The 250,090-nt window shown below is 41.6% G+C and overlaps 1 protein-coding gene across 5 annotated transcripts; it reads left to right on the plus strand.

The window, feature by feature from the left end:
• The first annotated feature begins 21,774 nt into the window (after positions 1–21,774).
• On the plus strand, positions 21,775–234,443 carry APBA1 (amyloid beta precursor protein binding family A member 1). Of its 5 annotated transcripts, none has more exons than XM_057498589.1 (14): positions 21,775–21,978; positions 130,933–130,987; positions 166,908–168,160; positions 197,973–198,068; positions 202,264–202,303; positions 205,453–205,598; positions 214,591–214,623; positions 215,623–215,709; positions 216,327–216,512; positions 220,259–220,438; positions 223,085–223,297; positions 227,823–227,942; positions 229,979–230,119; positions 230,859–234,443. In XM_057498589.1, the coding sequence occupies exons 3-14, from the start codon at positions 166,976–166,978 to the stop codon at positions 230,928–230,930; spliced, it is 2,499 nt and encodes an 832-aa protein (XP_057354572.1). In that variant the 5' UTR covers positions 21,775–21,978; positions 130,933–130,987; positions 166,908–166,975; the 3' UTR covers positions 230,931–234,443. The 5 variants fall into 5 exon arrangements, with proteins under 5 accessions (XP_057354572.1, XP_057354573.1, XP_036776095.2 ...); XM_057498590.1 differs by lacking the exon at positions 130,933–130,987 and having other exon boundaries at positions 230,859–230,950; positions 233,530–234,443; XM_036920200.2 differs by lacking the exon at positions 130,933–130,987.
• The last annotated feature ends 15,647 nt before the right edge of the window (positions 234,444–250,090 follow it).

Genomic DNA, 250,090 nt, shown 5'->3' on the forward strand with positions numbered 1-250,090 from the left:
TATTAGCACTAAAAAGAAATGAGCTATCAAGCCATGAAAAGGCATGGAGGAACCTTAAATGTACATTACGAAGTGAAAGAAGCCAGTATGAAGACTATGTACTGTAGTTTTTCAGGAAAAGGCAGAAACCCTGGAAATAGTAAGACCAATGGTTGCCAAGAGTTAGGTAAGAGAAAGGGATGACTAAACAAAGCCCAGAGGATTTTTAGGGTAGTAAAACTATTCTGTAAGATCCTATAGTAGTGGATACATGTCATTATATATATAATTTGTCAAAGTTCAGAATGTACAGCACATAATATAGTGAACCCTAATATAAATCATAGGCTTGGGGTGATAATGATGTATCACTTAGGTCCATCAATTTTAACAAATGTACCATTCTGTTGGGAGATATTGATAATAGGGAAACTATGCAAGTGTGGGGCAGGGAATATGTGGGAACTCTGTGTTACTTTCCACTCGATTTTTATGTGAACCCAAAACTGCTCTAAAAAATAGTCTATTTTTTAAAAAGATATGTCTCATAGTCACAATGTAGTTGTAATATTTAAGTTTTAATTTCTTATTGAAAGCATGAAAATGTGGAAACGACTCTCATGATATTCAACACTTTTCTTAACTTTTAAAGGTGATTTTAAAAACACACATCTGTGTTTCTGGATTATACTTGGACATATAAATATTTATGTAGTCCTGTTTTTGAAAGACTTGGTCCAACTATATGCTGTCCATAAGAGATACACTTATTCAAAGACAGATATAAATAAGTTAAAAGTACTTATATCAGACAAAATATACTTCAAGACAGAATTTGTTACAAGAGACAAAGAAGGACATTTTCTAATAATAAAAGCTTCAATCCATCAAGAAAACACAGCAATTTTAAGTGTGTGTATATGTATACATATACATATACACACACACATCTAACAACCCCGAAATACATTAAGCAAAACTGACAGTGTTGAAGAGAAATACAAAATTTAATAATAATGGAGACCACGATACCCTACTTTCACTAATGAATAGGACAGAATATCAGCAAGGAAATAGAAGTCTTTAGCAACACTCTAAACCAACTAGATCTAATAAACAATATCTAGAGTATTTCACCCAACAACAGCAAAATACACGTTGTTCTTAAAAGTACACATGGAACATTTTCTAGAATAGACTTTGTGATAAGCCATACAACAAATCTCTATAGATTTAAAAAGGTTAAATCATACAAAGTATATTCTCTGACACCATGGAATAATTTAGAAATCAAAAACATGAGGAAATTTGGGGAATTCACAAATATATGGAAGTTGAACAACACATTCATAAATAACCAGTGGTCAGAGACAAAACCACAAAGGAAAATGGGAAATACTTAGAAAAGTACAACATATCAAAACTTATGAGATGCATCAAAAACAGTGTTCAGCGGAAAATTTATAACTATAAATGCTTACATTTAAAAAGAAGGAAGATGTCAAATCAGTATCTTCACCTTCTACCTTACTAAACCAGAAAAAGAAACAAATTAAGCCTAAACCAAGCAGGAGGAAGAAAATAAGAAAATTACAGTGGAAACAGAGAAGAGAAAAATAATAGAGAAAAAATCAGTGAAACCCAAAATTGGTTCTTTGTAGAGATCAACAAAATGTAAAAATTTCTAACTCAACTGACCATGAAAAAAAGGAAGACAAATTACTAATCTCTGGTTTAAAAAAGGGGACATTACTACCAAACTTACAGAAATAAAAAGAATTATAAGAAATCCTATGAACAACAAATTAGATGAGCTAGGTGACATAGACAAATTCTTAAGACACATACAAACTGAAACTGACTGAAGAACAGACAAGAAAATCTAAATAGAACTTATATAAGAGATTGAGTCTGTTACCAGAATTTTTCTCACCAAGGAAGAGCCAAAACACACTGACTTCACTGGCAAATTCTACCAAATGTTTAAGAATGAATTATCCCATCACAAAATATTACCAAAAATAGAAGAGGAGGGAATACTTCCTAACTCATCCTAAAAAGCCAGTATTACCCTGACACCAAAACCAGACACACACATCTCAAGAAAACCAGACTAATATATCCTATCAATAAAGACCAAAAATAAAAGTAAAGACCTCAACAAAATATAAGCAATCCAAATCAAGCAGTGTATTTTTAAAAATTATATACCATGACCAAGTAGGATTTATCCAAAGAGTGAAAGGTCAATGTAATACACAACATGAATATAATGAATGGGAAGAAAAGTACACGATCATCTCAATAGATGCAGAGAAATCATTTGACAAAATCCAAAACCCCTTCTTAATAAAAACAATAAGCAAACTAGGAATAGACGGAATTTCAAAAGCTGATAAAGGGCATCAGTGAAAAATGCACAGCTAACACCATACTTAATAGTGAAAGACTGAAAGCTTTTTCTCTCAGATCAGGACAAGACATGATGTCCCCTATTGCCACTTCTATTCAACACAGTACTAGAGTTTCTACTAAGGGCAATTAGACAAGAAAAAGAAAAAAAAGTCACCCAAATTGGAAAGGAAGAATTAAAACTATCTCTATTCACAAATGACATAATTTTGTGTATAGAAAACCCCTAGGAGCTCACAAAAAATTGTTAGTTCTGAAAATGAGTTCAGCAAGTTTGCAGGATACAAATCCATTTTATCTGTATAGTCTTGTAATGAAAAATACTTAAGTGAAATTAAGGAAACAGTTCCATTCACAACAGCATCAAAGAGAAGAAACTACTTAGAAATGAATTTAACAAAATAAGTACAAAATGTGTACTCTAAAAACTTTAAAACAGAGATGAAATGATGAAAATCCAAATAAATGAAAAACCAGCTTATGTTCATAGATCAGAAGACTTAATGTTATTAAGATGACGATACTCTCCAAATTGTTCTATGGATTCAACACAGTCTCTACCAAAATTCCATTTGACTTCTTTTTAGAAACTGACAAGCTGGTTATAAAAATCTATGTAGAATTGCAAGGGAGCAAGAGTAGCCAATACAATTTTAAAAAGGATCAATGTAGGAGGACTCAGAGTTAGTTACCAATTTCAAATACAACTACAAAGCTATAGTAACCAAGACACTGTTGTACTGACATAAGGTTAGACACATAGATCAATGGAATCAAAGAGAGAATCTGGGACAGCTGAATATCAACATACATTCAAAAGAATTTGGATTCCTACCTCACAGTAGTAACTCAAACAAAGAAGTAACTCAAAAAAGGATTAATTACCTGAATTTAAGAGCTAAAACTATAAAACTCACAGAAGAAAAAATAGCTGTAAAGTTCTGTGGCCTTGTATTAGGCAATGGGTTTTTATTCGTCTGTTTTTGTTTTTAGTTATGACATCAAAAGCACATGTAACAAAAGAAAAAGATAAATTGGACTTCTTCAAAATTAAAAACCCTTACTGCAAAGGGAAGTGTCAAAAGAGTGAAAAGAAGACCCACAGAATAGGAACAAATATTTGTAAGTCATATAATTGACAAGGGATTAGTCTCCAGAGTATGTTAAAAACTGTTAGAAATCAACAATAAAAAGCAAATGACCCATTAAGTAGTGAGCAAAGGTTCTAAACATGTCTCCACAGAAGATATACAAATGTCCAATAAGCACATGAAAAGTGGCTTGATATTATTAGTCATTACAAAATGTAAATCAAAGCCACACTGAGATACTTCACATTTATATGGATTGCTATAATTAAAAAAAAAGCAAGTGTTGGCAAGAAGATGGAATTAAGAGAGTATTTCTCTATTTTATCTTATGATGTTTCTGTTTTTAAAGAATGTGCATTTAAATAATTTTTAAAACATTCCCATTCTTGAGAGTGGATGAGCGGACAGAAACACAGTCAAGCAAAATTTATTACTACTGGCCAATTAAAAGCTGATACAGTATGTCACCTGAAAAAGCACATACAGGGTTATTTCTGCAAATATTCAAATGGCCATCATCTATTCAAATTAGGCATCAAGGATAAAGAAGAGCTTTGTGGCTAGACAGGGGAAACAGATTACAAATTGAAAATATAACTAAATAGGAATAAATATACTTTGGGATTTATTGAGTCCGTACCAAGGTAGGTAAAGGAGTATAATTAAATACATATCAAAACTGAAATAAAGGAGCAGAGTGAAAAAACCTAAATCAAGTTACTGAGACCACTTTTCTGGTTTATATATTGGCCTAACCTTGAGCAATGTCGTAATCTCAAATGACTACAACAGCATGCAGTTACAATAAATGTGTAAAGCTGTAAAACTACATGCAAGCTCCTTGTATTTTTATGTAGTTACATTGTCTTTTAAAACATTGTAGGTAGGTAACAAAACAGCCAACTCTCCCTATCCACCCTGACCCAACACCTGGCCTCATATAGACAGCCTACAGCTGCCACTTTGTAACCCCTGCTCAAGAGGGTGGTAGCTTCACTGGGAAGCAAACCATCCAAACGGTAATAATAGAAGGTAACATACTTTGGCTTATTATTTTAATAAACACTTGACGGACATGGGTAGGTGTGATTATGTAGTAAGCTGAAATTGTTACATCATGTGATATTTAAGAATATGTCATCTTTGCAGAATAGAACAAGTTATAACTGACAACATTAATAAAACCAGAAGTATTGTAATGTGGCTCTTGATCTGCTTATTTCAATCACACTGTCTTCATTTGAACTATGTTGAGCATACAGGTAGAGTGGAAGATTGAGATTATTATTAACCTAGAATGCTAGCTAGTTTTTTAATAAATCAATGGTGAAATATGTAAATGACAAATTGATCTAATTGTAGAAATAACACATTTAAAAGTTTGAAAAACAGAAGAAGTGATTACTTGAGTTGCCACATCCTAACAATTGTTTAATATACATGTTATATATAAAAATAAGAATAAGATGTTGGACCCTGCTTTTTTGTAATTTAACATTACATCACACTAATTTTTCCATGTAATACAATCTACATAAATAGTAGAGAATGTTGGATCTCAAATGTAGGAAGTAGAAAACTTGAAAGCCAGTCAAAGAGAAGTTTAAAAATATTTTTTAAAAACCTTAAAATATTATAAAATCAGTAAAATGAACATTTTATAGGGAAATTTGATTAGAATGTTTCTAACCTTTCTAAAAATTCAAATTGACAATAAATTTGGTAAAGTTATGTATAAAAGGACAGAAGGATCAGAAAGTTCATACATTTCTTTCATTGACTTTGATACTTACATTCTTTTTCCAGTGACTTTACTTCTTAACAGATTTCATTTGCCACAGATTTTAACTTCAGCCAATATTTGAAGTGATCAAACGTTTTATTTTTTATTCCACTGGCCACCCTTTGAAACTATCAATCTGGCTTTCCTGGTTTGGTATGTGATGGTACCCCTAGAACACAGATGGCTTTTAGGGACAGACATACCTCCGAGGTATTGTGGGTTCAGTTCTAGGGTTCTGCAATAAAGTGAGTATCACAGTAAAGAGAGTCAAATGAATTGTTTGGCTTCCCAATGCATATAAAAGTGATATGTATACTACACTGCGGTCTATTAAGTGTGAAATAGGATCGTGTCTTTAAAAAGGTAAATACCTTAATTTAAAAATACCTTATTGCTAACCATGATACCAACCACCATCTGAACTTTCAGTGAGTCATAACCACTGATCACAGATCACCATAACAAATACAATAATAAAGTTTGAAAATACTGTGATAATTACCCAAATGTGACAGAGAGACATACAGTGAGCAAACGCTGTTGGAAAAAGAGTCTTCACCAACAGATTTATTTGACACAACGTTGCCACAAACCTTCAATTTGTAAAAGAAAACACAAATCTGTGAAGTGCAATAAAGCAAACCACAATAAAACAAGGCAGGCCTGTATAACTATTTTACCTCAAATCTTTGTTATACTCTTTTATTACCTTGAGGGGAAATCTGCAGGTTCAATGTTAGACTGTGTTATTTCCATGCCCTGGCTTATGATTCCATAGATGGGAACTGGTTCTAGACTACAGGCACTCACAGCCTAGCCCTATTGAAGAATCTACCCTATGCTGATTACTACAAGAATCACACTCAGAAGAAAGGACCCCTTCACTTACAGCTGTTTCCAAGAGGATAAAACAGGGGTCCTTTTTATCTTGTTTTTAATGAGTCTACCATTTGAGGATGAGCTGAATATAGCAGACAATATAAAAGAAAGACAAGCAGTCTTTTATGTTCAGACACTATGACTATGATCTTATTCCAAACCAAGAGTGACTTTATAGACAACTGACTCTGCTCCCTAATTATCACCACAACAGAATTACTATAGATGAATCACTCTGAAATAAAGTCACAATTACGGAAGTCTTTCTCAATGCACAACAAATTTTAAATTATAATCCCACACAAGTAAATTTATTCAGTTCCCTAGAGGTACACTGTATACATGTTCTACCTTGAATAGTACACCCAAAAGTAACATAGCTTCAAGCTAGGTGTTCTTCCTGTATTTTTTAAAGGATCAATGATTTATGTATGTGTTTGTTTCGTGACTAAAGAAGGTATCTGCTTTTACTGTCTTAAAAATATTCAGACTAAAAAAACTGTAGCCATGATATAAGTAATAAAACCTGGCACCAAAGAAAGCTCCCCTTTATATCTCTGTTAAAGAGGATCCAAAGTTTTTCATAAGGAAAATTTTGACTTTCTCCCTTGCTCATTTCTATCACAGGGGCATTTTGCTTAGGGCATCAGATCTTTTGCAGCTCCTTCTTTTCCATAAGAGAATATAGGTCTGTCCCCAGTTGAACTGTCTGTTAAGGCAGATGTGTTTCTGTTTATCTGGACACATAAATAAACAGAGTCTGGGTATTCATTACAGAATGCAAACTCATGTTGCCCAACTTTAATAAAATCTCTATTGAGAAAAACAGTATTGATGGAGAATTTTAAAAGGATCACAAAGATCCATATATTCTTTCAAATAAAACAATCCCACAATCAAGCTGGAAGAGTACCAGAAACCCAGGTACTCCTAGAACAAGTGTAGTAGTAAAAGGCACATGCTCTGAGTTTGAACTTGGCTTTATTACTCACTAGTTGTGTGAACTTAGGCAAGTTGCTTAACCTCTCTGGACTACCCTATGAATCATTTTCTATTTTTAATTTTTTGCTATCTTGTTATATTTTATACGTAAGTTGCCTTCAATACACTGAGATAAAGTGGGGGAAATTATTTCTAAAGATAAGTGAACAAATAGATAATATAATTGATAACACATCATAATATAGAAAGAGAAGTTAAACATATCTTAGAGGCTTACAGATGATTTAATATTTGTAATTATATTAACACATCACATCAGTAGCCCAGCTAAGAGAGAAAAGAAAGATCCCAGATCATTTCCATTGATGCTGAAAAGCTGTAAAATAAAGTCACGATGATTCACATTTTTAAAAAAAAGCTCTTGATAACCTAGGACTAAAAGGCTATTATCTTCATATAAAAAAAACTATCTGAAACCAATAGTCACATAATTCTTTACAGAAACATATTGATTAAAATTAGAAACAAAATCAGGTATATAACTTTCACCATTACTATTTAACATAGAGTTAGAATTCTGACCAGTGCAAACAATATAGCACAGAAATGGAGATCTAAATTTTGGAAAAGAGGAAATGTAATTGTCATTACTTATAAATGATATTACATACTAAAAAAAAGCCATGATAATAAAATAAAATTTCCAAAATTAATTAAAGCTCATTATGATGCTGGAATAAATATGCAATTGGTTCTCTGGCATTACAAGATAACATTTTTGCTCGTCCTTAATCAAGCAGCAGTTACCAGTTGCAAAACATAATAAAAGACAATGGAACTTTCCTACACCATACACAAAAACAAACTCAAAATGGATCAAAGACCTAAATGTAAAACCTGAAACCATAAAACAATTCAAAGAAAACATAGGCAATAAAGTCTGGGACATCAGCCTGAGCAATTTTCTTCTGAATACATCTGCCCGTGCAAGGAAGACAAAAGCACAAACAAGTGAGACGACATCAAACTAAAAGGCTTCTACACAGTGAAGGAGTTCATGAACAAAACAAAAAGGCAACCTATGGTATGGGAGAAAATACTTGAAAATGATATATCTGATAAGGGATTACTATTCAAAATATACAAAGAACTCGTAAAACTCAACACCAAAAAAAAAAAAGCCAATAAAAAATGGGCAGAGGAACTGAATAGACATTTTTCCAAAGAAGATAATACAGATGGCCAAGAAACATATGAAAATATGCTCAACATCACTAGGCAGAAGGGAAATGCAAACCAAACCCACAATGAGCTATCTCCTCACACCAGACAGAATGGCCACTATCCAAAAGACAAGAAATAACAAATGTTGCCAAGGATGTGGAGAAATGGGGACCCTCAGTTCTTGAGACTGTAAACTGGTGCATCCACAAAGGCAAGTGGAGGTTCCTCAAAAAACTAAAAACAGAAATACCATATGATCCAGTAATACCATGTCTGAATATTTACCCAAAGAAAACAAAAACACTAATTCAAAAGATATATACACCCCTATGTTTATTGTCACATTATTTACAATAGCCAAGATATGGAAGCAACCTAAGTGTCCACTGATAGATGGACGCATAAAGAAGATGTGACACATATATGCCATGGATTACTCAACCATAAAAAAGAATGAAATCTTTCCATTTGTGACAACATGGATAGACCGGGTGGGTATTAAGCTAAGTGAAATAAATTAGAGAAAGACAAATACTGTATGATTTCATTTATATGGAATTTAAAAACAAAACAAAAAAAGAAATACACAAATAATCAACCCAGAAACAGACTCATAATACAAAGAACAAACTGGTGGTTGCCCAGGCAGGTGGGCATGCAGTGTGGAGAGATAGGTGAAATAGGTGAAGGGGAATAAGAGGCATAAGCTTGCAGTTTTAAAATAAGTAAGTCATAGGGATGAAAGGTACAGTACGGAGAATATGGCCAATGATACTGTAATAATTAGGTATAGTGACAAATGTAACTACACTTATAATAGTTAGCATTTTGTAATGTATATAAATGTCAAATCACCACACTGTACATCTGAAACTTTTTAATGTGAACTATACTTCAATTAAAAAATACAATAGAAAAGATTCTAATCACAATATATTCAAATACCCTAGATTTGTAAAGGACCTATATGAAGAAGACAACAAAGCTGCAGAAAGATATAAAAGGAGAAACATTACATTCTTTGATGGAGAGAAAAAAAAATTGTAAATATGTTAGTTTATACTTTATACATATAACTCAATGCCAATTAAAGTCACAATTTTCTTCACAAAATGATTATAAAGTTTGAAAAAATAAGTAAGTGGCTATATCAATGGGGAATAGATTTATCTATAGCTATAATTTAAGACATATAGTACATAGGAATAGGCAGACACGTGTAAAATACATTCTACTGTGTGTAAGAATTTACTATGTAATCAACAGTGCAGTGCAAACCAATAACAAAAGGAAAGATTATTCAATAAATTAAGTGGGAAACACTCATTAAACATTTGAGGAAAAATCAATTCTGACACTCATTTTTGGATGGACTAAAAGGATAAATGTAAAACAAGTAAAAACCATTTAAAAAGGTCTTGACAAAAGGTGAAGTAAATATTGAATTTCCTGAGTGGGGAAAACTATCTGAGAAAGGATCAAATAATTGAGACAAAAATGCCAAGTAAATTCAAATTTTAAGTCTAAAATTAAAACTATATCCTAACAATGAAAAGATAAACTATCAACTGGAGACATTTGCAGGAATGCCACAGATTTTTTAAAAAATGAATGTTGGTGTTCTTTATTTATACTGGACTTACAAATTTTCTAAGATTATTTCAAAAGTTTAAAAAATTAAGAATATCCTTGATATATGAACAATTCTTGCAACTTGATAATAAAAACAGTAAGACCTCAGGAGATGAATAGATAAAGGACATAAGCAGACAGTACACACACCCATATACACAAATAGGCACACTCACAAAAGGACAAAGAGGTCATTAACAGACAGACATGATTAAAAAACATTAATTTCTGGTAGCAAAGAAATGCATGTTAAAATAAGATTTCAATTTATACCTATCAAGTTAGCAAAGGCTTTGGGGTTTGTTTTTAATAATAATATCAAATGTTTGCAAGAGTATAATAAAACAGTCATTTTTTCTCATTACTGGTGGGAGTGTAAATAAGAACAAGCAATTTAGTTGTTTGTATAAAGCATCTTAACATCTTTGAATATAGTAATTCCACTTCTAGGAATCACTATAAAGGGATAATCTTGATAAAATGAAAAGGCATGATGAATAAAGATGTTCAGTGAACATTATTTCTATTAGTGCAAATTTGGAAACAACTTAGTGCCAAGCTACTTAGGGGGTAATTAGGTAAATATAAAATATTAATAGGCATTAAAATGGTGTTTACAAAGAAATTTTTTAATGTGATGAAATGTGCTAAGTGAAGAAAGCAAATTGCAAAATTGTTTATACAATATGATCACATATTTGTCAAAATGAAAATGTAGGGAAAAGTTTTTAAAAATACATTGCTAACAGTAGTTGCTCTGATGGGAGGAGCTTTGGGTTATTTTGGTTTTTTTCAACTCTTTTATATTTATCCAATTTTCTGTAAGGAAAATATATTAGTTTATATATTTATAATATATAATATGACTTACAAACAATTCCTGCTGTGTCTGGAGCAGCAGGGAAATCTCACAGTATATGCTTATCATAGACTCCAGGTTTCTGACTTTAACAAGGAATTCTGTATGAACTTTCGAGCCAATAGGGACAGTTTTCCCAATTCCGTATGGCACTAGCAGCCATACAGAAGTTGGGTATATGGAAAAGAGTTAACAAACCACAAATTCTCCTGGCAGGTCCTTCAGTGCCAACAGATATATTGCAATTAGTTGGGCCGAAGGAGAAAAAAGAATCTGTTAGGGAAAAAATAGAGTTCTGCAAAAATTTCTTAATGGCAATTGTTCTTGCTCTCTTTTAAAACTATTCTTTCTGAGTACAGATAATAAATGCTTGTTCTAAAAAGTTAGTGTCATAGGTATTTATGATGGCGAGAATGACTCTCACCATTCTAATTTGGCATATATTGCTCCAAATTTTTTGGATGAATATTTAACACTTAAAACATAATAATCGGAGCCCAGAAATAAATCCACACATATGTCAGTTAATATATGACAAAGGACACTTGGATATACAATGGGGAAAAGACAGTCTCTTCAATAAATGTTGTTGGGAAAACTGGACAGCTTCATGCAAAAGAATGAAACTGGATTACTGTCTAACAACATACACAAAAGTAAATTCAAAATGGATTAAAGACCTACATATAAGACATTAAACTATAAAACTCTTAGAAGAAAACATAGGTGAAAATCTCTTGAACATAAGCATGAGTAATTTTTTTCTGGAGACATTTCCCCAAGCAAGGGAGACAAAAGCAAAAATTAACAAGTTTGACTACATCAAACTAAAATGCTTCTGAACAGCAAAGGAAACCCTCAACAAAACAAAAAAAGCAATCTACAGTATGGGAGAATATATTTGCAAATGATATATCTGATAAGAGCCAACATCTTAAATATATAAAGAGCTCATACAACTCAACACCAAAAAAAAAATACCCAATTAAAAAATAGGCAGAGGACCTGAATAGACATTTTTCTAAAGAGGACATACAGATGGCCAACAGATATGTGAAAACATGCTCAAAATCACTAAGCATCAGGGAAATGCAAATCAAAACCACAATGAGATACCTCCTCACACCTGTCAGAATGGCCTCTATCCAAAACACATGAAATTACAAGTGTTGATGAGGATGTGGAGAAAAGGAAATCCTCCTACACTGTCGGTGGGAATGTAAATTGATGCAGCCACTATGGAAAGCAGTATGGAGGTTCCTCAAAAACTAAAATAGAAATACCATATAACCTAGTAACTCCACCCAAAGAAAACAAAAGCTGTGATTTGAAAGGGTTTATGAACTCCGATGTTTATTGCTATGTTACTTACCATATTCAAGATATGGAAGTAACCTAAGTGTCCATCAATAGATGAATGGATAAAGAAGAAACGGTACATGTATACAATGGGATATTATTCAGCCATAAAAAAAGAAAGAAATCTTACCATTTGTGACAACATGGATGGACCTAGACGGTATCATACCAAGTGAAATAAGCCAGGCAGAGAAAGACAAATACCATATGATTTCACTTATAAGTGGAATCTAAATTAAAGTAAACAAAACAAATAAACCAACACCAATAGAGTCATAGACACTGAGAAATGACTGGTGGCTACCATGGGGGAGGGGTTAGGGTAGGTGAAATAGGTGAAGGGGATAGAGGGACACAAAATCTCAATCATAATATAAATTAGTCACAGGGATGTTATAGTTAATAGTTATAGTTAGGGAAGCATAGGGAATATAGTTAATAGTTTTATAATATCTTTTTATGTCGACAGTAACTACACTAGTTGGGTGAGCATGTAATAACATAGGTAACTGTCAAATCACTGTGCTGTAGACTTGAAACCAATATAATATTGCATATCAATGATACATCAAGAAAATAATAATGGGATTATTGTAATACTGTTTTATAACTTGAATGTTCAATTAACAGTATATTGTAGACAACTTTTCTTGGAAGAGCATGAGCCCCCTCATTTGTTTTAATGATTTTATTACTTTTTTGGTATACTGTAATTTATTTAACCAATTCCCTATTGATAGCCATTTGGTTATCAACACATTATTATCAATAATGCTATATTAAATATATATATATATATATATATATATATATATATATATATATATATATGTCTTTGTGAACTTGCACAATGCAAAAATGTCCGAAATGTTTTGACAATAAACACCCATCACTCTTGAGTATTTCTGCATGATAAATTCCTACAAATGCAATTTCTGGGTCAAAGCTTATTTCTAAGCAAGCCTTTACAAATGTTGTTTATACTCTCAACAACTGTATAATGAAAATGCCTGTTTCTTTACCTCTTTAACAATGTAGTATATTATCAAGTTTTGTTTTGGCCAATTTAATCTAATGGCCAATCCATTATCATTGTTCTCTTTTGTATTTCTTAATTATTAGAGAGGTTGAACACCTTGCATAGATCTGTTGGTCATTTGTTTTTCTTCTTCTAGAAATTGGCCATTATTGTCTTTTGTCTGTATTTTATATCTTTTCTTATTGATATCAGATGTCAAAGCTCTTTTTATATCAGGGAATATAGCCCTTTATTATGCTATATGCATGATTTTCTAAGGTTTCTCCTCAATTCTTTCAGTTTTTTGGTATAGAAATTCTTTAGGCTTAATGTGGTTATATTTGCCAGAATCTTCTAATTCTGGGTTTATGCCATGCTTGGAAAGGCCTTCTCTGCTCCAAGATTATAAATAATGTTTACTTATGTTTTCTTCAAGTATTTTATGAACTTTTTATTTTACATTTTTTATCTTTGAAGCATCTGGAATTTATTTTGATGTCAGGGCTGAGATGGAGATTCAGTTTATTTTTGTCACAAATGGTGAGTCAGCTGGCTGATACCACTTACTAAATAATCCATCTTTTCCCCAATAATTTGAAATATCACATTTATGATGTACTATATTCTCATATATACCTGGTATATTTCTGGGATCCATTTACCTTTGTTCCTGAGAGAGAAAGTGGCTATTTATTTTTTAGTAAATAGATTGTTAGTAGAAAGACAAACTACTACTGTTCTGGAATTAAACATCCCTGGACATTATGGAAAATTCCTTTTCATTAATTTATCTTTCATGATGAATCATCAGTCTTTGGCGATATGGTTAATGTAGCTAATGAAGTCAAATTTGGTATCATGCCCAAGTCACTGTGAGCTTTACCCACAGTTCCTTACACCTACTTTACTTGTGAAGGAAGGATTAATAATGTTCCTCTCTCAGTGTCTCTGGCTAGTGAGTTCACTGTGACAAAATAATAGAACCACAAATTGAAAGTCTTGTATGTAATAAAGGTTGGTGACATCAATCTAAGCTGTGGAGCTTTCTTGTCAAATATGCCCTAAGTATGAATGGAGGTTTAGATTCATACGTAGGAGTAGAGAATCTCTTTTTCCAGCTAGTGTATCTAACCTGCTGCAGATTTAGATTGAACAAATAAAAATAGATACAGTATTTTAGCTTAAGGGAACATTTCAGAATGGGTAGAGTTCACAGAATTTCATGACACAGAAATCTGCCACAGTCGGGTTTCTTGCCATTGTGTGTGTGTGTGTGTGTGTGTGTGTATGTGTGTGTGTTTATAACTCTCTTTCATTTCTTCAGTTACCGCAGTGTGAAGGAAGGGTATGACTCTGCAACCCAGATCTCAGTGTTCCTGCTGGAATGCCATATTGTGCCCTTGACTCCACCGTATGGGTTTTGGGCATTGACTCACTCCTCCCATGTAACACCTGTCCCCAAGGCTGGCTTACCTATTAGAGTAGGTACACTGAATAGGGTCCACAATACTTCCAGGGGCCTGCAAAAATGTTTTCATTTCTTTTAAAATCAGAGCAAAAATAGAGAACTCTTCATTATAGAATACTAATATATTCATCCTTATAACACAGTTATAAAATATAATCATTAAATATTTGTTTATGAAGGACAGAGCCCATGAAAGTCATAACACAACCTTGCCTGTTGCTCAAGAGATTTATTGTAAAGGAAACATTAAACATTTTAGATCTCCCATCTCTATTCCCCTGAAAATTCACAGTTAAAGGCTCACAGAAACCCTGCAATAAAAAAAGAAAACAAAAACAGACTGTAAAGTTTACTTTACTCCAGGGTTTGCCAGGCTTATTTGATCCTTGATTGTGTTTGTGTCCACATAATAATGCCTGCCTTTCCCCAGAACTAGTGATCATGGATAATCTGGGAAATAATTAACATTCTATTACATTAAAATTCAACATTGGCCAAGAAGGTCTATAGCTGAAATCTCTCAACTATCTTTTCTTTTATTTTTTATTTAAGCAGATTATACAGAAGCCTAAATGATTATTCTTTGTTCTCTGCAAACATAATTAAAATGCATATGTGATGCTCTTGGAGCAGCGTGGTAGCAACACAGTCATACCTCTCCACTTGGCAAGAGAAATTTTATTGTTGCACAAGTGTCAGATTTATGCTACACACAGCTCACTGAGACCCATTTCAATTCAGTTTTCTTGATATATTTGCAGTAGTGTGAGGATGAAAATAATTCCCAAATGGCAAGAAAGGGTGAAAAGCTGTTTTCCTGAATCCCAGAACATGTTATTCCTTAACCTATCAAACCTTATTAAGAGTGACTTAAAGTCTGTCAGCTCTCAAAAGGTTTCTTTAGTAACAGATTTCTTGGTTCCATTTCAGTTCCTACAGTTCCCATAACCACAGCCTATTCAATTTAGCAGTGCTCGGCTGCATGAATGCTGAAATTAAAATGTGCTTTCAAAATTCAATCCATAGCAAAACTGACCTAACGCAGAAGCATTTCCACAGTCAGATTTAATAAAAAGATATGAGTTTGAGGTAAAAGGCAGGAGGATAAATTTCTCTGAGGAATAAAATAAAAGCAGAAAGTGTTATTTTTTAAAGTTAATGCTGAGTAATGTCCCATTTTAAAAGTCAGTTTTGTGTTTGACAGAAAATGTCCAAGACCCTAAGTCCTTTCTTTTCAGCTTTCAGGAGGTTTATCCATTAAGAAGCTGATCTCTATGATTTGTCCTGGATGCATCTATCTGCCCTTAGTGCTTTAAAATACATATATTTCTCATCTGGGAGAAACTTTAAGCTTTTGGTTAAATGGAAGTCATCACATCTGGGTGATCATAGTATTTTTCACCATCAGGAACAAATTTCATATAAGGAAAAAAACCTGCTCTTTTAACTACAGGCCTGATTTCTAGAAGGCAGAGAATGGATTTAATTCCCTGAACCCATAGTATTTAGCAAAACTAATAATGATAACAACAAAAACACCATGTGACCAGGCCATTCTTTGTATATGTATCATAGACAGTGCGCTTTGCTGAAATGCTCTGTTTATAGGTCCGTCTGCCTTTCTTAAAGTATAAAAGACCTCAAGGGTAAAGAGCTTGTGACCTTTGGCTTGGTCTCTCACAGGCCTTCCACAGTGGCTAGCATACATTAGGATCTTAATGCAGCTTGTGGAATAATAATCTAAATTAACTAGTGGCTTTCTGATAGTATAACCTACTGGAAACTGTCAACACGGCCATGACAGTTGGTTACAGGGTTACTGCTCATCTTAAATGCTGATGCTGTGCAAGTATATGGGGACACTCCCAAGAAGCAGCACTTAAACCAAACAGAATTTCACAGGATCTCACTTCTGTGATGTATGTGTATGTGAATGTGTGTGTGTGTGTGTATGTGAATGTGTGTGTGTGTGTGTGTGTGTGTGTGTGAGAGAGAGAGAGAGAGAGAGAGAGAGAGAGAGAGAAAGAGAGAGAGAAAGAGAGAGAGGGAAAGAGAGAGAGATGGGGAAAGGGGTGAGAGTGATAGAAAGGGAGAGAGGAGAGAATACTTCCTGGCTCACAAAAGGGATGAAAGTCTGATAAAACTGCCGACCCTGAATTAAGTTACTATTAACCTTACTTAGTGCCTAATTTTGAGTCAATGGAGGTATCTATAGCTTTTTACAGAGGCTACTGAATGCTAATAAAGATAGTATCAAAGAAAAAAATTAAAGACAAATCACTTAGATAAGATCCTCTTGAACAGCCTAACTCTCATAATTAGAAGGATGTTAGTAAATACATCAATCAGTCAACAGATATTGGATGAGTATTTTCTAGGTGTTTTGATGAGCACTATGTGCTAGATGTTTGGTAGAGGGGACACAAAGGGAATATAATTGATGTTTGGTCACCAATCTTTAATGTTTCATGAACTAGTTGGGAGACGGTACAACCTGAAACAAAACACCTCACAGAAAACAGGAATACAGCAGTGATTTTAAATCATGTTTCCATGTCAGTGCAATTCTAGAAACAGCACTGAGGTGTCTCCTGCTGAAAAATGAATAATGGTAGCCTATTTCTTGGTTTTTGAACTGGTGAAAAGAAAAAAAAATGATTAGAATTTTCTCAATTTTTTATTTTTATCCCACCCATCTTCCTCAAACATTGGTGTTTACTACCACTTATCTATTACCAAGACAGCAAAAAGAAATAAATCTGTAGCAGACACATATTGAGGGAACACATTTCTGAAATTGCTGAAGATTTAAATTCACAGCTTGTTGTTTTAAAGGAAGTATACTCCTGGTTGTAAAGTTATATTTTATATTGAAACAGTCATATTTTCTTCTGGTAAAATTGTTCCTAGTTCTTAGGATGAATTAAATATTAAATATATTGATCAATATTTTATCGTGTTCCTACCAGATGACCATAATATTCAGATATTTTACTACTGAAATAAATTGGGAAACAACCAAGTAAAGGAGCAGATGTTTAACAGAAATGAGCAAACAATTTTATCAATTTTTTTCTATTTATATCTGACATTGCACGGAGGCTGTAAGGCTGCTGATGCTATAAATAAATGCTCAGAAAACAAGGTACACGAGTGAGAGCAACATAGTCTGAAAATGTTTTCTTCAAGTATGTGATACTTGAAAGAAGCCTAGAAGGGTATATCAAATCTGGAAAAAAATGCTTTAGAAATGCAGAGTGACCCAATACTTATTTTTATGGCATCTGGTGGTAATTTGTTAATTTTACCAGACACATTTAATAATAATCATAACAGTAACAACAGCCACATCTTATTTTTTCAAACTGTTTAGGTTATAGGTACATTATAAAAAAATTTTTTTAATTACCAAAACAGAGAAAGAGGAAAACAACCCTACTTGAGTGGCTACTAGTAACATTTTTACGTACATACTTTTTTCTGTGCATCTTTAAACAGTTGTGATCAACTGCCTACATAATTTTGTACCCAAATTTTATCCAGTTAAAATGAGAAAGAGCTTTTTCATTTTATTAATGAAATAATATGTGGATAATGTAATGGTTCTGGATCTTTAATACATGTATAACATACCGCTGTAAAGATATAGCAATTTATATATCAGTTCCTTTTTTACTGTACATTTAGGTTAGCGTCTCATTTTTCACTATGCTAAGCTTGAGAGGAACGGGGCAGTTCTGTCCATTTCCTGCTGTTTGTGGTACCTAGGTCTTGCCCCATCCGCAGTCAGCCGTGCGGTTTGGGGAGAACTGACCCAGCTCCAGGAGTGGAAGCCATGCTGCTGTTTCCACGACACTCTTCATTCAGAAACCGCATTCTCAAAGGTAGGATTACCCTATGTGGCACCAGAGTGTCTTCCAATGTATCAGATAAACATAGACATAGCATGGAATTCTGGTTGGAACCACTAAAGGGCACAGTTAATGTGATTCAAGAAAAAGAAAGGAAGCCTGATCTGCTTGCTCAGGAAAGGAAAAGAAGGGGTCCTATAGGAAGCTGGGACAGAATTTATGTCCAGAGAAAAGCTGGTGAAATAAGAATCAGCATATATAAGTAAATGTATTGAAATTTAGTATACATACATCTCATAATTGTTTATCTTGTACATATATTTAAAACCCTGCAACAAAAATGACTACACTGTAGGTTAGAAAAGTTGTTGGATTACCAAACATTAGAAGGACTGAAATCCTCAAGAAAATTCTCCTTACCTGAGGTTGTTGAGTGTTCTACATACAACATCAGCTCAAGACCCAAACTCAAGGACTGTGAGACACGACACAGAAGGTAATCATTAAGGAATTTGACTTCCAGTATCTACTGCTACCAGAAGAGATATGTCCAGTTTGGGCTGTCCAGAATCATCTCAAAGGCAGAAATGGTCACACTCTTATGAAGTTTGAATGAATTTAGTGAATCCTGTAATCCTTAGATCTTTGCTGACAAAAAAAAACCCAAAAAAACCTAAGTGAATAAAAATTCATGAATCCCTGACATCTCACCAAGTGACAAACAGTGCTTGTACCAGTAAGACATCCATGTAGGTACAGGGCAGGCTGATGGAGTTCAGAAACTCAGAGATCACACTAAAAGAAATGATCTATTAGCCAGTGGGAGGCAAACTTGAGTTTGCCTGTAATATGAGTCTGTGAACTGGCATGCACAGACTTCTGATCCACGTGCAAAGCTGGACAAGGCTTGAATTAAAACCCAAGTCACTTGGCACATTGTCTGTAGTATTGTGAAAGGCTACAATGTCTGGCAAGTTGCCAGGATTTTATATATTGCTTCTGAAAACATTCAATAGCAGTTTTTCCCTTTGTTAAAAGTAGGTGGATATACAAATATGAAGTGGCTTATAAGAATACCTTCACTAATGTAGAAAAATGCCAGTAAATCAGGCACAGGAAAACTACAGATAGAACAGAAGAACAAGAGCAAAGGAAGAGCTAAGATATAGATGTGAACACCATCCATACCCACCCATTTCCTATAATGACCTGAAAATTTGGCTTTGAGTTTCCTGCCAGCCAGAACACAAAAATTAACATGAGCACTAAAGTCAATGATTCACACTGTCCATAAGAAATACACATGTCTGTGTTTTTTTTTGTGAGATGATGGAGGGCAAGGAAGGAGGGAGTTTTCCAGATATGAGTATTAGTTTTAGAGGTCTCTAAGCTGCCATTATAACAATTATTATTTTCCTTCATATGGTATGTAATGCTTTGCAAAGTAATTTTCCACACTTTCTTTAATCCTGATATGCAAGATTGGAGGTCAAGGTATTATTAAAGCACCATGTATCTCTCATTCATGTATAAAGAAACTGCCTCAGTGGAAACACAACACAAAAGTACAGAATAAGCAGAAAGATCTCTGAGATAACAAACCAAATGGCCCCAAGTATAGGCACAGAAAAGAGCCTTTATCTCAGAACCTATATCCCCTCATTTAATCTGAAATTAACCTTTAGAAAGGTTAATTTCCTTTCTAAAACTATAGCAGATTGATGATCAGGACTATTACAGAGAGGCACTCCGAAAATCCCAAAACTGGTCTACATGAAAGCAGAGGCAAGACATAAAAGCAAAGGAACAGTTAGTATAGAAACTGGAAACCCTAAACACTCAAGTAGCACAGGCAGAGATGTGTCCTGGGCTCAGAGTCTCTCTGGCCGAAACCCTGCCCTTCCATGAACCAGTTCTTCACATAGCCACCTCACCAATCTTTCAGGAACATAAGTGTGATTATGATCACATGCTCCCAACTCCTAACAACCTTTGAGTGACCTTCCAAGGCTCATAAGATAAAACCTTTATTTCAAATGACCCATAAAGTCTTGCAGGTTCTGGCTGCTGCTGCCTGCCCCTCCAGACATCTCATATTCCCCCTCACTTCATCCCCACCTTACTGAGCTTCTGCACATTTCCCTCTCTCTACTAGATGAAAACGTGTGTGAAGAAGGCTTTGCAAACTATAAGGCTTTGTGCAAATATAACATTATTATTACTGAGAAATCTGTGTCCCGAGGAGGGGGAATGACTTGGCTCATATTACGCTGCCAATTACAGGGGAGGCTGGCGCCATAACCCAGGTCTCCTGAGGCCTGTCCATTAACGTATAGCACCTGCCACCTGGTCCCTGCGGCAAAGGTTCCCAGCCACTTCCCTCCCAGTCATATCTAGAGCTGATGCCCTAAGCCAGGCTCAAATACACTTTAAGTTCTGATCAACCAAACTGAGAAGGGGGTAGAAAAACCAGTCCGAGATTTTCCTGGCATCATAATCCAGAGGATTTCTGCTGTGCCCGCAGGACTGGGCAGTTCCCCTCAAGGGCTGCAAACACCTCCAGCTTCGTTCCGGCCCAAACCTTAAAGGCTCTCCCTCTAGCGGCGAAAATTAAGAACTGCAGCGCGTTCCAGAGAACCTGAAATGTTCTTTTCCGAAGGTATGAGTGCGGCCGCCGCGCCGAGAATGCAGGCAGTACTTAAGGGGCCTGGAAGCGGGAAAGCTCGGTAGTAAATACGGAAAAAGAACACACCACGGCAGCCGACGCGGCTGACCGGCTTCGTGGTCCTGCAGCGTAGCCCGTTCCTGCAAGCAGAAGTTGGCCACAGCCGCTGCATAGGAGAGCGGGGGACCCCTTGGGTTTCCGCCGAGGAGAGTGGAAATCCCCGTCAGTCCCCTCTGGGGGGCAGCTGCTTTTCCCGCTTCGTGCGCCCTGCCCGAAGTCGAAGAAAGGGCCGAGGGCTCACGAGGGGCGCGAGCGCGTCCGGACGCTCCTGCCTGAGCCGGGGCGCGAGGGGCGGCGAGAGGCACGAGCGTTCCGCACGTCCACCCACGTCGGAGCCGGGGCGCCGCACGGGCCGCGAGTGCAGGACACCGCCCCGCCGCCTCGGGCTCGCGCGCCGTGCGCGCGCGCGGGTGGGCGTGGGAGGCAGGGGCGCCCCCAGCTCCCGGCGCGCGCGCGCTACCTCCGGCACCTCCCCGGCAGGCAGGCCAGCCCGGCTCGGCCCCGGCGCGCGTCACGAGGGGCGGGCGGCGGGAGGGTGGGGAGAAGGGGGTGGGGCCGCGGACCGGAGGGGCCCGAGCGGCGGCCGAGCCCGAGCCAGAGCCGGCAAGGGCGGCTACGGTCCCGGCGGCGGCGGGAGAAGATGGTGGCGCTGGAGGTAGGAGCGGCCCGAGCGGAGCTTGATTCCCAGGCTCGGCACCAACGCTGTCGTTAGAGCCGCCTGCTCCCGCGGGCCCGCGGACCCAGCTGTCAGGCAAGGTACCACTGCCAGGGACGGGTGGGTGGATGGGGGTGGGGTTGCCGGGCGCTGATGCTGCCCCCGACGGAGCCCCGGTCCTCGCCAAAAGGCGCCCCGGGAGCGAGAGGGGCTGCGTGGAACAATAGTGTGGAGGAGCGGGGGGCAGCCGGCGACATGCAGGGGGCAATGCCTTTAGCCATTGAGCAACGGGGCAGTGGAAGTGGGCGATGAGGGTAGGGACTCCTGGTGTCCGGTGCGGGCTGAGCTGTGGGGCTCTGGGGACAGAGGGCGGCCTGATGACAGTTATGGCAGGAGTGTGTGTGTGTGTGTGTGTGTGTGTGTGTGTGTGTGTGTGTGTGTGTGTGTGTGTGTAAAAGGTACAGCCAAGGGGCTGGCGGTGGCGGACCGAAGGTGTTGGGGAATGACATTTCCAGGAATGCCCGGTAGGATCCCTCATCTCTTGGCTGACTCTCCGGGAGGAAGAGTGTGGTGATGGCAAGGATGACATGGGCAGGATGCACTCGGTGTGTGCGTGTGGTGGGAGGCAATGGGGTAGGTGCGGATTTGTAAAATCCCGTGTGTGAGAGTGTGTATGTGTGTGTACTCGTGTGATTGCATCCATACTCCCCAAACTGGGCTCTGGAGATTGCTTATGCCCTGACTTACTGTCATCGGCTGACAGTGGGACGGTGTTTGTTATTTTGACCCTGCAGCTCTGAGTACAGTCTCATTCTGCTCCTGCGTGTGGATGACTGGTGTAGGGATTCTCACTTCCCCTTTCTCTGGCCTCTTGATATGGGGAAGTGGAAGTGTGCATGTGGTTTTGGGCACATGGCGGGGAAATAGGATAATGGTTATTCCATTGGGGCTTGCTGGAGTCCTTGGTTTTGAAGGGAGCTTCCATTCTGACACTTCTTTCCTCAGCTTCTGTTCTGTCAGGGTCTTGGACGCCCTGACTCTGCAGTTTCTATTGTTTATCTCTTGTCTGACCTGAAGGAGAAGGGTCTCTAGTGGACACATTCCTCTCTCTGTCCCCATAACTTTAAATGTCAACTAGACCTTCTCTTTCCACATTTAAACACTGGAAGCCTTATACCTGAAGAATGAGTGATCTTTATGTTGGTTCCTGTAAACTGAACTCTGGAGGTGTGTTTAAAGCGATGCAGTAGGGGTATTTAAAAAGAAGAAAAAAGATCATACTGGGAAATGTTTGGTATCCCCTTGGTCAGTATCACACAGGCTGGGCGTTTTCCTTAGGAAAAAAGGTACTCATTTCTACCGCTGGTGACATCCACTTTCCCAGCTTTCACAATGGTTAGGTGGTGCCACGCATCATCCGGGAACTGAAATTCCCCAAGACCCATGGTGATGGGGTCCCAGGTGGGTGAAGCCTGATTTCCTGGCCAATGTAGCCTACTAGTAGGGAATTTGGAAAATGTCAGGCTGGCAATAAGTTACCCAGAGGGAGCCAGAACACAGAATTGCATCCAGAATCTATAGCTGTTTAATTGTTTCTGCATGATAAAGATAGGCTTGTGTGGGGTTGGGCAGCGAGATACAGGAAGGGACATAGCATATTCATATGAGTGTCCAATGCAGTTTGACTCCCCAGTGCCTGTATTTTCTCTTGCGGTATTTGTAGGAGTGAATGCACCTTTACATTTAATGTTTTGCTACTGCTTTATGAAAATCTTGTGTGACTAGATTAACCTGCTTAGAACATATTTTACTCATAACACCTTAAATTCTGCTGCATTGCTGTCAGAATCCAAACTGGCTGCCCTGGTCCTCTTTGAAAAGCCTATAGCAGTCATGGCTACATGAGTAAATATACAACACGTTGGCATCAGAGGTTTCTTTCTCTTTTTCTTTTTAGAAAATTTTGTTTTGCTTTAGCAAAGGTTGCATGATATCGTTATTACATTGAAAATAAGACTGAGACTGGCCACGTATGTTTTTTTCTTCCCGTTTATCTTCTTTTAATTAATGATGGTGTACAGACCAGGTGCTCTTGAAGCTGTGAACATTAAATTTCCCCATGCCCTTCAAGTTAAGCCTTCTAAAATTTTAATGTAAGGCTGTTGGATCTTATCCAAGATTTAAGGATGGATTATAAAAATGAATTTTGGATCTTAGTTCTTTACTCTCTTATTAGTTCTTTCTGAGAAAAGTGCTTATGGTATTGAAAAGGCATTCTAAGAGATTGTTGTGTTTTTTTTTAAAGCTGTCTATATTTGCAAGCAAAATCCAGAGATGTAAATGTCTTACAATAAAGTTTAAGAATATTGAGAATGTATAAGGTAAATAAACTGTTAGAAAAAGAATTATACAACAACGCAATTGATGATTCAGGAATTAGTGATTTCCTTTCTAATGTAAATGTGATAATTTTTAAAATACAATGGCTGGCTTTTTCTAAGGATTGGACTAGTAAGGTTAATGATAGAGCTTGAATCCTGTAATTCAGTCTGGTAAATAGTTGTACCTTTCACTGTAGCCTGCAGCAAGCCATTTGTTTTGCATGGATGCATTTTCTGCACTTAAAGTAGCATTAATACTTTTTTTTTTCATTATTGGGTCTCTTAAAGAAGTTCATTTTTCAGAAGACTTGGGAGTTAAAAGACATTTGAAAGTTGAGCTGGGGGCCAAAAGGAATAAACTATGGTACTATGGGAAGATGGGACTTACATCCTACAAGGAAAAAAGTAGTTGTTGCTAAAATCGAGAGAGAATTTCAAGCACTAGAATCTGAAGTTAACCCTGGGGGTTACAATCCTTCATTTATAAACGTTTGTTCATTTTGTAAATATAGGCACCTTTGGAGAGAGTTTGGGAAATACTGAGAGGGCTGGAGATTTAAAGAATAAGGAGAGTTAGATCCTGCCTGCAGGAAAGTTCATGGCCTGGAACAAGAGATAAGTTGTGTATGTAACTAAGTGCTGGAAAAGCTGTCATGGGAATTTGCAGAATATAAAAATGACTTCTGATGGAAGAATCAGGGAAGGTTATGTGGAAGAGATAGCATTTGAACTGGGATTTGTACAGGTGGTGTTTGGGCTGGGCAGGGAAGGAAGGGCACCCTTGGGGAAGGAACATGTAGCAAAGGCTTGGTTGTGGGAAGGTGTGTGACTGCACAAGGGACCAAAGAATAGTGTGCCTTGGATGGAGCTCAGGGAATGCCAAGAAGTGTAATGAGAGATAAGAAAGAGAGGTTTGTTTAAGGTTGTTATATGTGGATTTTATTCAGTAAGTTCTGGGAGCCATGGAAGGTGTCTGAAGAGAAGGATAGACCCGGACAGAACTGTGCATTAGGGTGATAATCTTGCAGCATTGTATACCTAATGAAATGAGAAAAGATTGCAATAAGGAGACCAGATAGGCCAAAAGAAGGGACTAGACTACACTGTAGGTCTTTAGAGAGAGGTTAGAGCTACAAAGAGTGATTTGTGAGTTATCTACTTCAGAGGGATTTTGATGCTGCAGAAATGACCCTAAAGAAAATGAAGTGAGAAAAAACAAAGGGTAAGGATAGGATCCTTGGGGGATGTCTATATGTCACAGGGGAAAAGGGAAAAAAAGGATAAGAACAAGGGTTGGTTGGAGAAAAATGGTGGAAGTAGAATGGTGTCCTGGAAGCTGGGGAAGGTGAGGGGAACCACCATCATCTGTAGGTCATTCATATGGCACCCCCGCAGGGGCGAGGCTGCAGCAGAGGAAAAGCCACTGGATTGATTGATTCCTGGCTTTCCTTGATTATCTTTGAGGTAGGTGGAAGTGGCAGCCAGGCTGCTAGAGACTGAAAGGAGAGGGAGAGATAGTGCATATGGATAACAGGGAAGACAACTTCCTTTTTTAATGAGTTGTGTGGTGAAGGAGGAAGGAGAGTCTGATGCATCATAGGTGGCATGGTATAGAGAAAGTAATGTTTTTAGTATAGGAAAACTTGAGGCTACTTTAAGAGCAAAGAACAATCCACTGAAGGGAAGAGAGATCGAAAATGTAAGGGAGAGACCCTAGTGACCGACAGTTCAGTCTTCTAAGTAAAGTCAGAAGATAGGTGGACTGGCTGAGACCATGAGTAGAATAACAAAGACCTGGAATACGTACTGTGGAAATGAGCAGTGAGTCATTCAGGGGTGCATAGAAGATTATCACCCAACTGTAAGCATGAATTTATAGTGAAACCAATTAGCCCTATATAATTAGAGTTTGACAACTACTTATGTAATTTTTATAATATTGAGCATTTAATGTTGTTAAACACAGTGGTTCCTCCTTCCCTTAAACTCAATGAAAAGAGAAAAATGTTTACCTCTAAAATTAGCTGAATAAAAAAACTCCACTTGAAGTACATCCTGTGACAATACTATCTCAGGGGATTGCTGACTTAAATTAATAAGGCTTTTTCTAAAATAATCGGAAAAAATAAGTGTTTTTTTAAAAGATGAGCTTTCCCTATCTATAACAGCAGGATACAGCTTTATAGCAAAGTATAAAGTCAATTTATCAAAAGAAAAATCAAATATAACACCTTACCCAATGCCATATACTCATCATAAACATTCAATAAATATTTCTCACATGATCCCATGAATAAATTAATATTTTTGGTAAGCTAGGTATAGTAGCCAAGTTCAGAAATAGTAGAATTTCTTTCTTATTTGTAATATGGGCATTGAAATGAATTTCATTCCATGGCCTATGCAAATTTATGTTAGAGTTAAAACCATTTTACTTATTCATATGTATGAAGCTTTACCCAAAACATTTTGTTTCCACAAAATAATTGTATACCCTTTAGACCTTGAGTTATGGGACTGTGTCATGATTTCAGGTCCATTTATGGAACTTCTGCTGTGGTGAGTGATGATTTTGAGATTCTAATGATGAAATCATTTATTTTTTCCTTCAACAAATATTCATTGAGTGCTTTCTCAGAGCCAGACACTATTCAAGGTACAAAAGATACAGCAGAGGGGAAAAGCAGACCCTATCACCAGCCTTTTAGTGGGAGGAGATTAAAAATAAATAAGCAAATACTACAGATGACCAATAAGCACATGAAAAGATGCTCCACATCAATTAGAAATGCAAATTAAAACCACAATGAGGTATCACTTCACACCACTTAGAACAGCCACTATCCAAAAGACAAGAAATAACAAATGTAATTGGACATTTGTGACAATGTGGAGAAAAGGGAACCCTCCTACACTTAGTGGGAATGTCAATTGATACAGCCACTGTGGAAAGCAGTTTGGAGGTTGCTCCAAACACTAAAAAGAGAAATACAATACAACCCAGTAACTGCACTTCTAGAAATTTACCCAAAGAAAACAAAATATCTGATTCAAAAAGATACATGCACCCCTATATTTCTTGCCACCTTATTTACAATAGCCCAGATATGGAAGCAACCAAAGTGTCTATGAATGGATGAAGAAGAAGTGGTACACATATACAATGGAATATTATTCAGTCATAAAAAAGAAAGAAATCCTGCCATTTGCAACAATATGGATGGAACTCAAGGGTATTATTGCAAGTGAAATAAGCCAGGCAAAGAAAGACAAATACCATATGATGTCACTTATTTGTGGAATCTAAAACCAAACCAAAACAAAATGAACAAAATAGCAGTAGACTCAGAGACACTGAGACTGGTTGTTACCATGTGGGCGGGGATGGGGTAGGAGGGTGGGGTGGGATAAAGGAGCACAAAAATTCTCAGTCATAATGTAAGTTGGTCATAGTGATGGAAGTGCAGCATGGAGAATATAGCCAGTGATTCTATAACATCTTCCTATGTTGACATAGTAACTGCTATAGTAGGGGTGATGATTTAATAATGTGTGTAACTGTTAAACCACTGTGTTGTATACTTGAAACCTATATAATATTGTGTATCAACTGTACTTCAGTTAAAAAAAAAGCAAATACATAATATGTCATGGGGTGGTAAGTACTATGAACGATAAAGCAGGGAAGACAATAGAGTGTGGCAATGTAAGGGGTGCTGTTATTTTATATAAGGTGTTCAGGAAGGACTTGAGCAGAGAGCTTAAGGAGGTGAAGGAGAGAGCCCTGCAGATATCTGGAGGAAGGGCTTCATAGGCAGAGAGAATATCAGGAGCTAAGGGTGTGATCAAAGAACAGCAGAGAAGGTCTCCTTGCTTCACCTGGCCATATCATATTGCACCTAACTGGTGGAGTCACTGTGGGACACTCCTCCACAGTCTGATGCTTTGTCTTTTGGTTTTGAATCAGTCACCCATAAGGCTGTATTACCTACTATGTACCCTTTTTGGGCTTACAAGTCAGTGCTGAGTTTATAAAAAGATGGATGTCCTCAATTAAACATTTACGTTAGAAAACTTGAAGAGTGGCTCTGTCTATGTAGTGATTGAATCCGAGCCTGCTGGAAGTCACCCCGCTCTTGGAACTGCCACATAACTTCTGCAGTCTAAGTCTTCTTTAGTTATGGGATGTCTTTTCTTCCTCCCTGTTTCATGTCCCATTCTCAAATGTAAGGTGCTTGGTGCTAGAACTATGTTTTGCCATCTGGACAAACCCTGCAACCCACAGAGAAACTCTTTGCATTAGTAGGGGATCGTCAAATACATATTGAAAGAAATGGATGAGACATTTCCAAAGATCTAAGTAATCCAGGTATAAGGAATGAGGGCACAGCTCTTTTGCCTTGACTTCTGCAGATAGCCGTTTTTCAGAGAGGATGCGAATTGCTGCATGACGCTGAAGTAGCTTATGCATGCGGGGCCTGAGCAAGGACATGGGTGCAAGTAGTTTTGGGGGGAGGTAATCCCAAGAAGCGTAAGTAAGAGAGTGGAGAAAATGAGACAGGGAAGAAAACCAAGCCCATATGACGGGGGGCGGCTAATGAGCAAATTACCATTGTGGGCAATGAAGGCTTGGTTCTGTCGGGATCATGTAGGATGCACTTTATGGTTGTCCAAGAAGCAGTGGGGAGACTGGGATGTTTATCCATAATGTAATGCTGGAGGCATTAAATCCCCAGTGCTGCAGGGCTGCCAGTGTTAGCAAACTCCAGAGGCACCAGAGAAAGCCCTTGAGTAGGTAAGGAGAGAGGCAGAGTGGGCTGGAGGTGGGAACTTGTCACTGTGCGTGGGAACAGTCCAGCAGAGCTGTAGGAGAACTCAAAGTGGGCTGAGGGGACATGAGGCAGGGCATCCACACCCTCTGTTCCACATGGCACAGAGAGATCATAAAGAATTTTTTAACAGATAGAAATTGGTTTGATAGAAGGTCTTGGTGTTGGAATGTAGGGATTTTAATGTATTGGAACAGTTTTAATGTATTACCTGCAGTTCAGTTCACTCACAAGCCAACTGTTGATGAACCCCAGTTATCTAGGATGCAGATTACCTAATATGCACATGTAGAAGGCACCTTTGATTATAAGGTGGTCTCCCACTTTCCAATGAGATGGTTTTTAAGAAGGCTTTATATCAACTTGAATATGCACATTTTAGGGATATAGATAAGGGGCAAAATGTCTACTTATATTTAACTTATTAATTTTCTTGCATATATTTCATACCACATTATATAAGATTAGTAATTTAGAAAATATGACTTTCTTTTACTTTCACACTGTATGAAATCATTTACTCAAATGTTCCACATACTTTTTTGACTTCAGTCTTTTTCATCATCAGGCCACTTTTGGCATATTCATTTCCCCCTAACATTTAAAGTTTCTGTATGATGAATTTCCTAAATTTCCGTATAATGCTGCCACTACAAACTTTATTCCAAGCCCTGTGTGCCCATTCACATAACATAAGAACACGTGATTTTCCCCCCTTTCTTCCTATAGGTGTATAGTCATGATCTCCACAACCCAGCATCTCTCAGCAGCTTGAATAAGGACATCCAATACAGGCAGTTGTGAAGGAATATTTACTTAAACTGGTATTACAGCGGCCTCTTTTGTTCATTCATTCCTCTATCCTATTTCAGTCATGTGACTTCCATGAGCACCCCTATCTAGTATTGATTGCAGTGGTTCCAGGCTACCTGCTATGAACAGGTCTCACGTAACCTCTGAAACGTGTATCTCCTTTTCTTGACATCTTTGGTCTTACCAGGTAAAATGTTTTTGACATGGTTTCTCCCTTTAAAATCAATTGCCATCACATCCAGCATTAATGAATTGCTTGATTTCAGTTCCTGTTATCTTGGCAGTAACACACCTTTTCCTTTTTGGCACTCAGAAGAAAGTAGCCAGAGAGTGTTTCATTCATAATATGGGAGACCTTTATATGGAGTCAGACATAAGGTGACTTCCTCTTTTCCAAAATCCAATTTGGAGGGAATAGAAATTATGTCATATTTTTGTATATGCCAAGTGATCATGGAAGGTTGTTGAGGTATGGTGGTGGTAAAGCCATTCCTGTTCACTAAATTCCCTCTCCGGCTCCCTCCTCTTCTGCTTCATGGTGGACTAATTAGTGTGAAAAATACAGGAATTGTTTATTTTGAAAAGGAGTTCATTAGCAATCTTTCTGAACAATGTAATCATTTATGTTTCTGACTTCTGATAAATTTTGTATCTTGGGATCAATTCTGTATTCATTAACAGGTACACCTTATTTTAAAGAAGAGGTATACCATACCTGACAAGGGATGCCTGAGTTCTCTTTTTCTATAGATTTAGCATAGTTTAAATGCAGAGGAAGAGCTTGTCATCTAAAGAAATTCCACTTACAGAATAATTAGTCCTTAATGTGGCTCTTCAGTGAATTAGGGTTTTTATCCTGGACTTTTCCTTAAGTGGATCACACTCTATTTCAGTGGCTTTTAAACTTTTTGACCATGATTGCCAGTGAGAACATAATGTACATCATAGCCTAACAATATCAGGAGTATATATTAACACACATATGTGTGCATGCACACTCACACAAACATATCACTGAAACAAAGTTTCACTCAACAATACTTGTTCTTTATTATATGCAATACACCCTGGTATTTTCTCTTCTGTTCTCTATTTCATATGGTTGGCAATCCAGTAAAATGATTTCAACACTAATAAGTTCTGACACGCAGTTCAAAAAACACTGTTCTATTGTATTACACCCATCAAAAAAGTGCTTATTTTCTTATAGTGTGAAATAATATCATGTCCAAAGTTTTCTTTTTCATTTGGTTCCAATCATTAGCATATTTGGGTATTTGGTGGTGTGAGTGATGTCACAATAACTATAAATAGAAATTTTATTTTTGAGTAAATATTTTATTTCCAAAAGAAGAAACTATTACTGTAGAAAATGGAAGTGCAGTAAGCTAAATGGATTAATTCTTAAATCTAGTGGCTTTCCTGGGCTGTGTAAACCGTGCCCAGACACTGGGCCCTGACCTCATGCCTGGGCTGATTTGATTACTCACTGGCCTGGCTAATCTCTCCTCCCAATTCTTTCCCCTCTCTTTCCCAAGCTGCCACCACCTCCACCCCCACCCCCAGCCCCAGAAGTTTTAGATGTTCAGTTCAATTACTTCTCAACTTCAACCTAATGTATTTCTTCCAAGATATGAAAATAGTTTTGACACCCAGTTCTTTTCCAAATAACTTGAAAGTACAAGAATTTTTTTTTTTTTCCTGTGCTAATACCTAGGGGAATTTTGTCCTAAAGGAGCTAGAGTTTGTTCCACAGATGAAATGTTTCCATAGTGTTAGGTAGTATGAAGGTCCAACCTAATCTTATGTTCAGATATGAGTGTATCCTTTATGGCTCTCTAGTTGTCCAATGTAAGTACATATCAATTCCTATTTTACAAGCTCATTGAATGAAAATACTGGTGAATGAAAACAAGTTAATATCACAACTGCAAGGTGTCAGGCCCTATGCTGAGTTGCATACACAGTTAGCTCATTTACTTTATAAAAGGCTATAGAAAAGCAAGGTAGATGTGCAACTTTCCTCACAATGACCTTGGATAGAAGTGACAGTCTCCTTCCTCTAAACCAGGGGGTTGTTGAACTTTTTCAGAATAGGGCCAGATAGTAAATAGGTTCTGTGAGCCATACTGGTCTCTGTCGCAGCTTCTCAGTTCCACTGTTGTAGGGCAAAAGCAGGCATGCGTTCCATTAAACCAGTGGGTGCCACTGCATTCCATTAAAACTTTATTTATGGATGTTGACATTTTAATTTCATATCACACTTTCACATGTCACAAAACTTTGATTCCCTCTTGATTTTTTTTTCAACCATCTAAAAGTGTATAACGCACTCCCAATTTCCAGGGAGTAAGGGGGATCTGCCCCATGGAACTTTGTTTGCCAGCTCCTGCTGTATATCCCCAACATGTATTCAATAAGTAATTAAATTTAAGGGCTTCAAGATTCATGCCTTAAGATTCCACTTGTTTGCAGGCATCTACAGCTCCCTGTGGACTCTAGCAGTCCACGCCCACTTTATTTCCTCTCTCTCTTGTCCTTCCAAAATTACACCCACCCACCTACATTGTTTTTATCTCCTTTAGCACCAGGAAAGATAATAGCATATAAAGAGTAGGCACATATATACTATATGCTGAGAACATGTTAGTTGAATAAATGGGGTTAAGATAATCTTGCTTTTCTATGTTATTTTTCCATCTTTAAAAGAAATTTTACTTATTCTCCTGTGAGTTCTCTATCTATTCTCTAGTAAAGCTTTGGGAATGACTGAGTCAACTTCAGTAATTAAATTTAAGGGCTTCAAGATTCATGCCTTAAAGTTTTTTCCTCCCTGCTATTGACCATAAAAGGAAAAGAATGTCAGGGAAGAAATAAAGGGAAAACAAACAAACAAAACAAATGAAACCAACAATTCAGCATAAAAAGGGTTTACTGGAGAATAACTACAGTGTCCCACTGTTTAGCCTTGGTCCCTGGGGCTTTCTGTGACTGTAGGAGCTCTGCAGGCTGAAGTGTTTCCACACCTCAGCTGCCAACAGCCCCGTTTTTTGCTGTGCTTTCCCAAAAACTTAACTTGGGGTCCTGAACTTGGGGTCTATTTATAGCCTTGGCTATAAATAGAGACCTGGTAAAATATACTTCATCTTTTCCGCTGTATATCCCCAACATGTATTCAAGGAATCACACACATCTCTGAGCAGCAAAGTTTAAACAGAGCTCCCATTTAACTTATTGATAAGTATAGGCCCAAGACTGGAATTATTAGAAAATAGATAAACTTAAATTTTTCTTTTTAAAGTGAGGTGGACAAAACCTGAATGGTGGAATTTAGCAATGTATGCATGGGTGTTATTTTTCCAAAGAGTCTATGATGAATACGTTACTCTGTGTTCTATCATGAGGAAATTGTATGTGTATTTAAAGTGTGGGAGGAAAGGCATATGCTAGAAAATTAAAACCAAAATTATTAAAATATGTTTAAGGAAAGGAACAATTAAGTCAACTTTCAAATAAGAATTGAACTTTTTTAGTCTGCCAAGATATATTAACTTTCTGTAACCTGGGAAAAAAGATCCATGGCTGGTGTAAAATAAATTATAAAGTGTGTTTCAATGTGTCATAAATTGTTACTGCTCCAGGAGATGCTGTCTAACCTTGAAGATGGAATGCTAAGCCCTTGTAAGAAGTGCATGTTACATTTAAGTCGTGTGAGGTATTTCAAGCCTGCTTGGGGAAGAATGGAATCTGAGGGGCTCAGGATTTTATCCCCTATTATATCTGAGCCGTTCCAGGTGAGACACAACACCCTACTTACTGACAGTGCAGACTGCTTTCAAAGTTACTCTTAGAGATGGAGGCAGGGGGAGCAGGGAGCAGGAGTGGGAAGGGCAGCTTACTGGAGAACTGTAAGGTGACTGGGAGGCAATTATCCATCTGTCTGCAGAATGAGGTTCCCCCTATTGCGGTAAAGAGACTGTGTTATGAAGGCGGATGATGAAGGTTTCTTTCATTATGTTATTTGCATAGTCTTACCTTTTCTTCTTTCTGATAATTTCCCCTTTCTTACCACTCCCTCCTCTTTCTTCCACTTGAGGAACTATAGTGGCTTGTTTACATCCCCTGGCTGACTTGGACTGCTCCCTTCCACGCTGAAGGTTTCCAACAAATGTGTGGGTCTCCCTGATTGTCCATCCATAGGCTGGCGACCTGAATTAGCCACGGGGCTCGCAGAGACGTTCGGTGGGACTCCCCAGGGCAGACCCTGAGAGGGCTTGGTGCATGCTGCACTGCTGTTTTCAGGAGATGCTCCTGGGAGGCTAGGAAGGACTCGGGGAAGCAGCCCAGAAAGGGGGTGATCCCAAAGCCCTGAGCTCTGGAGTGTGTGCATCCTCAGGGGTGTCTCCACCAGTGTCAGTGGGATTCATACTCTATACTTGTTGGCCATTGGGTAAGGGCCCCCGAGGTGAGAGAGGACTCTGGGGGAGGCAACCATGCATCCTTAGGCATTTCTGGCTGTCCACACGAAAGGCAAAACTCCCACTGCCCTCCCAAAAAGAGCCATTGGTGCGTGCTAGCTGTTGATTGGGTGAAGATCTGGACAGGACCCCAGCCCTGTCCACCAGCAGACCAGTGGGTGGTCAGGCAGGGAGCCACACAGTGGCTTCCCTGGGAATCCCCAAATGCCAGTCTTTTCCCTGAGAAGTAGCTGCTGGCTTCTAGTGATGTGTGTGTGTTCCATGGAGCAGAGGGCTGCGATCCAAATGTCTGGTTACAGTGAATCTCCTGTTTTCAGAGCCTTCTCTACCCCCATCCTTTGCTCGGCCTGGATGCCTGGGATTCTATAGTCCAGTGAGATCCAAATAAATATGTTAAAATCTCTTGTTTGTAGATATTCTCTCTCCCATTCTCTTGTGGGTTTATATCTTCTCTATGCCTTTATACTCATTTAAGTTGGGGGTCTTGAGATGGAAAGGATAAAAATATAGTGTCAAGTGGCCACCTTTAACTATGTACTGTCCAAAATGAAAGCTAAAGTAGGATCTTGGAATGAATACACACACACATATGCATAAACATTTATATTCCTGCAACTTCCTAATCATTGGGAATTAGCCAATCTAAGTATTATCAGGCAAAGTGCTACATTCCAAAAGTAATAGTTACAATCTGTTATAATTGTTAGCTGGATAATGTGAGCCAGTGTCTATTGTTGGTATCTTTGTGCCAAGCCAGGGGACTTCTGTCTTCTTCAACATTTTTGGATAGTAAAACCAGACATAGGTCAGTAAACTGCTGATATCAGCATGAACTGTGGTTCCCATGCTATCACATCAGAGTTAATCTTGTCAGCTGAATAATAAACAGAAACTTAAGTAATACTTTTGGCAGGCTTCAAAAACACCATCTTGTTGTCCAAGGATTCTTGAATTAAAATGCCCTTGATGTGTAATGGGTTTATTGATGGGCTGGGCTCAGTGGGGTGCAGAGAGCAACCATCTCCAGCTCTTCTTGCACACCTCCTTCCTACCCACTTAATAGACTTGTCTTCTCTTCCCCATTGAAATAAAATCTTGCGCAAATCCCTTAGATTTCCCAGTTACTCTTAAGTGTTGAGAAGTTAAATCCAGTCAATCACAAAACACCATCCAGTGTAATAAAAATTCCAAATTCCCACCTAATTTTCATTTTAAAATTGCAATATAAACTGAACAAACTGCAAAGCAGAAACCTCAAGTGTAGTTTGTTGAATTTTCACATATCTAAAAACCCACATAACTAGCACATGAATCAAGATATGGAACATTTCCTACCCTCCACCCCAGGCTCCTTTGTGCCCCTTCCCAGTCAATATCAACCAACACCCCAAAGGTAACTAACCACTACTCTGACCTCTATCACTATAGAGAAATTTTGCCCATTTTAAATTTCATATAAGTGGAAGCATACAGTATGAAATTTTTTGTGACTGACTTCTTTGTTCAGTATTATTTTAGAGATTCATCTATGTTGTGTGTGACAGTTGTTCATTCCTCTTTATCGCTGTTTAGTAATCCATTGTGTGAATATACTGCATTCATTTATCCATTCTTCTGTTGAAGGACAATTGGGTTGCCTCACTGTACATATTCTTGGACATTTATTTTGGTGCATATGTGCAGTCATTTCTGTTGGAGTGGAATTGCTGAGTCATAGAATAGGTGTATCTTTTGGTTTGGAGATGTTGCCGGACTCTTTGCCAAGGTGGTTGCAACCAATTTTGTCTCCCAACAGCAGGTTATGAGAGTTGTAGTTCTCCATCCTTGTCAGCACCTGGCACCGTACCATTCATTTAGCCTTAGCCATTCTGAGAGGCATGTAGTGGTGTTAAACATATCTAATTTTAAACTTCACCTCCTCCTGCTCAAGCAGGCTGCTTCTACAGAGCCCACAGTATGACCACAGGAAACACACACCCCTGTTGCATTTGCCATAGAAGTACCTCTTGCTCCAAACCCAACCCCCTCTCTCTCTGCCCTGCTGGCTCTGACTAGTCTGTAGATTTCTCACAGCAAATGTCACTGACACCTGGGCCCCACAAACGCCAGAGCTCCTGGGGTTTCTCTTCAAGCCTTCTTTACTTGGCGTAGTAGTCTGCTTGGGCTGCTATGGCAAAATACCATGGAAGTTAATTCTCTTACAGTTCTGGAGGCTGGAATTCCAAGATGAAAGTGTTGGCAGGTCTGGTTTCCCTGAGGCCTCTCTCCTGCACTTGCAGGCATCCGCCCACTCACGGTGTCCTCACAAGGTCTTTTCTCATGAGCACACACTCATGCTGTCTCTTCCTGTTCTTATAAAGATGGGATTAGAGCCCTACTTCATTTATCCTTAATTGCCTATTTAACGACCATGTCTCCAGATACAGTCACACTGAGGATTATGGATACAATTTATGCATTTGGCGGTGGGGGAGTTGGGGCGTGGACACAGGTCAGTCCACTACACTTGGTTTGGTTTGTATGACGGAGAGCACTCTGCCAGTTCTCCAACAGCACATGAAATACTCAAATGACTGTCAGCTTTGTTAAATCAAAGTACAATCAGTCCATGGTTTAAACTACTAAATGAGAATGGTTTTTAAACAATAGAAGTAAAAGACATGCAATAAAGTACATAAAGTTACCCATATCTTCAGTATAGCTTGAGAAATTTTACATATTTATCCATCTGTGTAACTACCACCCAAATCAGGATATAGAATATTGCTAGCACCCCATAGATTCCCTCATACTCCTTCCCTGTCTATTCCTGTTATTCCCTTCCCAGAAATAACCATATTGTGGCTTCTGTCATCATTAATCAGGTTTGATGATTCTTGAACTTCATAAAGAAAATCACATATGTACTTTTTAAAATCCAGATTCTTTTAATTTGCATAATATCCTCGAAGTATATTCATGTTGTTATATGCATCAGAAGTTCATCCTTCTCATTGCTGTATTCTATTATATAAATACATTATGATTTATCTATTCTTCTGCTGGTGGGCATCTGGATTATTCCTAGGTTTTGGCTTTCGTGAATTAAGGTGCTATGAACATTCCTGTGTAAATCTTTCTGTCTTCATTCATGATCCTTGGGCAAATGTTTAAGAGGGGATCCCCTGGTTATAAGGATAGATGTGTGTCTAGTAGGAAACATTTAAGTAGGCTGTTTTTATAATAAAAAGTACCCCTCTCTTTGATGTAGTCTTAACATACACTCTTCACAACTCAAGGATGCATGTAGGTATACTTGCTCTGCTTTAATGCAGTGATTTATTTTGTGGATTATTTTCTGATTAATTTTACTGTTTAGCTCAGTTAACTGAATGTGATTTTGTTTCTTTATGTATCAAGGGTAAACAAGGCATATGGTTGTGAATTCACTGGATGCTGAACAGGTTATTCATGCATATTTGAGGAATGTTTTTGTCACACTCTGTTAAGAAGCCAACAGCCATCCACTAACAGGCATTTTGTTTGTTTTATCTGAATAAGCAAGGTTATTCATTCAGAGTATTTTCATTAAAAATATTTTATGTACAACAAAACAAGCCAGTGCATGTTTTAATTTTTAACATCTTAGTTTTAAATATTAGCTGAGTGCCATTCTAACCAAAATACGTCAGCTTTAGTTAGAATACTATAAAGCAAGTTTTAAAAACACTTTGTTATAATAGAATGGCAGACATTAATGTATTGCTCAAAGCACTTAACATACATTAACTCATTGAATCCTCACAACTCTATAAGATATGCTGTTGTTGTCCTCATTTTACAGAGCAGCACACTGAAGCGAAAAAAGGGGTCAAGTGACTTGCCCGTGGTGACAGATCCAGTAGGGTGCCAGGGTCCAAAGTTTGTGCACATATACACTATACCACTCTGCCTTTTAACAGTCCCTCCTTCTTCTGTTTATTCATTTGGAAGCCTCTGTGGAAAGAGCATTCCTGCTTTCTCAATTCCTAGACATTTTCTCAGTTAGATTGAAGTTGTAGCAGTTAAATATCTTTATTATTACTTGAACAGATTCCACTAATCAGATGCCTAAAGGATGCCAACCTGCTGTCACTGTCTTAAAAAATCACATTAAAAAAATACCTCCCTCCATGCTCTTCAAGCCCTGGTGCCATGATGGGGAGATCTGTTGGCAGCGGTGGGGGCACTGGATCGTCCTACAGATCCTCTGAGGCCCTGAAAAACTAACCCTTGTAAGGCACAAGAATGATCCTGAGTGAGATAGGTCTTAACCCCCGTGATCTGAGCACTGACTCCTTTCTCAGCATTTGCCCTTGGCCATGCTCATTGTGCACATATTTGCTGTGCGTGGACCTGTGCACCAACCCTGTGCAGGACCCTGCAGGTTGAGGGGAACGGACTCCATGTAGTCCCTGGAATCGGGGTGCTTTAGAGCACAGGAGACAGACACTCACACAAACTACACAACTGTCATTGCTGTCATTACAACTAAGAAGTGCCATGAAGGAAAGGTGGTTGGGGGGTGCTTGCATGTGACCTGGAGGCCAGTCTTGTCATGGTCATGCAAGAAGGGCTTTTCTGTGTGGGGAAGTAATTGAGGTGTGGCAGAGGAAGTAACTCTGGGCAGAAGGGAGTGGGTGCACCGAGGCCCTGCCGAGGGAGAAGGTATCTGGAGGGGCCAATGGGGGTCAGCTGACACAGAGCCAGGGCCAGGTCAGGCAGGCACTGTAAGCCACCCTTTATTCTGAGGACCATAGGAAGCCATTTTAACATTTCAAATAAAGGAAAGACATGATCAGATCTGTGCTTTTCTATTAAGGAGGCTGGAAAAGGCAAAAGGGAGAGCACATTTGTAAACATTTTGCAAAATGGAAGGTGATTCCCATTAGAGCCCACTACACAGCTCCAAAGAGGAGACAGTGACTTGGAATCCTGCTGGCAGAAGAGTGTGAGAAATGGTCAGACTGGAAAGATATTTAACAGGTCAAGTCATCAGGACTTGGGGGTAGCTTGGGTGAAGGGAGCGAATAAAGAACAGGCACGACAGCTCGCTTCCAGGCTTCGTTTTGTGCTGCTAGAGGTCATGGGGTTTCCAGCCACTGAAATAAGGGGTAGAAAAAGCAAGACGACTCAGTTGGGAGGTGGGCAGGGAGCAGAGATGACACTGACCTTAGGGTCTGTGAGGCCTAAAGGAGGGCCGTAAGGTGAGTGCTTGGATATGGGAGTCCAGAACTCTAAGGGGAGGCCTGGACTAGAAACTATGCTAATCAAGCACCATAGCTTTGGAAATGAGATGTGCTAATCTATAAAGATGCCTTGAGTGCTGGTAGATCAAGTGCTTTAAAGAGGCAGAATGGATGAGGAATAGAGCCAAGAACCAGGAGTTAGACTAGTTGAGCTGACCTTTCTTAAAGCCTCAGATCTTCTCTGAACTGCATCTGGAGTCCTAAAACCATAGAGCTCTATAATAACATGGGTGGTCCATGTACTTACATTAAAAATCTCTCCATGGCTTTAAAAATAATTTTTACACACTGTGACATGGGCAAATTAATTGAATAGAGAAATAACTGAGCATATACAGTTTACCAGTTTGTAAGTATTTGATCATTTTGTCTTTCAAATAGGTTCATGGTTTGTATAAAATGTTTACAAATGTGTTTGCATATAAACTTGGCTAATAGTAAAGTTCATAGTATCAACTTCTGATTAACTGGAAAAGTTACTCCTATGTCCTGAGCATTAAGTGTTTTAGGGCAGCTTATTCAAATCAAGCATTCCTGTAACTTTATTGTGAAGTTAAACCCGTTTAGGTATTTTGACTAAGTCTCTAGTATAGTTTTGTTCTTAACCATGTCCTCACCTTTAGATTTCCTTCAAAGGCCCTTGTCTTCATGAGAAGTGTTGATGCCAAGGGTCTAGTGGCCAGACAGTGGGGAGCCAGCATGGAGGACTTTTATCCATGTTCTTTGCTTTCTAGCAGGTGACTAGCCCTTCACCTGTCCAGACACCATAAACAGAGATACCCGAGGTGCCTTCCAGCTCTGGCCCAGAGAGCACAGGTGGGTGCCACAGGATTCAGGTCCATCATGGGGCCAGGGGGCTGGCCCCTCCTGGGCAGCAGCAGCTGACGTTCATCGGTTGTGCAGTCCTGGCCTTCATTCGCCGTCAGCCCAGCTTTTGGAGAGACCAGCAGCAAAACCCTGCCCATTTTAATAAAAAGGATTTGTTGTGAGGTTCGCACCTTTTGCTGGATTTCCCAGAAAACAAGACTGTCAGAAACACTATATCTGAAGTTTATAGATACTCAATAGTATTACACTATTCATGTGTATTTTTGTGTGCGGTGGGTCTTTATATTTTGATAGCATACATCCTGGTGCGTTAAGAAGAAACTTTTAAGGCTTGGTTGTTCCAGGCTTGCTTTTTTGTTTACTGATAGGCCTATCTTCAACTGTTACTTTCATGACCTTGAGTTACAATTCAAGAATAACTTTGAGGAAAATATTGTCAGGAAACCTGAGAAAGAAGTGATTGGCCTTGGTTATTGTCTACCCAGAAAGCTGTCAGATAGAGATTATATGTAATATTTGGCATTTGGCTCCTTCATTCAGGTTTTTAAGGCACTTGTCATTTCCAGCTGCTTTGCAAAATGCTGATAAACTCTTGGGAAGATGGATGTGTTTTCATGGCTTGATTTTAAGAGTAATGATTTATGAAACTTAGATACTTTATCTGAGGGAGGCAAAGAATAATAAAATAGCCAAAATAGAACTGCAGATTTGAGATTCCATGATTTGCTTCCTTTTTCAAATACTTTGTGAAAGAAAAGGTCAAGATCAATAGATAAGTTTTCTAGGCTTGAACAAAGCCTGCTTTCTCGATACAAAGAGCTACAATCCCATTAAAATGTCTTCCTGCTAATGTAACCTCAGGGCCTGGCTTCAGATACTTTCCTTGACGACACAGGTTTTATAGTGCTGTTATTAAGGCACTGAATCCTTTTGAGGGGCTCTGAATCCTTTTGAGGGGCTCTGAATATTAAGTAATGATGCATTTCCTGACGAAGCAGTGGAGAGAGAGAGGCTGCAGGCCAGATTGGCTGGGGGCTCTGTGTCATCTCCTCAGCTACAGGAGACTGACATGAACCATCCACCACCTTGTGTTCCCCTGTGTCCCAAGACTTAGCAGTGGAGGGCGCTGAGAAGCCTAGTGAAATTGTGTTAATCACAGGTGCCTGGGTGTGTCTGGAATCACTAAATCACATCTCTCAATACCCCTCCCAAATCAGGAACCAGATGAGAAACAAAAGTCAGGACACAAATGGAGCTCTGTTCCTGATAAAGCCGGTTGGAAGCTGCACCTTAGGTGTGCTGCCACCAAGGACTGTCACTCACACTCCAGCTCTGGTGCAGCAGGGACAGACAGCGTGTGCCTAGTTAGCTCGCCCGGAGACAGAGCAGACTGTAGTGCACCCCTCCAAGGGCAGGCAGAGGTAAGAGAGAGGAAGGGTTGAAACTGAGCACTCAGGATGCCTCCCAACTATCCTGTCACTTGGGAAACACACCCTCCCACAAGGAGGGGTGGATGTTGAGGAGTGGGGTAAGGCCTGGATGGTTACTCCCTACGGGTCCCTGTGGGATTCCTAAAGCATTCCAGTGGAGATGGAAAGTAACGATCAGCATACCTGCCCAGAGAATCAGACATGTTTCTCTGTGTTCTAAAATAACTTTTTAATCATACAAGAATTACATATGCATGGTAGAAAATTCATAAGCTGTATATAATAAGCAAAATGAAGGAAATCAGTATCACTCATCACCCCACTAGCCCAAAATAATGAGTGTTAACATCATGGTGTAATCTTTTCCTGTGTTTAACAAAAATACAGCATATATGCTATTTTAAATCTTGTCTCTTTTCACTTAGCAATATATCATAAATAAGTTTTAATAAATCTAGAAAATGGTGCCTAGAGCTTATGAAATTAAACTTACCTATTTTCAGCTTGTTTATATGGTAGAGGACTTGCTTTCAACTGGTTGTAAAATTAGTGGATGAATATACACAGGTGGAATTTAAAGTAAAATAAAACATTTGTGTTGTTAATGTGCATCAGTTAGGTTTCTTAGACATAAGTAACAGAAGGTGACCCTGGCTGGCTAAGCAGAAAAGTTACTGGATAGCTTGAAGAATTGGGAGAACTGAGGGGCTGGGTTGAAGGCTGAGCTTCCTTCCTGAAGGAACAGCACCCAACACCAAGCCTCAGAACTGGTCTGACGAGAAAATGCCACCTCTTCTGAGCTCTCGGTGACACATGACTTCTGGGCCAGAACCTTAACTTGATAGTAAACTGCTGGCCTCACCATCACTGAGCTGCTTCTGTGTCATATACTCAGCCACGCAGCTGCTGCCTCTTTTGCCTCTGCTGAAGATAGAGTGGACCCCTCCCCTCTGCCCCTTCTGCATCACCAGCACCTGAGTCTGCCTCTGTGCAGGCGTGCCTGGTTGGCAGAGCACAGGTCATATGCCTTTTCTTGAGCTGCAAGGGAAACTGGGCAAGCAGGTATCTAGTTTTTTCTCTCATGTTGGGGTAGGCAATCTTGCCTAACCTCACCTAGACTCACAAAGTGGTGAACTCATCCATCATAGAACACAGAGTCATGCAGTGGGTAGCCAAATGAAAGAAAAATGTTTTGGAAATATTCCCCACTCTTTTAGTTCTTAACCTCTTGTATCTGTAGGAACTTCTTTTTAAATTCTATTTGAATCCTCTCTCTTTTTTTCTTGGTTTTGGCAGGTATCTATCTTTCCAAACCATTTTAAGGAACCATCTGTTGGTTTTGTTAATTTTTTACTAATTTTTAAAATTTTCTAATTCATTAATTTCAACCTTATTTCCTTCTTTTTATTAATTTGAGTTTGCTCCTTTTTCCCTGACTATTTTTATTGGAATGTTTAGTTCATTTATTTTTAAACTTTGTTTCCTGATTAATGTATTTAAAGTTATAAATTTCCACTAAATACTGTTTTAGCCACATCCCCATATTTTTCACATGTGGTGGTTGCATTCTAAATTATTTCTAAATATGTCTCCTCTCCATTTTTCAAGGCCTCTTTTATATCCTACATCTGTTATAACATCTCCCCCATCATCCAGAATCTGTTTTACTTGCTTTTCTTGACTTTGAGAATTTTCTTCCCTGTTAGTGCCCTTCTTATAATCTGATTTATTTTTATTTATTTATTATACAGTTATCTGTACAGATGTTTCAATCCCTGTACTGAACAGTCTGTCCCTTGGCAGTGTCTAAGAACTTCGCCGTGTCAATTTTGTATTCAGTATTGTCCATTGATTCTGGCTGCAGCCCCTAGTACAGTACAACAATAGTATGTGCTCACTATGATTCAATGTCTGGAACAAAGGTTTTTATTTTTAGCTTCCATGTACTGAAAGATCAATCATTAAATCTCAATCCACAAGCACTTGTTTAGTATCTTTTGTTTACAAGTCACTGTGCAAAGTCCTGTGGGCGACTTAAAGAAGCTTAAACTCTTGAGGTCCCATCTAAGACACGGCCAGTCTGGAAAGAGAAGAACGTGGTTCTGAGTCTCTAGAAATAGACCTGTACAGTGAGAGCATTTGGGTCTTACAGAGACGGAAAGCCAAACTGAAGCTGCCAGAATGTGATTAAAGAGCTAAAGAGGAACTGAGTTGAGCCTCCTATTAAGAACTAACAGCAGAATTTGAGGGGGGTCGGGGGAGGACTAGTGAAAATGTTGAAAGAGTACAAAATTCTGGTGTAGGCATGGTAAGAAATACCTGCCATGGTACATTACCAGTGGGGATAAATGGACTGTGACAGTAGTCACTAAATTAAGACAAGAATGTAAAAATTAATTACTACTTTAGTCAACAAATATTTATGGAACATTTACTCTGTGCCTGATTCTAAGAGTCCTGGTGATACAGTAGGGAAAAGTACAGCCCTCAGTCTCATGAAGTTAAAGGACAATGGTATGGAAAACAGAAATATCAGTTCTGATAGGGCCTCATAGACCAGAAGGCTGATCATTTTTAACCTATGCCACATCCTTTTCCCGGACAGTTGTCACCTAAGTCAGTCAGCCCTGCTCACTGGACATTGGGCCTTGCCATATGAGCTCTGTAGCTGCAGCTGAATAGACCTCACAATGAATCAATCCAGTTCTCTCTCCTGAGAATTTGGATGTGAGACTTTATAAAGTGATAGGAGGCCAGGCAGGGCTGGGCTGGCCATGTTTGGCTTGTTTCTAGAAGAAGAAAGAGGGAACATGAGGCAGATGTGATGAGAAGGAAACAGATATGAGAGACCATTGGGTCTTGAGAAGAAGAGATGTGCCAGTTACTGGTCTCAAATCTTCCTGAGGCCAGCTGTACTTCCTGTTTTCAAATTCCATTAAATATCCATGTCCTTGTTCATAAATTCATGTATACTTAAGTCAGGTTCAGTGAGCTATTTCTTTCAACCCAAGGGTTGAAGACTCAGACACCATTCTATGCCACATGAGAGCTATGGAAAAGCAGGTGTTGCCATTGAGGAAGGCAGGGTCATTGGGACTGGGTGAGGAAAGACCTCATAGCAAACTCATGGGCTCAAAAAATGTAACGGCTATTGGCACCTAGGGAGATATTTTCAGTTTTCAAAATGCTTACTTCACAACGAATTGTTATGTTTCTTTTATAAAGTGTAATGTATATAAATAAATGTAATATGTATAAATTTATCTTTGCAAAGTGTAGAGTTTGATGAGTTTTGACAAATGTATGCAGCTTTGTAACCTTCACTGTAATCAAGATACAGAACATTCATGTCACCTTAAAAAGTTCCTTTGTACCCCATTGTAGTCAATCCCGTCCACTCACCCTCAGGCCCTGGCAACCACAGATCTGTTTTCTGTCCCTTTAGTTTTACTGTTTTTAAGAATGTCATATCAGTGGAATCATACAGTATACAACCTTTTATGTCTTGTTTATTTCACTTAACATAATACATTTGAGGTTTATCCGTGTTGTTGCAGGAATGAGTAGTTCTTTTTAGTGCCATTTTATTTTTATCCCATTATATAGACATACCAAACTTGTTCATCCATTTACCATTTGATGTGCATTTTGGCTTTTTCCAAATGTTTTGCTATTATGAATAAAACTACTAAGAATGCTCACATAAGGTCTTTGTGTAGACATTTGTTTTCATTTTTAGGCGATAAATCTTTAGGAGTGGGATTGCTGGATCATATATAAGTGTATGTGTAATTTGACAAGAAGCTGCCTATAATAGAGTACTCCAGATAAATAGAACCAATAGGATACATATAAAGACAGAGACAGAAATTTAATTTAAGGGCTTGGCTCATGTGATTGTGGAGTCTTGGTAAATCCTGAATCTACAAAGTAGGTCAGCAGGAGACCTAGGGAAGAGTTGCAGTTTGAGTTGAAAGGCAGTCTAAGGGCAGGAGTCCTTCCTGCTTGGGGAGGTCAGTGTTTGTTCTGTTAAGGCTTTCAACTGGTTTGATGAAGCTCACCCACATTATAAGGATAATGTGCTTTACTCTAAGTCCACTGATTGAAGTGTTAATCTCATCCAGAAAACACCTTCACAGAAACATCCAGAAAAATGTTTGGTCAAATATCTAGATACCATGCCATGGCCAGTTTGGCACATAAAATTAACCATCATACTGCCAAACTGTTTTCCAGAGTGGCTGTACCATTCTGATTTTTCCACCAGCAATAATGAGAGTTTCAGTTGCTCTGTATCTTTGCTAACACTTGGACCTTCAAGTCTTTTGATTTTAGATATCCCAGTCAGGTTGTAGAGCTAATTCATTGCACATATGAATATCCAGTTATTCCAGTATCATTTTTTGAAAAGACTATTTTCTCTCCATTGAATTGTAATTGCACTTTTGTCAAGTCAACTTACCATACATGGTGGGTCTATTTCTGGACTCTGTTTTGTTCCATTAGCCTATATGTTTATGCTTATGTCAATACCACATTATATTGATTACTGTAGCTTTGTACAAAGTCTTGAAATCAAGTAATGCAAATCCCCCAACTTTGCATTTCCCTGTTTTTTTAGAATCAGGTCTTTGGCATTTCCATAAGATCCACTTGTCACTTTCTAGAGTCTGCTGGGATTTTTATTGGGATTATGTTGAAAATCATTTTGGTGATAGCTGATATCTCAGTATTGACATTTGAATCTTCCAACTCTTGAACATGGTATAGCTTCCCCTTTCTTTAATTATCTTAATTTCTCTCAGCTATGTTTTGTAATTTTTAACAGATGTATTATGTTAAACATCCCTATGTCATCTTTTTGGTGTTTCCTTTTTAATTTCAACTTATATTTGTTCCTTTCTGTCATATAAAAATGCAACTGATTTTTGCATTTTGGCCTTGTTTCTTGTGACCTTACTCAACTCAGCGACTAGTTGTATAACTTTGGTGGTGTTCTCTTAGATTTTCTGTATAGATGGTTATGTTATCTGTGAGTAAAGAAATTTTACTTTGTCCTTCATTTGTTTTTTCTTGCCTTATTACACTGGCTAGAACCATCAATATTGAATAGAAGTGGGGAGAGAAGTTATCTTTTATCATTACGTTTGATGCTGTAGGTTTTACAGAGATGCCCTTTATCAAGTTCTCTTCTATTCCTAATTTGCTGAGAGTTTTCATTATAAATAGGAGTTAAATTTTGTGAAATGCCTTTTCTGCATGCACTGAGATAATTATGTTGTCTTTGTTAGTCTGTTGTTATGATGAACTACATTGATTGATGTGTGAATGTTGAAACAGCCTTGCATTCTTAGGATAAATGCCACTTGGTCATGATGTATTATCCTTCTTTTATATTGCTAGGCTTGATTTGATAATATTTTGGAAAGATTTTTTGTATCTGCTCATTAGGGATATTGGTCTATAGTTTGTAGGTTTTCTTTTTTGGGTAATATCTTTGTCTTGTTTGACATCAGGATAATGCTGGTCTCATGTAATGAGTTCTCTCCTCTTCTATTTTATGGAAGAGTTTGTATAACTTCTTTTAAATGTTTGGTAAAATTAACCAGTGAAGCCACTCAGGTTTAGAGTTCTTTACAGGGAAGTTTAAAACTATGGCTTCAGTTTCTTTAATAGAGGCCTGCTCAAATTATCGATTTCTTCTTGATTATGGTTTGGCAGATTTTATCTTCCAAGTAATTTGTCTGTTTTATTTACATTATCGAACTTATGGGCATAGAGTTGTTGACAATATTCCCTTATTATCTTTGTAATGTCTACAGAATTTGTGGTGATATCTCATGTTATTTCTGATATTCGTAATTTGTATTTCTCTTTCTCTTTTTTTGATCAGTTTATCTAGAGGTTAAAGTCTATTGATCTTTTTAAAGAACCAACTTTTGCTTTAATTGATTTTTCTCTATTTTCTTCTGTTAGACTTTAAGGCACTGTTTCCTCATCTCTTAAAATCTATACCCTAATATGATGAATATAGAATCTCATTTTCTCCTGGGGATTCCCAGAATTTCATCACCCAGACAGTCTACACCAAGTCCTGGTTAAAAACCATGTACTTCCAAGTGTACCCGAATCAAAGACAAGTTGATCTAGCTTTCTAGAGGTAGAATGGTAAGGTGGCTAAAAATAATAATAATTTCTAGAATCATGTACTGTACCACCTCTTACAAACTATATAACTTGAGGCAAGTTACTTTCTCTCTTCTGAGAAACAGAGAAAATAACATTTATTCCTGTGGTCATTATATAATATACATAAAATGTTCAGCATACAACCTGATATTTGGTAAGAAATCAACAATTGTTTACTTTTCAAAATATTATTATATATTAAATATTTTTCATTTTCCCAATATAAACTTATATTATGACTATAATTTGCAAGTTTCTGCAAATTATATAGATCCCAAGCATTCTAAACAAGGGGTTCTTGTGCCTCAGATGCTTAGTGTGTTAAGTTTTCCAAATTTGTTTAATTGAAGGCTCACACTGTTTTATGATTTCCCAATCAAAAATAATACATTCTAAAATTGTAATAGTTTCCTAGTAATTTTTAAAGCACCTTTTTCATTTACATATGCATATAGGATGTTTGTGTGTGTATGTGTATAATGGTTTTAGAAGTTGTAGGTATATATACTGTATAAAATAAACTGGCATCAATTCTGAATAAAGCTTGTTATCATTAATATTTTTTGTTCTGTCTTTCTTCCCTTTGTAATTTATTTGGTGAAAAAACAAACAGGTCAGTTTTCCTGTAGGATGTCCAAGAGTCTGAATTTTGTTGGCTGTCTCCAATTGTGTCATTTAACAACCTCTCTCTTCTCTGCATTTTGTGAAAATTGCTAGTCAGATCTAGAGGTTTCATCACACTTGGTTTTGATTATTTTTTGCAAGATGATCTCATAAATGGCTTTTCTAAATCTACTAATTTATTAGGCATTACAAAATGATAACATTCTAATTTTATCATTCCCTTATTTATTAGATGGCTGTCTTCTATAAAGAGAAATTTCCCCTTGTCAACAAGCTGGTCACTTTGAAGTACAGTTCATATTGGCAAGGCAGGATAATTGCTTGATTCTTTTTCTTTGCTTACCAGTTTCCAAACTAAGGAGTTGGTTTGCCCACACCCTTGAGAGGTAACCAGGGAGGAAAAGTTTTTATTGTGACTGTTGACTTCAGTATAATGAATTTAAACACAATTTGATGTGTCTTAATCAATTACAGTTTGGCCAGTAAGAGCTTATTAAAGTTGGCTCTTGAATTCTTTTGCATAATCTTTTATGGCTCCCTTGCTTCTGGTATGATAAAATGTTCTAGATTCATCTTTCATATTTCCAGCTCCAGACTTGGAGTCCACCATTTTTTCCTAAGAACCCTGGTTTCTTTTAGTGAGAAATGGTAAAGACCACAGTCTACAAGGACTACTCATTACTAATGGATTGCTTATTATTTCTAAGCCAATTTAATGGGCAGAGTTGGAAAATACACACATTTTTTTTTTACGAAGATAAAATACATCATGAGTTCATACTGATCCTTCCCATTCAAATTCAACACATTAGGTTTACAGCTCCCCTTTAAAACAGAAAATTTGTGTAGAACCCTGAAACTTCAGTGAGCTCCAAACCTCAGTTAGGGATAGATGAAACTAATACTGTAAAAATGTCTTAATTGCAAACTGTCCCTGCAAAGTACAGGGTTTTTCCACTTACATATAACTAATAAAATAATTTAGAGCAAGTGGTAGGAGCAAAAGTTTGGGTTATCATAGAAACTGAAACCCCTACAAATTCTCCTATAGTTCTCGGTACCCTGAGACTAGAGCATGGACCCTCCTGTTTGAGAAGCCCTGTCCTGGGCTAAATCTCTACATTAGTCCCTTATGACTTCATAAAGGTTAAACCTTTTATCTTTTCTCCATTAAACCTCTGAATGGGCACTGAGGCATCTGAAGTAAAGGATTTTTTATATCTTTTCTTAGACTGACTCTAAGGGTGTCTTTTCTTCATAAACATGTGATAGGACTTTTAATCACTTCAGAGTCTTTTGCTGACTTGAAACCTGAGATTCTTTAAACTATCTAAACACACCCTCATGCATACCCAAATCAACTATTTAATCTCATACACAGAAATGAAGAGAGGGCCAGGGCCAAGGGTTTTATTGTTCACTTTACAAAGTATTCACTTGAATGTTTTGTCCGTAAAGCTAGATTCCCTGGTGCATTTGAAATACGATTCTTGATACAAAAATCTGATTTGTACGCAGCTCTTCAGCCTGTCTCTTGAGTAAATAAAATTATATAGCTCATCAGTCGCATTGTGTTTTGGAAGAAACACCACCATTTCCAGAGGTTGCTAATGCTGCTCAGCTGTGGATTTGGCAAAAAAGGCGTTCATGGTAATGTCATGATTTATAAAGTATGTGCCACACTTGAACAATGCAGTTGTCCTGATTTTCCTAAATTTTCTTCCTTTATCTCGCATGTTCTGGCTCTCTTTTTCCTATGTCAAATACCTCCTCTGGCTCCATTTTTAGACTCATTATCCACTTTTATGAATAAAGTATAACTTCAGCATTAGTGTTCATAATCACAATTTTTGTATGTCATTAAAATACAGATGTTCTTTATATTTTATATCAGTTTTGCTCTTATGTGTTTTGGGTCCAATTTGGGTCAAACTGAAGGAAAATTGTACAAGACAGGTATAGTTTCTCTGCATTAGAACTTCTCTGAATTAAAACTGCATCTTAACCTGAGTCTACATCTCCAGAGTATGGAATCATGCTTTGCCCATTTTATTTACCCTGAGCCAAAGGTTTATCACTAAAGCAACCTCCAAACATTTATTAATTTTCTCATATAGAGTATGACCTAAAGATGCAATTAATGATTAATTCATATTGTGAAGGTGAAAGCAACTGCTGGTGTCACCTTCTGAAATTAAGCTTCTAGTTATAATTAAGAGCCGCAGCCCTGGGGCAGTCAGTATTACTGCCACCTTGATTGTTAACAGGGAGAGCTCCAGGATGTGTCTTTTAACCCCTGTTCCACTAGGCCGTCGTGGAAAAGGTGAGGCAGCTTCGAGAAACTTGTATTTGAACTCGTTCTCAAGGGCATAGTAGTGATGCCTCGGCAGACTGAATGTGGATGGAGAGGAAACTTTGATCATTTGAGAGATGGAGCACCAGCGAGTCCTGTTATCCTGCAGGTTGTGAGAGGAAATAACATTTATCCAAACAGAAGGTCAGTGAGGACAGTAAATGCTGTGAGGATTAGAGTCCCTCACTTTGCCTTCCAAGTGAGTTACCCAGCTTGAATAACAAAAGAGTTGGAAGTGGAGTGCTTTGGGTGAGAGGCTCAGCCTTCTGGCTCAACTGCTATTTTTTTCACATGTTCAGTGTGCTCCCTTTCCTTCATGTTTTGCATGACCATGTGTCACTAGGCTTGACTTATGTGTCAGACTAGGTCCCAGCAGGAAACAGGTAATTTAGGAAAGCTCAGTGAAAGGGACTTTTAAAAAAAACCATGTTAAGGGTAAGGAAAACAAGAGATGGTGAAGCATCCTGGGTGTTGCAAGGGGGCTGGGGAGGGGGACTAGCCCCTCTAGCCTGAAGGTACCAGGGAAAGAAGGATTATCAAACCTTGGAGACAGTAGCTGTAGCTGTAAGGGCAGCCTGGCAGGAGCTTCTGGCCTTGGGGCAAGATGGACGGTGGTGACCTGGCAAGAGGGCGAGCTAGAGGGATAGACACCCAGAACTCACTTCCCTTCCTCTCTCCTGTCTCTTGCTAATGCCTCCCATTGGCTGAATCCAACCCTAGGTCAGAGGATAAGGAAGCCTATCGAGGCAGAAGGTCAGCCTCTGGAAGGCAAATGGAAAATATCCAACAACATCTATTTCTCATAATATATGTAAATGTGGATTGTTTAATACAGGACAATGACAAGTAGGGAAAAGTAATTCAGATATCTGATTTTAAATCACTTTGTGAACTTGAAGTTAGAATGCCGGTGATAGTTGGACTTCAGTAGTAGTCATCACCACTGTTCGCATCTTAATATTTATTATTAGGAGCTTACTTTGTGACATGAACTGTTCTAAATATTTCATCTATATTAACTTGTTTAATTTGCAAAACAACCCCATGAGATACATACTGTAATTAGTCCCATATTACAGCTGAGGAAACTGAAGCGTGGGGAGCTGACGATATCTGCTTACAATCCCACAACTGGCAAGTGGAGAGGCAGGATTGCAGTCCAGGCTCCAGAACTGCTCTCCTGCCCCCCCTGCTGCCTCTTACTCAATAAAGTCAAAGTACATAAAATGCATTTGATGGGTGGAGGTTGCAGGAATCAGCAATAATTAACATGTGCTAACAGTTGATGGTTAGAGATTTTATATGTTAAGAATCTCTTCGCACACTTGAGAATTTTAGGTTTATAAGACAAAAGTTAATTTGTTCACAAGTCATTAGCAGTGACTCCACCTAGAACAATTCAGTGGTGGCTTTTCTCTCTCCCCACTTTAAGGTTATTTTTCTGACCTTTGTTATTTAGACAGAAGGTGTTCTTTAAAGCCACAGAAGGACAGTGATAACAGAACAGCATCTAGCACGTGCCTGGCACTGACTGGATAACTTAAGAAACATGAATCATTTGATCTTCATAACTGCCCTGCAAGGCAGCTATTAGAATCCCTATTTTACAGGTGAGAAGACTGAGTCTTGGAGACAAGGTTTCTCACCCAAGATCACACAAGTCCAAGAACCCTTTGTTAACGTCCTTCAGAGCACATTTCTTCCTTCAAGTCTGAGCACAAGTCACCTTCTTATTGGTGCCCACCCTGCCTGCCCCACTTAGAATTGTGATTAAGTACGCCTCCATGCACATACTTCTAATTACCTTTGTCCTGCTCTTTCTTTTTTTAAACATAGCACATATCACCTTATAACACAGTATATAAATTACCTGCTTATTATGACTTGTGCTATTATCTCTCTCCCCTGGTAGAATGTGATCACTGGGAGGGTGGAAATCTATGTCTGTTTTGTGAACAGCTGAATTTCTAGTGATAGAACACTGCCTGGCGAGGATAGGACCTCACCATTATGTTCATTGGAACTGACGTAACTTTCCACTATCTGAAATTACCTTGACCAATTGTTGACTTGCTTGTTAATAATTTGTAAACACAGACCTTGTCAGTCATATTTACTGCTGTAAATCCAGCAGTAGACCTGTACTAATACATAGTGGGTCCTCAGTAAGTATTGTTGAGTTGAGGGATGGCTACATTCCCTGACTTGACTGAACTCCCAAAATTGAGACCTTTGACTTGCCTTAAGCACAGCTGATCCAGGACTCACAATGTGGACTATCAGTTTCCAGACCTTTGCCATGCTTTGTCATTCTGGAAATCTCTGGAACTTCAACTCTGCAATAACTCAAAGTATGGGTTCTGGCTCCATATTATGCAACTAGTCATCATTAATGGATGATATTATGTGTGTTTTACTTAATTCCTATAGTTGCTCTATAAATATTACTCAAAAAAAGTAAGATGAACAATTAGCACTAGAAGGAATCTTGTAAGTTATCTAAATCTGTATCATGTGTCATGATAATATTGGGAATGGCCTAACATTAATTTCAGCTGTTAATCATAATGTATAGTAAAAATTCAACTGAGAACTAAATATTCCAAATATTAGTTGTATAAACTTGTCATTAACCAAATAGTTGATGCTGACTTATGTAAGAGAAGGAGAGGAATCCTGATGAAATCCTGAACATACATAGCTTATATTTGAGTTACAATTGGTTTCAATTTGGACTTTGGCTGTAATTTTTGCATCCATGTTCTACTTACAGTAGGGGTACAAGTTCTAAAGTTACCTTTTATATAGATTTATATAAGCAACCTTATGTGGTTAATGTTTAAAGTTGTCATCTTACAAAACTATGAAGAAATTATTGAAAATCAAAGAAATGTAATGAGTTAAATAGGTAGAGATTAACACATGAAGTTTTATAGCTCTGTAAAACACTTTCAAAGTAGAAGGCCATATTAGACATTCCTTCTTTTTAATTCATTTTTATTCTAGAACTGTGATATGAACTCACATGTATAGAGATTTAATGAAAACTTATTTGCCAAAACATGAGCTATACACAGATGAAGACAAATTGTGTCTCACTGTTCTGCTTTCCCAGGAATTTAAATAAAGCTACTTAGAAGTTTCCTGTATAGTATAAGATTTTAGAACATGTCACTATGACTCTTATTTTTCACTGTCTGCTTAAGAAGCTCCCTCTAGTTAATAAGCTTTCCATGATAGCACCCAGAACATCTAAGAAGCTAATTGGTATCCTTTAGAGTGGTTGATGTGCACTTAGCTGGCTCTTTCCAACACTATCTCAATGTTTCTTCCTGTGATTATCTGTAGAAGAGGAGTGGGTGGGATAGCAAAGAGCTCTGTAGCCAGACTTAGAATGACCCTGATTCCTTTCCAGGGTGAGCAGAGGACTTGTGACCCTCATTTCTTTGTAAATTAGTTTTCTCTTTCTGTATAGCAGGTTACCACAAACCTAGCAGCTAGAAACAACATCCATGTCTTGCCCTACGATCTCCATGGCTCAGAAGTCTGGGTGTGGCTTTGCTCAGCCCTCTGTTCAGGGTCTCACAAGGCTGTGATCAGGGTATCCACTGGGCTACGTTCTCACCTGGAGTCTTGAGCAGGGAAGAATCTGCTTCTGTGCTTATTTAGGTCATTGGTAGAATTTATTTCCTTGGGCACAGCTTTGGCTTGCTGAGGACTGGAGCCCACCCACAGCACTTTGCCATGTGGACTTCTCAACATGGATGCATCTGTTCATCTAGCCAGCAAAGAGAGCCTCGCATTAGATTACAGTCACGGGAGTGACATCCTATCACCTGCTATGTTCTGTTGGTTAGGAGTGAGTTACAGGCCACGCCTGCTCTCACAGGGAGAGGATCACCCCAAGGCATGAATAGGAGGAGGTGCATCATGGAGGCCACATTGAGGCCCGCCCACCAGGCTCAGGTATTCATTCCCTCACTGGCGCCTTTGCCTTTTAGCTATCCTGTCATATCTTTTGCTAAAGTGAGTGATGTAAAATGGAGGAATGTGGCCATATTTTCTTCTAATTGAGGGACTGGTTTGTGTTCTTTTCTCAAGCTTCTTTCTCTGTTGTGGGGTCTCTCTTTGTTACGTTGAGGGTGGAAGAGAGTCCCTGAGGACAATGGGAGGAAAACAGAATTTGCTCCTGAGGAAGGGGAAGCTTGGTTGCAGAGTCTGGGGGCAGCTGTCGTCTTTGTTTCATGTGGCGTTAGCAGCTTCCACCTGGTCCCTCCTTATGTCACCCGGGAAAGTCCTTTGGATGATGACAATGAACTGACATCCAGATGACACACATACTGTCAGAGGAATTCTGCAGTCAGAGTGGGAGCTGGTCCAGAGGAACTCAACAAGCATGTCCCACCCACAAATACCCTGTATTTGCCATAAAATTAGAAAGTCCTCCCTCCCATGCAGGCCAGTTAAGGAAGGATATATTCCCCAGAGAGCTAGTTAACAGAAGAACTGTTTGTCAGAATCTGACTGAGAGGGAAGGAAAAATGAAAACCCTAGGGTGAATCTAACTGCACTGAACTATAATGAACCTAAGGGCAGTATTATTTGGTAACCAAAAAAAAAAGACCCTTTGCACTTTAAAAAAAGCAGTCAGTTTTGAGATATTTAAAAAATTCCCTCTCACATTTGGAGTAACCCATATTTTTCAGTAATTATGATGTGGTGTATTTCTGTTTACATTCTTATTAATGACTTGCTTTTGAAGTGCTTTAAGAAATGCCCAGAGTGCACTAGCTTTATTCAGAATAAAGAATAGATCAGCAGTGTGCAGCAGCATTGTATGGAGGGGCTTGAATGGTGACTGCGAGGCACTTTTAAGCACTGACAACCAGAATTACTGAGGTAGAAATCTGCAAAAGCAAAGGCGTTATTTAAAATAATAATTCTGAATTTATCCAAGATTTTTGTCCATAAGTGCTGTTTTTCTCCCACTGGCCTCATGGTTGTGAACTCTGAAGACTTAATAGCTGGCATTAGTAGGTCAATAACTATGAGAAGAGATGCCTTTGGCTTCATGGATATTGGCAGGCCATGGGACAGGAACAGAAAATCATATTTCTTTCTTTTCTTAGGCTTTGAAAGCTTATGTTCCTATTCCATTCTCTCTGGGAGATTTGGCGAAGTCTTAAGGTGTAAATTCATATAAATGGCCAAAAGTGCCAGGTGCTTCTCGGAAATCAGTTGACAGATAAGGAGGGCAGCATGTTTCATTTTTCCTCATTCCACGTTTCTGAGGAGATGCTCGTTTACGCAGTTTAGCTTATGGCGTTTTCTTATTCCCTTGTGTATTATAATAAAATGTGTGACTCCTAGTCCTTAACAGGAAAGGTGATAACATATTAAAATGGAGAAATACTAATTTTAATTTTATTTATTGGATCACCACTGTTGGCTTTTAAAAGTACTTTAAAAGTATTAACAGCTCCTAATGTACATTCATCAAAAAATTTGTTTATCCCTATGCAACAGAAAGACCTCTGTCGCCAAAGTCTGAGCTAATATAGCTGCTCTTCGCTTTTTGGTAGATGTCTGCAGCTCAGTTTGTCATCAACATAACCATGTATATCAACTGGCATGCTTATTGCCCTTCACTGACCTTATGAGCTTGTGAACTATATTTAGAATCTACCCATTGGTTCTAGAAAAATAGTAAACTCATTTAAAGTCTCGAGCAAAAATTGACATAATCTGTACTTAACAGATAGCTTTTTCCTAGACCTAGAATGACATGTAAATGGTAGTTCATTTTGAGTCTCCCTCAGTATCTGAGTTAATCCCCTTATCAAATAACTAACATAAAACCTTTTCAGATGATCAGGGCAGCATTGGATATACTGCCCCAATAATGTGCTTAAGAATTAATCTGCTGAACTTATTCCTAGAGAGTAATTTAGGCAGTGACAAAACTCAAGCCCAGTGACATATGTTGCCCTATTGTATATTCAAGTTCATGGTTGTGTGTTGACTCCAAACCTCTTACAGTTGTTGAGATATGTTTCAAACTTTAGTAATACTTCTCTAATAATAATATGGTTAGTATTAAATTTTACAAAGAATGCAAGTTTGAATCGCATTTTAACTAAATTAGCTCCAGCAGAGGACAGTGATTTAAACTAATTGGGTCTATGAGTAACATATCTCCAAACCCAATTAATGCTTGAACCCTAAGATCAGGCAACCTCACTGTTTCCCATATTCACTTACTCAATAAATATTTGTGGTCCTACCATTGCCAGGAACAGTACTGGTGCTGGGATACTGCAGTGGTCAATACAGACAAGATCCCTGTTCTTATGGAACTTACATTGCATCTGAAGTAGAAGACAGTAAGCAAAAAAAAACAAATATGCAAGAAAAATATCAGATGAGATAAGTCCTATGCAGAGAATTAAATAGGGTCTCATGAAAAGGGTGATGAGACAGTTACTTTAGACTAGGTGGTTAAGGAAGGTCTCAATGAGAAATACAGGCTTTAGAAGGAGACCCCAGTGTCAAAAAGGAGCAGTCCTGGGAAAAAAGAGGGGAGAAAGCATTGCAGGCAGAAGGGACAGATTGTGCAAGCCTGATGTGCTTAAGGCTGGGGAAAGGGGCTTTGTGGCTATAGTGTACTGCAAGGGAAAGGGTGCCCAGTATCGGGGCAGATTGGACAGAGCCCTGTAAGGCAGGGCTATATTAGTGTATATTAGGCTCAGTTAGAACCCAGAGATCCCAGAGATGTAACCTCTTTGAAGGCAAGATAGAGAGAAGTGACCTGTTAGAAGACTATTGCTATGGTTTGGTTGTTAGCAATTAACATATCTGTAATCAAAGGCTGGCCATGACCTATTTTTCCTTTCAAAAATGGGAAGAAAAACCTGGAAAAATATATTCCAGCTTGATAACAGAGAAAAAGAATTTGAAGCATTTAAAATGTATTGTTGACATCTATTTAAACTTGACTTCACATCTGGATTTCTCTGCATTTATGACAACTTACTGTAAATCATGCATTGTTTTAAAACACTTGCTCAAGAACAAAATTTTGTTCTTAGAAGGTCACATCCTTCTAATTTTGTTGTGAAGATTGATGTAATTTCTTGGAAATTTGACCTCAATGGAATTCAGACTATGTTTTACCTTCCACTGAGGCAAGTCTAGTCCAGGTGAGAGTATAAAGCCAGATCTTTTGATGTGCTGGGCATCCTACTTGAGCTCTATGGGTGGGGATGGTGCAGCTATATTTGACTTCCATGAGCACAGCAGCAGGGACTGAACAAGGACCCTTCTACTCTCAAAGAGAAATGATGTTTTGAGATGTTAAATAATTAACAATTAATAAGAGAAGATAATTAAATTATTGGAACTATAAAAATTGTTTCAAAATTGAATGTATTTTTCATTTGGAATCTTGGCTCAGTCTGAGCAAATTGTTTGGCGCAGCAAGAATGAGCATTATTTTCCCTGTGAGTGTGTGAGATGTTTTAATCTGAAGCATACCATCCTTGTCCATCCTTATGTTGATCTTATGCAGTGTGGCTACCTATTTAAATTTCACTATATCAGAAATTCATGCTGCTCCTTATTAAATTTAGAGAACGTTTGGTTTTCGCTGAAAACTGGCTCAGATACAGTATCCTAATTTGTGCTTCTAGGAACTCTTTTATTCCATATCTGGAATCCCTCAGAAGCAGTTTGCCAGCATGTTCTGAATAAAGATAACTGAGTGAAAATTTTTTAAAAGTGGATTGTGACGATTTATGTTTTACATTTTATGTTGCTTTACTTCCCTAAAAAAAACAAATCCACATCTGCCTTATGTAATCCTCAAGATATCCATGTGAGAGAGGTGTTACAACAGGTGAAGGAGAATCAGAGACCTTCAGGTGACCAACTCAAGGGCACAAAGCTGGAAACAACAAAACAGTACATCAGTTTTGTTTCTCACACCGCACAGGGGGTTGGGCTGTGTTCCCCTGGGTTGGGGCCGACCACATGCATCTGGATGGGCTGGGAGCCCACAGAATGTGGGTTCCAGGGCCGCACCACAAACCTGGATCAGACTCTCTAGGTTTGGAGTCTAGGAACCTGCATTTTTAGAGCACTGATTTTTATATGTGGTAAATATTAAGAACAATTAGAACAACTGTAAAATTAAGAACAATAGAAGATCTAGTGAGGTCAGCCCTTGGCAAAAGGTATAAGGTCGGGGAAGATTTTCTATGACACGTCCTCCTGTTGTAAATCCTATTCTTCCCTTTGGGATGTCAAGTTTTCTCACAGCTTTGTTTTAGCAAACCGCCTCTGAGAAGAGGATGTACAAGAGCTCAAAGTGCCAGTCCTCCATAGGGTTTTCTCTCTTTTAACGGAGATAAGTCTTTTTTTTTTTTGCCTTAACTTAAAAAAAAATTTTTTTGAAGTATAGTTGATATGTATTATTATATTGGTTTCAAGTATATAATACAGTGGTTCAACAGTTACACATATTAAATCCTCACCCTAACTAGTACAGTTACCATCTGTCAACATAGGAAGATGTTTCAGGATCATTGGCTGTATTCTCCATGCTGTATTACTATCCACATGACCAACTTATATTGTGATTGTGAATGATTGTGCCTGTTTGTCCCCCACACCCTCCCACCCACCCACCCCAATCCTTTCCCCATGGTAGCTACCAGTCACTTCTCAGTGTCTATGAGTCTACTGCTGTTTTGTTATTTTGTTTTGTTTTGTTTTTAGATCCCACAAATAAGTGAAATCATATGCATTTGTCTTTCTTCGCCTGGCTTATTTCATTTAGCATAATATCGTCTAGGTATATCCATGTTGTTGCAAATGGCAGGATTTCTTTCTTTTTATGACTGAATAGTATTCCATTGTGTATATCCATTCATCTATGGACAGACACCTTGGCTGCTTCCATATCTGGGCTATTGTAAATAATGTGGCAATAAACATAGGGGTGCATATATCTTTTCAAATCAGAGATTTTGTTTTCTTTGGGTAAATTCCTAAAAGTGGAACTACTGGGTCCTATGGTATTTCTATTTTTAGTTTTCTGAGGAATCTCCACACTGCTTTCCACAGTGGCTGCACCAGTTGATATTCCCACCAACAGTGCAGCAGATTCCCTTTTCTTCACATCCTCACCAACACTTGTTATTTTTTTGTCTCTTGACTAGTAGCCATTCTGACTGGTGGAAGGTGATTTGTCATTGTGGTTTTGATTTGCATTTCCCTGATGATTAGTGATGTAGAGCATCTTTTCATGTGCCTGTTGGCCATCTGTATTGGAAAAATGTCTATTCAGATCCTCCACCCATTTTTTAATTGGGTTATTAGTATTTTTGGTGTTGAGTATATGAGTTCTTTATATATTATAGATGTTAACCATTTATTGGATAAATCATTTACACATATATTCTCCCATATTGTAGGCTGCTTTATTTGTTGTGTGGATGGTGTCCTTTGCTGTACAAGAGCCTTTTGGTTTAATGTAGTCCCTCTTGTTCATTTTATATTTTGTTTTCCTTGCCCAAGGAGATATGTCCAGAAATAGCTTGCTCATACTTATGTTTAAGAGATTTTTGCTTATGTTTTATTGTAAGAGTTTTGTGGTTTTGTGTCTCAGTTACATCTTTAATCCATTTTGAGTTTACTTTTGTATATGGAGTTAGACAGTAATCCAACTTTCTTCTCTTGCATATAGCTGTCCAGTTTTCCCAACACCAGCTATTGAAGAGACTGTCTTTTTACTGAGAGACTAAGTCTTAAGCAAGAATTTAAAAAGAGAGAGAGAAGAGAAAATGAATTGGAGAAGTGGAGAAGGCATGTGGGATCAAAGACAAATGAGGCCCATCTTGAACCTACAGAATCAGCCTCATGTCACCTATTTCACTGCAGTTTCAGGCAGTGCTGGGTACAGCACTCACATACAAGATGCGCGTTTCAAAACAACTGTAGGTTCATATTGTAGGTGTTTGGGTGGGGTGCCTGTGAGCCCCTCTTGAACATTACTGTTTTATAGACTTTTTCAAATACAACTTGGCTATCTAAGCCAAAGATCACGTCAGACAGGAGGCCTTTGGTGATAGGGCTCAGACTGTCTTCTTTTACTGCGACCCCTTAGAGAGTTTCTGGCAAGGACCACTGGCTCCACCGAGGGTGTGGACACTTGAGTCATGAGGTCATTCCTGCAGATTCTGTTCTGCCTGTGTTAATCACAAAGACAACACATACCATTTTCATGGGCTGTGATTGCCAGAACCACAGCTGACCATGAGCTCCTTTTCAAATATTAGAGGGGTTTGTCATGAGCAGTTGGGGAGTCATATTTCTCACCCTCACTCTCCTTAGGGAGAAATCTATAACTTGGCAGGAATTCGTTCCTGAGCTCTGGATTGGTTGTTCTGGGACATCCAGAAGAACATGTCACTTAAAGAAGATTCCGAAAGGCTCCTTGGTTTAAAATCGTATAAAAACAGGCTTCCGTTTCATTCGCACTGGCTTTAAATGCTGTTGTTACTGAATGACTCCACAAACCAGAAGCGTCCATCAGTGGCACTTGTCTCTGCGAACAGAAGAGCTATGAAGCCTGGCCAGAATCTACATTTTCTAGTGATGAGCTAGACATAGACATGCTCCTGTTTAATCAGCTTTGGAGATCTATCCCTCGGCATAGGATTCATTTCTTTGTTTCACTTTCTAGAGATGGTTTTGCTGAAGGAGACTTCTGTGACGTGTGTGAGCCTTGCTCTGCCTCTTACCCACTCTGAGACAGGAGAGTGGGCTAGTCCTGCTGGGTCTTAGTCTCATCATCTTTGACAGAAAGGGAAGGACTGAATCAGTGGATCCCAAATGCGTATGACATCCCCAGATTCCTGGGGCCCATCCCAGACCTACCGAAACAGAATCTCAGACTGAATCCTGGGAATCTGCATTTTTGAAAAGCTCTCCAGGTGTTTCAGGTGCTCCTCAGGCTGGGTGGTCACTGCATCAATTGATCTTTAATACTCCTCTGGCTCTGTCAGACTAGGAGGCAACATCTCTCCTATTTGTCAGGCTGCTGTTTGGGACAGTGGAACATGGTTATTGCTAAATCACAGCTGACACTGGGTTCCAATTAATTGCTTTGTTTCTGCCAAGCACCACGGTTTATTCACTAGTAGAAAGCAGATTAAAGATCACAAAACAGTTTGCCTACAAAGCCTGCTGAGCCTGACTCAGTCATATTTTCCTATTATGTTTATTAAGAATAGTTGTAATGATGGCCAATACTCATTTAATGCTTGGTACCAGGTACTCAGTTCTAAGAGATGTAAAATGCATCTGATCCTCACAACCACTCTATATAATAAGATAATTAGTATACCTATTTTACATATCTGGAAACTGGGACACACAGAATAAATAACTTCCCATGGTCCTCTAGCTAGTAAGTAGTGGGACCAGGGCTTGAACCGGAGCAGTCTGACTCAAAAGTAGTACACGTAACCACCATACAGTACAGTCACTCCTGGGTGAGAGTTTGTCACTGGCTGGTCTGATTTTAACTCTGGATTTCTAGGCTGGATGACTGGAAGGATAGTTGGGCATCCCTCAAGGTAGGGTAGTGGGAGGGCCACAGGTTTAGCAAGGAAGGATGTGTCTGGCAAACTGAGTTTGAGTTTTTGAGTTTGAGTCATGGACATTGGGAAGAATTATGTCTCACTCTCAAAGAGGAGACATGGCTAGGAAAGCAAAGTGGGGAAATACCGGAACAAATATGGATGACATAGATAAGAAGAATAGAAAATGCTGGGAGAACCAAAGAGAACAGAAACCTCAGAGGGCACCTCCCTTCTGGTCCAGGTGGGTGAGGAGCCAGCTCAGGGCAACAGGCCAGTCAGAGAAGGAACAGGAAAAGCAGGAGGCTGCAGTTTCCAAAAACCAACAGAACACAGGTTTTCTCAAATTAAGGAGCAATAAATAGGGTCAAGTGGTTTAGTGTTGAATAAGTGGAAAACTAGAGAGAGATGGTAGAAATGAGGCAACTAGGACCTTACTGGTAACCTTCCAGAATGGAATTTTGGTGGTGGTGAAGTACCAGACAGCAAGATAATGTTCAGTGAAACAGTGTTAATGCCCTGTGTAAGCAATTTGTGTGATACTACATGAAGTAAGACGTGTGGAGTTAGTACTTGAAGAAAATCCCGCGTTAAATCAAGATGACTAGCTCACCAAGCAGTCAGTACCTTTAAAGTTTCAGTATCTTCAGTTAAGCTCACTTTGCTGGTGATGATAACACCTACCATTTGGTAAATGCTCACTTTATGCCAAATTCTGATACATACCAAAAGTCCTGTCCACCCCATTTTACAGATGAGGAAATTAAAGCACAGATTGGTTAGACAACCTGCCCCATGTCTTTTAGTTCATATAAGGCAGAGCCCAGATTCAGTGCTGGCTCACGTGTGAATCCCCAGCAGGACCACCTCATGCAGCCGCCTGTGCCCTGCTTCTGGTTCAGCCTGCCTCTTCCCTTCTGAAATCTCAGTATTGTTCACCTGTGCAGCTTTTTGGTGTGGCCAGACTGAGCCTGCATGTGTTAACCCTCACCTGGGCATTTCTACACAGGGGTGGGGTGGCTGTAAAGGACTGGGACAGGGCCCTGCAGCCACTTTCTGACCCCTGGAGTCACAGGAGGAAGAGGTGGGACACTGTCTCACAGTCTCTAGGGACCATCTCTCAGTCTCACCCATTTTCCCACTTTAGTGTATTCCTTACAGCCTCTCATTTTCTTCCTGAGGACTGGGATACCAATTTACAGAGGGTGAGGAAGGAGGCTAGAATTTATGCCAGGCTTTGCCATGACTTACAGAATAACTTTAAAACAACCCACTAGATCATCCTTAGGAGAACTTGCAAGCCGCCAGTGCTAAGTGCCAGATCTAACTTGGAGAGGGAAGAAGAGGCAAAGCTAGTAAGTAGGACCTAGTTTTCCAGAAGATAGGCAGAGCTTTGAGACTAAGATGTCAAGGGAAGACTGTTTTCAGGTCAGTATTTAATTGCTTGTTTTTCAGTGTTGGAATCTATTTTTTCCTAATGTTCTAGGGATTTCAGGCAACTTTTTACACAGGGACCCAGAATAAGAATTTTTATTTTTGTTAGAGAATTTTGTTGGCTTTGCAAACAAGGAATGGAAATTGCTATTTATGTCATTAAACAGAACATAACACGTGTGTGTGTGTGTGTGTGTGTGTGTGTGTGTGTGTGTGTATGTGTATGTGGGGCACATACTGGGGCAGCCCAAGCACCTCTGTCAATATGAATAACTAAGTCAGAACATGTCCACCAAAACACAGAATTTAGGAAATGAATGTATATCAGGCTCACACTTTTCCATAAGGCAGATTTTATTTTGTAAGCAGATAACATTTCATCTTTGCTTTCCTATTTGTCGCAATCTCAGCACAGGCCCCGCCAAGGGGTATTTGTTTTAATACCTAAGAGATTTTGTTGTGCTCTTTAGATAGTGGTAATAATGATGCTTTAACTTTGAATGGCCTGTCCACATCCATTATTTTGTTTGAGTCTCATGACACTCATGTGAGACAGACAGGAGAGATATTAATCTGCTCTTCATGATTGAAGGAGTAGAAATTCAGAGAGATTAAGCAATTTGTGTAAGGTCACACAGCTACTAAATAGTAGGGCTGAAATAGCAAATGTGTTTGTAGTATTTCTGAGTCTCACATTTCCTTCCCTGATTTATAGAGATCTTTCCAGTTGCTTCACGGTCTTCTCAGCCTTCACAAATGACTATCGTATAATCACTTAGAGAGTATGTTTCCAAAGTAATGTTCTTGTTAAGGGCTGCTTTCCATGAGAGTAATTTCTTTTCTTATGGCTCCTTAAGGTATACATTTCCTTCTCTTCACTGCTGGATGGATTCCTTGAGAGTGGGAACTAAGACTTAAATTTCTTTTAATGGCCTCAAAGCAACCAATAGTGTGCTTGTGTTTCAATAAATGTTGACTGGTGTTTTGTAGTCCAGTGCAAAACCCAGAACCCCCTCAGATAAAAGGGAAACAAAGTGTATTAAGTACCTGCCATGTACTGAATACTTTGCTAGCTGTTCTACAAATGGCATCTCATTTAACTTTCCCACGGCCCATCCAGATAGACATTATTATCCCTATTTTGTAGCTATGATGTTCAGAAAAGTTAAGAGACTCACCTAAAGCCCCTCAGCTAAAAGGTGGCAGTATTAGGATTTGAAACCCAGATCTTTCTAGCTCCAAAATGTTTGTACCTGTTTCTTTATGTATCCTTAAAAATAAAGGCTGAGAGTTTTTCCAGCATTTTCCTTATGACATGTGCCCTGAGCCACAGATCACATCTCTCCTTCTGCCTGGATGTCCTACCTCTCACCCCTGCCTGATTCTACCTGTCACAACTCTCTGATCTTTTTTTAGCCCAAATCATCCTCAGTTGAATATAGCTGGCGATCTTGGCTTCCTTCAGGCCTCCATTTTTGTTTCTTTCTTTCTATGGGGAATATCATATCGTTCCTCACATACAGTGATTCAGGTACCTGCCTTAACCTCCTTCCATACTGTAAGTGCTTAGGGGTTTGGAATTTATCCTATTTATCATTTAATCATTGCAGCATCCAAAATAGTGTCTCTTGTACACAGCAAGAGTGCACCTAATGTTGAGTGATTTAAATTGAATCCAGGGAAGCCAAGTGGTTCCTAGAAAAATAGCTGGTGCCTGCCCAACAGCTTATTTTGGCAGTCTTTGATGAGTTTGAGGAATGGGGTTGGTGGTGGGGGTTGCTGCACAAAGCTATTGTCTGGGGCTGTGTGCTTGTCAAAGAGCTGAAGCTCTGTTCCATTTCTCTGGCCCTGCACTAAAAGGACTAACGCAATGATGATAAATATGTAGCATGCATGCTGCCATTCCCCCTCCCACACAGGATTCCAGCAGACATTACCAAGCAATTAAAGTTGACATTTAAGAAAATATATTTGCTGCTTCTGGGTTGGTCTCCCTAGGGGTATGAGTGTGTCTGTGTGAGTGTGAGTGTGTGTGTGTTTAAGTTTGATAGTAAAACATTGAGAGGCTACAGCATGAGCATTGCCTGTTTTAAGTATGTCAGTAAACACTTAGACTTGATCTCATTGGCAAGAAAGCAGGATTCAAAAGGAAGTATAGATGCACGATAGTGTGACTGTACTTAATGCCACTAAATTATACCCAAGTGATTAAAATGGTATCTTTCACATTATGTAGATCTTATCAAAATTTAAAAAGGAGGTATAAATGCCAAATATATGGTTCTGGTTCTGGGCAGTAGGGATGGGTAGAGTTATGGGCAGAGTGGAGGTATAATCCCAATTTCTTCTCCATTATGCTCCATATTCACAACAATTCCCCAAGCCTACTGCAAATATGTGTCATCATGGTCTGGGGTGAGTTTATTATTAAACCATACTCTGGCTCTTAAAGTGGAGCTGTATATACAAGGAATAGTCAGCAAGTGTCTGTTGATGATAGAAATGATGAAATCTGTGTTGGATACACACATACTCACTAGATTAGGTTCCATTATTGGTTCTCCAGTATAAACAGAATTGCTCAGCCAGTCTCTGCACTGTGCTGTGTTGGTAGTGTTGGAGTCTCCTCCTCCCTCTGGCTTTAGGCTCCCTGCAGACAGGATGTAAGTTGACCACTAGAATATGAGCCCTATGACATGAATTGTCATTGCTTATATTTAGCATCATTTCTCCATCCTATTCCCCAGTATGATGCCCAGCAAGAAGTAAGTGTAAGCATTTTGAAAAATTAAGTAAAGAAAGACAATTGACATCTGACTTGTTTGTATATTCATTATAGCGTTTGGCCTAGTCTGTTACACATACAGTACATGTTTGAAGGTTAAACTGATGTTTTAGATTAAAAGCAGATCCCACAGTGCTGATCCCTTACTTGCACATGATAAGAGTTAATTACATCTTAGTGATTGTTATTAGATTATGTCTAGAAAATATTGAAGTTACCAAAGTGGCACAAAAGTGGGAAAAAACTCCATCTCTGGAGGAGGCACAGAGGGAGATGGAAGCATTAGATAATTAGGACTCCAAGCTGGGAAAGTATATTTGAGGGGAATCTGACCACAACCTAAATTCTCTGTGTAGGTGCTCTTTAATTCAGTTTGCTTTAGGTTATTTGCATATGATTATCCTCTAGGTCTGTATCACTGCTTCTAAGGAGGCGAAGACCCAAAGAGGGACTCTTGAAGGTAATGGTATTTAGAGTCTCCTGTGTGCCTTCTTTTCCTTGCATATACTGAAGTAGCAGATTGGAAATACTTTCTTCTGGGGGACAGTGCCTTACATAAGACTTGTCCAAGCAATGGTCCATTTTCCCTTCCCAATCTGTCATCATTCTTTATCTTTGAATTTTCCTTTTAGCCCTTCTGGTATTTTGAAATAAGCTGTGAGTATTGGTTATAGTTCTGTGTTCTGATCCACCTACCCCTGCATGATCTTTCCTTTTGAGTATTTGATAATGGTATAGATTCAAAAATTCTTTTTTATTAAAATATGAAAGAGGAAAGGATTAAGATGTGCCTGATCTTGTGTGGGTACAAAATTCATCACTGTAGCAGTTTCCACCTTGGCCAACATTTCTATTTTTAACCAATGAGTTTGTAGCCAACAGTGTTCATCATTGTAATTAAAAGAATTTTGTGATTTCTTTTTCCAAATATGGTACTATGTATTCTTAGGGTAATACCACTGCACATAAAAAGGATGAGTTTTAGGGCAGTTCACAGTACGATGCACTTCCAAGTAAGTGGTAATCTCCTGCAGTCAGAGTAATGTAAAAATAGTAGACATGGCTTGTTTCTACCCTATGCTACCTTGTTAGCTCTGATATTTCCTAGGCACCATCTAATAATAATAAGCTAACATTTATTTTGTTCTTATTATGTTAAAGGCATGGGGCTAAGTGCTTTCCATGCATGACTTCACAAAGACACTAATGAGAGAGCCACTGGTAATATCCCATTTTACAGACAAAGAAATTGAGGCTTAACCAACTTATGAAATTTATCCAAGGTTAAATGGTCTCTAAGAGACAACCCTGAGATTCCCACCCAAGCAGTGTGCCTCTGGAGCCATAGCTCTAACCATTAGTTAGTACTGCCTTTCATATGCCACTGCTGTCACATGCAGACCAGTTTCTGTCCCATTAATGTTTTACTTTAGTAAGCCAGAAGTTAACAAGATACTTGGAGGAAATATAAGAAAGTGTGTGGTTTTACTTAAGGATGAGTACTACAGTGTATTTTCAAAGTGCGTAGGGTAAAGCTTAGCTTTGAAGGTTAAAGGAAGCTTGAATTAAAAACTATGAATGTGCCTGGTTCAAGAAATGACTGTGGAAGCTGCTACTTCTCTTTTGTCAATCCAAAGGAGGTGATTATAAAATAAACTAAAGGCTGACTTCTCATTTTTGAAGCAAATAAAATTCTGGCTAGGACTGTGGGATTTTTTTCATTGAAGTATTTTTGATATACAATCTTATATTGGTTTCAAGTGTAACACAGTGATTCAACTGTTACCCATATTATTAAATCCTCACCCCCTCTAGTGCAGTTACTATCTATCAACATAGAAAGATATTACAGAATCACTGAGTATATTACCCATGCTGTACTACCATCCCTGTGAACAACTTATATTATGATTGACAATTTTTGCGTCCTTTTATCCCCATCCACCCACCCCATTCCTCCCCCTTGGTAACCACTAGTCACTTCTCAGTATCTGTGACTCTACTGCTGTCTTGTTCCTTCTGTTTTGCTTTGTTTTTATATTCCACAAATAAGTCAAATCATATGGTATTTCTCTTTCTCTGCCTGCCTTATTTCACTTAGCATAATTCCCTCTAGATCTATCCACGTTGTTGCAAATGGCAGGATTTCTCTTCTTTTTATGGCTGAATAATATTCCATTGTATATACATGCCATCTCTTCTTTATCCATTGTCTATTCATGGACACTTAGGTTGCTTCCTTATCTTGGCTATTGCATGTGGAATTTCTTTTAAACAGATTCTACTGTATTTCTTTGAAATAAATGGGACTGTATCATTTTGTTTTTTAATTTATCCATTTACCTTCAAGACAGGAAATCTCTTCATCTGCTTTTTTACCGTTTGCTTTTTTGCCCCCTCATCACCATGTGTCACTTTTTTGGGGAAGCGGTATGGCCCAGGAACAGAGTAAGAGCTTCAAATGGACAGACTTGGGTTCAGAAACCAACTTCCCACTTACTTGCTGTGTCAGCTTTGTTTAACTTCTCTGACCATCAATTTCTTTATGTGTAAAAAAATTAATGATACAATAAAGTCTACCTCATAGAGTTCTTGTAGAGTTTAAACTAAGCAACAGATATCTAAGTAAACAGAGTTTATTTAGTTCTAGGAAAAACTGTGGAAGCTGCTGATTTTCTTTCAATCCAAAGGAAATGATCACAGAATAAACTAAAGGCTGAACTTCTCCTTTTCAAATCAAATAAAATAAATGAAGTAAACAGAGTTGCAGATAAGTAAAGAAAAGTTCCTGTGGCAATGCCTGCTGGCCTGCAGTAGGTGCTGATGTAACACATTCCAGGTCCCTCCTCTGACCTCCCTCCTCCCTCCTACTCCTTTGCACCATTGGCTGGTATTCGGTTTTTTTCATCAAAAGCAATTCTTTGCTGATGGGCAGGGACAAGGAGCCCTTTTGGCTGCACTGATATTCTACAGGAACACTAGTCCCTTATGTACCAGTGCTTTTCATTCTGGGTGTGTTAGTATAAAATCCAGTGAGTATACCTGTAGATTCTTTCTGGGTATATTTATAGTTGTTAAGCCTGTTTGTAGGAGTCTTTGCCTGTATTCTTCCTTCAGGTTCCAGGGGCCAGGGGACCATGGGTATATTTCTTATGATTACATGAGTTTCTTTCAGAATTTTCCACTCATCCACTCAATCACTCACTGAAAAAATATATATTGAGTGCTTACTGCATGTTAGGTACCCTGCTAACTTCTGGGAATACCACAGTCAACAAAAACAGACCCAAATCTCTGACTCCATGGAGTTCACAGTTCTAGTGAAATTCGTTTTCACCAAATGAATAATTTAAATGATAATTTAAAACAAATTTAATGTAAACATGTTCTGGGCTCTGTGGGTGACCACCTTGAGATTAATGTTTCTGCGAGGTCCCCGTGCCCTCAGTGACATGGGTGTTATTAGTGTCCTGGCATCAGGTGGATTTTCTTTAATAGCAGCTCAAAGAATGGAGGTGAATTTATTCACACACGATGCCTTCCAACCAAAGGAAGCTCAAATGACAATACGGGGCCATGTGTGTGACAATGAAAACTGCATGTAGAGCACAACAGGAAAAAGTTGGAGAACTGAGTCATCACATAACATACGACAGAATAAGGAGGCCAAACTCAAAAAAACGAGGCCACAGTGTGGAAATCTAATTTCAACAATATATAACATATCATATTAATTAATGTGATTCATTTGGTTTTTTTGGCTTTGTAGGTTTGTTTGTGATATCAGTTATAATTTGTTCTGATTTTATAGCTACATAAGAGCTTAAAACATAAGGAATTTATAGCCTTATAATTTTTTTTTTCACTTAGCCCAAGGGAGGCCTGAGATAATTTTTTTGTTGTAAAGGAGGTCAGTACCATTATTTAAGTGCAGAAATGTTGTTCCAGAGAGAGCTTCTCTATAGGTAAAATCCTTCAGAAATATGAGCAGTTAAGCAAAAACTAACTGTATCCTTGATTTATTAGAAAAAAATAAGAAAAAGGCTGTGAGAAAAGGCTGTAGCTTTTGCTTTTACCCAAAAATCATTCTATGTTCTGTTTTGTAGTTATGAGCTACTGTTTTTGTGTTAGTCATGACTGAGTTATTATACTTTTAAATATTTTTCTTTGACATTTTTTTTAAAAGAACTATACGAACTTCTTTCTTCTTTCCCACGCCTCTCCACTTACCTGTGTGTGTGTGTGTGTGTGTGCACATACATACAGACACAAACTCTGACCTGTAACCTCTTCTGCCTGACATATATATACTCATCACTTATTTATTTCAGACCTGTTCCAGTATAAACTCCTGTGTACAGGGTTGCAAGATTTGTTTAAAAACAGCTTTTAGTATTAAGGGTAACTTGAGCTTGTCTGAGGAGCTATAAAGAACTATCATAAGAGATTATCTCTTTACAATAATTAGCATTTTCTGCTATATAATATAGTGGACCTTCCCTTCCAGATTTTGGGCTCCAGGGCAGGACTGGGAGGGCAGTTCTCTATGAGGACCTGGTGGAATATCCATGCACAGGGTGACCATATGTCTATCTCCATATGTCTCAGTTTGGTAAAGGTGCCCTCTTCACTGTCAAAAGTATCTCATTTGGATGATAAATTATAAGGTCACTCTAGTTACAAAAATTCTTCAGCCTTAGGATCCCACTAGATCCAAACAAAGAAGCTGCTTCACAGACCCACTTTAATCACTAATTCTGTTTCTTCACTTACTCTAAACTATCCTGTGTTTGCCTTTACACAATTGTGAAGTGTTTATGTATAAAGATATGCCACTATGCATGCCCTTGTCGGAATGTCTCTCCTAGGGATTACATCAAGCTTAACATAGATATGGTAGGGATCAGTCAGTTTGGAGCAGTGACTATCTGAGCTTCAGCAAAACTTTTTGAAATGTGAGCTGATCAGGACTTTCCATATCCAGAAGGTCAAATCCTGCAAATCCAGTGACAGTGAACTTCTAGGACCTAAATAGCTCTTCGTTCAAATATTAGAAGTGAAATTGCATCACTGTGGCCTGCCTAAAATAAATGCCTCATTGCCTGGGTGAGGCCCAGAAGTTTTCATTAGAACCTGCTGTTTTGGGTGATGACCTTGCCTTTGTCAGAAGCTTATTATTTGGGGGTTAAAGTTGAGATCTGAAGCCAATGATTGGGCTCAGATGGTGGTTTGTGGCATGAGGTATGTGGACACAAGACGAGAAGAGACTTTCTAGTTGCTCTGAGCTGTCCATTTGACTGGGGTGTCAGCTGTGCTCTCCCTTCTGCCTCTTGCTCTTTAGCTCTTTGGTTTGATCCTTGCGACCCTAAAAGAGGACCTGGCAGAGGAAAGAAGGGGAAACTGCCAACCATCATTTTTCTAGAATGATGATAAGAAAGATGATTGTATATTTTTTGCTTATTTTCATGGCAACTTTGGTTTTGTTTTTGGTTTTTGGTTTTGCTTGTCAGACAGCATTTTCTATTTTCTTGCATGTATTTCCTTCTCACTAAGTGTATATTGTTTTAAATTTAGTGAAATGCATGTAGTCACTAGAAGAAAAGCTCCCATAGGGAAGACTCATAGCCTGTTTTGTTCACCAGTCTGCCCTTCTATGCTTAAAATAGTTCCTGGTGCTGAGGAGATGCTCAAAAATTATCAGAACAAATAATGCCACAGAGACAGAAAGTAGATTAGACTGTACCAGGGGCTGGAGAATGAGAAATGGGAGCGACTGCTACTCCTGTACATGGTTTCTTTTGGGGGTGATGAAAATGTGCCAGAATTAGTAATGTCAAAGTACTAAAAGCCACTGATTTGTACATTTTAGAAAGATTAATTTCATGGAATTTTAATGATATCTTGACTTTTTAAATTGTGAAAGAAAAAACGAAAGAATTACTGTTGGCACATAGGCACAATTGTGCTTAATAAATACATCTTTTGGATGAATAAATGATTGTTGTTCTATACCAAAATAGTCTAAGTGTTTCTCTCAACGCATGGTGTGTGTGTCACTAATCGTATGGCTTGGTAATTATCTGGCTAAAAACATTTGAATTTAGGGAGTTTGGGGCTTCCTGTGGTGCCTGAGCATCATTTGGGATAAGCGGAAATTGGAATACTGTTCGGAAAATGTCATGGAGTCTCTCTGGGAGAGTAGTTTTGTTTGAGTCAGAGATAAGAGTAACTGCCTGCCTGTTGCAATTATTTGATTCTAGCACTACCAGAGAATACTGCAGTGTAATGCTTTTATGAATATTTGTTTAATATTAGAGGAGAGAGACCTCTGTCAGAAGCAGTTTCAGTTCAGTTCTTTCCATCTCTTTTATTCATGCTATTGTTGTTGGTTTAAAGTCTCTATGAATCTGTTACTCTTCAAAGAGCAAAATCTGTTCAAAACAGACTAATGCCATCACCCACAACATCTGGCTGTTACGGTGACAACTAGTATAGAATGATTTATCGGAATTCATATAATTTAGCCACGTACTAGTTGCCAACAATGGGTATACAGTCATTCAAGTCAGCAAATGCAGGCTATAGAGGTGAGGATGGTTTTATATCTTCTTCAGCACAAAGTCATGTCATATTCTCAAAAATACCTTCATATACTTCAGGTGATTTTCTTGTATTTTCTCGAGGTAGTAGATGAAATTTGTTTGAGTATTTACTGTTACATGAATATTAAATAGTATCATACTTATTCTGTCTGAAGAACTACGTTCAGAGAAATAAGAAACTGACCTGATCAAACAAAGGAATTTAAGACTCTTCAGGTTTGGAATATATTAGCTTTTTCTTTTTGAAGCTTTTTCTGGAAGGTTGCATATTTTTTGTTGTTAAAAGCCACTTATATTTTTTACTGCACATACTGTTATGTGTTTATCAATTTTCTTTTTGCACCCTAATTTGACTAAGGATACCTGATATTTCCTAAATAGCTTTAGCTTTACTACTACTAGTAGTATTGAACATTTATGACTTTTTTACCATGTTTAGGAAGTATGCTGCACCCTTTATTTACATTACCTGATTTAATTCTCACATCCCTCTGAGGTGGAAGATGGGTTGAAATCCCTATTTTGGAGCTGCATGTACCTGGGAAATGGTAGAGATGAACTCAGACTGTGACCAGGGGCTGCTTTTCCTTCCATTTGCTGAAACTCCCCCCAAAACCCTGCCACCCCATTTTTTTTTTTAGATAATTATTTTTTATTGAAGGGTGGTTGACACACAGTATTACATTAGTTTCAGGTGTACGACACAGTGATTCAACATTTATATACATGATAATTCTAGCTACCAGCCATCACCATACCAAGTTGTTACAATATTTTGACTATATTCCTTATGCTATACATTACATCCCGGTTACTTATTTATTTTACAATTGGAAGTGTGTATATATATATATATTTGTGTGTGTGTGTGTGTGAGGGCATCTCTCATATTTATTGATCAAATGGTTGTTAACAACAATAAAATTCTGTATAGGGGGGTCAATGCTCAATGCGCAATCATTAATCCACCCCAAGCCTAATTTTCGTCAGTCTCCAATATTCTGAAGCATAACGAACAAGTTCTTACATGGAGAACAAATTCTTACATAGTGAATAAGTTACATGGTGAACAGTACAGGGCAGTCATCACAGAAGCTTTCAGTTTTGCTCATGCATTATGAACTATAAACAGTCAGTTCAAATATGAATACTCATTTGATTTTTATACTTGATTTATATGTGGATACCACATTTCTCTCTTTATTATTATTATTTTTAATAAAATGCTGAAGTGGTAGGTAGATACAAGATAAAGGCAGAAAACATAGTTTAGTGTTGTAAGAGAGCAAATGTAGATGATCAGGTGTGTGCCTGTAGACTATGTGTTAATCCAAGCTAGACAAGGGCAATAAAACATCCACGTATGCAGAAGATTTCTCTCAGAACAGGGGGGGTGAGGTTCTAAGCCTCACCTCTGTTGATCCCCAATTTCTCACCTGATGACCCCCCTGCGACTGTGCCTGTCTTAGGTTGTTCCTCCCTTGAGGAATCTTACCCGTCTCTGGCTAACCAGTCATCTTCCGGGGCCATACAGGGAAATGTTAAGTTGGTAAGAGAGAGAGAAGCCTTATTGTTTGAAAAGGATAGCTTTTAACTTCTTTGCATATTTATGCCCTGTGGCTTCTATGCCCAGCATTTGTCTTGAGGTATCTTTACCACTTGGAAGAATTATGATACTCAGTAAATTCGATATGAGGCACGAATTCTATTTAAGGGTTGTAATGAGGAAGGAAGAAGAAAAGCTATAGAAGTAGCAGGCAGAAGAAAACATGGGAAGATTGACTATTTCTTTAACATATCTTCTTGTAGAGTAACTTCAGCATGTATAGGTTTTAAACTACTAATTGAATTGTGCACACACATTAACATAATAGGAGTACAGTTACGTAACCAAAGCATACCTGTAATTACCAGCCATCTCCAGTGAAGCCAAGAAAACCAGTTAGGCACCTTAGGCATTTGTGAAAACTTATCTATGATATGGTGGATATTGTCCAACTGAACTTGAACAGTCTGAGAGAAATCAGACAAATTAAAACAACCCATTCCTGGGGACTGTTCACATCCCATATGTTCTTTTAATAGTGAATAGTCTGTAGTTGTAAGATTTTGGAGCGCTATAATTTGCACTTCTCCTAATTCTTGGTTGAGTTCCAACAGTACAGATCCAAATTTGTTGCTTTACTGTATGCACAGGCCAGCTTAGATATCTCCTTCTTCATTCCCATGGCAAGTCCAGGAGCTGGTGGGATGAGTGCATCTACAGCTGTAGCAGTGCGTGGATCTTTGTTGGGGTTTTTTGATGATCACCTTCTGGCATGAGTCTTCCAGAGAGTGCTGATGTTGGACGTTCTTTTTCATATCTTAACTTAGTTCATTTTCAGGGTAGCCCTATTAGGCTTTGATCCTCTGTATAAACACAAACAGACCCTTTGCCTACACTTTTATATGCCCTTTATACCCTTGTGCAGAACTCATTGGAGGTTACCACACAGGAACTGCCTTTTTATTTATTTATTTATTTTGGTATCACTAATCTACACTTACATGACGAATATTATGTTTACTAGGCTCTCCCCTATACCAGGTCCCCCCTATAAACCCCTTTACAATCACTGTCCATCAGCATAGCAAAATGTTGTAGAATCACTACTTGCCTTCTCTGTGTTGTACAGCCCTCCCTTTTCTCCTACCCCCCCATGCATGCTAATCTTAATACCCCCCTACTTCTCCCCCCCCTTATCCCTCCCTACCCACCCATCCTCCCCAGTCCCTTTCCCTTTGGTACCTGTTAGTCCTTTCTTGAGTTCTGTGATTCTGCTGCTGTTTTGTTCCTTCAGTTTTTCCTTTGTTCCTATATTCCACAGATGAGTGAAATCATTTGGTATTTCTCTTTCTCTGCTTGGCTTGTTTCACTGAGCATAATACCCTCCAGCTCCATCCATGTTGCTGCAAATGGTAGGATTTGCCCTTTTCTTATGGCTGAGTAGTATTCCATTGTGTATATGTACCACATCTTCTTTATCCATTCATCTATCCATGGACATTTAGGTTGCTTCCAATTCTTGGCTATTGTAAACAGTGCTGCGATAAACATAGGGGTGCACTGATCTTTCTCATACTTGATTGCTGCATTCTTAGGGTAAATTCCTAGGAGTGCAATTCCTGGGTCAAATGGTAGGTCTGTTTTGAGCATTTTGATGTACCTCCATACTGCTTTCCACAATGGTTGAACTAACTTACGTTCCCACCAGCAGTGTAGGGTTCCCCTTTCTCCACAACCTCACCAACATTTGTTGTTGTTTGTCTTTTGGATGGCAGCCATCCTTACTGGTGTGAGGTGATACCTCATTGTAGTTTAAATTTGCATTTCTCTGATAATTAGTGATGTGGAGCATCTTTTCATGTGTCTGTTGGACATCTGTATTTCTTTTTTGGAGAACTGTCTGTTCAGTTCCTCTGCCCATTTTTTAATTGGGTTATTTGTTTTTTGTTTGTTGAGGCGTGTGAGCTCTTTATATATTCTGGACGTCAAGCCTTTATCGGATGTGTCATTTTCAAATATATTCTCCCATACTGTAGGGTTCCTTTTTGTTCTATTGATGGTGTCTTTTGCTGTACATAAGCTTTCAGCTTAATATAGTCCCAATTATTCATCTTTGCTGTTGTTTTCCTTGCCTGGGGCAATATGTTCAAGAAGAGGTCACTCATGTTTATGTCTAAGAGGTTTTTGCCTATGTTTTCTTCCAAGAGTTTAATGGTTTCATGACTTACATTCAGGTCTTTGATCCATTTTGAGTTTACTATTGTATATGGGGTTAGACAATGGTCCAGTTTCATTCTCCTACTTGTAGCTGTCCAGTTTTGCCAGCACCATCTGTTGAAGAAACTATCATTTCGCCATTGCATGTCCATGGCTCCTTTATCAAATATTAATTGACCATATATGTCTGGGTTAATGTCTGGATTCTCTAGTCTGTTCCATTGGTCTGTGGCTCTGTTCTTGTGCCAGTACCAAATTGTCTTGATTACTATGGCTTTATAATAGAGCTTGAAGTTGGGGGGTAAGATCCCCCCTACTTTATTCTTCTTTCTCAGGATTGCTTTGGCTATTCAGGGTCTTTGGTGTTTCCATATGAATTTTTGAATTATTTGTTCCAGTTCATTGAAGAATGTTGCTGGTAGTTTCATAGGGATTGCATCAAATCTGTATATTACTTTGGGCAGGATGGTCATTTTGACGATATTAATTCTTCCTAGCCATGAGCATGGGATGAGTTTCCATCTGTTAGTGTCCCCTTTAATTTCTCTTAAGAGTGACTTGTAGTTTTCAGAGTATAAGTCTTTCACTTCTTTGGTTAGGTTTATTCCTGGGTATTTTATTTTTTTTGAGGTAATTGTGAATGGAGTTGTTTTCCTGATTTCTCTTTCTGTTGGTTCATTGTTAGTGTATAGGAAAGCCACAGATTTCTGTGTGTTGATTTTGTATCCTGCAACTTTCCTGTATTCCGATATCAGTTCTAGTAGTTTTGGGGTGGAGTCTTTAGGGTTTTTTATGTACAGTATCATGTCATCTGCAAATAGTGACAGTTTAACTTCTTTACCAATCTGGATTCCTTGTATTTTTTTGTTTTGTCTGATTGCCGTGGCTAGGACCTCCAGTACTACGTTAAATAACAGTGGGGAGAGTGGGCATCCCTGTCTAGTTCCCGATCTCAGAGGAAAAGCTTTCAGCTTCTTGCTGTTCAATATAATGTTGGCTGTGGGTTTTTCATATATGGCCTTTATTATGTTGAGGTACTTGCCCTCTATTCCCATTTTGCTGAGAGTTTTTATCATGAATGGATGGTGAACTTTGTCAAATGCTTTTTCAGCATCTATGGAGATGATCATGTGGTTTTTGTCTTTCTTTTTGTTGATGTGGTGGATGATGTTGATGGACTTTTGAATGTTGTGCTATCCTTGCATCCCTGGGATGAATCCCACTTGGTCATGGTGCACGATCCTTTTAATGTATTTTTGAATTTGGTTTGCTAATATTTTGTTGAGTATTTTTGCATCTATGTTCATCAGGGATATTGGTCTGTAGTTTTCTTTTTTGGTGGGGTCTTTGCCTGGTTTTGGTATTAGGGTGATGTTAGCTTCATAGAATGACTTTGGGAGTATCCCCCCCCTTCTATTTTTTGGAAAACTTTAAGGAGAATGGGTATTATGTCTTCCCTGTATGTCTGATAAAATTCCGAGGTAAATCCATCTGGCCCAGGGGTTTTGTTCTTTGGTAGTTTTTTGATTGCCGCTTCAATTTCGTTGCTGGTAATTGGTCTGTTTAGATTTTCTGTTTCTTTCTGGGTCAGTCTTGGAAGGTTGTATTTTTCTAGGAAGTTGTCCATTTCTCCTAGGTTTCCCAGCTTGTTAGCATATAAGTTTTCATAGTATTCTCTAAGAATTCTTTGTATTTCTGTGGGGTCCGTCATGATTTTTCCTTTCTCATTTCTGATACTGTTGGTTTGTGTTGACTCTCTTTTCCTCTTAATAAGTCTGGCTAGAAGCTTATCTATTTTGTTTATTTTCTCAAAGAACCAGCTCTTGGTTTCATTGATTTTTGCTATTGTTTTATTTTTCTCAATTTTATTTATTTCTTCTCTGATCTTTATTATGTCCCTCCTTCTGCTGACCTTAGGCCTCATTTGTTCTTCTTTTTCCAATTTTGATAATTGTGACATTAGACCATTCATTTGGGATTGTTCTCCCTTTTTTAAATATGCTTGGATTGCTATATACTTTCCTCTTAAGACTGCTTTTGCTGTGTCCCACAGAAGTTGGGACTTAGTGTTGTTGTTGTCGTTTGTTTCTATATATTGCTGGATCTCCATTTTGATTTGGTCATTGATCCATTGATTATTTAGGGGCGTGTTGTTAAGCCTCCATGTGCTTGTGAGCCTTTTTGCTTTCTTTGTATAGTTTATTTCTAGTTTTATGCCTTTGTGGTCTGAAAAGTTGGTTGGTAGGATTTCAATCTTTCGGAATTTACTGAGGCTCTTTTTGGTGCCTAGTATGTGGTCTATTCTGGAGAATGTTCCATGTGCACTTGAGAAGAATGTGTATCCTGTTGCTTTTGGATGTAGAGTTCTGTAGATGTCTATCAGGTCCATCTGTTCTAGTGTGTTGTTCAGTGCCTCTGTGTCCTTATTTATTTTCTGTCTGGTGGATCTATCCTTTGCTGTGAGTGGTGTGTTGAAGTCTCCTAGAATGAATGCATTGCATTCTATTTCCTCCTTTAGTTCTGTTAATATTTGTTTCAGGTATGTTGGTGCTCCTGTATTGGGTGCATATATATTTATAATGGTTATATCCTCTTGATGGACTGAGCCCTTTATCACTATGTAATGTCCTTCTTTGTCTTTTGTTACTTTCTTTATTTTGAAGTCTGTTTTGTGTGATACCAGAATTGCAACACCTGCTTTCTTCTCTCTGTTGTTTGCATGAAATATCTTTTTCCATTCCTTGACTTTAAGTCTGTGCATGTCTTTGGGTTTGAGGTGAGTCTTTTGTAAGCAGCATATGGATGAATCTTTCTTTTTTATCCATTCTATTACTCTGTGTCTTTTGATTGTTGCATTCAGTCCATTTACATTTAGGGTGATTATTGAAAGGTATGAACTTATTGTTATTGCAGGCTTTAAGTTTGTGGTTACCAAAGGTTCAGGGTTAGCTTCTTTACTATCTTACTGTCTAACTTAACTCACTTGTTGAGCTATTATAAACGCAGTCTGATGATTCTTTATTTCTCTCCCTTCTTATTCCTCCTCCTCCCTTCTTCATATGTTGGGTGTTTTGTTGTGTGCTCTTTTTAGGAGTGCTCCCATCTAGAGCAGTCCCTCTAAGATACCCTGTAGAGGTGGTTTGTGGGAGGCAAATTCCCTCAACTTTTGCTTGTCTGGGAATTGTTTAATCCCTCCTTCATATTTAAATGATATTCGGCTGGATGCAGTAGTCTTGGTTCGAGGCCCTTCTGTTTCATTGCATTAAGTATATCATGCCATTCTCTTCTGGCCTGTAGGGTTTTTGTTGAGAAGTCTGATGATAGCCTTATGGGTTTTCCTTTGTAGGTAACCTTTTTTTTCTCTCTGGCTGCCTTTAATACTTTGTCCTTGTCTTTGATCTTTGCCATTTTAATTATTATGTGTCTTGCTGTTGCCCTCCTTGGATCCCTTGTCATGGGAGTTCTGTGTACCTCTGTGGTCTGAGAGGCCATTTCTTCCCCTAGTTTGGGGAAATTTTCAGCAATTATTTCTTCAAAGACATTTTCTATCCCCTTTTATCTCTCTACTTCTTCTGGAATACCGATAATTCTTATGTTGTTCCTTTTTGATTGGTCACTCAGCTCTCTTAAAATTCTTTCATTCCTGGAGATCCTTTTATCTCTCTCTGCATCAGCTTCTCTGCGTTCCTGTTCTCTGTTTTCTAGTCCATTAATGGTCTCTTGCATTTCTCGTCCATTCTGTTTTGAAGTCCTTCCAGAGCTTGTTTTATTTCTGTATTCTCCTTCCTTAATTCTTGCATATTTCTCTGCAAGTCCATCAGTATGGTTATGACTTTTGTTTTGAATTATTTTTCAGGAAGGCTGGCTAAGTCTATCTCCCCAGGTTCCTTCTCAGGGGAAGATGTAGCAGATGCCGAAGCTGTCTGGGTTAGTCTTGTCTGGATCATATTTTTTTGCCTTTTCATGTTGACAGGTCCTATTGACTGTCAGCTGGGAGAGCCAAACTTTTTACTTGCTACTGGCCTTTCTTTACTGGGACAACTGCGACCCCTAGTGGCTTTTGTTGGGTAATTGCGTGTAGGCTGGGTCTTTGTGTCTTGCCTGGCCGATATGGAGTGATCTCCCTTTCTGTGGGCATTGTTTGCCTTAGGCTGTTTCTCTGCTTTCACAGCGCCCAGAGGGGTAATGGACGGGGGGTGGGGGTGGGTGGCTGTTTGGCTGTTTACCTCCGTGAGGGGTCTCAGAGCTGTTGCCCAGGGAGTTAGTGCGCCCGGTTTTCCCTGTAATTTCCAGCCACTGGGCTGTGACCTGTGTTGTTTCCGTCTAGCTGTTGAGTCCCTGTCCCTTTAAAAAAAGCACTCGCTTTTCTTTGTCACAGGGGCATCAGCTTCGGAACCTGCTCAGAGGTCTTGCTGCCCTATCTCCTTAGTTTCCATCCCTCCACGCATGCACTGTGTCTGTGCTCTGGTGCGGGTGGCTGGGGCTGGGTGTTTAGCAGTCCTGGGCTCCCTCTCCCTCCCGCCGGGAGCTCGGGGGAGGTGTGCTCGGGTCCCGCCCGGCCGGGGCTTTTATCTTACCCCTTTCACCAGGCACTGGGCTCTCACACGCGTGAATGTAGTCAGGCTGTTGTCCTGTGTCTTCTGGTCTCTCTTTTAGTATTAGTTGTATTTGTTGTATTTTCAAAAATACGTATGGTTTTGGGAGGAGATTCCCACTGTCCTACTCACGCCACCATGTTGGCTCCGCCTCTCCCCTGCCACCCCATTTTACAGATGAACAAGCAAAGGCTCAGGGTCACAAGGCTAGTAAGAGACAGGAATAAACCAAACTAAGGTCTTCCTTCTCCGACACCTCATGCTCTCTCTACGGAATGCCTTGGCCGTGATCGGCAGAGATTGCCACAGCCAGTGCTCCTCCTGCTCTTTGAGCTTCCATGAAGAAGGCAGAAAAAGAGCTGTTGGCAGAGCCCTGATCTGTGCGGTAAGCACAGTTGCAGAGGTGCCCTTTCCCTGCTCCCTACCAGCTCGTCCACAGGTTAGCTAGGAAGAGGGAGCGCAGCCAGCAGGTCCTTGTGGGGGGCTCAGCCTCATTTCCTGAGGTGGGGCAGGGGGACATGAAGGCTGTAATCGGATGAGTTTAGACGTTTGCAGAAATGCCACAGGCAGAGTGAACCTTTCACCTGTCCTGGGTCAGTCTTATTAAAAACTCAGAAAGCCCCAGGAAAGAAACACATTGTCCTTCTGACTGTGCTCACCCTCCTAGTGAGCATACTGGTTCTTAACATTTGGGAGGTCACTACCCCTTAGAGCAGTGAAGTTCTCAAACTTCAGTGTGCCTCGGAATCCCCAGGAGGACCTGAGGAAACAGTCCTCTGGGCCTCAGCCCCAGCGTCTAACTCAGGGTCTGAGCAGAGCCCAAGAATTTGCATTCCTGCCAGAGTCCCAGATGCTGATACTGCTGGTCCAGGGATCACACTTTGAGAACCACCGCCGCAGAGAATTTGCTGAAAGCTCTGTGCCCTATACCAAGCCGAGAGTGGGAGTTTATGGATTATGGAACTCTGGCAAGCTGGTGAGTGTTTTGGTATTAGAGGAAATACATGAGGGTATAAGTCACTGAATAGTTTGAAGTTGGTTTGGTGAGTCAGTTAGAAATCGCACCAAGGACATTGTGTGAGGAACTCCTGGAGGAACTGACAGTGGGGGGTGGGGGACATGCTGGGGGGATTCTGCCTATTATGGGTGACATAAGAAATGTTTAAAAACCATTTATAGTAATTGCAAAGTTGTGTAGGCTATGGCTGGAACACTTTTTAATATATTGACGGTTGGTATGAAATGCAGTTCCCTAATATATGCAATTAATGTTTAACTGATTTCTAAATTATAGAAATATATAGCATAAAATCATACACCATTTTAATCATTTTAAGTGTACAGTACAGTGGCACTAAATGCATTCACATTGTTGTGCAGCCACCACCACCCAGCTGCAGAACTTTTTCATCTTGCCAACCTGAAACTCTGCACCCACTCTCCCTTCCCCTCCCCCAGTCCCTGGCAACCACCCTTCGACCTTCTGTCTGTGAATTTGACTACTCTAGGGACCTCCTTTAAGTGGGATCACATAATATCTGTTCTTTTGTAAGTGGCATAATTTTTTAAGACATTTTGAAAAAGTTTTAAAATGCAGTAGTATTACTTTTAACAATATAAACTGAAATAATGCTTGAAAAAAATTGTTAGAAAGTTTTATTCTTGTGCTTTAAAGAGTCTTCCTTTGCAGTCCACTTTGACTTGAAGCCTATTCTCAGTGCACTACAGGTCCAAGGCTGCCATGGATATTGAACTCCTTTCCCTCACCCGCCAGGTGAATCTTGCTCCCAGCTCTAACAGGAGCCCTGTCACCTTGAAGGCCCTAAGGCAGAGCTGGGTCTTGGCCCCCAACCTCATTTATTCATTAATTCATTCAGCAGATACTCATTGAGCACATACTAGGTGCCAGACCCTGTCAAGGTGCAGAGACTGAGAGGGGAGCTAGATTGCCTGCATACCCCTCACAGCAAAGCTTCCACTGCAGGCCTGGAACACTTAAAGTGTGCATCACTTAGATTTCCCAGGTGATGAAGCTCACAACTTTAAATGTCCTTTAAAACTTTAACCATGTTGATAGGAATCTTAGTGTATCAGTCCTTCCATTCTATAAGCAGAATGTGCTAAATATAATTTAACCTTTCCTCCATAACCTAGGTTTGTGTTGCACTGTAAATACTGATTTGCCCCTTCTCCACCCCCACTAAATGTCTGTGAGCTGCTGCACACGATTTGGCAATCACTTCTGTTTCAGCTGTCCCTTTTAAAGGTATATATAACTTTCCAATACAATAGCTCTAGGAAGATCGAAGGAGCAAATCAGATATTCTAAGCTTAAACCAGCTAACTGGGCTGAAGATAGATTTTGACAGGAGAGAGATATTGTCCTTCAGTATCTCTTTCTACTTCTAGATATGTAGAATTCCCAATATTTAGTTGGGCATGTGGTCACCAGAATAGGGAAGACTGCATTTCTCAGCCTCACTTGTAGCTGTGTGTAACTAGCACAACTAAATGGCGGCCAGTTGAGATGTAAACAGAATGCATCTTCTGGGAAGGTGTTCTTAAAGAATGGCAGGTGTCCTTCTTTCTTACAAGCTCGGTGCATGGATATGATGGCTGGACCTCCAGTTTGAACCATGAAGTAAGGAAAACACATTTGGGGAGGTGGAGCAGAAATCTTGAAGCTGTACAGTGGCACATAGCTGGTGCTATCATGCTAGCCATAATCTGGATTTTTTATGAGAAAGACAAATAAACTTAACATGTTGTTCATTCACTCTTGGTTTGTTTCTTCATTGCTTGTAGCTAAACTTCATTATAATTAATACTCAGATAAATTTGATGAAAGTATTTTAGGTGTTTGAAAAAAATTATATGATTGTTTTGGGTAACCCTTGGTCATCAGAAAAGGGCTGAAAACATTAGGTGGAAAGCATTTCAAAACTCTTTGGGCTGTCAGTTGGATGAGCCTTTTCTATTAGTGTTTTGTTCACCAGGAATTCCCCGATCATGTTGTTATACGTTATTATAATTCCCACTCCTATCATAATCATATAGTCATGTCATATCATCTCACAAATAATTTTATGTCATCCCTCTTCCTTTCTCTCCCTGATTCCTCTCACATTCCTTGGTTTACTTTTTGTCTGATCATCTCTTTCATGGCAAACAGTAACTCAGACAGATAAGGAAGACTATTTGTCTAAGGGCTAATCTGACATACTCGCTCACGAGAGGAGATGGAGGCCCAAGAAACCAATGATACTCTCTGGTTCTTCGTGACTCAAAGTGTGATGTGCGGATAAGCAGCAACAACTGGGAGCTTACAGAGATGCAGGTGCTTGGGCCCCACCCAAACCTACTGGATCAGAATGGTATTTTAAAGATTCCTCAAGCCCACCTCCCTTCTCCTGCCCCCACCAAGCCTAGATAATTTTAGAGAAATTGAAGTTTGAGAAGCTCTATCTTTGTCCATTGCTGCAGCCATATATGGCAAAGGTAATCTCAAAGGCTGTTTAAAAGTGGGAAACAGATGGGCAGAACCAACAAGAAGACCCAGAACCTGACGCTCAACTCAGGGATTGTGATAAGCCAAGAGAAGGAGAGAACCAAGACTTCCTCAACATAAATAAGAAACCTCTTATTTTTGGAATCTATAGTATCTGATATCAGGAGATTCAACACCTCTCTGGTTGCACAAATGCAATAAAAACACATTCAGTCCAACTTGGAAGTTAAAGAAAGTTAAATAAGAGTATGGTAATCAAGGTCATGAAAGTCATTTAATGAAGTCATTTAAGAGAGCTTCACTGAACACATTTCTTTTCATAAGTAATGAGTTCTTCTGGGAAAGAAAGAGCTGATGAAACGAAAGGTTTCCTTTTTTAAAGTAATTTTCTGTTTTGTTTATTTATTTATTTTTTTCTTTTAATCTTAGCCCTCTTAACTATTTTGGCTTTCATTGGAGCCAATAAGAGTGTGAAAGAATTGACCTCATTTGAAACTCCCTTTCACCAAATGGTCAAACCTTTGTTTTCTGCTCCATTGTTTTCTAAACTGGTACATAAAAATAATGCTTGTGCTTCAGGCATGTGCTTGCAACGTTAACCTACTGTAATTTCCTCATCCACATGTTGGATCTGTTCTCTGCTTGCACATGAACCTTGGCTTCTCACTCTCTCAGGGTCTGCTTTTGTTCCTTTTGGTCTCTTGTTGATGGATGGTTGATGATTCCTATGGTTCACATTCCTTGAGAATTTTTTGAGTTATAATTAGATGAGATCTTAGCAAGTGAGCTATCACACACTGCATTTTTTCCTATCAAAGCAACTCTCTATATCATTGCATGATATTTTGGCTTCAGATTTATAAACCAGCTCTAGAAGAGAAAAGTATTGTGCTTCTGAGAGATTATAAATGACTAGACAAAGATAAGCACAGGTGTATTTATACCAGCCTCCAAGTATTGTGATAAGAAGAAAGAAATATTGCTTGTTATTTGACTTTCGATGGGTAAATTTTTAAAATGTAATATAAATGCAGACTCTTGGCTTTGTACTTCAAATGCATTATCTTTGGAAAATACTAAGATATTATGAGGTATGGACACTGCAGTGCCAAAGGTTAGGGTCTCCTAACAGTGATAATTACTCCACGGTATTTGAATGACTAGAAAGTTCCTTATATGACATCTTATAACACCTCTTGGTAAAATGACATAACACTCAAATGTATGAAAAAAGACCTCAGGCCCTATTAATGGACTATAGTCATACTTACAGTTTGATTTTCAGGTTCAAGACAATTTTAGTCTTAACAATATGAAGAGAAGCCTATATGTAAAACCACTCTCTTTGATACAGAAACCATAACTGTTGTAGATCCATAAGAATGCATGAAGATATCATAAAATATTGTGACTGTATGTGAAGGGACGTTAGTTTCCTATTCAGCATTGTAATAAGGATAATTTAGGTAAATGTCTTTCTAGTTATTGAAAATGATGAATGTATCTGTAAAAACAAAAACAGAAGTCACTCTGTGAGCAAGAAAATGTCACCCAGTCAGAATGCATTCTGTAAAATTGAATTCAGCACTGATCAAGTAAGGTGAGGACTGGTCACTATTATTAAAAAACACCTCTCCCGTCCTAGCTACAGCAATCAGACAACACAAAAAAATAAAAGGCATCCAAATTGGTAAGGAAGAAGTTAAAATGTCACTGTTTACAGATGACATGATATTACACATAGAAAACTGTAAAAACTCCACTAAAAAACTATTAGAACTAATAACTGAATTCAGCAGAATTGCAAGATATGAAATTAATACACTGAAATCTGTTGCATTCCTATATACTAACAACAGATTAGCAGAAAGAGAAATCAGGAAAACAACTCCACTTACAATTGCAACAAAAAGAATAAAATACCTAGGAATAAACCTAACCAAGAAGGTGAAAGACCTACGCTCTGAAAACTACAAGACACAAATGAGAGAAATTAAAGAAGACACCAATAAATGGAAATATATCCTGTGCTCACAGACAGGAAGAATTAATACTGTCAAAATGACCATCCTGCCAAAAGCAATCTACAGATTCCATGCAATCCCTATCAAAATACTGACAGCATTCTTCAATGAACTAGAACAAATAGTTCTAAAATTCATATGGAATGAAAAAGAGCCCCAAATAGCCAAAGCAATCCTGAGAAGGAAGAACAGAGTTGGGGGGATTATGCTCCCTAACTTCAAGCTCTACTACAAAGCCACAGTAATCAAAACAGTTGTTCTGGCACAAGAACAGACCCATAGATCAATGGAAAAGAATAGAGAGCCCAGATATAAACCCACACATATATAGTCAATTAATACATGATAAAGGAGAAATGGATATACAATAGGGAAATGACAGCCTCTTCAACAGCTGGTGTTGGCAAAACTGGACAGCTACATGTAAGAGAATGAAACTGGAATATTGTCTAACTCCATCCACAAAAGTAAATTCAAAATGGATCAAAGACCTGAATGTAAGTCATGAAGCCATAAAACTCTTAGAAGAAAACGTAGGCAAAAATATTTTGAATATAACAACTTTTTCCTGAATGCATCTCCTCAGGCAAGGAAAACAAAATTTAAAAAATGAACAAATGGGACTGCATCAAACTAAAAAGCTTCTGTACAGCAAAGCACACTATCAGCAGAACAAAAAGGCATCCTACAGTATGGGAGAATATATAGAATATATTCACAAATGATTTATCCTATAAGGGGTTAACATCCAAAATATTTAAAGAATTCACACACTTCAACACCCCAAAAACAAATAACCTGATTAAAAAATGGGCAGGGGATCTGAACAGACACTTCTCCAAAGAAGAAATATGGATGGCCAACAGGCACATGAAAAGATACTTCACAATACTTGTTAATGATCAGGGAAATGCAAATTAAAACCACAGTGAGATATCACCTTGCACCAGTTAGGATGGCCAATATTCAAAAGACAAGAAACAACAAATGTTGGCAAGGATGAGAAGAAAGGGGAACCCTCCTACACTTGGGGAAATGTAAATTGGTTCAACTATTGTGGAAAGCAATATGGAGGTTCCTCAAAAAACTAAAAATAGAAATGCCATTTGACCCAGGAATTCCACTCCTAGGAATTTAACCAAAGAAAACAAGATCCCTGATTCAAAAAGATATATGCACCCCTATGTTTATTGCAGCAGTATTTACAATAGCCAAGATATGAAGCAGCCTGAGTGTCCATCAATAGATGAATGGATAAATATGTGGTACATATACACAATGGAATTTTATTCAGCCATAAAAAGAAAACAAATCCTATGATTTACAACAACATGGATGGATCTGGAGGGTATTATGCTCAGTGAAATAAGCCAAGCAGAGAAAGATAAGTACCAAATGATTTCACTCGTCTGTGGAGTATAACTAAATAAAACTGAAGGTACAAAAAAGCAGCAGACTCACAGACTCCAAGAACAGACTAGTGGTTACCAAAGGGAAAGGGTTGGAGAGGGCAGATGAGGAGCAAGGGAGAAGGGGATTAAGGGGCACTATAATTCTCAGTCACAATATTGGCAGGTCACGGGGAAGGCAGTACAGCACGGAGAAGACAAGTAATGACTCTATAGCATCTTGCTCTGCTGATAAACAGTGACTATAATAGAGGGGGGGTGAGGACTTGATAATATGGATGAATGTTGAAACCACAGTGTTGTTTATGTGAAACCACCATAAGATTGTGTATCCATGATACTTAATAAAAAAATAGTAATAATCCAAAGATGTGTGGTGAAGGAGTGGATGGAGGAATTGTTACTAATTGTTAAAGCTGGATCCTGGGTATATGAGGAGTTCATTATACTGTTTTCTTTACTTTTGCATATGTTTCAAAGATCCCATAACAAATTAAAATGCTTAAAAAGAAAAAAAGCACCTCTCCCATCAAACTCAAATAGAAAACGTGAGCATGGATTGAGGACCTGGCTTATTGGCACTGGGAAGGTATTGTTCCTGGCGTCTGTGTGGAACATTCAAAAGATGTGACAAACATGGCACTCAGCTTTGAGGGGTGCACTTAAGTGAAGAGACTGACATCTTATACATTAAGATGTTTAAGAATATTTGTGAGCCATCCATATCTGAAATTATAAAATGTATTCCACTGGAAGACATTTGTATTAACTGTGGATTCAGTAATACAGAGGAGAGGTCTAAATACAAAAAAGACAGAACTAAAGAGAAAGAAAGAAAAGAAAGGCATGTGGAGGGAGGGGGAAATATACTGAACTGGGAAACATAAAGACTTCAAGTCAGAAGCTCTATGTTGAAAGCGTCAGGAAAATGGGCTGTCCGTTCTGTCCTCATGGAGCCCTGCCTCCGCCTCAGGAGGGAAGTTTTTTGAAGCATCACCTGTGATTCGTCACCTCCTCCTGTGATCTGGGAAAGAGGCACAGGGCCTTCCTAGAGTCAGGGCAACCGTGGCAAAGGATTGTTTTCGTGGGTCTGCTCAGATCTGCTCTCGGCTGCTGCTGAAAGCCCCGGGCATTCTCTTAGGTCTGCGGTCTTAATATTGAGCTTAGAGCCAGATCTGGTGATTAAAACATGCGGAATATTCCCCGTGTTGTTTGGCTGTCTGCAGTACACACTAGGGAGCAGGACCCCCTGTCATCAGGTACCCAGGCATGTCCCTTGCCCACCCTGACCTTTGAGAGGCGAGGTGGGAGGTGCAGTTGGGGAGGAGCCAGGGGAAGGCCAGCATACACATTTGGCCAGAGAAAGACTGATGCAATGAATAAACATTAGAACACAATTCTGTGCCTGGAAATTGAGGGTGATTATTTCTCTTTCATTGTGCACAACATCCTTTTGAGATTGTCCAGGGAAGGATTTTGTCAGACTAGAGAATTCTGATTAACGGTGAAGGCCTTGTGGAGTCAGCCTGCGTGAATGCATTATCCTCCATTGCTTTCCCATCTGTGTGCACAGATCGTTCCGTGCTAGCTCTGTGAGGCCTTCAGAGCTGAGCTGGATCTGCCCTATTATTTTGGATGATGAACGAACAGACACAGGAAGAGTAAGGGGCTTATCCTATATAGCACACAGGGTGTTGGCCCAAAGCCAGTACTGTTCCCCTGGCAACACAATGCCTGTCTGTCCAGCATCCAAGTGAGCTATTTATTGAACCTCACTGTGTCTACCTGAACTGGGCTAACTCCTGAGGTTTCTAAAATGTGGAAGACATGGTCCCTTTCCATGACGAACTCATGGTCCTGGAAGGAGAGAGATTGACAGCACATCTCATCATTTAAAAAAAATTAAGACAGGAATGAGCACAGGCATAGAAACCCAGCTGAAGGATACTCAGGCCATCCTACGGGTGCTGGAGGAGGTGCCATTGGGACAGAGCTTAAAGGACCGGCAAGAGTGAGGCCAGGAAAGGAAGGAGAGAGCCACGGGAGTCTTGCCACCAGCTTCCCACCAAAGCACTCCCTCAGCACCATCCACAGAGAAGCAGTGTGGACTTCATCTTGGATTCAGTAATCTTCATTGCTCTTAAAATTAAAAGTGGACGGTGCGGTGAGTGTTTTGAATTATTCTTTTAATATTTCATCAAGTGAGTGCTAAATGCTTTGAGGATGTGAAGAATGGAAAGATACTGTCCTTCCCTCAAACACCTTACATCTGAGGTAATATGACCCACTTTGTGGCAAGGCTTCCTGTCATACAGGGTAGAACTCTAGTATTTGTTTAATAACCATGTGATTCTTGGCAAGCTGCCTTACCAAACCTGAGCTTCAGTTTCCTCATTTGTGAAATACAGGTGTGAGTCCACAGGAATGTGGTGAGATTACGTGAGATAATCTATGTCAGGCACCTTGCATAATGTCTGGCATCTAATACATGCTTAGTAAATATTAGCTGCTGTCATACCATCATCATCGTGTTTTATTTATCTGCTTGTAAATGGAGACTTTGATAAAATAGATATGCGCAAGTGTTTGGAGCATAATACAAGGAGATCTGATTGTGGGCCAGTTTTGCAGGAAGGGGCCAGAAGACTCTACTTGTCTATCTGGACTCAACCACTTAGTGCTTGGTGTTAACTGCTGTAAGGGCCAAAAAGGGCTTTTAGACTTGTGAAGCCTAGAAGTATTACTGATCTGTCTTTTTAGTGGTTAGGGCATATGGGTGGAGTGTTGAGTGATGACCCCAACTGCTTGCCCCAGGAGAAATCCTATGGAATAGGCACAATGGGGGTTCAAGAACTCCACGGCAACAGAGCAAAATTCATGGGCCAATCAGTCACTGTGGCAGGGTTCCGTTAAGAAATAACAAGGCAGGCATATAACTGGTGGACAGTCCAGCAACAAGCCCACGTTGAAACTGCTGAGAAGAGTTGCCTGCAGATAGCACACAGCCCACTCCAGGGCTGTATGAGGCTGAGCAGGAGTAAGGCACGTAGTCCCAGTCCAAAGAGTGCTCATCGGGTGACCAGAATGAGCTTTGGTCCAGACATTAAACTGGGAATCCCATTACCAGAAGTGGTCACTGGTTTGGAACCAAATCTCATGAACAGAGAGGAAGCCTAGTTTTCAGACCGTGAGTACTGGTCAGAAATGGCCCAGGAGTTCTGGATACTAGCCCTGGATGTCAAACCAGAGCTCCAGAAATCCTATCACCAGCAGGTCAGCACTGAATTGTGGGGACCTGGCTGGGCTGAGCTTGCAGGTGGGGGTCACATGGCATCACTGGGGCCCAAAGAGCTGTGCAGAATCTTGGGGACCAAAGCCAGGGCTGGAGTCTCTGAAATGCTCCTCTTCTCTCCAGAGTGCATTGGCCTAGGCTAGCCCCCCACCCTGGCAGGAGCAGAGGAAGCCAGCCCACACCCCTTCCCGAGCCCCCGGACTGTTCTCTTCATCTCTTCTGCTTTCAGTCAGAGCATCCTGGCAGAGGTTTGGGGTCAAGTAGTGAGTTAGCTGACCTCATATTATTATAGCTCAGCAACTATTTTAGTTCTTAAATCTTTCCCCCTTGTTTTAAGTATTTTAAGGAGAAGATAATTTTTGCAAATGCAAGCTTACTATGTAGACATGGTATTATGACTACCTGACATGTTATTATGTACGTATTTGTTTGCTGTCTACTTTATCTAAAAGAGTGCCAGCTCCCCCAGGGCACGGACTTTGTTCACTACAGGTTCCCTGGTGCTTAATGTTCAACATGTTTATTGAGAGAACAAATGTAAATAAATGAATAAGCAAGAGAACATTTCATTCTAACTGGCTTGGAAAGCTCAATTCTGTCCATAGGCATGTCATATTCAAATGAGATAATTCACAGCTTTATGCTAATTATTAAAGAGTTCCTCTGGATATCATAGGCAAATAATGACTAATTCATCCTGGCTGATAATGACCATTCCTTTTTGTTCCTGGCTATTCCAAGAGTAATTCTAGTTTTCATATCAATTCAGACCCTTGACTCTTCCCTCTTGTTTTTCTTATAAGAGATAAAAAAAAAGTGAGTTTTCCTTGTTGGTATTTATAACCAATGAGATAGATTTTACTTTACAGAAAGGATATTCTTTAAAATGGGCCCATGGTAAATTCTGCTGAATGTGTACTGTGTGCCTGGCCTAGTCTAAACTACTTACATGTATCAGCTCATCTTTACATAGTTGCATGTGTAGTCATTGTTATTGTTATTGTTATTATCATTATTTTTTCTCCATTTTTACATATGGAGAAACTGGGGTACAAAGACATTAAGGAGCTTGCCTAAAGTCACACTGCTATTCAGTAGAGGATCCAGGGAACATTCTTAACCACCAGACTATACAGCTTGTAATGGTACATCAGTAAACATCACAGAAGTCTTCATTTATTGAGTGAATAGAAGACAAGACATGTTGAGTGCCTCATAGGCTTCTTGTAAGTATCAGATGAGTTAGTACATGCAAAGCACTTAAAACAGTGTCTGCCACATGGTAAGCCCTCAATAAATGTTAGCCATTTTCATTTACCACCATCCTGTAGGAGCTCACAATATTATAGAGGTAACAAGCATCAATATCTATGCTTTATATATATATTTGTTGGGTAGGGGGGAGTTGGTCAATATTTTCTTGCACTGGCAGAAGTTGGGACAGAAAAGCCAGTGACATTATATGAGGTTCATTTTGCAAACATGCATAAAAAGGAGTGTGACTCACTGCTGGAAAGATTGCAAACCTTAGCTACTCTTTAACTGACTTGATAGGAAAGATTTTATAAGTGGGAAGAAAATGGCTGACGTTTATTCAATGTGTACTGTGTGCTGGACACTGTGTTAAACACTTTACATGGATTCTGCCCTTGAATCCTCAACACATCCCTTCAAATTAGGTGCTACTGTCTGTACTGGGGAGAGGAAGACATGGAAGAGTAGAGAGACTAAGTGCTTGCTGGCCCCTCACTGGCCAGTGCACCCTACAGAGCCAGTGCTTTTAATGATTCTGCAGTGCCACACATAACATTCACTGGGTGAGAGAAGGCTGATCGTGAAAACTGCAGCTATCTAAGGCTTTTTATGAAATGCAGGGCGTCGTCAGGATGGAAACCCTGGTAATTTTTTTAAACTATGTAATTAGGAATCTCTTTCAGGATGATTTTTTTTCCTTTTAAATCCCATTCGTTTGCTGGATAATTTTCTTGAGCTAGCTCTAATAACACCATTTTAGTATAATTACTTGAGATATAGGAGCTTAAGATAGAATTCTTATGAACAGTGTCTGAATGATGAAGGGTAATTTTTTGTAGTGCAGTAATAGATTTAAAATAAAATCCCAGTTTCCAGAACCATTAACACCCAGGATTTCTATACAGACTGGTTGTATGTCTCTTCATTCATTTGCTTCATTCATTCATTCATTCATTCATTCATTCATTCAGTAAATACATATTGTGAGCCTACATAGGACCTGTTCTAAGTGAACATGACAAATTCCAGCTTGCATGGTTCTTAACTCACTTTCAGAGCTGTGGGGGGCCAGGCAAGCAAGCTAAGGCAGGAAATGAGAGGAAAGAGGGGGCTAAGTCCCCAGTTAGTAGGAGTCCCAGTGGTGGAGCTGGTGAAGTGAGATCAAATGGGAAGAGCCTGGATGGGAAGAAACAGCCAGCAGGGTAAAAGTACAGAGGGTTCCAAATGAGAGACCAGAATGCATCAGTAGTGTTTCTCCCACTTTGCTGGGAAGGAAGCTGGGTAGAGTAGACTGAGGAGGTGGGATGGGAAGCAGTAGAAACCAGGAGCAAGAGTAACACGCAGCTTGCCTGCTGACCCAGCAAAAACACCCAGTTTACACATTCCTTTATCTCAACGTCTGCAGTTCAGTTTGATGGGCCGATGATTCACCATCTCATTGTCTGAGGGTGGAGAGCAACTGGTCCTGAGAGTGGGAGAGCTGTTTGAGCTGCGCTAGAAGCTGATTGGGAAGTGCAAGCCTTCACGTCTGTATTGTACACTTAGATATGTGTTAAGAGGGTAAACCTCATGTTAAATGTTCTTACCACAATTAAAAAAAAAGATTTCATTAATTTGTCCAGACACCTACAGTTATCTAAAAGGGGGAGCTTATTTATTCAAAACTTCCCACTGTTTATCTTATTTTGTATTTGATCATTTAAATCAGAAAACGAACAGTGGCTCCCTTTGATCTGTTGGGTGCTAGGTTAGATGCCCATGGGCACTTAGAATAGGTGTATCCATTGGCTAAAAATGTAGCTTCTCCTTTCCCTTTTATGTAAATAATTTGATCATCACTAAAGAGGGGACCTCAGACCTTTTTATAAGACTTAATACAGAGCAACAGTACACTTTATCTGCTCACAGAAAGCTATCATATTCCCATAAGGATACAATACATCAGCCCTCAAACCAGGACCCCTGTTATCAACCACCTAGTCCATCCTGGCCTCAGGTCCCTATCTCATAGATCACCTTCAGCTTCCCCAGTATGCCCTCACAACATTTCTGAGAGAGGGGCCAGGCCCCTGTCTTTATCCTCAAATCACCCTCCAGGAAACTAAGGGACAGTGAGTGTCCTGACTTGACCTGGCCACACAGCTGGGAGGTAAGGGCAGGACGTGCATTGAGATCTGCTGCTCCCCAGGGCAATGGCCTTCTCTCTATGCCCTGCTTGTTCCCTCGGGTATTGTCAGGAAGGAATAGTCTTGCTGCAGAGTCTTCCTCCATTTAGTAAACATTTATTGAGTGCCTATTATGTTCTGGGAACTGTTCTAGGCTGTCACATCTCTGCCTTCCTCTTCTGAAACCAGATTTCAAAGCGCAAAATGTGAGCCTCCTTGAAGGGTGGAGATTACATGCAGTCAGCCTCCACTGATACCCCCACCTCCAACACACATACCTGAAAACAGTGTACTTTAACAAAATCATTTGTCCCCTTTTGCATCACATAACTTCTTTGAAGGAGTCAGGACTGTTTCCCTCATTCCCCACCCCCTCAGAGAAGTGTGGGGAGCTAAGCTTCTAGATGGACTAAGGTAAATGTCAGGGATGTTTTCTCTGTGAATCTTACTGGCCAACTTATTTTTACCCATGACAGAAATAATAACTATGGCCATGCTAACATGTAATCCTGAGGTGAGGAAATTGTGGGGCAGGGTGAAGGGAAAATGCATTTTGACACTCTTCCTTGTACTGATACCATTTATGTGTTCTGTTGTGAGCTTGAATCTGATTTAGGTTGGATATACCAGGAAATTATAAGGCCAGAAAAGGGTTTCTGAAATGACGCCATTTGCAGGGTATTTCAGTGGTGGCCCTGACTGGGGCCATCTTTGATCTCTGTCACCTGCTGCTCAGGAAACAAGTGACTATTAATTATAGAAGCTATCAGAGGCTCATAGAGGCATGTAAAAGATAGATCCAGGTCAGAACACCCATCAGGAATCTGGAAAAGCAGTTCCACTCCTCAGTTTAGGGACAACTATTCAGCTCCTAATGGGCTCTTCATTTTATTTAACTGTCTTAGGCAACCCCATGAAGCTGCCAGGGTGGCACAGAGGGTGCTGTGAAGTTTATGTTTGGGGATGCTGAGGGCACTTCAGATAGCCCACAGGATTCTGTAGACTCAATCAGTAAGTGTCACGTGGATGCCGTTCAGTGGAGTGAAAAGCATTTCACGCTTTTGATTTTTCGAAAGAGGCCTGTCAGCAAGTTTCCTAGGGCAAAAAGTAACTCCCGGAGTGGAACTTCACTAAGAGTCCTATCCAATCAGATAATGTCATCTCACTGTGAGGAGGAATTTAGAGCTTTGCTAGAACATAGGATACCAATCGCTGCCAATAGGACTTGTTAATGCAGGCCAGGAGGGTCAGCCACGCCCACCAGCATGTTGATTTCACATTTGTGCGGGGCGTTTTCCCTTCTCAATGCCTGTTCTCTGTCCCGAGGCTAGGCTGCGTGAGGAAAGGTTGTGCTCTGGTGCTCTGGTCAATATGAAGGTTTCAGGCCTCAATCTGAAGTAAAGGAAGCAATATCTGTTGAGCATACACTTACTGCTAGGCATTGTGCCAGAGACTTCCTCCCAAGTGCCCTTGGCAGACATGCTAATTGATAGCGTGCATGCCCATTCAGCCTGGATTCAGCCTCAGAATCCTCAGCAAAGGGCCCCTGACAGCTACAATCCATCAATGGGGTTTGACAGGCAAAATAATCCCCATGTGCCATCCAGGTATTTAAAATGATTTCCTCAGGGACAGAGACTCAGCTTCCTATCTCCTCATGTGTGCCTGACTGTATTCATTGCCCAGCAAAGTTCTGTTGTGAAATTAGGACCTGCATTTTGAGAATGGTACCCACAGGCAGATGTGGGTGTGTTTTCTTAAGAAAGCAGAAAAAACCTCCATATGGGAATCCAGATAACCATGCTCTGGGTCAGAGGCTGGCTGATACAGTCGGGTGTACACAGCTGTAAAAACCACTCTGCAGCTAATTGGCTTTTGAGAAGTGGGATAGAATGAACAAGAATCAAATTAGATCTATTCCCAAATTGGCTTTTCTCTGTTTTCTCTCCTTTCCTTCCTCCTCCCCCACCTACTCATTTACCTCTCCTTTTCCACATTATTTCAGTTATGATAATATTTACAAGAATCAGGTAACAGGCATTCATTGAGTCTACAACTTTTCTGTGAACACTGTGGTAGGTTTGACAAGACGCTTGAGAGTATTGATTTAAAAATTGGACTGCCTGGTTTTGCTTCCCAGTTCTTCTCCCTTACTAGCTCTTTGCCCTCAGCCAAATAAACTTCTCAAAACCTCAAAATCCTGAGTGATAACATACGCTGATAGCAATGTCATTTCATCGTGAGGATAAAGAATGATTTCACTATTATGTAGATGAATATAAAATATAGTCCCTACATATACTCCAGCTGAGGAATGAGATTGATAAAATGTAAATGAAATAAAAATACAAATATTATTCTTACAGTTGGAGTTGCTATAAAGCAAACTGATACATGAGAGCCCACAGTCTGGGGGAAATGGTGTTCATCACATGGCCTCTGTCCATGAGGACCCAGTCTTGGTCAGGAATTAGTGCCATCCCTAGAAAAACAAAATACTACTCCAAGTGCAGCCCTGTGGTGCTCTCGTGTGCCTTCATACATTACCACCAGTGTATAGATTATGTGGTGCTGATGTTGGCCCCAGCATGATGGGTGTAGGGTGAGGGAAACCTTTACTGTGGAGCAGCACATTAACTAATACTGAATGTTCTTACTGATGTTTGGGATTATTTTTAATCTGTACCCTTTTATCTACAAAAAACTCATTGAGATTATAGGAATTAGAACTATGTTCTCCACTTTTACCCATTGAAAGAATGGCTTTCTATAAAGTAGTTTTTGAGAGCCCAAGCCTTCTCATTGGTTTACTAATTCATCAATTCATCCATCCATCATCCATCCATCCATCCATCCATCCATCCACTCAATAAACCTTTAGTGCCTAATACATGCTAACATGGTGCTACAGGCTGGGCACAATGGTGTATGCAGAGTCCCTCTCCTCATGGAGCAATGTAATTTTTGTGAATTTGTTAGCATGCAGATATGCTGTGGTGGCAGACAGACTGCATGTGCCAAACTGGCCTCTAAAATCTGGATGGGGAAGAGAAGAGAAGGTACTAATGGGGACCAGGGGAAGCAGACTCCCTGCTCCCATAAAATCCACCACATCTTCCCTGGCCCCCTTGTACATAATAATATTCCCAGTTGTAGACAGTTGGTTTCTCAATCTTTGTAAAGTGTGAATAAACACATTTATAGAAACTTTGCAATTTTTTTTGCAATTTTTTATTTAAAGCATATAAACTAAGTAAAATCAGTGTGCTTAATTTCAACCAGATTGCCATCTCAGTGCCTCTTCTATTGAGGAATTCTGGATGGAATTTAGAAAAAGGAGAAATTAGTAAAGGTGAGAAGACTCAGAGAACCTCAAGCAGGGATAGTCTGTGAATCGAACCTCAAAAAATAATTAAAATCTTGACCTTGGATGCCCTAGGCTTCCAAACACAATCAGCATATGCTCACAGAGAAAGCCAGCATGTGGCCGGGTGTGCTGTGGGTCGGAGCAGCAGGGTTTGTGCGGACCTAAGAAGCTTTCGTGCTTGGATTCTGTGTTCCAGTGCACAGGACTGCCTTTTTGCATCTCATGCTATATTGGAGCCAGGGGCTCCCTTGCCACTGCAGCTGGGATGTTCTAATTTTGCTTGGTTGATTTAATTTCTCACTCTGGAGGAAGAAAGTGCAATCAATGTTTTCTAATTTGCCTCTAGACTCCTTTAAGGTTACCTTCAGCACAGCAAATCTGAGGCATTTTACTTTGGATCAGCTAAGAGATACAGAAGAGAGTATTTGCAGAGTTGCTTGGGACAAAAGAATTTCTCCAGCTGGGCCAGTTCTGGTGATTGCCTGGGCGGCTGTCACCCTGGCAGTGTCATAGCAGAGAAGTCCAGAGATGGGGATGCCAGGGTGTGACCTTGATGAGTCACTGAACCTCACTGGATCTTATTTTTCTCATCTGAAATATGAAGAGCTTAAATTAATTAAATGAATAACTCAAAGTGGCTAAACAATGAGCATTCTTTACTTACCAGTCATATTACATATTTTCACAGTCAATTCCATTTATGTTAAGTGATACCAAGTTTTCATAATAACAGTAATCATTTCTTTAAAATAATATTTTCCTAATGTGATTTCTTCCCTCACAAACTGACCATGACTCCCTATGTGCTTTGTCTCCATGGTCCTGAATTTTAAACCCTCCAATATCCTTTCCAAAGCCTTCTGCCTCGGCCATACATTTCATGATGGCATTGAGGGAGGGAAACTGTTTACTCTATGTGTGGGGAGTGCTGAAGTGGGCCCTTGTTAGAAAATCAGGAAGCACTTGGATTTCACATATTGTGAGGTTGGTCCAGTCCAGGACATCCCAATCTTTACTCTGTCTGTCCCATGTGACCTTCACAGCCACTGCCATGTCTGCCATGTCTGCTAATAATAATTTGATATTTTCTTCAGATAGACTAGGTTTGCCTTTTACTCAAAATTATTTGTAAACTTCTTACAAATGTTTTTCATATTTACCTAAAATCAGAGTAAAACCAGGGCACCAAATACAAAGAATTATCATGACCCTTTACACTACTTAAACTTTAATTCCTCAGAAACTTCACAGGATCTCTATTGCCAGAATTTTAAGAAGAGGTCAATAAATTCATTCCTTTGCAGCAGGTTATCTGTATGGAGATGCTTTTAAATTTTTTAAAGTCTATTCTCCTGACTGAACTTTTCAGCTGAGAATGCAGCAAGTAAAGGTGTCAATGAAGAAAAGGTGCACAGAAGCAAATGTGTTCTTTTTTTTTTTTTTTGGAGATAATTATTTTTTATTGAAGGGTAGTTGACACACAGTATTACATTACATTAGTTTCAGGTGTACAACATAGTGATTCAACATTTATATACATGATAATTCTAGGTACCAGCTATCACCATACCAAGTTGTTACAATATTTTGACTATATTCCTTATGCTATACATTACATCCCGGTTACTTATTTATTTTACAATTGGAAGTGTGTGCTTTTTTTTTTTTTTGTGAGGGCATCTCTCATATTTATTGATCAAATGGTTGTTAACAACAATAAAATTCTGTATAGGGGAGTCAATGCTCAATGCACAATCATTAAGCCACCCCAAGCCTAGTTTTCATCAGTCTCCAATCTTCTGAGGCATAACAAACAAGTTCTTACATGGAGAACAAATTCTTACATAGTGAATAAGTTACATGCTGAACAGTACAAGGGCAGTCATCACAGAAACTTTCAGTTTTGCTCATGCATTATGAACTATAAACAGTTCAAATATGAATACTCATTTGATATTTATCCTTGATTTATATGTGAATACCACATTTCTCTCTTTATTATTATTATTTTTAATAAAATGCTGAAGTGGTAGGCAGATACAAGATAAAGGTAGAAAACATAGTTTAGTGTTGTAAGAGAGCAAATGTAGATGATCAGGTGTGTGCCTGTAGACTATGTGTTAATCCAAGCTAGACAAGGGCAATAAAACATCCACGTATGCAGAAGATTTCTCTCAGAACAGGGGGGGTGAAGTTCTAAGCCTCACCTCTGTTGATCCCCAATTTCTCACCTGATGACCCCCCTGCGACGGTGCCTGTCTTAGGTTGTTCCTCCCTTGAGGAATCTTACCTGTCTCTGGCTAACCAGTCATCTTCCGGGGCCATACAGGGAAATGTAAAGTTGGTAAGTGAGACAGAAGCCTTATTGTTTGAAATGGTTAGCTTTTTACTTCTTTGCATATTTATGCCCTGTAGCTTCTATGCCAGCATTTGTCTTGAGGTATCTTTACCACTTGGAAGAATTATGATACTCGGTAAATTTGATATGAGGCACGAATTCTATTTAAGGGTTGTAATTAGGAAGGAAGAAGAAAAGCTATAGAAGTAGCAGATGGAAGAAAACATGGGAAGATTGATTATTTCTTTGACATATCTTCTTGTAGAGTAACTTCAGCATGTATAGGTTTTAAGCTACTACTTAAATTGCGCACACACACATTAACATAATAGGAGTATAGTTACATAACCAAAGCATACCTGTAATTGCCAGCCATCTCCAGTGAAACCAAGAAAACCAGTTAGGCACCTTAGGCATTTGTGAAAACTTATCTATGATATTGTGGATATTGTCCACCTGAACTTGAACAGTCTGAGAGAAATTAGACAAATTAAAACAACCCATTCCTGGGGACTGTTCACATCCCTTATGTTCTTTTAACAGTAAATAGTCTGTAGTTGTAAGATTTTGGAGCGCTACAATTTGTACTTCTCCTAATTCTTGATTGAGTACCAACAGTATAGATCCAGTCAAATTTGTTGTTTTACTGTATGCACAGGCCAGCTTAGATATCTCCTTCATCATTCCCATGGCAAGTCCAGGAACTGGTGGGATGAGTGCATCTACAGCTGTAGCAGTGCGTGGATCTTTGTTGGGGTTTTTTTATGATCATCTTCTGGTATGAGTCTTCCCGAGAGTACTGATGTTGGAAGTTCTTTTTCATATCATATCTTGGTTCATTTTCGGGGTAGCCCAATTAGGCTTTGATCCTCTGTATAAACACAAACAGACCCTTTGCCTACACTTTTATATGCCCTTTATACCCTTGTGTAGAACTCATTGGAGGTTACCACACAGGAACTGCCTTTTTTTTTTTTTTTGGTATCACTAATCTACACTTACATGACGAATATTATGTTTACTAGGCTCTCCCCTATACCATGTCTCCCCTATAAACCCCTTTACAGTCACTGTCCATCAGCATAGCAAAATTTTGTAGAATCACTACTTGCCTTCTCTGTGTTGTACAGCCCTCCCTTTTCTCCCACCCCCCCATGCATGCTAATCTTAATACCCCCCTACTTCTCCGCCCCCCTTATCCCTCCCTACCCACCCATCCTCCCCAGTCCTTTTCCCTTTGGTACCTGTTAGTCCATTCTTGATTTCTGTGATTCTGCTGCTGCTTTATTCCTTCAGTTTTTCCTTTGATCTGATATTCCACAGATGAGTGAAATCATTTGGTATTTCTCTTTCTCCGCTTGGCTTGTTTCACTGAGCATAATACCCTCCAGCTCCATCCATGTTGCTGCAAATGGTAGGATTTGCCCTTTTCTTATGGCTGAGTAGTATTCCATTGCGTATATGTACCACATCTTCTTTATCCATTCATCTATCCATGGACATTTAGGTTACTTCCAATTCTTGGCTATTGTAAATAGTGCTGCGATAAACATAGGGGTGCACTGATCTTTCTCATACTTGATTGCTGCATTCTTAGGGTAAATTCCTAGGAGTGCAATTCCTGGGTCAAATGGTAGGTCTGTTTTGAGCATTTTGATGTACCTCCATACTGCTTTCCACAATGGTTGAACTAACTTACGTTCCCACCAGCAGTGTAGGGTTCCCCTTTCTCCACAACCTCACCAACATTTGTTGTTGTTTGTCTTTTGGATGGCAGCCATCCTTACTGGTGTGAGGTGATACCTCATTGTAGTTTAAATTTGCATTTCTCTGATAATTAGTGATGTGGAGCATCTTTTCATGTGTCTGTTGGACATCTGTATTTCTTTTTTGGAGAACTGTCTGTTCAGTTCCTCTGCCCATTTTTTAATTGGGTTATTTGTTTTTTGTTTGTTGAGGCGTGTGAGCTCTTTATATATTCTGGACGTCAAGCCTTTATCAGATGTGTCATTTTCAAATATATTCTCCCATACTGTAGGGTTCCTTTTTGTTCTATTGATGGTGTCTTTTGCTGTACATAAGCTTTCAGCTTAATATAGTCCCAATTATTCATCTTTGCTGTTGTTTTCCTTGCCTGGGGCAATATGTTCAAGAAGAGGTCACTCATGTTTATGTCTAAGAGGTTTTTGCCTATGTTTTCTTCCAAGAGTTTAATGGTTTCATGACTTACATTCAGGTCTTTGATCCATTTTGAGTATACTTTTGTATATGGGGTTAGACAATGGTCCAGTTTCATTCTCCTACATGTAGCTGTCCAGTTTTGCCAGCACCATCTGTTGAAGAGACTGTCATTTCGCCATTGTATGTCCATGGCTCCTTTATCAAATATTAATTGACCATATATGTCTGGGTTAATGTCTGGATTCTCTAGTCTGTTCCATTGGTCTGTGGCTCTGTTCTTGTGCCAGTACCAAATTGTCTTGATTACTATGGCTTTATAGTAGAGCTTGAAGTTGGGGAGTGAGATCCCCCCTACTTTATTCTTCTTTCTCAGGATTGCTTTGGCTATTCAGGGTCTTTGGTGTTTCCATATGAATTTTTGAATTATTTGTTCCAGTTCATTGAAGAATGTTGCTGGTAGTTTCATAGGGATTGCATCAAATCTGTATATTGCTTTGGGCAGGATGGCCATTTTGACGATATTAATTCTTCCTAGCCACGAGCATGGGATGAGTTTCCATCTGTTAGTGTCCCCTTTAATTTCTCTTAAGAGTGACTTGTAGTTTTCAGAGTATAAGTCTTTCACTTCTTTGGTTAGGTTTATTCCTAGGTATTTTATTTTTTTTGATGCAATTGTGAATGGAGTTGTTTTCCTGATTTCTCTTTCTGTTGGTTCATTGTTAGTGTATAGGAAAGCCACAGATTTCTGTGTGTTGATTTTGTATCCTGCAACTTTCCTGTATTCCGATATCAGTTCTAGTAGTTTTGGGGTGGAGTCTTTAGGGTTTTTTATGTACAGTATCATGTCATCTGCAAATAGTGACAGTTTAACTTCTTCTTTACCAATCTGGATTCCTTGTATTTTTTTGTTTTGTCTGATTGCCGTTGCTAGGACCTCCAATACTACGTTAAATAACAGTGGGGAGAGTGGGCATCCCTGTCTAGTTCCCGATCTCAGAGGAAATGCTTTCAGCTTCTCACTGTTCAATATAGTGTTGGCTGTGTGTTTATCATAGATGGCCTCTATTATGTTGAGGTACTTGCCCTCTATTCCCATTTTGCTGAGAGTTTTTATCATGAATGGATGTTGAATTTTGTCAAATGCTTTTTCAGCATCTATGGAGATGATCATGTGGTTTTTGTCTTTCTTTTTTTTGATGTGGTGAATGATGCTGATGGACTTTCGAATGTTGTACCATCCTTGCATCCCTGGGATGAATCCCACTTGGTCATGGTGTACGATCCTTTTGATGTATTTTTGAATTTGGTTTGCTAATATTTTGTTGAGTATTTTTGCATCTACGTTCATCAGGGATATTGTCTGTAGTTTTCTTTTTTGGTGGGGTCTTTGCCTGGTTTTGGTATTAGGGTGATGTTAGCTTCATAGAATGAGTTTGGGAGTATCCCCTCCTCCTCTATTTTTTGGAAAAGTCTAAGGAGAATGGGTATTATGTCTTCCCTGTATGTCTGATAAAATTCCGAGGTAAATCCATCTGGCCCGGGGGTTTTGTTCTCTGGTAGTTTTTTGATTACTGCTTCAATTTCATTGCTGGTAATTGGTCTGTTTAGATTTTCTGTTTCTTTCTGGGTCAGTCTTGGAAGGTTGTATTATTTTTCTAGGAAGTTGTCCATTTCTCCAAGGTTTCCCAGTTTGTTAGCATGTACGTTTTCATAGTACTCTCTAATAATTCTTTGTATTTCTGTGGGGTCCGTTGTGATTTTTCATTTCTCTTTTCTGATTCTGTTGATTTGTGTTGACTCTCTTTTCCTCTTAATAAGTCTGGCTAGAGGCTTATCTATTTTGTTTATTTTCTCAAAGAACCAGCTCTTGGTTTCATTGATTTTTGCTATTGTTTTATTCTTCTCAATTTTATTTATTTCTTCTCTGATCTTTATTATGTCCCTCCTTCTGCTGACCTTAGGCCTCATTTGTTCTTCTTTTTCCAATTTGGACAATTGTGACATTAGACCATTCATTTGGGATTGTTCTCCCTTTTTTAAATATGCTTGGATTGCTATATACTTTCCTCTTAAGACTGCTTTTGCTGTGTCCCACAGAAGTTGGGGCTTAGTGTTGTTGTTGTCTTTGGTTCCATATATTGCTGGATCTCCATTTTGATTTGGTCATTGATCCATTGATTATTTAGGAGCGTGTTGTTAAACCTCCATGTGTTTGTGAGCCTCTTTGCTTTCTTTGTACAGTTTATTTCTAGTTTTATGCCTTTGTGGTCTGAAAAGTTGGTTGGTAGGATTTCAACCTTTTTGAATTTACTGAGGCTCTTTTTGTGGCCTAGTATTAGGTCTATTCTGGAGAATGTTCCATATGCACTTGAGAAGAATGTATATCCTGTTGCTTTTGGATGTAGAGTTCTATAGATGTCTATTAGGTCCATCTGCTCTACTGTGTTGTTCAGTGCTTCCGTGTCCTTAATTATTTTCTGCCTGGTGGATCTATCCTTTGGGGTGAGTGGTGTGTTGAAGTCTCCTAGAATGAATGCAATGCAGTCTATTTCCCCCTTTAGTTCTGTTAGTATTTCTTTCACATATGCTGGTGCTCCTGTGTTGGGTGCATATATATTTAGAATGGTTATATCCTCTTGTTGGACTGAGCCCTTTATCATTATGTAGTGTCCTTCTTTATCTCTTGTTACTTTCTTTGTTTTGAAGTCTATTTTGTCTGATATTAGTACTGCAACCCCTGCTTTCTTCTCGCTGTTGTTTGCTTGAAATATGTTTTTCCGTCCCTTGACTTTTAGTCTGTACATGTCTTTGGGTTTGAGGTGAGTTTCTTGTAAGCAGCATATAGATGGGTCTTGCTTTTTTATCCATTCTGTTACTCTGTGTCTTTTGATTGGTGCATTCAGCCCATTAACATTTAGGATAACTATTGAAAGATATGTACTTATTGCCATTGCAGGCTTTATATTCGTGGTTACCAAAGGTTCAAGGTTAGGCTCTTTAGTATCTTACTGCCTAACTTAGCTCACTTATTGAGCTGTTATATACACTGTCTGGAGATTCTTTTCTTCTCTCCCTTCTTATTCCTCCTCCTCGATTCTTCATATGTTGGGTGTTTTGTGCTGTGCTGTTTCTAGGAGTGCTCCCATCTAGAGCAGTCCCTGTAAGATGTTCTGTAGAGGTGGTTTTTTGGAAGCAAATTCCCTCAGCTTTTGTTTGTCTGGGAATTGTTTAATCCCACCGTCATATTTGAATGATAGTCGTGCTGGATACAGTATCCTTGGTTCAAAGCCCTTCTGTTTCATTGTATTAAATATATCATGCCATTCTCTTCTTGCCTGTAGGGTTTCTGCCGAGAAGTCTGATGTTAGCCTGGTGGGTTTTCCTTTATAGGTGACCTTTTTCTCTCTAGCTGCCTTTAAAACTCTTTCCTTGTCCTTGATCTTTGCTATTTTAATTATTATGTGTCTTGGTGTTGTCCTTCTTGGATCCTTTCTGTTGGGGGTTCTGTGTATTTCCGTGGTCTGTTCGATTATTTCCTCCCCCGGTTTGGGGAAGTTTTCAGCAATTATTTCTTCTAAGATACTTTCCATCTCTTTTCATCTCTCTTCTTCTTCTGGTACCCCTATATTACGGATATTGTTCCTTTTGGATTGGTCACAGAGTTCTCTTAATATTGTTTCATTCCTGGAGATCCTTTTATCTCTCCCTATGTCAGCTTCTATGCGTTCCTGTTCTCTGGTTTCAATTCCATCAATGGCCTCTTGCATCCTATCCATTCTGCTTATAAACCCTTCCAGAGTTTGTTTCATCTCTGCGATCTCCTTTCTGGCATCTGTGATCTCCCTCCGGACTTCATCCCATTTCTCTTGCGTATTTCTCTGCATCTCTGTCAGCATGTTTATGATTCTTATTTTGAATTCTTTGTCAGGAAGACTGGTTAGGTCTGTCTCCTTCTCTGTTGTTGTCTCTGTGATCTTTGTCTGCCTGTAGCTTTGCCTTTTCATGGTGATAGGAATAGTTTGCAGAGCTGGGAGGAGTGACGGCTGGAAGAACTTCCCTTCTTGTTGGTTTGTGGCCCTCCTCTCCTGGGAGAACAGCAACCTCTAGTGGCTTGTGCTGCGCAGCTGTGCGCAGACAGGGTTTCTGCTTCCTGCCCGGCTGCTATGGAGTTTATCTCCGCTGTTGCTGTGGGTGTGGCCTGGTTCGGGCCTCTGCTCCAAAGTGGTGGAGTCGCGTTGGAGCGGGGAGCGGCCTGGAGGCTATTTATCTCCCTAAGGGGCCTCCCTGCTCCCTGCAGCCCGGGGGTTAGGGTGCCCAGAGATCCCCAGATTCCCTACCTCTGGATTAAGTGTCCCGCCCTGTCCCTTTAAGACTTCCAAAAAGCACCTGCCAAAACAAAACAACGACCACAAAAAAAAAAGGTGACCACTCGTTTTTCTTTATTCTCCGGCGCCAGCCTCAGGCATCTGCTCACCGGTCTTGCTGCCCTGTTTCCCTAGTATTGGGGTCCCTATCCCTTTAAGACTTCCAAAAAGCGCTTACCAAAACAAAACAGCAAAAAAAAAAAAGTCGCTCGCTTTTCTTATGTCCTCTGGCGCCCGGCCTCTGGTGCCCGCTCACTGTTCTTGCTGCCCTGTTTCCCTAGCATCCAGGGCCCCCTGGGCACATACTGTGTCTGCACTCTGGCCCGGATGGCTGGGGCTGGGTGTTCGGCAGTCCTGGGCTCCGTCTCCCTCCCGCTCTGCCTATTCTTCTCCCGCCGGGAGTTGGGGGGATGGGCGCTCAGCTCCCGCCGGGCCGGGGCTTGTATCTTACCCCCTTCGCGAGGCGCTGGGTTCTCTCAGGTGCGGATGTGGTCTGGATATTGTCCTGTGTCCTCTGGTCTTTATTCTAGGAAGAGTTGTCTTTGTTATATTTTCACAGATATATGTGGTTTTGGGAGGAGATTTCCGCTGCTCTACTCACGCCGCCATCTTCCGATCCCTCCGCAAATGTGTTCTTTTTTTTTTTTTTTTTTTATTGAAGGGTAGTTGACAACAGTATTGCATTACATTAGTTTCAGGTGTACAACACAGTGATTCAACATTTATATACATGATAATTCTAGGTACCAGGTATCACCATACCAGGTTGTTACAATATTTTGACTATATTCCTTATGCTATACATTACATCCCGGTTACTTATTTATTTTACAATTGGAAGTGTGTTTATATATATATATATGTATATATATATTTTGTGAGGGCTTCTCTCATATTTATTGATCAAATAGTTGTTAACCACAATAAATTTCTGTATGGGGGGTCAATACTCAATGCACAATCATTAATCCACCCCAAGCTTAATTTTCGTCAGTCTCCAATCTTCTGATGCATAACGAACAAATTCTTACATGGAGCACAAATTCTTACATAGTGAATAAGTTACATGGTGAACAGTACAAGGGCCGTCATCACAGAAGCTTTCGGTTTTGTTAATGCATTATGAACTATACACAGTCAGTTCAAATATGAATACTCATTTGATTTTTATACTTGATTTATATATGGATACCACATTTCTCTATTATTATTATTTTTAATAAAATGCTGAAGTAGGTAGATACGAGATAAAGGTAGAAAACAGAGTTTAGTGTTGTAAGAGAGCAAATGTAGATGATCAGGTGTGTGCCTGTAGACTATGTGTTAATCCGAGCTAGACGGGGGCAATAAACATCCATGTATGCAGAAGATTTCTCTCAGAACATGAGGGGGGAGGTTCTAAGCCTCACCTCTGCTGCTCCCCATTTTCTCACCACATGGCCCCCTGCGACTGTGCCTGTCTTAGGTTGTTCCTCCCTTGAGGAATCTTACCCGTCTCTGGCTAACCAGTCATCTTCCGGGGCCATACAGGGAAATGTTAAGTTGGTAAGTGAGAGAGAAGCCTTATTGTTTGAAAAGGTTAGCTTTTTAGTTTTTTGCAGATTTATGCCCTGTGGCTTCTATGCCCAGCATTTGTCTTGAGGTATCTTTACCACTTGGAGGAATTATGATACTTGGTAAATTCGATATGAAGCACGAATTCTATTTAAAGGTTGTGATTAGGTAGGAAGAAGAAAATCTATAGAAGTAGCAGGCAGAGGAAAACCTGGGAAGATTGATTATTTCTTTGACATATCTTCTTGTAGAGTAACTTCAGCATGGATAGGTTTTAAACTACTAATTAAATTGTGCACACACACGCAAATGTGTTCTTTTAAAATTGAAAGAAAATATTTAAGTTGGGAGGCAATCACTATATTACAGATGGAACAAAATGAAGCTCTAACATAATGGTTTACAAACTTAAGCAAACTTAGAACTTTTCTACAACTCAGTAGCAAGATAGACAATTCAACTAAGTGATGGGCCAAATAACTGAATAGGCATTTCCCAAAGAGGACATACAAATGACCCGCAGGTACATGAAAAGGTATTCAACATCTCTAGTCATCAGGGAGTGCAAATCAAAGCCACAGAATCACCCCACACCTGTTAGAAGGGCTGTTATCAAAACAAAAACAAAAACACCAAGAGAGAACAAGTGTTGGCAAGGATGTGGAGAAAGGGAACCCTTGTGCACTGTTGGTGGGAATGTAAATTGGTGTAACCACTATGGAAAAGAGTAGGGAGGGACCTCAAAAAATTGAGCTACCACAGGATCCAGCAACCCCACTTCTGAGAGTCTATATCCAAAGGAAATGAAATCATTGTCTTGAAGAAATATCTGTACTCTCATGTTCATCCCAGCATTGTTCACAACAGCCAAAATATGGAAAGAACCTAACTGTCCATTGGTGGATAAATGGGTAAAGAAAAAATGGTATATACATATATATGATGGAGTATTTGTCTGCCATGAAAAAGAGCGCAATCCTGCCATTTGTGACACCATGGATCAAACTTGAGGGCATTATACTAAGTGAAATAATACAGAGAAAGACAAATACTGTATGATCTCACTTATATTTGTGATCATAAAAAAAACCTGAACTCATAGAAACAGAGAGAACAGAGAGTAGAATGGTGATTGCCAAGGGCTGAAGGAGCAGGGGAATAGGGAGATGCTGGTCAAAGGGAACAAACTTCCAGTTATAAGATGAAAAAGTCCCAAGGATATAATGAGCATGATGACCAGTTAACAATATGCTGTATTATATACTTGAGACCTGCTAGGAGAGCAGAGTTCTCAGCATAACAACAGAAAAGCTGTATATGCACGTTAACTTTTTCTGATAAACATTCTGCAGTATATACATGTATCAAATCACATTTACACCTTAAACTTACACAAAGGTACATGTCAGTTATACCTCAGTAAAGCTGTGTGGCCTCCGGTGATCCTTACACAGGTCCAGGGAATGAACCACATTTTGAAGTTCTCTACCTGTGTGTAAAAGTGTGCCATTTTTAAGTTATTTAGTGGGGTGGGGGGAGAGTTTTGTTTTATCACCAAGACATTTATCTGGAGAACCTAACACATATATATAAATTGTTATTTTTGTTAGATTAAAAAAATATTTGAATATCACCATTTTAATATTGCCTAAGGAAACAGACTTTGGGTGAAAGTGTCATAACCAGGGTCAGGAAAGAGAAAATCTCCATGAACGTGAATGCAGTGACCTCGGAGAGTGTTGTTTCTGAGCGATTGCGCTGAGTTGCAGGAAGTCCAGATTCGGTCACCTCTGTGGCCTCTGTGGGTAGAAAGCTGAAGAATACTGAGGGTTTCTTCCTCTTCTCCAGGCTAATGGCAGAAGCAGTGCTGCCAGGTGCCATGTGCATGTGTCACCAGAGCCCCAGGCTCAGCACCTTGGAAGCAGCAGAAACGCTGAGGTCCAACAGCAAGAATGCATTTCACAGAGCGAGAAGTTAGTATGAGCTGCAGAGTTGATTGATTTGGAGGACTGCAGCAATAAACATGTAGCACTGAGACTGGAATCTAAAGATAGGAAGCCCTCCATTTGGCAGTGTATAATCAAGTCATAAGATGTTCAGAGCCAACATTTCTACACCTTAAATTTTTTCCTTAAAAAAATAAGATAAATGTAAATTGCTTATAATACCTCCTCCCTGTCTCAGCCAAAAGGGGACTGACTGTAATAGAAACAGAATAGTTAAATAGATGGTAGAACCTAGGACATGATAAAATACTATATAACCACTAAAATATTTTTGAAGATGAGTGACATGACAAAGTCATTCAGGCAACCACCATCTTGAGCATCTACTGTATATCAACCCCTTTGTGAAATGCTTGGGATGGAAATCACAGCTCTGACCTGGAGGAGCTTTGAGTCCTAGTGGAAGAAAAAGAATAGGCAAATGTCACATGGCACGTGCTCCAAAGGAGGTGCTTACTAGGGGCTCTGGGACCCCCTTCCAAACAGGGCCAACTAGCCTAGACAAGGGGTCCCAGAAGGATCATGAGAGGATAGATACCTGAGCTGGGTGGATGTGGATTGGCCCCAGTAGAGACAGAGTGGAGAGGTTTTCCAGAATGAAAGCAGTACACACAAAGGCAGTGGAAGCCAGGGGGTGGCATTCAGGCAACTTGGAATGTTCTCATTCCAGCTGGAGCTTGAGGTGATGGGAGAAGGAGCAAAGGTGGAGGAAGGATAATACCAACAGCAGCACATTTCTCTGAGTGCTCTCAGTGCGTCACGAACTCTATATCCATTGTCACATTTTGTTTCAGTCCATGTCCATGCTATGAAGCAGCAGGGCAGGATTCTGACCAGAATGTCCAACCGCTATGCCTGTCCTCCTAGCTCTGCCCTGAGGTCGAGCAGTGGGTAGAGGTCAGGTCATTGAGGCCTCGTTTTGCACATAAAGCAGCTTGGATGTGGAGCCAGGGAGATATTCAAAGCATGAGTTGTAATAGCTGAAAATGAGAAATAGCCTCCATTTTCCCACAAAAGAGAACTAAGTAAAATAGTTATGACCATTCCATGGAATATTGTTAAAGCATTAGAATGATAGTCATTGACACTAGAAACATGAGAAAAATGTAATGTAATATTTAGAACATTTTCCAGTGTAAAATGAAACTGAAAATTTCAGACAAGTGATAATAAAAAAGTAATCTTACCATCCAAAAATAACCACTGTAATATTTTGGTAACTTCTTTCTATCTATCTCTGTGTGTGTGTGTATGCACATACATAAAAAAATCAGGATTGTAAGTCATATAGTTTTGTATCTTGTATTTGTTATTTACCATTGTATTAAAAGCACTTCCCCTTGGTTGCCATTAAGTATTCTCAGAAAACATAAAATTTAGTGCCTGTATAATCCACCATATAGACAAATAATTATTTAAGGGGATAAAAGACAAGAATGTAAAATGATGTGGGCTTTGGGATTACAACTATGTAAAATTTGCATAAGAAACATTAATAATTCTGGGGTTATAGGCAGTTTCTGCTTTTATTTTCTCTAATGTGGTTATTTTCAGAACTTTGTTTTTTAAAATTTTTCAGCCTTTGGCATTAATCCAGCAATGAACATTTTTTCAACACTTCACAATTGGCAGAATTCCCAATTAATAATAAAATTGTGCTTCTGTTTGACATCCAGTCCAGGGTTTGGGATTGGAGAAAATGCACACTGAAAAACAAGAAGAGAAAGAGATAGAGAAATCCTCAACAGTGCCCTCCCAATGTTGTTGCTTTTGAAAGCACAGTGTAATGGTGACAGTGCGGCCCCAAAGCAGTAGAGAATTGTGCTTTCAAGCAGAAATCCCTACGTGGTGCAAGAAGACTGCCTTATGGCGTCCACTGTTCCACTCCCATCTGAGAGTGGGAGAATTACTTTGTCAATGCCAAAGTAATAAATGCCAGAAGAGACTTGTTTTATTAGGTTGATATTGTTCATGTTGATTTATTGCCTATTTTTTAAAATCAGAACATAGTCATAAACAAACCAAGACGGAAAACTGAGATTCTAATCAGAGGCTTTAGTAATCCATGGCTCTGAAAGTGAAATGTTAAGTTTATAACCCATTCATGTTTGTATATGGCACCTACAATATTATGTAGGGAGAGGATATAATTACTATATTATATATACATATATAACACACTTGCATTGTGCATATACATGATATGAAGATTTAACTTGTTAGTTGTGTGAGAGGTGGCTGTAAAAGAGTGACAGGGTCTGCTCTATCAAAGCAGAGTTCCTTGAAAAACCTACCAAACAAGGATGATAGGTTTTTTTCCATTACAAAAAAATTTACTTAGCCCTCTTTTAGAGAATCATTTTATCATAAATTATATCTGTTTACAAATCCCTAAATGTCAGAAAAATGGTTAAAGGTAACCAAGATATCTTTAGGAAGTCATTTTGAATTGAACATAAAGGATAGGTTATGATATTATAAACTGTTCTAAAAATAAGCCTGTAAGACAATGAGAAAACTTAACTTTATATCATCAAACTTGTGATTGTTAGGCTGCAGCCCATATTTCCAGAAACATCCCCCAGGAGATCTCCCTGCCCACAGGAGTACACTCAGCACCAGAAATCCAGGGTGTTGAGCATCCTGAGCATGCGGTGCCATCTGACACCTCAGTGCCTTTGCACAGCCATAACCTTTGCCCACCCCACCAAATACATCAGGAAAACATTCTTCCTCCTCCAAAACGTAAGGAACAGATCCCCTTTTCCAGGATGCCTTCCTTTACCCCAGATAATGACTCTTCTGTATTTTCTCTTGGATTTCTGAACATTGAACAGTTGCCCTTGTGTTATGACCCTGTTATTCATTTGTTGTGCCATCCTGAGCCACTGAAGGTTGGGGGTTGGGTCTCACTCTCATTTGTGTCCTCACTACCTGGCACACGGTAGGCATTCAATACATTTTATCTTAAAGTAAATGCTTCTATTTCATAAAGCAAGTGACTCTTCTAAAATGTGCTACAAAGCCGTTAGGTCCTAAAACCTGGGCATGTTCCCTTTGGTGTGAATGATGACTGCACCACCCCCTCTGTGGTAGGAGAGGCATTGAGGTAAGTGCCTTCTCAAGCTTCTCAAAGGCCTGATTAATATTCTCTGGTTTTCTTAGAAAACATTGAAGCCTCTCCTTCAATTCTGACCCACCTGGCAGGGGAACAAGAATTTACAATGTCACTCACCCACAAGGCAGAGTGCACGCCTGGCAATTTGATTTAATTATTTCTGGAGCTTGATTCAGGCTGTTCTTATCTGCCTAGAAAGAAAAAAAGACTCTAGTAAGCCACTTTTGAATTAGTGTTATCCCAGAAGAAAGCAGGGGATAATTTTTTTTTCCTATTTTAAGCCTGGCTTTCACCCCTAGAGCAGAGTCCTATTTACAAAGAAGAATGCTAAGCCTTGTGGACAAAGCTTTCTGTTTCTTCAGGTTCATAGAAATTTCTAGTGTTGCCTCAGGCACTCTCAATAATTGTAGAAGTACATGTACTTTTTTTCAGGGTTTCTCAGCCTCAGCACTGTTGGCATTTGGGCTGGATAATTCTTTGTGTGGGAGGCTGACCTGTGCGCTGTAGGAGGTTTAGATGCATCACTGGGCTCTACCTACTACATGCCGGCGACACTCAACTCACAGACACTGGGGACAGTCACAAATGGCTCCAGACACTGACAAATGTAATGGGAAGAGGGAGGAGGACAAAATCGTTCCCAGTTAAGAACCACAGATACAGATACACACACACAATAATATATAGAAATATGTATATGTATATAACAATTTCTTATATATAGCCTCTTTCATATAGCCTTGTCACTTGACAAATTCCACTTGACTTTCATTTCTTACATGAAAATCACTTCTTTTAGAACCCAGTTTAGGGGTGTGATGTGGTGTGATGTGATGTGGTATGTGGGTGTGGGTGTATATGTGTCTGTGAAGCCACCACACCTGAATGAAAAACTTAAGTCTCTGTGAAGAGGTGACCGAGTTAACTTTCCTTTTTGTGGGGGAAAGCACCACAGAAGGTCAAACAGCAGCACTACAGGATGCCTGCTCCATAGCTAAGTGATTATACGATGGAAATGGTCCAGTATTTGCTCTTTCGTGTTTCCCCCCTTTTGTCTTTGAGCATCCTTTTTCATAGCTAGATTTTGAGACATATCAGACTGTAGAGAGAACTTTCCTGGGAAATCTGGTTCTTATGCACTGGCTCACATATACCTCTAAAGTGCTTAGTTGGGTGTAATATGGAAAAGCTACTGTGTTTGTGCTTACTGCATGCCAGACACTATCCTAAACCCTTTACCCATATTATTTCTTTTGGTCCTTACAATAACTCTACAATGTAGACACTGTTAATATCACGGTGAGACATGTGAGAAAACAGGCATAGAACATTGAACACACAGGTGTTAAGTAGCAGAGATCACTCTTGGTCACTACACTGTATATAAGGCAAGGGTTAGTGGATTTGCTTATCTAGAACTTGATGTGACTCTATCAGGAACTATTTAGAGAAATGGCTTTTATGGTTTTTATATGATCTCTTCCACTGCTGCTTGAAAATGAGAGGGGCTAGAGGAAGAGAGAATATATTGAAAGTTCTAGTGGAGGTGACCAAAAGCATGGTTGGGGAAGGCTGGTTCTTTTTCTGTTGGTTACATGTGATATAATGCATGCTTTATTCTTATATGAACTAAGTAGAAGATGTAATTTGTTTTTCCCCATTTTAGATAATGTGTTAGATCCCTAAAATACACACTGGCTAGATTCTTTCTCCCCAGATTTCAATTTTGAAATGAGAGTAATTTACCTAGCAGCTAAAAGAAGGCTCTGGATTTTCCGTGAGGTTTTTTCCCCCTTTGTTGAAGTGTCATCACAGCCAACTCTGATTAGGAACTCTGAGAAATGAGAACTTTCACACAGGCACGTGAGACATTGTCAGGGAATCCCAGCGACTTTGGCTGCTCTTCTGTAGGTGGAAAGCATTCCTGCGTCATCTCCCACCTGGGTAATTCGGTTGGCCATGCCACCAGGGGTGTAAAGTGGACCTGGCATGTATTCTCCCAGTGTGGTGGCTAAACAGTTTTGGCAAAAGACATAAATCTACTTCTGCGTCGGGGGTGGGGTGTGGATATCCTGAAGGAGATGAAGTCTGGAAAGGGGAGGGAGGCACACCCAGTGCAAGCCAGCCCTTCCCGGGATGCCCACACAGGCCCAAGGGTCTTGGTTAGTCTTCTGCCTCCTCCGAGCTGAGGGCTGCAGCCCTCCCGCCAGGGCACAGGGTCATGGGGCAGAGAAGTTTAAGGTGGAACATAAAAGGGGAGTCCCACACACAGGATGTCCAGGGGCCTCCTATCATCTGAAGAAGTCCCCCAGCTCATTCTGATCCATCTACCTATTCGGAATCACTGCATTAGTCAGACTGACCTGGGAAGATGGAGTTCAAACCCAGGATTCAAAGTTAATGAGGAAAGTTGAAAGCACACAGATTAACGATTCGAGTTAAGTGAATGGCTCTGTGCTGGGTGGCAGTGGGGGTGGCAGGAGTTCGCTTAGTGTCAGAAGAAGTTCCACGTCCCCTGCCTTCCCTTTGCTGCTGCGACCTTCTGTGTGGAGCTCCCTTCTCTAGCTGGCAGCTGTCTGCTCATCTTTAAGAGCCCATTCCACTGTTGTTTCTTCTGTGTGGAAGTGGTTGATTCTTCCTCTGTGCTCTGCTGCCATATATAGAATGCAGTAAATACTCGTTGAATGAATGGATTCAACTAGAACCTATACCTTTTTTATTATCATAAACAATCATTGTAAAATAATTCAAACAGTACCAAAGTACATAAGCCATTCAAATTCAAGCATTTATCCATCATTCATTCAGCAAATATTTATTGCATACCTACTAGTTGCCAGGCATTGTTCTAGCAGCTAGAAATATAAGCAGGAATAACACAGACAAAAAGATTCAGGCTTCTCAAGCCTGACACTCAAGTAGCACAAGGCAGGCGGTAAACAAACAGCAAATATCTCATGTCAGATGATAACACACCATGAAGAAGCAAAGCAGGGCAGGGAGGTTGGAAGCTATGTTGGGTGAGGAGGGGCTGCTGTTATTTGAGCCAGGCTGGGCTGGAAAACATCAGAGCAGAGGCCTGGCTGCAGCTGGGGTGGCAGCCCTAGCGACCTTTGGGGGAAGATGGTTCCAGGTGGAGGAACAGCAGTTGCAGAGGCCCTGATGTGAGAATGAGTGTGGTGTGTTGGAGAGACAGAAAGGGCAGCTTTAGAAGATAGGTCAAACAGCCAGGAGCAAAACTGTGCAAAGCTTGATTGGTCATTAAAAGGACTTTGAAATTTATTCTAAGTGAGATGCAAAGCCACTGAGCAGGAAAGTGACATGATCAGATTTATATTTTTAAGAATCGCTTTCAGAACATTTTCACCATCCTTCAGCCAATTATCAAGCACCAACATGTCCTAAGTACTACCCTAGACACTGGGGAGTGGCGGATAAAGGACAAAGGACGTGCCTTCAGGAAGCGTGCAGTCTGGTGTGGAAACCACCAGGCAGATGGACAACTACAGCCCATTGGGTTAGTGTCGTGAGCCGTGCAGGGGAGGGCTGCACACCCAGGGTGAGGAGGAGGTTTTGCAGATGAGGTCATTGTTAGTGACATCCCTAGTCTTGTTCTAAAAGCAGGAGTATATGTTGCTGTGGGGTGTGTAACATGAAGACCTCCCCTCAGTCTGGGGAAGTTAAGGGAAGAATCTTTGCAGAAAGGCTGAGTTCTCAAAGATGAGCTGTAGCTGGTCAGGCAAAGAGGTGGAGTAGAGTCCGGATACATGCCCAGCACAGGAACAGAGAGCAGAGGGTAGGAATGAGAGACGAAGCTGGGACGGCTGGGTGGTGGGCTCTGAGCATGCAGACCTTGAGGCGACGGTGGGCTGGGGTCGTTACCCACAGAGCAGTGGAGAAAGAACATTTTAAGGAACAGCAAGATATGATCGAGCTGCATTTTATAAAAGATCATCCTGACTACACAGTGGAGAATGTTCTGGAAGAGAGCAAGGAGAAGAGAACAGGGAGGAGCTACTGTGTAGAGTACATGAGAATGGACACTGTACACTGAGTATGGGCAGAGTGGCAGTTTTGAACGGTGTGTAGGAGGTGGGGCAAGAAGACTGGACAAATGATAGGACATGGAGCGCAAAGGAGGAAGATGTACCGCCGCCGGCTGCCAGGGGGCTGCTCTGGGAGGGATGGGAGTGGGAACCGTTTATCAAGGTAAATAGTATCACATCGAAGAAGAAATGTGGTGGGAGGGAGAGATGGCCAGTTGATCTTTGGGCAGATGGAGCTGTGGATATTCTGGTAAGAGCCCCATGAAGAGAAGTGTGAAGGCATAGGGCCTGGGCGAATTAGCATGGAGATAATTAAGGCCATGACAATGGATGGGATGGCTCAGGGGGACTCTGCAGAGAGAGAACTGAGCAACAGCCCTCTGCCCGCCTATGGGCTCCCATCAGATGTGTGCTTGAATCCCAGGCCCATGGCCCTCCTTCCCCCTGCCGTGGCTGGGGGTGCGGCGGGGGCAGAGGCCGGCCACCCTGAGCATTCTGAGGCTGGGGGCGGGGCCTCCCCCTGTCCCCCGCCACCGACTAGTGGGAGGACTTGTGTAAAGGTGGCCGCCAGGCTGATACAGGAGCGCAGGGCTCTGCCCGACAGGTGTTTCCAGTTGCCTTCACATTGCAGCTGTTTGGAGGCTTCTGCAGGTAAATAATCAGTGTTGTTTTCTGTTTCTTACTTCAGGATTAGAAAGCACTGTAGAATGCTTTCTTCTCGTGGCTTTGTGCCTGTACTACATGAGGAGCCACAAAGGAACCTGGGCCTTTTTTTCTTATGGACTTGAGCTGCAGCCTTTTCACTGAATTCACATCATCAGTGGGCAGGGAATAGGTAAAGGTGGTCAGAGGATACAAACTTCCATGTTAGTAAGTTTGAGGAAGATGAGAAAGTTCTGGGGATGTAATGTGCAGCAGAGTAACTGTAGTTAACAATATTGTTTATTTGAAAGTTGCTGAGAGAGTAGATCTTAAAAGTTCTCAAAACAGCACACACACACAATTGTAGCTTTGTGAAGTCATAGATGCATTGACTAACCTAATGTGATCATATTTTCACAATACATACATATATCAACTGAGTATGTTGTATTCCTTAAGCTTATATAATATATTGCATGTCAGTTATATCTCAGTAAAGCTCGGGGTGGGAAAAGAAGTATTTCATAGGGCTTCAAAAGGGTTACTAAATGTTACAGAGAGTTGAGATTTCCTTAAACCAGAGGTATGCCATGCAAAAGCAAACATCTAGTGAACCATACTTGTCTAAAGCAGAATTGATCATCCTTGGTAAGACTTGATTGTAGTAATATTATGTATTCTGACTGCTCAGAATGAGAACTGATTTTACTCCCCCTCTCACCCATGATAGCCCATGCAATGCCTGGTCCATTAATATTAATATATACTAAGTCCTCACTGAATCTCAATCACTGTTATTGTTGTTTTGTTACCATTACTTTATTGTCCTTGCACACTTGTCCATTGCTCCCAGGTAGGGACTAAAAGGATCTGGGTCTTTTTATTCCTTGGAGCTAGCAGATTCCTTGGCACGGGGCAGGCATGAAGTATTTTATAATATATTCTAATTGTTTGACTTGTAGTAATCTTCCCAATTTGAGTGTAAGCTCCTTGAAGACGTGAATGATGCCTCCTACATCTTACTTCTAAAAATTGTAGCCCTGTTCTTGAGCACATGGTAGTTATTTACTATAGTTATTTAAAAGTTGATAGATTGGAATCATGAGTTTCACTTTTGTCCATTGAAGAAGAGTATAAAGATTATAATAACCCTTTGTGGCCTCCCACCCTTGCATCAGAAGCAATGTCAAGCCTACCTTATTGAAATGCACTCAGTAACCTGTAAAAATGATGGGAAAATGGGCCTTTTACAATTCAGAAATACTGCAGTCAAAAGCAAAGACATGCTCTTTGTTTTTAAATATTGCTCTTTGATCAGGTTATTAATATTCATCAAGCTCTTGAGATTGTCATTAGGTATTAATGCCATTAGAGTTGTCACTGGGTTTCAAAGCGTCACCACGGTGATGAAATTGCCCCTGTGCTTCCGCTGCTTTTCAGATTAACTGCATCAGGGTATGAGTTCCATGGACCTTTGCCAGCCTGTGCTCCTGAAATGGAGAGGTGGTGATGAAAAAGTACAGAGGTCAGGAGAGGATTCTTGGATGGAGCATCTGGAATTCAGAGTTCGGGGAGTTACATTTTATGTGCACTTCATGAGGCTGATGCCTCAGGGAATAGAACATGATTACCAGAAAACAGTCTGTTGCTGTCAAATGAATGCCACCACACACACTTTACTGAGAACTGACATTAAGGAGAGGCCTCACTATTTAGTTTCAAAGTGGGCAGCTTGTATTTCTTGACATTTTATTCCAGTGACTTTTATATTAACAAAAGTCACTGGGTGCTATGAAAATAATCAGTCCTTGGCACAGCTAAAGGCTTCCTGTTTTCTCAAACATCTTGGAGTAACTGTCCACCTGAGTGTTGGGAACCCCAAGATCCAGAGCAGTTAATCTGGAAGGATTTGGTTTCTTCAGAGTGATCTTAATCTTGACGGATGGATGGACAGACACATCTTTCTACAATCTTTTTTTTTTTTAAACCAAGGAATTAGTAAACTCGGAATGATATGAGCCAATGTGTTCTCTGTGAATATAACATAGGGGGTGGTCTGGGTGCTTTATTTGGTAGCCATGACTCATATATTAACTGATGTATTAACCTTTTCTACCTTTGAATTTAAGAATGTCTTTTATTTCAGAAGACAGAGAGTAGACCTTAAATTGAACCTTGATGAAAATTGTGCTAATACAGGACAGCTTTTCACTGGTAATCATTTTAGAAAAAGAGTTTTGATGATATCTCCTCTGCTGGTGAGAGTAGAAGAGAAATTTAATAGTAAAATCTTTTTAATTTCCAAGTCCATTTTGGGTGGATGGGGAAAGCAAAAGTCATTTTTAACTGAGAAAATGGCAAGCTGGGTAGAGATACACTTTTTCTTAAATTTGTGAAGAATGGTGTATAACCAAAAATGGAAGAATATATATATAATTCTGATTTCAAGAGTCTTGCCAAATTCAGATGACTTTATTTAGAGAGAATAAGATAGACTTAAGACTTGTGTGGAGGAAGGTTTCAGTTTTCCAATGGACTGGCCCAGACTGTGACCCCTGCTGATGCCGAGAGCACAGATGAACTGTAGGCTTTAGACATAGTGAGGTAACTTTGACTTCTGTTCAAGATTTAGAAAAACAGTCATTTCCAAAGTAACCAGGTAAATTCTGTAAACTGTACCTTTCAGAATTGACAGTGATAGTAAATTTCACAATAATATTTTCTGTGGTGTTCAAGTCTACCAATATTGTTTTATCATACTGTTTTTAATTTCACTATTTTTTTATTTGGTATTTTAAAAGATTATTGTATTTTTAAGCCCATAATTTAAAATGTCTGAGCAGATCAAGCGTAGTATTTTCTTTGCAACAGGCTATGTACCCACAATATTGTTGGTTTTTTGGGGGGTAGGGGATTTGGAGTTTTTTCATAGTCCTTGAATTGATCTTTATAAGTTTTGACTAAAGCAGAAATTCAAGTAGAACAACAAAAACTGGGATAAGTTTCAGAGTGTCAGTAATATTTGCACCATAAGGTTTAATTCTCTGGCTATCCCATTATAACACTTAAAAACTGCTTCTGAATTGCATTTCATGTTTGATTTGACCTTACAGTAGCAATCCAATTCCTTCTGAATGTACATGGAAAATATTATGAGATCAACTTGAGAAGTAAAGCAAGTCAGTCCAACTGCTGCTTTTGTTTGTTTATTTGTAAATAATGAAAAAAATTAATGGAGGAGAATTATCACCTCCTACCAAAAAAACAATTAGAGTGAGAAATAGTAGAAATGAATATTGTGGTAATCATAGTCACCTCAGTGTCCCCTAGACCCACGAATGATATATTGTAGGATTGGCAGATCCATGTAGATCCCAAAATCAGCTACAGTCAAAACTCTCGTGGACCTCTGGACTGTAGGCAGATACTGACTCATTCATTATAAACCAATAATGACCTTTCTCTGATTACGTAGTAGAATTAGTTTGGTTCTCCACCTAAGGTTATTGCTTAACTCATTCCCTGACCATCCCTTTCTGAGGAAAGAAGAGTTTCCTTCCTATACAACAATATCACTTTTATGATCCTGCTAAAATGCCCCTAAGGCCACACTCTTCTAAGTGTGAGCCTCATACCCAGTCAGTGAACTGTTTACTCCTGGTCTGCAGTTCATTAAAGGAGCTCACACCACCACATAAACCAGTTACGTCCCTGTTCAGTTCATCGGTTTATCATGGCAACTTCCTCGATAAAGGGATTGAATACATTGCCTGAAACCCTGGAGGAAGCAAAGTGCCAGTGTTCTCTCTCTGACTTTCAAGAATTTTCTCCAAACTTTGCAAATTTATCCCAGAATGTATAAAACATGAGAACATGGGACTTTTGTAGGGCAGCATTTATAAAGAGCAACATCATATATCCCACATATACAGAGTTCATATTATTGTAATTAACTATTACTCAGTTTGTTTCTCTTCCATGAAAGTACTTCTCAGGTTTATGTACAAGTAGCATCAACTTGTACATAAATCTGATTCCTAGGTAGGCAAATTAACAAATTTAATAACATCATTATACAGTGTTTCATAATATTAATAGTTATTGATGAGTGCTTCCTAAGGTACTGAGCCAAGGGCTTGCAATGCATTAGCATACTCCATACTCACAACAGCCCTTTGTGGTAAGAGTTTTTATCATCCTGTTTTTGGAAATGAGGAAACTGCAGCTTAGAGGTTAAATAACCTACCCTATATCAAACAGCTAGTCAGTCATTAAAGCAATGATTCAAAATCAAGTCTGTTTCGCTTCAGGGCCCTTGCTCTAAGCCACTCAAAAGCCCATCAGGGCCAGCTGGATAAATGGTGACAGAGAAGCAGATTCAGATTCTGACAACATGGTGGGCAAAGCTCTGCAAAGTCTCCTTTAACCACAAACAAATAGAAAAGTTGGTTAAAATATGCTTTCTAAAAATGTCATAACAATCCAGATCAAAAGAAACAAAGGGAATCACCAGGTGTGAGAAAGGAAGTGGGAGCTCAAAGGAGTCAGATAAAAATGCGGCCCTGAGGGCCCTGGATCTGGAAATAGACCCTGTGTTAATTCGCGTGCCTGCAGGGACAGTAGATGTGACTGGCTCTTTGCAAGCAGGAAACTAAAACTTAAACCCTATTTAAAGCTGAGCTCCTCAGCTTTATTATGTTATATATATTATATAATATTAAAAAAGGGTCACTCTTTTTTCAAGAAGGGGACTTGAAAAATTCCATCCATCAATTCATTCCATATAATGGTGTGGGCTCCAAATCTACTCCAGTGGGGCAGAAGTCTAGAGAGATTGTCTTTACCTGATTATAAGCTCTCAAAATGATGAATACATTGAGAGGCGGAGCCAAGATGGCGGCGTGAGTAGAGCAGCGGAAATCTCCTCCCAAAACCATATATATTTTTGAAAATACAACAAATACAACTCTCCCTAAAAGAGAGACCAGAAGACACAGGACAACAGCCAGGCTACATCCACACATGTGAGAACCCAGTGCCTGGGGAAGGGGGTAAGATACAAGCCCCGGTCTGGCAGGACCCGAGTGCCCCTCACCCCAGCTCCCAGCGGGAGGAGAGGAGTCGGAGTGGGGAGGGAGAGGGAGCCCAGGACTGCTGAACGCCCAGTCTTAGCCATCCGCACCGGAGCGCAGACACACAGTGCGTGGGGAGCTGGAAACTAGGGAAACAGGTTAGTAAGACTTGTGAGCGGGTCCCTGCAGCTGGTGCCCCGGGAACAAAGAAAAGCAAGTGCTTTTTGAAAGTCTTAAAGGGACAGGGACCCCACAGCTGGATGGGAGCATCCCGGGAATCTTAGCCCGGCAGCTGGGAATCCGGGGGAACTCTGGGCACACTAACACCCTGTGCCGCAGGGCAGCTCGAAGGCCCCTCATGGAGATAAACAGCCTCCCGGCCGTTCCCCTTCTGACACGGCTCCGCCATATCATAGCAGCAGCCTGGGGCAGGCCATGCCCACAGCAACTGTGGAGCTAAACTACATAGCGGCCGGGCAAGAATCAGAAGCCCAGTCTGCGTGCAGCTGCCCAGCACAAGCCGCTAGAGGTCGCTTTTCTCCAAGGAGAGGAAGGCCACAAACCAACAAGAAGGGACGTTCTCCCAGCCATCACTTGCCCCAGCTCTGCAAACTATCTCTATCGCCATGAAAAGGCAAAATCTGAGACAGACAAAAATCACAGAGACAACATCTGAGAAGGAGATAAACCTAACCAGTCTCCCTGAAAAAAAATTCAAAATAAAAATAATAAACATGCTGACAGAGCTGCAGAGAAATATGCAAGAGCTAAGGGATGAAGTCCGGAGGGAGATTACAGATGTCTGGAGGGAGATCACAGATGTCTGGAGGGAGATTACAGAAGTGAAACAAACTCTGGAAGGATTTATAAGCAGAATGGATAAGATGCAAGAGGCCAGTGATGGAATAGAAACCAGAGAACAGGAATGCATAGAAGCTGATGCAGAGAGAGAGATAAAAGGATCTCCAGGATATGAAACAATATTAAGAGAACTGTGTGACCAATCCAAAAGGAAAAATATCCGCATTCTAGGGGTACCAGAAGAAGAATAGAGGGGAAAAGGGATAGAAAGTGTCTTTGAAGAAGTAATTGCTGAGAACTTTCCCAAACTGGGGGAGGAAATAGTTGCTCAGACTATGGAAGTACACAGAACTCCCAACAGAAAGGACCCAAAGAGGACAACACCAAGACACGTAATAATTAAAATGACAAAGATCAAGGACAAGGACAGAGTATTAAAGGCAGCCAGAGAGAAAAAAAAGGTCACCTACAAAGGAAAACCCATCAGGCTATCATCAGACTTCTCAACAGAAACCTTACAGGCCAGAAGAGAATGGCATGATATATTAAATGCAATGAAACAGAAGGGCCTTGAACCAAGGATACTGTATCCAGCACGATTATCATTTAAATATGAAGGAGGGATTAAACAATTCCCAGACAAGCAAAAGTTGAGGGAATTTGCCTCCCACAAACCACCTCTACAGGGCATCTTACAGGGACTGCTCTAGATGGGAGCACTCCTAAAAAGAGCACAGAACAAAACACCCAACATATGAAGAATGGAGGAGGAGGAATAAAAAGGGAGAGAAATAATCATCAGGCTGCGTTTATAATAGCTCAATAAGTGAGTTAAGTTAGACAGTAAGGTAGTAAAGAAGCTAACCTTGAACCTTTGGTAACCACGAATCTAAAGCCTGCAATGGCAATAAGTACATACCTTTCAATAATCACCCTAAATGTAAATGGACTGAATGCACCAATCAAAAGACAAAGAGTAATAGAATGGATAAAAAAGCAAGACCAATCTATATGCTGCTTACAAGAGACTCACCTCAAACCCAAAGACATGCACAGATTAAAAGTCAAGGGATGGAAAAAGATATTTCATGCAAACAATAGGGAGAAAAAAGCAGGCATCGCAATACTAGTAACAGACAAAATAGACTTCAAAACAAAGAAAGTAACAAGAGATAAAGAAGGACACTACATAATGATAAAGGGCTCAGTCCAACAAGAGGATATGACCATTATAAACATATATGCACATATATGCACCCAATACAGGAGCACCAATATATGTGAAACAAATAATAACAAAATTAAAGGAGGTAGTAGAATGCAATGCATTCATTTTGGGAGACTTTAATGCACCACTCACTCCAAAGGACAGATCCACCAGACAGAAAATAAGTAAGGACACAGAGGCACTGAACAACACACTAGAACAGATGGACCTAATAGACATCTATAGAACTCTACATCCAAAAGCAACAGGATACACATTCTTCTCAAGTGCACAAGGAACATTCTCCAGAATAGACCACATACTAGGCCACAAAAAGAGCCTCAGTAAATTCCAAAGATTGAAATCCTACCAACCAACTTTTCAGACCACAAAGGTATAAAACTAAAAATAAATTGTACAAAGAAAGCAAAAAGGCCCACAAACACATGCAGGCTTAACAACATGCTCCTAAATAATCAATGGATCAATGACCAAATTAAAATGGAGATCCAGCAATATATGGAAATAAATGACAACAACAACACAAAGCCCCAACTTCTGTGGGACGCAGCAAAAACAGTCTTAAGAGGAAAGTATATAGCAATCCAGGCATATTTAAAGAAACAAGAACAAACCCAAATGAAGAGTCTAATGTCACAATTATCAAAATTGGAAAAAGAAGAACAAATGAGGCATAAAGTCAGCAGAAGGAGGAACATAATAAAGATCAGAGAAGGAATAAACAAAATTGAGAAGAATAAAACAATAGAAAAAAATCAATGAAACCAAGAGCTGGTTCTTTGAGAAAATAAACAAAATAGATAAGCCTCTAGCCAGACTTATTAAGAGAAAAAGAGAATCAACATACATCAACAGAATCAGAAATGAGAAAGGAAACATCACGACGGACCCAACAGAAATACAAAGAATTATTAGAGACTACTATGAAAACCTATATGCTAATAAGCTGGAAAACCTAGGAGAAATGGACAACTTCCTAGAAAAATACAACCTTCCAAGACTGACCAAGGAAGAAACACAAAGTCTAAACAAACCAATTACCAGCAAAGAAATTGAAGCAGTAATCAAAAAACTACCCAAGAACAAAACCCCCAGGCCAGATGGATTTACCTCGGAATTTTATCAGACATACAGAGAAGACATAATACCCATTCTCCTTAAAGTTTTCCAAAAAATAGAAGAGGAGGGAATACTCCCAAACTCATTATGAAGCCAACATCACCCTAATACCAAAACCAGGCAAAGACTCCACCAAAAAAGAAAACTACAGACTAATATCTCTGATGAATGTAGATGCAAAAATACTCAACAAAATATTAGCAAACCGAATTCAAAAATACATCAAAAGGATCATACACCATGACCAAGTGGGATTCATCCCAGGGATGCAAGGATGGTACAACATTTGAAAATCCATCAACATCATCCACCACATCAACAAAAAGAATGCTGAAAAAAAATTCGACAAAATTCAACATCCATTCATGATAAAAACTCTCAACAAAATGGGCATAGAGAGCAAGTACCTCAACATAATAAAGGTCATCTATGATAAACCAACAGCTAACATCATACTGAACAGCGAGAGGCTGAAAGCTTTTCCTCTGAGATCGGGAACAAGACAGGGATGCCCACTCTCTCCACTGTTATTCAACATAGTACTGGAGGTCCTATCCATGGCAATTAAACAAAACAAAGAAATACAAGGAATCCAGATTGGTAAAGAAGAAGTCAAACTGTCACTATTTGCAGATGACATGTTATTGTACATAAAAAACCCTAAAGACTCCACTGCAAAACTACTAGAACTAATATCGAAATTCAGCAAAGTTGCAGGATACAAAATTAACACACAGAAATCTGTGGCTTTCCTATGCACCAACCATGAACTAATAGAAAGAGAAATCAGGAAAACAATTCCATTCACAATAGCATCAAAAAGAATAAAATACCTAGGAATAAACTTAACCAAGGAAGTGAAAGACCTATACCCTGAAAACTATAAGACACTCTTAAGAGAAATTAAAGAGGACAATAACAAATGGAAATTCTTCCCATACTCTTGGCTAGGAAGAATTAATATAATCAAAATGGCCATCGTGCCCAAAGCAATATACAGATTCGATGCAATCCCTATCAAATTACCAACAGCATCCTTCAACGAACTGGAACAAATAGTTCAAAAATTCATATGGAACCACCAAAAACCCCGAATAGCCAAAGCAATCCTGAGAAGGAAGAATAAAGTGGGGGGGGGGGATCTCACTCCCCAACTTCGAGCTCTACTACAAAGCCACAGTAATCAAGACAATTTGGTATTGGTACAAGAACAGAGCCACAGACAAGTGGAACAGAATAGAGACTCCAAACATTAACCCAAACATATATGGCCAATTAATATACAATAAAGGAGCCATGGAAATACAATGGGGAAATGACAGTCTCTTCAACAGATGGTGCTGGCAAAACTGGACAGCTACATGTAAGAGAATGAAACTGGATCACTCTCTAACCCCATACACAAAAGTAAATTCAAAATGGATCAAAGACCTGAATGTAAGTCATGAAACCATAAAACTCTTAGAAAAATACATAGGCAAAAATCTCATGGACATAGACATGAGTGACTTCTTCATGAACATATCTCCCCAGGCAAGGGAAACCAAAGCAAATATGAACAAGTGGGACTATATCAAGCTAAAAAGCTTCTGTACAGCAAAGGACACCATCAATAGAACAAAAAGGTATCCTACAGTATGGGAAAATATATTCATAAATGGCAGATCCGATAAAGGGCTGACATCCAAAATATATAAAGAGCTCACACACCTCAACAAACAAAAAGCAAATAATCCAATTAAAAAATGGGCAGAGGAGCTGAAAAGACAGTTCTCTAAAGAAGAAATTCAGATGGCCAACAGACACATAAAAAGATGCTCCACATCGCTTGTCATCAGAGAAATGCAAATTAAAACCACAATGAGATATCATCTCACACCAGTAAGGATCACCATCATCGAAATGACAATCAACAACAAATGTTGGCGAGGTTGTGGAGAAAGGGGAACCCTCCTATACTGCTGGTGGGAATGTAAATTAGTTCAACCATTGTGGAAAGCAGTATGGAGGTTCCTCAAAATGCTCAAAATAGACTTACCATTTGACCCAGGAATTCCACTTCTAGGAATTTACCCTAAGAATGCAGCACTCCAGGTTGAAAAAGACAGATGCACCCCTATGTTTATCGCTGCACTATTTACAATAGCCAAGATATGGAAGCAACCTAAATGTCCATCAGTAGATGAATGGATAAAGAAGATGTGGTACATATACACAATGGAATATTACTCAGCCATAAGAAAAAAACAGATCCTACCATTTGCAACAACACGGATGGAACTAGAGGGTATTATGCTCAGTGAAATAAGCCAGGTGGAGAAAGAGAAGTACCAAATGATCTCACTCATATGTGGAGCATAAGAACAAAGGAAAACTGAAGGGACAAAACAGCAGGAGAATCACAGAACCCAAGAATGGAGTAATAGTTACCAAAGGAAAAGGGACTGGGGAGGATGGATGGGTAGGGAGGGACAAGGGCAGGGAAAAAGAAAGGAAAAAAAAAAATCATAGGGATAAAGGAAAATAGTACCAGTTGTGCTAAAGGATGTATTAATTATCTTATTGTGGTCATTATTTCACAATCTTTGTCTAAGTATATATATAATTCATATGTATATCTCTATATAAGTTGTACACATTAAACATGTATATTTTATTTGCCAATAAAAAAAATTTTTATTACAAAAAAAATGATGAACACATTGACTTCTTTCCTTTCTTTCAGCATTACCAAAAACAAATCCTCACCTTGATGTTACTTATGGAAATTTTTTAACACCAAAGATGAAAGGAACATTTTAAACATAACCAGAAGGGAGAAAGAAACCAAGAAAAAGGTCAAATTGCCAGCAAAGGAAAAAGAATTCAACTGGCAGCGTACTTCATTTTGGCAACAATAAAAACTAAAAGACTTGAAATAGCATCTTCAAAAAGCTGAAAAAAATTATCAACCTGGAATTCTGTACCCTGTAAACCATCATTTCAGTATGATAATGCATAGAATACACAGTGATAGGAAAACTACTGAGAAAAACAGTAATCTCATAAACATTATGTAGAGTGAAAGAAGCCAGGCACAAAAGAGTACCTACTATATGATCCCATTTATATGAAATTCAAGAAATAGGCTAAATCAGTAGTGGTAAGTGTCCAAAAAGGGAGGGGTGAGTACCAACTGAGAAGGGGCATGAGAGAACCCTCTGGTGTGATGGAAATATTATAACTCTTGAGCTGACTGATATTTGCTTGGATGTACACGCAAAAATTCATTGAGCTAAACCCTTTGCATGCATGCACATCACATACCTCCCTGTATGTACGTGGACCTCCCAAAAAAGGATATATTTTCTAAAAGAGAGGGCATAATAAAGGCTTTTTAAGTTTGCTTTTATAAATGCCCAGTAAAAACTTGCTAAAGATGAATTTCTGAAAGAAGGAGCTAGAACCCAGAGGATCAGAGTGGGTTTTAATAATGAAGTGAGAAAAGAAAGTGGTAAATAAGAGGCTTCATTTAAATAAACATTGACTAACAATAATAATGATGTCTTTGGCAGGTGGGGCTTCAAAGCAAGATGGAATTAAAACACTTGATAACAACCAGTGAATGTGGTAGGTGCTCACTGGAGTCAAAGCATTTTAAGATCCTTGCTTTTTTCTGGAGGAGGGTAGAAATGTTGATTAACTCTGATTCAATGTTAAAAATTTAAGGTAGTCACAAGTACAATAGAAGCAGAATATCTAGCTTTCATATTGATTGATTGTAAAATAAGAATTAAGAAGTTTTTCAATCTAATAGTAAGCCAGAAAGGAGAAACGCATAGTAAATAGAAAAAAATAATGGAAGAAATAGGTCCAATTAAATTTAGTAATTATAATATAAATGTAATTTGTTAACAGATATAACTTTTAACACATTAGAAGACAGAAATTCTACCACACTATTTATAAAAGAGACTCTCAAACAAAATTTCACAAAGCCGAAGGCATAGATACATCAGGAAGATTTTTTAATGAGAGTTGACGTAATTCCATCAGTATCGTGCAAAAACATTTTTTAGGAATAATTCATAAGGAAGATAAAAATCCCTAGCTTGAACCCTCAAAGTACATAAAGCAAAATTTGATAGAATGACAAGGAGAAATAGACAAATTCATAATTAAGTGGGAGATTTTTAACGCACATCCCTTAGAAAATAATACTTTAAGTAGACAGAAAATGACCAAAGATGTAGAAGAGTTGAACACTATTAATGAACTTGATTTGGACTATATAAAGACCCCTGCCCCAATAGTTAGGCCATATACATTCCAAGCTCTACAAACATCATTTACCAAATTGCATATGTATCAGGCCACTAAAGAACTATGGGTAAAGAGTAAGCCAGACAAAGTATAAGAGAACTGGGAGCACTGAGGCTTGTGACAAACAGGAGACAATGTGCCTTCTTAAGGCAAAACCTTAAGAAGTAAAACAAAAATACTCTGCAGCCTATACCCTCTGGTTTGAAACTTCTAGTTATTGCACTGTTCTGAAATCACCCAGGCCAAACATCTGCCACTGCCTTCCTATCCTGTTGCCCATTTGCTAATCTTTTGACAACTCACAGACAGCTGTATTCAAAGAAGGGAAAGGTGTTACCAGTGGCTAAGACTCTCCCATAATCAGTCGTCTTTGGACTTATGACCACTTCTGATATGGGGTGACAGGGCATCAGGAAGCAGGGGGAGGAGAGGAAGAGGCTTATCTCAAATTAGGTTGGAGGATTCTGTGATGACTTTGGGGTTATTCATTGTTCCTGGTCCTCAGAAGTTCACCCCTAGGAGAAGTTGTATGAAGTCTTGATCTGAAGATGTTGAAGAATGGATCAAAGAATTTTCTTCCTGGATACAGTTACTACTTTATGTGTTGAATACATTTAATAAGTACCTATGCTTTGTCGTGGCTGAAAGAACTGTGTGACCCTGTAAAGACTTGCACATAGCTTATCGTGGTGAGTTAGCAAGCACAGGACTTACCAGGAGCACTGTAGGACTGCACTTAAACATCTAATTGTCTCATATGCTTTTGGCAGGTTTACAAATAACATTGTTCAGTATCATGGTTATAATATTCTAGATTTGGTGTGTATTGTCCTAATTTGTTAATCTATAGCATTCTTAACTCTTTATAAATGATTCATGCTAGCCTCTTGTTCAGTTAAATTTTAGTGTCTCTTCTGGATCTTTTGCTGACCTGGAAATTCTACAGGCAGCTCCATTTTTAGGCTGATGAAAGGCAGTGATCCCTGCAGCGATCTGTGCTGTCTCCCCCAGGTACTTTCCTTCAAGCTTGAAATGGTTCCATTTATTACCATGAATCCCTGCCCCAGAGAACATTTTAGCTGAATGTTTGCTAATTTCCTTTGCCGCTCTGACTTTGCACACTGGATATCAGTCTGTCTCCCAAAACCTTTCTTTACTTTTTTAAATCAAGGCTTTGATCACTAAATTACGCATCTCATGGGTGTTTTTGGTTGACAAAAAAGGAATGAAACAACCCATCACAGTTAATTTCACAGTATAATTGAATAGCTAAAGCAACTATTGAGAGTGAGCATCACCCGTACCTCTAAGGAATAAGTAATACTCAGGTTTGGATTTTTCTAAAGGTGATAACAATTGGTCCCTTTGCAAAGAGTAATCAATGACAGCGGTACTTGGTCACAGACTCCCCCTGGGCATCAGAGTTCTTACCATAGAGGCGGTCTTTGTTGGCTGCATTTGTGTCAAATTGGAGAGGCTGTCCAGCCCAACTGTGTCAGCAAACTTCTGGTCTTGGTGTCTGCATCCAGCATCTGGTGCCCCATTTCTCCTCTTAGGGTTTCAAGCTTTACTGTATGGACTGAACAAAGATGTAAAATGCTTTTGCGTGTTCTTACTAACCAAAGGAAACCTGGTTTTGTTGCACATCCAGGTATATTTGAACCAATTCAGTATTCTCTGCTTGATACAAAGCAGAGGGACGTGGCAATGTGATAGGGATAGATTCATCTGGATTATGTTTGTGTAATTGCTGGGCTTTAAGGGTTCATGCGAAAGACTTCATTCACTGTATGTGAGGCCCCTAATTGGAGAATTATCTAACTTTTTCTGATTTAGGCTCAAGTAGCAATTCATGTTGAGCTATAAATGTGAAAGTTGGGTGGGGTTTTTTCTTTCTTTTTGCCACTGAACTGCTCCCTTGTTTTAGGTTCCTTCTTTAGAATTAGATTAAAACAGTCACCTGAGTTATAAAATTTGACAGTTAAATGGATAGTATCCTCATTACATAAATAGCTTACGTAATTTTTGTGAATAACAGTAAGGCCACAATAGATAAGTGAGCAGAGGACATGAACAATCCCCTAAGGAAAAAATCCAGATGGCCAGTATGCATTTTAAAAACCATTCAACTCACTAGTAATCACAGAAATGTCAAAACAACCATGAAGTATCCCTCCTCATCTCTAACATTCTACTCTGGTAGGTTACTTAAGGTTTATTTCTAAAAAAATTTGATTATAAAAAGGCAATAAAGACTCTGATGTGACCTTGTTAAGTTGATACATTTTGATATATATTCCCAAAATGCTTGCTCAATGGTTGAACCAATTATACTCCCAAATAGGCCAATATGTAGAGGAGATGCCTCTCTCTCTCTGTGCTCTTGTATATAGTGAGATGATCCATTCTCAAAATGCTGCCAAATGAGCAAACAAATTACTGCACAATTATATGATATAATACTTTAGTAAGTGTATACTTATGAAGATTTTATATAACTCAGAAGAGATGCTTATGAAAAGGACAAATGATATTTTGGGTAGCCCCAGGCCCTACACGTCCCATAGCTACACAGAGTCTAAGGGAGGATGAAGAGTATATGATGTCCAGTGCCCGCTGATCACCAGGTGGTTACCATTCCTTTTATTCCCACTACATGCAGCCCAAGGGATGTTTAAAATCTGGGTATAACAGCCCAGCCAGTAGTATAGCTCATTTCCTCCCACACCCTGGAAAATAGTTGTGCAAATATTAAGACTTGTTTCCATGGTTAAATCATCCACTACTGTTTGAAAGAAGCCTGGACTCTCTCTGAGCAAAATGAGTTTGTGATGTTGAAATGTTCTTGGCGGTGGTGCCTCACTTAGTTTTGAATACTTAAATTATGGGGATGTTATCTTCTCAGGATGTGTGCAAGAGATCAGTCATCAGTAGTTCTGCTCTCTTAGCTCATTCACCCTCTTACCATCTGTTAATGCCTGTGATGAGTCCTTAAGAAACTTGTCTTGTGAAGAGAGCTGGTTTCCACAGGCATCCTTCGTCCTGAATCAAAATGAACAGACAAAGCTCTCATAGAAAAATTTACCTTTGAGTCTGAGATATCACCATGTGTGGTTTTTTTTTAACCTAAAAATATCTGCCATTCTTTGCTATTTTAAAAAGGATGTGCCTTATTTGAGAAGCAGCAGTAAAATATCACAATCAAAATAATTCTATTTTTAAGGCAGAAAAAATTAGAAATGATGAAATATTTTGACTGGTGCAGCAATGAAGCACTGTTCTTACCAGCACATCAGATGAGTCTTCACTGTATAATATTCAAGTTCCCTGCACATGCTGGGCACTGACGGAAGTTTTGGGGTCTGTGTCTGTGCCGTTTCCTTGGGCATGGAAATATTAGAGGTTTAGATTCCTTCTCATCAAAAACCATGGATAGATCACAAGTGAGCCAGTTACACCTGTATCTAACTTCTTCAAGTATGGAATTTGGGGGGCTTATTAATTCTATAAAGATGTCTCAGTGTAAAGAGGATGAGTGGGCTTCAGAAAGTGACACCCTGGGGACAAGTTCTGGCTCTGCTAGATACTAACCACATGATCTTAATTTACTTAATGCCCTGCGTTTGTTTCTTCACCTGAAATGTGGGAATAACAACACTCACTTGGCAGAGTTGTGAAGATTAACGGTAAGATATGTAATAGGAATTAACATATGTTCACCACCATTAATATTTCCTTAGCATTTTATTAACATTGTACATAGGTGTTTGAATGAGTTGCTTTTCAAATGACTTTAAGATTCACACAAATTGCCCACAATACACTTCAGATTACATTTCTAGTTGGGATGAGTTTTTCTGGGTGATCTGCATAGACCCTTTCTACTAACATCATGCCCCATAGCATGTCTGGTGAGCCGGCTCAGGGAGCCCCTGGTGGTTTTCTGAGACATGGGAATGGAGGTCTTTTCACCAGAAGAACTCATACAGGATTCAGTTCACACTTTAATATTCATTAGCACCATGCTGAACCAAATATATTTAATTGGGTGCTTAATAATTCTGATTCAGGCACTTTATAGGGTGTGAGAAAGATATATTCTATTTCTGCCAGGAACTTGTAATGTTAAGATCCCAGAACACTCTGTAAAAAAGAAAAAAAAGCTTTGCTCATAACTTAGAATTCTCAGTTCACTTCTTAGGCCTCTTCATCCCAGTCTTAAACCCTATGAAGATCTGTCCAAAGGTGTCCACACTGGAAATGATCCAAATTTCCATCAATAAGGAAGAGATGAACAAGTTGTTCATATGATGGAGTCCTACTCAATAAAAATTTCTGAATTACTGATATATGCAACATGGGTGAATTTTGAACACATTATGTTGAGCCAAAGAAGCCAGACACAAAAGAATATATGCTGTATGATTTCATTTTTGTGAAATTCAAGAAGAGGGAAATCTAATCTGTGATAATAGAAGTCAGAATAGCAGTTATCTCTGGGGATACTGACTGGGAAGAGGCAAAAAGGAATTTTCTAGGGTGATGGAAATGTCCCATCTTATAGACAGACACAAGGTGTGTGCATACCCACACACATGCATGCACACTCATTCATCAGGCCCTCAGTTAACATTTGTGCATGTATGATACAGTATGTAAGTTACACCTCATTTTTTAAAAAAAGTATCCAAGTTATGATACCATTTTTTCTGGGAAAGGTGAGGGAAGAAAGTGATTAACTCAAAATATCAATCTTTCTAGAGTTTACATTTTTATAAGCTCTGAACTATAAAATGAATTTACCTTTGAGCTCTGATTTTAAAACTAAGTAAAACTTGTCAAGGTACCTTCCAATAGATGAATGAATGGATCCCAGTGTTTTACAGTAAAGTTTTATCTGAAATGGCATAAACAGTACTCATTTTAACAGTGAGTTACAGAGGTCTAGCCCTGCAATGCTGGAAGGCATATCTGTTTTGAATGTAGAAGTGACATAGATTTTAAATGTCTCTTTGGATACATCGATTTCTCAATTCAGAGAAACGAACAAATTTTATTATAAATTCATCTTCCCATCTTGGATTCTCCATGGGAGAATTAGGAGGGTAAATTACTCAGAGTTGAATGTAGCATGTATTTGAACTCAATGTAATTTATTTTCACTCAGGACATCTTCATTTTATGCATAAAGAATTAGCCATTAGTTGGTTACTTTCCGTTTGTTCTGTGGTATGCTTTTTCTAAGACTTGAAGAGAAAACACAGTGAATCAAGTAAGGAGGCAGCATATCTAGGCATCACCTAAACATAATAACACCCAACTTAAAAAGATCATCTGGAAGGCAAACACCAATTATATTACTTTACTTCACTTTTCTCCTTAAAACCTTCATGACAACTGAAAAATTTGTAAACAATCTTTTCTGTTGCAGTGTTCAAAGCTTTCCATGATATTTTCTCTCAATTTTTCTAGACATTTTCTCCCACTTTTCTGCAGGAACCCCCACCCTCAGCTTATTATCAAGAGTGAACTATGTGATATTCCTTAAAAACTCTCTGAACAATTCCATTTCAGCCTCTTAACACAAGTCACTTTTTCCCCTACCATTTGCTTCCGTAGCCCTCTGCGTTAACCACAAACACCATGCCTGACACAGAGTAAACATTAATTACAGAATAAAGGGAAGTAGAGAAAGAAAAAGCCTACATTTGTCTGAAGAGCAAAGATTAAAAGGAAAAACGAATGTTTCAGATTTGCCATTTCATGGTACACAGATTTCACACTAATGAAGATTTCATGGAACCTTTCAAAATGTTTTTCCCTGCTTTTAGAACCTCATAATTCCAAGTATTAAGGTTTTCATTCCAGGAAGGAAAAGATCATGCATACCCTTTTATAACAAAATAGTTTAACAGTTGCAGGAAAAAAAAAAAAACAGAAAACAAAAGATTGATTCTGAAACTCAATAATCCAAAGTGAAATAATTAAACAGATTATATTATTTAAAAATATTAATGTTAAGTTTAAAAGCCCACAATCTGCCATGAGCCACAGTGCGTGACAACAATATGAGCAACTGTGACCTCATCCCCTGAAATCCATCACCAAGACTTAATAGCTGGCTAGAGATCCAAAAGATATCCATTGAATTATTTTTTCAATCATTTTTCTTTTCACAAAGTGTTAATGAACATTATCTGAATGGAAAATATGGCAGCAGTATTTTTTCTCATAACTAAGGTTAAACATTACTTCTGATAAGGTTTTAAAATACAAATATATGTATTATATATTTATACATATGTACATATATAATACCTGTATTAATGTATTTTATACATACATATACATACATAGAGTATATCTACATATCTGTGAGATGTCCAATAAATTACTTGTACATGGAGGGGCAGTATAATGCTCCTCCTCACTCCTACCTCAGGACCTTTGAACTTGCCATTCACTCTGTCTACAATGCTCTACCCCCAGGTAACTTTATGCCCACTCTCCCATCTCCTGTGTCTTCTACCTTGTTTGCTCCCTTTACAGCCTTTCTCAGAACTCATAGTATATATCTGATAACTTGTGTTGTAAACTCCTCAGTATAAGATCCACAAGGGCAAGGATCTTGTCTGCCTTATTCACTTTATATCTTTAGTGTCAACACAATGCCATACATGTAATAGTTCATTAAATATTTGCAGAATGGATGACTAAAAGATCTTCTGATCCAACTCTCTACCATGCACATGAATTCCCTTTGAATCATTACCAATAAGAACCTACAGTTGTGAATTAATTGAAGGGCACTTATAAAACAATATGGGAACAAACTGAGTACAGAAGAGGTAAAATAAAACAAATGAATGGCCCAAGTTGAGAAAGAGGAGGAAAATTTCAGAGAGCATTTAAAAGGAAGGGAGGGAAAATAAATCAGTCTGGCCCTTTTTATACTATGGAAAGATGGCTGGTGGATAGAAACTACATAATTTGTCTCAGAGTTTATTATTTTTATTCCTCAGTGCCTGAGAAATCTATGGTTGCAAGTACAGTTTATGACATTATTTTAAAATAACTAAGTGGCCAAGTAAATAAAAGCAGGCCATGTGAAGGCTACTGATGAGAGTATATCGTGAACCAAAGATCATAAGGTCCAATGCAGAAAACACTGGACATGCATATAGTTTGGATCTCATAACAACCAAGTCAGTGGGACACATATTATTATTCCTTTTGTTCAGATACAGAGACTGAGTCTCAGGGACATTAAATAACGTGCCTTAAATTCATACATCTTATGCAAACCAGATCTGAGATTTGATACCAGATCTTCAGAATCTAACACCTAATTTATGATGGAAAATTTTTGCAGCAATCCTGGGAAGTAAGTTATACAAAGGAAATTAGAAAATTGCACCTCCTCTGCCCTAATGTAAGCCTCTTTTCCATACTGATTTCCATGTCAAGATTTTTCTTTTTTAAATTGCAGACCTATATCAAACGTCCTCTACTCTCACTTTCTCTTCTGCTGAACTTTGTAACTATGGATTGAATTAATAAGAATTGAATTGTTTGGATTTAAAAGGTACTTGATTGTGCAGTTACCCTCTTTTACCACGAGAGGCCACTTACAGGCCAGGGAGGCTAGGACCGCTACTGAGGGGTTTAGAAGTTACCAAAGAACTCGGGAATTAAAATTGATAGACCATGTCATGATTCTTGACAAGGTGTGAAATTGATGACTCACTGGATCAAGGTGACAGGAAGTAAAATATTTGTGGGGTTTAGACACCCTTGGAAGAGAGAGTAGAAGCGTATCAGAGGACAAAAAGTGCAGAGGTGTGATTACCCTTGACATAATTTCTTTCATAAGCAAACCGTACTCTAACACCTGCTGCGTCCCAGGTACCACACTGGCTGCTTGGGCAGTGACAGCGAGGACTCAGCCGCCTTCCCCGACTTGCTGGCCAGTGACTGACAGCCTGCTTCCACTGGTCTTCTCCGTGCCGTGCTTTAGAGAAGTAGTTGCAAACCGAGAGCCTGCAGGAGCCCCTGCATCTGGGCTTGTTTGGTGCTGGCCCACATGCTGCTCTGTAACTGTTATATTTTGCTTTTTTGTACACCCGGCTGGCTTCACTCATTTACCTTACCTGCTTGGCTCCTGTAGACGTTTGAGTTTTGTCCCGGTGATTTCCCTGTCCACTCGCCTTGACCTTGCCTGCTGTGAAGACAAGCCTTGTCTACCTGCATGCTCATTTTTTGAAAGATCTGGTTACCACCGCCCTGGGCTTCACCTGTCTTTCTGCCTCAGCGGCTGCTGGAACAAAACAGATGTCAGCTACTTCTATTCCAGATGAGATCTGAAGTCAAATGACCTTGTTTGCCTCAAAGAGAAGAATCAAAGGGCTTTGTGGGGAGGAGGGGAGCCCAGTCATTAGCAGGATGTTCTAACTGGATGGCCCTGAACATGGCCGGCCCTGTGGGTACCAGCGGCCAAATGGTGGTGGCACCAGGCAGCCTCCAACAGCATAGGACCCTGTCCTTTCTCGTCCTGGTTTTTATGTCTTGCCCATCTTTCCCTTTTTCTTATTTCTTACCTTATTTCATCCACTTACTCTTTTTACATCTTTCTTCCCATGTTATCTTCTCATTGCTTTCTGCTCCCTCTGGTGGTGCTGCCGGGGCTGAATTTGGCCCTTAAGGTGGTGGTTGGCTGGTGCCATGTCTTCACTTAGATGGCATTTGAAGGCCTTTGGGCATGGCATTCACAGTCCAGCTCCTGCCCCAGTCCCCACTGCTCGAACAGTCACACGCCTACAGCTACATTCATTTAATTTACTTGCCATGCCCAGCTCTGATCCCACTCCTGGGCTCCAGAGGTTATTTAAATGAAAGAATGTGGTTTTTCCAATACCCAGGAGTTCAGACATCTGACCACCTTTTAATGGCTTCCACCTGTTAATATTTGAGAAGCTGTTGCTGTGTAGGTATGGAGACATTTCTTAATTTATAAGCTTGCTTAAATATGTAACATAGAAGAACTTGCAGTCTCTGCCAATCAACTCCTCTTGGTTTCCTATTGCTGCTTAAAACCACAAATTTAGTGACTTAAAACAACAAAAAACTGTATTATCTTACAGTTCTGTGAATGAGAAGCAGACACAGGTCTCACAAAGCGAAAATCAATGTGTCTGCAGGATTCTGTTCCTTTCTGGAGTCTCTAAGGGAGGATCCATTTCTTTGCCCATTTGGGCTGTTGGCAGAATTTAGTTCTTCTGCATTGAACCGAGGTCCCCATTTCCATGCTGGCCTCTGCAGCTTCTAGAGGCCATTTGCATTCATGGGCTCATGCCCACCCTTCACCATCTTCAGTCAACAATAGGGGTTCAAATCCTTCTCTGGCTTCCAATCTCTCCTCCTTCCTGAGTCTTACCTCTGTGACACCTTTTAAAAGATTCTTCCCTTTTAAGGACTCATGTGCTTAGTTTGGGATCACCCAGATAATCCAGGATGATCCCCCATCTCAGGGTCCATCCCCTTAATCCCATCTGCAAAGTCCCTTCATCACATAAAGTAACATCCGCAGGAGTTCCATGGATCAGGGCAGGACACCACTGCTCCCAGCTCTTGGATTGCTAGAAGCCTCACGTGGTAGTTGTATGAAGCCAGACATGGGGTGTCTGCTGAGTAAACGCACTTGACTGGGGCTGGAGAAAGCTTAGATCTCATTCCAGCCTTGCAGTTGTGACCTTGGCCAAGGCTGTGAGTTTTCTTTTAGGATAGTGCCAAGATGTCCAGCTTTTAACTGTCTTAGCAATTGAAAATGAATAAAATAGATTAACATCCTAGGAATCAGAATTTTCAATTATTCTTAAAACAGATCTAGTCAATATTCATTCTTCCCTTCTTAATTACTAAGAGAAGCCAGTTTTTATTGGAGGTAGCAAGGTGGCTATATCAACAATATCTATGGCTGTATCAAACAATATCAGTATCTATGGTCCTGAGCTCTCCTCACAGCTAGAGGTGGTCAGTGTGACACATTTTTTTGGTTGAGGAGCTATAAATGGAAATCACTGGATAGGAATTCAGGAAAGCTCTTTAAAAGGAGCTGACTCAGCTGATATACACCCCTTCTTGCCCTATGTCCTACCCAGAATACAGACATGATGGCAGGCACTCAGGCTGCCATTTGAAAATATGAGGATGAGAATCAAGCCTAAAGGTTGGCAGAATGGAAAGATGGAATGAGCTGAGTTCCCGACAATATGTGGAATGGAACCCTCATACCAACCTTGGACTGCCCACTTCTGGATTTATTTTATATGAGAAAAAAATGCCAATGGTGGGTTTGGAGAGGGGAGGAAATAAGGGGTGTTCTCTTCCTAAGCAGTGGAATTTAATTCCTTACTGGTCTCTGCACTCTGTCAATTAATCCTTACTCTAAGACTAACACACGATTCAGAAGAATCTTCTAGCAATAGAAAATGAGCTATAAAAAATAACTTTTAATGATAAATTTAATAATCAAAAGATTTCAAAACAGAAGTAGTTATAAATTTACATGTAACCCTTAAATTGCAACATTTTTTTTTTTTTACATTGAGATACATTATCTCATTTTATTCTTAGAATAACTCTGTGAAGCAGGTGGGTCAGACACTGGCATTGCTTTCATCTGCAGTTCAGGAAACCAAGTACTAAGAGCTTGAGCAGCCTTCTTAAGACCCCACGCCCTTATTTATATCTTATTTAACTCTAAACCATTTGCTCTTTCCTGCTTCTCACTTTCAGGTTTATTCCTTAATGTTATGTTTTGAAAGAACTGCTGATTTATGATATGAAACAAATGTACAAAATTTTTTTCATTGCCACATGGGAAAAACTATAAGATTATTCTTCTCAAAGTTTCCTTTCCCCCAGGAGTGGGCAACCCACTCAAGCTAGTTCTAACTAAAAGCTGGTCATGCCCACTGAGTGACCTCTCAGAATGCAGATGACCAGGCCCTGGATATGGACCTGTGACCCTGGAAGCCTGTACAGAGCATTACCCTCTAAGTTCTCTGACTCGTTCCGGATCTCTTGGGTACCTTCTCTGATTAAACCGTGACAGCCTGGGCTGTCCCTTCAGCAGAGTCCCTGGGCAGGAGCAATTCTTAGAGAAACAGAATTGTGGATAGGAAAGGCAACCTGTCTCTGGCAGTTTCTACACAGCAGTAAAGTAGATTGACCCTTGAGCAAGACTCACTCTACTACTGGAGTGAGCTCTCTGGTCAGAAAGATTTCAGATTTTCTAAGTCTCATGGGTTAACCAAAAAGGCAAAATGCTGATTTTTAAGATAATAAAATGGAATCCAGAACAAAAAGTACAAATGGTAGCCCCAAACACAGATGACACCCTCATTTTCAGATTGTTTCCTCCATCTGAAGGGCTGAAGAATTTTCAGCCCAAAGTGTGAACTTTTAAAAGTAAATGTATCTGATATAATGTTGAAGACTATAGCACCTTAGAAATTGTGTAAACTGAAGAGGAATAAAGAAGAGCATGTTCCCACCAGCCAGAGCAGAGGTAGTAGCTCTTCAAATTCCTTCCTTTGCCTTGAAGAGGTGATGACTTTGACCTGGATCTTCTATGACATTTAAAAACCTCTGTGTTGACAGTCATTCATTGGTAAATTAATTAGCTTAAATATCCTGTTTTCAAATTCTGTTTCTTTTAGCATCAAAAATAATTTCATGTCTGAGTCCAAATGGTGCAACTCAGGACATTGAAAAATCATCCTCATGAATTCAGATTTACAGAGGGCTTCCTTCACATGTACATTATAAAAAGTGCCCTGAGGATTACTAATTATAGTGGAGGCTTGGTCTCTGCTTTCAATATGTTTAGAATCTAAAAGGACAAATGGACTAAGCCTGATAAATAATAAGATCAAAAAGATGCAATGCTTTATGACTATTTTCCAGCATCTTACTTGAGTTAACAGATATCACCTGCCCAACACGATTCTGTCTTCTTGTGTGTGCTGGTTAGAATTCTTGGTTGCAAGTAATAGAAACCAACTCAAGCTAAATTAAGGAGGGAAGAAAGAGGGGGAAAAGATGTGTTTAAAGAAAATGTAATGTCTTATGGATCCCAAGAACATGCACTGGCCACAGGAGGGACTGGAAAGTGAGCAAGAAACCAGGCAGGTGTTTTTGTTTTTGTATTTTATTTTGGCCTCACTGTCTCTCATGTCCTCTTTCTTTCTCTATTTCAGTCTGTCTGTGCCAGCTAGCACATCTTCTTCCCAGCTCATTTTGTCCAAGCTGGCTAATTGGGTTTTTGTTCCTCCATTCATGAAACCAGTCCGGATTAGAATTGAAGTCACCTAGTCTCATTTCTAAATCTCTGCAGAAAGAATATGACCTTTCACGGTAAGGGACCCGGCCCTAGTCAGCTGACGAAGGCCCAATGGAATAAGCAAGACTAGTAAAGGCCAACCCTAATTGTGTGGATGATGGAAAAGCAACTCTAGAGATGATAGAACATGAGAAGCAGCACAGAGACACCCTCCCGCCTCACCCCCACAAAGGTGCCTTCTAGCCAGATTGAAGAATAAAATATTGGTTCAAATTTGTGGGCCAAGGCCCTGGGTGGGGCATGGTGGGTGGGAGAGTAGAGACTCATATTATGGAGGTGTCCTTCCTTGAAGCCATCCACACAGACAACCAGCAGTCTCCATAAACTGAATAAACAGAATAATCTAAGTATATGTGTATAGACGTTTTCCAATTGTATAGATGCTCTTATCATTAATATAAATTCCCTTAAATGTGTTACTGAATTAATTCTATCTTTAAGTCATCACATATGTTTTTCAATCACTGTTTGAATGATAAAGAATATTTAAATTAACTGACTTTGTATTATTTTCAGCTCCATTCAGGCACAGGGACTCAGCCAACAAAGGGTTGACAAGAAATAGTCCCTGGCAATATGCCACAAGGGATATTTAAGCATGGCTTGTAATTTACATGATGATTGTTGACACATGAGCAAATGCTTTTACGGTGTTTTAAAATATCCCTTAAAGGTACCTTAAATAATGAAAGTACTATTTGCACCATTTTACCAACTCTCTTCCTAGATACTGCAGAAGAACAGCTCCATTTCAGCCTAAAATTAACAGTAACAATGAAATAATAGTAGTAGAAACTAGTAGTACTGTAGCCATTTCTTGATACAAGGATTCCATGCTTTATAAATATCTTTTCATTTTATTCTTGCAGCAAATGTTGATACTGTGTCTACCCCTGTTTTATAGGGAAGGAAATTGAGTTTGAGAGGCCTATAATTTATGTCAGATTATTTGGATCCAAATTAATGTGTTTTTACTGATTGAAAAATACTCCCTTTAATGGAAGAAATGACAACAGGGATCCAATTACCCATTAAGTTAACTGGGGAGAATTCAGACTGCTGGCACAATGAAAAGATGCATGGCTTCATCATTAAAATCAGACCCTAGAACAAACCAACCTGTGCAAGTTTAATTCCCAGCCCCTCCACTTACCTGCTCTGCGACCCTGGGAAAGTTGCTCAACCTATCTGTTCCTTGGTTTCCTCCTTTTTAAATGGAAGATAGATTAAAACTACTTCCTAGAGTTGGTGTGAGGATTAAGTAACGTTTGAGTATTTAGCAGAGTCCTTGGAACATAGGAGATGGCCTCTTAGTGCTTCTATTGGCCTGGAGCCTGTGCATTTGGTGTGTAGCATCTGTAAGCCCAGTGGCCACATCGGTGGGGCAGTCTGGAAAGGCAGCAGGATACAACATCAAGTATTTCCTCAGCCCTGTCATGATCCCCTTGGCAATGGTTTCCAGACCTCTTTGCTCTGCCTGTGAGAACCAACACAGCAGTCAGGCCCCCCAGGCCCAGTGCAGGCTGTGGAGGACAGGCCCGGGGGGGCATCCCAGGACCACCCGCAGCCCAGGCTGGGTGAACTGTCAGGGGCCCCCCTCCAGTTAGCGGCCCTGCCTCTCCCAGGACTGACATGCTTTCATTTTAAACCCATCGAGTGCCATTTTTAGAAACTAAAGAACCCTCACTAATTGGACGATAGAAGAGATTTTGGTCTGGAGAGGGTGGCACATTTAAGAGTTTGCAGAGATTTTTGCTGCACTCTCACTCTGCAGCTGGCTGGCTGGGCCTACAGAAGCCTCTTCCCCTCGTTGTGTGGATTTCCCCTACAAGGAAAATGAGAGCTGGTTCACTCGCCCACTCACTTCTCCCTGGTTGTCTTTGAAAGATAAATTGCTATTTGTGATTCATTTTAATTTGGTTGTTTGAAGGTAGGAAGGACAAGTGTTGCCGACACAATTGATACAGGATATGAGAGAAAGGGTGTAAGGATGCCAAGGTTTTGCCTGAGCAACTAAAAGAAGGGAATGAGGAAGACCCTGGAAGGAGCAGGTGTGGAAGGAGACATCAGAAGTCTGTTCGTAAGGCAGAATCCTGACGTGCCTGTCAGGTATATGTGGTGAGGTGTCAAGGAGGCAGTGGTGGCGAGAAGAGTTCGGGGAAGTGGTCTCACCTGGAAATGTAATTCTGAGGATTGTCATTGGGTAGAACGTTTATAAGCCAGGAGTCTGCGTGAGATCACCTGGAGGGAGAATGTAAACTGTGAAGAGGAGGGTCAGGGACTGAGCTCTGCACTGTGGAGAGGCCAGGGGGATGAAGAGGAGCCGGCCGAAGAGACAGCGAAGGAGCAGCTGGAGAGGGGAACCAGGAGAAGGCGGTGTCCCTGAAGCCCGGAGAGGAGTGGGCTTCGAGAAAGAGGGTGTGATCGGCCATATCGAATGCCACCTTCCAGTCAGGTCCAGTTTTACAACATGGATTTGTTGGTGAACCAGACAAAAGCTAATTCAGCAGAGTGGAAGGGATGAGAAAGCCGTTGAAATGGCGGAACACAAAAAGAGAAAGGAAAAATCAAGAAATGGGCTCAGAAGGGCTATGACCTTGCTCATGGGAACACAGGTCATAAGGGGTGGAGCTTGGATTTGAACTTGGATCCTTTTCACCCCAAAGTCTGGACAGTTTACAGAAGGGGACAGAGTCCTGAACCAGGAGTCAGTGCAGCCTTGACCCTCACTAACTATGTAAGCTTGAGAAACTCATCATTCAAAAAACTTCTCTGAGGTCCTACTGTGTGCCAGACACAGAGCTGGGTGTGAGGCACACAGAGCCCTGACCCAGACTAGAGGTTGGGAGGAAATGAGGGGCTTCAGAGAGGCAGAACAGCTCAGTTCTCCCTCATCTCAAACAAATGGGGAGGTTGGAGCAGGAAAGCTCTAACCTCCTTTCTTATCCTTAAATTCCATGGGCTTGGGATATAAACAGATCCTTTCACCTACAGAGGAGGAAGGCAGCATCAACACGTGTATTTCCCACCACCTCCAGGGTGTATCACCAAGGTGCTTTAAAGATGTCAACCCCCCCCCTAATTAGAATTTTTTAATTGAAAGAAATGTACTCAGACACTTCAGGTGCAATTAGTGCAGTAGATAAAAATCATTTTGAAGTGACCTTATTCACTTCCCAAACTCTTTAAATTGATTTTACAATTTTCTGCGCATGTAAGTGGCCAGATGACATATGGATAGCTAGCAAACTACTAGTAGATTTTAATAAGATTATGCTTGTCAACCAAGGAAAAAGTAAAAATGTAGCATGTCTTTTTATTGCATTAATTTCTTTTAAAAGCTTTATCCTTTTTCAATGGGCTTTTACAGTATTTTCAGTAAACCTGGAATAACCAAGATTCTGTTGTATTTCCTCATAACAAAGCAGTCCTCATCTTTGCTTGGTGGCACTATAAATAAAAATTTTAGCATTCTCTGTGGAAAGAGAAACTGAATCCAGGCAAAAGGCGAATGATAACACCGGGAGAAAATATTTGCAACAGTGTGAAAAGGTTAATACCTTTAATATCTTTTTTTTAAAAACCCTACTACTAGTAGATACATAGAAGACTTGATAGACAATAAGGCCGATCACAGAAACAGAAATGCAATGGCCAGTAAAGAAAACAAGGCCACCTTATTAGTTGTCAGGGAAACTCAAGGTAAAAGATCACCTATCCAATTGGCCAAAATGAAATATGCTAGTAACATCCGCTGGGGGAACTCCATTTCCCTGCCTCACAGTTCATTGTGGAATAACATTTGTGGCCACTTTCCCTACCCCTCATCCCCTCCTCTCCAGAGGAGGGCTGTTCCCTGGATTTGGGAAAGGAAACACAGTGTGATGGACTGGTGCCACGTGGGGCCGCTTCCAGCTCTGCCTGCCTGCAGCAAGAATGCATCCCCATGTGCTCCTAGCCATACGGTAGACATCCGCAGGCAGGCTGGACACCTGTGAGGTACACCTGTGGTTGACAGATGTCCCAGGGACTAGGTGAGGTCATCTGTCTAAAGCATTAGTAAGACAATTTGGCTAAAAATGTAAAAGCAAATCATCCAACCCTTATTTTCAGGTGATATTTTAAAATCTTCATTTGTTTGCTCCTATATCTATCTCTTTGTTGGTTCAGAACTTGGGAAGGAAAGAGAGGAATGTATATTGTTTCCTGCCTGTTCCCAAACCCTGAAAGGTAAAGGAAAAATATATCCATGGCTGCATATGAAGAAATAGAAATCCTTTGGAGTTGAAAAGGAATTACTTAGATTTGAAGGGAGGTACCTGGCAGTATCTATTAAAATTTGAACACTGATTAGCTTGGACGACATGATTTGGTGTCTGGCATTTGCTTCAACATAATCCAGAGGAGGGACATAGATGCATCAAGACTGGCCTTTATTATGTCTGCAAGTTTTTGCCTCCTCTCAATCAAATTAGGAGAATAATAATACTATTCTCTCCAGCTTCCCATATGTTTGAAATTTTCTGTAATAAAAAAGTTGTTTGGTAATGTGTATTACTTTCAACCAGCGTCTTTTAGGAATTTATTCCACATGAATGACTGTAGCAGCCTAGATGGATATACATCTATAAGGATGTTTGTTGAAACACTATATAAGAAAAATATAGAAATAACCCATTATTAAAACAGTGGTTGATAATGGCCATGTGAATAATGGTATATGTTGACATTATTAAGCAGAGCAAATTAGGGGAAACAAGTTCAGACAACATCAAGGAAAACTTGCACCATCTACCTCATTCTTGATACCTAAGTATGAACACACAGAGATCACCAAATATGTGGGGGAAAAAAATGGCAGCATGACAGAAAAAACCAATATAAGCAGGAACACTGACCCCAGAGGAAGCAAAGGCAACCTAAGAAACTTCGAACAAACAACAGTTCTTATTAGTATGTTCGGATGGATCCAAGAACTTATATCCATTAAAAAATGATATAAATTAACAAAAATAGAAAAAGAAAGAGCTCTTAGAGATTAAAGATAGCCTGTCCAAAAATTCAATAGAAAGGTTGGGGAAAAACGAGATAAGGATATTGAATAGAAAATACAGCAAACAGGGAAAGTGATGGAAATAGTAGAGAAAAGATAAGAGAAGTAGAGGGCCAATCCAAAAGCTCTAATACAGCCACAAAAACAGCACGGAGGTTCCTAGGAAAATTAAAAATAGAAATACTAAGTGATCCAGCATTCCCACATCTGGGTATATGCCCAAAGGAAATGAAAACAGGATAGGGAGATATATCTAAATTTCCATGTTCATTGAAGCATTCACAGTAATTAAAATATGGAAACAACCTAAGTGTCTGTCAGTAAATGAATGAATAAAGAAATTATATACATATATTTATATATATAAAGAGAGAGGAATATTATTCAGTCATGAGACAAAAGGAAATCCTTCTACTGCAACAATAAGAATGGACTTTGAGGGCACTGTTCTCTGAGCCAGACTGTTCATTAGCACCAATGAATGCTGGAAACTCACCCCTCATGCAGCAGTATGATCATCTAGGGGCTTATTAGAAATGCAGAATCTCAGGCCCCAACTGAGAACCACTTGTCAGAAACTACATTTTAACAAGACCCCCAGGTGATCGTAGGCACGTGCCCAGGTTAGAACACAAAGGATGATGACTTTATGGTATAAGGAAAAAAATTATTATAAACTATGGATTCTATGCCCAGGGATCCACCGAATGTAAAGGCAGAATTAAAGCACTTTAAGGCAAAGTACAGAGTACAGAATAGGTACCATTCTGATGAAGGATGTTGATAATGGGAGCAACTATGCATGTGTGGGGGCAGGGGGCATATGGGGATTCTCTGTACCTTGCTTTTGATTTTATAGTAAAGCTAAAAGTCTTCTAAGCAATAATCTTTTATTTTTAAAGATAGTATTTAAAATCACAAATGTAACCAATAAAAATGTCACTATTAAACACTGGGAGACAGAAGGGAAAGGAGAGATTAAGTGAACTAAATTCCCATCTTCTATCATCTTTCATAGCAGGAAGCCAATAAATATTGCCTACATTAAGTCAGTAAATTGTGATAGATTATGCAGAGTTATGGAGGGAAGCCCTAGAAGAACTAAAAACAGACACAGGATCTTTTTTCTCCCATTCCTTGGTGATTATTTTTTAAAGCTGAGAATTAATTATTTGTTTTGAGGCTCCACTGAAATGTCCCTGTGCACTGATTGATTACAGTAACAAAAACTAACTCCAAATTCTTATTGTAGCAACACACTGAAAGCTAATTTACTAACAGTGGCGGTCCAATGCAGTATTTCTGATCAGTAGGCAGTTCTCCATGTGGTTGATTCAGGGATCCAGGCCACTTCCTTCCTGTGATTCTGGTATCCCGGGGGTCTCAGACTCTTGCACATTTAACCAATGGATGGGGAAGTAGAGCACGGAAAAGGCAAACTCACTTCTTGAATGACCCAGCCCAGAAAAGCACATCCTCATTTCCATGGTCATTCTCTTGGCGAGAACTACCTGTGGCCGCATCTAGATGTAAACAGGGCATATAAGTGTAGTTCTTGGTGGCAGTTCTACATTATGGAGGGTGAGCTTGAAATTTTGGTGGACAACAAGCCATTTCTGCTGTAGTCTTTATCCAAAAAGCCATGTATAAATGGCATGTGCCCTCGCCCTTTCTTCAGCATGGGCATGTGGATTCTGGACACTAGAAAGTCGAGTGTCCTGTAAACAGAAAGGATGGCATGTTGAGCAGATGGTCTTTGAGTTGTTTGAATATTTCCAATGCCTTTCCCTTGCTCCGATATCATTTAGCTAAGCATCTTTTTGTAACTATTTTCTTTCATTTACTAGATCTCTCTCTTATAACTGGAGAGCATGTCTCTTTGTTAATGAATAAATTGGCATTTTGGTGGAACAGTAGAAGAGGGCATTTAGAAGAGACTGTGAACATGCTCCTGAATGCCAGCTGCAACACGTGTGACTGAACAAGCCTTGTCACCTCCATACTCCATGGTGCCTTTATCAGAAAAAAAAAAAGGGGACTTGGACTTTGCCAACTCTTTCTGTTCTGAATTTTTGTTACTTTATAATTCTATCCATCAGTGAACTGATAATATTTAGTGTCTGGAGTGCATATTTGAATGACCACAACTTGGACTAGGAATGCCCATGTAAGTATAGCTACTCCAAAGGTCCCTTACACCACTCCCACCCTTGCATTCTGTCAACAGACACATCACTCTGTAATAGTGAGGCTCAAGGAAAAATAGAGGTTGAGTACCAGCATGGCAGCAAGAAACCTGATGCATAGTGAGAAATTTCCATTAGCAACAGAAGAGAAAGGTTTTACAGAGTTTCAGTTCATCAGCCCTACCATCAAAACCCTCGCCAACAAGAAAGGGTGATAAATTTCCCAAGGCACTTTACAGTTTGTAAAGCAGTCACCAACCCCATAAGATAGGCAGACCAGGTTATTATTTTCATTATATGTTTAGGTTTTTTACAAACATAGGTTCATGTTTCAAACATCAAAAATACAAAAAGGCATATGGCAAAAATTTTCCACCCCACCCTAGCACCCTATCTGCCCCATTCTCATTAGTTTTTTTTGTCATTTCAGAGATTTTTACAGAGATTTTACACATATACATTTTTCTCTCCTCTTCTTCATTACATTCTGTTCTGACCTTGTTTTAGTTTATCAGAGAGTTGTTTCTACTATTTGTACATAAAAATCATCCTTTTTGTGTTTTATAGAACTCTGTATTTTACCAATTTCCTAATGATGGACATATTTAGTTGTTGCCAATCTTTCATGAATACAAATCATGCTTTAATAATTTAAAGAGTTAAATATAAGTCATCTCACACTTTTGTGCATGAGTACATATGTAAATTCCTCAGAGTGATAACTTGATACTTTAGGATTAGCTTCATTGACCCATTTTACAGATGAAGAAAAGTGGTAAGAATGTATGACTGTAAACCAAGGACTGGAAACAGTTTGCCTGCTCACAGGTATGCTTTTCGCAAGTGGGAGCTGGCTGGGTGTGATTGACACCAGGTCAGAGAGGTTCCATATTGTAAGCCGAAACAGGCTGCTGTGACCTGGGCAAGGAGAACAACTCAACAGCTCACTGAAGCACAAGCTGTAAGAATGAGGCTCAGTTGCAGTGTGCTGGGAAGTCGCAGTGGCTGATGTGAGCTGAGTGCCAAATGTCTGAGCAGGCACTTTGTGAGCCAGAAGCCCAGGATGCGGGCACCAGCTTGGTAGGAGGCCGCAGAAATAGCAAGTGCACACACATCCCAAGGTGGCCTTTGAGCCAGGTGGCCAGAAGGTGGCTCCCGGCGCCAGCCAGGTTCCTGCCACCCCACACTTGAACTCTTTGGGTCTCAGAATCACCACTTAAGTGTCAGGGAGAATGGGATAGTTTTGCTAAAGTGGAGCAGCTTACCTTGCATATTTTAAATAATGAAATATATATATATTTATAGACTTATTTATATATTCATATATAATGCATTATGTATTTTGCTTTCCAAATAATATACTTATATGTACTTGATTTATATATAATATGTATTTTTGTATCTGCATATTTTTATGATATGTATTATATAACATAATATAAAGTACATTTTAAAATAAATATTTATAAATAATAGAATGTTTTTTCATATGCTTTGTATTTTAGAGCAGTTGAAGGTTCACAGCAAAATTTAGTGTAAAGTAGAGAGTTGCCATATCCCCCCTGCCTCACACGTGCACAGTCTGCACCACTACCAGCTTCCCCCACAGGAGTGGTGCAGGTGTTACAACTGAGGAGCCTACCTTGACATGTTATCACCCAAAGTCCACAGTTCACATTAGGGTTCATTCTTGGTGGTGTACATTCTATGTATATTTTTTATTCTTGTTCTTAGTGTTACATTACCTCATTCAATTCTCTAATAGCCCTATGAGGTAGATGCTATTATTATCCCCTTTTAGAAGAGAAGAAACTGAGGCACAGTAAGGTTAAGTGACTTGCCCAAGGTCACATAGCTCGTGAGTGTCAGAACTGAATTTGAACCTGTGCAGTCTAGCTCAGTGTGTCCTCTTAACTACTCTGCTCTACTGCCTCTAACTCAATTCCTCAGTGCCCAGGGTTCTCCTTCCTCTTCCCAACCCTCCTCTAGGTGAGAGAAAGGGGTTCTCTCTGTTCTTACTTTGCCTGGCTTCCTCAAAGCCTCATTGCCTGTTTAGGAATCTTTGAACAACTTCTGTTGTTCTCGGCAGCAGGAGCCCCAGGTGCTAAGGGCAGGGGCTGATGGTTAGCTGTGGTCCCCCCACATCTGTTGTGGGGAAAGGAAGGACAAAAGGGGAATGGGAAGGTGAGGCTGGCAATAATGGTGAGGAACAGTGACACTAGACTTGGGAAAAAAAGAGACCTAAGATTAAAAGAAGCAGTGATGATAAGCAGAAGGAGAAATATGGGGCCAGGCCCCTTGGAAGCCCAATAATAGACAGCATAGGACTTGGTTCTGGTCTCAGCAACAACCGGGTTTTTCACTCATTCATTTAGTTGCTATTCATAACATCCTGTCATTTGGAGGGAAAAGTCTGATAACTGGAAGATCTTCGGTTTGTTGAGCAGGGTAATGAAGGAGGGTGATGGTATACATTTTGGGAAGAGCTTGAACACAGATAAATTATTCTGAAAAAGGAAAGGGGAGAGTTTGGGAAGCCCAGAAGAAAGATCTAGAACTGCACTATCCAGTATGGTAGCCCCTCGCTACATGTGGCTATTGAGCACCTCAAATGTGGCCAGTCCTAATTGAGATGTTCACATTAGATTTCAATGACTTAGAAAAAAAAAGAATGCAGACTATCTCAGTAACAATTTTTTATATTAACCATATGTAGAGATGATAATACTGTGGGTATATAAGGTAAAATAAAATATATTAAAATTAATTGTACACTCTTTACCTTTTTTGTTGTGGCCACTAGAAATTTTTTCATGACATGTGTGGTTCACATTTTATTTTCACTGGATTCTGATGATCCAGAAGGAAGGGACAAGAACCATGCAGACCCAGGCCTGTGAGGGAACACTCACGCGAGAGGGAAGCCCTGTGGCTGATGGCTGAGCAGGAAGATGTGGGAAAATTTGACCCATGAGGATTTTTTGGAGGATAATGGGTGTTACATGCAATGTCATCTCTCACCTCAGTCTTCCCTATGAAATTTTCAGTAAAATCTACTTTGTTGGTAAAGCATATGGAAAAGAATTTCCTTCCAGAAGCTCCTGTCATCCCTCGAGGTGATGGGAAGCTCTGAGTCCTAGAAAAACCATGTTTGAGTTTCACTGGTCTATATTTTGGGCCTAAACGAAACTGGCTAACTAGAGCAGTACAGATCCCCTACTTCTGCGAGTCAACATGAGCTCTTGAATTCCCAGACTATCCAGATCATTTTTAAGACAAAGTTGTTTTCTTCTTCCCCCACATTGTTTCTTTCCCTGTTTACTTTTTGCTAACATGACTGAACTGAGAGAGTGGATTGTCAAGGGAGGCACTGAATCAATGTGTAATTTCTGACTCATTAAATTCAAACTCAAGTCATCACCAGCATTGCTACCTAATAGCAGCTTAATGGATTTTGTTCTTTGGGAATTGTGGAACCAAATTGCCAGGGAGCTGACCTTTCTGGGTGCAGCTGTTTTTAATCATCTAGTGTAGCCCTTGCATATCAGATTTGAGGCATAACTGAAAAAAAAAAATGTTTCAGGACTATGGCCAGCATACTCTACACTGCTTTCTTGACCTGTGAATGAAAAGAAGCTTGGAAACAAGAATTTAAAGTTTCATAGTTAGGATTATGGCTGACATTCAGGTACAAATTTGGGGAAGAGAAATGCTCAAGGAAGCTCAGAAAACTTGAGGGAATAGAGACAAGCAAGTTAACTGACTTTCTAATGAGTCAAATAATTTGTAAATGCAACAGTAGCAGTAAGTTTGAGGTGATCTGGCCTCAAAAGAAAGTCTACGTTTTAATGAATTAGTGTTCATTTCATCCTGAACCTGATATTTCTGCTTCCATCTTTGACTGCAATATAAGTAATGAGCCTCTGAAAACTACCATAGCTGAACTGGTTTTAGAAATTTACTGTCTTTAACATTTTGTTTTGTGTGTGCATGGCTCTCTATAATAGCAAATGTGGGAAAATGGTTCAGATTGATAGAAACTGGTGATTTAATACCCTTGAACTGAGTGTAATGTAACAGCAGAGATAATGAATATAGTGGAGGGTGAGGGAAGGGAGTTGTGTAGGGGCATGAATAAAGGGGGTTATAACAGAAAAAAAATGCCAAGTTTGTGAAACCCTCCATAGATATGGATTATGTAGATATGTTTGATTTTATAGCAGGGGCATTTCACAAAAATTCAGAAAGACTTTAAATCGGCTTTCATTTCCAGAGAATGCCCCTCGAGTTGCCTGTAAAATGTGCAAAGATTTCCCCTCTGAGTTTTCCATTATTGCCTTTATCTTATTTTCTGTATTTGACTGGAATCAGGAGTGATAAATGACTGCTTTGATTGGAAAAGTGCTGGATGAAGAGCCAGACAGTAGGGAAGGTCTGCAGACATTCAGAGTGGTCTTTCTAATCAAAGGCTGGGTTTTGATCAGAGCTTTGAGGCTGGCATGACTGAATCAATCCAAGTAGATGAATTCATTTTCCTGCCTGGCTTGTGGTAACCACAATAATACAGATTTCAAGGTGGATCAAAGTAATGATCCTGATTTTGTAGTAACCACACAGGAATGTGTTCATCCAAATGGGATCTGTCCTCATGTTTACTCTGCAAGGATAAAAGATCATGTTATAGGCGTGGCCACTGGCCAAAACAATTTTTACAGCCCTCTTTTGGAATTGACTTCAGAGCTTGAACCGGGATCTTTTTAATAATCTTGGCTGCCACACAGCTTCATCCTTTAGGATAGATTTGATATTTGGAGAACATCAAGCAGCATATGCAGCCAAATTTTGTAAATAAGGAGAAAGATGAATCTGGATGATATCCTTTGAGGTAAAAAAATCAAATATAATTAAATATGACTGTAAAATACTGAAAACAATTTGCTGGTAGACTCAAAACCCTTAAATGAACTTTGAAATCCACTCCAATATAGAAGTGGCCAAAGAGTTTTAAGCAAAGGCAGTACCCTTGAAACATGAAAGTATGGAGTCTGCCAAGGTGCCTATTCTAAAAGGGATTATGCCAATTTAGATGTCTGTTTAAAAAAATCATTCATCACTTTATGGGCTCAGTGAAATGTAAAAGGACGAATATGAGCAGTGAGCTCCAGATGAATCTGCCTCTAACCCTTTCAGCTCTGAGGGACCTTGGACAAGTTATTTAAGCTGTTTAAGCTTCTGCTTCAAAATTAGCAATTGGAGGTTGTAGTTCCCCGTGGGACTGTTGTGAGGGTGAGAACCGTAGTATGTAAAGCACCATGTATAGTGGCCACACATGGAATAGAGGTTGTGATTATTATTTGATGGATTTATTTATACCCAGATTATATAAATAAAATTATTTATTTCATCCATACATCAAAATGGATGAAAAGTAGTTTAAATGCTGGTTTTCCATCTTCACATAGCCTGATTTGGGAAAGGGAAATATTAGTAAACATACCATGGACTCAAGTTATTTATGTTAACATCATTTGTTGTACGTATTTATTTATCTTGCTTTTTAAAGACTATGTATTGATTTGTTAAATGCTAATCATGGTGTGCGCAGAAAATGCACTAACAAATGCTAAGTAGCACTTACAATGTATCAGGCACTGTTATGTTTATATAAACTCTATTATCCAGTAACCCTGTGATGTAGATACTATTCGTAGCCCCATTTTAGAAATGATCAAATTGAGCATTGGCTGTGATTAAGTTATCCAAAGTCAAAGAACAAGTAAGTGATGCAACAAGGATGCAAATTCAGGCTCTCTGGCACCCACACCTGTCCTCTTACCCACTACAATACCTCATGAAGTACAGAGGGTGACGGGATAATCCTTTAGAGATAGATTTGATATTTTAAGACTATCAAGCACCACTCATAGCCAACTCTTATAAGTAAGGTGGGGGATAATACTTTGAGATAAAAAATAAATACTACTGAATATTAGAATAAAGTATTGAGAACAATTTGCTGGTAACTTCAAATCCCATAAATTATCTTTGAAAACTGTTGTAATAAAGGAGGGGCCAAAGAATTTTGAGCAAAGGCAGGGGCCTTGGAGCATGTAAGTATACAGTGTACCATGGCTCATTGAGAAGGACCATACGCCCCCCTCTTGGGTTAGGTGTGCGTTAGCCTACAATCCAGCTGCATGTGTGGGTGAGAGTTTAGTCCAGCTGGAAGTCCACCATCTCTAAGAGATACGGCAACTGTTAATGAGGGGCCACTCCAGACAGCTGTTGGTATTCTTGATCCAGAAAATGGGGTATCCAGGGTGATGAGGTAGCCAACATTGGAACAGTCTGTGCACAGGGGGAAAAAAATCAAATCACTGGATGGAAGATCAGGGGTCAAATCTTAATCTTTGAGTGAAGGACAAAGCTAGGTCTAAAATTAGGACCAGATAAAGATTGGGAACAGGCTGATCCTGTATTTGACACATTGGGGCAGTAGGAGGTCAAGTGGCCTCTGCCCTTGGGAGAGGAGATATGTAGAGTCTGAGCCCCAGATAGGCAGGAAGGTAGGCTTTTATGCCCATTATGCTTACTGTGTACATTTCCTAAGTCAGTTCCCTGAATCTCACGTAGCCTCTGGAGAGGCAGCCCAGTGGACCTGGAAGACAGAAGAGAGCTGCTGTAATATATCCCATTAGTGTGCCACCTTCACGATTTTTGCTTCAGTTGTACTATTTATTGATTTACATTTGTCTGTAAATGGACTATTTATTTCTCATCTACCAACATGAGTAGCATGCCTTTGGTATCAGTTAGAGTCCCAGCTGGAGAAAGATGGGGCATTCCAATTAGGTAATATGCAGAGGCAGAGAATTGAATAGAGGAACTATTTGCAAATATGTATGTGGTCTTTGTAGGACCTGACCACCCGTAAACCTGCAGGGAAGAGGAGGAGCTACCATATGAAACCATGTGAAGTGGTCCGCCTGACAGGGGTTGTGCCCATCAGACTAGGGACATTGCCAACCCAAGATGACCTTGTAGGGAGGGACCTGGGAGCATATATAACCCAGCCTCAGCCCCTTCCCTCTCTCTGATGTCCCGCCAGAACTCCCCATTAACCAAACCCAAACAGAAGCCAGAGGAGCAGGGAGCTAGTGATGCACCCCAAATACACCAACCTCGCAGGGCACAGAGTAGGGTGGATAAGGTGCAAAGTGGATCTGGAGGGGAAAATGAAGATGTCTGGTCCATGTGTCTTCATCAAAGTGGAACAAGGTCAAGGACACAGTCCTGAGTTCCACCCATAGAGACCTCAGTCTGGCTGACATCCAGATGTTCAGCATCACTCCTGGAGTTCAGGTACTCAGCTCACTGTGAAACCATTACCAGTACCCTCTGCTAAGCCAGGCTTCACAATTCCAGGCACAAGGATATCAGGGCAAATAATATCTTGCTGAGGGAAGGTATTCTGTGTGAGGAGACTTTTTCTGATCATGTAAGCCTATTTAAACTGGAAATGATTTTAGGAAAGAGAAATGTGTGTTCTGTATCCCTCCTAGCTCCCAGTATCATTAAATTTAATTTCCAAGTGAATCAAAGATTAAGCTTTAATGAACTCTAGTCTCTTTTTGTTTCTGTCTTGTATATGTTACTTTTATAAATAGATGCACTGTGTTTAGAGAGCTGATGATCTGAGTGATGTGGTGGTAACATTTGGGTTCCCTAGTAGATGTTTAACAATTGATCTAATTCATGGAAGAGAAACATTTTTATAGGGTAGGGAAGACAAGTCAGAATACCTGAGTATTCTTGTTCTGTCATCCTTTTTTTTTTTCAATGAGAACCATTAATCTCCCAATGTATGTAGATGTGTGTGTGTGTGTGTGCACATGTGTGCATAAACTGCAGTCAGGGCAGAATACTGTTTGGCAACCACAACTGGTTGTTGCTATGGAAATTAAAACATTGCCATATCTCTGGGTCATGCGTGGCCCCTCCAGCAGCATGGTGGGAGACGTCATGTTGACTGGAACTGTCTGTGTGCAGGTGGATTAGGACAGGCTGCAGTCTCAGAAAATAGGACTTTCCTTCCAAGCCCAGCAGGAGAAACCAAGCATCACTCATTAAGTCCATGGGAGCTCATTGTACTTCTTGAATATATACAAAAGTATAAAAACGTATATAAATGGAATCATATTGTTAATTCTAGTCTTTTCTCAGGGGAGTGAATGGCTAGTCTTCTTCCTTTCCCATTCTTACCTCACCCCCTACCTTTATGTGCTTTCCTTACACTAATTACTAACCCCTCCATCAATACCTTCTGTGCTAACAACCTGGTATGATTTCTTTTGTTATTTTTCACATTGCATTTTGTCTTCATCTGGCCCTTCTTCTAAAGCTACTTCAAAGTGTTAAAAGGGGCAGTCTATTGGAAACTTTTATCAATGACTACTTAAGGACAGATCAACCAAAATAATTTACAGCTGCCCCTTCTATTAATAACAAACCGACAGGAGCCTCAGCCAACATTATGAGATATCTGGATTCAATTGCTCGATCATGAAATGTTCTATTGCTTTGTGGTGCACTGCAGTAGAGTTCCTTCCCTTTGTTCACGATTTCCAGCCCAGCTGTGGAACATTCCAAAACTAGGGGTCTGAAACTCCTGCAGATGCCCACTATCAACATAATCCTCTCTCCAGAGTCACTTTCTGTGCCTTTACCCTGTTTTATTTTCTCTGTAAGCCTGTTCACAATGAAGTGATCTTGTCTGTTTTTTTTCTTATTTTTTTATTAAGGTATTATTGATATACACTCTTATGAAGTTTTCACATGAAAAAACAATGTGTTACTACATTTACCCATATTATCAAGTCCCCACCTATACCCCAATGCAGTCACTGTCCATCAGTGTATAAGATGCCATAGATTCACTATTTGCCTTCTCTGTACTACACTTTCTTCCCCCCGGACCCCTCACACCATGTCTACTAAACATAATACCCCTCAATCCCCTTCTCCTTCCCTCCCAGATGCCCTCCCACACCCCTCCCCTTTGGTAACTGCTAGTGTGGTAGGTATTTTTTAACCAAAGTGCATTTTTCATTTCTGTTCCAAAATCCTATATATTTTTTTTTTAATTTTGATATCATTAATCTACAATTACATGAAGGACATTATGTTTACTAGGCTCCCCCCTTCACCAAGTCCCCCCCAAATACCCATTCACAGTCACTGTCCATCAACATAGTAAGATGCTGTAAAATTACTACTTGTCTTCTCTGTGTTGCACAGCCCTCCCCGTACCCCCACACACACTATACATGTTAATCATAATTTCCCCCTTTCTTTTTTCTCACCCTTATCCCTCCCTTCCCACCCGTCCTCCAAAGTCCCTTTCCCTTTGGTAACTGTTAGTCCATTCTTGGGTTCTGTGCTTCTGCTGCTGTTTTGTTCCTTCAGTTTTCTTTTGTTCTTATACTCCACATATGAGTGAAATCATTTGGTACTTGTCTTTCTCTGCCTGGCTTATTTCACTGAGCATAATACCCTCTAGCTCCATCCATGTTGTTGCAAATGGTAGGATCTGTTTTCTTCTTATGGCTGAGTAATATTCCATTGTGTATATGTACCACATCTTCTTTATCCATTCATCTACTGATGGACATTTAGGTTGCTTCCATATCTTGGCTATTGTAAATAGTGCAGTGATAAACATAGGGGTGCATCTGTCTTTTTCAAACTGGAGTGCTGCATTCTTAGGGTAAATTCCTAGAAGTGGAATTCCTGGGTCAAATGGTATTTCTATTTTGAGCATTTTGAGGAACCTCCATACTGCTTTCCACAATGGTTAAACTAATTTACATTCCCACCAGCAGTGTAGGAGGGTTCCCCTTTCTCCACAACCTTGCCAACATTTGTTGTTGTTTGTCTTTTGGATGGTAGCCATCCTTACTGGTGTGAGATGATATCTCTTTGTGGTTTTAATTTGCATTTCTCTGATGCCAAGCGATTTGGGGCATCTTTTTATGTGTCTGTTGGCCATCTGAATTTCTTCTTTACAAAACTGTCTATTCAGCTCCTCTGCCCATTTTTTAATTGGATTATTTGCTTTTTGTTTATTGAGGTGTGTGAGCTCTTTATATATTTTGGATGTCAACCCTTTATCGGATCTGTCATTTATGAATATATTCTCCCATACTGTAGGATACCTTTTTGTTCTATTGATGGTGTCCTTTGCTGTACAGAAGCTTTTCAGCTTGATATAGTCCCATTTGTTCATTTTTGCTTTTGTTTCCCTTGCCCAGGGAGATATGTTCAAGAAGAGGTCACTCATGTTTATGTCTAAGAGATTTTTGCCTGTTTTTTTCTAAGAGTTTTATGGTTTCATGACTTACATTCAAGTCTTTGATCCATTTCGAATTTACTTTTGTGTATGTGGTTAGACAGTGATCCAGTTTCATTCTCTTACATGTAGCTGTCCAGTTTTGCCAGCACCATCTGTTGAAGAGACTGTCATTTCCCCATTGTATGTCCATGGCCCCTTTATCGAATATTAGTTGACCATATATGTTTGGGTTAATGTTTGGAGTCTCTATTCTGTTCCATTGGTCTGTGGCTCTGTTCTTGTGCCAGTACCAAATTGTCTTGATTACTGTGGCTTTGTAGTAGAGCTTGAAGTTGGGGAGTGAGATCCCCCCCACTTTATTCTTCCTTCTCAGGATTGCTTTAGCTATTCAGGGTCTTTGGTGTTTCCATATGAATTTTTGAACTATTTGTTCCAGTTCACTGAAGAATGTGGTTGGTAGTTTGAGAGGGATTGCATCGAATCTGTATATTGCTTTGGGCAGGATGGCCATTTTGACGATATTAATTCTTCCTAGCCAGGAGCATGGGATGAGTTTCCATTTGTTAGTGACCTCTTTAATTTCTCTTAAGAGTGTCTTATAGTTTTCAGGGTATAGGTCTTTCACTTCCTTGGTTAGGTTTATTCCTAGGTAGTTTATTCTTTTTGATGCTATTGTGAATGGAATTGTCTTCCTGATTTCTCTTTCTATTAGTTTATTGTTAGTGTATAGGAAAGCCACAGATTTCTGTGTGTTAATTTTGTATCCTGCAACTTTGCTGAATTCTGATATTAGCTCTAGTAGGTTCGGAGTGGAGTCTTTAGGGTTTTTTATGTACAATATCATGTCATCTGCAAATAGTGACAGTTTGACTTCTTCTTTACCAATCTGGATTCCTTGTATTTCTTTGTTTTGTCTGATTGCCGTGGCTAGGACCTCCAGTACTATGTTGAATAACAGTGGGGAGAGTGGGCATCCCTGTCTTGTTCCCGATCATAGAGGAAAAGCTTTCAGCTTCTCGCTGTTCAGTATGATGTTGGCTGTGGGTTTATCATATATGGCCTTTATTATGTTGAGGTACTTGCCCTCTATACCCATTTTGTTGAGAGTTTTTATCATGAATGGATGTCTGTTTTTTGATGTAATCATCATCTGTTCCCTTCACTCTCCACTCCATGCACTAGAATGGGGGCTCCATGAGAGCAAGGAGCCTGTCTGACTTGGTCTCCTCTCTGCTCCCATGCCTAGAACATTGCGTGGAGGCCGGCTCATAATAGCCATTCATCAAGTATGAACTTCCTCTGGGGAAGACAAAGTTCACCAAAGAAAAGTGACAGGTGAGAAATTTGCTGAGAATTGGGAAAGCAGTTAGGGCCAGTGGTAGGGTTGGTAAAACACAGGGCGCAGGTGAATTGTGGCAGTGGCACTGAAGGAGCACTGTGGCCCTGCACTGGTTTGCAGAGGATACAACTCAAGAGCCCAGAGCCTAGAGCTGAAGTGGGGGTCAGACACCAGCTCTGCCAATTCCATTGCTTACCAGCTGGGGGACCTGGGGCAGTCACCTCCCCCACTGGGCCTCCATTTTTCCATTTTAGAAGAGCTGATAATTCTCTGAAGAGAGTAGAAGAGTTCTCTGTCCATCAGCTAGTGTGAGTCATGTAGAAAAAGCCCAGTACTGCCTGGTATTTCGTTAGCTAAGATTCGTACTATGCAGTAGAGGAGATTCATTGAACAGTTTGAGAAACAGGATCATGGGATTCAAACGTATATTTTGGAAAGATCATCAGGCCAGCAGTGGGGAGGATGGACTGGAGGAAGTTGGGAAATTAGTCAAGGAACAAATGTGTAGGTGATTTGGACCCAAATGAGACAGTGGCAGTGAATATGTGAGAGTTTTTAAGATAAAGGACTCGGTTATCAGTTTAGGGAAGGAGGTGAGAGGAAGAGTCAGAAATGATTCCTGGATTTGATGCTGGGTGACCACTCAGCCCTACAGGAACTACAGGAAGGGTGCCAGGTTTGGGAGCTGGGCCAGGGAGTGAGGGTGAGGAGGCATGGCTTGTTCAGCTCTGGCAGGTGGAGCTGTGTGCTGTGGGAATTCCGGTGGTGCTCCACAGCAGGGAAAGCCCCACATCTTCCTGGATCGCAACACGATGCCATGTACTTAATAAATCTTAGCACTTAATACTGAGTATTTAGAATCTGTCTTTTTAAGCAACTACTGTAAGGAAACTCTTCCTCCACTTCTGAGTTTTTTCCTTTAGATTTCTGTAAGTAAAATTACCAGGGCAGAGTTACTTTACCTTTTGAAGATTTTAATTCATCTTGCCAAATTGCTTTTCAAAAAAAGTTGCACCAATATATATTCCCAACAATAACCTAGGATTCTTTAGAAACAAACTCAGTATTTTTTAATAAATACTACCCCCAAAGTTGCCAGGGTATAGGGAATAATCCTCTCAAGTGTTACCAAAGGACCTGACCACCAGCAGTAGCTTCATTGGTAGAAGTTATTCTTTCCTTTGTTCTAGGGAAATCCCTCAAATCAATGTCTGTTAGTAGTTAACATGTTGCCAATACCATGACCCAAACTATGTACTTGAAGCCATGAGAGTGAATGAAATGTAAACACTCCATGCAGGAATAGGGGTTTTATTATATATATAGCCTTTAATATATATATATTATATATAATAGCCTCAGGAACTCCCCTGAGGCTAGGGGTAGGGGTCTGGGAAGAATGCACTCAATGAACAGAAAGCTCCACTGTGCCACACAACATTATTTGAATAGTATTTTCCCCCCCAAAATAGGTTTCTTGTACTACCATGATTTAGTGTATGTACATGCATGGGAATCCTATTTCCTTTATATCAGTGTAACTCTGCGGAGGGGAAATCCTGGGGCAAAATACTTTTGAAACCGAAATCAGTCAAAGGGAGAAATAAAGTTTAAAACCCATTTATTGCTTACAAGGAGTCGTCCCGTGTCTCCTCTCTCCTGCTGCAGCCGAAGTGAGCGAATCGTCCCCACAACCTCTCCAGTCCAGATAAGCCCTCACTCACCCACGTAATTATCCATTGATATGGAGATGGCTACTTCTCCCCACCCCTTGGAAACACCTGTTGATATGGAGATGCACTAAAGCCAGGCTAGAGATTCTGGAAATATTGCCATTTTACCCACAATCAGTAAGTGCTCTATGAGAGGGCACAATTTGCTGGTCAAATGCAATTTTAACCCAGAACAAACTAAAATTTCTTTTATGTGTATTAATAGATTTTCACCAGGAAAGTGAAAATGGAAAAGCTTTTGGATGATTATTGTAGTTCTAACGCTGACCACACACCGCTGCCATACCGTAGGGTGATAGTCCTGGAAAAGTATCCTGTATGTTCAGTACACCTCCCAGTGAAGACATGCTTTCTGTTCATCAGACATAGATTTGTACATTAATGTAGTTTTTAATCTGTCTTTTCCAGAGAGTCCCTATAAAGATATGGGGAGACTGTTCTTGTCCATGTAGTGTATTGAACCGAGTATCTGTTTTGTATTTTCTATCATCCACTGGAGGCCACTTAACCACAGGGCCCTAGCACCAATACTTGCCTCTTCTGTTCAGAGAATTTACCATTCATCAAAGATTGAATTGGAGACTCATACTTGCTTTTGGAAAACTTCCATATACCTAGCCCACAGTTACTGTTCTCAGGAGTGAATGAGGGAAGGCCACAATTTTTCAAGTAGGGAAGCAATAATGATTGATCATCTCTAATAATCATAATTGTTTTCTTCTACTGTATGTCAGTCAAGGGAGAATCCATCAAAGAATGGGCGGTGGGGGGGTTGCAGTGGAGGCGGGATGATAGTTCTGCTTGAGTGAGGACTTGGTGGACCATAAATGCTCTCCTTCACTACCAAGATTGCCGTAGCACTTGAAGGAAATTGCTACTGTTGTGAGGAATTGAGTAGAATATAATGCATTCCAATATAAGGGTCAACAGATGTCTCTGGTCCTCCTGAAACTTCTGTTAAAGAGTTTACGTCCCTTCCATTTTGTCCATCTGTAACATGGGCTCTTCAAAGCAACACTATAAAAATAAGTTTACACATATTGTTGAATCCATTCATCACCGGTGTCTTAAAATCACAGGGATCTGTCTGTTTTTGTGGTTCTTTACATTCTTTGTATTTCCATACCCTGGCCACAAAATTACGCTGTAAAGCTATTTTGTGATAAGAAGAATTGAGAAGTTGAAACCAAATCTATCCTTTTAACTACAAGTTCCTCTGGAAATAGGTAAAGAAACCTACCCATATATTTTTTTAATTAGCAATATTATCCATTCGGGCTATAATGGCAATTCACACAGTCATAGAATTTTACATCCAGGGTGTATGGGGGAAGTGAGTTAGTCAGTGTTTCTAAAAGCATGTTTGTTGGAACACTGGCCTCTAGGAGAAAAAGTGTTTCCTAGTCAAACAAGTTTGGGAAACCCTGCATCTTGTCTTTTCTTCCTCTTGCGTATCACAATGACAAGTCACTCTAAGTCAGCATTTCCCAAACTTATTTGACCATGGGGTCTTTTCTTCCCTGTGCAATAGCTGAGCTGCTAACATCCTGCTGTAGGAAATGAGTTCAGTCCCATAGTGGAGGTCCAGAAGGTTAAGTCATTTGTCAGAGCTAAGAGCCAGGAACGAGAGAGGAGAGCCTACTGGTGGTGGATAGCCTTCCTCAGAATGGCCGTATATTGGTATTGACAGCAATGGCTTCAAAACATTCCGAGATTTTTTTTCCTTGAAATTTTTTTAAAGAACGGCTCCTTGAAGTATCTAGGATCCTAGTTTAATAGAGAAAGATTTATCCCTGAGCAAATGGAAAATGTGTCAATTGGCCCATTCAATTTAGTAGTACTCTTTGTTCATACGCATCAGAAATGGAACCTGAATAGTAAGCCTGGTGGAGAACAAAACGCTCAGGAAGCTCTCAGTCTGAGGGGTGGAGAAAGCAGAAAGCCAGTAAGCAATAACAAGTAGATACGTAATTACAAAATACGATCCGTGCTACGAAGAAAATGATATGTGCTGTCAAGATTGTGCTTAAATTTGCAATCATTTTTTAACTGACCCAGATTCAGAGAGATCAATAGCAACTGTTTTTATGGTTATCTTGATTCTCAGCCCATGACTACAGTCTGAACCACGTTAACAGTCCCTTCCCTTCCTGTTTTTCCAGCCGGGTGGAGCAAAATGAGAGCGCAGTGAGCCGGCCCAGCCTCTCCCCCAGCCGTCCCGACGCCCACCATGAACCACTTGGCGGCGTCCGCGGAGGTGGAGGTGACCGACGAGGTGGCAGGCGGGGAGGTGAACGAGTCGGTGGAGGCTGACCTGGAGCACCCCGAGGTGGAAGAGGAACAGCAGCACCACTATGCGGGCCGGCCCCTGCGCGGCCGCGCCGTCGAGGACCTCCGCACCCAGCCCGGACCGCAGGAGGAGGAGGAGCGCGGGGAGTGCCTGGCGCGCTCAGCCAGCACCGAGAGCGGTTTCCACAATCACACCGACACGGCCGAGGGCGACGTGATCGCCGCGGCCCGCGACGGCTACGACGCGGAGCGCGCGCAGGACCCAGAGGACGAGAGCGCGTACGCAGTGCAGTACCGGCCCGAGGCCGAGGAGTACACGGAGCAGGCGGAGGCCGAGCACGCCGAGGCCACGCACCGCCGCGCCCTGCCCAACCACCTGCACTTCCACTCGCTGGAGCACGAGGAGGCCATGAACGCGGCTTACTCGGGCTACGTCTACACGCACCGGCTCTTCCACCGGGGCGAGGACGAGCCCTATGCCGAGCCGTACGCCGACTACGGAGGCCTCCAGGAGCACGTGTACGAGGAAATCGGGGACGCGCCCGAGCTGGACGCGCGCGACGGCCTGCGGCTGTACGAGCAGGAGCGCGACGAGGCCGCCGCCTACCGCCAGGAGGCCCTGGGCGCGCGGCTGCACCACTACGATGAGCGCTCCGACGGCGAGTCCGACAGCCCCGAGAAGGAGGCAGAATTCGCTCCCTACCCGCGCATGGACAGCTACGAGCAGGAGGAGGACATCGACCAGATCGTGGCCGAGGTCAAGCAGAGCATGAGCTCGCAGAGCCTCGACAAGGCGGCCGAGGACATGCCCGAGGCTGAGCAGGACCTGGAGCATGTCCCTTCTCCTGGCGGGGGCCGCCCCGACAGCCCCGGGCTGCAGGCGCCGGCGGGGCAGCAAAGGGCTGCAGGCCCCACGGGAGGCGAGGTGGTGCAGCGGTACAGCAAGGAGAAGAGGGATGCCATCTCTCTGGCCATCAAGGACATCAAGGAGGCCATCGAGGAGGTGAAAACCAGGACCATCCGTTCGCCTTACACCCCCGACGAGCCCAAAGAGCCCATCTGGGTCATGCGCCAGGATATTAGCCCCACCAGGGACTGTGAGGACCAGAGGCCGGTGGATGGGGATGTGAGTATGTGCGGGTTCGTGCGGGCTCTGCTCCACGCGCAGCCGGAGCAGGACGGGTGCTGTGTGGCCTTGTTTGTCATTGGGAAATGACTTGATGAGATAAATGGACTGTGGAGAGGCTTATAACGTGTCCACCGTAAGCCTCGGAAACAGCTGGTGCTTAAGTGCCCATGAGTGGAACGCAGGTGGGAGGGAGTAAGAGTGCTGAATGCGTCTATCAGAGCCTTACAAGGATTGCTGTAAACCGGGAGTTCCCAAACTGCTCCTAAAGAGTTGTTCAGAAATCGATCACTGGGTGCACCACCCTCCACCCTCTAGTTTCACACTTAGAAGGTCTGGTGTGGGACCTGAGAACTTATATTTCTAATGTCAAATAAAAAACAAGTCCAGGACTGAGTAAGGAGAGACTTTATTGGGAAGGATTCTGGCAAAGGAGAGAGAGTTACTTTAATAAGAAGAGGGAGCATTGCAATAGGAGAACCTCTCTCAAGAAAAATCTGCCAGCGTCTCTAGGGTTAGGCAACAAAGGGGGTTCTTTTATAGGGGCATAAACAAGGCTAGAAAGACCAGGTGTGAGAACGGAGGATGAAAGCATGGCTTGAATGAATTGCAGATGAGAGGCTGTTTTTACCTGAGAGCAGCCTGTACTCCAGAGGGGCAGCTGAGGAGGGCTGGCCAAACTACAGGGATCTATGGGAAGAAGTTTAACCAAAGGTGGTTAACAAATATTTTGTTCTAATTAATCAGAAGTTTAGCCAATCACTTGTCAGGCAAAGAACTGGAATTTGGAGGGTCTGTGTCTGGCCTTGTCAGAGGTAAACAAGGGGGGCACTTCTGAGTCTTACCTATATAGGGAGGGGGTGTCCTAGCAGTAAGCTGTTTCTGGAACACAGAAGCACAGAGGGGTGGTTTCCTTAAACTTTGCTGTTTTCCAGAATCACAGGGCTCAGGTGAAATTCAACACTGCTGCCAGCAAGATGCCAGGTGGTGCTGGCGCTACAGGTCCCAGGACCACAGTTTGAGAACCACTGCCTTAAATCAATCTCTTAAAGGTTTGGGATGGACAGTGTCATCTCTGGAGGAATCAACGAAATCTTTCCAAGCTATTTTCTGCCAGGGGTTTCTGCAGTTCTTTCACCCATGCTCACAGTGGCTTTCAAGTACATGCTTAATTTTCATTTCTGGTGGTAGCAGGGCATCCTTCTCACTTCATAAAAGGCACAAATTTTATTTTAAATGGAATTGTGCTTCCTTGTGAAGGACTACAGAAAGCTATTGCTGCCCCTGTTGACATTTTATTTTCCATTTTTGAAATACCCAAGAAATTTGATAATATGGCAAGTGTGGGTGTCACAATCTATTCAAACCAAATGAAGAAGACTAACCTTTGCCCCCACTTCCTGGCCCTAAAGAGTCTCCTTCTCCTCCAGCTCTCACTTTTCCATTCTCTTGAATAATTCTGAAGCACTTTCATTTAAAATGGGAGCTTGGAGTAAAAGAAGGGTCAAGAGGTTAAATTCAATTTCATTTAATTTTGCATTCTGTGGTTGCACCAGGCTACTTCTCATTATATCTTTTGGACTGAGAAACCGTTATTTAAAGCTATTCATTTTACTTATACGTAACATCTGTGTAGGTCAGAGGTATCATTCACCTCCTCTTTTAGTAACAGACAACATACGCTGTTAGCTGATTAAATCGCTGGTACCTTTAAGGAAAGGTTGGAAACCGGTAGGGAAAGCATCGGCATCCTCCTCAGCTAGGGGGCAGCATTGGGCTATTTAGTCCCTGACGCTCTGTGTCTGTATTCCAGGCTTCACATCATGCCGTTAAAAACAGGTGCACTCCTGTGTAGAAGTCTCTGTGACCTCCAGCTGTCACCAGGTTCCTCCCGGCTAGGAGGAAGGGAGTTTTGCAGATGTAGTGGAAATGGAGCAGGTAGTCAAAGGGAGCTGGCAAGAGGCCAGGATCTACATCCTTTTAGAAACTTGGGAAGCCATCAGAGAAGTGGCAGAGGCATTAGGTCCAAATGCTGGCTGCCTCCTTCAGCATTCTTACATACACCAGCTCCTCGAAATGACCAACTTGACCACGTTGTCCCCGCAGCCTCACAGCCACAGCACAGCCTCCACTAGGGTCAGGCAGGGGTTAGCTTTTATTCATTTGAATTAGGAACACAGCTTAGTCCTCTTGTATGATGTTTCATCCAAAAAATAGAATTAATTATAGGATATTTGATGATGCTTTAGAAACCCATACAGTCGTAAATTCACCCAGATGCTAGGAAGTTGGTGAGTAGGGCTTACTGGGTGATGAACAGTTAATACAAAGCAAAACCAAAAACCTCCACTTTAAAATATTCCACCATTTTTAAGCCTTATCATTGGTTGTATTTCCTCTGGCATTTCATGCCATATTTATAGGGAAGACCTGCATTTCTTTGATGGTATTATGGAGGAAAAATATAAATATATACAGTTTGTTGATGTCTACCTCAGTACAAAAAATATTTACTGAATGCTCATTCCATGTCCACTGTTGTAGAAAATGGAAAAGCACTATTAAAAGGGTGGTCTGAAGTCTGTCTGGAAGGTACTTGTTAAAAATATGAATGACTGCCTTTCTTTTCCAGTTGAGAATACCTAAGATAGGGCCCCGGGATCTGTTTTTGTTGTGTTTTGCTTTGTTTTATAAATTTTCCCCACAATTCAAATCACAGTTCTTAAGATTTGAATCTTCACAATTCAAAGATTAAGAATCACTGATTTAAAGGGGAAAAAAATACCATGTAGGCAGCCTCTTCATGTAATATCTGTGGCCTTGAGACAACTAAATCTTTTATTAGCCACAGGCATGGTTTTAACAACACTGGCTGCCTACTTATGGTCAGACTGGAAAAGGGCAGAGATCTGGCCCTGAAATTCTTATTACAAATCAGTGCAGTCTCAAAATGGCATGATTGGAAAGTACGGTGAAGCAAAGAGAAGGAAATAAAAATCACCTGTATTATTACTTGCCAGGGATAACTGCTGATAGCTAAATCTGCTTTTAACCCTACCTTTAATTCCCTCAGAGCTTCAGTATTTTTCTCTTCACTTGGAGCAAACTTGCATTTGTCAGCTGGTGAGTTGTACAGAGCGAGAAGGTAGGAGTCTCATTGGCAAGAACTGGTTGAACACATACTAGATGCTCAGCGTGGAGTGAAAATAACTTTTCTGAACATTTAAAAAATACTTATAAGTGTTTTGCTTCTAGTAAAGTCCTTTTCTTTTCCAGATATGTTTGAAAACAATCTTCCATCCCCCTTCTTGAAAAATATTGTTAATGAATGACCAGTTCTGAAAAGTCCCACAGCCTACGGATCTCTCTGAAGCCAAAGAATCTTTCAGAGTAGAGAACAGGGCTGTGGTGGAAGCAGAGCAGGCTTCTTCCCCTGAAGCCTCATGTTAAGATGCATTGTCACCAGACTGCGGAGCCTCTATCTGCACGAGGCCCAGGGGACTGAGTTGAGCAGGGCTCTCTGCTGACCCTGGGGACATGTGGTGGGACAGGGCACCAGCCTTTGTTGTTTTAAGCCTGGGGGTTGGGGGTGGTTTGTTAACACAGCATAGCCTGATCGATTCTAACTAATACACTGATGAGGTTTCTGGTTTCTCTACTCTGCCAAATGTCTGTGAGGAATTGTGCCGTGACCCCCACGAAAGACAGGAATTTGAGGCACCAGGTATCTCAGATGGCAGGAATATAGCTGAACAAGAAGAGGATTGTCTGAAAGTCTGTAACAGGAGATTGTACTTTCCAGATCCCTTCTCCAGCCCATGATACCAGGCTAGCACTCCTCTCCCTGTCCCCACAGAAGATGGGAGGTTTCTGGAAGGAAAGGGAGACCCAGAGAAGCACTGGAACGGAGCATACTAGCCATAGCCAAAAATGGGAACGAGGTGCCTTATAGAACCTCAGGCCTACGCAGCAGTGAGACTCTGAGAATGCCTTAGAATTCTTGGCTGTGAGGCCAAGAACCCACTGTCCGCAGCCCCCAGCAGGAGATCAGAGTATTCCTGAGAAGATAACTAGATACTCAGGTTTGGGGTTTCCCAGCCTGACACCTGCAGCCCCCCCTTGATCACCTCATAGTGAAGTTCACTGCCACTCATAGGTCTTCCGACGGGCCTTTTGGGGACCTGCCATTAAATATGAGTGGACATCCAAGGGTCACTGGACGTTTGAAGAACATCTCTAACACGAAGACACACCCAAAAAGCAAATGGAAAACGGATTTTGGAGAAATAAAGGCAGGGCTCAGAGCAGGATATAACAGCAAGACACTTATCAGTATTCTCAAAACAGTAGGAGAAAATCAGCAAGTGATTAAATTAGGATGCCATTTTAAAAAAGAACATTCCAAAAAAAGTTTTTTCCTTAACCAGAAAATGTGACAGCAGAAATTTGAAATTTTAATTTTGAAAATCCTTCAGTATGAAAGTTAGAAGACAAAGTTGAGGAAATCTTTTAAAAAGTACAACAATTAAAGGCAAAAGGATGGAAAGTAGAAGGCACATAGAATAAAATGGAGAAATTATGAAAGACTCTTTCTTAGAATCAAAGAACATAAGCGTTTCCTGATGAAAAGATTCCACTGGGTATCTGGGACAATGAAATAAAAAAAAGACCCACAGAAATTTCAGAACAAAAGGGAGAATGAGGAGATCCTACAGGCTTTTGGAGAGAGAAAAAACAGAAATGTTCAGGAATCACAGTGATGTTGGACTTCTCTGGAAACTGGAGGCCTACACCCAGTTTGCTTTCCAGTAAGTGTGAAAGTGGAATAAAGATATTTGCGGATGTACTGGGTCCCAGAAAATTTACCTCCTGTGTACCCTTTCTCAAGAAGCTACAAGAGGACTGCTCCCCCAAATTGGAGCAAAACTCAGGAAAGAAAATGAGAGATCAGGGAACAGGGATCATAGATGGGAGAGAGACAAGGGACTCCCCAGGGCCATGAGGAAGGGAGTCCCAGATGACCGTGGTGTGGAAGGCCAAGGCCGCTGCCACTCCTGTGTGGACAGGAGCCTGAGGGGCCCCCAGCGGGAGGTTTCCAGAAAGGGTGGAAATGAGAGATTTCCTGATGTGTGTCCTGAAAAGAATCTTCCATTGTTTTAGGAGAGTTTGGCATAAATTATTGATTAGTATGCAGAAAAGTAAGCAAATGGAAAAACAACTCAGTTATTTACCTCACTAAAAACAGTTGTTATACAGGCAAGAAATGTAATAATGTAATGTGTGTGTCTTGGCAGAGAAGAGCCTATGCATAGTCTTCAGAATACAAGCACCACATATTGATAAAGCAAACATTGTAATATTGAGAGGGTAAGGGAAGGTGTGGTATAAAAAAGGTAAAGCCTGGTCTTTTATAGTAGGAGCCGAGAAATAATGTCTAAGATTGAAAAAGCAAGGCAAGGCAGTGTAAGCAGACTATTAATGAATGTAGAAGTAAATACCAGAAGAAAAGCTGCAAGATTTGGGAGTAGGACCACGCGGTGGGGAGGAGTACAGGAGGCCTGGGTTTTTGCCACAAGCCTAGAGTGCTGTTTGACTTTAAAAACAATATTCATGGGGGGATTTTTGCCTCACATTAAAACTATAAAAAAATTGGAACCATTACTCAGGGATCGCTCATGAGACAAGGGGCCATCTCATTGTTGCTGTTTTCTTGAAAAAGCTGTTTTTTCTTGAAAAAAACCATCTATAGAAAATGCCTGCTCTTTTAACTGTGTATGGTAAGATAAATGTTCTAAGCTTTTCATTTTCATTTCGTGAGTGTTTGTGTATGGATTCAGCACGCACACTTCCGTTTGCCTTACATCACATACATAGGAATAAAAATGTAAAAAGTAGGGCAACCAGAGGCTGTGCTACTTAGCTGAAGAACCGTAATTGGTAAGTGGATTTACACCTTGACAATGAAACCTGAAGAGTTCAGGACCTGTGGGCTTGATACTGGCCTCATAGTTTGGAAACCACTGACCGCATGCATGTGGGAAGGAGAGCAGCCAGAATGCTAAAAACTGCAGTGGGAATGATGCTTGCCAAGGTCAGGCGTGGGAGCACTGATTGCGCCTCAGGTTTGCATACTTACTTAGGATAATGGTTTTTACTGTAAAGATGAAATGTTTCCAAGATGCTGTGCTTAACCAGAGCACACTTACTCCCCAGTCTGCCCCTCAGCATCAGCAGTAAATTGTCATCTCTCTGCCAATGTGTGTGAGGCTCTAAGTGATGCTCTTAGCTGTCAATAGCCAAAAAAAAAAAAAAAAAGAGCCATTTTTCTATCAACTGTGAGGACCGGATAGGACTGGGGTAGTTTTTTTTAAAGATTTAGTGATCTTACTGTTACATCGTCAAAATGAAAAGGCTTAACCCTTGAAATTCCTTTCGGACAGCAAATAATACGTTTCAGTCATGAGAAAAAGAAAAGGAGGAGGGAGAATGTGTGCTTTTGCTCTGTCCACCTGGATTTGAAGTAGCACCTCTGATAATTTAATTCACCTTTAGAGCCTCACGTGTCAGGCAGGCCCTGTTTACAGGACCATCGCCATGTTGGACTCCCCGGAGCAAACTTGTGTGATGATCTGCCTGGCGGAGGGCAAGGTCTCCAATTACTTTGTGCCCTGTGGAATGCAAGTAAAGTGATGGGAAAGAATGATTTTTTTTTTAACTCCCAGGCTCTAAGTTTTTCTCTTTACCTGACCCCACTCCCAAGAAGAATCTTTCTCCACTTTTTAATGGATTGTCTCACTATGTTAAACTAGTCAAGAAATATGGGGAATGCAGTAGGGAAAGAAATGGATGATTTAGCCAGAGACAGTTTTGTTATCACTTTCCAGCTAGAAATGCAGCACGCAAGGCCACAGTTAGGGCATCTGACATGCTCCCTTAAAAAGTTGGGGCTCAAGAAACTTCCCAGGAATCTTTAGAAAAATTGGCAGCTTCCCCAGCTGTGTACTTCTGGTACTTTCTGATAATGGACTGGGGCTGTATAGGGGAGGAAGGGAGGGTGCAGGGAAGGGAATAGGTATATCATAGATAATTGAATCCCATATGTTACCCAGTTAAATCCTGGGCCCATGCAGTCCTGGGGAATTAGGAAAAGTGATTCATCTGTAAACATGATCGTTTTCAAAATGAGAAATACTCCCATTACAAGTGAAACTAGCAACCTGTTTTTAATGCAAAATATAGTTTCTCAGTCCACTTTCTTTGAAACACAATTTTCATTAGCCACTATCTTGAGAGCAGCCACAGAACAGATTTTTTTTTTATTTCAACAAAGGCCACCCGACTCCCCTGAAGAGTCTCACTGGCAGATTTCCTCTCCTGCTGTTTCCCGTATTGAGACAACGGGTACTCGACTGCCTCCTTGGTGTGCTAACTGACCTCTGTAGATCCTGCTAGCGAGATACCACAAACTAATGAAGGCTGGTAACAGATGGAAGATTTGGAGCTGGGTTGGGCATTTTGGACTCAGTTTCCTAGATAGAACAGCTGAAGATAGTTGGGTTATGTGACCCATGCCGTTGGCTTGCCAGTTACTGTCTTTGACACAAATCAGCCTGAGCATCTAACTCCTTTTGTCTCAGGCAGAGACAAAGAGGTTCTCCCAAGAATCTTAATCTTAATTTCTTAGTGTAAAAGTCAGGCATGACTAGGCAGACCCCACGGGACTGAGACCATATGGCTCCTGTGGCCATATGAAATGTTTCCAAGATGCCATGCTTAACCAGAGCACACTTGCTGCCCAGTCTGCCCCTTAGCATTAGCAGTAAATTGCAGGGTCTCCTCCCTCCCCACCCCACCCCCCATGGCCTGGGCTCCCCTGCTCCTTGGCTTTGCACTTCCCAGTTCCAGATCTACCCCTGTTTATCCAAGCTTGCTACTTTTCTTACCATACTGGCTCTCACCTCTGTCCAGCCCACATTCCCATTCAGCGCCTCAGGGCCCCACTCTTCAAACAGATAGACTCCAGGATTCCAAACTTCCCGATTAGGGTCTCTGGAGGTTGGGCCTTGGCATCAGGCCAGATTAAACTGTGGACTATAGTTTGACACTTAACCCTTTACTGTCTTATCTTCCACTTGTCTCCCATGCATCAGCCTGTTACCTCTCTGATTCACCATCAGTCTGTTGAAGGCACAGTGTCTTTGTCTTATCCTCCTCTTGTATCTCAGGCAAGTCCCACAGAGTGGATGCGCCATAAGTATTCATCACGTGTAAACCTGTGCTCTGCAGTCGGCCTGCTGCAGTTGCCTTGAGTTGGTTCTCTGCTTTCTTCCTTAGCTTCGGTTTCTTCATCAGTGAAATAAGTTATCAGATTTATTTCCCAGGATGACTGAGAGAAAATGGTTTGCAAACAGGAAATAAGGATCACAAGTCTCTGTATTAGTTGTGTCAGTAGATCAAAGCTCACTTAATTCTGAGGGTCGGTCATTGGCAAACCAAGTTAGAGGGAGTTCGCTGTTTGCACCCTTTCTCACCTGTCTATCTGGCATTTCCCTTTGCCCTCCCAGCACCTGGCCCGTCTGTACCCTCCCTATTCTCCAAATGGCCTGAGGTGTCACTGTCACCATAAGCAGCACTGGATCATCAGCCATTCATTTTCCAGGGCTGTTCTGAGAAAGTCAGACTAAACTGCTAGGTGGGGATAAAGGCAGCATGCACAGCCCCCATCAGATAAAGTGTGCCTTCCATTGTCATTCCCAATGCCAGAGACCAACTGGAACAAGTACTTGGGGACAGGAAACCATTTCAACACTAACACTTCTTAGTCAGAAACCAGCCAGTCTTCTGCTGAGAAGGAGATGCTGTCAGAACCCTGGGAGGTGAGGGCTTGATGATAACACCTGCCCTGGCCATGTGCACTGTTGTGCCCCCCCAACCTTTTTTTTTAATTTTGAGAAAGATGATGTAATCAGAGTGGAGAAGCATCCTAGCTTCATCAGGGCCTTGAATTCCTTGACATCTCTTCTACCCTGAGCTTTCTACCTTTCCCCCCTGCCTTGAATTCAGCATCAGCCTACATGGATTTTTTTTGGACTGTTGCTAGGGAACTGCTGACCAAGGGCAAGTGCGCATGCTGATTCATTAAGACTTGTTAGCAGCATCGTATCCTGTTGGCCTTGTGGCTGTGTTGTCAAGCTTACAAGGGCCAATGAAAGAACTTGTTTTGCTACTGAAGGGTTCTGTTTTCCTGAAGGATTCCTGTGAAAGTATTTTGAATTGAGAAGCTTCCTTTTGCTGAGCCACACCTCCTCAGAGACTGCTGGCCAGCCATAGGTTTCCAGGGGTCTGGATAGCAAGGGACAGAGATGAAATGGGATCTGAAGTCAAATAGACAAGACTTTAGGGTGAATCTGTGTTCTGCTGGGGCCTGATTCCCCAAGTGGGTCAGTTCTTGGATGGAATGGGTATGTTCTTGGCAGGTGAGGGAGGGGGCTGAATGGAGCGGTTGTGGGGGAGATAGGGAGCTTTGGGGAGGTTGTCTGAGGATAGTTTCCTCCCTTCTGTCTCCATATGTGATCTGAAAGGACTGGACTCCAAGTGTCCTTATCTCAGAGGGTTCTCCTGGCCTACTGTGGAAGAAAGCGTGTACCTCCCACTGTCACAAACTTAAAGTCTGTCTCACAATTTCTCATCCACTCACTCAACAAATATTTTCAAGTTCCTCCTATATAGGTCAAGGTACTGTTCAAGACACCAGAGATAGGGTAGCACTAAGGTACAGGATCCAGCTAAATTAGACACAGGCTCTGCCTGCAAAGCTTATGGTCTGCTCTGTGCTAGTCCTTTGTTGATCCCTTAGCTGGGCCTCCGTCCTCCTCTGCTCTTGAGGCTTTCATCTGAAGACTTATTCAGCATCTCAACTGTCCACCACTGTGGAACAAATTGCCCCAAAACTTAGTGGCACAGAACAAGCCACACTGATCATCTCACAGTTTCTGTGGCCAGGACTCAAGCAGGGTTGGGCTGGTCCTCTGCTTTGGGGCCTGTCCGAGGCCACAGTCAGGGTGCCTGTGGCCTGAAGTCATCAGAGGCTCTGCTGGGGGAGCAGACCTGCTGCCGCGCTCGTGTGCTTGTTGGCAGGATTCAGCTGCTCACACTGCTGGTCTGGCCTCGGTCCCCAGCCGACTACTGGCCAGAGGCATCCCCGGCTCTTTGCCCCCTGGGCCCTCTCCTACATGGCAGCTTGCTTAATAAAGTGTGCCAGATGGGAAGACCACAGAGTCAGTGGCAAGATGGACGTCAGTCTTTTGCAACCCAATCAGAGAGCCACATCTCAGCCTTTGCTGTATTTATGGCTTGGAGTAAACTACTAGCACACACTCCCTCCCTGGGAGGGAGTACCCAAGGGTCCGAGTACCCGGGGATGGGGCTCACGGGGGCCATCTGAGAAGTCTGCTGAGCCCGTTTGGTATCTGTCATTACCCTGTCAGACCAACAACCCGAGAACACAGCCGCTGCTGGCCTTGTCCTCCCCCAGCTGACCTCGTCAGCCATTCCCAACTGCTGGGCTGTATTTATTTTGTCTGGCCGAGAACAGGCAGATCTGCAGATCCTGAAGTAACCAACAGAGAATGAGGCCAGAGTGGTGAAAGGGGAACAGGGGTGTTAGGCAGCCTGAGGTGGGGCAAGCAGCTATGGCAGAGAAAGTTGGGGCTCAGGAGGGCCTGTGGGAATGAAAGAGAGGAGGGAGTGTCCTGAGGGGTCAAACCTGCCATCTGGATTATTCATAAGTACATGGATTTTAACTTTATTCTCAAGGGACTGCTGGTGTCCAAAGAACTTGCTGTATAGACTCATTTGTAAGTTAAGGCAGAGCTTTTTAACCAGGGTCTTGACAATGTCCCTGGACTGTGGGGAGGGGATGACCTGGGCCACTAGGCATGTTGCCTTCAACCCCAGTAGCCTCCTCTGGGGCTCCAGATCCTCTCCAGATGAGCCAGTGTTGTACAAATATATCATCATTTCTCTATGTGCCATGATGCAAAAATGGTTGAGGGGCACAGAGTTAAAAGATGTAGTTGGTGCTGAGAGAACAGACCTTGAGACTGGCTGTCATCCTCATGCCTTGATTTCTCCCCGAGCTGTGCAGTGGGGGTCCTATTGTTTATATGCTCCCATTTCAACCACCTTCTTGCAGCGGCGGAGCTTTCCATCGCGGGTGTTATCCATTATTGATGAGGCATGGAGAAGGCAGTGGTGAATAATTAAGCAGGTTTCAGATGCAGATTGAACATTAAAGGGAAGGAAGAATTAAAATAAGAGCGCCAGGGAAAGAATTCTGAATTCTGTTGCACTACCAGGACACTGTGTAGACACTGTCTGTAATTTTCCAGAATCTGGTGATTTTAAGTTGTATGTGTGATGGTGGCTCTATGGTTAATAACTGAGGATTATTACAAGCTTCCTGCCGCCGCAGTGAATACTGTAGTGGCTTTAGCCTGTCCCGAGTACATGTGAACTCAAACCAAAACAATTTGTAAGAGTGATGGGGGGAAATGGCTCCACCCATAAGCTGGGAGAATTAAATGGTAGGGAGTATTCAATCTGGACACTTGAGAATCAACACCAGACTCTTCTCTATCTTTTAAATTATTAATGGAAAGAAGAAAGTGTTTTGAGAAATGCCCAGGCTATAAATTGGGAAGGAATATCTCCTGCACTGCTCCCCCTTTTGCAAAGGGCTTTTCTGAAAGGGGGCTGACAGCTATGGGAATTGCCTCAGACTGGTGTGGATTATAGTAGGTGCAATCTGACTGCCAGCAGGAGTGGTCAGAAACAGAAAGACAAGCAAGGAACAGGGAAAGAAGTGCCTGATGACACCCTGTGGGACCCTGTTTCCCACTCTGGCCTGCAGAGTTTTCCACAGCCCAAGAAACTATCAACTAGCATGGGTGGACTTCCCAGCCATGGATTGTTCAGGTCCTTTGCTTCTCTTTTTCCACCCTTTAACCCTATCATAACTCATTAACTAAACAGGTGGGCTCAGAGAGACCTGCAGCCTGTCTGATAAGGGGTGTGGTGAGAAGGAAGGCTGCAGCCATCCATTAGGATGAGTCTCTTGGATGTTCTGTGCCTCTGTTCTTTCCCTGTTGCCATGGTTTGGTGTGACATAGGTGATTGGCCCTGGGACGTCTCTCTCTGTCTCCTGTCTCCAGCTTCAGAACCACCCTGATCTCTGTTTCCATGTACTCCCTCCAGTTCAGTTCCGCCATATTTGTCCCGACCTTCTTCTAGTCTGCTGAGGACTAGCAGAGGTGGTCTAGCTCCTGAACCCAATTTGGAATTACCTGTTGGTTTGGATCAAACCATGCTGGCCCTGGAGGCAGCTTTCTTTTCTGTGCTCGTATAGCTGGCTTGCCATATCCTCTTTATTCAGATTGCACAGCAAGGATGTTAGAGGCTCCCAGCAAGTGGGAAGAGGCAGGGAGGGTCCACCTCCGGCATCCTGTGGCCCAGGCCGCAGCTGACAACAGTACTCTCTAAACCCTCAGCACCTGCCCCAGTGCTCTGACGCAGCTCCCGAAAGAGCCTCTTTGTCCCAGCTTCCACCCCTTCTTTTCATGTGGGCTGGATGCTTTTTTCACAGGTTCTATAAACATAGCAGAGTTTAGGGTGTGTGAAAATTCTGGTAGCACCTCAGAACCAAGTTTATGTTCCCCAGAAATAGTAGGCATCACCACCAGCAGGGCTAGGCCAGCCCCTTCTCTGAAACATCAGGTGGTGATGCCCAACCAGTGACGCACGGCTGCCTGGGCCTTTCAGGCACTGAGGGCCTCACATGTGTGGGCCGGACACCCTGGGAGGTGGTCACATCTCCTGTTACAAGTTGCATTATTGACTCGGGCAGCTGACATCACTGGAAATAATCCGCCAGACGGGCACAGAGGTCAGGAGTTCTCCTCAGCTCCCGGGTGGATGCACCAGAGCTGGCCCTGCTGCCGACACAGCCCCCAGAAAGATGGAGAATTTTTGGATGTATCAATTTGAGCATCATGAAGAAGAGGTAAGTGGGTCCTCGGGCTTCAAAGTGGCATCTGCTGCTTTGTTTTTGTTTTTCTTCTCCTAGTCCTGTCAGATTGTAAGTTCTCTGCGCTCCCTTCAATTGAAGAGTAAGTGAACCGAGCAGGAGCAGATCAGGACAGCATGGAGGGAGTGTGATCACATTTGCCTGTTGCTTGGAAGTCCAAGATGACCTGAAGGGAGGGATCACTGGGAAAGATGTCGTGCTCTTTGCTTTCTCTCAGTCAGGGCTGCACCTGTCTCTCCAATAACTTGAGTTCTTTGGGCACTGGAGCCTCCCATTCCTGCTCTCTGCTGTGTCTTTTGCTTCCATGCTGCTAATGAAAATGAATGAGTCCAGTGCTTTGCACATTAGGAACTGCTTTACTAGGAAATGAGACAATGGTCACAATGTACCCTGCACAGTGCCTGGCACATAGTAGGCCTTCCGTAAATGGTAGCCGACGTGGTTCTTAGTCATGTACTTTAGAGCTGCAGTCTCTAATACAAACTAAAAGTGACTGGTTTTTCCTCTTACCAAACTCAGGGCTAGCAGCTGGGGAAGGAGAGTGTTCAGGGAGACCACCAGGGAGTTACAGACCTAGGTGGGGAAGGGACTGACAGGCCCCTGCCTTTGTCTGTCATACTTTGTAATGCATATCAAATAAATACATGAGGCTGTTTCAAAGGGGAAAAGAAAACCTCTGACTGTAGACCAGCATTATCAGATGATAGGTTAGCTCACCTTCTAATAATGACTCTCGTTAATAGTTAATTGATCAGGTTTTGGGGTTTGTTTGGTTTTTTTTGCCTTTGAGAACATGGCTTCAGAAGCTTAGGCCTTTTGATCGTGTTAAAATGAAATGTTTGTGCATGTGGAGCCCTGAGTGAAAGCACTGCTATTTGAGGAGATCGCTACAAGTGCAAAGCCCCCCCTGAGGTGTGCCGCGGTCCAGGTCTTCACACTACAGCCTTGACGTGGGCTTAGTGGACTTGGAGCTGGGAATGGGAGTGCACTCCCTGTGGGAAGAGAGGATGCAAATGGTTAGAATATTTGAGCTGACAGTTATCTCAGAATTTGCGTTGGTATTAATTGAATCCATTATAAATGTGTACATAAAACACTTCATTAGGCCCAAGCTATTATCATTTTAATGACATAATTATGCCCCTACAATGCTTATGCTAACTTCCCTACTTCACCACATTAAGGAAATACAAATGTGCGTTGATGATACAGTTTGAATTGAGAGTGAATAATTATGGATTTCTTAACCAACTTCAATTTTCAGAAACACAGACATAACTTGGAGTGAGAAAAAACTAATCGTACATTTGGGGATTTTTTTTTTTATAGCTTTAACACGGCATAAGGTTAATTTAAAACACATCAGTGAGGAAAACAATGTACATTTATTTGAGAAAAGGGATAAAGCTGGATAAACAAATATGCCTAATGAAAAAGCCGTGTGAGGTCATTAGAGCTAGGGAAGCCCTGCACAGTGGCTCCAGACAGAGGTTTACCGGAAGAGCCAGAGCATGTGCAGAGCCTGCCCAGGTAACCACGCCTTCGAAATTCCATATCGGAAAAGGAATAATAGAGCCAAAATGTTCAGGCTGCAAAGGAGTTAAATGACCAAGTGCTTGATTACAGTCTATGTGAAATGTCACCTTTGAGGACACTGTTTCCCCCTGTGTCCACAATACTGTCCAAATCATGTAAGGATGCATGATTTGCAAGCAGCATCTGCCAACAAAGGGAGACAGATCGTCATCAAGAATCAGAGAAGAGAATCCTGAGCTACATGTGGGTACAGAGAGCCATGTGAGCACTAAGTGCCATGCTACCCGTGTTCAGAGCCGACTGTGCACATAAGACTCTGTTGAGTTTCTCTTGTCCGCTGATTCCAAAGGGCTGGTGTCCATGCATCCTTCGTTATATTCAATGCATTTACTGAACACCTGTTGTATATTTTATGGGTGACCCTGTGTTAAGCACTTGGAGAAGAAAACATGTAAATTAATAATAAATCCTGCCTTCATGGTGCTTATTAAAATACTGTAATTAATATGTTACCCTATAGAATTATATTTGTATAAAATATAAGGTAGAAAGTGATGCACCCTAAGAATGGCACAGATAAAATATAAGCAATCTTAGGAGAAGGAAGTCTTTCACCCAAGAGAACTGGAAAGATTTAATGGAAGAGGTAACACTTGAAATGGGCCTTTGGAGGCTCGTGGACTTGTCAGGTTCAGACAAGAGCACAAACAAAGGCCCTGAGCAGAAACATAGAGATTATTTGCAGGAGGCAGGAAATGGTTCACTTTGGCTTGGCAATAAAGAGTAAGAACTGAAAGGGGGGGAAATGGTGAAATAAGGCAAAACCTCTGAGGCCTTAGGTGCCAAGGTGAAGAGTCTAGGTTTAGTCTGTAAGCAAAAGGACCCACTAAAGTTTTAGAATTGATAAATGACCTGCTTAGAGCTTGTTAAAACTGTGTAAAATAGATAATAGAATGTCTCTAGTTGTCTTAGAGTGGGCTGCTGTACAAGATACCATAGCTGGTGGTTTAAACCACAGAAATTCGTTTCTCCCCATTGTGGAGCTTGGGAAGTCTGAGATCAGAGTGCCAGCATGGCCAGCTTCTGGTGTGGGCCCGCTTCCTGGTCGCAGATGGCCTTCTTCTTGCCATGTCCTCGCATGGCAGAGAGAGGAAGCGAGCTCTCCTGTGACCCTTCTCCTGCAGGCACTAATCTCATCACGAAGGCTCCACCTTCACAACCTAACTAGCTCCCAAAGGCCCCACCTCCTAATACCATCCCTCTGCAGGGTAGGGTTTCAACATATGAATTTGGGGGGACACAGTCCCTAACACTGGTGAAGAAGGCTCATGAGCTCTTAGTCCTCAGGTCTCATATGGTAGGTTGGTTGCTTGGTGACTTTTAAAAAAACACCACCACCTTATTCTCAGGTTCTGTGAGTTCCACATAGGTGAAATTACTACATAATTCAGTCCTAGATAGATTTGGTAAAACTGTCATTTTTAAAGAATTGTTTTCTCGTTTCCTTCATTGCAGTGAAATTTTTGTCACTGAGTGTTTTTGGAGGAGAGGAACCGACATGTCCTGGGACTTGTCAGCGTTGGCTGGAGCTGGCAAGCACCTTTCCCTGGGTGTCCTAAACAGTGGAGTACCCCGAGCACTGTGGTCATACACAAGCTGGGTTGTAAATGAACACTAGAGCCATGCATGTGATTCTCTTTGGTAAATCAACCCCGTAATAGCGTCACTCACAGCCCCCATATTCCGAAATGCTATCTTGAATGGCAGACAGGAAACACTCCAGAAACCCACAAAGCTGCCCAGCCTTAGCCAGTAATGAGCTATTCTTACCAATATTACCAGTAGGAGTCTTGGAGCTTGTAAATTAACTGAGTCTTTATGGTATGATTTTATAGAACCTTCTGTGTGCTTTTCATTTTATCCATGAATAAAATTTTAATAAGGGCAGAAGCAAGATGAGACGAAGAAAATATCCCCATGGGTATGTGTTAGGAACACTTTCCCAGAGGGGTGAAATCGTTTTTGTTACTCTTGGAATCTTAAAGACTTGCCAAATGTTGGTTGAATGTTTTGTGCATACTGAGGCACTGGGCTGACCCCCTGTGTGCATTGTCACTGATTAATCCTCATGTCAACCCCAGAAGGTGGGAGTAACAGTTATACCCAGTTGTTTTTGGTAATTGGGTTTACCCAGTTCTCAAGGGGATCAGAGAAGCTGGGTAACCTGCTCAGAGCTGTGAGTGGTAGAGTCAGAATTCAGACTCTGGTCTGCCAGGCACTGGGGTTTGAGCACCTAACCATTTCACTCTCTGGAAACCTGAGTTAGAATTTCATTTGTTCTGCCACAATATGAAATAAAACATCAAAGTCCTTTCCAAAGGAGAACCGTGGCTTGTGTTCTCCTGTATTCACACTATGCTTTTGCAAATGGACTGTAATATCGGAAAGCCAGACCATCATGGCCTTGATGACTAGTGCCTTAGGAATTGACTGATTTTTCACTTCTGCCAGCCAGCAGACTCTGTTCCAGGGCCTTCCGAGTCCCCAGCCCTGAGGAGAGATCTCTGTGCACCTATACCAGAGACCTTCCCTACTCCCGCGTGCTCACGGGGCTCCCTGCTTATGCCTGTATGGCAGCTGTCCTACCACATTTTTTTTTGCAATTTATGTGAATCTAGATTATCATCTGAACTCCCCACTTTATTTTTTTTAATTTATTTTTTTTGGTATAATTAATCTACAATTACATGAAGAACATTGTTTACTATGCTCCCCCTTCACCAAGTCCCCCCCAATACCCCTTCACAGTCACTGTCCATCAGTTTAGTAAGATGCTATAGAATCACTACTTGTCTTCTCTGTGTTGTAGAGCCTGCCCCGTACCCCTCCACATTATACATGCTAATTGTAATGCCCCCTTTCTTTTTCCCACCCTTATCCCTCCCTTCCCACCCATCTTCCCCAGTCCCTTTCCCTTTGGTAACTGTTAGTCCATTCATGGGTTCTGTGAGTCTGCTGCTGTTTTGTTCCTTCAGTTTTTCTTTGCTCTTATATTCCACATATGAGTGAAATCATTTGGTACTTGTCTTTCTTCACCTGTCTTATTTCACTGAGCATAATACCCTCTAGCTCCATCCATGTTTTGTTGCAAATGGTAGGATCTGTTTTTTTCTTATAGCTGAATAATATTCCATTGTATATATGTGCCACATCTTCTTTATCCATTCATCTACTGATGGACATTTAGGTTGCTTCCATTTCTTGGCTATTGTAAATAGTGCTGCAGTAAACATAGGGGTGCATTTGTCTTTTTCAAACTGGGCTGCTGCATTCTTAGGGTAAATTCCTAGAAGTGGAATTCCTGGGTCAAATGATATTTCTATTTTAAGCATTTTGAGGAACCTCCATACTGCTTTCCACAATGGTTGAACTAATTTACATTCCCACCAACAGTGTAGGATGGCTCCCCTTTTTCCACAACCTCGCCAACATTTGTTGTTGTTTGTCTTTTGGATGGTTGTCCTACCACATTTTAACTACAGGGGCAAGGGTGTTCTAAAGAATCCCTGCTTGAGGGCATCTTCAAAGGGCTACTTAAAATTAACCTAAAATGAGGACCAAAATTTCAAAAGTATGGGGAAGAAGAGATGTGATTAGAACCTCTTATCTTGAAAAGAAGAACTAAAAATTATAAACATAAGCTCAGTTTACCTTTTGGCTAATAACATGTAGGTAAGAATTTCATCTATATGCGGATTCTTAGAACAGAGAAGTGTTGATTTGTGTAGTAGTGTTTTCTGTTTGTTTTTCAAAAAAGGGCATCAAACCATATAGTAGAATAGCCTTCAGTTCCCTCTTGACTTTTGTAGCATGATCAGAATGAGCCCTTCCAGTCATAGAAAGCACCATTTCGCAAAAATATTTAAGATTTGACTCAGTTTTCCCAAGAGCTTCTCCTAATTATTTGATACTCTAATCATGCTCTTTCAAAACATCTGCAACATCAGCATCCTTCCCATTTTTCTCTCCTTAATTGTTAACTGGTGACCTCCACCAACTCTTCAATTATCCACAGCAGGTTTGAACAGCTCTCCCACTTTGCCTTCTTCAACTTTATACAGTTCTGCTTTGTATTTATTTATTTTTGCAATATTTGCACTTACATTCTGCAATGCATTTGCAGTTGGGAGGGTTTTTGTTTTGTTTTTGCTGTAACGCCAGATGGTCCCAACAATCAACAGAGACCAGCTGACAAAGACATGAACTGTACAGATGCTAGCATTTGGGAAGGACTGTCAAGGTGAACACTAACATTGTGAGCAGTCAGCTCATTGGTGACTGCTGTGTGTTATTGGGGCTTTTCCTCAAGGACTCAGGCAGCGACCACTGCTTACAGAGGACACCCTGCATGTGTTTGTAGGTCTATCTCCCCTGTGGGTCCAGGGCTCCTTGGGCGCAGACAGGGATCTGGGCTTCCTCAGACCCCGTCAGCACTTCCATGTTAAATAAATGCGTGAACAATCCAGGTAGAACTCAATTTCTTGTATCTTTTGACTAGAATTTCTCCAAAAATCATTCCATATCTCTGTGTACCTCTTCAAATCACAGCTTTGTTCTCAGCCCTGTCCATTTGGAAAGAGCCAGGGACCCCTGACCTCTAGTTCTGAGGGTGTTCTCATTATCATCCTGTCAATTTTTCTGGAATGCAGTCCACTCTTCGTGCAGAGGTCCTAAAGGGGAGCAGCAAAAGTGGTGGCTCAGTCTCTCAATCCTTTGGATCTTTTAGTCCAACTCAGGAAATTGTTACCAAGTGCCCAGATTGGCTTCTTCAGTACAGACCACAGGCCAGTGACTCTCTAAATGACACCCTCTGTGCAGAGAGTAGGCACTGACTGCTTGTCATCAAGTGGGTCCCCAAGGGCCTGTTCCTGCCCTGCCCTGAGCCCATCTCCCACTTCCTTGAAGAGCTGTGCTGTGCCACCTCCCTGCTTGTGTCTGGTACCTCCACTCTCTTCCTGTCCCATCCTTCTGCATGAATACTGCACAGTCTCCAGGATTCAACTGAAGCATCACCTTCACCATAAAGCATTGTAAATATGCACCCCTTCTCTCCTGCAGAATTGATCCTTTCCAACCCTGTGTCCTCACGTATGGGTTAATATCCCAGCCACCTGCCATGGCCCTGACTCCATGTCCCTCCTCCCATTCTCTGGGAAGGGATGGAGAACAGGACCACAGCATCTCTTTCCTCTTAGTTTATTGACCCCATATTTGGAACACAGGTAGGCAGCACTGAAATGTCTGTTGAAGGAAGAAATGAATAATTACTACTTGTGCAGTTGTTCTTCCTTACAAGCATAGCTGAAAATTCCCTGAGCTATTTTTCTCATCCCTACCATCAGCAGTGCAGCATTTGACCCTAGGATATGTTCATTTGGAATTAAAATGAATGATCACTTTCCCTTTTGGGTGCTCTTGCATCCTTGAGCCATCTGGGCCCTAAGAACAGGTCTGTCCATTTCGTGTCCTGGCATTGAAGAACCTAACCCTCAAGGCTGAGAGCCCAGTTCTGTGGAGCCAAAGAGCTGGGGTGGTGAATTTAGATCATACTTGCAGAGCATCTGCTAGAATGCAGTCTGCAGAGGACAAGTTGTTGAGCCTAAGGAGACCTCCTGTAATATCCCAGAGCGTGGGGTTGTTGTGTGATCTTTAAACACTACCTCCTTACAGGCATCCAAGTGGCACTTACATTTGTGAATTCCCAAGTCCACATTTGCTTCCCATCCTTGATCTCATTTGCTTAAAATTGTAGATCCACTAACCCGGAAGGCGTGAGACTCTGGACAGAGAAATATGTAATCATTTTTACTTTTTGTGTAGTATTTCATTGGTTAAGTTTTTGCCTCTGATACATTCTTTGAAAGTAAAAGTATTGTCCAATTTCTGGGTTTTTCTCCACTTTTTTTTTTTTGTAGATAATTATTTTTTATTAAAGGGTAGTTGACACACAGTATTACATTACATTAGTTTCAGGTGTACAACATAGTGATTCAACATTTATATACATGATAATTCTAGGTACCAGCTATCACCATACCAAGTTGTTACAATATTTTGACTATATTCCTTATGCTATACATTACATCCCGGTTACTTATTTATTTTACAATTGGAAGTGTGTGTATATATATATATATATATATATATATATATATATATATTGTGTGTGTGTGTGTGAGGGCATCTCTCATATTTATTGATCAAATGGTTGTTAACAACGATAAAATTCTGTATAGGGGAGTCAATGCTCAATGCACAATCATTAATCCACCCCAAGCCTAATTTTCGTCAGTCTCCAATCTTCTGAAACATAATGAACAAGTTCTTACATGGAGAACAAATTCGTACATAGTGAATAAGTTACATGGTGAACAGTACAAGGGCAGTCATCACAGAAGCTTTCGGTTTTGCTCATGCATTATGAACTATAAACAGTTCAAATATGAATACACATTTGATTTTTATACTTGATTTATAAGTGGATACCACATTTCTCTCTTTATTATTATTATTTTTAATAAAATGCTGAAGTGGTAGGTAGATACAAGATAAAGGTAGAAAACATAGTTTAGTGTTGTAAGAGAGCAAATGTAGATGATCAGGTGTGTGCCTGTAGACTATGTGTTAATCCAAGCTAGACAAGGGCAATAAAACATCCACGTATGCAGAAGATATCTCTCAGAACAGGGGGGGTGAGGTTCTAAGAAATTGATCCCCAATTTCTCACCTGATGACCCCCCTGCGACTGTGCCTGTCTTAGGTTGTTCCTACCTTGAGGAATCTTACCTGTCTCTGGCTAACCAGTCATCTTCTGGGGCCATACAGGGAGATGTAAAGTTGGTAAGTGAGAGAGAAGCCTTATTGTTTGAAATGGTTAGCTTTTTACTTCTTCGCATATTTATGCCCTGTGGCTTCTATGCCCAGCATTTGTCTTGAGGTATCTTTACCACTTGGAAGAATTATGATACTCGGTAAATTTGATATGAGGCACGAATTCTATTTAAGGGTTGTAATTAGGAAGGAAGAAGAAAAGCTATAGAAGTAGCAGGCAGAAGAAAACATGGGAATATTGATTTTCTTTGACATATCTTCTTGTAGAGTAACTTCAGCATGTATAGGTTTTAAGCTACTACTTAAATTGCGCACACACATTAACACAATAGGAGTATAGTTACATAACCAAAGCATACCTGTAATTACCAGCCATCTCCAGTGAAACCAAGAAAACCAGTTAGGCACCTTAGGCATTTGTGAAAACTTGTCTATGATATGGTGGGTATTGTCCAACTGAACTTGAACAGTCTGAGAGAAATCAGACAAATTAAAACAACCCATTCCTGGGGAATGTTCACATCCCATATGTTCTTTTAACAGTAAATAGTCTGTAGTTGTAAGATTTTGGAGCGCTACAATTTGCACTTCTCCTAATTCTTGATTGAGTTCCAACAGTATAGATCCAGTCAAATTTGTTGTTTTACTGTATGCACAGGAGAGCTTAGATATCTCCCTCTTCATTCCCATGGCAAGTCCAGGAACTGGTGGGATGAGTGCATCTACAACTGTAGCAGTGCGTGGATCTTTGTTGGGGTTTTTTGATGATCATCTTCTGGCATGAGTCTTCCAGAGAGTGCTGATGTTGGAAGTTCTTTTACATATCGTATCTTAGTTCATTTTCGGGGTAGCCAAATTAGGCTTTGATCCTCTGTATAAACACAAACAGACCCTTTGCCTACACTTTTATATGCCCTTTATACCCTTGTGTAGAACTCATTGGAGGTTACCACACAGGAACTGCCTTTTTTTTTTTTTTTTGGTATCACTAATCTACACTTACATGACGAATATTATGTTTACTAGGCTCTCCCCTATACCAGGTCCCCCCTATAAACCCCTTTACAGTCACTGTCCATCTGCATAGCAAAATGTTGTAGAATCACTACTTGCCTTCTCTGTGTTGTACAGCCCTCCCCTTTCTCCCACGCCCCATGCATGCTAATCTTAATACCCCCCTACTTCTCCCCTCCCCTTATCCTTCCCTACCCACCCATCCTCCCCAGTCCCTTTCCCTTTGGTACTTGTTAGTCCATTCTTGAGTTCTGTGATTCTGCTGCTGTTTTGTTCCTTCAGTTTTTCCTTTGTTCTTATATTCCACAGATGAGTGAAATCATTTGGTATTTCTCTTTCTCCGCTTGGCTTGTTTCACTGAGCATAATACCCTCCAGCTCCATCCATGTTGCTGCAAATGATTGGATTTTCCCTTTTCTTATGGCTGAGTAGTATTCCATTGTGTATATGTACCACTTCTTCTTTATCCATTCATCTATCGATGGACATCTTTGCTGTTGTTTTCCTTCCAATTCTTGGCTATTATAAATAGTGCTGCGATAAACATAGGGGTGCACTGATCTTTCTCATACTTGATTGCTGCATTCTTAGGGTAAATTCCTAGGAGTGCAATTCCTGGGTCAAATGGTAAGTCTGTTTTGAGCATTTTGATGTACCTCCATACTGCTTTCCACAATGGTTGAACTAACTTACATTCCCACCAGCAGTGTAGGAAGGTTCCCCTTTCTCCACAGCCTCGCCAACATTTGTTGTTGTTTGTCTTTTGGATGGCAGCCATCCTTACTGGTGTGAGGCGATACCTCATTGTAGTTTTAATTTGCATTTCTCTGGTAATTAGCGATGTGGAGCATCTTTTCATGTGTCTGTTGGACATCTGTATTTCTTTTTTGGAGAACCGTCTGTTCAGTTCCTCTGCCCATATTTTAATTGGGTTATTTGTTTTTTGTTTGTTGAGGCGTGTGAGCTCTTTATATATTCTGGACGTCAAGCCTTTATCGGATGTGTCATTTTCAAATATATTCTCCCATACTGTAGGGTTCCTTTTTGTTCTATTGATGGTGTCTTTTGCTGTACGGAAGCTTTTCAGCTTAATATAGTCCCACTTATTCATTTTTGCTGTTGTTTTCCTTGCCGGGGCAGGTATGTTCAAGAACAGGTCACTCATGTTTATGTCTAAGAGGTTTTTGCCTATGTTTTCTTCCAAGAGTTTAATGGTTTCATGACTTACATTCAGGTCTTTGATCCATTTTGAGTTTACTATTGTATATGGGGTTAGACAATGGTCCAGTTTCATTCTCCTACTTGTAGCTGTCCAGTTTTGCCAGCACCATCTGTTGAAGAAACTATCATTTCGCCATAGCATGTCCATGGCTCCTTTATCAAATATTAATTGACCATATATGTCTGAGTTAATGTCTGGATTCTCTAGTCTGTTCCATTGGTCTGTGGCTCTGTTCTTGTGCCAGTACCAAATTGTCTTGATTACAATGACTTTATAGTAGAGCTTGAAGTTGGGGAGTGAGATCCTCCCTACTTTATTCTTCTTTCTCAGGATTGCTTTGGCTATTCGGGGTCTTTGGTGTTTCCATATGGATTTTTGAATTATTTGTTCCAGTTCATTGAAGAATGTTGCTGGTAGTTTCATAGGGATTGCATCAAATCTGTATATTGCTTTGGGCAGGATGGCCATTTTGACGATATTAATTCTTCCTAGCCACGAGCATGGGATGAGTTTCCATCTGTTAGTGTCCCCTTTAATTTCTCTTAAGAGTGACTTGTAGTTTTCAGGGTATAGGTCTTTCACTTCTTTGGTTAGGTTTATTCCTAGGTATTTTATTTTTTTTGAGGCAATTGTGAATGGAGTTGTTTTCCTGATTTCTCTTTCTGTTGGTTCATTGTTAGTGCATAGGAAAGCCACAGATTTCTGTGTATTGATTTTGTATCCCTCAACTTTGCTGTATTCCGATATCAGTTCTAGTAGTTTTGGGATAGAGTCTTTAGGGTTTTTTATGTACAGTATCATGTCATCTGCAAATAGTGACAGTTTAACTTCTTCTTTACCAATCTGGATTCCTTGTATTTTTTTTGTTTTGTCCGATTGCTGTGGCTAGGACCTCCAGTACTATGTTAAATAACAGTGGGGAGAGTGGGCATCCCTGTCTAGTTCCCGATCTCAGAGGAAATGCTTTCAGCTTCTCCATCCCTTGACTTTTAGTCTGTACATGTCTTTGGGTTTGAGGTGAGTTTCTTGTAAGCAGCATATAGATGGGTCTTGCTTTTTTATCCATTCTATTACTCTGTGTCTTTTGATTGGTGCATTCAGCCCATTAACATTTAGGGTGACTATTGAAAGATATGTACTTATTGCCATTGCAGGCTTTAATTCGTGGTTACCAAAGGTTCAAGGTTAGGCTCTTTAGTATCTTACTGCCTAACTTAGCTCACTTATTGAGCTGTTATATACACTGTCTGGAGATTCTTTTCTTCTCTCCCTTCTTATTCCTCCTCCTCGATTCTTCATATGTTGGGTGTTTTGTGCTGTGCTCTTTCTAGGAGTGCTCCCATCTAGAGCAGTCCCTGTAAGATGTTCTGTAGAGGTGGTTTGTGGGAAGCAAATTCCCTCAACTTTGCTTGTCTGGGAATTGTTTAATCCCTCCTTCATAATTAAATGATAATCGTGCTGGATACAGTATCCTTGGTTCAAGGCCCTTCTGTTTCATTGTATTAAATATATCATGCCATTCTCTTCTGGCCTGTAGGGTTTCTGTCGAGAAGTCTGATGTTAGCCTGATGGGTTTTCCTTTATAGGTGACCTTTTTCTCTCTAGCTGCCTTTAAAACTCTTTCCTTGTCCTTGATCATTGCCATTTTAATTATTATGTGTCTTGGTGTTGTCCTCCTTGGATCCTTTCTGTTTGGGGTTCTGTGTATTTCCGTTGTCTGTTTGATTATTTCCTCCCCCAGTTTGGGGACGTTTTCAGCAATTATTTCTTCTAAGATACTTTCCATCTCTTTTCCTCTCTTTTCTTCTTCTGGTACCCCTATAATACGGATATTATTCCTTTTGGATTGGTCACAGAGTTCTCTTGATATTGTTTCATTCCTGGAGATCCTTTTATCTCTCTCTATGTCAGCTTCTATGCGCTCCTGTTCTCTGATTTCAATTCCATCAATGGCCTCTTGCATTCTATCCATTCTGCTTATAAAGCCTTCCAGAGTTTGTTTCATTTCTGTGATCTCCTTTCTGGCATCTGTGATCCCCCTCCGGACTTCATCCCATTTCTCTTGCGTATTTCTCTGCATGTCTGTCAGCATGTTTATGATTCTTATTTTGAATTCTTTGTCAGGAAGACTGGTTAGGTCTGTCTCCTTCTCTGGTGTTGTCTCTGTGATCTTTGTCTGCCTGTAGCTTTGCCTTTTCATGGTGATAGGAATAGTCTGCAGAACTGGGACGAGTGACGGCTGGAAGAATTTCCCTTCTTGTTGGTTTGTGGCCCTCCTCTCCTGGGAGAACAGCGACCTCTAGTGGCTTGTGCTGCGCAGCTGCGCGCAGACAGGGTTTCTGCTTCCTGCCCGGCTGCTATGGAGTTAATCTCCGCTGTTGCTGTGGGCGTGGCCTGGTTCGGGCAGCTGCTCCAAAGTGGTGGAGTCGCGTTGGAGGGGGAGCGGCTGGGAGGCTATTTATCTCCGTAAGGGGCCTCCCTGCTCCCTGCAGCCCAGGGGTTAGGGTGCCCCGAGATCCCCAGATTCCCTATCTCTGGATTAAGTGTCCCGCCCTGCCCCTTTAAGACTTCCAAAAATCACCCGCCAAAACAAAACAACGACCACAAAAAAATAAATAAATAAATAAAAATAAAAAAATTTTAAATTTAAAAAAAAAAAAAAAAAGGTTGCCTCTCGTTTTTCTTTATCCTCCGGCGCCAGCTTCCGACATCTGCTCACCGGTCTTGCTGCCCTGTTTCCCTAGTATTGGGGTCCCTATCCCTTTAAGACTTCCAAAAAGCGCTTGGAAAAAAAAAAAAATGGTCGCTCGCTTTTCTGGTGTCCTCCGGCGCCCGGCCTCCCATGCCCGCTCACTGTTCTTGCTGCCCTGTTTCCCTAGTATCCAGGGTCCCCCACGCACGCACTGTCTGCACTCTGGCCCGGATGGCTGGGGCTGGGTGTTCGGCAGCCCTGGGCTCCGTCTCCCTCCCGCTCTGCCTGCTCTTCTCCCGCCGGGAGCTGGGGGGAGGGGCGCTCGGCTCCCGCGGGGCCGGGGCTTGTATCTTACCCCCTTCGCGAGGCGCTGGGTTCTCTCAGGTGCGGATGTGGTCTGGATATTGTCCTGTGTCCTCTGGTCTTTATTCTAGGAAGAGTTGTCTTTGTTATATTTTCATAGATATATGTGGTTTTGGGAGGAGATTTCCGCTGCTCTACTCACGCCGCCATCTTCTTCCACCTGCCTTTCTCCACTTTTAAGAGTACAACAAGGCAGAAGCTGGAGTGAGAGGCAGAGGGCTTTTAACGCAGCCACTTGAGATGAATTGAGGTGTTTAGTCCCCATGGAGGTTGGGTCTGCTCTGGAGGGGTCTGTCCACCTTGACTTTGTCAGCATCAGTGTGGTGAGTAGTAGGCTCCCATCAGGGGGTTCCTCTCCTGCTTGGGGACAGCTTTCTGCTTCAAAAGAGCTTTGCTGGAGCTAAGGTCAAGTCTTCACAGGCAAAGACCATTTCTCTAATTCAAAAGTGCAGATTTGACATCCTACACATAGCTACATAGGGGTGCTGCATCAGAGGGGAGCTTACCATTGATCCCTAAAAATAATGAGAGTTGTGGTTGATCTGCTTTCCGTGCAGGTTGAAAAAGATGGTGAATCTGGAAACTACACTGAAATCATTTATTCAGTAAATGTTTATTGAGTTCCTGCTGTCTGGGAGACCCAAGGCTCAGCACTTGGATTACAAAGATGAGTAAGACAGGACCCCTGCTGAAGAAAGAGCTCCTGGAGGAGGGAAGACATAAACAGATGATTACAAAGCCTGGCACACCACCAAGGGAGGACAGTACCATGCAGAAAGTCTGAGCAAGCTTCAGCAAGATGGGCACCGAACATAGGAGAAAATGAGGGAGAACCCTTGGTTGGGGGTCATGAATTGCACGTGTAAATAGAACACAAACTAGCTCATTTGCACGCAGAAGGCTAGAGCACCAAGCACGGGGAGGAAGGGATCCCTGAGGACAGTCAGTGGGGGGTCCCACGAGAGCCTCCTTGAGGACAGTGCCCCCCGCAGTAGCATGTGTGCCCCCTGGCCAGTGCCCGGCACTGGTCACCCAGCCTCACTGTGGCGTCTGGCCTGCCTGTTCCACATCCCAGCCCAGTCCGCATGACCTGTCTTCCCCCTTCATTCTGCAGTGATCTGCTGCCCCCAACATTACAAAGAATCCGTTTTTAGAAGATTTGCAACAAAAAAAATAAAGAAATAGGAACCGTGGGGCTCTCCTTGGAGGTTATTTCTTTTTTTAATGAAGGTGTTACACAGCCCTCAAACCAAGCAATTAAAGAAAAACCAGCTGCACTAGCTTCTCCAGGGACTCAACCCTTAAAATCTTTGCAACAGAGAAAATTATTTGGGGAAAAATAGACAAATATCTAAGGAAACGCTTCAAATTTGAAAAACTGGGAAAATTTAAAGGCACTAAATTCTCATGAGGACTTGACTACATTAATTTTGAGTAGGCCAAACATAGAGCTAACTCAGCAAGTACCCACCAACTCTCTTGGGTGCCAAATGAAGAATTCTGTGTATTTCTTCTTAAAGGCATGCAGGGCTGTTTTATCACATCCAGGGGCCGTGGGGCTTGGGGGAATTTATCTGCAGCTACCTTATACCCATCCACTTGGCTTTACTGTGGAGGGGCAGATTTCTGCCCGTGAATGTTTCAGAGGCTCACTGGCCCTCACCTCCCTGTGCAGAGTTGGTGTATGGGCTCACGGGAAGCACACCCAAGCCCCACAGCCATCAGCTGGGACCGTGCTCTCAGAGTGAGTATGACTGCATTTCACCCCATCATCCTCCAGGTGATTTGCTGCCTTGTGTTTCCTGTAATTCAGACTTTTTGAATAAAATTCAGACCTATTGATGTATTTTTTATGATTCCACACAATGCTCCCTGAGGTCTCCTTCATGCTTTAACGTGCCCCTCCCGTGTGCAGCAACGGAATATTCTCCTTCTCCATACTGGGGTGTTTCTCTGATGTCTTCCTGCCTCAGCTTTCCGGAGGGGGCAGGTCTCAGGAGATCAGAGGCGGTTCGAGCACTCTGGGTGTCATTTTGCTTCCTTTCCCCAATGTGCCTCCCATGCTCATAGCCCCACACTCCTCGTAGATCCTTAGTGTAAGTTCTGTTTTATGCCTTTCATCAAATATTGCCAACACTGAAGCAATATGTTCTTTTTCTCGGAGGATCATCGCTACAGAATATTTGCATATTAACTGGGGAGGGTCTTTGGAGCTTGTGTTGGTCTCATGCCTGGGCTTGCTGGCTGGCTTCAGTCATTCACTCGGTGGGCATTTGTGGAGACAGGATGTATGTCAGGCACTGGCCCGGAGCTTCATGTTCATTTCCTGCCGGAACACACTGGAGAGGGTCCATGCTTCCCAAACCTATTTTTCTAAGCCTTATATTCAAACCTATCACTTAACAAAGGATTTTTGAACTGTTCTAAGAGCAGCCAAGGCAATGTTGTTTGAATGTTAAAATTTCTCTGATTTTTCCATGGCCTGTGGATTAAATCAGACAAAATATTTGGAATCCGAACTGACAAGGAACGTACAGATGGTATGGTTCCCAGTCATCAGAATCAATCCCAGCTGCCTCTTTAAAAATACCTGTGTAAATTTTTACTTTTCCGTTCAGATCATCTTGGGCAAGTGATTTTATAAGCCTCGTAGTAACTGAAGTCTTTGTTGCTAAGAAAAAATTAAACCACAAACATTTGGGTATCACCGTTAGCTTTATTCATCTATAGCTTTTAGTTTGATGCTCAACTTTCGCTGTATTTAAATACTTGGCTGACCGGGGCGGGGTGTGGGAAGCTGAGTTAGAAGGGCTCCTTTGAAAACATGGCAGGAACTTAAAAGACAACTCAAAAAACCCAGTCCTTTGTTGTACAGTTAGCACTTCTTTCCCAAGGAAGTTTTCTCACCACTAAACTATTCAGCCATGTTTGGCTTTCTCCTTTCTCCCTGGCTGGGGTGTCCACTGAGACCCTCAGATTCACACTGTGTTATTCCCTTGCTGTGTTCCAGTCTCCGTCTCCTGGCAGTTCCTCACCCCTGGGTGCAGAGTCTTCAGGTACACCCCTTCAACCCAGTGACCCTGCGGAAGCCTCCACACATAAAGAGGTAGGGCAACGTTTTGTTCCAAGGGCAATCAGCCTGTTTTTATTCTTACTTGGGTTTATGCTTTCTTCAGTCTCCCACAGAGCTTCTGACCCAAATTACCCTGGGGGAAAAAATTCTAACTTGTCCTCTCCAGTGTGGAATTGGGTGATTAAAGCGGTGCCATCCAACTTTGCAGCCACTAGCCACAGGGGTCTCTTTTAAAAATAAAGTGAAAAATTATCTTCCTCAGGCGCACTAGGTACTTTTCAAGTGCTCAGTAGGCACATGTGACCAGTGGCTGCTGTACTGGAAGGAGGATGACAGGCATTTCCCTCATTGCAGAAAGCTTTTGGACAGTGCTGGCCATTGGACACCAAAAACCCTGTGTAGCAGCATCCTTCCTCCTGGTACGAGCCTCTGATGCCATGGACTTACAGTTGCTATGTGGCTTGGGAAACTGGTTGGTTTCTTAAATACCTGTTTATTTAGGCCCAGGTGAAAATATCTTTCAGGACAACAGGGTGACCACTTGTCCTAGTTTTCCTGGGGTGGGGGAGGTTCCAGTTCACACCTGTCATGCAAGGAGTGCACCTAGTGAGCACCCTTTCTGCATTGATGGAAATGGTCTACTTCTGTACTGTCCTCTGTTGTAGTCACTAGCTACAGGTGCCTAGCGAGTCCTTGAAATGTGGCTGGTGGAACTGAGGAAACGAATTATGCATTTTATTCCATCTTAATTAACTTAAATAGTCATGTGTGGCTAGAGGCTACTGGACAGACAGCGTAGCCCTCAAGTGTCCCTCTTGGACAGTAAGTCATATGGTCACCCACTGACAGAGACCAAACGGAGCTCCAGCAGGGAGCATTTAGGGGAAGGCTGTGCTTGCTCCCAGAGGTTTCTGTGGCTATAAAAGGGAGGATGCTTTTCTCTGAGGGAAGCCACTGCTTTCTCCAGCACTGGCATCCTTTTACACCCAGCGAATCGCCACCTGCACCTATTTCTGAACCAGCATCAGGTAAATAGTGGCCTGTTCACTTTAAATACAGATGCGTTCAGCTCACTTTAAATATAGATGCTGCCTCTTCAGCACTGAGAATATGCATCAGACAGGTAAACCCTGTAATGAAGGATTATCGCATTTTCTTTCTTTTGCTCATAATTTTATGTTAAATGCAATGGAAGAAAGCAATCTCCATTTAACCTACCAGATCACTTCCAAAGGGAGTCTTAGTTAAAATTTACCCCTAAAATACTATTGCATACACATACATTTGCTATTAACTATTTCTGCAGGGGAGAAGTCTATTTTTAAATAATCTGTTCATATGAAACCAGACAAACATAAGGAGACCTTCTTTGAAACAACACCAACATAAGAATTTAGACTTGAAATATTCTTTGTCCTCCTCTGGCTTTGATCCTCAGACCATAGGCCATGGGAGCAGGAGGAACAGGGTTAGTTTCTGCTGGCCCTACTTCCCGCACCCTTGCTTTATGCTTTATGCATAGCACAGAGTTAAGTGATAGCAAAAATAAAGCATGGCAGCCATAGTGAGAATAACAGTAAAGAGAGTTACCATTTCTTGAGTATTTGCAGTGTTCAGGCATTAGGCCGAGCAGATCACAGATAGTATCTCATTTAATCCGTAAACTAATTTTGCGAGGTAGGACTTATTGTCCTTATTTGTTAGTTGAGGAAGCTGAGAGGTTGAGAAACTTACCGAAGGTTCCAGTACTCACGAGAAGTCAGGTCAGGATTTGAATCCAGCACTCCTGTGGGCTGAGGCTCTTAACACCAGGTGCTGCTATCTTTGGGGTTGAAAGTGCTTGCTGGTCACACACTGCACAGGTAAGGTGACTTGCTTGTCATTATTCCTGCTGTCAAGCCTGCAAGCTCTGCACAGTTTGTGTGACCTCCTGGGAAATCCCACAGATTTTGGCCTTTATCTTCTTGAAAGTGGCTTTATTAATTCTTGAATGTTAAGGATCAACTAATGCTCATCTCTGTCAACATGTGAGAAAACAAAGGGCTAATCAGAGATCTGAATATTCAGTATTTGATTATTCATCAGTTATAATATGCAAGGCAAATTTGTTAGTTTCTCAGCTTCCTACAGGACTCGACACGTGTTTCCACATATCCTTAGAAATAATGATGAAAATCCTCTTTGTGTGCAATCATTAGAGATTCTTTCATTTCACAAAACTCTTTAAAAAAAAAATTTACTGCCCCAGAGACTAAAAAGAGCCAGTCATGAGCTCATGAATAGAGAATAAGTACCTGTACCAAGAGCCCTCCGCTGTGGCTCTAAATAAAACAGCAGCTTTTAGAACTGTAAAGTAATCCTTCTGTAGCTTCTGCTAAAATCTGGACACTGTCCTTGAGATTAACATTCAGAAAATATCTAATAGCCTGAGAAAATCTGACATGGCTTCTTGGATGTACCTGAAGGATGAACCATGTTGGTTAAACACAGGGAACCCTCATTACCCCAGGCCCTTAGCTGCTGAGGGCAAGAGTGAGGACATGGTTAGGGAATAATAATTTTTAAATATTTGGCTTCCATCTGCATATGGTAAAGTTATGGATTTTTTACTTTAAACCAATAGACTGGGCTGTTGGCACTCAACTGGGCCTGTCTTCTCATTGGGTAAATGGAAAGTAAAGTGAATGTAAAGCTCTGCTGGAATGGTAGTCTCTTTCCCCCATCCACATAACTTGGCCTTCACCTGGTGTGCATTTTTCTATAAATGCTTTAGCAGCCAGTAATTTTTCATTCCTGGTGGTCTTAGAGCTGTGGTTTCTTTAAAGGTAACCCTTTCTCAAATGAGAAGCCCACCTCTTTGTTGTGAGGAGCTATTTCATCCCAGTGAGCACAGCTCCAGCAGGTTTATGAACAGGTTGCCCTGAAATGATATTTGTGTGGTTAGTGTAGAATTCTTGTCATTGTCCTGAATTGAGTTAGATTCATAAAACTGGGTTTTTTTGACTACCTCCTATTTTTTACATAACAGTCAACTCTCCCAGAGAGTTAGAATGTTGGGCAGGTATTAAATTAACTAGTTAATCATCCCTTTGCCATTCCCATCTTCAAACAAAGAACACTGTATAAAGTGCTAGGAAGTGGAGCTGTTTCCCACGATGCCCCAGCCCTCCTCCAAGGGGGGTACTTCTTGTTCCAGCCCACTGGGTAGCCCGGGTATACCATCAATACCAGTCAACCTACAGAACAGCTCTGCTGTACTGGACACCCTTTTTCTAAATGGTATGTATTTAAATGAACACCTAGTTTGGTAGATTCTTCACAGTGACAGTCTCTAGGCTTTCTGAGGATAACCCTTGACCACACAAACCCCACTTTTTGCCCTTTTTAGGGACTCTTTGTCTTTGACATTAGCTGTCCACTTCTCCCGTGATGCTTGCCCCAGACACATGAGCTACAAATGCTGTCACCGGCTGAAGCAGGCATGAATTTCCTACTCTTAGGCCACTCAGAGTTATCTCTAGGACATTTGCTCATGAAAGGACCTAAAGCCCACGTCTTGCCCCCTTGAGAGCTTAGCATTTGAACTGCTGCCATAGCCACTTCCAGTAGTGCTGTTGAGACTGACCTTTGCTGTGGCATATTAATATAAGAAATTCCAGGGTTTTTAATTTATACCTTTGTTTGTTGTGTTCTTATTTTAAGGCAACACATATAATTTCTTACATATTGGAATTTTAAACTAAAATAAACCAGGAAGAGATGAAAACTCAAACAAATATTGTTAGCACAGTGAGAGATCACTGCAGGAAAGACCTAACGTGAAATAAAATTCTCCAAGGGAATTCTTAATTTCGATATACACTCTTACTGTTGCTGCTTCTACTAGTCAGCAGTTTTCACATGAATCCCAGTTTCTTAAGAATATAAATTCAGCCCTTTTTATTGTTGTTGCTGATTATAGGTTTTGTTCTGGGGGGTATTTTTTAAAGCTGATGAACATTGCTTATTGTGTAATGTAGTATTTTCAGATTATCTAAAATATGAATGGATGGTTCTGGGCTTTGGGTGACCTTTAATAAGAAATGCATATGTTTATTCACACTTTCTATAACCAAAAAAGTTTGAGAACTGGTTAATATCTGCCATTGTTGATGTATTTATTTAGATTGTGTTAATGTACTTTTCATCATGCTTTACTCTTTTTGAAACTTCTCTGTCTTAATTACAGTCAAGAAAAAGCTTGGCTTCATTCCCGACCTACGTTGAAGGTAAGAGGTAAAAAGGAAATATTGAATACTGAGTCACTTACTGATCTTCCAGCATCTGTGGTATTTGAAGTACTGGGCTGTAATATGATAGTGGGGAAGAAAGGCCACAAAGTCACTTATTCACAGTCTTAACTGTCTTAGAGTCTTGGACTAAAGAACAAGAAGCAGGAACCTGTCAAAGGTCTTCTTGCTGATTCTGTCTGTGAGAACCTGAGGCTGGGGGGAGGGGGCTGAGGGCTTTGCCAGGCTTGAAAATCGTCATGTTGGATCAAAAACCCAAGTCTCTTTACCTCTAGTCCAGTATGTCTCTTACATCCATCAAGGACCATTCAAATGGGAATGAACTTGAAGGGAGAAATTTTGGTCTTCTTCATTAATTAAAAAAAGACCTTCCCAATAATTCCCATCTCTTGCTTGAATAAGCTAGTCAGAGTAACATTTATTAAGCTCTTACTCTCTGCCAGGTACTGTTCTAAGAACTTTCCAGTAATAATAACTAGAAAGTATTAATCAAAAGTATTAACTAATTGAATCCTCACATTGATCACATGAAATGGGCTTTATCATTACCTTTATGCATGAGAGAACTCAGACACTGAGGGTGAATAACTTCCCCAGCATCACGGAGTTAGCAAGCAGCAAGGCTGTGAACCAACAGTCTGAGTCCACAGTTCTCCCCGTAAATGGTATTGTGTGCAGGGCCACCACACATAGTTGTGCAGGCTGTTCACTGCACAAGGGTACCCAGTCAGGGGCCAAAACTTAGCTGGAGACCACAGCTGAGTCAGGCCACACAAATGGAGCACTTTGGATCCTGTGAATAAGCAATGTGTTTCACTCCCTGGGAAGAAATTACCAGGATTCATAAACGTCATGAACCTCAGGCGGGAAGCCCAGGACAAGGTCCTAGGTGTAGTTCAGTTATTCAGGTTTCTTTCTTGAGGAGCTGATAAATTACTTACAGTATTTTTGTGAGGTTCCAGAATTCTATGAGTGTATCTCAGGGAGTTTTTGAAAGTTTGGAGACTCCATGCCTCCAGGCTCAGCATTAACGTGAGTGTGAGGATGTAACGTGTGTTTGTTTACCTCCGGAGCAGCACAGTGTTATCACAGAGAGGAAGGACATGCACCAAGACACCAAAATGAAACCTGCCATTCTTTCATTTAGGACCATTATAATGTTAATTTTTTTAACTTCTTAAAAATGAAATAAAACAAACTTGTGAAATTGAAACTTTTTGTCTGGGTGTGATACAGCAAAAGTAACATTTGATTATAATTAGTTTCCCAGCAAGAGAAATGGCATAAGAACATATCTTGAATGTGTAATTTGTTTAGATCCAATATTTCTGTCTCTTGGCTTTTTGACATTTATACAGTCATTTAAATATTATTTAGATTGCTCTTAAACATACCAGTATATCACCCTTTATTATGGTTGAAGAGGGACCCTTTCTGGCAAACAGAGCTGAATGAGCAATGAATATATGATACTGAAAGTCCCATAGATAAGTAATATTTTTCTTTTAACATTCATTATTTTCACAAAATAAATGGAAGGCTTATAAAAGTTACTATCCCAGATAAAATTTTCTTCTCAATGCATGGTTGCCAAAAGTGCTTATGTTTAAGTAACATTGTTAACCTGTCACAATAATTTATCATAGAAGCCTGATAATCTTTAACTTTTTACAAGGTGTAGCATGGGTCCAAACTTGTTCGAGGTTATTTTAGTTAGACTGGTGCTTCCCTCCTATACAGCTAAAACTGCATATTGTAAATAACCTGAATCCTCACATCTCTGAAAGTTTCAGGGCTGGACGCCTGTGGCTACTAAGAATGTAATTCCAGGAGGCAGCTTTGGCTGTGTAACCACTCAGTGGTTGTCCATAAATTTTTCTCAGATGAAGAGTGAGACAAATAACAGATTTCCTTATTTGATTACTACATAGATGCTTTGTGAGGACCTTTCCAAAAACACTGTTTTGGGGGAATTTCTTTGTTTCAACTGCCGCCTTGGCTTTAGAAAAATGAATAGAGTATTCTAAGTCTATACCCTCATAAGCAGCTTATCATGGGAATTGGCTGTTTAAGCTCAAGATGAGCTTGATATTTAAGGATAAAAATAAAAATCATTTCAGATCAGCTCTCCAAGAGGAAAAAAAATTGTTTCCATTTCAAGTTATCTAATTTAAGACCCTGAGGTTTTAACAGCAGGTTAAAATGTATATTTTAGTCTCCCCAAATATGGCAGTTAAGCCAGAAAAAATACATATATTTTCATTGTAGAATTATGCCTTTCTTAGTGCATCTGTTGTAGTACCAGACATATTTTAATTACAAGCTGGATTTAAAGGTGATTATGGTTAGAATCAGATGCCCCCATTTTAAATAGTTAAAACTAAGGTTTGATTTAGAAGACTGGTCAGTGAGAACAGAAAATTCTGATTTTCCTTGGAATTGATCTGTATGTGGACACAGGTCCCAAACAAGTTGCCAGCATGAGACGGCTTTGGGGGTAATGTTTTCTCTTTCACAGAATTGGGGAAAAGACCATTATGGGAATACAGACATTCTACAGAAAATACCCATTTTTCTGGTTTATAAAATGTGTATTCCCCATTATGGATAAAGTGGAAGGGGGAGATTTGAATGGGTGGCCAGTAAAGGACATGCTGTGACATGAGATTCTCTAATAGCCTTCTGCTCACCACCATTTGTCCACATTTACTAGATACCTGCTGAGTGACAGATGCTGACATGTCACAAGAGACCCAAAGATGAATCTGATGTGGTCATTCCTTGTCCCCAGATTGCTAACAGGAGAAAGAGCATCCTTAATCACTGAGTTTTATGTTTCATATACAAATAAACACATTGTTTCTCACAATTAATGGTCTGGGTGAATAAATTACTCTCAGAAAAAATAGTTCCTTCTATTTGAAAACAAGGGCTGAGTGAAGGTAGACATAAAGGGATGCCCCAGACTAGCAGGTTGACACACCTGCTCAGGGGTCTGTGGACTGGGCACCTGTGCTGGAGGTGAGCAACGGGAGAGGGGTGGTGCACCGTCCAGGATTTGGTGGGGGAGGAGTTTGGCGGGTCTGCTCCAGGGGGTCTCGTCACCATAGCAGCTCTGTCTGTTGCAGTTCCTGGACCTTGTGACCCTGAGGACTTGATCGATGGAATCATTTTTGCTGCTAATTACCTTGGCTCCACTCAGCTGCTCTCAGACAAAACTCCCTCCAAAAATGTGCGCATGATGCAGGCCCAGGAAGCAGTCAGCAGGATCAAGGTGAGGGGGGCGGGGGGCGGATGTGGGCACCTGAGCCATCCACAGTGGTCACCCCACACCCCGTGTATGTAGTCCTGGGTTCAACAGGGGTGGGGTGGGGTGGAGATGACGCTGCACGTCTCCGTGTACCCGCTAACAGTTCTAAACAAAGAAAAACATCCAGGAGTCCTTGTGAATAAAGGTTATGTGTTTTGGTTGTTCTTAATGGCTGGTCTTGAGAAAAGGTACCTATGATAAACTTTGAAACTTTGGTATGATGAGGAAGGATCATTTTGAGTATTACATCTCCGGTGTGAGAGCTTTATCACTGGATTTCCACTGACAGAGATCAGTGACTTAATATCCGTGTGACAGCATAATTCAGACTAGGTCTCATTGCTTTTGAAACAGTTGATTCTGTTCAAGCTACACTGAACTGGCTTCACGTAAAACCAACCAACCATTTGATTAAGTCTAACCTGGCTCATCTGAACGAGTCACTGGAAGGACAATTCAGTTTAGCATGAGCCAGGCACAACCTGTTTTTATCTGTTTCATCTAGACTGAAGAGGAGAAAGCCTCTTCCAGGAAGAACTACTTTCATCTAGTTTAAGTCATTCACTAGTTTCAACCAACCAGAACTGGTTTGATCCCATGCAGAGCTGTAGGATCCCAACCACAGTGCCAGTACCACCTAGTCTTATGGACAAACCCAGGACCACTGGGCAGCCACACAGGAGCCTTGAGGCCGTTTGGCCTGGAGCCCCAGGGATAGCATCACCATGGAAAGCCAGAGCCAGGTACTTGCAGCAAGTTGGACTAGGCTAGGAAGGACTCAGCGGAAGTGGTTTTACCCAGCTGCAGCTGATAGAAATAGATTTCCCCCATAAGGAGCCACCATCTTCTTCGAATCTTCTCGCTCACACATTGCCAAGTCCATCCTCGTGCTTGTGTGCGATGTGGAATGAGAAGCACGAGTGGAAGGCAGTAACTGAGTCCGTAATGCAGGAGAAACTATTCCTTGAGCACTTACATGTGCTAGGCTCGGCGAGGTCTCAGCAGGGAGGGAAAAACAGCAGTTTATAAGTTGAAGTCCTGACCATCCAGCTCAGCAGCCCACTGAGAAATGAATCAAGCCAGCAAGCATGCAGGTGCCCAAGGCGGAGAGAGGGTGACCAAGGCTAAGTGCTGCACAGTGCGGGCAGACGGCAGCTGGAGCAGAGCCCGAAGGGGAGGAGGAGCAAGGGCTCAGGGAGGCCAGCAAGGGCACTGCAGGGCAGAAGTGGTGCTTCTGGTCTTTCTGCCAAGCTGATCGCTGTGTCACCCACGCCTGGGCTCTGCCAGGCCATGAATAACAATGAGGTCACATCTCCACTGATGCCCTAACGATGAAGGCTCTGAGCCCCCTGCTGCCCGGTCCTTCTGTGGACTCCCAGGGTGCAGGTGAATGTCCCCAGGCCCCTCTTGGGCTTCGTCCTCAAGCTGCTCTCCACTTCTGCCTCTGGAGCCTCCGGGAGCCACTCGCCACTCTGCAGCCTTTCCACGCTTGGAGGAGGCGCCCCTGTCCTGAGCCCAGCGCCGGCCCTTGCTGCACTGTCCTCAGCGCAGCTAGCCCACACTGCAGCTCCTGGTACCACCACTACTGATGTCCTAGGATGTGTGAACCAGAGATGTGCTTGTGCCCTGGGGTGGCTGTTGTCACATCACCAGAAGGCTGGAATTCAATGGCAAGATTGCAGGCAGAGCCCTACCAGCTTCTTCCATGTATCAAGGACCCATTCTACCCTTTCATCCAGGATGCACAAACCTTGTCTGTGCCCCAGAGATCCAGCCACCACAGGGCCCACTTCTGGGGTGTTCACTTCTCCCCAGATTAGCCTCTCCCAGATGATTGACGGGGAAGGTCCACTTCCTTCCAGGGAAGTCCCTCCCTTCCTCCCAGGGGTGCCTCTTACCCCATGACAACATATCAAGCTGACCTTCCTACCTCTGGGTCTTTCAGACTCAGTAATGTTACTCGTAGAACATCAGGGTCCTGCTGGACATCCCATCCAAGCTTGGCCTGCTTCCTTTTTGCTGTGTCCCCTTATAAAGAGGTGATTTCCCCAGTCTCCTTCTTCATTTAGGATCTCCCAACCCAATGCCCAAAACAGGAACACACCTGCCTGAGAGAACAGGCTACTTTTCGGGCACTGTCCTGTCTTATTTCACACAGCACAATGCACTTTAAAAACAAAGTGTTTAAGGACACAGTGCTGACTCCTCATGTCCCACAGTTACCAAACACAGCATGTTACGATAGTGTTAACACTTGCTAAGCAGAGCCCTGGGATGCCAGATGGTGAGCAGACCACAAGAGAGACTGAAATTGAGACGCTCATCACTCACAGCGCACAGCGCCCCTGGGGGCCGCACGGGGAGACCAGGCAGGTGCGGGCTGAGAGAGCAACACAGCCAGGGCACGCGCCTTTACTGGGGTCCGCGGATGGAGTATTCTGGGGGTCCCAGCTAAGGCTGATTGGTCAGTTCAGACCAAAGAGAGTGGGGTTTTGATAAGCTCCACAGAAGGCAGGCCCTGGGAGGTGGAGGGCAACTGTTTATTGCAAGGGCTGTTGGGGAGTCCTATCAGGAGCTCACATTTGCCTGTGACTGCGGGCTGCTGTCCAGGGCATGCGCTTGCATGAGGGGACTAGTGTCGGTTTAAGGTCTCTGCAGGCCTCTTGACCAAACAAAACAGATGCCGAGGCAGCAATACCATTGACTTAGCTAAACTATCCACACAGCACTGATTTTTCCCAGGTTAAGGGTCCCATTAGCTTCCCTAGGATCAACCGTGAGTACAGGGACCTGGTGCGTCTCACTCCGTGGATCTCTGTCAGGGAGCACCTCCCAAAGGGGTCTTTGGAAATAGTTACCACAGTGCCTGGGGGAATTTTACTGGCTCTAGTGGGCCAGGGCTTGACACCCTGTAATGTCCATGATGGGGCCACAGGGCAGAGATTTAGCTCCTGAAAAATATCAAAGCGCCCCTGCCCCCATCAGGAGCACGGTCAGGGCCCATTCGGGTGACTCCTGAGAACAAAGCAGCCGTCACCCCAGAGGGGCACTGAGGGCCCCAAGACAGAAAACGGTGTTGCAGGGAGGTTGGTGTTTCCTGGGGTCTGCCATCTAGGCTTCAAGCATGCTACGGTTCAGGTTTCATTTCCAGGCATCTTGTTACTGGCATCCTGACTCCTGACCCTTGGCTCCTACAGATAGAGTTTCTCTGTCTTTCCACTGCCCTGTGACATGCATATGGTACTTGACCTTGAGCTAGGGGCAAACACAGGCACATCACCTGAACTTAAAGCCACACCCAGTAAAGCCACAGCATCCCAGAGCCAGATCCCGCCCAGTTTTCCCTTTAGAGCCCAGCTCCCGGGTAAATCAGGTAGTTTACTTTGAAGCTTCAAATGATAGGTATTCAGAAGTTCAACAGTTCATTTGAACAAAAAACTAAATGGCTTTTTCAGTCAGAACAAGCAAGATAGAGGCTTGCTGATTATAAATCCATTTTAGACCTGCCTAGAGCAGAGTAGGCATCTGGAAAACATATTTCTATTTTTATAGCAAATTACACTAGTGTGAGGAATTCATTATAGAGTGGTCAAATTAAATAGTTGCATTTCATTTATAAGTATCATCTTACAGCGTGCTTTTGTGCATCTGAAGGAACTGTGGCCTGTCATTAAACATTTTCTGCCTCCTGTTCCTTTTTCATCCATTTAAATGCCCTTCAGATTGACTTTACACCCAGCATGATGCTTTTTCATGGAGATGGCTGTGTTAAGACCCATGGCTTGTTTCTGCACCCCTCACAAGATACTGTGTCTGGACCGTGAACTGAGGCTTTACCATTTGTGGAGGGAACCAGGGGGCCGAAGGCATTTGTCTGGATCAGTCAGGAAGGTCCCAAGGGGAGCGTGTGCTGCGCTGCCCTCATGTGCCGAGATGGCCCCTTTATCCAAGGGAGGTGGTGCCACACTTTTACCTAAAGAGAGCGGACCATTTAGGAATGAGTTATTCCAGGCCACCTCTGGAGAGGTGCAGAGCACAGTGTGGCTGCAGATTTTGTAGTGGCCATCCAGGAAGGAAGAATGGAAAACTCTTGGAATTTCCCTGGAAATCTCTTTAGTAATGAGCTCGCCACAAACCTGTCACCACGGTGCTCTCACCTAGACAAAGGCACAGGGGTGTCCTCCTTTCTTTTCTGAGTCCTCTGCCTGCAGTATGTGTCTGACCCAATGGACGCGAGTGAGACCCCCCCTCACTGTGAGTCCTTCCGTGGCCGTGGTGTTTGTGGTGCCTAAGCTCTGAGCAAACACAGAACCTGAAGCTGAGGCTTCCATTTCCAAGCCGCCTTTAATTTCTGTTGTGCTTGTCAGTTGTGGTGTCCAACTCTCACACAGCAACAGCTGTATACTAGAATTGAATATTGCTTATTGGATTTATACTGGGCATTTGAAGAAATATGCAGTTTTCTTAAGCTAACAAAGAATATACAGATTTATTTGCCAAACGGGCAAAAAGGGAGTTTATGGTTTGGTCAGATATTTTCTACTTTAAGGTGTAAAGAAAATAAATAAATTTGGCTCACAAAGTAAACTGTCCCTATGTAGACCCTTGTGATGGGCATCTTAGGAGATAAAATTTAACCAAGGCCCAGTCCTGGACCTTGAGAAACATGCCATCTAGTAGGGAACCAAGAAGAGCGTTTGGGTATCAGTAATACAAAGCAGACTGAGGACTCTGAAATTAAAAGGCTTTTCCATCGATCAAGATATAAGAAATAAGGTGCTTCTGAATGTAACAGCAGAATTAGAAGACATCTGCCACTTTTTTAAAGTTTTTTTTTTTTATTTTTCTATCTTTGGACCTTCCCTAATATATCCTTTCGGCCTTTGTTGTTCATTGTTTTGAGAAGAAATAACACCCTCCGTATGACTTAAGACTGCCCTAGAGCAACGGGTCTCACAGTGGAATCCCTTGGCCGGCGGCGTCTGCATCGCCTGGGAACGTGTTAGAAATGCAGGTTCTCAGGCCCCACTCCTGTCAGAAACTTGTGGGGCCAGCGCCCGGGAATCTGTGCTCCTAAGCTCTCCAGGACATTCTGGCATCTGCTGCAAGTAGGGAACCACCCCTATGACAAGCCCAGCCAGCCTGGGGGAGTGTGTGGTCTCTGCACAGTGCTTTCCAGTCAAGCTGAGTGCTCCTCACTGACAGTGTAGTTGGCAAATAAGCTCAGGAAATGCAGCAAAAGACATCTCTTCTTTGGATAGTTGCCATATATATTTTCCTCTTAAAGACTTAGAGAAGTCCTGTGCTAAGGAGGTTTGATTCACTTTGCTGAACCATTAATTTCTGCAACTATTTGAGCACAGAAAACATGATCACTGAGGGATATCTGTTGAAGTTGTATTGCTAGGATTCTGTGGAAGACGTTTTGGGAGAAACTTCTGGAGAGAACTTTGCTGTCCACACACTGTCAGCATCTAAAGTGCCCTACGTAGAGAAGCCCCTGCAATGTGGGACTCATGCCTTAACCCTGTGTGCAAAGCCAGACCGAAAGCCACACAAGCAGCTTGCTCGTCTTTCCTTCCTTCCACCACGTGTCCATGCTCATTCCCTGCTCATGCCCGCTTCATGCTCTGCCCTGCAACCAGAAGATGGGCTGACCTGCCGAGCCCTGCTGGAGCCGTAGAAACCGCTTCATGTCTACGCAGAGTGTGGTGTATATGTCTCCACTCTTTCTACATTTGTGAAGCTTATGTAATTAGCTCACAAATGGTGTTTTGATATTTTTTTGGTCTATGCACTTTTGTAAGGAGCATTCATTATCAAATATTGTTATGACTATCTTTACTAGGCTGTCCCCAAAGACCAGATTTTTCTATTCTTTCATGGAACGGTTTTCTTTAAATGGCAAAATTTATTATTTAATTGTAGGATTAAAATTTCTATTATTGAAGCTTTGCCAAAGCCATGTGATTTCCCATCTGACTTGAAGAAGTCTGTGGTCAGCAAAGAGGATACGGACACTTATAACAGGCCCTTCACATACATTACTCATTTACTTCTCAGAATTGCAGGGGTGGGGAATCCTGTGAGGTAGGTATTATTACCCCTATTTACAGACTTACTGAAAAATGTATAGTTAAGAAACTTGCCTAAGGTTGCATAGCAGTGGCTTACAGTGTAGAGTGAGATCGCCAGTATTTGAATCTCTACTCTGCCTCTTAATAGTTGTGTGACCTTGGGTGAACTAAGTAGCCTCTCTGTGCTTCCATTTCCTCTTCTGAGAGATGAGGATGATATAGTGCCTACCTCACAGGGTTGTTGTAAGCTTTTATTAATAGATGTGAAATAATCAGAAAGATACTGGCGCATAGCAGGCGCTCAGTAAATGTCAGCTGGGGAGAGAAAAGCTAGAATAGTCAGGAGGAGCCCCAGCATGACTAACCAGAGGGTCTTCAGGACAGTGAGCAGTACCCACTGTGGATCCAGTGGCCAGGGAGGAGGTGCCACAGCTTGTGTCCTTCGCACCACAGCCTACTGGGTGGTAAGTCTCAATCACCCTTGTGAAACACGGATTCAAATGGATGTCATTCTCTGCTCTCAGGTGCACGCCGGCCTTGTTTCTCTTGAACCTCTGCTACTCCAATTTCTCATTCTGGGTCTGATCCCCTTCTAACATTTCACCTAAATTTTTAATTAGAATTTGTTTCAGGGCACTTGAATATCATAAGTCACATAAAGGTGGAATTACTCTTAAGTGCCTAAAATATTTTTAACTTCATAAAATCACTTCAGAAGGCCTTTCAAGGAACCTGGTTTGCTCTGGATCCCTTTCCTCATCTCACCTGTTCCAGTAACAAAATAATTTGGCTGTTCCATTGGTGGCGGGCTTATTTTCCTTTGAAAGACCCTTTCAGATCACTGTTTCTCAGAGTGAAGAATTTTGACCACTGGCTCTTAGATGTTAGTATCAAAAATAATAGAAATTCATATATTACCGTTATTTTTATTTCAGTGGAGGTGGTAGAAACCAAACACCTTAGGACCTCACAGCAGACGTTTATCATGAGGCTTATCACTGATGCAGGTCAGAACACTCGCAGCAGAGCTCTCAGACTGCACACGGGAACTTGCGTGGTGAGGCCCGGCACCAGCCCAGGGCCATTCCTCAGATGCGGAAATATTTCCGCTGTCATATGCACTGGGTAGGAGAAAACTTGGGAGTGGCTGCCTTGCAGCCTTTCCAGAGCAGACTGCTGAGCATGAACTCACGACCACCAGTCAGGGCTGTGAGGGGGCTGGGTGGGAGTGGGGCTGCCTTAGTTTCCTGGGTGAACCAGAGATTAGCTGTTTGGCATTGGATGGCTAACTCATCCAGTTTCCCCACAATGAGGCAGTGCAGACAACACACTTGAGTCATTAAAGAGATAGAGGGGTGCTGCTGAGAGCAAAAGGGCTTTTCTTCCAGGTGAGTACTGAGGAAATGAGAGAGCAGGTCTTTCACCAGCCACCCTCACCACCACAACAGCGTCCGTGGTTTGGCCACTGATTCACCATTTTTCATACAAGATCTACTTATATATAGAATGACTATGACTTGCCAAAAGCCAAGAAATTGCATCCTGTTATAGGTATAAAATAATCACATAACAGCAAACACAAACATAGTGCATATCATGCAAAGTACTGTAGTAAAACCTTTGTATATACTTATTTTATCCTCAGAAGACTCCTATGAGGTAGATACTGTTTTTATTCTCATTTTGCAGCTGAGGAAACTTGAGGCACAGACATTAAGTGGCTTGCTCCAAGTCACACTGCTAGTAGGTGGCAGAGCCAGTGCTCAGTTCTAGACAATCCAGCCCCAGTGTCTCTGCTTTTATCAATTATTCTATCTTACAATAAAAGGGAATATTACCTCCATTTCTAATTAGATATAGGCTATTTTAATATTACACAAATTTAAGGCAAGAAGTTTTACTAGAGATAAAGAGGAAAACAATAAAAAAAACAACAGGAAGATATAACCACCTTAAATATGTACACACCTTATAACATAGATACAAAATAGATAAAGTTTAACAGAACCAAAAGGAGACATGGACGAATCTGCAGTCATAGAGATTTTAATACACTTTTCTCAATAAATGTTATAACAAGAAGACAAAAAAAAATCAGCAAGTACATAGAAGATTTGAACTATACTCATAACCAACTGAACTGATCTCACTGATATTGCTAGAACACTATTCCCACAACTGGAAGATGCATCTTTTAAAGTCTACCTGACACATTCACCAGAGTCATGTTCTGGGCCATATAGCTATGATTTTGAAGGTTTGAAATCAGAGTATATTTTGACCATAATGGAAATTCAGTAACAAAAAGGATAACTAGAAAATCACCAAATGTATTAAAAATAACACAGTTCTAAGTAATCCAAAATTCAAAGAAAAATCACAGTAGAAATTAGGAAATGTTTTGAATGAAGTAATTAAATTGCAATATATCAAAATTTGTGGGATGCAGGTAACAGATTGGAGAGAGATTCAGAGCTTTAAATAAATAGAAAAGAAGTTTGAAAATCCATAATTTGAGTTTTCATCTCAAGAAGCTAAAAAAAAAATCAAATTTAACCCAAAGAAATCAATGACACAGAAGGCAGGCATACGTTAAAGAAAATCAGTAAAACCAAAAGCTGGTTCTCTGGGGACATCACTTGCAGTTAAGTATAAGAAACACCTCAGTACGTTTCCTTAACCCTCCTGCCCCTACCATCCACAAAATTCTGAGTTAGAACATCAATTGTCTACAGAGTGGGTTTTTTTTAAGCCAGTCCTCCCACAGGAATGCTTTATACCACTATCGATATTAGTTTGTCAATTCCCTTTTCAACTTTGAGTCTCTGCCAATTCTTTTCTAACTGTTCTCCTGTCTCTGTTTGTTCCATGCTAAGCAGATGGCCCAGAAATTAGCCAAAAGCAGGAAGAAGGTGCAGTACAAACGACCTCATCAGCTTGGTGTTAATGCCTGCTCTTTTCATTTATTTATGTTTTGCCTTTTTATTGTTTTATGTTTTTGTTTTCTGCATCCAGCAAGTTTTTGTTCAGATTTCTTTTTGAACCGCCCCATAAGCCAACGTTTCTCAAAACTTAGTTGCCTAAAGTGGCTGTTTTCTGTTGCTCATTGGTCATTTCACTTCAGAGGAACGACAGGGAGCAGATTGGAGATGCCGAATGAATCACGTGGTAGCGTGGAAGTTCCCACCATTCAGGAGCACTAATGTGGCAGGGATTTGGGTCTGTTCAATTCTAGTCATGCTTGATTTGTGGATCTGTCAGATTGCTGGATGCAAAAAAGAAAACTTGCTAATAACCACATGTGTGCACAACTAAGCCCTAAATGAACCAGACTGGTGTGCTTTTTTGGCTGTGGAGCTTCTAGGTGCTTATGAGCTACTGATGGGGTATTGAGGCCTAGGGGCTCTTTCTTAATGGGGTGGCTTCAGGATTGGGTTCTGCTTCTGTGTTACTGTGGTGGTTTGTGAACATGAAGACCCTCTTACCAGAACTGCATCCAAAAAACTTCATTTGCACCAGTGCTACACATTGTACCCCATAACCTAAACAGGGGCACAAAACACCTTGTCCAAGGTCTTGGGGTTTGCGTCCATTGGCATTATGCTTTCAATCTTTTGGGCTCCAAAAGCCTTGCAGAAAGGACCATTCATGTCCCTTGTTCATGGAGTCGCAACTGCGGTGAGTTGCTGCTTCTCTAGGGAAAGACGCAGAGGGACTCCACGTTTTCCCCTGTATTCTGGAGCGGCTAACTCTTGTCCACATGTCCATCCTCTGCGTGGTCCTTCAGCTTTGGCAGTCTAACTCTGGAGTCTGCCCTGCTGTTCTGGTGACTGTGTCTCAATTCCTCTGTGTGAACTAACCTGAGTTGGAGTAATGTACTGAGCTGTTCTTTGGTGCATTTTTCTTCTCAGGCTCCTGAAGGTGAATCTCAGCCAATGACCGAGGTGGATCTCTTCATTTCTACTCAGAGAATCAAAGTATTGAATGCCGACACACAGGTATTAGCTGGCTCCCACCTTGCCCAGGGTTGGAGCTCAGCGGCATGCAGCTCAGAGACTGTGCCATGTCTGTAGAGCAGCTGTGCCCTGACGCTGGCTTCCAATACAAGGGAGATGGTAGTGTCTGCAGCGCCTGCTGCTGGGGGGTTGAGGGGTGGGGACTGTTTTCTTAAAGATCAAAAGTCAAAATAAACTATGGATGTTGTTTGCTAATAATTCTTATAAGCTTTGATCAGAAGATGTGTCCACTTGTACAGATGAGCCTTTTAAGAAATTTTGTTTAAAATCACAACATACACGAAAACAAAATAGTACCATCACATGTAGATTTTTTCATCTTTTTATTTTAACTTTCTCACCAGAATTTTACGGGCTGTAAAATGATTGAAATTTCTTTTCATATACAAAAGATCACTTCTTGCTTTGGGCTATTATTAGCCAAGGGAATTGCCTCCAGGCATGGGTGGGTGCATGTAGATCTGTCAACAGGGTCTTTGCAGTGAGCTGGGAACACCCTGTGTGTGGACCACATGCAGCCGGGCTGTGGGGAGGCAGACTCTCTCATGGGTCGTTAGATGCTGCACAGGATTTACCACCCTCTCCCTCACGCCCTCCAGGAGACAATGATGGACCATCCTCTGAGGACCATTTCCTATATCGCAGACATCGGAAACATCGTCGTGCTGATGGCCCGCAGGCGGATGCCCCGCTCCAACTCCCAGGAGAATGTGGAAGCCTCCCACCCATCCCAGGATGGAAAGAGGCAATACAAGATGATCTGCCATGTCTTCGAGTCCGAGGACGTAAGGGTGTTTCCCCTGATCTCCCTCTGGGTGACCTGGGCTGTCCTTGACTAGCCAGATTCTCTTTCTCATAATCAGGATCAGTTGAATTAATCACACATGAAACAAGTATTTATTGAGCACTTACTATGTGCCTAGCACTTCTCTAGTTCTAGGGATAGAAGGTTGAGTAAAACAGACAAAGTACTCAGCATGAGGCTTGTAGGAAGACAGAAAATAGATAAGTATATTTAATATAAAATTAGGTAGTGGCAAGTTCTATAAGAAAAAATAAAACTAGGTCTAGAGATAAAGAGGATCTTTCTCAGGTATCTGAGGAGGTGACATTTGAGCAGAGACCTATGTGAAGTGAGAGTGGAGAAAGCATGTGCAAAGGCCCTGAGGCAGGGGCCTGCTGATGTAAACTGAGGAAGGGAAAGGAGGACAAGCTGCCGGAAAGCCTAGAATGAAAAGAGTAGGAGGAATGCAGAGCCATAGGAGCTCAGGCAGGCCTCACCTGGGCACCAGGGCATTTGGGAGGATATTTCTTGGGCATGCAGGGCTGCCCTATGGGCTTCAAGGAAGTTAGGATTCTTCTCCCTTCCCACCAGCCATCAGGAGCACTGTGCACCCACTCCCACTCATAACACCAGCGGCTCCTCCCTGTCACAGGGCCAGTGATTCCTAACCCTATCTTTCCAGGGGATGAAGTCAACAGAGAAAATTTGCTTACAACAGGCGGGGTGCATTCTTCCATTTACCCTCCTTTCCCCAGTTGTCGTTGGAACTGCTGGCAAGGCTACCAGGCTTCAAGCCACATTAGCGCCCAAGGTGCTCCTGAAGCCTGGCAGGCCTTGAAGCTCCCTTCCGGGTGAGGACCACAGCCCACAAAGGCTTTGAATCTCCCAGCCCCCAGAGAGGCCATGTCAATGCCACTGACTGTGCTAATTTTCCCTCCTGCCACAGAGGAATAAGCTCTGCTTCTCATATTGAGCAGAAAGCCTTTACCTACCTAAAGAAAATTGCCTGTGGTAGCCTTGGCTGCTTAAGAGGCCATTTTTCTCCAGCAGAGAGTTCATCTAGCTGCAGTAAATTGCCTTCCTCCAAGAAATTAGGAGTCAGAGGCAAGCTGCTTTTCTCCAGGGAGCCAGAGCTGGCCTGGCTGCTGGCAAAGAGGAGGAGATGCTTTCTCTTTCGGGACCCTCCTTTTCGGTCTGTTTCTCTGGAAAGCAGCCCCCGGGGCAAGTTCACCAAGAAGGCAGAGAGCTTGAAGTGCTTCTCCCAGCCATTCTCCAGACCATTCCTTTAAAGCTGAGGCGAAATGTGCAAACTGGGAGAAAAGTGAATTTTAGAAGGTTCTCAGAAAGTTCTAGCATTAAATTTAGGAATCTTCAGCCTCCTGTGTCGAGGCCAATGGAAAAGAGGAGTTAGCTCTGCTCATCAGGCATGAGGAGCTCTGTATGACCCTTCACCACCCCCACCTGGCCAAGGCAGGGTTCCTTTTCCTATGGGTTCCTGGTGGGAAGATGACAAAAGAAAAGGATGGGGAAGCAAGAGATGGGACTAGAGTGGAATCTTACCCCTTTGCTTCCAAACAAAGGATGAGAGAAGGGCATTGGCTCCAGAGCTGGGAGAGCTGGACATGCATCCTGCCTCCACATACACATGTGAGGCCACAGAGCATCTGTAATGTAATGATGCTTATCTTGCTGGGCTGCTGCATGACTCCAGGAGAAATTGCATTAATAGCAGCAGCCTGTGTTCACCAGGTGCATCCACAAATGACGGTCAGCAGGTCCGCTGGTGGCATCCTCAGGCATGTATCTTCCAGTGCCTCGGTCCACACGTGCCTCTGATACCTGCAGATCCTCAGTCCTTCCAGGTGTACACCAGGGTGCGGGGTGCTAGGCTTGTGGCTTGTGGCATGTGAAGGCACCAGATTCTCGGGGTGAGAAAAGAAGTTCTTTTCCCAGAGATAGCCACACAGGAAGTTCTGATACCACCATTAATTAGCTGATTTTAGCAGAAATAAGAAAGGTAGGGAAAGGACAAAGAAGGCAGGTTAGAGCAGTGTGTTTTTATCACATTGCTCTAGAAGTTTTTGTTGTTTTATTGTTTTTCTACCCATCCAAATTTCACAGAGAGGTAGCCCCATGGGGTGGTCAAGCAAGTGGGCTCTGGAACCTGCCTGCCAGGCTTCAGCCCCCCCCAACCCACGCCCTTCCCAAGCTATGAACAGCTTAACCTCTGATTTCTGATCTGTCCACTGGGGACAAGGAAATAGACCCATAATTCCAAAGCCTAAAGAGCTCTGAGAAACAAATGGGACTTTTGTAGTCAATTGGCAGATAAACCTCCCTGAGCTGCCGTGAGACAATTTACAGAATTTGCCCAGCTTACTCTGAGTCTTATACATTTTGCAGCAAGAATATTACTATGTTCATTTATAGGGCACTTCCCCAGGCCCTAAAAGGGTTATTATACAATGTGTGATATATCCCCCTGTTACTTTCAAAATTCTGGAAATTTCTGAATTCTGAAACAAAATCAGCCTTAAGAGCATGGAATGAGGGCTTGTGGACTTGTCATACTTACATCAGTCAGAGACTTGCTGTAATGGTCCATGTGATGGTCCTTGTATAGCGTTTAATGCAGCCCAGGATCATACGAAGTTCCCAGTTGCTACCAGCTACCCCAATTCATAATGTTGGGGATAATGCAGTGGAAGGTAATCAAAGCCCAGTGCAGGAGAACAGTGGAAGCAGAATTCCCTCCTATGAGCTGTGTTACCTTGAGCAGGTTCTTCTTGTCTCTGGGCCTCAGTGTCCTCACCTGGAAAATACAGGGCTGAATAAATAGGGGGCTGAACTAGATGGGACAGATATTCTGTAATGTCCCACATTACTATCCTAAAATGAAATTCATAAATAATGTAACCTCCCCTTTTGAAAACTTTTTCACAGAACAATCAAAGTTATCACCATAAATCTAACATCAAAGATATAAAAGAAAAGCAAGCTAAAATAAAATTGTGCTTACTACAATATGTAAATGCCGGGGCCTAACCATCCCAGAAGGAATAATGGAGTCATCGGATGGGTACACTTACTTAATTAATAGGTTTGAATATGGGAACAGATTATTCAGCTGAAGATTGTAAACACTTTGTTTGACATGTTGAGTTGAGGGCTAAATGAGAATGTAGTTGGTAGGTAGGGAGACATGCACACGTGCAGGATCACCGCCCTATACAGGGAGCGTGCAGGCTGACGGGGATGTGATTTACTGGCAACCATAAATAGCAGCAATGTTGACAATTTCCCAAAGCCTTGAAGCTTACTCCTAGGACAAAACTAAATATCATCTTCTCTCACTTTGCTTAGTAGTTGTATTATTGGAACACTTAATTTGTATTAGAATCATACCATTATTAGAGTTGAATCTTGAACTCTGATAATTAGATAGAGGTGCTGCATGTCCATGGATGTCCAGTGGGACATTCAAAAATCGTGCAGGATATGGAATGATTCATCACGTGTGATCTGTCTTTGACATGAAAGTAAGTCCAGCATCTCTGACTCCTGGTCACTGAGTGCCAGTAGCTCCCTTGTGACCATTGTCATAAAAATGTCCCCACTAACTGAAAATGACCCTGGGCAGTCATTAGTGCCCCGCATAGGCCCACTGGCTGCACAGTCCTGAGGGGAGCCAGGCTGTCCACCAGCAGGCTGCCCTTTGCCATCCATCCCCCCCTCTGTGCTCTCTAGGCCCAGCTGATCGCACAGTCCATTGGGCAGGCATTCAGCGTGGCATACCAGGAGTTCCTCAGGGCCAACGGCATCAACCCAGAAGATCTCAGCCAGAAGGAGTATAGTGACCTGCTCAACACCCAGGACATGTACAATGACGACCTCATCCACTTCTCCAAGTCGGAAAACTGCAAAGATGTAGGTACTTTCCTGAAGCTGTTCTTCAAGGTGGGCAGTTGGGCAGGAGCACTGGGCAGCAGGGCCGGGAGCACTGGGCAGGAGCCCCGGGAGCGCTGGGCACAAGCACTGGGCAGGAGCCCTGGGAGCACTGGGTGGGAGCCCCGGGAGTGCTGGGCGGAAGCACTGGGCACGAGCACTGGGCAGGAGCCCCGGGAGCACTGGGTAGGAGCCCCGGGAGTACTGGGCAGATGCACTGGGCAGCAGGGCCAGGAGCGCTGGGCGGGAGCACTGGGTAGGAGGCCCAGGAGCACTGGGCATGAGCACTGGGCAGGAGCCCCAGGAGCGCTGGGCACGAGGACTAGGCAGGAGACCCGGGAGCACTGGGGGGGAGCACTGGGCAGGAGCCCCGGGAGCGCTGGGCAGGTGCACTGGGCAGTGCTGCTATGAATGTGGAGGCAGAACAGCTGGAAGTGAAGAGTGTGGTGTTGGCAGACATGGCTAAGGGCTGTGGCCTGCAGAGGCCCCTCTGGCTCCCCTCACTGCGGCGGTCTTACTCTAGACTGCTGCACAGGTGGGGCGGCCAGCCAGGTGGGACATGCTCTGCTCCTGGCAATCCCAAGCTATGTTTGGGGTGGGTTCTTGAGATGGCAGGATGTGAACTCTGCCCTTTCCCAGCCCACAGTCTAGCAGAGGGCACAGATAATGTAAATGATGGTGCTGGGCACAAGCGCTAGTCCGAGACAAGTGTGCTTGACAGAATGGAGCAGATCTTGGGTCTCAGGTGGTAAGTGCTGTGCTCCAGGGATGACCCTATTGCTTTAGGCCAACGTCTGCGGGAGCTTCTGAAGGAAACAGGGCCATCTGTGCTGGGCTACAGGTCTGGGTAGTTTTTGGTCTGGCTGATTCAAAGTCAGAGAAGCATGGAGGTCAGAAAGCTCAGGAGTTGTCTGGGGAGCCGTGAATGAGATGGTGTGGCTGGAGCAGGGGTGTGCATGGGCAGGGACATCAAGAGGCCAGGATGGGATTCAGGTCAGACCTGGAGGGCTTGACAGTCCAGCTGAGGGGTGTGGACTTTATCCAATAGGAAAAAATACCTTCATGACAAAATGATCTATTTATCCACTAACATATGTTAAGTGTCCTGGGTTTCCTGGATGCAGAGCCTGAGACAGGGATCTTGTTCAAGGGATTTTGGGGGAGAGTGCACTCAGGAAAAAGTGAGTGTGGGCAGCAGGGTGGTGGGGATGCTAAGGAGGAATGTGGCTTCACTGGAGAAGAGCTCCATTCTGATCCAGAGGGAAGCTCTGGGTCGCAGATTGCAGGACAGATTTGTCCAACTTTGGGTCAGGGTTGCTGACAGGCTTTGTACCCTGTGCCAGTCAGTCCTTGACACCAAGGTTGGAGGTGGGTGTGCTCACATTGCCTTAATACAGCACTGCAGACTGAGTGGATTCAGTGACAGAAATTTATTGTCTTGCAGTTCGGAGGCCAGAAGTCTGAGATCAGGGTGTCAGCAGGTCTGGTTCCTTCTTAGGGCTGTGAAGGAAGGATCTGTTCCTGAAGCCTCTCTCCTTGGCTTATAGAAGAGTCTTTTCCGTGTCCTCATCTCATCCTCCCTCTGTGCTGTCTCTGAATCCAAATTTCCCCTTTTCAAAAGGATACTAGTCATGTTGAAATAACCTCATTTTAACTTGATTACCTTTCTAAAGACCTTATCTCCAAATAAGGTCACATTCTGAGGTACGGGGGTGTTTGGGACTCCCACGAGAAGAATTTTGAGGGAGACACAGTTCAGCCCATAACAGGGGGTGTCTCCCAGTGGGCAGTTCCCCAGAGATGAAACTAACTGTGAGCTTCAGCAGCCAGGAATGGCCTGTGAGGGGACTCTGTCAGGCCAAGTGGCTGCCTCTATAGCATGTGCATGAGCACATGTGTATCTGTGACTATGAATAAATGAATGCATATACTTTTTGTGGAGGCTTCCAGAAAGTGTGTAACCCCTGTAAGGTGTCTCTGCAAACCTTGGCAGACTACAGGTATTCAAAACCAACTCCTGTCTTCTCTGCCCTGCCAAGGAAGGCCACAAACATTATGCATATCCAAAACATTGTCTTCCCATCTGCTCTCCCAACCTTTTGGGTTTGATAACTTTTAGCATCATTTTTCCATTTTCCTAGCTTTCTCCTTGCAGATAAATGTTTCTGTAGTGTATATTTATTTGTTTTTAATCACATGATCAGGAATTTTAAATGTTGGGAAGAATTTGCAAAGCGCCGTGGAATAGTGGAACCTGGGCACAGAATCCAAAAGCTATTTCCAGAAACCAAAATGTGCCACTAAATCTCCCACCTCTTCCTCTCTCACTGGGGACTAGACAAAAAACACCTGGTACCCCTTGTGGTTGTATTGCCAAGGTAAGATTTCTTCTGTGGAACAAGAATTATAAAAGAGGGTATGGACCTTTGTTAAATCATTTCTTACAAATTCCAAACACCATGGAATACAGAAAAGACTGGACCTATTTGGGTTGGAATGCCTTCTTTCCAGGAAAAATGCCTTCTTTAGTCAAGACAGGAAGAGGGGAAATGCTTTGATTTCTGTCACTACCCTGGATGGTTACTGATTCAAGCTTTCTAAGTGTTTTTTTTTTTCCCTCCCTTTCAGGTCTTCATAGAGAAGCAGAAGGGAGAAATCCTAGGTGTGGTGATTGTGGAGTCTGGCTGGGGATCCATCTTGCCCACCGTGATCATCGCCAACATGATGCATGGAGGGCCCGCAGAGAAATCAGGGAAGCTGAATATTGGGGACCAGATCATGTCCATAAATGGCACCAGCCTGGTGGGCCTGCCTCTCTCTACCTGCCAGAGCATTATTAAGGTACCTGGAAATGGGAATCCAGTCATTAATATTTGGCACCAAGGAGGACACATATACAGAAGGCATGACTTGCACTCAGGTTGTTAACCGTCAGGTTACTAAGTACAGATTCCTCCTTGAAATCATTTTTAGATCAAGGGTGGTATGTTTGGTTCACATAATACCACCATCTAGTACTGTGTCCATCACAGGCATTACTAATCAATCACAGCCCAGACTCATTCTCAACAGAATGTTCCTCAGCTCAGTAATGCAGACAACCACTTATAGTCAGCTAGAAGTGCTTGAGGTGATTTACCATCCCTGTTACAAATCATGCAAAAGCTTCTAATTCAAGAGCACTTTTTTCTTTGCAGTGGCCATGGCTGTGATCCAGGTGAGTATATCTTCCCCCAGAGCCTGCAAAAAGCAATCCATATGTGCCCAGGTGCTGGAAGGAAGAAACTGATATAATCTATGTATTCCTGCTCACATCTGAACATGATTACTTCTTATCCAACCTGAACTGATGCTCATGCATGAAGCTAAGAAGAGCTACTTAAAAGAAAATTAAATGTAAATTTTTGAGAGTAAGAAATTAGATATTCTTAGAAATGAAGCATCCATATGTAGTCTTCCAAAGCACATTGGAACTAGCTGATTGCATAGTCACTAGGAACAAGAATACTCCTCCTCCACTGCATACCTGGAGCCCCCACTAGCTGTACACCAAGGGTCTATGAGGTGCTACAGACCCTGCAGACAGACTGGGATCCTGTGGCTTTCTTTGGTCCCTTGGGGTTTCCTGAAAGACTGAACTAGAACATAGAATGTATATGTGAGAGAGACTGAGAGACTGAGAGCAAGAGTGAATGAATTCATATTATAGTTATTCTGAGCAAAAGAGAATCACAAAAAACAATGTTCCTGGCCGAGGAGTCAGAGGTAGAGGTCAAAGTGCATGTATAGGATACAGAGGTGCATGCCCCTTTGTTCTTAATGAAACAGATAGTATTCTAATTCCTCATAAGATTACCCACCCAGAAAGAAATAGTCCTCTTTGACCTCACTTAATTTCTTTTTTTACATCTTACACTTAAATAAATTTTATCTCTTACTTAAAATACATTAAAGATAAGATTAAAGAGCCCACTTTGAACATGTATATTCATTTAAACATGTTTAAATGGGCCTCTGTTAGGGTGAGCTGAACGATGGTGAAGTCAGAATGACAGTATGCATGTGGAGGATAATTTATAGTTGAAAGGGCTCTGTGTGCCCTAATGGCAACGTACAGGTGAAATGCTGTGAGCATGTAGAGGGGGGAGAATTTTATTTGATTTTTAAGGTGGAGCCTAGAAGGATGAGTAAGACCTCGGCGGTAGCGGAAAGGAAAGTGGCCTTTGGGACTTTGTGCTTGAATTGATGGGCAGCGGGCTGGCTCTGTGGCAGGGAGAGACAGGTCTGAGCCTGGCCTGGGGAGGCCAGGAGTGACTGGGGATGGGGAGTTAGGACCATCCACGTTTGGTGTCTCACATATACATGCCAAGGCTCATGAATGCCCTTTCATACCAGTGAGCAAGTTACTTACACACCTGTGCACGTGGGAACCACTGAGGGACCCTGGGAACCAGACATGCTACATACAATCTATGCCCCAAGGAAATGAAAGAGTGATTGGGTGCTGAGCGCCTGGCACCTTTCCAAGAATGTCATGGCCACTCACAGAACCACATGGCAGCCTTCTGTAGGGTAGGTATTGTTGTCGTGCCATTGTACAATTTAGGAAACTGAGGCACAGCAAGATGATATAATCATTCACAGTCCTAGCCAGTCAGTAGTGGAGCTGGGTCACTCAGCCACCCTGTAAGTTCCCGGCAGGGTGCATGGTCAGACCCTGGGGCAGTGGTTCTCATCTTGAGGTGGGGAAGGTCTTGACTACCCCTGAGCCCTGGGGGACATTTGGCAATGTCTGGAGAAGCTTTGGGGTGTCACAGCTAGGGAGGAGGAGATACTCCTGGCATCTACCTGGTAGAGGCCAGGATGCTACCCAGTTCCTGCAGTGCACGGGATAGCCCCCTGTGCAGAGAACACCCAGCCCAGGATCAGTGGTGCTGAGGCTGAGAAAGTCTGCTTAGGGGCAGAGGAGTCCGAGATGTGGGAGAAAGCGAGGTTGGTCAGGAGGGTTGGGGTGTTGATCTTGGTCAGGGAGGGTTTAGAGAGGTGGAGCCAGGAGAAGGGAAAACTTGAGTGAGGGTGGGGCTGAGGTCTGGGTGGGAATGAGGGCTTCTTGAGGGTGGGCGAGGCTGCTTGTCAGCACCCATTACACTCCTGCCAGACAGTGCCGGACTGTCCCACCCGCCTCATGACCGTCAGCTCACGGGGGAGGGAGATGGTGCACACGCGGCTCACAGACCAGTCATCAGAGGCTTAGGAGGGGGAGAAGACTGGTCCAGGCTCCCCGGGGGACAGACAGTCCGGGTGCCCAGGTGGCCCTCTGTGCCCCTCCCTGCCTCTGCACGCAGGAGGTAGATGAGATGAAGGCCACTGAGACCAGGAAGGCAGCTTGCCCTGTACCACACAGGGACTCATCTTCTGTCCAGTGGATCTCACAGTAGGGTGGAAACTTGCCCAGAGCACTTCTGAGCCATTTCCCAAGGGGAAAGGTTTGTTTACACCATTAGCTGACCCTTGATGCCTACCTTCATGGGGCAGGACTTGGCCGAACTTCCTCAGCTGCTTTGTCCAGAGGAAAATGTGGTGGTCCACCCTGGCTGGAAGAACTCTACCGCTGACTTCAGCAAGAATTGCCAGGACCAAATGAACACTTTTATTGGGTTGTATTATTGGTTTTAAATTCCATAGACAAGACAACTCTTTCGCCTTCACCTGCACAGGTGCTCAGTCTGGTTGAGGATGGAGCTGAGGCCTGGGTGGGAATAAGGGCTTCTTGAGGGCCCACCCTCTGGGGCCACTGCAGGGGAATGTTCTGGACGCCTTCAAGGCTTCAGGTTAGTATTGCTTGTTTAGGTGTCGTGTCAGCGCGCCTGGCAGTGACTTTAACGAGCAGCTCATACCCGGATGAATCAGCGCTTTGCAAACTATGAAGTGGCCTGCGAAGGTGGGGGTGGGCCCGTGTGAGCATCTGCTCAGGTGAGGGTGAAACGGAGTTGTGTTTTCTATGGAATTTAAAAACAGTAATACCTGGGATCTTGTTAAAATGCAGCGACCTGATTCTGCAGGTCTTGGGTGAGCGTCTGTGCGGTCAGCAGCTCCAGGGGATGACGTCGCCCATCTCCGGGCTGCACCCTGAGGAGCAGGGCCTAAGGCGCTGTACTGTGCATCTTGCCACTTGAATGCACAATGACCTTTTCCTGCTGGTTACAGGAAATAGAATACATGTCTAGAATAGAGTTACAGGTGTTGAATTGTTTTAATTACTTTCTTCACTAGCTCTCATTTCTCCTGTCATAATTCCTGAAGTGTGATTACTGGCCGGCAGAACATGTCGGCAGCACCCCCTGTTCAGGGCCTCTATGGTCCTGCCCCCCTGGTTCTGCTTTTTTCTTTTTGAAACTAGAATGCGGCTTCCCCTTCTGCCCCAGGATCATCCTTGTTCTGCTTTCCTGTTGCTATAGAAACCATTCTGGCTTCTCTCCTGTCCTGTCCCTCTTCTCTACCTTCCCCTCCCACAGTATGTCTTAATTTGCTACACCATTTCACTGTTGTCATGGGGACGCACTGACCGGTTGGCTAATTGGCACCTCCAGTCAATGGCAGCTCAGATGGCCAAGCTCATGGGACCTGCTGGGAGCGCTGGTGAGGGACAACAGAGCAGACGCGCGGTCTGCCTGTTTCAGGTCGCCATCCCTCTAAGCCTCGTCTCGCAGCGCATTTCCCAATCTAGAAATCCTTTTGCTGAGGGACAGATCAGGCATCTTAAATCAGTCCATGCAAGAGGAAGGAACCCACCAGAGCAAGATGAACTTTTTAGATGACTTTGAGGAAACAGAGCCATTCTTCTGCTTTTCAGTGTGCTCCATCGGGTTTTTCTGACCTTCACAAACATCCGTACATAATCCCAGTGGTTACTATGGGTAAACATTTAAAGCAGGTGACCTTCGGAATGGCCGTGATTCTGATAACAAGCTTCTCATTTTCAAAATCCTTGCCTCTTGGTTCCCACAGATTTCTGGTGTGTGATTGTCCATAGTGGGAGGAGAAGGCACCCAAGTAGTGGGAGGAGAAGGCACCCAAGGCCCCGTGGCTGCCTTGGCACCCTGCAGCCCTCCCCTGAGTCCCTGGGGACCCGGCTCCCCACACTCCCAGGGCCTCACACGTTTCTTGGCTCACTGCAAGTGATCAATAAATATTTACTAAGTGACTGAAAGAGAGGAGGTACTCAAAGAAGGCGGCACTGTTGCCCACAGGCCGCTGGTACTTCCGGAGTCCGCGAAATAACGTGAATGACGTGTTGGGGCCCCGTTTGCCTCCGGTGGGTGTGCCTGGGTGGCCACTGTATCCACTGTGCCTTACCCACGTTTAGGGCTTGAAGAATCAGCCCCGGGTGAAGCTGAATATTGTGAGGTGTCCTCCGGTGACCACCGTGCTGATCAGGAGACCAGACCTCCGCTACCAGCTGGGCTTCAGCGTCCAGAATGGAATCGTAAGTACAGCTTTAGACCTTTCTCCAAAAGTCTGACAAACAAAACTGAGGCACACGGTTCATTTTATTAAAGCCAGTCCGTTCCCTGAAAGAATCCAGCAAGGATTCTTTGAATGGGGGAGGGCTCAGCTTCCTCCACGGGCTGAGCCTCTTCGGGCCTGGAAGGCCAGGTCCTACCCCATGAGGAGAGGCGGGTGCCTCACAGCACCCTGGCACTCAGAGCCCAGCGTGGCTGTGGTGGTGCAGGGTGGCCCTCCTAGCTGACAGCTTGACACCATCTCGTGTGTACCACTAAGGGCTTCCCTCCCCAGCCGCCCCAGGGACTGCTATCTCGCCACCACCCTGGCTGTACACGGAGCCACCAGAGCTGCTGCAGCTCCTCAAGCCAGGGGTGGGGAGCGCTGGGCTTGCCGGGCTTCAGGGCCCTGGTGGCTCCAGTGTGGTCCCCGCTGAGCCCCCACCCCATGGCGGTACTGCATGAATGGTCTCTGCCTGGCCTTTTTAACCTGCGGGGAACTTTGGGGCTAAAGAACATTGTCGACACTGGGATGTCTGCCTTAAAATAAGACATCCTTTTCTGTCTTTGTTGTGGTAAAATCTACACATTAAATTTATCATGAACACCACTTTTGAGCATACAATTCAGTGGCATTGAATATGTTCACAGAGGATTAGGACCATCACCACTCTCTCCAGAGCGTTTTCTTCATCCCAAACAGAAACCTTACTCAATACTATCCCCTTTTTGTCTGATCTGCCTCGTTCTGGATTCCTGGGAATCAGGGCTTTGGTGACAAACGTGCTCCTTGTCTGTAACCTTCCTGATTTTATAGGCTGTGCATGCACCCTTTTTGCCTCCATCCTTCTTAATACAACAGCCCCATTCTTCCCCCATTAAGTTTCAATGAAGAGTTACGGGTAATTAAAATGTTATTCCAAGTATGGTTTAAGTTTAGAGACCCCCTTGAAGTCCCAGTCAAGGTAGAAATGCCCAGCCCGCTTCATCTGTTTTTTTGGACTTTAGTGACCTCGATGTCCTCTTATGGGCAGAGTCAGGGTTATTCCTTCTAGTTTTGGTCTGACGCCCTGTTTTTATCTGTTGATACTTCTTTGTTTGCTGAGTTCATATTTGAATAATTTTAACAGCTGTTGAGACATGAACAGAGGGTTATGTAACGGCGGTGGGGCCCTGGGTTTTCATCTAAAGTGTGGGAAGCACGTAAACATTTTGACTCCAGAGTACCTGAAGGGCTGAAGGGCCCTCAGGCTCACGGATTCAGGAAGCAAGAGGTCATGTCACAAGAGGTCACGTCTCATTTGCATAGGCTTTTAAATACAGGTGCACCGTCTGGACTGCAAAGTCAACTTCGTAAATTCAAAACATTCTTTTGGGGAAATTCCAGTTGCCTTCTGTGTGAGGTGGGTGAGGCCCCACTGAGCAGCGCCGAGCCCAGAGCCCTCCCAGCCCACCAGCACAGAGCCTCTGCCCACCTCAGTGCCTGGCTGTGTGGGGGCAGGAACCAGCCACATGTCATTTCTGTAAGAAGTGAGTTTGATCAAGGGCGGCTGAGTTGGAAAGGCCAAAGGAGCATTTCCCCTCCTTCAGGCCACACGCTTCGGAACACAAAGAGGGGTTCCAGCCCCACTTGGCTCACGTGACTGTGACCCTAAGAAGCAGGCTGCCTGCACTCTTTAGTTCCATGTTTGAGTCCCAGTGGTAAACATGGGAATGTGCTCACCTGTGTTACACAGGCTGATGGTTTGAAGACATTGGTGACTCAGTAATAGCCCCAAACAGTGATTTTACCAAGACCCAGCAGGGATGAAAGGTCAGAATTCAGTATGTTGTGAAACCCAGTGACGTTCTCTTGTGGAAAAAAAAAAGTGATTTGTTGAAATACCCCAATGCTAACCACGGCAGCTCCTTAGGGATGAGAGTGGGGAGAGAGGGGTCCAGAAATAGTATTTTATCCCCCCCCAGTCCCCAGATATGCACTGCTGTGTGCGAGGGGTGACTTGGCCTTTCACTCTGACAGATCTGCAGCCTCATGCGAGGGGGCATAGCTGAGAGGGGAGGCGTCCGCGTGGGACACCGGATCATCGAAATCAATGGGCAGAGCGTGGTGGCCACCCCCCACGAGAAGATCGTGCACATCCTCTCCAATGCTGTGGGGGAGGTAGGAGGGGCTGGGCCTGGGGCTCCTCTGACGCCCCTCGCCTCATGCTCACCCCAGCCCTGAGCAGGCCTCTCCAGTCCTAGACACTCCCCAACTCCCAGAGCAGCCTGTCTCAGACTGGGCTTTAAAGCTATGAGGCAGCGGTGTCCCAGAGCAAGTCCTTGCAAGAAGAGCGAGTTGCCCTCAAGCTTCCCTCCTGCACCGTTTGTTCACCTCTTTTCAGCTCTCGGATTCATGGCTTCTCTCCATAACTGCCCAAACTCTCTCCATTTTCCCAGCTCACCTCGCCAAATGTGCCAGAAGATTTAAATCTTAGACTCAAGGCCAATCAACAGAACAGGCCTGCAGAGGCACCTGGCCTCAGGCCCTAACAGCTGTTCCCAGGGCTGACTTCCTGAGCCCCTGACCTCCCAGGGGAGTGGGCCGGCAGGAGCAGCCAGAGCCCTCAGTGCTGCTGACATTTTAGGGTCTTCTCCTTTTCTTGAAGAAAAGGTCTGGTGAGAGCAAGAGCATTTGGGAAAATAATAAACCTCACCTGGTGTTCATTGTTCATGTTGTCACTGGCCCCTAAGTTGTTAGAAAGCCAGTGGGTTGCTCTCTTCCCGGAGCCCACCTCAGTGGGGGGGGGGGGCGTGAGAGACCATCAAAGCCCCCATGGTGAGTGGCAGTGCCTCCTCCAGCGTGGGCAGCACCCCACGGCCCAAGCCTCAGCCCCGCTAACGTGCGTCTCTGCCCTCAGATTCACATGAAGACGATGCCAGCTGCCATGTACAGACTGCTGACGGCCCAGGAGCAACCCGTCTACATCTGAGGCCACGCCGGCCCCTGGAGGTGCGCATGGAGGACTCCCTCACCCATGGTTGTGTTTCTCGTGCTGCATCTGTGTGCCCTCTGAGACATCTCCCTCTCATGCCCAGCATTCAGTTTTACGCAGGAAGAAAAGAATCCTCGAAGACCTCTTCGTGCTCTCTCTCTCTCTCTCTCATTTGCGTTTTTGTTTTTAATACCAGGGAAGTTGTGTGTGCTCTCCCTTGAGAATGGAGAGCAGCCAGGGGCTAGCTGGTGTCTGCCCAGGACTATCCTGAAGGGCCCCTGAGGCTCCTGAGGAGCACCGTCACTGTCCAAGGGGAATGCTCTCTTCCCAAGGGGTGCAGACCTTCCAGAGGAGCTTCCGGGGCAGCGACGAAGCTGACTCAGCAGCGCCTACAGTCCAGTCACTGATGTCTGCTCTCCTCAATTTACGGGAAAATGATAGGAACGAGGGCCAGCCTGTGTCTTTACACCCACCCACCATGAACTTGGGCCACCATATATTATTTCTGAGCCAATCCTGTGCCTCTTCTGTAGCTAGTTTTAGTTTCAACATAATTGTGTTTTCTCATGTGAGCCTTCTCACCCAAGGATGGAAAGGGAACTGCCTTGGACAAGGACACCATCATGTTGGAGAGAGCTCGGCAATTCCTCAGGTGTCCTGGGGTTCCCAGTCATCACACAGATGGGCAGGGGCCCGCTGCCTCCCTGTCACACATGTGCATATTCAGACCCACCTGTTCACATACCAGCTTCCCTCCCCACACCAGTGAGGCACACAGAGCCCCTAGACAGCCCACACCACCTGGGCCCCCAGCATTCCAGTGGGCTCCCCGCACGTGCCCCCCGACACCCAGGGGGTCTAGGGGAGAGGGATCGCTCTCCTTGAAGCTGAGGATCAGGACGTAATTGTGATACGCTGTCTGGCTCAAGGTGGGCCCAGTTTTCTTCTCTGCTCAGGGCCGGGAGGTAGGATGTGACATTTGAAACACCAGAACGGTACATAAACCACAAAACTAAGGGGTCAAGAACGACCTCAGGCTACGTCTCAGAATCCCCAAATGGGTTCCAGAAACATCATTTGCTGCTCGTGGGTCTGAGGAGTTTTCAATCGCTGTGGAATGTTGCATGTTTCCATCGGGGGCCTCGTAGTCATGGTCTGTCAGTTCGGTGCCCATGTTTTAGTAATACTATTCTGAGCCAGCTTTCACTTATTCTTGGTCCAAAGAGCATCTTGTTTTCATGTGGGTGGGGTGTGGCTTGGTTGGGTTTTTGTTTTGTTTTGTTCATGACCTCAGCAGAAGCAGGGGAAGAGAAACTAATATATTTTATAATATTAATGTAGTCCCTGTTCTCTACATCTGGGATATTTATGTGTGTCTGTGGAAATAGGAACTCGGTGAGCTCACATTGGGTAGCATGTATTTATATGTTGAGTGGGGGGACTTCGGGGAGGGGGATATGAAATATAAAAAGATGAGGACCAAGAGATTTCCATGACCAAGTGGTGTGGTCTGCTCCCCTGGGACCTCTGGACCTTCTGAGTACCTGGTTAGAGTCAGGAAAGCAGACTGACTGAAAGGTGTCAGCGGCTGAGCTCTGGCTGTGCTGTGAGCCCTCGCAAAGCCCAGATGTCCTCTCAGGAAGGTGCAGCCCTTTCTCCAGAGGTGCCAGGTGGGCAGGCCCAGGCTTCTGGTCTCCAGCTCACACTGCTGGGAGACCCCCACAAGCACGAGGCGTCAGGAACTGTGGTCCAGGTTCTCATTTACCAAACTGCAGAATGTCTGATAATATACTCAAATGCTAAAGAGTCATATGTTTATCTCGCCTCTGCCAAAAAGAGACGGTGAGTAAAACGGGAATGTAGTGTCAGCAGTGGCATTTCAGGCACCAGGTGCCTTGGTAAATCACGAGAGGGGCTCGTGCCCCCGGCTGCCAGTTGGGTACCAGGACTGCCTGCCCAGGCACCTGCACAGAGGCCTGCTCATGACTGGCCAGTGGATGGGACTCTTGTCTGCACCTCCTGTGCAAACTCCCAAAGAATTACATCTGGATATCTTCACTCCAGGAGGGGGAGGCAGAACATGCCTTCCGCTGTTGCACGAGAATCTTGGGAAGTTGCACGGGTGCCGAGGAAGCCATGTTGGTAAGCTCTCCTAGAGGACAGCATGTTTTAGTGTAAGAGGAGGATTATCCACTGCACACCTTCACCCCGTGCGGTGGCTCCTCACACCCAGGTAGGATATGTTTCTGGAGCTCAGTACAGGTTCACCCACCTGAAGTGCATCCTTTTCCCCCATCCATTGGATAGAGGGAGTTAACCTACCTTCAGTGAACCAGTGAGGCAGGATCTTGTATGTTAGTAACTCTGTGTCTGAAGGTCCCCTGGGAAGCGGTGATCTGTTTCCCTTGACACCCCAACATGCATAATGATAAGTGTAAATATCTGAATACCCTGAGTGATGGGGAAGACTGCACAGAACAGCCTTCCCAAGCATGGCCCAGGCAAAAAACCACTCCTGCTGCTTGGGTAAGACATGCTGGTGACTCAGCTTTGGGGACAGATTCCCAGATTCATCTACCCCTTTTGGTCCAGCCAGGGTGCACCAGAACCCATCCTGCCTCTGCCTGCTCACTGGGACCATATCAGGGAGCCACTGTCAGCCTTGGGTTTGAGAGAGGAAGAAACCCTCAGAGACCAATGCCTGGAGCCCCCGCCAGCAGAGCGGGTTCCTCGGGGCTCTTCGCCCCTGCAGCCAAGTCTGCTTTCTCAACATCACCCAACACCGGCCTCAGAGAGTCCCAGAGTAACCTACTACCTCCCCCATCGCTCCTGCCACCCCCGCGGCCCCCGTGGGCACCCAGCTCCCCATCTGCACGCTGACGAAACCCATCCACGAGCGCTCTGTGGGCCCCTCCTCCCAGGGGCGTGGCTGTTACCAATGTTTACAACCAAGAGCCACCTCCTCTCAGACATGTTTACTCTCCCACTTAAAAGGCCTCTTGGTTTGAATCCTGCGTCTGTCTGCTCCTTCCCTCGTTTGGGTCCACTTGAACACCCAGCCCTGATTCTGTGCCCCCTCCATCAAGGCAGCGGGTGAGGCCTGTGTGGGAAGGAACTCCTTGTACATATTCAGCACAGCCCCTGGAGTATGAACCTGTACTCTTGTTCTGTAAAGAGGGTGAAATAGAGCTTATTGTAAAGCATTGGGAGAAGTATAGTATTGTATTTGTAACAATATTGTTCTTTGTATACACAAAACTCAATGATCTCTATATATAAATATAAATTATATAAATAAAATATCTATACACGTGAGCCTGGAATGTTGATGCGGCACACCCACTGAATGTACTTCCCCTGACAGTCTGGTCACTGGGCCCAGCCCACCCTCCCCACCTCTGTACCATTTGGGGGGTTGTGATGTATTTAATGTGTTCTTTTCCTTTATTTAACCTGAACGCTAATGTCTGTAAGAGTTGCTGCAACAATAAACAAGAACTTCATCTCTTGGCCCCGGTTCAGTGTCTTATTGTTCCCGGGGAGGGATGGAACTCCATGTAGGGGAAAGATTTTATTTTTCCCTGAAAGGCCACCTCCTGCCCACCCTATGGGCCTGCTGGCTGCCCATGGCCCAGGTGTTTTGTAAATGGGTGGATCCTGTGAAACCCACTTGGTTGTAAACACAGTAAGTGGGGCACCTGCCATAGCTGATATCCTGGTCTTCTTGTCCTCCTCAGAGCACACCGGATGGGAGAGGAGAACCCTCTGGATTTCTCCACGATGAAGGGGAACCAGGAGGTAGTTACGTCTGCCCAGAAATCTCCAATGAGGGGAGGTGGCCTTGGTTCAGTGGGTAGTGAAAGGAAAACTGTCCTGGGAGTGGGGGGCCCACCTGGAAGTTTCTGAGGGATTTCTAGAAGGTTCTTTTGATACTCTTTGCAGTCCTACTTTTTGAAGCTTACTAGGCATGACCATCCTGCTGGCAGGAGCATTCTGGGGCCACTGAGCCCAACATGGAGTATCCAGGCCTGTTTCTAAAGCAAAATGCCCCCAAAGCTTTATCTCTGTGCATACCACTTCCAGCTGTCCTGTGATGCTCAGTCACAGCCCCGAGCTCTGTGAGCTGGAGCTGCCGACAGCTCCTAGAGGTGGAGCTGGCACCTCATACCCCAGGGGTACAGAAAGCTGATCTCACCACACAGAGGTGTCTGCTGTTGGGCAAAGTAACGAGAAAACATATTTCACTGACATATGAAGTCACAGCCTTGGAGGATGACTAACAGCCAGTCTGCATAGCACTGGCTTTGAGCTGGGCACTGTTCCAAACATTTTACACAGATAAACTCAGTTAAATCCCCACAGTACCTCTAAGAGGTAGATGCTGCTATTAGGACCATTTGAGAGATGAGGAAACTGAGGAACAGAGAGTTCAAGGACTTTGGTTCTTTACAACTGCTCCTATCTGTGCTGGGACATCACACTCTGATGAACTCTGATTTTACTGTTTGGTCTCTTGGTTCTTACCAGGCTCTCTTTCCAGATTCCTATCATTTGCAAACCTTGAGCTCCTAGTCCATCCATTTTGCCCCACCATGGGGCTGTGCACTGGGGGAAGGGGTTTGGGGCTCCTGTTGGCTTCCTGTCTCTCTGCATCCCACTTTATAGAAGGGGTGTGGGTGGGAGATGGACACAGATTGCTGACTGTAGATGTCGCCCTTGGGAAGCTTCAGCTCATAGAAAGTGCTCAGTAAGAATTGGCCTTTGTCAGGTGAAAGGTCACAGGCCTCTGTCTGGGTCCTGCTGCTGACCTAGTTCATTGTCTAGGGGCTTGATGTACACAGAGCATAGCCCCTGGCATTGGGGGACCTTCAGGCCCTCAGCTCCATCTTCACGCTGACCCCTTAGGCCATGGTGTTCTGAAGGGCCCACATCTTCAGCCCAAACTGTGTCCCCAGCAAGTCTGCAACCCCTGGTGTCACTGGTGAGCCAGCTCCTGGGGCTTCCATCTTGCTTGTGGGGCTCCCTTGGCCTTCTCTCCTGTGGCCATGCCAGGAGCCGCTTATCTCCACCAGCCACAGCGCTAAGCTGTCCACCAGGCCAGGCCCTCAGCCACGTTTAGGTGAGATGGTCACCAACGCCTAACTTAGTATAGGGGGAGGACTCGGGCACCCAAATGCCATAGGTCAGTCTCTCCAAGCTCCTGTCCCTTGGCTTGGGTAACAGAAATACTTCTCCTTCCTTACCCCATAGAGTGGAGAGGGGAGTAAAGAGCTCTTTTCCTAAATTCTGCACTCCCCAAATGTCAGCACCTCTCCCTGGTCCTCTTACAGCGCCAGGCTGAGGTGGGAGGTGGGAGGTGGGAGCTGGTGGTAGGCCCTACTTTGGCACCACTCGGCAAGGCCCTGGATGTGTGCTGCCTCCTGTGGGAGGTGATTGTCCACTCTGACTGGTGACTGCCGCTACCCCAGATAGGACCTCTAAGCTTTGATTGCCACTGAAATTGTAGAACTAGAGAAAAACAGCCACTCAGCCACGCTGGTGCACTCTGAACCATTCCTTTTAGAAGCACTCACAGAACCTGCATTTTAGTCTTTCATCTGTAATTGCCCTTTACACCATGGTCTTCGGAGCTACTAACCTCTGAGTTGTTTCCTCATCTGTAAAACAGTATCTATCTCCTGGGGACCATGTGAGGACCAGTTAACACATTTGAAGTGTTTAGGAAGTGCCTGGCTCATGGAAAGTGTTCGGTGATTATTGGCCATTGTCATATCACAAGAAGCATGCCATCTCACCCGGGGCCCTGCAGACACAGGTCCTCGTGGGCTCCCCAGTGGAGCCCCAGTCCTGCACAAGCAAAGGACACCACCAAGGAAGCTCCCGAGTGGCTGTGGTAGTGGCCATGTGTGTGCCGTTGGTCTCTCCGCTTGGTTCAGGTGGCCCCAGAACACCTGAAGCCCCAGCTTGGCTTGCAGAGCATTATACACCACTGATGTACTTCAGGTCATCCCACAAATGCAGGTTGTAGTTCATAAGCAAAAACTTCTGCTTATGTTGATGCATAATTTTTGAAAGTTAAAAATATGACTCTCCTACAAATGTAAAATGAACACATATCAAAGATTTATTAACTTTAATGATAAAACAAGGAAAATGGCATAGCTTGTCCAAAGAATATTTTGAGGAACCAAGTATAGATTATTTAAAAAGGAATGTTAGAGCAGAATTGCTAGGCTAGATATAACTGGTAGTGTCCTTTAAGGCACCACAGCTATAACCTTTGGGGTTATCTTTTCTACCAACCAGAAAGCATTTGCATCTGTAGTTGGAGTAGAAGGAGGGCAGTTAGATGGTGAGAAGGGCTCTGTAGAAAAACTAAGCATAAAAAAATAATTGAAAGCTGGGACTCTAACAGATATTTGTGCACCCATGCTCATAGCACCATTATACCCAATAGAGTGTAAGCAACCAAAGTATCAAGGGATGAATGAATAAATAAAATGTAAAAAATATATAAAATGGAATATTCACAGAACCTTAAAAAGGAAGCTAATTTTGACAAATGCCATAATATGCATGAAACTGAAAGATGTGTGAGGTGAAATAAGCCAATCACCAAAGGACAAATACTGTATGATTCCACTTACAGGAGGTCCTTAATCAGATTTGTGGAGACAGAAGGCAGAAGGGTGGGTGCCAGGGGCTAGAAGAGGGAGGAATGGGGAGCTATTGTTTAATGGGTACATGGTTTTAGTTTGGGAAGATGGGAAAAGTTCTGGAGATGGATAGTGGCTATGGTTGCACAACAATGTGAATATACTTAATGTCACAGAACCATACACATAAAAAGGGTTAAAATGGTAAAGTTTGTATTTATATTTTACCACAATTTTTAAAATAAAAATAAGATAAAGCTTGGAATGAGTGTGGAGGTCATTTCTTACATGGGATGGCTAGAAAAGGCCTCAGTCAGGGGAAGTAAAGGAGGGCCCTGTGGATGTCTAGGGGATGACTGTTCCCAACCTGGAAGTGTGGCTCACACAAAGGCCCTGAGGCCAGCTCTTGCAGGGAGCAGGCAGCACTGGAGGCCAGTGTGGCTAGAACAGAGGCAGGGTGGCAGTAAAGGGTTGGAGTTTAACTCAGTGGGGTAGAGGGTGATGGTGGTCGATGTCAGTGGCTGAAAGAATTATGGTGCTGCACACACACACTCCTAATCACTTCCACACAGACCCAAACACTTCATCACACTCAGCTCACTCTGTACCTCTGAGCTCCCCTCACTAAGCCACCCCTTTTACATCAAGAACCAGTTTGAGGAGGATTAAAGATGGTGGCATGAGAGGTGAGGCAGAAATCTCCTACCAAAACCACATATAATGTGAAAATACAGCAAATACAACTAATCCTGAAAGAGCCACAGGAAAGAATACTGCAACAGACTAGCAAAGTAGCAAAACAATAGCATAGCTGTGATCCAGCAGGACCCAAGCCATCCCCCCACCCCAGCTCACCTGCGGGAGGAAGAGAAACAGAACAGGGAGAGGGTGGAGGCCTAAGACTGCTGAACACCCAGCCCTGGAGATCTTCTCTGGGAGCACAAATCTACATTGCATGGTGCTCTGGAGATTACTGGGGTTGGAAAAGTAAAGTACTTAGACCAATATTCTACCGGCTTGTGGAGAACAGGTATCCACAACCAGCAACTCCAGGAAAAAAGAAAGGTGGGCACTCTGAGAGACTTCCCAATAGTGAGAGGACTGCTAAAGGGGCAAGGATTTCACAGAGCTTACTGTTCAGGAGAAAGGACAGGTGAGCAAAATTGTCCAGGCAATTCAGCCCAGCAGGTTGGGAACTTTTGGGAGCTTCAGGCACTCCATCCCTGTGGCTGGCAATGCAGCCCCAAGGACCGCCACTGCAATACACAGCCTGCTGCTCCTTCCTCCAAGCCAGCATGGGCACACAAACCTGCTGCCCCCACCATTTTGCTAGGCCAGCCAGACGGTAGCTCCACCTACAGAAGCTACAGGGGCATACCATAGAGGTTCCTCCCTACATGCTTGGCACACTGGCCCTGGCAGTGGAGGCAGGCACTAAAGACAGGAAAGAGCTCTTTCCTCCCACCAGGCACCAGTGCTGCTTGCCTGTGACCCCCGCCATCACTCCAGGTGCTGAGCAACTCCAGAGAATAGAGCTTCTGGACACTAACTGCCTACACAAAGTTATTATTCTGTATTATTCATGACAAATATGAAATGTCAAAATTAACTGGTACAAACCAAAATCCTACAAACACCAGAAAGACGGCCAAGTGAAACTGAAATCACCAATCTTCCTGATAAAAATTCCAAAATAAAAATCATAAACATGCTCACAGAACTACAGAAAAATATCAAGACCTTGGGGAGGAATTCAAGAAAGAGAAATTTTGAAAAAATACAGTATCTGAAATGAAACATATAATGGAGGGATTTAAAGCAGATTAGATGAGGTAGGGGAGATGGTAAATGAAATAGAAGTTAGAGAACAGGAATACAAAGCTGAGATAGAGAAAAAAGGATCTCTAGGAATGAAAGAATATTAAGAGAACTATGTGACCAATCCAAACAGAACTATATTCACATTATAGGGGTACCAGAAGAAGAAGAGAGAGAAAGGGGGATACAAAGTGTCTTTGAGAAGGTAATTGCTGAAAACTTCCCCCAGTCCAGGGAAGGAGATAGTCTCTCAGGCCATGGAGGTGCACAGATCTACCAACACAAGGTACCCAGAAAAGACAACAGCAAGACATATAATAATTAAAATGGCAAAGATCAAGGATAAGGACAGAGTATAAAAAGCAGCCAGAGAGAGAAAAAATATCACATTCAAAGGAAAACCATCAGGCTATCATCAGATTTCTCAGCAGAAACTTTACAGGCCAGAAGGGAGTGGCATGATATATTTAATGCAATGAAACAGAAGGGCCTAAAAACAAGAATACTCTACCTGGCAATATTATTATTTAAATTTGAAGGAGGGATTAAACAATTTTCATCTCTACAGTGTATTCTGGAGGGACTGCTATAGATGGAAGTGTTCTTAAGGCTAAATAGCTGTCACCAGAGCAAATAAAACCACAGTAAAGGACGTAGACCAATTAATTCCTAAGCAAATACAAAATTAAATCGACTACACCCAAAGTCAGTCAAGGGATACACAAAGAGTATGATATGATACCTAATATATAAAGAATGCAGGAAGGAGAAAAAAAGAACCTTTATATTGTGTTTGAAATAACATATTAAGTGAGTTAAGTTAGACTGTTAGATAATAAAGAAGCTACCTTGAACCTTTGGAAACCATGAATCTAAAGCCTGAAATGGCAATAAATACATATCTATTGATAATCACCCTAAATGTAAATGGACTGAATGCACCAATTAAAAGAAAGAGAGTCATTGAATGGATAAAAAAACAAGACTGAGTATATGCTGCCTACAAGAGACTCACTTCAAACCCAATGACATACACAGACTAAAAGTGAAAGGATGGAAAAGATATTTCATGCAACCAATAGGGAAAAAATGCAGGAGTTCACAGTACTTGTATCAGACAAAATAGACTTCAAAACAAAGAAAGTAACAAGAGACAAAGAAGGACATTACATAATGATAAAGGGCTCAGTCCAACAAGAGAATATAACCATTATAAACATCTGTGCACCTAACATAGGAGCCCCTACATATGTGAAACAAATACTAACATAATTAAAGGAGGAAATAGAATGCAATGTATTCATTTTAAGAGACTTCAACACACCACTCACTCCAAAGGACAGATCAACCAGACAGAAAAAAAGTAAGGACACAGAGGCACTGAAAACACATTAGAACAGATGGACCAAGCAGACATCTACAGAACACTCCACCCAAAATTAGCAGGATACACATTCTTCTCAAGTGCACATGGAACATTTTCAAGAATAGAACATATACTAGACCACAAAAAGAACCTCAGTAAATTCAAAAAGATTGAAATTGTACCAACCAGCTTCTTAGACCACAAAGGTATGAAACAAGAAATAAATTATGCAAAGAAAACAAAAAAGCCCACAAACACATGGAGACTTAACAACAGGCTTCTAAATAATCAATGGATTGATGATCAAAAAAAAAAATAAGCAATATATGGAGACAAATGAAAACAATAACTCAACACCACAAAATCTGTGGGACACAGAGAAGGCCGTGCGAAGAGGGAATAAAGAAACTAAAAAAGAAGAACAAATGAACCCCAAAGTCAGTAGAAGGAGGGACATAATAAAGATCAAAGCAGAAATAAATAAAATCAAGAAAAATAAAACAATAGAAAGAATCAATGAAAGCAGGAGCTGGTTCTCTGAGAAAATAAACAAAACAGATAAATCCCTAGCCAGAACTCTCAAGAAAAAGGAGTCTACACACATAAACAGAATCAGAAATGATAAAGGACACATCACTATGACGCCATAGAAATACAAAGAATTATTAAAGAATACTATGCAGAATTATATGCTAACAAATTGGATAACCTAGAAGAAATGGACAACTTTCTAGAAAAATACAACCTTCCAAGGCTGACCAAGGAAGAAACAGAAAATCTGAACAGACCAATTACCAGCAACGAAATTGAATTGGTAATCAAAAACCTACCTAAGAACAAAACCCCTGGACCAGATGGCTTCACTGCTGAATTTTAACATTTAGTGAAGACCTAATACCCATCTTCCTTAAAGTTTCCCAAAAAGTAGAAGAGGAGGGAATACTCCCAAACTCCTTCTATGAGGCCAGCATCACTCTAATACAAAAACCAGGCAAAGACACCACAAAAAAAAGAAAATTACAGACCAATACCCTGATGAACATAGATGCAAAAATACTCAACAAAATATTAGCAAACTGAGTTCAAAAATACATCAAAAAGATCATCCACCATGATCAAGTGGGATTTATTCCAGGGATGCAAGGATGGTAAAATATTTGAATATCCATCAACACCATGCACTACATCAACAAAAAGAAGGGCAAAATCACATGATCGTCTCCATAGATGCTGAAAAAGCATTTGACAAAACTCAACATTCATTCATGATAAAAACTCTCAACAAAATGGGTATAGAGGGCAAGTACCTCAACATAATAAGGGCCATATATGACAAACCCACAGCCAACATTATACTTCATGGCAAAAAACTGAAATCTTTTCCTGTAAGATCAGGAACAAGACAAGGATGCCCACTCTCCTCACTTTTATTCAACATAGTTCTGGAGGTCCTAGCCATAGCAATCAGACAATACAAAGAAATAAAAGGCATCCAGAATGGTAAGGAAAAAGTCAAATTGTCACTATATGCAGATGACATGATATTGTACATAAAAAAAAAACTAAAGAATCCACCTCAAAACTACTAGAACTAATAACTGAATTCAGCAAAGTTGAGGGATACAAAATTAATACACAAAAATCTGTTGCATTCCTATACACTAATGATGAACTAGCAGAAAGAGAAATCAGGAAAACAATTCCATTCACAATTGCATCAAAAAGAATAAAATACCTAGGAATAAACCTAACCAAGGAAGTGAAAGACTTACACCCTGAAAACTACAAGACATTCATAAGAGAAATTAACGAAGATACCAATAAATGGAAATACATCCTATGCTCATGGATTGGAAGAGTTAATATTGTCAAAATGGCCATCCTGCCTAAAGCAATCTACAGATTCAATACAATCCCTATCAAAATACCAACAGCATTCTTCAACAAACTAGAACAAGTAGTAAGTAGTTCTAAAGTTCATATGGAACCACAAAAGACCCCAAATAGCCAAAGCAATCCTGAGAAGGAAGAATAAAGTGGGGGGGATTATGCTCCCCGACTTCAAACTCTACAACAAAGGCACAGTAATCAAGACAATTTGGTACTGGCACAAAAACTGACCCATGGACCAATGAAACAGACTAGAGAGTCCAGATATAAATTCAAGCATATATGGTCAATTAATATATGATAAAGGAGCCATGGACATACAATGGGGAAATGACAGCTTCTTCAACAACTGGTGTTGGCAAAACTGGACAGCTACATGCAAGAGAATGAAACTGGATTGTTGTCTAACTCCATACAGAAAAGTAAACTCAAAATGGATCAAAGACCTGAATGTAAGTCATGAAACCATCAAACTCTTAGAGGAAAACATAGGCAAAACTCTCTTGAATATAAACATGAGCAACTTTTTTCTGAACACATCTCCTTGGGAAAGGGAAACAAAAGCAAAAATGAACACATGGGACTACAGCAAGTCTAAAAGCTTCTGTACACCAAAGGACACCATCAGTAGCACAAAAAGGCATCCTATAGTATGGGAGAATATATTTGTAAATGACATATCCGACAAGGGGTTAACATCCAAAATATATAAAGGACTCTCATGCCTCAACATCCAGAAAGCAAACAACCCAATTAAAAAATGGGTGGAGGCTATAAACAGACACTTCCCCAGTGAAGAAATTCAGATGGCCAACAGGCACATGAAAAGATGCTTTACATTGCTATTTATCAGAGAAATGCAAATTAAAACCCCAATTAGATATTACCTCACACCAGTTAGGATGGCCAACATAGAAAAGACTAGGCACAACAAATGCTGACGAGGATGCAGAGAAAGGGGAACCCTCCTACACTGTTGGTGGGAATGAAAATTAGTTCAATCATTGTAGAGAGCAGTACAGACATTCCTCAAAAAACTAAAAATAGAAATACCATTTGACCCGGGAATTCCGCTCCTAGTAATTTACTCAAAGAAAACAAGATACCTGATTTAAAAAGACATATGCACCCTTATTTTATCACAGAACTATTTACACTAGCCAAGACATGGAAGCAACCTAAGTGTCCATCAGTAGATGAATGGATAAAGAAGATGTGGTACATATACACAATGGAATATTACTCAGACATAAAGGGAAAAGAAATCCTACTATTAGCAACATGGATGGAGCTAGAGGGTATTATGCTCAGTGAAATAAGCCAGGTGGAGAAAGACAAGTACCAAATGATTTCCCTCATTTGTGTAGTATAAGAACAAAGCAAAACTGAAGGAACAAAACAGCTGAAGACTCACAGACTCCAAGAAGGGAGTAGCAGTTACCAAGGGGAAGGGATTGGGGAGGGCAGGAGAAGGGGATTGAGGGGCATTATGAGTGGCACACATAGGGTGAGGGGGTCACGGGGAAGAGAGTGTAGCCTAGTGAAGACAGTTAGTGACTCTGTGGCATCTTGCTAAGCTTTGGATAGTAACTGCAGTGGGGTGTGGTGGGACTTGATAATATGGGTGAATGTAATAATCACAATGTTGCTCATGTGAAACCTTCATAAAAGTGTATATCAACAATACCTTAAAAAAAATAAAAATAAAAACAATTTGGCAGGAGCTATGAATTTGGCGCCCTCTGGTGGAACAACATGTGAAATGCCAACTCCAGACAACCACCTGGAATCCCAGCTGATGACTGAGTGAGGAATCTTAGCCACCATACCAGGCCCCTTGTTTTCCAGTTAAGGAAACTAAAGTCCTAAACAGGTATAGGACTTGCCTGAAGGCACACAGTGAGTAGTCAGCTAGAACCTCACTCCCTGGCTCCCGGGTTAATGCTCCCTACAGGGGCATGTGTTCAGGCATATGGCCTGCACATGCCCAGGTACCTGGAATGCCAAGCAGGATGCTCATTACAAGATGTCACTAACAGGGAACTTGAGTCAGAGGCTGAAAGGAGGAGGGGCAGAGAGATATGCAGCCACCTCTGAGTGGAGGGCCAGGAACAGGATGTTCGGAGCCATGGGGAGCACAGTCAACCCACACTTTGTCAGGAAAGTTTGCCTATAGTTGGATTTGAGATCCCTGCAGTCCAGACTGGAGCAAATCCATTTGTAAGTCCCTTTTATTTCATTTATTTTTCACTTTACTAAGGAAGAGTTCTAGGAAATTGTACAAGTAAATTCTACCCATGCTGCTAATTGCCAGCTTACATTCCCTCAAGTTATTGCCATTAAAAAAAAATAGATTACGTGGAGAGGAGGCATCAGGCTGGAGCCAGGCGGCTGCAGAGGCATCTCCACTGACCCCGTCCCAGGTCCCTGAACTTCCATCCAGTGCAGCGGCTCTCCCTGGTCCAGGATTAGGGGTCCCACTTAATCCATGCAAGAGGTGGTGTGTTTCCTGGACTGGTGACTTTGGATACCAGAATCAAGGGACACCTGGGAGCTACAAGCACCATTTCTCCAGTAATGTGTTGACGACATCCTGGAGCTGCCTTCTCAGTGGATGTTGGATCTGATGCCAAGAAACCCCCTCGCCCCTGCAGAAATGGCCAGTGCTGCCCTTGGACACACTTCCCCATCCAGAAGCAGACCTGCAAGTGCCATGAGAGCATCCTGGGCACTGCGCTGGAGCGCACTGGCCAAGGCTGGCACTTCCATGAGCCCTGGAAAGGGTCAGCACCAGTGACCCCATCCACTCTTCTCTTAGAGTCCCCACTCAGTTACCTACCACCACCCCCAACCCCAAAACCACAAATAGTTATGTTTCCCTGAAAACAGAGAAACCAACAAATAACCTATGTGGCAATGGAATTCTTAAAAATGGACTCTAATGTTAAATGCACTGACAGAACTTACTATTGAAAGCAGTCTAGCCATCAATGCCTTTTATTAAACAATGGTAAATCTGATGGTCTTTGGTGGTAAGTGGAATGTTTGGGTTCTTTATTTAGATTATGACCAGTCATTCAGCCAGCAAGCATTATTTAGCATTATTCTATGCCAGGAGCTGGGCGGACAACAGCAAATAAGACAAACAAAATCCCTGCCCTCTTGCCATTTATATTCGAATGAAAGACACGGAAAAAAAAAGTTAAATAAGTAAATATGTAGTGACATTGAGTCATCATGTGTGCTAGGGAGAAAAATTAAGCAGGAAACAGATTAGAGCGTGAGTGGGTTGCAATTTTGGAGCGGGTGGTCAGAAAAAAGCCTCACTGAGAAGGGAACAATTGAGTCAGGACTTGGAGATGAGAAGGCAAGACAAAGAGATACCAGAAAGTACAGAGAGGCAAGTGTAAAGGCCCTGAGGCAGGGACACATGTCTTGTTCAGAGACAGTGAGGAAGCCAGAGAGCTGGAGCACTGGGAGGAAAGGAGGGAGAAGGTAAGAACTACTAAATCGGAGACAACCCTAGGGCGGGGAGGGAGTTTTTATGTGGGGCCTTGTAAGTGACTCTCAGGATTCTGGCTTTTATTCTGAGCCAGGTAACAGCAATCCAGGGTTTTGAGCAGAAAAGGAAACTGATCAGACTTAGGTTTTAACAACATTGCTCTGGCTGCTGCGTGGAGAAGGCACTGAAGGGGTGACCCATATCTTTAACTCTTGCCTCTCTCTCTCCCACATCCAATTAGGCAGCAAGTCCTGCCAGTTCTGCTTCCAAAGTGTTTAGTCCTCTAAGTCAGGTTCTTAAGGCACCCTTCTCAATCATAGTAAGTCTTTACTTAAAATAAAATTCTAACCTTACCTGTAAGAGGCTGAATACAAAACTAATGCATATTCATCTGATTTTTCAAAAATTTGGAAAAAAGAAAATGGCAACCATATAATCTCAAGACCCAGAGAGAATCATAAACATTTTGCTGTTTCCTTTAGACTGTGTATTGTGTAACGTGCTGTATTTCCTAGATTCTGCTTCTTTCATTTAACATTGTAAACTCTTCCCCATGTCACTAAGAATTTTTTTAAAACATTTTTAATGCCAGTATATTATTGTATTAAATAGAGAATTTTTAGATTTTTTAATGCAAATTAACTGGTCTTCCTACTGGATATTAGGTCTATTTCAATTTTTTTCTTGCTATTTTAAATTGTGCTATAATACTGTCTTTGTTCTTAAATCCTGAAACTTTCCTGATAGCATTAGAAATAACACTCAACAGGGGTCCAGATTTCCAGTTTTTTCCACTCCAACCTATCTCCATGCTGCCTCGGGGCTCTCTCAGGGGCTCCCGTGTGTCTCTAAAGTCCAGTCCCCTGAGGGTGGCAATCCAGGGGCTTTACAAGCTTCTCTTCCTACCTCATCTGCAACTCTTCACCGCTTCTGGACACTGCCCTCCAAATTCAGCTTTTCCCCATCGCCACCCTCCACCTGCAGCGCCTGCCCCCATTCCTGCCTGTGGAAATCCTCTTCAATCTTCCGTGCACCTCCGGGAATGATCGACTCCCTGCAGTGTGATGCCGGCAGTAATTTTTACCATGTGTAGCACATTGTACTGTAATGTACATTTTATCTGCCTGTCTTCCCTGCTCTTCCGAGCGCCATGCCGGTGGGCTCTGTGTCTTGCTCATTTCTCTCCCCATTACTCCTGGCATAGTGCCTGGCGCAAGGCATACAATACAGGTGTTCGTTCAAATGGTCACCAATTGGCGAGAAGCCTGCAAAAGTGGCAGAAACTTCATTGCCTAGATCACCAGCGCCACCTCCTGGACACAAAGGGTTGTGGCAGAAACCCTGTCTGAACCCGACCATGTCTCCTGACCTCCATCTACTGCGCCCTCCTTAGCACAAGCCACCACCATCGTTCCCTGGATTATCGCATCAGCCTCCTATCTATCTCCCATTTTCTCTTTTCTCCCCTATCTTCCTCCAACTAGAGTGAACCCTTAACATGGCAAAATCAAGTTAATCCGCCTGCTCAAATCCTCCCAAATGGTCCCATCACAGATAGACTCAAACCAAGGACCTTCCAATATCCCGGTATGATTTGGCCCCTGGCGACATCTCTGATCTCATTTCCTACTGATCATTCCCTTGCTCACTCCGTTCCAACCACAATATTCCCTGAACATACACCAAGAACACTCCTGCCTCAGGGCCTTTTCCCTTGCTGTACCTTCTCCACGTGGTATCCACATGGCCCCTCTTGTTTCATTCAGATTTCTGCCAAAATGTTCCCTTAACAGAGAGGATTTCTCGAGCTGTTCCTTTGCTGTCATGCAGCAGGGCCTGAACTGGCCACTCTGAAGCAGCAACACCCATCAACCCCTGTCCCTTTTTATCATGCTTCATTTTTCTTTATAGCCTTTATCGTGATTGCTGTTATTTCCATTTTCTTTATTATCTGGCTCCTTGCACTCAAATACAAGCTCTGTGAGGACAAGGACTTCATGTGCCTTGTCCATTGCTCTACCCCAGTTCCTGGAGCTGCTCCCAACATCTAGTTGTTACTTGGTGAATATTCGCCAAGTGAATGTGCACATGCATGAGTGAAGGGGACCTCTTCTCCATAGTCCATGGAACAAGCAGAGGGGTAGACTTCCAGAGAGCAAGTAGTGGTTTCTAGAGGATGATTTCAGCCTAGGCAAAAATCCCTTATTACAAATCCCACAGCAGAGATAAATTCTGAAGTCTCCATATACATGCAGTGTGACTGTGGTGGTTTTAAAAACACATCTGCACATTTTTTGATACTCCACCCTTTAAAAGTGTGGCTGGACTTAGTGATTTGCTTCGAACAAATGTTGCTTCTGAGATACATGATAAGAAGACTGGCCTCCACCTTAGGTGGGCTCTCTGGTTTTGCTCTCTGTCTCTCAGATCACTCCCTCTGTGGGGAGCCAGCTGCCATGGTATAAGCAGCCCCATGGAGAGGCCTACATGGTAAGGAACTAGAGTCTCCAGCCCGTAGCCAAGACAAACCGGACTTTGAAGCTGTGGCGCAGTAAATGGAGGTCAGTTTCCCAGGCTAACTGAGTGAGCCTGGAAGCAGATCCTCCGGCCCCAGATGAACCTTGCATTGGCTACAGCTCTAGCTGACTGCTTGACAATGACCTCATGAGCCACCCTGAGACAGAACCACCCAGCCTAGCTGCTCCCAGATTCCTGACCCTCAGAGCCTGGGATACAATAAATATTTGTCATCTGGGGATAATTTGTTACACAGCAACAGATGACTAATACAGTAATAATGCTTTGTCCAATTCCCCACAATAAGTGATCCTGCACTATTAGTATTTGCCTTTACAGGCGGCTTTCTGTAATACATATTCCTGAACTTGCTGCTCAGGGAAGAAGGTAGGAGGAGCATGTGGTCAGTCCTTTCTGGGCACCAACAACGTATTGTGTGTAGTGAAAAGAACATGGGCTTCTGAGTTGATCTGGGTTGGATTTTAAATACATTACCAATTGTATGCTCTGAAGCAAGTTAGTTAACATTTCAGAAACTCCTTTAAATAATTTATAAATTGGTAAGAGTAAAAGAATCAGGCTTGTGGTAAAGATTATCAAGATAAAGTCTGCCAAGGGCTTAGCACAACTATGTGTACCATTACAGCTCATTCTCTTCCCAGTTCTTCTTTCTTGCTACTGATGGTATCAAGGCCTTGCCTAACTACTGCCCATGTCAAAAATGCCAACCACTTTACACAAAACTCAGGTGTAAATTCCAAGTCTTATTTTTGAACAAAGGTGGGTTTACTGTGAAGCTAGTGAAATTCAAATATTATGCCCCCTCCCTTATGTGGGCCCCCTTCAAGGGCCTCTACCTAATTTTATATTCATGAATTTATACTTTTTTCATTAAGAGGGACCCCTAATCACAATGAAAACATATTGGACTCTAGGATAAAATTACTGCAGTGATAAGAAAACTCATTGCACTAAAACCTTTACCAATAAAAATAAAAGAATAAAATGAAATGAATTAAATTTCCAGCTCAAAATACTATAAAAGAACAACAAAATAAACCCCACAAAGCACACAAAGAAAATAAAGATAAAAGCAGAAATTAATGAGGAGAATAAATAGTAGAGGTAATTTACAAAAATCTGTTTTTGAGAAGAATTAAACTAAACAAATCATTACTAATTTGATCAAGAAAAACAGGAGAAAATATAAACACACAAAATACAAATGTCAGTGGAGAAAAACACTTGGAACAGAAGAAAATTTTAAACTACTTCACAGACATGCACACAAATAAATTTGAAAAAAAAGTGAAATGGAAGATTTCCCAGGGAAATAAAAACGTTCAAAATTGACCTCCCATTAGAGTTAGAAGTTTTAAACCAACCAATTCCATAGAAAGAATAGAGA

This window comes from Manis pentadactyla, chromosome 3 (assembly GCF_030020395.1).
Source record: "Manis pentadactyla isolate mManPen7 chromosome 3, mManPen7.hap1, whole genome shotgun sequence".
Taxonomy (NCBI): domain Eukaryota; kingdom Metazoa; phylum Chordata; class Mammalia; order Pholidota; family Manidae; genus Manis; species Manis pentadactyla.

What these genes read in the sequence shown, in the direction of transcription:
- APBA1 (XM_057498589.1), top strand. Translation starts at nt 166,976, where the DNA reads ATGAACCACTTGGCGGCGTCCGCGGAGGTGGAGGTGACCGACGAGGTG. An exon ending in AGAGGCCGGTGGATGGGGAT is followed by an intron (nt 168,161 to 197,972) that starts GTGAGTATGTGC and finishes GCTGTGTTCCAG; the next exon opens with TCTCCGTCTCCTGGCAGTTC. An exon ending in AAGCAGTCAGCAGGATCAAG is followed by an intron (nt 205,599 to 214,590) that starts GTGAGGGGGGCG and finishes CATGCTAAGCAG; the next exon opens with ATGGCCCAGAAATTAGCCAA.